General features: G+C 47.6%; 9 protein-coding genes and 2 pseudogenes across 26 annotated transcripts in view; 9 read left to right on the top strand and 2 right to left on the bottom strand.

The window, feature by feature from the left end:
* Positions 1–6,739: 6,739 nt before the first annotated feature.
* Tpm3 (tropomyosin 3) lies at positions 6,740–32,664 on the top strand. 14 transcript variants are annotated; one of them, XM_051157582.1, is made up of 9 exons: positions 6,740–6,963; positions 7,801–7,926; positions 18,873–19,006; positions 19,635–19,752; positions 19,886–19,956; positions 21,197–21,272; positions 21,855–21,917; positions 22,016–22,085; positions 31,374–31,775. In XM_051157582.1, exons 1-9 carry the CDS (start codon positions 6,847–6,849, stop codon positions 31,451–31,453), a joined length of 855 nt encoding a protein of 284 aa, XP_051013539.1. In that variant the 5' UTR covers positions 6,740–6,846; the 3' UTR covers positions 31,454–31,775. The 14 variants fall into 14 exon arrangements, with proteins under 14 accessions (XP_051013539.1, XP_051013534.1, XP_051013537.1 ...); XM_051157577.1 differs by lacking the exon at positions 31,374–31,775 and adding an exon at positions 22,978–23,060 and having other exon boundaries at positions 6,741–6,963; XM_051157580.1 differs by lacking the exons at positions 21,197–21,272; positions 31,374–31,775 and adding exons at positions 20,558–20,633; positions 22,978–23,060 and having other exon boundaries at positions 6,743–6,963.
* Positions 32,665–37,152: 4,488 nt separating this feature from the next.
* On the top strand, positions 37,153–135,279 carry Nup210l (nucleoporin 210 like). Its single transcript, XM_051156931.1, has 40 exons — positions 37,153–37,343; positions 38,755–38,891; positions 42,419–42,550; positions 43,838–43,931; positions 49,808–49,958; positions 57,291–57,423; positions 58,824–58,982; positions 61,033–61,101; positions 62,490–62,596; positions 64,170–64,310; positions 66,140–66,277; positions 67,062–67,217; positions 70,939–71,137; positions 76,221–76,366; positions 78,795–79,016; positions 82,609–82,782; positions 86,398–86,590; positions 96,661–96,749; positions 97,113–97,217; positions 97,833–97,934; positions 103,511–103,639; positions 104,255–104,382; positions 105,048–105,180; positions 106,310–106,372; positions 107,711–107,890; positions 108,646–108,726; positions 109,204–109,335; positions 111,856–112,014; positions 113,244–113,335; positions 116,829–117,003; positions 118,753–118,928; positions 121,324–121,541; positions 122,708–122,844; positions 124,069–124,192; positions 126,676–126,825; positions 128,653–128,897; positions 131,423–131,624; positions 133,173–133,277; positions 134,867–134,941; positions 135,242–135,279. Exons 1-40 carry the CDS (start codon positions 37,153–37,155, stop codon positions 135,277–135,279), a joined length of 5,580 nt encoding a protein of 1,859 aa, XP_051012888.1.
* On the top strand, positions 123,123–123,222 carry LOC127199746 (uncharacterized; annotated as a pseudogene).
* A 9,088-nt stretch (positions 135,280–144,367) lies between the features above and the next one.
* On the top strand, positions 144,368–151,203 carry Rab13 (RAB13, member RAS oncogene family). The gene is made up of 8 exons (XM_051156854.1): positions 144,368–144,622; positions 146,349–146,409; positions 148,198–148,258; positions 148,449–148,526; positions 149,808–149,897; positions 150,027–150,092; positions 150,175–150,228; positions 151,046–151,203. Exons 1-8 carry the CDS (start codon positions 144,499–144,501, stop codon positions 151,121–151,123), a joined length of 612 nt encoding a protein of 203 aa, XP_051012811.1. The 5' UTR covers positions 144,368–144,498; the 3' UTR covers positions 151,124–151,203.
* A 5,439-nt stretch (positions 151,204–156,642) lies between these two features.
* LOC127199070 (60S ribosomal protein L15-like) lies at positions 156,643–157,236 on the bottom strand (annotated as a pseudogene).
* Positions 157,237–159,107: 1,871 nt separating this feature from the next.
* Positions 159,108–163,208, top strand: Jtb (jumping translocation breakpoint). The gene is made up of 5 exons (XM_051157585.1): positions 159,108–159,324; positions 159,483–159,520; positions 159,734–159,816; positions 162,246–162,325; positions 162,794–163,208. Exons 1-5 carry the CDS (start codon positions 159,242–159,244, stop codon positions 162,948–162,950), a joined length of 441 nt encoding a protein of 146 aa, XP_051013542.1. The 5' UTR covers positions 159,108–159,241; the 3' UTR covers positions 162,951–163,208.
* Positions 163,209–164,919: 1,711 nt separating this feature from the next.
* On the bottom strand, positions 164,920–169,712 carry Creb3l4 (cAMP responsive element binding protein 3 like 4). Its single transcript, XM_051156855.1, has 9 exons — positions 169,378–169,712; positions 168,858–169,092; positions 168,579–168,700; positions 166,515–166,607; positions 166,283–166,389; positions 166,068–166,136; positions 165,903–165,987; positions 165,627–165,723; positions 164,920–165,346 (listed from the first exon to the last, which is right to left on the bottom strand). Exons 1-9 carry the CDS (start codon positions 169,471–169,473, stop codon positions 165,156–165,158), a joined length of 1,095 nt encoding a protein of 364 aa, XP_051012812.1. The 5' UTR covers positions 169,474–169,712; the 3' UTR covers positions 164,920–165,155.
* A 5,364-nt stretch (positions 169,713–175,076) lies between these two features.
* On the top strand, positions 175,077–178,905 carry Slc39a1 (solute carrier family 39 member 1). The gene is given in 4 exon segments (XM_051157586.1): positions 175,077–175,263; positions 175,408–175,538; positions 177,941–178,216; positions 178,218–178,905. Coding segments are annotated over 4 exon segments (975 nt in total). The 3' UTR covers positions 178,599–178,905.
* A 1,921-nt stretch (positions 178,906–180,826) lies between these two features.
* Crtc2 (CREB regulated transcription coactivator 2) lies at positions 180,827–190,799 on the top strand. Of its 3 annotated transcripts, none has more exons than XR_007831938.1 (14): positions 180,827–181,068; positions 183,876–183,977; positions 184,054–184,168; positions 185,177–185,240; positions 185,874–185,942; positions 186,135–186,238; positions 186,328–186,357; positions 186,515–186,579; positions 186,907–186,956; positions 187,075–187,319; positions 187,655–188,061; positions 189,514–189,777; positions 189,971–190,037; positions 190,228–190,372. XR_007831938.1 is itself a non-coding variant. In XM_051157587.1 (14 exons), the coding sequence occupies exons 1-14, from the start codon at positions 180,916–180,918 to the stop codon at positions 190,756–190,758; spliced, it is 2,076 nt and encodes a 691-aa protein (XP_051013544.1). In that variant the 5' UTR covers positions 180,828–180,915; the 3' UTR covers positions 190,759–190,799. The 3 variants fall into 3 exon arrangements, 2 of the variants coding, with proteins under 2 accessions (XP_051013546.1, XP_051013544.1); XM_051157587.1 differs by lacking the exon at positions 189,971–190,037 and adding an exon at positions 190,538–190,799 and having other exon boundaries at positions 180,828–181,068; positions 190,228–190,414; XM_051157589.1 differs by lacking the exons at positions 189,514–189,777; positions 189,971–190,037 and adding an exon at positions 190,538–190,799 and having other exon boundaries at positions 190,228–190,414.
* Positions 190,800–193,465: 2,666 nt separating this feature from the next.
* On the top strand, positions 193,466–209,427 carry Dennd4b (DENN domain containing 4B). The gene is made up of 28 exons (XM_051157590.1): positions 193,466–193,659; positions 194,850–195,189; positions 195,627–195,879; positions 196,138–196,207; positions 196,701–196,870; positions 196,942–197,186; positions 198,165–198,231; positions 198,323–198,381; positions 198,563–198,707; positions 199,087–199,262; positions 199,402–199,502; positions 200,018–200,233; positions 200,683–200,828; positions 201,167–201,306; positions 201,396–201,522; positions 202,722–202,928; positions 203,271–203,399; positions 204,731–204,938; positions 205,313–205,480; positions 206,286–206,674; positions 206,832–206,954; positions 207,163–207,332; positions 207,426–207,567; positions 207,760–207,996; positions 208,469–208,595; positions 208,687–208,852; positions 209,125–209,189; positions 209,282–209,427. The coding sequence occupies exons 1-28, from the start codon at positions 193,650–193,652 to the stop codon at positions 209,425–209,427; spliced, it is 4,542 nt and encodes a 1,513-aa protein (XP_051013547.1). The 5' UTR covers positions 193,466–193,649.
* A 16,023-nt stretch (positions 209,428–225,450) lies between these two features.
* Positions 225,451–281,404, top strand: part of Gatad2b (GATA zinc finger domain containing 2B) — a 72,028-nt gene continuing 16,074 nt past the window's right edge. For all 3 annotated transcript variants that reach the window (XM_051157591.1, XM_051157592.1, XM_051157593.1), the window contains exons 1-2: positions 225,451–225,594; positions 279,874–280,209. In XM_051157591.1, the coding sequence (XP_051013548.1) occupies positions 279,875–280,209 (335 nt within the window). In that variant the 5' untranslated portion in view covers positions 225,451–225,594; position 279,874. The remainder of the gene's footprint in view (positions 225,595–279,873; positions 280,210–281,404) is intronic.

The following is a 281,404-nucleotide window of genomic DNA, read 5'->3' on the forward strand; positions in this document are numbered from 1 at the left end:
CCTCAGACCTCAGTTTCCCTGATCTTTTCTAAATGGGTGGGCAAATAGCTTTGCCGTGGCTGTTAATCTACAGGGACTGTGGTACTTGAGTGGGAATCCTCATAGTGTGAAACCACAGATTAGCCTGAACTTCTACTCCTCCCACTCCACAAAACAGGATCCCAACTAATCCCTCCAGGCACTGGGTGCACCGTGTAGCAGGTGCTAAGTATCAGTGGTGGGTCTGAGGGGCTGGAAGAGCATGTCCTTTCTCAAGATACTTGACACTGAAAGTCCTGGAGAGTATTAACTGAGCATATGCACCTGTAGGCCACAAGGAAGCAAATGACACTCAGAGAGACCCCTGCTGTGAGAACATGTCCTCTGAGGTAATTTTTAATACTTTTAAATTGTCAGCTCTCGTCAGTGCTGGCCACTCACCGGTGCCCCGGGGTCTCTGCCTACCGTCAGCTTCCTGTGCCTGTGTCTCCACTGCACAGCTCACACCCGCATCCTTTGTCCTTCCAGTCTGTTTCACTTTGTCTCATTAAGACCTATTCGGGGGCTTTCGCAGATCCTGCTTGAGGTTTAAGAAAGACATGGAGACATCTATATTGTTTAAAGCTGTTGGCCTTTTGCTGGGACGGTCTCTCAGATAGCTACTAACTGAACCAGACTCCTCCAGCACTCTGTCTCCCCAAGTGGTTCCCACTGCCTACCTCCCACTCCATTCCGTCTCCTGCGTCAGTCAGTGTCTACTTGTGTCACTGCCTACCCGGAAGTTTCACCCCTACTTCCTTCCAGAGCTGCAGTTGCCAGCTCTCTATTATGACAAGAATACAGGCAGCTGGGAGGTGGTGGCACACGCCTTTAATCTCAGCAAACCAAAAAAGAAAAAAACAACAACAAAACCAATCAGCAGCAGGAAAATCCTGCTCTAGCTCTTCGGGTTACCCTCTGGCATTGAGGGCTGCATGACCGCCATCTTGGCAATTTTTTTTTTAACATTTTATTATTTATACAGCATTCTGGCCCCTTGTGTGTCTGCATGCCAGAAGAGTGCACCAGGTCTCATTATAGATGGTTCTGAACCACCATGTGGTTGCTGGGAATTGAACTCAGGACCTTTGAAAGAACAGACAGTGCTCTTAACCTCTGAGCCGTCTCTCCAGCCCCCATCATGGCAATTTTGATTTGGTTTCTCTGCATAGCTATGGCTGTCCTGGCTTCGTAGACCAGGCTGGCCTTGAACTCACATGGCAGTTTGATTGTTTTGCCTTGTTTTTTGAGAGAGGGTTTCTCCATGTAGCCTTGGCTGTCCTGGACTCACAGTGTAGACCAGGCTGGCCTCAAACTCAGAGCGATCCGCCTGCCTCTGCCTCCGCCTCCTGAATGCTGGGATTAAAGGCGTGCGCCACCGCGCCCGGCCCCCTTGTCATTAGTGACTAGCCATAGACACTTAGATCAAATGAAACAAAGCTCACAGCCTGGTGGGGAAAGCAGGTCTTGAACAGCAACTATAGGTGTGACCTGAGTTTTGTAGGAGATGAAGCCACAAACACTACCCAGATTTGACAATAAACAAGACTGACTGATTCTCCCTTCCTTCTGTCTGTTCCTGGCCTGCATTTGTCTGCAGTATGCCATCTTCACCTCCTTTTGTTTTTTCAAGCCAGGGTTTCTCTGTGTAGCCTTGGCTGTCCTGGAACTTGATTTATAGACCAGGCTGGCCTTGAACTCACAGAGATCTGCCCGCCTCTGCCTCCAAGTGCTGGGATTAAAGGCATGCGCCACTGCCACTACCACCAGGTCCCATCGTCACCTCTTTAACCTTCCTTCTGATTGGTCTCCGGGCCACTTGCCCATTCCCTGGCAGTATGACCTAGAGTAAAGAGAATGATAAACACATCTGGCTTTCAGGCTTGGCCTTGCCACGCAGGTTGGCCTGGTGCACGTTTCAATATTCTGAGGGGGGGGGAGGGGCTGCTGGGGAGAGGACTCAGTGATTAAAAGCAGAGAACTCAGAATCAATTCCTAGCACCCATATGGTGGCTCAAGATCATCTATAACTCCAGTTCCAGAGGATCCAGCATCCTTTTCTGGCCTCAGCAAGTACCAGACATGCTCCTGGTACACACACACATACAGACAAAACACCCATGCACATAAAATATTTTTAAAGCAATTTTAAGTCTGAGTTTTGGTTGCTTATTTATAAAATGGAAGCAATCCCTACCTTATCAGGTTACTCTGGAAATTAAATAATGCACCTGGAAGAAAGTAAACATACTATGACATGTAAACAGGAAGCTATAACGCTGACCCCCTACCCCATGGTGCTTTCTTCCCTTTCCTCCACTCCCACTAGACTTTATAGCCCACCTCTTCGATTGATTTCTCTCTTCCTCTGTTCATTTTGCACTCACTAGATGCCCCATCCCCTCTGCCTAGATCTCTGACCTTGGCCTGTTGCCTCAGGGCTTGTCAATGCCAAGCTGGCTCCATTATTGGCAGGATGGCCCGCTATAGCACCCATCTTCTCTGACCTTCCCTGTCAATTCTGTGTGTTCTCATCATGTTGCTCAATTGTACGTCTGAAGCCCCTGCTCCTGTAGCTGATGTTATACCCTGGTCTCCCAGCTCAGAAAGGCTTTAGCCTATCTGAAGTAGCTTCATAGAAACCACTTCCAGAGATCAGAGAGATGGCGCAGTGTGTAAAGGTATTTGTAGCCAGCCCTGATGACCTGAGTTTAACTAAAGAACCCACAGATAGGAGAGAACGGATTCCTGGAAGTTGTCCTCTGACCTTTGCATAAGCACCATGACACGATCACACACAAAAATGTAAAAGAGTAGCCCGGAGGTGGTGGCACATGCCTTTAATCCCAGCACTCAGTGACGGAGACAGGCGATCTTTGTGAGTTTGAGGCCAGCCTGGTCTATAGAGTGACTTCCAGGACAGCCAAGGCTACACAAAAAAACCCTATCTCGAAAAACAAAAACAAACAAAATGTGTGTGTGTGTGTGTGTGTAATAAAACAAAAAATAAAAAAGTACTAAAAGAGGGAAGATAAAGTGCTTTCATCAGGGGCTGGAGAGATGGCTTAGAGGTTAAGAGCACTGGCTGTTCTTCCAAAGGTCCTGAGTTCAATTCCCAGCAACCACATGGTGGTTTGCAACCATCTATAATGAGATCTGGCGCCCTCTTCTGGCCTGCAGATCTTATGTGCAGAACATTGTATACATAATTAATGAATCTTTTTTTTACGTGCTTTCGTCACCTGTAATGTTTCTTCCTACTCGTGCCATCCAAAGTTTTTCTAGAAAGCTGCACCTGCCACACCACTATTCCCAAACTTTCTCTGTTCCTATAGTGCCCTAAACACTATTGTCTTCAATTCTGCTTGTTTTGTTTTTTTTTTTCTTTTTCTTTTTTCTGAGACAGGGTTTCTCTGTGTAGCCCTGACTGTCCTGGACTCACTTTGTAGACCAGGCTGGCCTTGAACTCACAGAGATCTGCCTGCCTCTACCTCCCGAGTGCTGGGATTAAAGGCGTGCGCCACCACACCCAGCTTCTCTTTGTTTTTGTTTTTTTTTTACCCCCCTCAGAGATTTATTTATTATTTCTTACAGTATTCTGCCTGCATCTGCACCTGCAGGCCAGAAGAGGGCACCAGATCTCACTATAGATGATTGTGAGCCACCATGTGGGTGCTGGAAACTGAACTCAGGACCTTTGGAAGAGCAGCCAGTGCGCTTAACCTTTGAGCAGTCTCTCCAGCCTCCAGCTCTTTTATTTCTTTTATTCAGTTTTTCTCTACGGAGCCCTGGTTGTCCTGGAGCTCACTATGTAGACCAGGGTGGCCGTGAACTCACAGAGATCTTCCTGCCACTGCCTTCCTAGTACTATGGTCAAAGGTGTAAGCTATTGCGCTCTCTCATTCAGCACGTCTTCCATTCTTTCTAGTCTCTTTCCAGACTCTCTTCCTCCTCTGTTTTCCCATTGTGACCAAGGCCCTCAGTGGGGAAAAATTCGAACTTGAAAGGAGAGGGTTAAGGGTAAATGGAGGGCAAGGATATAAATATTCCATGTCCACACACAGACTTAGGGAATGACAGAAAAGAAAAGACAATACCACAAGTGCCTATCTTGGGGTCTATACCCACTTATTAGTCCCTGGAAGGCAAGTGCCACACACAATAGGAATTGACTGGGTGTTGGGACAAGCTATTGATCTAGACCAAAGTCACTGTGGAGTTGGTGTGTCAGGGAGGGAGATGTCAGGATTAACGGGAGCAAGGACACACAGAACATGCCTGGGGACTGATAGAAAGTGTCCACCCACCCTACACTTCCATACTAGCCCCCACCTTCCATGCAGCTATAACTCAGGCTCCTTCCTGCCAGGATGAGTGAAATATCTGACTCCCACATGACACTCAACAGACCCAATTCTTCCCAAGAGGGGGGAAAAAAATCCCCAGGAAGAGAACCAGGCTGAATCCCTGTGAGAGAAAAGCCTTGGAGAAGCCAGCCCAGGAGCTCTGGTGATGGAAAGCTGCCGAGGGCTGCAGTGCCTAAAGGACGTAAGGAAACAAGATGGCAGCCCCGCAGGTAGCATGTCACACGTTTCCTATGACTCCTGCTTGACAGTTTCAGAAGAAGCTGCAAAGTTGGAGTTCACCACCTCGAAGACTGAGCGGTCTCGGGAGAGAAAGCTGGAAAGGTTAGGAGTTTGGTTGGAAAGGGAAAGGAGAGAAGCCACAACCCCCAACCCCTGGAAAGCCCCGGGGCAGCTGAGATGGCATCGAAGGGCAGGTGGCAAAGCTGTTGAGGAGCTGATACACTGGTGATCCTCTGGAAGCTGGCGCGGTCACACACAGCAGGGAGAAGCAGCTTTGGGGACTGGTAAGAAGCCCTGCCCAGCGTTCTTGCTTTAGACAAACCTGACCCAACGGACACAGCAGAAGAGGGGCTGTGGCAGGGATGGCACGAAGGGCAGATAAACAAGACCATGTTTTGGGAGGGGAAGACCCAAGGGTCAGTGCCCTTGAAAAAGATGGGGTTTCATCCGCACACGGGTGTGACTCTGGGTTGTCCCCGCTGCCCTTTCTTCACAGTGGGGAGGGAGGCAGATCACTACCAAAGCTTGTCTGCCTGCTTCTGTGTGATATGTTTGACATTGGGTTGTTAAATCAGGAGCCAACTGAATGTCAAACATATTCTCACAGAGGCGAGGAGATTTGGCGTCGGATCCGCTGCACTTTCAGCCCCTGGGGCTCTGAGGCTCTTGCCTGTCTTGGTTCGTTTGTTTTTGAGACAGGCCCTGGTGGTCCTAGAACTCACCATGTAGACCGGGCTGGTCTGGAACTCACAGAAATCCTCCTGCCTCTGCCTCCTGAGCGCTGGGATTAAAGGCGTGCACCACCACACCTGGTGCCTGTTGTCCTTTGTGTCTTTTCTTTTTCCTTCCTTAAAATGTGGTGATTGAGCCCAAGGCACAGATGCTGTGGAAGTACTCTACCACTGAGTTACAGCTCTAGCTTGTCTGGGATTGTTGTTTGTTTTGTTTTTGAGACAGTGTTTCTCTGCGTTGCCTTGGCTGTCCTGGACTCAGTTTGTAGACCAGGCTGGCCTCGAACTCACAGAGATTTGCCTGCCTCTGCTGGGATTAAAGGCGTGTGCCACCACACACCTGGCCAGCAGTCTGCGCTTAGCATGGAGGCTGTCAGGAGTGAGACAGCTCCGCCCTGCTCTCAACCCTGACCCTTGCCTCCATTCCCACATCGATGCGGTTCAGCCCTGACACTAACGATCCCGGACATTATGAGCTAGCCAGAACCAGTTCTATTTTCCCTGCTAGCCCCGGTCACCTTGAGCAGCGTCCACTTTGGCATAGTTGGGCATATGGCAGCTGTGTCTGGGATCAATTGACACCTGTCAATAACAAGATTCCAAGGGGAATTATGAACACGGCTGGCACTACACTGGGGAACATAGAGCTGGTTGTGGTGATTATAACGGCGTGGTGGACAGTAGGCTTGGGCAGGGCTTGGCATGGGAGCAGGTGAAGACAAGGAGTAGAAAGCTACAAACTTTGATCCTTTAGGGTCACTGGGAGGAAACATGATCTTGTACTGTGACCCTCCCAACTCCTCAGCCCACCGGCTGCCCTAGGATAGCCCTCCAGATGCCAAGCCTCCCATCTTATGGGCCATACAGACTGATGTCTCCTTGCCAATTAGAAAACCCCCAAAATAGCACAGCAATCCCAACCATCAATCTGGGGGATTGTCAAGGATCACGAGTGACCTGCCCTCGTCGCTGTTGCCCACGCTCCCTAGATACCAGGACTCAAAAGACGACACTAGTAGAGTTTGATCCGTATCCAACACAGTCCAGGGAAAACGATAGCTAAAAGCCAGTAGGACCCTCTGGTGGCTAGAACTGCCAAACTGCCCTCCTCCGCTTCAGTGTGCTCCCCTCCACTGTCCAAAGACCCACAGAGCTGCCAAGAACAGAGTGGAAAGTTTCAAGGTCAGGAAGAGCCTCCCCACCCCACCCCACCCCCCACTTTCCATTGTCTAAAATCAGCCTCAGCTGTCCCTCAGTATTTTTTTTTTCTTGCTGGTGATGTCAGTCCATCAATGTGTCTGACCCCATGTTCCCCCAGGAGAACAATGAAGGGGGGTTGGAGGCAGCCGGAAAGGCCATGTTAGGAGTCAGAGGTGGAGCCCGGAGCACCAATAAAGGTTCCAACCTGGGGCACTTCGAGTGACTTGGGTGGTGGCAGCCCTTCCTTCCTGGCCCCAGGTCTCCAGATCTCCAGTGTCCCCACAGGTGAGGCCACCAATAGTCACACCCTCATGATGGAGGCCATCAAGAAAAAGATGCAGATGCTAAAGCTCGACAAGGAGAGTGTTCTGGACCGGGCTGAGCAGGCTGAAGCCGAGCAGAAGCAGGCGGAGGAAAGAAGCAAGCAGGTGGGCACCCGGCTTGGGCCTTTCTCCCTTCTTGCCAGTCACAAGACAGACATGGGCCAGGCAGTGGTGGCACACACCTTTAATTCCAGCACCTGGAAGGCCAACCTGGTCTACATATCCAAGTTCCAAAGCCGTCAGAGATACAGAGAAACCCTGTCTTGAAGGGGAGGAGCGGCAAGGGCCAGGGGGATTATGGGAAAGGCAAGGAGCAGGCAAAAAACATCCAGGGTAACAGTTCAGGCCATTCAAGCCTTTCTCACAGGGGTCACCCAAGACCATCAGAAAACATGGATATTTATGTCACGAATTATAACAGTTACAGTTATGAAGTAGCAATGAAAACAATTTTATGGTGGGGGTCCCCACCACATGAGGAACTGTATTAAAGGGTCTCAGCACTAGGAAAGTTGAGAACCACTGCCCTAGGGGATCCACTTTAGACTATCCATATGACCTTGAGGAAGCCAGTGGCCTCTTCTGCACCACACTGTGCCTGGTGGACCTGTAAGTAGACCATGTCTTTTTGGAAGAATGTCTCACTTCTAGAGCAAAAGGTAAGCACATGCTTCAGTTTACTTTCTCTCCTTTCAGCGGCATCACCGATGTCTTCTTTAGCTTCCAATAGTCTTGGATGGAAACTCCAGATGACTTGGTCATCTCAGGGCCAGGAATTATAGGGTCTGTGGTGAAGCCGTGGCCTAACCTGAAACATGGCTGGAGTTAGTGTGTGTCTCCATTAGGGGACAGGAAGGCGGAGGCCAGCCTCAGAGGTCTTTAGACTCCGAGTGCGCACGGTTGTGACTCTGCGTTCATGTGTTACTCTTCGGCCTCATACAGCTAGAGGATGAGTTAGCAACCATGCAGAAGAAGCTGAAAGGGACGGAGGACGAACTGGACAAGTATTCCGAAGCGTTAAAGGACGCCCAGGAGAAGCTGGAGCTGGCAGAGAAGAAGGCAGCTGATGTGAGTGTTGGGGAGACGGCTTGCCTGTGGGTTCACAGACCGTGGGTACGCATGCCGACATAATGCTTTCGCACACAACAGCACGCAGGTGTGCTCTTTTGTTGCAATATACTTTCTCACTCAAAGACACGTTGTAGCTGAGAGGACAGTTCAATGGTAGTACGCTGTGTCCTAACATGCATGGATCCCTGGGTTTCATGCCAAGCACTGGAGAGAGAGAGAGAGAGAGAGAGAGAGAGAGAGAGAGAGAGACAGACAGACGGACGGACGGACAGAGGGACAGACAGACAGAGCAGTCTCGTTTCTATGCTACTCAGCCTCCTTCCCAGTAATCTAATGACCTTTCCAGAACCTGGACATGAGAGAGGCCTCCACATCTAGACGCATGCTATCAGGTGTCCACTTCCTCCCCCATGCCACATTCTTAGCTTTTGTGTACAAGGCTTGGCATGTGCATGTGTGTATTAATAGGGAACCTCTCATCTCTCAATTACCCAACAAAGCCAGCTTAGATTTCACAATAGAAAAATGGAGGTCACGTTGACCCTGGCCCTCATTGGGTTTATTTGTCCTGGTCAAGGTGGGCATCTGCCCTTATGCCATAGAGCTATTAGAGGGAACCCTGATCATAGGAGAGCTGTGAGGTGTCAAGTGTGGGCTACAATAGAAACTGGAAACCAGGCAAAGGTAGCACCCCAGACCTTACTCTATGGGCCTGAATAAATTGCATAATTCTTTAGGGCTTTTCCCTCTTGAAATTGAAATTAATTACCTTTACCCACTTTCTAACTTACTTTAGCACCAGCTGCTTCCCTTCATCATCAACTTGATGTCTTCTGCAAAGACAAATAAGAGGCTATATAGGACATCTGTTTTTTAAGAAAAGTACCAGAGGATTATTTATTCATTATTTTTTTATTTGGGCTCCTGGAGATTAAATCCAGCCCCCTGCCCCCCTACATTTACCTAGCCCATAGGGACCTTAACAGTAACAAAGGAAATGGCAGTTACACAGGTATTTCTCAGCATCTGGGGGAGGAGAAAGTGGAAGCCAGCGTTGTTTCAAATCTCATTTGGTTTTGGAAAACAGCTTAATGGACAGAGCGGATCGCTTACAAATGCTTTCAGATCTTCACATTAGTCTTTGTCATGAGGCATCTGCTCTTCTCTTTGGTTCTCCACTTTCAAAGGCTCAGGCACGGTGAGTGTTCGCATGCACAGCACAGTGTGCCAGTGTATTCAGAAGGATAAAGGAACCCTCTAGGGGCAATTTGCCAATTTTAGTATGTTTTACACACAGAAGCACAACACACACACACACACAGCACAACACACACACTGTCTTCCCACTATATTTGTTTGAAAAAAGCTTTCTCATATTTATATAACTATTCCACAGAATTTTTGTTCATTTGTTTCTGTTTTTTGAGACAGGGTTTCTCTGTGTAGCCCTGGCTGTCCTGGAACTCAATCTGTAGACCAAGCTGTCCTCGAACTCACAGAGAGATCTGACTGTCCCTGCCTCCCGAGTGCTGGGATTACAGGCGTGTGCCACCACTCCCGGCCCACCTTGTTTTTTGAGGCAGGGTCTCTCACTGAACCCAGAGCTTGCTGACTAGCTAGGCTAGGTGGTCAGCAAGCCCTGGGATCTACCCTTCCTGCCCCCGCCCCCACGGCTGGGAGTGCAGATGCACAGAGCCACACCTGGCTTTTATGTGGGTGCTGGCGGACTGGATTCAGCTCTTCGCGTCATCATCTTCTCAGCCATAAAATGCTCCTAATCCAAGATGGAGAAACAAAAGGAAAGAGGACTCAGGGCGTGAGAGTCACGCTGTTCTTTTTTCAGGAACATGTGTTGGGAGGGATGAGGAAAGAGAAGACAGGGATGGTCAGAGCCACCTGTTGGTACATGGTGTTATTTGTCACCAGGAAAACAATAGCACTGGTTGGTCTCCTTGCTGCCAATCCATCATGCCTCTGAAAGCTCTTGGGGGTCAACCCATCTGCTTCCCTAGATCAAGAGGAGATTATCTGTACAAAGGACCAGCCTCAGGAATGCAATGCAGTGTTCTCTCAGCTTTAGTTTGCCTAGGAGGCAGTCTGCGGGAACAGGGAGGTACAACAGTGCCACCTGCTGGTCAGCACTCAGATGACAAAATTCTCAACAGCAACTCCTCTGATAAGACTTACTCAAAACAAGCTTGAGAAATACTTTAGGGCATCAAGAGGGTTTTACTGAGTGTAGAACTTGGTCTTCTGTCTCAGTTACTGGGGGAGGTGGGTGGTAATCAAAATGTACAGGGTAGGGTAGTGGATACTGAGAAAATTGTTTGTCCAAGTTGTTTCTTCTGAATAGTCTCATTGTTCTTTTTTCCCCCAAAAGAAAGGAGTGTCCTGAGAAGCAGAACCAGCTATGGGAAATGGTAATTATGTTGCCGAACCCAGAGACTCCACAGCGCTAAATCCCCAACCCTAAGTTAATATTCTTAGTTCAAAGTCCTCTCCATATCCTATTTCTCAGGGGAAGGGGAGAGTTTTATCAAAGGAGGAATTTATCATTATTACTTTTTTTTCATTGATTGATTTATTGTTTGTTTGTGACAGGGTTTCTCTGTGTATAGCCTTGGCTGTCCTAGGCTCACTTTGTAGACCAGGCTCAGAGAGATCCACCTGCCTCTGCCTCCCAAGTGCTGGGATTAAACGTGAGCCACCACCCCTGGCTCCTTATTACTTATTGAGACGGCAGGAGAATTACAGAGATATGAAGATAGGATGTGACAGTTCACGCGTGACATTTCAGCACTTAGGCAGCTGATAAAGAAGAGCCGGAGTTTAAAACCAACCAGGGCTATAAAGACGAGCTGGAGGCCAGCCAGGACTACCTGAGATACCATTTTAAAAACAAACAAACAAAAAACCAAACTCAACAAAAACAAAACAAACTAACTAAACAAAAGCTGGAGAAGCAAAGAGAAAATGAAATAAACATTTTTATAAAAGAGTCTGTAGAAGCAGTTCTTAGCTCATAAAATAGTTCCTTGGAGTACTTGAATGCCTTCAGTAAAACAGTTTAGAGGTTAAATCCTACAAGATTTTCCAGATACTTAGACCCTGCTGTTGCACCAAGGATGTAAGAGGGAGAGCATAAAGAATTCTTCCTGATAGAGGCATAAATATCTTGTCCACAAAAGGGGTTATACGCAAATTGAGTATTAAATTTTTAAGTTCTAAATCATTCCAAAGGTCACAGTGGCTGGCAGGTTAACGGATCGTGCATACAGACTTCCAAAAAGCTATAGGAGACAAGCCTGGTACTCTAAACAGAACCCTTCGGTTCATACCTAATCCTAACAAAACGCTGTCTTGCCCATGTCTTCCACCCCGGAGTCCCCTTATTGGCTACCAGGTGATAGGAGTGAGCCTATCTCAATAATTTTTGGTTTCGTTTGGGGACAGTGTTTTTATGTAGCTCAGAGTAGCCTTGAATTCACCATGGAGCCAAAGATGACCTTGGATTTCTGATCTTTCTGTCTCCACCCGCCAAGTACTGAGATTACAGATACGTGCCACCAGGCCAGTTTATGTGCTCCAGCCCAGAGCTCCGTGCGTGCTAGGCTAGTGCTCTACAAACTGAGCAATAATCCACAGGCCCTCTGAGTAGATTTCAAAGGAGCTCACTGGGACTCCTTACACGATGAAGTGTAGAATCTTTTAGGCTTTCCATAGAATCAGGTTTTGGAGTCTGTCATAGGCTGAGTAGAAGTGGAAACAAGGGAGATATTTTATATTGCGGAGCGGAGAGGGAGGCCACAACGGACACAGTGGTAGGAAGGCACTAAGCGTTAAGGACAGCACCATACTTGTAAATGGGGCAACCATTGTTGGGAGACAGCCTGATGGATGAGGCTAGACCACGAAGCGCCTCTCAGTTACTATGGTAGCCTGACCCAACCCCGCCCTCCTTTACTGGCCTGAGGAAAGACCACCCTGAGCGGTCGCCTGAGGCGACTGGAGGGCCCCACCCGTCACTTTCAGCCCGCTGCCCCTCGAGTGGACTGCATTCCCGCCTGCTTGGCAGGGGGAGGACGTGCGGTGGCCGTGGCGTCACATCCGGAAGGCGCTTGAGTTCCGGTATTTCAGGGCGGAGCAGGCGGAAGTAGGGTGAGAAGCGGCTACACAGCCGAGCGGAGGAGGTAGGAACCCGATTTCCAGAAGCAGCTGGGTGGGCACCATGGCCGGGATGACCACCATCGAGGCGGTGAAGCGCAAGATCCAGGTTCTGCAGCAGCAGGCGGACGATGCGGAGGAGAGGGCCGAGCGCCTCCAGCGGGAAGTGGAGGGAGAAAGGCGGGCCCGGGAGCAGGTACGCACGGAGGGCGAGGCGCAGCAGGGAAGGGATCGGCACCCCTCTGCTGTGGAGCTCTTCTGCACAGCGTCCTGGAGGCCCAGACTAGACATTGCAGCCCCGAGGTTGGGTGGGACTCGATCGATTAGGATGGCCCGGTAAGCGGGCGCCGAGGAAACTAGGTGCTCGCGCCAGCAGGCTGGACCCCGGGAAGAATCGAGCCCCGCGCGGCGCGGGCTGCCCTTTTCCCTTTTCTCATTCATTCGGTCCCTCGGAGCCGGGCGCGGCCGGGGGAGGGGCTCAGAGGCCTTTCCCTCCCCCCACTTCTCCGCGAAGGGTGGGGACCTTTTGCTCTCGCTTGAGGTTTCCGGCCAGAAGGGTAAAAGTAAGCGTGTGCTCCTCCGGCCCGGGAGGGGCCCGAGCCTAACCTGTGAAAAATGAGGCTGGGAGGTGGGAACCGCCGGAAAGCCCCCAACCTGGCCCGCTGGCAGCTTTTCCGCTCCCTCCTCCTGCTCAGGAAATGAGCCAGCAGTTGGCTGAGAGGAAGCGCGGTTCCCTCCCTCCCTGGCGGAGCTTAAGGCCACAGCACCACCTCCCATCCCTGAGCTTGGGGGACCTTTTTATAAGTATCTGGTAGCTCCCGCCCCTTAAGTCGCGGGGAAGTGGGAGCGGAGATGCTGCTCCTCCCGGTGTTAGCACAGGTCGGAGCCAGCACGTTTGCAAAGCCCTGCCCATCATGACCTGGAAGGCAGGAACGCCTGTCTGCCAGATTCAGGCCAGAGGAGTGAGCGGTGTAAATTTGTCTTAGGGAGACCGATTCTCCTAAGCAGGGCTGATAAGGGAGTGTATAGCAGAGAGTCAAATGCCACGCCAGTCTCAAGGTTCCTGCCTGGTTTGAACACTGTGGAGGATGGGAACAAATTAATGAGCGGCACTGATGATTGGGGGGGGGCGGGGGTAGGCTGCATTCTCAGTAATCCGGTACAGCGGTTTTGTTGAGCCTGAAAGTGTTGGTGGGGTGGATGGAGTCCTGCGAAAGACTTAGTGAAAAAAAACTCTTGTGGCCTGTTGGTGTTCTGTATTGCTCTTTGGTTTCTATTTTTCCTCTTTTTTTAATTTCAATTTTAATTTTTTTATTTTTTTGTTGTTATTCATTTGGGGAGTAACAAAATTATTTTTGAGGGGGCAAAAGGGTGAGTGTGGAAAAGAACACATCTCCCTTCCAAGTTAGTATTTAAACACCATTAAAATGCTTTATACCTGATGGAGGTGTCAGAGCTCATCTTCACGGTGCCCTTTCCCAGGCGTCCAGTAAGATAGTCCTTGAGACAGGGTGTCCCTTTGTATTCCCAGCAGTCATCCTGCCTAAGTGCTGGAATCCCAGGCTTGCTTGGCCACTCCTGGCACACCTGCAACTTTTCCTTATCAGTTCTTATGAGATTGTTCTAGAGATGAGGAAGTCTTGAGGGAGAACGGAGAGTATGGTGGAAGGAATTGGCCATGTGCCGCAGAGTCATAGGCTGGTGTCCAGGCAGTGAGGACCTGGAAGTGGTTCTGGCTAGGTAGGACAAGTCTGTCCCAGAATTTGGTCATTTTCCTTGTAGGAACATTCGGCTCCTTCGCCATGGAGTATTTTCACGTGTTCAGAGCTTACCAAATGTGGTTATTTCACGAAGTCTCCTGAGGAAGCTCTCAGAATGGGGAAGTAGGGCGGTAGTTAAATATTGATGAAATTACTGTCATGGTTGTGAGTTTTGACTTTGTGCACTCTGAACTTTGAGGCCCTGCTGAAGAGTCATAGAAGGAACTCTTGGCTTGGCTTGTCCTTGCCTAGGCCCACGGCGGGCTCCTGCCCACACTGCCTCATGGGATTAGGAGGCCATCAGATCTTTTTCTGCTCATTTTGTATGGGCATCCAAGCGGCCTCTGTTAAGCTGGGTACCACCAAAGCTGAGAGGCAAGTCCTGAGGTCAGACTTTCCTGTTCTTGGCCTGGACATGGAGTACAGCTCCCCGCAAAGTCTTACTTTCAGTTTTGAATTTCCTTTGTATTTATTAAGAGGGTCTTATTTATTTATTTTTAAGTGGCGCTGGCATCAGACCTAAGGCTTTAATGCTGAACAAGCTTTCTACCACTGAGCTACACCTTTGATCCTGTCCTGTCTAAACTTAAAACAGGCGGCAATATAAAGTTCAAATGTGTTTATTGCTGGGTAACATAAAAATGTCCCTATCCAGGCTAGCCTTGAACTGCTGGCCTCAAGTGACTCTTCGGTTTCAGCCTCTGGGGTTGTCTCCTTCGGGGTTCACTGCAGTGCCAGAGTCACTCTCCATCATAACGTTTCTTTCTTATGCTTGTTTTTGTGTGTGTGTGTGTGTGTGTGTGTGTGTGTGTGTGTGTGTGTGTGTTTTAAGACAGGGTTTCTCTGTGTAGTCCTGACTGTTCTGGAACTCTGTAGACCAGGCTGGCCTCAAAATCACAATGATCCACCTGCCTCTGCCTCCTGAGTGCTGGCATTAAAGGCGTGCGCCACCATGCCCAGCCCTTTGATTCCTATTATTTATTTATTTATTTATTTGTGTGTGTGTGTGTCTGACTCCCCTGGAGCTGGAACTGGAAGCAGTGGTGAGCTCACCGCACACCCCTGCCCCACTCCCACCATATAGGTGCCGGGAGCCAAAAGGCTCACCAGTGCTCTACCTCCTGAGCTATCCCTCTCGCTCCACTGTACCCATTAAGTGAGTGGTTCACCTTACCCTCTAAAAGTATTTTTCTCCAAGTTTTCCACAGTCTTTTTTTATTTTTCCTTTTGTTCTGGAAGTCCTACTGAGGGAGGGGGAGTGACCTTTGAGCAGAGGTTCTGGCCTTAAGCCCAAATTCTTGGTTTCTGAAGGGGTTTAGGATATTTGGCTGTGTGTGTGTGTGTCCCCTCGCTTTGCTAGTGGTTTGGATTGGTTTGGTGCTGCTTGCCTTCCCACCCTCTCCCACAGGAGAGGCGTTTGCCCTAAGTGCCTCCCTCAGCTTGCACTCCACCTTTGTTGACTCTGGGCCGGGCAGATAACTCCAGGTCCCAGCTTTCCTCCCCTCCCAAGAACAGAGTGTAGAGCTCCCTGGCATGTGTGAACACAGGGCGCTCAGCACGTCTGCTTCAGCACAGACCTGACTTTTCTAGGACTATCTTTACGGAGAATTACACCTGTGACTTTTATCTAAAAAGAGAAACCCCAGTGTGGCAGAGTGCCAGATTTAGACTTATCCCCTCTGTTCTTGACCCTACTCTGCCTTTGACTACCAACTCTTCATCTGCTTCTGACATCAAGGGCTGTGGTATGGTTTGGGCCTCTTTTCACATAAAAAAAATGGTCTTATTGAGTAGGAAGTGTGTGTGTGTGTGTACACAACTTTGTGGAGTTCATTCTCACTATCACGTGGGTTCAGGGGGTCAGAACCCAGCCCACCAGGCTTGCACAGATGGGTGCTGAGCCACATGGACAGCCCAGTGGAGCATTTAACTAAACTTCTGTCAGAGCCAAAGCTGCTGTCAGCCATCTTTTAATGTGACCAAAATGGCTGCTGCATTCCAGCACCGGGATTTGTCCTCCTGAACAATGGAGAAAGAACCCTATTGCTGTTGAACTGGGGGACCTCACACTATACCCTTCAAGCTTTAGGGAGCCAGTCAGGCTCTGCTGGGCATTCAGGTAAAACCCAGGATAGTGGGGAAAAAACAACATCAAATGTGCTGTTTCTCAGGATCGCCAGGCTAGCCTGACCAAGGACCTGAGTGCTGTGCGTGAGCCATCTTCCTTGTTCCTTTTAAGGGAGTACCAGATCTTGATTTTGCAGCCTTTTGTTTCCTGGTAGAGAACCGATCTGCCGGAGGGAGAAGCAGAACTTCCTGTCTTGAGCCTCTGGTCTGGGGAGCCTTTGCAGGGGCTCCTTAGTCTTTGGTTCTTATTTTAACACACGCTTTCTCTTACAAGAACACCAAGAGGTGGTTTCCCTTTCTTTTTCACCCTTGTGAAGAAATTGAATTGTACCTGTTGTTTTGTAGGAGAACGTGCTGGAGCCCGCTTGTTGCCATGGAAACTATACCCTGCCCCCATAGCCTGTTATCTTTTTCCAGTTTGGGTAACTTGGCGCCGGATGGGGACTTATATTTCATGTGCTTGCTGTAAATCCAGCTGCATATTTCTTTTTTCGAGACAGGGTTTCTCTGTGTAACCTTGGCCATCCTGGACTCACTTTGTAGACCAGGCTGGCCTCGAACTCACAGCGATCCACCTGTCTCTGCCTCCCGAGTGCTGGGATTAAAGGCGTGCGCCACCACGCCCGGCTCTATATTTCTTTTTCTTTAAAATTTTCCCCTTAGATTTATTCATTTCATCTGTATGAACATAGTATATGTAGGCATATCATGTGTGTGCCTGGTGCCCCTGGAGGTCAGGAGAGAGCTTTGGAGCCTCTGAAACTGGAGCTATGGGTGGTTGAGAACCACCTTGTGGGTGCTGGGAATTCTGCATTCTCTGTAAGAGCAACAAGTGCGAGTCTCATGTTTGCGCTTTAGGCATCTGAAGCCCCCGAAGCACCTGCGTCGGAGCCGTGCCCTGATAGCCTGGCTTGGCCTCGCCCGCTGGGCCTTGTTGGGTTTGTGAGGATCAATCTCAGTTGTCGTCCAGCACGTCTGTTTTCCTAGAAGAGACAGGACTAGAGATTGCTTGTCTCTGGTGTCTGAAGGGCACACGTACGGGTACAGATGGTTTCTTAGGAATGTCAGCTTACGTAGACCTCCAGCCTCCTCTCCTGCGGCTGCTCTCCTGCCTCCTTCCCCAATCCCTTGACTCCTGTGTTTGTACGTGGAGATTTTTGTTCCAATCCTGAGAGTTAGCAGGAGTCTTGTCTGGTTGTGTCCCTCCCCACAGGGCTAGTGGCCCAGATTCCTCAGCTGCTACCACCCTTGCCAGTTACGAGGAAACCAGGGTAATCGAATTCAGTCACAGTCTGGGCTGGAGAGGAGAGCTGGCCCCACCCAGGGAGAAGCATCTGAACACACTCACGTGCTGCAGAGAGCTTAAATTTGGGGTGGTTGGGTTGGGGAAACAGGGTCCCCCTTTGTAGTCAGTCCACGTTGTCCCTGAGTGCTAGGACTGTAGCCACGTACTGGCACAGACTATGCCCCTGCACAGGCCTACTTGCTTAGACTTGAGCTTGTGCTTTATTGTGTGTGACACTGGGGAGATGACTGTCATGCATTATACTGAAGTCCAGTGACACTTTGGAGGTGTGAGGACTAGAAAGGCAGTTGAGACAGCCAGAGGCATGGCAGTTGGTGGAGCTAGGTTTCTTGTTTGTTTTTATTCTTTGTTTAAGGGACTAAGCACACTGAAGGGGGGAGATACCTCAGTCATTTTTTTTCCCTCTCTCAGTGTGCACATGCAGCAGAGTGTGTGTGTATGTCAGGACAACTTGTGGGGGCCAGTTCTCTCTGTCTACCATGTGGGTCCCAGGGATGGGACTCAGGTCCTCAGGCTTGGCATCTGGTGCTTTTAGCTGTTAACCATCTTTCCAGCCCCAGATCTTGCTTTGTTGTTGTTGTTGTTTTTGTTTATTGTTTTTTCCCAGACATGGTTTCTCTGTGTAGCCTTGGCTGTCCTGGACTCGTTTTGTAAACCAGCCTGGCCTCGAACTCACAGCGCTCCCCCTGCCTCTGCCTCCTACCCGAGTGCTGGGATCTTGCATTCTTGCATTGACCTTGTCTGGGAAGCAGCTGTTCAGGAGGCATTAATTAGTTGGTCATCCTCCTGATGTTAGAGTAAGGTGATCAGAGGGTTAACAACTTAAACTGTTCTCTCTGTTACTACAGAGAAGAATATTATAAAGTCATAGAAATACTAAATGTTGGGCCCTCTGGTGTATGGCTCTAGTCCCAGCACTCAGGAGGTAAAAGCAGGGGGATCTGGAGTTGGAATTGAAAGCTAGAAGTAGCTGTCATTTATAGAGCATGAGGCAGAAGTCTGTCTTCTCTGGCTGTTTTTTGAGACAGGAGCTCACCATGTTGATCAGGCTGGCCTCAGATGACAGGCCCACCTGGCTCTGCTCCTGCATGCTGGGGTTGACAGTGTGTGACATCTCACCCGCTTTGTTGACTCTTACAGGCTCTGGACTTTAAATTGAGTCCAGATGAGAGAGGATAATACTGTCTGGACAAGCACAGGGCTGAGGGCACTGTGAGAGGGCCTGTCTAGCATGCATGAAGTCCTGGGTTCCATCCCTAGCACAGCATAAACTGGGCATTGCGTACATATCTGTAATCCCAGCACATGGGAGGTACCATGTGGCATGTTCAAAGCCAGAGCCAGCTTGGGCTGCGTGAGATTGGGTCACAAGAAGAAAACTTTTCATGTATGATAAATGGGAGTCCTTAGATGGGAGGGGAGGAGCTGACCTCTAACCCTGTATCTTAGAGCTTTTCGCATTTGAGCAAGACAGGCTCTCTCTTACTTGCTTGACTCCAGCGTCTTCACAGTCGTCAGGTCTAGCCTTCTGTCACAATTGGTTCTTTTCACCAAACCTCTCTGTTCGCGTCTCCCTTTGACCTAAGGCGGAAGCTGAGGTGGCCTCCTTGAACCGCAGGATCCAGCTGGTTGAAGAGGAGCTGGACCGCGCCCAGGAGCGCCTTGCCACTGCTCTGCAGAAGCTGGAGGAAGCGGAAAAGGCTGCTGATGAGAGTGAGAGGTACGGGGCGGGGTGGGGGTGGGGGGAACGACACGACGGGGAGTAAATTCCAAAAGAGTTGCTGGAAACAAAACAGTCCATAGCAACTCCAACCTAGATTCCCCTCTACACCTGTGGTTGTGTTGTTGTTGTTGTTTGAGGCATGGTCTCATGTAGCCCAGACTGGTTTTGAACTCTTGAGCCTCCTGCCACCACTTTCCAAGTGCTGGGATTACAGGCCTGTGCCACCGTGTCCTGTTCTAGACCTGTTTTTGGTTGTGCAGATTGAGCCCAGAATCTCCCTTATGTGCCAAGCGCATCCTCTACCTCCGAGTTCCACTCCCGCCTCAGGTCTACTTTTAAATGGTAGTGATTTCACATCACTCCTATCATTTTATACTGTGGGAATTGAACTGAGGCCTTGCACATCCCAGGCACCTGCTCTATTGTTAAGTCCTTTCCCGAGCCCAAGTTTGTTTGTTTCAAGAGAAAATGTCTTAAATTAAATGGTACAGGTGCTTGAATGCTATTGAAATTCTATTTGGGTGGCAAACAGGAATGGTCTGTAAAGGGTGTGACTGTGAGTTCTTGGACTGGAGTTGACACAGACCTCAGAACACCATTGCTGTGTTGATCCTGTTTCTGGCAGAGGCATGAAGGTGATTGAAAACCGGGCTCTAAAAGACGAAGAGAAGATGGAGCTCCAGGAAATCCAGCTGAAGGAAGCAAAGCACATCGCAGAGGAGGCAGACAGGAAATATGAGGAGGTGAGCCACCGCCGCGCAGACCGTCCCGGGGGCATGGTGCCCGTGCCTGAGCTGCACCCGCAGGCTCCGCGCAGACCGTCCCGGGGGCATGGTGCCCGTGCCTGAGCTGCACCGGTGTCTTGTCGTCTTCCAGGTGGCTCGTAAATTGGTGATTATTGAAGGAGACTTGGAACGCACAGAAGAACGAGCCGAGCTGGCAGAGTCGTGAGTATTTTGTCTCCAGATTTTGTCAGACCATCCTGCCTGCTTGGAAACTAATTGGAGTAAACTAGCATTCCTTGACCTTGTTAAACAGGCCCGGGAGGGTGGTCATCATCTATAGCCTCTAAGAATGGCTGCAGCCTTCCCCTTATCTCACTAGTAGCAGGTAACAAGGTTACAACAAATTGAGGGAACATGGAGACTAATGTGGCAAAGCCGCTAGCTGGAAGATCCTAGTGGGTCCTTCCATAGAGGACCTCTCCCTCTCTGGCCTCTACTGACTTCAGATCTGGGCTCTGTTTTTACCACTTTGCCACTGGGAACTTGAGAGCAAAGGCTTTAGAGAAATCACCTGCCGCCCACTGGTCCCGGCTTGGCCTTGTGTAACAAAGTCAGCATGGATATGTTCGTGCTCGCCTGGCGCCCTCCCCCTTCAGACATGACATATCATGACCATGGTGGTGTTTTCTTTCCATTTGTTTGTTTGTTTATTTATTTTTTCCCACCCCCCACCCCCCATTTTGCGGCTTGTTTTCTTGCTCTTCCCTTTTTAACCTTCTCCCCACAACCTGGCTTGTGCCATTCCCGTGACTGTCACTAACAGCCGTTGCCGAGAGATGGACGAGCAGATCAGACTCCTGGACCAGAACCTGAAGTGTCTGAGTGCTGCTGAGGAAAAGGTACTAACCAGTAAGCGCGCCGAGAGGCCCCGTGCCTGTGGTGTGCTCTGTTCTAGTTCGGTTTTGTTTTGCAGCTGCCTCCCCTCCACGGTTGCCTTTGTTGAGTGTGCCTCCTCATCTCTCCATGGAATGCTCCATTCCTTTCCACTTGGCGTCTCTCATCTCTTCTTTCCTAGTCCTTCACTGCCTTCCCCCAAAGGGTCTCTGCCTCCCTTGGGTGATTTGGGGGGGTTGTCTGGGTTGGGCATCCGTCCCCACCTCCACACCCCAAGCAGCAGTCGTAACTCGTTCCCAGTAGTCAGTGATTTCTCTCAAGTGTTCTTTCTTTATCAGAGCCAAACAAACTGAGCACAGGGGCTCCGGCGCCTGGCAGACATGTGCCACGGTAGCGGCGGGAGGGCGGATGCTTGCTCAGGTTACCTAGAAACTTCTTCCCTGACTGCAGTCCAGCTCTCTGTACACATAGGTTCAATTCACATCTGTGTGTCTCTCTCCTTTTTTTGTTTTTATTTTATCTCTTCTCCTTCCCCTTTCCTCTCCTTTGGTATTTAAAATATTCACAGTAAGTGTTCTGAGCTGGAGGAGGAACTGAAGAATGTCACCAACAACCTCAAGTCTCTTGAGGCTCAGGCGGAGAAGGTAGGGCTGGTTTGTGAAGATGACAGGCTTTGGGGCCTGGGCCCAGCCCTGCCCTTAATGACAGACACGCTTATTCCGTTCTGGTCATCAGAGTGTAGCTTTAAGGCCAACTTCTACCCCCCTCCATTGCTTAGGTTCAGGTAGCATCGGGGCCCTCAGTGCCTGGAGTCACGTGCTCCCCCAGCTGCCGCCGCTGCGCTCCAGTCAGTTGTGTGGATAGAGAGACTTAGAAGCAGTCAGAGGGGCACCAGAGGGCCAGCTCTCCAGACCTGTAACAGTCAGATCACACGGTGGCCACTTAGCATCATGAAGGGGATGCTTTAACTGTGGGCTCCTCTGGTTACGCTGGAGGCTTGGTTGGCTTGGTAGGAGTAGATCAAAAGTTAGGGCTGCTAACAGGCAAAAGAGGGCCCTGGCGGAGTTCACTTTGCAAGTTTGATGTTTGGGTCTTGTCAAAGACTGGGCCTTGTTTTTAGTCCAGAGCCAAGCCCAGATAATGTCTGTGGCCTATGTAAGAATAACATGGCTGTTGTCTGTGAGACAGTTTCTCCTCTGAAATTCATATTTTACTTCTCTTAACAGTACTCTCAAAAAGAAGACAAGTATGAAGAAGAAATAAAGATTCTTACTGATAAACTCAAGGAGGTGAGCCGAGGGGCTGACACACGGGAGGATGTAAAGCATTGATACTGTGATATTGGTAATTAGCCTTGCTGGTTCTGATTGGCCGTGTATTTCCTCAGGCAGAGACCCGTGCTGAGTTTGCTGAAAGATCGGTAGCCAAACTGGAAAAGACCATTGATGACTTGGAAGGTATGGAGTCGTGAGAGGAAGGCTTCGCCCGCTCATCTTGGGCCTTTTTTCCTCTCATCAGAATGGTAGTGACTTGGAATATGTGATGTGTCCTGTCCTGTGTTACAGCTAAGAAAGTAGGCCTAGAGTTGTTGGATTTTTAATTTTTCCCTTTAATAAGCCTACTGATTTCCAGAATCTGCCACCTTTCCTTTGAAATGATCTAATGGCTAATTTATCTCCAATTTAGTAATCTTAAATATCTTAAGTCTGTGAGGCGAAGTGGGGACCATGACTTTTTAGAAGATAGTGACATCACCTGTGGCCACCTTAGGTCTTTCTTTTTATCATTCAAGTTGGGTGACACCTCTCCAGGAAACAGTAGCCAAGTCTCACAGCTGAGCAGTGTCAGGGCTTCTTGCTCTTGCAGTGTGGCAGCTTTGGCTGTCCACCTTAACAAGGAAACAAGCCTTTGTCTGAGAACTCCCTTGATAGGCTCATGGTAACTGGATGCTCTTTGAAAGGGCTTGGGGGCGGTCTGTAGAGCCAAGGACCCATGCATAATGGTCCCATTGAGTAGGCAGCAAAGTGTCACCACGGATGTGTGCTTCCTCCCTTTCCTGTCTTTGTAAGTGTTATCGCTGGTTCAGAACTGGTGGGAGTGGTGGCCTTGGGTGCTGCAGCGACTGGCCTGTGTTCCGGTTCTCAGTTGTTGCTGCATTTGTCTTAAGAGACATCAGGAAGTACTGTTGGCCATTGGGAAAAGTTGCCAGGATAGTTGGCTTTTTTTTCTTCCCGGTCTTAGAGCCCCTATCAAATTTTTCCTACTTTCTATTGACTCCCTCTCTTCATCTGCTTCTGATACCTTTCACTTTATCCCCTCCGTCTCCCTGTGGTTCCTGCGCCCGTCCAGACGAGCTCTATGCCCAGAAACTGAAGTACAAGGCCATTAGCGACGAGCTGGACCACGCCCTCAATGACATGACCTCTATGTAACTATCAGGCAGCAGAGTGGGGTTGGGGCCCTGGCTCTGGGTGAGGGTGCAGGGTGGTGCACACTCTGCGCGTCCTGCACCCCATTGGAAAACATTGGTGCTGGTTATTTGTTTGGCAGAACCTGGGAAGGCGTTTAATCTTGGGTGTAGTCTGTGCTCTCTTATTGTCCCATCTGGTTCTCACAGGGTCTAATTATATAAGTCACGGTGACCTCAAACACCAAATTCCTGACTCACCCTGCACCACTAAGATTGCAGCCATGCCCATTGTGCCCAACTTTCCTTTGCTGCCCTGAATTGTCACTTTCGTTTCTCAAAGCTGAGTATGGTGGCACACAGCTGTAATCCCCGCAGTCTAGATGCTAAGACACAAGGACTGATGCAGGTTCAAAGCCAGCTAATGCTGCATGGCATGACAGGGTCTCAAAAGCAAAACACAACAGGCATGGGGGCACTCACCTTTAATCCTGGCAGACGGAACTCTTGAGTTCAAGGCCAGACACACACACACACACACACACACTCACACTCACACACTCACACACTCTCACCCACCCTGATTTGTGCCCTGATACTAAAACTGACAGGTCATACCCAGGATGCGAAGCAGCCAGTTTAAGACTTGGACCTGAGTCCCAAAGCAAGCCAAGCAGTAAACAGCACCAAAAGTTTTGGGGAATTTCATCTGTTTGCCGTGGGTCTGATCCCTAATGCTAATCTGCCTCCTCTTCCCGCTAACCCTGGGAGCGGCCAAGTGTAGCAGCCTGTAGTGTCTGGCTCTCTTTTTCCTGCTGCTCTTTTTTGCCCCTTTTCCTTCCTCCCAAGCTGCTGCCTCAGTTCAGCCAGCCCTTCTCACCCGGAGTATCCTTTTCCATACAGATAAACTGTCACCGTTTCTGCTCTGTTCTGGATCTACCCCCTTTCCTTGGGGAACCCAACACCCCACTCGCTCTGGATTCCATTTGGGTCAGCCTGGCTGGTTCCCAAAGCCTTAGTGCCGGGGGCCGACTTGGGGTGCAGTCACAAAGCAATTTACATATTTGCTCTGGCTCCCATTATTAAAACAAGCTGCCAGAAGCCTCATGCTCTCCTGCATTGTGTCATTGACAAGGCTGTTGCTGCACATGAGAAGGAGCCCTGCCGGTGTCCTGTGGGGACAGCTGCCTTAGGCTCCCCCTCTTCTGACTAATGTATAATCAAAGCTACTTCTGTGTGTGTGTTTTTCTTGACACTTAAACTTTTACTGGTCAGAGTCTTGTCAGAGAGGTGGCCTAGTAAAGGCCTAGTGTTAGTTCTCAAGTCCTTAAGGCCGGCTTAAGTCTTCACTTCCAGGATCTTAAACAGTCTGTCTACCTGTAGTGTTTCCGGTTCCTAAGGCCCTGGTCCATACAGTAAGGTGAGCAGGCCGCTGTTTGCTCACACTCTCACACTCTGCCCAAGGTTCAGGTAGGGCATCCTCAGAGCACACTGGGCCTGTGATCCATCCTTAAAGTTATCTACTCTGTCCCCCCAAGTCACAGTGTGACACAGTGGGCTGGGCTCTCAGTCGATGGCCGTTTAAACCCTTCTCACTTACTTGAGGTTGCTACCATTTGTTCAACTTTTTCCCCAATGGGATATAAAGAACGCTATCAATTATTGGAAAATTGAAAACAATCAGCCACAAGGTACACACAAGGGTAATGGCTTACTATTAAATTCCTACTAGTGAAATCCTTACTGGTATAGATTGTAGAATTGAATGTCAACACTTCAGAGACATTCCAGTTTATACACCCGGTACATATGGTATCGTGGCTAAATGTTGCATAATGTATTATTTTCTTAGCAGAGTGTATATTTGAAACTTGTCTTTTTAGTATCCAGGGCTGTGGATGTGGCACAGGGCTATTGGGAGATCACTGTAACACAAAGAAAGAAAGGAAAGATACAGCTAGGTAGAGGGGTTTTCCCTAGTCTAAGTTTCTACCAAGTCAGGCTCCTTTGCCTGTACGATTTCTTCCTGCCACAGGGCCCTTGCAGTTCAGTAGAGGTCGGTCTATTGGTCGGGTCCTGCTGTTTTCCAGCTGTCCTGTCCTGACAGACATAAGTGCAGCTGAGGAGCACCTGCACTTAGGTTGCTCTGGGTTGAAAAGACAAACCCAAAGTTAAAGCTGCTATGTAAGCTGTGGATAGTAAAGTGTGGGGAGCTGAGTTCCATTTGGGACAGTTTTCCACTAGCCCTGGCTATTCTAGAACTCGGTATGTACCCAATCTGGCCCTGAGTTCATGGCAGTCCTGCATCTGCCTCCCAGGACACACCCCACCACGGTGCTAGGTTTAGGATAAGGTTTGTTTGCTGTGTTTGTTTTGGTAATAGAGAATTCTGAACCCAGAGCCTTGAGTTTTCTAAGCAAGCGCTTAGCACTGAGCTACGTCACCAGCCTCAGGTTTGGCTTTAATGAACAGAATTCATTTTGGGGATAGTTGGTACTCAGCATTCCAGTTAAAGAAAAACAAGGTGAAAAAGCATCTAGGGGAAACCACGGTGGTGAAGGGTAGGTGTGGGGGGCGTGGTGGCTGCTGAGGTGAGCCTGGGAAGCTTTGCTCTTGTTCAGTGCTGGAGACGCCCCTGTAGTTAATGGACAAATGTGTGCTGCGAGAACAGCGTTGGATCTGGGCATTGTGGGCAAAGCCTGTGCCAGCATTCAGGAGTTCAGAGCCACACTAAACTACAGAATAAGACCCTGGGTCAAAAATAAACAAGGCTGGGCATAGTAGTGTATACCTTTACTCCCAGCAGAGGGATCTCTGCATTCAAGGCCAGTCCAGACTACACATGAGTTCTGGGCAAGCCAGTATAGTGAGATTCTTTCTCTTAAAACAACTTTTGTTGGGCTGTGGTGGTGGCACAGGCCTTTAATCTCAAGCACAAGCACTCGGGAGGCAGAGGCAGGTGGATCTCTGAGTTTGAGGCCAGTCCCAGGACAGCCAGAGCTACACAGAGAAACTAAAAAGCAAAACAAAAACCTTTTTTCCAATTAAAAAAACAGTGTGTGTGTGTGTGTGTGTGTGTGTGTGTGTGTGTGTGTGTGTGTGTTTTATATATGTGTATGTTGGAGTGAGAGTTCATTAGTGAAGTGTGCTAACCCCCTGTTGCAGGCATTTGCGTGTCCTTTTCTATGGTAGCTCTCACTGGCCTCCTACCTTTGCTCTCTCCAAATTCGCTCTTGCTCTCAAAATGTTTTATTTAACGTTCACAAGATAAACCCTGGCATGCCCACACCAGTAGCCATGACTATACTGGATGTTGGGAAGCACTTGGTTAGGTTTCGGGTTTACCTGTAGCCCAGGCTAACCTGAGGCTCAGCAGTCCTCTCACCTCAGCCCTCCAAGTGCCAGGTTGCAGGCGTGTACAGCTGTGCCTGGTAATAGGACCCTTTGCAACCAAAAAAAGGCTGGACGGTGGTGGCACACGCCTTTAATCCCAGCACTTGGGAGGCAGAGGCAGGTGGATCACTGTGAGTTTGAGGCCAGTCTGGTCTATAAAGTGAGTCCAGGACAGTCAAGGCTACACAGAGAAACCCTGTCTCAAAAAAAAAGGACCCTTTGCCAGCCCCTGACCCAAGAGGAGGCAAAGGTAGGTTCCTGGCTTAGAGATGGAGGAGAGACGCATGTGTCTGAGAAACTGGCTGCAGGGGGAAGGCTGGTAGGAGAGGTTTTGGAATCCAGAGAGACTGGAAGCAGTTTGAAGTTGCACATGTATTTGAGACCCATAAAGAGCATCTGCGGGTGCTGGTCATGGTGACGCACACCTTTAACCCAGCGCTCGGTGAGAGGCAGGCCATTCACCTTTGACCCAGCACTCGGCCAGAGGCAGGCCAGTCACCTTTGACCCAGCGCTCGGCCAGAGGCAGGGTAGTCTGCATAAACAAGGAAGAAAGCAAAACCACAACTGCAGGTGTGGAAAGATTAAATAAAGAGAAAACTTATACACTGAGAATCCATGACGAGAGAGAGACAGACAGACAGACAGAAGCTTAGTTGGGCAGGAAGCTAGATGCACTTCTTGGAAGTGTGGAAGGAAAGAGAATGATGCTGGGGCTGATTGGTTCTCAAGTCCAGCAGACAGACTGAGATGGAGGTACCTGCGATGGGCGCCCACTGCCCATCCATACTCACTGGATGGTGTTTTGAGCGTTAAGGTGGTGTGGGGAGATAACATAGTCAAGAGACAGGAGAGAGCAGTGGTGAAAGAAGAAAAGCAGTAAATATGCTTTAAAGTGGTTGTGCCCAGTAGAACTTGGGCACTGAGGTCCAGTATGATAGTCACTTGTTTCTGTGGCTGTTAAACATGTCTCGTGATACTAGAATTCCGTTTTATTTATTTTTAAATGAATAAAATTCATTTCCATTTAAGTAATCCCATGAGACTATTGCTCAGCACAGTTGTAGACATTTGGTATTGGACAGGAGTTAGAACACCAGGCTGAGAATGTAGTGAGCCCCTGTCTCAAAATACAGTTAAAAGCCGTCTGTGGAACCCGGGCGTGGTGGCGCATGCCTTTAATCCCAGCACTTGGGAGGCAGAGGCAGGCGGATCTCTATGAGTTCCAGACCAGCCTGGTCTACAAAGCGAGTCCAAGATAGTCAACGCTACACAGAGAAACCCTGTCTCGGGGGAAGAAAAAAAAAGCAGAGAGAATGAGCAACGAACAGTAGGAGACTGAGAAAGGTGTGTTTTTCTCCCTGGTACCTTCCGCTTTCCCCATTGGGAGGTCTCTTTCCACTGTTCTAGGGAACTGTGAAAACTATGTAGTGTTAGGGTGGTCTCTTTCTCTCACATTCTGTGCTTTCATGTCCTGTTTCTTACATGTGCTTATTGTGGGGCCAAGCGTCAGAGCAAAGCACTTGTGCCCCTTAACATGTTTCTCTCTAAAACCAACAAAGTGAGTTTCTTTTCCCTTGCCATTGTTGAGATGAGGAACAACTGTCACCTAGTGGTGGAGCTTCCTTTCATGAGTGCACTACAGTTCCTTGTTTTTATCTTTTGCGTGAGTGTGGGTGCTGCAAGCATGGCATGGCATCATGCATGTCCGCATATGGAGATGTGGCGTTCAGAGGAGGACTTGTAGGGATGACCCAACGCAGGTCGTCAGGCTGCGCAGCAGGCGTGCACTGAGCTGTCTTGCTGGCCCATCTCGGGGATTCTTTGATTGGGCAGGTCCAGAACAGAGCCAGTAAGTCTGTAAGCCAGTAAGCCTTGCCTTGTTTTGGTGTTACCAGGGACCTAAGAGCTTTGATGAACTACTGATATGTGATACTGACATTTTAGTCATTAGGAATAGTTAGAAGCACTGGGTGGTGGTGGTGCACACCTTTAATCCCAGCACTGGGGAGGCAGAGGCAGGTGGATCTCTATGAGTTTGAGGCCAGCCTGGTCTACAAAGTGAGTCCAGGACAGCCAAGCCTGTCTCAAAAAAAAAAAAAAGAAATAGTTAGACACTAAGTTCAGGCTGGGAAAACAATCACATTTCTACCTATGTAGATTTTAGGGAATTTTATCATTTCTCTGACTGGAACAGGCTGTTGAAAGGACCAAGATACTGGTACTGCCGTTCCTCCCCAAAACAGGTGTGGGGATCAAACCAAGTTGGATATGGAAGAGATGTATCCATAGCAACATATAGTCAGGGAGTGCCCACAATGTCACAAACATCTCCTAAGTCATACAGGCCAACACCAAGCCTGTCTAGAAGCTTATGGACTGTTCCCATTCTGTCGTGTAGGATAGGGTAATTCTTGGACACACAGAAAGATCCTGCATGTTAGCATATTGCTATAGAACCTTCTGGTCACTGTGACATTCAAAACCTATTCATAGCCAGTCATGGAGGCACACGTCTGTAGTTAAAGCACTTGGAAGACAAAGGCAGGAGGATTGTACAGGCTTACACCAGCTCGAGATCTTAGAAAAACAGACCCCCTGAAACATACCTGTACAAATTCCCATGGTCTTGGAGAGAGAGGAGGGACAGTGCCACTTACTAAGGATGTTAGCTAGGGGATTTGTTTCTATAATCAGTCCCAGCAAGAGAGCAAGGCCTAGCTCTAGAGTGAGACCTTGTCTCACATTGAAGCAGTCTCTCAAACACAGGAAATCAAAGTGTCTTTAATCCCAGCACTCGGAAGGCAGAGGCAGGTGGATCTCTGTGGGTTTGAGGCCAGCCTGGTCTACAAAGTGAGTCCAGGACAACCAAGGCTACACAGAGAAACCCTGTCTCAAAAGACCAAAAATAAGTAAATAAATAAAATCTAAAAACCATAGGAAGCAGCACACTTTTAATCCCAACACTGAGGAGGCAGAGAGGGTTAGGGTTAGGGAGATCTCTGAGTTTGAGGCCAGCCTTGTCTAAAGTGAGTTCCAGGACAGCCAGAGCTATATAGTTAGATCCTGCCTTAGAAAAATTAAAAAGAGAGCCAGGTGTGGTGGCGCATGCCTTTAATCCCAGCACTTGAGAGGCAGAGGCTGGTAGATCGCTGTGAGTTCGAGACCAGCCTGGTCTACAAAGTGAGTCCAGGACAGCCAAGGCTACACTGAGAGACCCTGTCTCAAAAAAGCAAAAAAAATTAAATAAATAAAAGTACTTTAGCTCTTCTGTCTCCAAAGTTCTGTTCTCTCTGGGTTTAAGATGCTAGGTGGAGTGGTACATTCCTAGAGTGCCAGGCATTTGGTGAGCCATTGCAGCAGAGCAAGATCCTATCACATGGAATGACTAAAATTTTCATAATTCATTTCTTAAGATGTGCTCTAAGGCTGGGCAGTGGTGGTACATACCTTTTTTTTTTTTTTTTTAAAGATTTATTTATTATGTGTACAGTGTTCTGCCTGCATATAACACCTGCAGGCCAGAAGAGGGCACCAGATTTCATTATAGATGTGCTCTAAGTAGAAAACCCAGATAAAGGCAGTGGATTGGAGCACTAGTTAAATGTACACTTAAGTAATATTTTTAAGTTATACTAAAACAACTTGGTAGCATGGGATATTTTTTTGGAGGCAGAGGTTAAAGACAGGGGTTTTTTGTGTAGCCGTGGCTGTCCTAGATTTGATTTGTAGACCAGGCTGGCCTTGAACTCACAGCGATATGCCTGCCTCTACCTCCTGAGTGCTGGGATTAAAGGCCTGTGCCACCACACCCGTCTGCATTAGGTTATTTTTATTTAATTATTTACTTTTGCTCTTTCGAGACATAGAGTTTCTCTGTGTAGCCTTGGCCATCCTGGACTCACTTTGTAGACCAGGCTGGCCTCGAACTCACAACAATCCAACTGCCTCTGCCTCCTGAGTGCTGGGATTAAAGGCGTGCACCACCATGCCTGGCTTAGATTATCTTTAAACCTACCTGCCATTGAGTAGCTGTAGCCTATGAAAACTAGTTTCTTTGATTTTTTTTCTTAAGATTGAAATATATAGCACTGGACATCACATTTATATTCAAAGCAAGGGAGAAAACTAAAGTTTTCTCATGAGCCCAGCTTTTCCAAGTATCACTGGCCTCAATTGCAATCTGTGACCTCCTTTTACAGGGAGGCAACCTAAATTATATTTTATTATTTTCTTGGGGTGTTTTGCCTGCCTGTATTATGTCTGTATACTACGTCCATTCCTAGTATCTGCAGAGGCCAGAACAGGACATTACAGGTGTTACGAGCTGCCATGTGATTGCTGGGAATTGAGCCTGGGTCCTCAAGGAGAGCAGCCAGTGCTCTAAACCTCTGAGCCATCTCTCTAACACCCCTTAATAGTCCTAATTTGGCTTGTATCCTTTAATTGCAGGGTATATTGCTGATCCGAGTAGGCTGAGTTTCTTATATAAAAGAGGAACATAAACATGGATTGGGGGGTGGCTTTTGGATGTCTGTGGCATGCAACACTAAGTCAGAAGCATTGAAAGTGAGGGACTGAGTGGGTGAGGTAGGTATGCGTGCTGTTCCCTTTGGCGTTTCAAAGCCCTCATGGCTGAATGCCTCTAAGCCCACTGTCTCTGCCATGTGACTGTCTCAGCCCAGGCGCGCACACAGTGAAGGAAGTGTTGGGTCACATTCAGAACGCTCCTACAGCTGATGTTGCTATTGTGTTCCTCTGTTGGTCTTTCCACCAACTGGCTGGCTCTTCCCGCCTTGGGCCCTCGTACTCTCCTGCCGTCTGGTGCATGCTACGTAGACCAGCTAGTTGAAAGACACGTTTGTCTCTGCCTTCTACTAACCTCCCCTTTTCTCTCTCTCCTCCTGTCTCTCCTTTCCTCTTCCCTCTTCTCTGTTGCTGCTGCAGAGCGCCTCTACAGCCAACTTGAGCGAAACCGCCTGCTTTCTAATGAGCTGAAGCTAACGCTGCATGATCTGTGTGACTGATGGGCAGGGCTCCCTGGGGCCCAGTGAACCCACACCACTGACCTGGACCCCAGCAAAAGGCTGATGGCCTTTAAAAAGTTACCGTTTTGCCCTAAGCAAGTTGCTTTTTAAGGAGGGCAGTTAGTATACTGTTGATTTCCTGGCAGCCCCCAAGGAGGTGCAGTGACTATTTCTGTTCTAGAAGAGACTGTGGGTGATGAAGAAGGGGCCCGGGAGATGTAGTGGGGAGCCCTCTCACCTGGGCACCGACTGTAGGGTTTGCTCTCCTGCATGGATATTTTCTAACAATAAAAAGACTGACTGACAAGATGTTGTAACTGCTTCCTCTTCAGGCCCAGGGATGGGCTCTTATGACTGCGTGGAACAGGCATGGGAAAGAAGGGGTGCTATGAAAACGGGTCTGGTTTGCCACCACTCACTCCTGACATGCGCGTCCTCCTCCCTCCCCCAAGCTCCATGGTTTACTAGCTAAGCAGATTCAGTGCTTGGTGATCTACTGCTGGCTTCCTACCTGAGAGTTTCCTTCTTGTTGCTTTTGTGTTTAGTTGTAAGTGACTGTCCGAGTTGGCTCTGTAATAACTGCTAAAATCTCAATGGGGCTTTGCATACAAGAATGTGTCTGTGGGGAATCGGCCTTTGCTCTTTACTTGAGATTTTGAGTTTGTCCTTGTCTGCCATGGTCACACTCCATCAAGTGTTGGCCTGTGGGCAGAGTCAAAAAGTGGGTGCCTGGTGCTTTCATCCTTTTGAGACTGAAAGCGGAATGGCTCTTGGTTGCCTTTGGGAGGGAAAGGAAATGGCTGATTGGCCCCAGTTCCCTCCCCCAGGCAGTAGAGACACTCCATGGCTTGATTAGGCAAGGCAGAGAGCCCACAGAAACCAGGTTGCAGGAGCTGCCTTGCAGCCTCCTCACTGCCGGAGCAAGGCTTGGGTTGGGATTGCTTGAAACTCCCTGTAACTCCTCTTCTTTATCCCCACTAGATAAGCTGAAGTGCACCAAAGAGGAACACCTCTGTACACAAAGGATGCTGGACCAGACTCTGCTGGACCTGAATGAGATGTAGAGTGCCCCCCGCCCCCGCCCTGTGGCCGCTCCTCCCTCTGACCTCTGACCCTGACTCCGCCTGAGGCCAGCCTGCCTGAAGCTGACCTTGAAACTGAGGGCTGATCTTTTTAACTGAAGGCTGCTTTCCCCTCCTGCAACCCCCCCACCCCTCATGTCTTTTTCACAAAACCGTGTCAGTCTCCTCCTAGAGTTCCACCTGGCGGGGCTGAACACCTTTGGGAACAATATTTAAGGGAAATGTGACCACAGTGCAGAGTGTCCTCAGTGCAGCTGTGATGTGCACATTGTAAGTGCTTTCTGTCTTAGGGACCATTTGTAACATTCCAAGCACTTCTGAGGCTTGGAACAGCAACCCAGTTCCTTTTCACTGTTGGAAGGTGACACTTCGGCCTAATGAATACTGTCACGCCATAGAGGAGGAACACAGGAACGGGCCGGCCTAGCTGAGAGCCAGGCAGGCCCTGCTGTTGGAGACCTCAGTGCTCCGCACCAAGGCTTAGCCAAACATCAGGAGATTCTGGGAAGTTAGCTAAAAACAAAAAACTGTTCCGGGCTGTGAAGGTTTTCAGCTTTGATATCTTTGAATGATTTTACACTTACTTTTATTTTTTACTTTTTCCATCACATGTGACCAAATAAGACGGTGAGCCCTCTGAGACACCCCCCCTCCTGGGGCGTGTTAGCCAAGCATGCTACTTCATTCAGCCCCAGCCCTGAGCCTAACCCTGTCTCATCTCTACCCCTTTCCCGACTGCTCACAAAACGGATCATGTTGCCCCTACTGTTGAGGTGACCACGTAGTGTCCACCTGCCCCGAGGGAGACTGAGAAGGGAGGTCGTGTTCGCGCGTGCCACTGATGTAGCCACATGGAATCATCTCAGCGCCCTTCCTGAAGCCACTGTCTCTAAAGTGCCATCTCCTTGTGCTTAGTGTCAGTCAGTGCTGGAGAAATCTTGAATAGCTTATGTAAAAAAAAAAAAAAAACTTTTTAAAATTTTATATTATTTTGAAATTTTGCTTTTGGGGGCGGGGGTTGAGTAACCTAGGCCGACCCATTGGCTGTGAGAATTCTTTGCAGTCTGTGGGCTGGTGTGTGCTGATCTTTCGTGTCCCCACCCAATTGCCACGTTCAGGTGGTTTCTTCGAGGCCTGTTAGGTGGACACCCTGCAGCTTCCTGGCTTGTTTGTACTCTCCCCTGACAGGAGAAAGAACCCCACAGTGCAACTGTTTTGATACTGAATATTGACATTGCAACATTTTGGAATAAAGAACCAGTCCCTCCACCTTTAGCCCTGCGTGACTTTCTTAGCCCAAATGTACTTTCTCCACAGGGGCTATAGAACCGGGGTAGAGAGTCCGGTCTTTGTGGTTGACAGCAACAGAATTTATCACAGAGTGCACAAATTGGAAGCAGACAAAAAATAAACATGAGTTCAGAAACCTGGCTGTGGAGTTTGGGAGGTGGCACCCTTGGTAAAGCTCTCAAAAGCTAAGGACAGGCCTGGAGAGATGGCTCCGCGGTTAGGAGCACTGGCGCTCTCTCAGAGGATCAGAGTTCAGTTCCCAGCAACCACACGGCGGCTCACAGCCACCAACATTGTGATCTCATGCACATATGCACATAGAATACTCATGCATATTTTGGAAAAAATCATTTTTAAAAAGAAGCTAAGGACAGTACATCATCTTGTCCCAGCCCACTATCCTGCTAGAGACAGGAGCCAATTAGCCACATCAATGAACTTCTAGTTCAGTTTAGACTCTGGCTCAAATGGTTGGGCATTAAGGTCACCTTAAATCCCAGCACTCAGGAAGCAGAAGTAAGCTGATCTCTTGAGTTTCAGGCCAGCCTGGTCTATGTAGTGAGTTTCAGGACAGTTGGGTCTATGCGGAGAAACCATGTCTGGAAAAAAAGCAGACCTGTCTTTGAAAATAGGGTGTGTAGGAGAGGGTGGCCCAGGGATCCGTTGCTTCTGCAGGAGAGGGTGGGGCTGGGAGAAAGTTGTTTCCCAGCAAAAGTGGCTCACCCATCTGTCACTCAGTTCTGGGATATCAGCTTCTGCACACTGGATTTATGCCAACTCCTGCAACCTCATTCATAGACTCATTAAAGGTTAAGAGCACTGACTGCTCTTCCAAAGGCCGAGGGTTCAAATCCCAGCACCCACATGGCAACTTAGAACTGTCTGTGACGCCAAGATCTGCCACCTTCACACAGACATGCATGCAGGCAAAACACCAATGCACATAAAATAATTTTTTTTTAAATTCTGTGTTGCATGCCTTTAATCCCAGCATTTGGGAGGCAGAGGCAGGTGGATTGCTGTTGAGTTTGAGGCCGCAGCGATCCACCTCCCTCTGCCTCCCAAGTGCTGGGATTAAAGGAGTTTCTCCATGAAGTCCTGGTTGTCCCGGACCTCGCTTTGTAGACCAGGCTGGCCTCCAGATGTGTCTGCCTCGAGTGCTGGGATTAAAAGGTGTGCACTACCATACCCAGCTCAAAATAGTTCTTGAATAACAACAAATCTTAGGCTTCTCCTAAATTCCTGGGAGCACCAGACATGAAGGCTAATTTCCATAACACCAGCAAGGGTGGGGAGGCCAGGGGAAAGATGGGGTTACTACAACTTTGAGACCATTCTGGGCTGCATAATAAGTTCTAGACCAGCCTGGGCTACAAAGTGAAATAGCCACCCAGGCTGAGTTCCTAAAGGCCCCCAGGTGTACACACTGAAAGGACTGACTCCTGCAGCCACACTCAGCTGTGGCACCAGTGTGCCAACGCATACTCACATACACGCCCGAGTCTTTTAATTTTTATTATTATTTGTTTTTGTATTTTTAGACAGGGTTTGTATGTGTAGCCTTGGCCATCCTGGACTCACTTTGTAGACCAGGCTGGCCTCGAACTCACAGCGATCTGCCTGGCTCTGCCTCCCGAGTGCTGGGATTAAAGGCGTGCGCCACCATGCCCGGCTCTGTTTTGTTTTTCAAGACAAGGTCCATGTTAGCCTTGGCTGTCCTGGACTGGCTTTGTAGACCAGGCTGGCTTCAAACTCACAGCGATCTGCCTGCCTCTGCCTCCTGAGTGCTGGGACTAAAGGCGCGCGCCACCCCACCTCACACTCAAATCTTAACGGTAACATGCAAATACGTTTGGATGTAAATCTTTTGGCACCATCAGCTGTAGAATGTTGGCAACGTGAAAATAGGTCACACAATCCAACAGACTGAACTACACATTTGCGTTACAACAGTATGAACTCCGTGGATTTAGTAGACTTCTTAATACACGATGTTGCTCATACTCCTGAATATGCTTTTGAATAATTGGAGGAAACAAGATTTTTAGATTTGTTTTCCTCTGTGTATGGGGAGGGGGTTTCCCTGGGGCCAGAGACCGACATCAGGTGTCTTCCTCCAACATTCACTTTTTTTTTTTTTTTTTTTTTAAGGCAGGTGCACCTAAGTGTTCACAAATTCAGCTTGACTGGCTGGCCCTCAAAGCGTTTTCTGGCTTTGCCTCCCCGATGTGTTGGGATGAGAGGCATGCTTCGCCCTGTTTTTATGTGGGAACTCAAGTCCTCAACTTGTGTGACAAGCACTTCCCCAGCTCCTTTGAGAGGGTATTTGTAGACTAGGCTTCTCGGTTCTCCTACCTCAGCCTCCTGATTACTGTGTGTCACCACGCCCCGCCAGAAAACAAATGCTCCCATGGAGTATTGTGCTGAGGTCCCTTGTTTGAGACAATGGCTTTGCAATTTGCTTCTGAGGCCAGTGTCTGACATTTCCTGCATTGTGGTCTTGAAGCAGGACATAAATCTAATTCTTAGTTAAAAATAACATTTACCTTGACAAAGGCCAGCTGTTTATACTACAGACTGGAACTTTTTTCACTGATTTATTGTTTGTTTGTTTGTTTGAGACAGGGTTTCTCTGTATAGCCTTGGCTGTCCTGGACTGGATTTGTAGACCAGGCTGGCCTCGAACTCACAGAGATCCACCTGCTTTTGCCTTCCCAAATTGCCATGTGCGCCACCACACCTGGCTACTTCCACTTTTAAAAGTTAGTAACTTCGCCGGACGTGGTGGCACACGCCTTTAATCCCAGCACTCGGGAGGCAGAGGCAGGTGGGTCGCTGTTAGTTCGAGGCCAGCCAGGGCTACAAATCCAGTCCAGGACAGCCAAGGCTGTACAGAGAAACCCTGTCTTGAAAAGACAGGCAAACATAAATAAATAAATAAATAAAAATGTAGTAACTTCTTTTGTTTAGTATTGGGGGTTGAGCCTTTGTACATGTGAGCCTTGAGTTTCACCCCAGTCTTTCTGCACTATTTTATTTAAAATAAAATAAAGATCAAGTCAAACAATGGTCAACTACAGTTGAGCTACGGGGCACTGTTTGGGATTTTTGGACCTTTCTGTCTGGTTCTTTCCTTGTAAAGTCTGCCATCGAATATTTAGTAAAGTGGCCCTTTGGGTCTGTGCCTGAAATTTCCATAAACTTAGCTTTTTGACGCACTTAAAAAGTACCCATAATTCCTAGCAAGAAAGGCAGCCCGCTGACGTTGTGGCTGCGGATTGGTTGGCCATGTGTAGTTGAGTGGGCAGCCGAGACCTAGCGGTCGCCATGATTGGCTCTGGGGCTCCTCTTCCTCAGCGCCTCAGGCTCCTTTTCTCCTTAACTCTACACTGCTTCTTCCTGCTTTTAGCTGGGACCTTGGCCAACAAACTCAATGTGCCACAAGTGTTATTGCCCTTCAGCCAGGAGCCAGGCCGGGTGCCCTTCTTGTTGGAGGCGCAGCGGGGTTGCTACACCTGGTGAGGGGGCGCGGGCAGAGATCACATGATCTTGTCCCCACAGCGAAGAGGGAAGGGATTACTGGAATGGTTGTGGTCCTGCAGTGTGGAAGGGCCTGAACGTGGCACCCTTGGGTGGGATGTAGCCTAAGTTGTGAGGCTCTTTAAGGTACCGCAAGTAACTAGGATGGGAGTCGGCCGCCCTATTGAGACAGCTGGTTAGTGTAAGCAACTGCCGGCTCAGGCAAGCCCTGTGTCGGTTTTCCCCAGTTCGAGACCCTGACAGCAACGACTAAACTAGGGTAACACGACACGTTTCAGCGTGCACGGAGCTGAGTTCTGCCTGTCATGTGAGAGCCCCCTTCCCCTGTACACGGGGATTCAGTGGAAAGGGAAAGCTGCTGGGCAGTCAGCTCTGGGTAAAGACCTTCCTGACTATAAGAGAACCAATGGCAGGTCATGTGGTTACTTCAGTTGTCAGGGAATTTAAAGTGAGCCCTTAGTGAGAGATTTCCATTTCCTGTAACTGGAGAAAGAGCCTTGGGTTGGGGCTAGGCACATACTAGGCAGGCCCCCCGCTTAGGAACTGCATCCCCAGCCCCTTTCCTGCCTTCTCCGAGAAGCGGTGAGATACAAGATGCTCAGGGACACGAATTCCAATTCTCATTTCATGGAGTATAAGGAACTTAGTCTTGTAGAGGACCCAGTGTGATGTTTGTTCAGGAATCGTTGTGATACTGAGAGCTTTTCGTGCACCCTAGCTGCTAATGATGACTTTTCATGTCTGTTTGGTCTCAGGATGTATAGGCAACTTGCCATCTTAGCAGCTCAGTTTCTAGGCTTACAGGAAATTCTTTCTTAAGGTAAGAGCAAGCCCTGTCTTGTTGCAAACACAGTCCCAGTGCTATGACCCACGCTGTGAGTATTTGTTTATATTTTTGTTTTTCAAAACAGGGTTTCTCTGGGTAGCTCTGGCTGCCCCGGAACTAGCTCTGTAGGCCTGGCTGGCCTTGAACTTTACTTTAAACGTCCTGGGAGGATTATAGTGACATTTCAGATCTTTGCACAGGAGATCACTGGGCAACGGTTCTGATCAGTCTCCCGTTTTAGATCTTGTGTCCTCTGACTGAGCTTCTCCTTTAGAGGCTCAGTGGGCAGTCTGGCAAGGTGGCATACACCAGTAATTCCAGCACTCAGGGAGGCAGAGGCAGGCAGATCTCTGTGAGTTCGAGGCCAGCCTGCTCTACAAAGCAAGTCCGGAAGAGTCAAGGCTGCACAGAGAAACCCTGTCTTAAAAAACAAACAAAAAAATTTAGAGAGCCATTAGGCATACTTAGTATGTAACACGGAGAATTACAGACATTTCTTCCATGTGTTGCCTTGACCCATGTATTTCATGCTCTAAAACACTTTTTTTTTGGGGGGGGTGCAGGCATTCCACTCATCACGACGCAGTTACCATTGAGCCTTTATATGAAAATGGCACCTCCTGTTCCCAGAGGGCTGTTCTTGTTGCCCAATCCACCCAACCCGTACGTCTCAGCAGCATTATTCTTGCTCGCGAAGTGGGTATGTTATGGGACTTGTCTGTTTGGGTTTTGTGGATGTTGTTTCTTTTTTCTTTTTTAAATTAATTAATTTTTAAAATATTTATTTATTTGTTATGTATACAGTGCTCTGCCTGCATGTCAGAAGAGGGCACCAGATCCCATTATAGATGGTTGTGAGCCACCATGTGGTTGCTGGGAATTGAACTCAGGACCTTTGGAAGGGCAGCCAGTGCTCTTAACCTCTGAGCCATCTCTCCAACCCTAATTAATTAATTAAATTTGGTTTTTTGAGACAGGATTTCTCTGTGCAGCCTTGGTTGTCCTGGCCTTGCTTTGTAGACCAGGCTGAACTCACAGCGATCCCCCTGCCTCTGCCTCCTGAGTACTGGGATTAAAGGGGGCATGTGCCACCACGCCCGGCTTGTGGCTGTTGTATCTTGAGACAGGCTCTCAATGGGTATCCATGGCTAGCCTGGAATTCCCTATGTAGACCAGGCTGGCCTCTGCCTCTGGAGTGCTGCAATTAAAAGTACGTATCACCATGACAAGCCATTTGTGGGATCCTTCAGGCTGGCTTCTGTATTTCCCTTTTATTCTTTTTAGATAAGGTCTCATGTAGCTTAGTCTCACTCTGACTCACTATATAACTAAGCATGACCCTGAACTTCAGAATCTCTTGCCTCCACCTGCCAAGTCCTGGGATAGCACATGTGCACCATCGTCTTGTGTTTGTGCAGTTTTGGGGGTTCACGCCCAGGGTTTCCTCTTTGTTAGTCAAACATCCCCCAACTAAGCTATGGCCCCAGCACAGTACTTCCTTGTTTTTGAGCTCTGGCGGTATATTTAGAAAGCAGGATCTAGATGCTGGTGTGCTTGTTGCTAAGGGAGTGTCCTAGTTTCTAGGTTCTCTTAGCAGATGGGGCTAAGAAAGAAACACGCACACGCCAGCCTGCGTGTACCCCCATTCTGCACTTCTTTCTGTACGTGTCCAGCTGTGCTCTAATCGGGGCTCACGCTAGATTTCTTTCCTTGGCTTACTTGTAACTTTTGCTCTCAGACCTGGGCTGGTGAGATAGGCCAGTGGGGAAAGTACTTGTCACTAAGCCAGATGACGTAAGTTTGATCTCTGGGACCCATGTAAAGGTGGAAGGAGTGAATCAAGGCACAGAATTGTTTATTAATACCCACATGCCTGCCATGGCATGCATGTACACACACACACACACACATACACACACATACACACACACGCACACACATACACACACATACACACACACGCACACATACACACACACACGCGCGCGCACACACACACACATACAGAGAAAGAGAGAGAGATTTTAAAATTCTGACCTTTGTTATATATAATGTAGTCTCTTGTTTGTTCAACCCTAATGTACATAAAAGGCAATTTCAGGGCCCGGGGAGGTGGCTCAGAGGCTAAAGCACTGGCTGCTCTTTCAGAGGACCAGGATTCAGTATCTAGCACCCGAAGGGAGCTTCGAAACCTGTAACTCCAGTTCCAAGAGGTCTTCTCCCCTTCTAGCTCTCAAGGGGAGTGTTTACATACCATACACAGGCATCTGTGTGTGTGTGTGTGTGTGTGTGTGTGTGTGTGTATGTGTCTGTAAAACACCCATGCACATAAAACATTTTAAGTAGTTTCAGGCAGTGGTGGTGCACACTTTTAATCCAAGCACTGGGGAGGCAGAGGCAGGTAGATTTCTGAGTTTGAGGTTAGCCTGGTCTACAGAGTGAGTTCCAGGAGAGGCAGGGCTACACAGAGCAACCTGGTCTTGAAAAAAAAAAAAAAAAAAAGAAGAAGAAGAAGAAGAAAGAAAAGAAAAAAGAAAAAGGTGCTTTCAGGATGATTTATTAAAAAAAATTTTTTTTTGCACTAGGTCTCAGTATATTACGAGGGTGGCCTGCCCTTTACCTTGTGGTTGACCTGTTTCTATTTCACTGGGCGCTAGAGTTACAGTTTATTCAGTTGGATTGTTTGTTTGTTTGTTTGTTTGTTTTAAGGAGGGTTCAAGACAGGGGTTCTCTGTTAATTTCACTTTTTAGTGTCTCTTGTGAAAAGAAAGACACTATTTCCTGAAATAAAAATGTTACCAGGCATGGCATCACAGGCCTGTAACCTCAGCACTCAGGGAGGCAGAGGCAAGGTGATATCAGTGTGTTCGAGGCCAGCCTGGTCTACAAAGAGAATTCCAGGACAGCCAAGGTTGTTACACAGAGAAACCCTGTCTCAAAAAACCAATTAAAAAAAAAAAAAAAGATCCGGGGATGGTGGCACACACCTTTAATCCCAGCACTCGGGAGGCAGAGGCAGGGGGATCGCTGTGAGTTCGAGGCTAGCCTGGTCTACAAAGTGAGTCCAGGATGGCCAAGGCTACACAGAGAAACCCTGTCTCGAAAAACAAAGAAACAAAAACAAAACCCCCCCCCCCAAAAAAAAGAGCTCTGGCTATCCTAGACTTGCTTTGTAGCCAAGACTGGCCTGGAACTCAGAGATCTGCCTGCCTCTGCCTCCTGAGTGCTGGTACTAAAGTTGTGTGCCACCACCGCCACCAGGCTTGGAACCAACCCTTAGCAGTGCTTTCTGGGTCATGGTGACACACACATTTAATCCCAGTGGGAGGCAGAGGCAATCGGATCTTTGAGTTTGAGGCCAGCCTGGTCTATAGAGCAAGTTCCAGGATAGCCAGGGCTACACAGAGAAACCCTGTCTCTAAAAAAACAAACCAAGCAAACAAACAAATACCCTGCCCTCTGACCTTGACAAAAAAATTAAGAGCACTGGCTGCCCTTCTAAAGGACTCTGTTTGATTCCCAGCACCCACATGGCAGGTCACAACCCACCTATAACTCCAGATTTAGGAGGCCCAGTGTCCTCTTCTGGCTTCCTTGGGCACTACATGAACATACATTAAGGCGAAACACCCACACACATAAAATTTTTAAAAAATTTAAAAAGTAGGGCTGGAGATATGGCTCAGAGGTTAAGGGCACTGCCTGCTCTTCCAGAGGTCCCAAGTTCAATTCCCAGCAACCACATGGTGGCTCACAACCATCTACGATGTGATCTGATGTCCTCTTCTGCAGGTGTCCATGCAGGCAGAACATAATAAAAAAAATTTTTTTTTAAGTAGTTGGTTCTTTTTTTTTTTTTTTTTTTTTTTCTGAGACAGGGTTTCTCTGTGTAGCCTTGGCCATCCTGGACTCACTTTGTAGACCAGGGTGGCCTCGAACTCACAGCGATCTGCCTGCCTCTGCCTCTCGAGTGCTGGGATTAAAGGCGTGCGCCACCATGCCCCGCTTAGTAGTTGTTTCTTTCATCCTCAGGCTTGGCAGTACATTTACCCATGGAGCAGCCATTTCACAAAACGGAGGTTCCTTTTTTGCTTTTCTGAGACAGAGTCTTTCTGCATAGCCCTGGCTGCCAGACTTTTTTATAACCTTTAAACTCTGAGTATGGGAGACGTTTAATGAATCGGTGGCCCCGTTTACTTACATAGGCAGCCTTCTGCTCCATTGCAGTGACAGACCATGAGCTGCGCTGTGACGTTAAGGTCGATGTGATAGACAGCATTGAAATTGTGTCCCGGACCCGGGAGCTGTATGTGGACGATGCGCCCCTCGAACTGATGGTGAGGGCCCTGGATGCTAAAGGTGAGGGGCTGGAGATGAGCTGAGGGGCAACATGCCTCAAATAGAGCACTGCTTCTAACGTTGAGAGTTCAGAAGCAGGAACGAACGTGCATAACAGAATGGACTAGAAGTGGGGCCTGTGTTCTCATTTGGGGCTCACATACAAGAGAGTTGGCAGTGCAGACTGTAGTTCAATGGACTAGCTGCCTCCTTGCAAAAAAACAAAAACAAAAAACTACTGCTTTTTCTGCCTTTTTGTTTGTTTAGTTTTTTGAGACAGGGTCTCTCTGTGTAGCCTTGGCTGTCCTGGACTCGCTTTGTAGACCAGGCTGGCCTCAAACTCACAGCGATCCACCTGCCTCTGCCTCCCGAGTGCTGGGATTAAAGGCATGCGCCACCATGCCCGGCTATTTGAAGAAGTTTTAATCCCAGCACTTGGAAGGCAGAGGCAGGTAGATCTCTGTGAGTTTGAGGCCAGCCTGGTCTATATCTGAAAGCTCAAAGACAGCCAGAGATGTTACACAGAGAAACCCTATCTTGAAAATCCAAAAAAAAAAAAAAAGGAACCAGGGGTTAAGTATGCCTGTCAACCATGAAGTGTCTGTTAGGTGGCCTCTTGAGAGAGCCTGTTCCACGAGAGCCCTTTCTTCTTTAAGAAGCCTGTTGGAGCTGGCCAATCTTGGTGCACACCTTTAATCCCAGCACTCAGGAGGCAGAGGCAGGTAGATTTCTGAGTTCAAGGCCAGCCTGGTCACACACACACACCTGTTAGGACAGCACTCACATTTCTGTGTAAGGATCTTCCTTGTGTGTGTTTTAATTGATTAATAAAAGTGATATTGTTTGTTACAGAAAATACCTAAAATGATTTTCTAGCTTTCTTGTTGGAGATACTTGAACTTTTTTTGTTTTTATTTTTCGAGACAGGGTTTCTCTGTGTAGCCTTGGCTGTCCTGGACTCGCTTTGTAGACCAGGCTGGCCTCGAACTCACATCGATCCGCCTGCCTCTGCCTCCTGAGTGCTGGGATTAAAGGTGTGCGCCACCACGCCCGGCTCTGAACTTTTTTTTTTAAGATCTATTTATTTATTACATATACAATGTTCTGCTTACATATATACCTGCACACCAGAAGAGGGCACTAGATCTCATTATAGATGGTTGTGAGCCAGCATGTGGTTGCTGGGAATTGAACTCAGGACCTTTGGAAGAGCAGACTGTGCTCTTAACCGCTGAGCCAACTCGCCAGCCCGATACTTGAACGTTTTGGAATGTGTGATTCCATCGTGACTTTTGGCTTTCTCTACAGGAAACACATTCAGTACTTTGGCAGGCATGGTGTTTGAATGGAGTATCGCCCAGGATGACGAGTCAGCAAGAGGAGAGCTGTCTAGCAAAATTAGGTAAAGTGGGAGCCTAAGATTTTTATGTTTAATATAAGAAAATGATAAGAAGATGTCAGGCAATGGATCTGACAGTAGATGAGGAGGTTATTAAATGAGCATGGGGGAGCAGGTAAGGGAGAGGGGCACCCCAGACAGAGTCAGACAGACAGAGACAGACAGACAGACAGACAGACAGAGACAGACAGACAGAGACAGACAGACAGAGACAGACAGGCAGAGACAGACAGGCAGAGACAGACAGGCAGAGACAGACAGGCAGACAGAGAGGCAGAGACAGACAGGCAGAGACAGACAGACAGACAGACAGAGACAGACAGACAGACAGAGACAGACAGACAGACAGACAGACAGACAGAGACAGACAGACAGACAGGCAGAGACAGACAGACAGAGACAGACAGACAGAGACAGAAAGACAGAGACAGAGACAGGCAGACAGACAGAGACAGAAAGACAGACAGAGACAGACAGACAGAGATAGACAAACAGACAGAGACAGACAGACAGAGACAGACAGACAGAGACAGAGGAAGAGAGAAGAGGGGAAGAGAGAGATAAGAGAGGGAGGGGTGAGGTAGGTCTGCCCTTTTATATACTGGCCAGGGCCACGCCCCATGGCAGGTAGGCAATGACATGACAGGTAGGCAGACTGGACTGAAGAGAATTCTAACAAACATAATGTCCCTATGTGACACACTGTGCCACAGCTGGCTGTGTGGACCTTGATAACCCTACTGTTGGGATTTTTTTTTTCTTTTAATAGATATATTCACTAGGGAAAGTGTCTTTGGTAGACAGACAGAGGAGACACATGTCGGAACCTCCAGGAGAGTTAGCGTGAGCCTCTGCTGGGGAACATGTGAGGTCAGGCTGTCTGCTCATGTTGAATTAGACTAAGACAATTAGCTGGCTGTGTCAGAAAGCACTTTTAATCCCAGAATTTGGGAGGCAGAAGCAAGCTGATCTTTGTGAGTTCAAAACTAATTTGATATCTAAAAGGACAGTCTTTGATTTATTTTTTATATTTTGGTTTTTCCAAGACAGGGTTTCTCTGTGTCGCCCTGGCTGTCTTGGACTCGCTTTGTAGACCAGGCTGGCCTCAAACTCAGAGATCCACCTGCTTCTGCCTCCCGAGTGCTGGGATTATAGGTGTGGGCCACTGCACCCAGCTAGGACAATCTTAAAAAAATAAAATTAAATTAACAACAAGAAAGATTCTATTTTCAGTACCAAAGAACAGATAACAGATAAACAGATAGTGTTAAAAAGTGGGCAGCGGAGGTTAGAGGTGAAGGGCGGAGCTGCACAGAGGGACGGAATCACACCACGCAACAGATGCACTGAAGAGGGTTAATAAGGGGATGCAGAAACTGTCTCCAGAGACATAGGGGGAGAAGGAAAGGGAAAGGGCACCCCAGAGAGAGAGAGAGAGAGAGAGAGAGGGGGGGGGGGGGAGAGGTAGAAAAGGAGAGAGAGAGGTAGAGAGAGAGCCACGTGGAGGGGCTGTCTTTTATATAGCCCAGGGCAGGGCCACACCCCTGTGGCAGCTGAGCAATGACATCACAGGTAGGCAGCCTGGAGCAGAATCCTAACATTCCTACCGTTTCCTATATTTAAAAAATGAAGAACGTTGGATTGTTTTTATATAAGGCAAGTTAAAGTGTATAAATGTAGGCAATGGAGAAAAGAGATAGAAGAAAAGCAATAGCAACAAAATGTCCAAATTATATAGTGAACGGGAAGGAAAAGTTCTGTCCTGAAAGTTTAAGGTAGAGGGCAGGCTGTGTCAGCCATGTCCTGCAGCAGATAGAGACCAAGGAGTGCTGGGGGAACCCGGAGCTGCCTGTCCGGGGCCTGGAGCACACCATCTCAGCCTTTTGCAAATGGATAAGGAGGGAAGTAATCATCTTAACTACTTCCTGCTGACAATAGGGCGGCGATAGGGCATTTAAAAGGCTGAAATGTTGGCCAGGTTTTGGAAGAACAGGGTGTTGCATTTGCTGTCCAGGGTCTGAGAACATCTGCAGCTGGGCAGGGCAATGCAGGTCCAGCTAGGAGGAACAATGCAGGTCCAGCTAGGATGATCTGTGCGGTTGGCCGGGAGCACTTGTGGGTAGCTGCTTTGATGGTGTCCCAGATGCAGAAGGCCTGGCAGGATATTGGAACATATATGTGGGCGGAAGACAAAAGTTAGTAAGTTAGGGAGAAATTTACTTTAGGTGTACATTTGAAACTTTTGGGAGAGCAAAGAGAAAAGGCTTGAGACAATGTTGACACTGAGAATTTTGGGAGAGCAAAGGAAAAGTCTATATATGGGAGCTTCCTTCCATTTTCCCGGTTGTTGGCAATAATGAAAACAGTTTAGTCCAAGGATCTGCCCAAGTTTGGTTGGAGAGGCATGTAAGCTTTAAGGTGGGTGTCCCAAAGGCGTGTCAGGAAGAACAGACGACTGGCCGTTTCCCATGGGGAGGTGAGGTCAGTAAGCCATCAAGGCGTCCCCAAAAACGGTTAGTAACCCAAGGGACTGGTGCAGACCAGTTAGTAGATCTTCAGCACTAACCAGCTACCAGTAGCCTAGCTCAGCAGAGATGTAGCTACGAGTGCACTTGAATTTTTCAGCGTCGGTCACAGAACAGCAGAGAGAGCTACATCAGGAAACTCACCCGATGGGGATGAGCCTAGTTGAGGGTCAGCAAAGAGGTTGGGTACCTCCGCCCCCAATGAACCAGAGAGGTGTCCATAGTCTCTCGGACAAAGGGAAGCGTTTTTGTGAGTAGGAAGGGAGAGTTTAGCTGGTGTTGGGTGTAGACAGGTGGCAATGAGATAGTTAGGGAGACGGGGAGTCCCAAAACCAGGGAAAAGGAGAAGGAGTCCCACCCCTAGGTGAGAAACTTAGGCTTCGGATTGAATTACTTATCTGGACTTAATTTGACCTGAGAGATGGATTTCCTGGAGCTCATAAGAATCCTTTTGAATTCATAAAGGGAGATAAATTTCAGACACATTAGCATCATCACTGAAATCTGCAGTGAAATACACATTGTTAGACATTAACACATTGTAGGAAAAGGGCAGTAGGCATATATAGCATAGTACAGGCTTGGGAAAAGAACTTTGTGTTAAGAGCACAAACACTCTGAGATGAGGTTAGGGAAGGCAGAAGCCCTTTTGTCCTCTGTGGAATAGTAACAAAAGGAAATTTAAAATCTTGGAACTGTGGTAGGATCATATAGTGGAATGATTTACCATAATTAGATTAATAATCAGAGCTCCATTGATCAGTCTCAATACTTTGAACAGTTAATACAACATCATAGCAACAGGAAGAAATAAAGCATCCTTTAGACGTGTTGACCTTCGTAACTCACATTACATTCTTTTTTTTTTCCACATTTACATTCTTTTTTTTTTTAACAAAGATTTATTTATTATATATACAGTGCTCTGCTTGCATGTGTGCCTGCACACCAGAAGAGGGCACCAGATCACATTATAGATGGTTGTGAGCCACCATGTGGTTGCTGGGAATTGAACTCAGGACCTCTAGAGGAGCAGTCAGTGCTCTTAACCTCTGAGCCATCTCTCCAGCCCCCACATTTACATTCTTTTTTTTTTTTTAATTTATTTTTTTATTTATACAGTATTCTGCCCACACGTGTGCCTGCCTACCACACGAAGACACCAGATCTCACTACAGGTGGTTGTAAGCTACCATGTGGGTGCTGGGAATTGAACTCAGGACCTTGGGAAGAGCAGACAGTGCTCTTAACCTTTGAGCCATCTCTCCAGCCCCACATTTACATTCTTAAAACACCTTTTTGGAAGCTTTAAGCAATAGGTGAAATGGACAGTTTGGTCTCCTGCACATGAAGAGAGCTGGGAAGGTACCTGACGTCTCCCATGGTAGAAGCTGGCCATGCGACTGTGTAACCTGAGTCTGAATTTGACACAGACCTGTACCATTGCCCTGTTTGGCAAGGCTGCTGAATTTCAGAGCTATCTGTGCTCTGCCACGTCAAGGAGCTTGAAGGCTGGACATGTCCACCGGGGTCTCCTTTTGGCTGCATCTGAGACAGGTTCCTGGCAGAGCTGGCTCAGGCTGGACCCTGGCGGGAAGGGGCATGCAGACCTCTATTTTCTTCGTGTAGTGGTTAAGGCCTGGAGTAGTTTCAGCCTGTCGGGAACGCCTCTCAGGTTTTAAAGATTTACCAGTCCTTATATGGGGCTCAGGATACATCCTCAGCTTTTTAATTAAAAGTCTTGTCTATCTTAAGAATATTTAAATAGACAGACTAAGACTTTAGGTTTTATCTCTGTTCAGTTTGAACGTTAAAAACACAAGTACAGTCCAAAAACAGTCGATAAAAGAGAACAGAACAGTTTTTGTATGACCAATAATATTACCTTTAGAATTTTAGGCTAAACATGGTTTAAGGCAATGATTGAAAATCTAATACTGAGCCGGGCATGGTGGCGCACACCTTTAATCCCAGCACTCAGGAGGCAGAGGCAGGTGGATCGCTGTGAGTTCGAGGCCAGCCTGGTCTACAAAGTGAGTCCAGGGTGGCCAAGGCTACACAGAGAAACCCTGTCTCGAAAAAACAAAAAACAAAAGAAAAAAAAAAAGAAAAAAAAAAAAAAAAAGAAAATCTAATACTGTAAACAAGTGAATGTTAATACAGTAGAACATTATTAAATGTATCAGACCCATTAGCTAAGAAGCTTGTAGTTGAATCCAGGTTAGCTGGTGACAGAAGAAACATCATTTATATACTTGTCTAGGAATTAGGAAAAGCATAGATTAGAATCAAACATTTGGATCAGGATAAAAACATAGCCAATAAAAAGTTATACACCCAATAAGCAATTTAGCTTAAATTGTAGTCGCACAGCAGTCTTAGCCACAGGCTAGTCCTTCCGGAAATAAGAAATTGAAACTCAATCCATGCATGGGTGTGGTGGGGCATGCCTTCAATTCCAGCACTCAGGAGGCAGGGGCAGGCAGATCTCTCAATTAAGAGGCCAGCTTGGTCTATACAGTAAGTTCCAGGACAGCTAGTGCTACACAGAGAAAGCCTGCATCAAAAACAAAACAGAATAAAACAAAACACAGCATCAGCAAACTCAATCCAGGCTCTGGCTCAGAACTGTAGTCCTAGAACTGGGGGCAGAGGGCGGGGCTGAGACAGGAGGGTTAGGAGTTCGGGGTGAGCGGCTGCTTCATCCGCAGGTCCATGTGGAGGCCAACATGGGCAGCATCGACCAGCATCGTTGCCTAGGAAACAAAGCCAATGGAAGCCAGATTCAAAGTATAGAAACAGTAGGTTATTCGAGAACTGAGGTCCTGGGGATGAGGACAGAAGTCACACCTCACCTATGGTGGGTGGGGGCGGGGCTAAGGGTTGCAGATGGAAGTAGATGACTTGTCTGCCACCGCCTGGGCTTGGAGAGCTGGTAGCTCCAGGTGAGGGGGTTGAGGCAGTCCTCAGGAATGCCAGGAATGTGGGGCAGGGTTGGAGGATTTACCAGACCATGGAGGGGAGAGCAACCAGAGATGCCAACCAAACATACCTAAGACACTCAAGCTAGGCAGGGGTGGTGCACGCCTGTAATCCCAGCACTCTGGAGACAGAGGCAGGTGGAGCTCTGTGTTTGAGGCCAGCCTGATCTACAGAGCAAGTTCCTGGACAGCCAAGGCTACACAAAGAAACCCTGTCTGAAAAAACTAAACAAACAAACAAACAGGCCCTGTTTCAAAAGGCTCACTAGCAAGCAAAGGTGTTTCAGAGCTCCCTATGGAGACAGGCTTTATGGAGACTGAAGTTTAGAAGACCAGTGACCCACTAGAGACAAATCTCACACTGTACCTCTAGGATTCTGAAATTCTCGGAAGCAGAGTATTCTCCCCCTGACTACATAGCTGAGATGGAAAAGGACGAGAAACAAGGGGACGTGATTCTGGTGTCTGGGATGAGGACTGGAGCTGCTGTTGTAAAAGTCCGAGTTTACGAGCCGTTCTACAAGGTAACGTCTGCGTGAGGCAGCCATCGAAAGTCTTGACGGGATCTACTAGAAGCAGCGTCTGTCTGGCCACTATTTGGCCCAGTAGTCAGTCATTTATTTGAAAAATCCATTTCAAGCCTGTGGTCGTAGTGCACACCTTTAATCCTAGCACTCAGGAGGCAGAGGCAGGGGGATCCCTATGAATGCAAGGTTAACCTGGTTTACACAGTGAATTTCAGGCCAGCCAGGGCTACAGAGTGAGATTATTCACCAGTTATTTTTCTTTTCTTTTTCTTTCTTTCTTTTTTTTTTTTTTTTTTTTTTTTGGTTTTTCGAGACAGGGTTTCTCTGTGTAGCCTTGACTGTCCTGGACTCACTTTGTAGACCAGGCTGGCCTCGAACTCACAGCGATCCGCCTGCCTCTGCCTCCTGAGTGCTGGGATTAAAGGCGTGTGCCACCACACCCGGCTTCTTTTTCTATTTCTTTCTTTCTTTCTTTTTTTTTTTTTTTTAGACAGGGTTTCTCTGTCTAACAGCTCTGGCTGTCCTGGCACTCGCTCTGTATACGAGGGTGCCCTTGAACTCATGGAGATCCACCTGTCTCTGCCTCCCAGGTACTGGGATTAAAGGCATGCACCACCACCGCCTGCCTCTATTTTTTTTTTAATTTTTAAATGTTTTATGTTTTTTCAGGACAGAGTTTCTCTGTGTTGTCTGGACTTGATTTGTAGACTAGGCTGGCCTCGACCGCACAGAAATCCCAAATGCCGGGATTACAGGTGTGTGCCACCATGCCCAACTGCAGTTCATCATTTTTTTGTTTTGTTTTGTTTTGTTTTTTGAGACAGAGTTTCTCTATGTAGGCTTAGCTGCCCTGGACTCGCTTTCTAGACCAGGCTACACTTGAACTCACAGCAATCTGCCTGCCTCTGCCTCCCAGGTGCTGGGATTAAAGACATGTGCCACCACACCTGGATAGTTTATCTTATTTTTTAATTAAAACAATATTTTAGATTTAATGTTTGGCTTTGTGTATGTCTCTCACCACATGTATGCCTGGTGCTCTTGGAGGCTAGAGGAGGGCATGCCCAGGAACTGGGTTACAGTGGGTAGTGGGCTCTGGGAATTGAACCCAGGTCCTCTCCATAAACAACAGCTGCTTCTGCTGCTTCTGCTTCTTCTTCTTCTTCTTCTTCTTTTTCTTCTTCTTCTTCTTCTTCTTCTTCTTCTTCTTCTTCTTCTTCTTCTTCTTCCTCCTCCTCCTCCTCCTCCTCCTCCTCCTCCTCCTCTTCTTCTTCTGGTTTACTTATTTATTTTAGGTATATGTTTTATATTGAATAATTAAAGCAATGATAGATAGAAGGTACCAGGCAGCAAATATTATGTTATAGAGGAGTTTATTAAATGAGCATAGGGGGAGAGGGAAAGGGGGGGAGGGGCACCCTAGAGGGAGAGAGACAGAGACAGAGGAAGAACGAGAATAGAAAGAAAGAGTAAGGGGGGGGGGAGAGAGGGAGAGAGAGAGAGGAGAGGGGAGGAGAGGGGAGGAGAGGGGATAGGTAGAGAGTGGCGAGAGAGAGACCACGTGGAGGGTCTGTCCTTTTATATGGCCCTGGGCAGGGTCATCCCCCCTCCCCGCCCCATAGCAGGTAAGTGATGACATCACAGGTAGGCGGACTGAAGCAGAATCTAACAATGCGAGTACTCTGTTTTCATGGGCAGCAAAAGATGTCCCATTACAGATGCTGTGAGCCACCATGTGGGTGCTGGGAACTGAACTCAGGACCTCTGGAAGAGCAGCTAGGGCTCTTAACCACTGAGCCATCTCTCCAGCCCACTACAAGTGTTCTTAACCACTTGTCTTAATATTTTCATTGCTTCCACAAAACACCATTGTCATTCGTTGTCCAGCAGAGTCCCACAGCCTGTGGGTCAGTCCCGGTCCCACAGCCTGTGGGTCAGTCCGGGTCCCACAGCCTGTGGGTCAGTCCCGGTCCCACAGCCTGTGGGTTGTTTCAGGGACCGCTTGTTTCAGGAGGAGAATGGATGGACCCTGAGGTCGAATGTCCCAAGCTCCCCCTTCTTGCTCAGGAGAAGCATAGAGCACTCAGTGTGAGGCCCATCTTCTGGGTGCTATGCCAGGTTCTGTCTCACAGGAGAGGTAGCGAGTGAGCTTTCCATGGAGTGTTCCAGTTCAGCTCTTTTAGAATGACACGGCTGGTATCAGCAGTGGAGATGCCACAAGACCTCTATGATTCCAAAAATGTTACAGTTCCTTGTTTGAGCTGCTGTGCTAAGCGCTCCAGAGGAAGCAGGCTGATGTCTGAAACCCCACTGGCAGGCAAGTGTGATTAGACACAGGCCCAGGAGTGCTTCACTGCGGGTCGGGGTGGGGGGTGTCAGCAGTCCCCAGTGGCTGCAGAGGCCATTCCCCCATCACTGCCTGACCTCCAGGTGTCCAGCAGCGTTTCCACCCAGAATAAGTGGAGTCTCAGAGGGTCTTTGTGGAGGACTGGCAAACAGCAGGCACGCACCCAGCAAACCAGCCAGGCTTTTATTTATAAACCTCGGGCAGTGGGATGGGTTTTGAGGAGGAATGTGTCTGATTCACTAGAGCTAAGGGTGCCGGGATACTTACTTTACTTGCAGTGGTAGAGTACCTCATTTACATGCAGTAAGGAGGGCGTCCTATCACAAGAAGGAGAAAACAGCCTAGCACGCCTGTAATCCCAGCACTCGGGAGGCAGAGGCAGGCGGATTGATGTGAGTTCCAGGCCAGACTGGTCTACAAAGTGAGTACAAGACAGCCAAAGCTTCACAGAGAAACCCTCTCAAAAAACCGAAAGAAAGAAAGAAAGAAAGAAAAGAAAACGTAGTTTTTGCTTTTTCTCGCCTGAATTTGATTTGCTAGCTCTTATTAATGACTTACCCTTAACTTCTTTTTCTTTACTTCTATTTTAAACATTTTAACATGTCTTATTTACTCACTAGTGGCCCTCGTGCCATGGCATGCATATGAACCTCAGAGGACAGTGTTGTGGAGGCACTCCCTCTGTCCACCTGTGTGTGGTGTTGAAGGGGTCCCCAGGCTTGCTTGACAGGAGCCACTGGGCCATCTCACATCTTCAAAAAGCCTCTTTTATATCCACACTTTTGTTGTAATGTACTTATATTTAACCACGGGCTTCTCTTATCTATTTGATGTGTGTATGTGTTTGTGTTGACATGTGTGTGGGCATTTAGAGGCGCACATGACATGTGTGGGCATGTAGGGGTGCACATGACGTGTGTGTGGGCATGTAGAGGTGCACATGACGTGTGTGTGGGCATGTAGAGGTGCACATGACATGTGTGTGGGCATGTAGAGGTGCACATGACATGTGTGGGCATGTAGAGGTGCACATGACGTGTGTGTGGGCATGTAGGGGTACACATGACGTGTGTGTGGGCATGTAGAGGTGTACATGACGTGTGTGTGGGCATGTAGGGGTGCACATGACATGTGTGTGGGCATGTAGAGGTGCACATGACGTGTGTGTGGGCATATAGAGGTGCACATGACGTGTGTGGCATGTAGGGGTGCACATGACATGTGTGTGGGCATTGTAGAGGTGCAGATGACGTGTGTGTGGGCATGTAGAGGTGCACATGACGTGTGTGTGGGCATGTAGGGGTGCACATGACGTGTGTGGGCATGTAGAGGTGCACATGACGTGTGTGGGGGCATGTAGAGGTGCACATGACGTGTGTGGGCATGTAGAGGTGCACATGACGTGTGTGGGCATGTAGAGGTGCATGACATGTGTGTGTGGGCATGTAGAGGTGCACATGACATGTGTGTGGGCATGTAGAGGTGCACATGACGTGTGTGTGGGCATGTAGAGGTGCACATGACGTGTGTGTGGGCATGTAGAGGTGCACATGACGTGTGTGGGCATGTAGAGGTGCACATGACATGTGTGTGGGCATGTAGAGGTGCACATGACGTGTGTGTGGGCATGTAGGGGTGCACATGACGTGTGTGTGGGCATGTAGGGGTGCACATGACGTGTGTGTGGGCATGTAGAGGTGCACATGACATGTGTGTGGGCATGTAGAGGTGCACACGACGTGTGTGGGGGCATGTAGAGGTGCACATGACATGTGTGTGGGCATGTAGAGGTGCACACGACGTGTGTGGGGGCATGTAGAGGTGCACACGACGTGTGTGTGGGCATGTAGAGGTGCACATGACGTGTGTGGGGGCATGTAGAGGTGCACATGACATGTGTGTGGGCATGTAGAGGTGCACATGACGTGTGTGGGGGCATGTAGAGGTGCACATGACGTGTGTGTGGGCATGTAGAGGTGCACATGACGTGTGTGGGGGCATGTAGAGGCACATGACATGTGTGGGCATGTAGGGGTGCATATGACATGTGTGTGGGCATGTAGAGGTGTACATGACGTGTGTGTGGGCATGTAGGGGTGCACATGACGTGTGTGGGCATGTAGAGGTGCACATGACGTGTGTGTGGGCATGTAGGGGTGCACATGACGTGTGTGTGGGCATGTAGAGGTGCACATGTGTGAGGATGCCCAAAGTAGATTGTTAGAGTGTCTTTCCTCAACCATTTCTCCCCTTTCTTCCTGTCTTTCTTCCTTTCTTTCTTTGAGACAAATTTTCTTTATGTAGCACTGGCTGTCTTGGAACCCAGTCTGTAGAGCAGGCTGGCCTTGAACTCAGAGATACACTTGCTTTGATCCACTTGCTGGGATTAAAGGTGTGTACCACAACCGCCTGGCTTTTTCACCTTAATTTTTGAGACAGAGTCTTTCTTACTGAGCCTAGAGCACACTGGGTTGGCTAGATTGTCTAGCTGGGACAAGGCCCAGAAATTCTCCTATGTCTACCTCTCTAGCTCTGCATTCCACTGTGCCAGCCATTTTACTTGGGTGGTGGGGATTGAATTTATGAGCCTAGCCTGTAACTGATGAACCATCTTCCAGCCATCACTCCCGCCCTTCTTTTTCTCCACTAGACAGTGTTTCTCTATGTAGCCTTGGCTGTCCTGGACCCCCTTTGTAGACCAAGGTTGTTAGCAAACTGCCCCCATTCTGCCTAGCAACCTATGACATCATTACCTGCCTGCTCCTGGGTGGCCAGCTACCCAGGATATAAAAGGAGCAAACTCACCTGTCTCTTACCCCTCTTCCTTTCTTACCTCTCTCTTCTTTTCTCTCTTCTTTCTCTTCCTCTTCCTCTCTCTTGCTGTGTCTGTCTCTCTCTGGGGTACCCCGCCCCCTTACCTGCTCTCCACACTCTTTTTTTTTTAAAGGTTTATTTATTTATTGTGTATACAGTTCTCTGCCTGCATGTACACCTGCAGGCCAGAAGAGGGCACCAGATCACATTATTGATGGCCGTGAGCCACCATGTGGTTGTTGGGAATTGAACTCAGGATTTTTGGGAGAGCAGTCAGTGCTCCTAACCTCTGAGCCATCTCTCCAGCCCCCTCACTCTTATAATAAACTTCTCTATATCATATTTGTCGCCTAGCATCTCATTTTCAATCATTCCAAGGCTGGCCTAGAACTCACAGTGATCCATCTGCCTCTGCCTCCCTGAGTGCACCACATGCCTGGCTCCTCTTTTGTTTTTAAGGTAGGGGTCCTCTTTGTAGCTCAAGATCGCCTCAAAATTCTGAACTTTCTTAAATGGTGGGATTATAGGCTTGTAGCGTCATACCCAGCTTCCTGTTGTAATGCATTTACGAATTCTAGCTAAGGTAAATACAGTTAGGAAGAACAATATACTTTGATAAGCTTTTAACTTACATGACCAAAGAACAACTGTGCGGGCTTCCTAGTGAACGTCACAGTAACCTGATAATGGGTTAGTTTAGTAAGAGTCGGGCCAGCACTCGCGAGGCAGAGGCAGGTGAATCGCTGTGAGTTCAAGGCCAGCCTGGTCTTCAAAGTGAGTCCAGGACAGTCAAGGCTACACAGAGAGACCCTGTCTGGAAAAACCAAAGAAACAAAAAACAAAATACATTTTAAACTTTTTAAGAAATGAAGGAAGGAAGGGAGGGAGGGGAAGGGAGAAAGGAAGGAAGGAAGGAAGAAAAATAGAAAGAAGAAAGAAAGAAAAAAAAAGAAAGAGAAATGAATGCACTGGGCTTGCTTTCTTACCCTACCATCTATTTGCTCTAACCTGAAAGCAGAGCCTATCAGTTGGGGAGAGAAGGAAAGAGAGGCAAGGGGTGGGGGTGGGGGGCTGGAGACAGAGGGCGGCAGCTGGAGACAAAGAGAGGGCAGCTAGAGACAGAGGGAGGCAGCTGGAGACAGAGAGAGGGGGCAGCTAGAGACAGAGGGAGGCAGCTGGAGACAGAGAGAGGGGGCAGCTGGAGACAGAGGGAGGCAGCTGGAGACAGAGGCGGGCAGCTGGAGACAGAGAGAAAGGGCAGCTAGAGACAAAGGGGGGCAGCTAGAGACAGAGGGAGGCAGCTGGAGACAGAGGCGGGCAGCTGGAGACAGAGAGAAAGGGCAGCTAGAGACAAAGGGGGGCAGCTGGAGACAGAGGGGGGCAGCTGGAGACAGAGGGGGGCAGCTGGAGACAGAGGGGGGCAGCTGGAGACAAAGAGGGGGGCAGCTGGAGACAAAGAGGGGGGGCAGCTGGAGACAAAGAGAGGGGGCAGCTGGAGACAAAGAGGGGGGGCAGCTGGAGACAAAGAGAGGGGGCAGCTGGAGACAGAGGAGGGGGTAGCTGGAGACAGAGGAGGGGACAGCTGGAGACAGAGGAGGGGACCGCTGGAGAGCCTTTGACTAACAGGCTGCATCTCAGATAGCTGCCTTTATGACCGCTTTCAGGTTAACCAGAAATGATTTGTCAATATTAGGAAATAAATTTTTTTTTTTTTGGTCTTTATATATTTTTTAAACTTATGAAAAGTGGGCTGGTGAGATTTCTCAGTGAGGAAGGGTTCCTGCTGCCAAGTCTGACAACCTGTATTTGATCCCCGGACCCACTTGGTAGAAGGCGAGAATTGACTTCTGGAAATTCTCCTCTGGCCTCCATACATACGGTGACAGCCATGTTTCCACACATGCACAAAACAAAGAAATGTAAAAACTGTTGTTTTTAGCTTACTAAAAGTAAGCTTGCTGGGTGCTGGTGACACATGCCTTTAATTCCAGCATTCCGAGGCAGAGGCAGCTGGATCTCTGAGTTTAAGGCCAGCCTGGTCTACAGAGGGAGTTCCAGGACAGCCAGGGCTACACAAAGAAACCTTGTCTCAAACAAAACAAAAGTAACCTTTGAACAAGGCAGGGGCTTTGATGATTTTTGCTTAATTATTTCTGTTCCTCTTTTAGAAAGTGGCAGCGTCCTTGATCCGCCTGCTTGTTCTGGAGAACATATTTCTCATTCCATCCCACGACACGTATCTCTTAGTTGGAGCCTATATTAAATACCGAGTTGCAAAAATGGTTCAGGGGAGAATGACAGGTAAGCCGGCCTAGCTTTTCCCATGCCGACCTTCTTAAGTTCCCTTGGGGTAATGCAGGAGGAAGTGCAGCAGACGTCTTTGTCTTTCAGAATTTGTACTATGATGCTTCTTTTTTTTTGTTTTTTGGCTTTTTGAGACAGGGTTTCTCTGTGTAGCCTTGACTGTCCTGGACTCACTTTGTAGACCAGGCTGGCCTCGAACTCACAGCGATCCTCCTGCCTCTGTCTCCCAAGTGCTGGGATTAAAGGTGTGCGCCACCACGCCCGGCCTACTATGATGCTTCTAAGTGCCCAAAGTTTGCAGTTTGAAGAGTTTCTTGACATATTTCACTTAGCCAATGACACTTAGCTCACTGAGACATGGGCATTTTTGTATTCACTGTTAAAATAACAGCACACACAAAAAAAGATAACAGTACAGAATTACCAGCTGATGGGGCTGAGTAAGAAGAGTTTATCAGATGGTCTCTCTCTCTCCGTGTCCCCCCCATCTCTCTCTCTCTCTCTCTCTCTCTCTCTCTCTCTCTCTCTCTCTCTCTCTCTCTCTCTCTCTCTCTCTGCAACATTGTTTCTTTATAAGCTCAGTCCATTAGCTAAACTTTTTTTTGTTTTTCGACACAGGCTTTCTTTGTGTAACAGCCTTGGCTTTCCGGAACTTACTTTGTGTACCAGACTGACCTCACACTCACAGAGATCCGCCTGCTTCTGCCTCCCATGTGCCGGCATAAAAGTCTTTAGCTAAACTTAATCGTCTATGGGTTATACAAGCACATTGCATTAACAAAGTTATGTGGAGCCCATTCGCTCAGTCCTTTCCATGCTTACTTGGTGGCCATCTACCCAGTTCACTAGGTTGGTTTGCTTTGCTGTGGCTATTTTTACAAAGATGTATTTATTTATTTATTTATTTACTTACTTGGTTTTTTGAGACAGTATTTCTCAGTGTAGCCTTGGCTGTCCTGGGCTCACTTTGTAGACCAGGGTGGCCTTGAACTCACAGAGATCCACCTGCCTCTGCCTTCTGTGTACTTAGATGAAAAGTGTGTGCCACCACACCTGGCTATTGCCATCATTTGAGACAGTATCTCAGGTAAATTCAGGCTAACTTCAAATTCCCTAGGTAACTGAGGCTGGCCTTGAACTCCTGATCTTCCTGCTGCCTCTGGGGACTGCAAGGGTGCAGCAGCACCGAGCAGCTCGCTGGTGTTCTAGTATGGTGGTGGTTAGGCTGCAGCATGCCTTCTTTCCAGAAGCTGCAGATTCATCACTGGGAAAAGGGCATTAGAAACAAATCCTACCGCTGGTTTCAGTTCCAGTGCCTTGTCACACGGTGCGCTGGGCCAACACTCTCCCTGGAGTGGCTGCTGCTGTGACTTGTGTCTGCCTTTCATGCCTTACAGAGGTGAAATTTCCCCTGGAACATTATACCTTGGAATTGCAAGACCACATTGTTACAGATAATGGGCATCCGTCCGGAAAAGTGGCTGTCCTGGATGAGAAAACAGCTGTGGTGACTGCTCTCCAACTGGGTCACACTAACCTTGTGTTTGTCCACAAAAGTATCCTTTGGTTCAAGTTTTAGTGGTCAATCTGAATTTCTCTGAGCACATTAGGCATGGTTCTTGGTAAAAATACCTTATTGAGAGTGAATGAAGGGCAGGGCATAGTGGCGCACGCCCTTAATCCCAGCACTCGGGAAGCAGAGGCAGGTGGATCGCTGTGAGTTTGAGGCCAGCCTGGTCTACAAAGCAAGTCCAGGACAGCCAAGGCTACACAGAGAAACCCTGTCCTGAAAAACCAAAAGAAAAAAAAGGGGGTGAACGAAGGGCTGGAGAGATGGCTCAGCTGTTAACAGCAGTGCTGCTCTTCCAGAGGACCAAGGTTCGATTCTTGGGTCTATGTGGTAGTTGTGACTGCAGGTTCAGAGGCTCTGATGGTCTCTTCTGGCCTCCTCGGGCACTGCGCATGCACACGGCGCACAGACATACTGCACACGCGGGCACCCATTCACATAAAATAAAAATGTTACAATAAAAGAAAGCTAAAAGGCTGCAGTAGTGGGAAGTCTGGGTAGCGGGAAGTCTGGGTAGCGCTATCAGTAAAAATAGCTCGGTTTTGAAAAGAAGGAAAGAGAAGCAGGTAGAAACTAGAAAAAAACGTCAAGAGAGCTACTGTTTTTGAGAGACAGGTCTCATGTAGCCCAGGCTGGCCTCAAGGTCATGGTGTAGCAGATGATAACCTGAGCTTTTGCTCCTGCACCCCCCAGGTGCTGTGTTTGCAGGTGTGTACCACACTTTTGGTTTATAGGGTGCTAGGAAGGGACCCCAGGGGTTCATCTTGCTGGGTAAACCTTCTGACAGCTGGTCTGCATCCCCAGCCCAAGAGAAAGGAAGAGAAACTTGCAAATGGCTGTGAGTTAAAGAGGAGGAAGTTGGAACTGAAGGGAACAGGGCAGCAAGTTCACTGACAGGAAGTGAAGCAGAGGAGACCGGTGGAGTGTGAGTCAGGGGCCAGTGGAGTGTGAGTCAGGGGCCAGTGGAGTGTGAGTCAGGGGCCAGTGGAGTGTGAGTCAGGGGCCGGCGGCATGTGAGTCAGGGGCTGGGAATCCAACCTGGGCCCCTGCTAGAGCGGCCAGTGCTCTAAGAGAGAGGCCACCGCTGTAGCTCCCACGGTGTTTTGATGGCAAAGAAGTGTTTGGCATTAAATGTTTGCTACAACTTCTAGAGACTGGGAAGCAGCACAGCTCCAGGCATGTCGCTGGGTGGCAAGTCTTACCTGTTTCCAACCTACCACAGTGTCTATTTTCAGGCAAAGGTCTCGCCTTCCTCCTAAACAGTATACCATGGCTTCCTGCGTTCTCTATCGGGCTCCTTGGGGAGACATTATTTGAAGCAATAGTTCTATAGCTAAATGTAATTTAAAACCCGAGAACATGATCATCTTTCCATTTCATTTTCTTCAAATATGAGATTCTGTGTCTGTGGGTGCTTTATCCTCATGTGTGTGTAGAATTTTCGGGGACAGATGGTTGTGAGCTGTGCAGGTGCTGGGAACTGAACCCAGATCCTTCGGAAGGCAGCCAGTGCTCTTAGGCCCGAGCACCTCTCCAATCCTCACGTTTTTTTATTACATTTATTAATTTTTTTTGGTTGGTTTTTTGAGACAGGGTTTCTCTGTGTAACCCTGGCTGTCATGGACTCCCTTTGTAGACCAGCCTGGCCTCGAATTCAGTAATCCATCTGCCTCTGCCTCACCGAGTGCTGGGATTACAGGCGTGCCTCAGCTTATTACTTTTATTTGTGTGTGTGTGTGTGTGTGTGTGTGTGTGTGTGTGTGTGTGTGTAGCTGAGATGACAGCCTGTGGAAGTCAGCTTTCTCTTTCTAACTTGTGTCTTCAGGGTGCTGGCACCTACGTGTTACATCTTGTTGGGCCTGCCTTAGGCTTTTCTCAGAAGTGTTCATATTTAAATTTGGCTATCCAAGTAAAATAAAAGATGGGCTTTTTTGTGTGTAGTTTTGTTTGTACACTTATTTACTTTCTCTTCAGAGACTCATCTTTCTTTTTGTACCCAAAGCTGGCACAGATAATTTCCTTAAGCAAAAACTAAGATGTTCATATGCGCTCTTTGACTGGACTCCCTAACTCTACCATATATGTAGTAGAGCCTGGATTTTTAGGTAATTTTAGATAGTGGCTTTCAGAAAGTTGAATAATTTAAATGAATTCACCAAAATGAACATAAAAGGGCTGCCAAAGTCTCAGCCTTTGTTTTGAGACTTTGAATTCCATGTAACTTTGATGTATTCTCCCCGCTTCCTACTTTCCTTTATTCTGAGATTTGTCAGCTTCTGTCTCCTAAGCGCTGGGATTAAAAGTGAGCAGCACCATGCCCAGCTTTGATATGTCACGTCTGTTTTTGTGACATGACAGCATAACTATAGAAGGAAGGTTTACTTGGGGCTTGTATTTCCAAAGGGATAGAGATCCCTCGTTACCCTGACAGGGAGCATGGCAGCTGGCAGGTGTGTGCTGGGCAGCTGCTCAGCAGGCCCATCTGTATGCACAATCAGGAAAGAGAGTGCCCAGGAAGGCAGGAGGCCCGGAAAGCTCACACCTGACATGCATCCTCCAGTCAGGCTGAACCTATTAGTCCTCCCCAAACAGCCGCTAACTGGGGCCCAAAAAATGCCTGAAGCTTCCTGGGGGGCATCTCATTCAAACCGCCAAACTCAGTCATGGTGTTTATCACCAGAGGAAAGTAACAAAGAAATATGATGTGTTTTTTAAATTTTTTTGTTTTGTTTTTGGTTTCTCTGTGTAGCCTTGGCTGCCCTAGACTCACTTTATAGACCAGGCTGGCCTTGAACTCACAGAGATCCACCTGCCTCTGCCTCCTGAGTGATGGGATTGAAGGCGTGCGCCACCACGCATGGTTTAGGTCCTTTGTGAGAGCTGTCCTTCCAGCCCAAGCACACGCACGCACGCACGCATGCACACACACATAGGGAGAAAAGAAAGCCCGGGGAAGAAGAGGAGGTGGGTAGAGATGTGTGGGCTGTGATAAAGGACACTGTATGTATTTATAAAGTGGAAGGAACGGTGGGGTTTGTTGCTGTTATTTATTTGTTTATTTGTTTATTTATTTTTGTGAGACATTTGAAACCCCAAAGCCCACCCCCAGTAACACACATCTTCCACCAAGGCCACACTCCCTATTCTCTGTCGAGTATCAATACTCTCTAATGACCAAGCATTCAAATATATGAGCCTGTGGGGGCCGTTCCTATTTCAAACCACCACACTTGGCCTGAAAGTGTTTGTTTTTGGTTTTCAAGACAGTTTCTCTGTGTAGCCCTGGCTGTCCTGGACTCCATTTGTAGACCAGGCTGGCCTTGAGCCCACAGAGTTGGCCTGCCTCTGCCTGCCTAGTGCTGGGGTTACAGGCGTGCGCCACCGTGCCTGGCTGTGAAGTCTGTCTCCACCCATCGCCAGTGTGCCTTCCACACAGCTTCCTCAGCAGGCCTCTCCCATCTCTTGCTTCTTGCGGCTTCGCCTTTGCCTGCAGGTTTCACCATCCACCCTGGGGGCCGCTGGAGTCTGGAGGTGGGGCAGGTGTACGTCATCACAGTGGAAGTCTTTGATAAGAGCAGCACACGGGTCTATGTTTCTGAGGTGAGCCTCTCCTTTTTTTTTTTCTTTTTTTCTCTCCTTTGTTTTTTGTTCTGTCTTCTTTCACTCCTAAGTCCACGCTGGACTTTTAACTAGCTATGCAGCAGACAATGGCTTCGAACTCCTGATCTTCCTGCCTCTACTTGGGAGAGTACTAGGATTACAGGTAGCGGGTGTGTGTGTGTGTGTGTGTGTGTGTGTGTGTGTGTGTGTGTGTGTGTGTGTGTGTGTGTGTGTGTCTCCCAGGTCCAATCCAGGGCCTCAAGCATGCAAGATAAGCACTCTCCCAACGAGCCCCCCTGCAGCCCTCTCTCTTGTCATGCCCTTTACGGGCAGCTCCTGGAGTGCGCCGCCTGTGTGGCCTTTTTTCCTTTGCTCCCATGCTTTACCTCTGTACACAACAAGTTATTAGTTTTTATTATGCTGTCTTTGGTGCATGCTGAAACAGAAGTCATAATATCATCAGAATTACAGGAAGGGTTGACGAGACCAGTAACAGCTGAGACAAGCCTCACCCTGCATACCCACCCTCAGGAGGACCTCAGGTGGCCCTCAGGTGGGACGCGTGCTCCTGCACAGGACTGCCAGGGCTTGTCATAGGAGCCACAATGGGCTCTCCTAACTCTGTGTCTCCACTATTTCTGATGTGGATTCCATTTCAGACTCACATCTTTTCCACCCTAGGGCTGCCATGAGGGAAAGCAAACGGTTTGTTTTTTCTTCTTTTTTAAATTAATTAATTACAAAGCTTTAAAAACATTTTGTTGGTCTTTTTAATTTTTTTTTTTTTTTTTTTTTTTTTTGTTGTTGTTGTTGTTTTTTCGAGACAGGGTTCCTCCATGTAGCCTTGGCTGTCCTGGACTTGCTGTGTTGACCAGGCTGGCCTCAAAATAACAGAGATTGCTTGCCTCTGTCTCCTGAGTGCTGGGGCCACTGTCACCTAGCTCCTGTTTGTTTATTTTTTGGTTTTCTTTTTCTTTTTTTTGGGGGGGGGTGCGTGTCGGACAGGGTTTCTCTGTGTAGCCTTGGCCATCCTGGACTCACTTTGTAGACCAGGCTGGCCTCGAACTCACAGCGATCCGCCTGCCTCTGCCTCCCGAGTGCTGGGATTAAAGGCGTGCGCCACCACGCCCAGCTTATTTTTTGGTTTTTCAAGACAAGGTTTCTCTGTGTAACAGCTGTGGCTGTCCTGAGCTCTCTTTGTAGACCCAGCTGGCCTCGAAGTCACAGAGTGCTGGGATTACAGGCATGCGCCACCATGCCCAGCTCCTGTTTATTTATTTTAATTATGTGTATGTGGGTATGTACATGTGAGTTCAAGTGCCCCTAGAGACCAGAAGTGTTGGATCCCCTGGAGCTAAGGTGAACCACTCTGTGGATGAGAACTTAGCTGGGTCTTCTACAAGAGCAGCAAGCGCTCACAGTCCCAGGGCCATCTCCCCAGCACACACACCAAACCCTGCTCTTAGGTCTCCATGCCTGAAATGCATAACTCCAGTCTCATTTACAGTTTGGCATTAAAATGATTTTAGGGGAAAATACATCTTCAGATTTGTTGCTGTTGGACTGATTTCAGAATCTCAAGATTACATTCCAGCTTCTGAAGGAGTACTTTGAAGAGCAGCTAAGCACTTCAAACGGGTCTTACCATGTAGTAAAAGCCCTGAGAGACGGAGTTGTGGTGATAAGTGCGAATCTGACGTCCAGCCTTCAGGAGGTAGGAGTCTTGAAGCAGCCCGTTTCCTGGGCACCCCGACAGGGCAGGCTGCTCTGATTTAGAGCAGCTGTGACATGCCATCTTTCTCACATTACAGTTGGGATTGCATGTCTCTACAGACTAGCCTTCCACAGCATAGAACACGCAGTTCTTTAAGAAACCTTTTCAAGACCTGGGCGGTGACACATGCCTGTCAACCCAGCACTCTGGCAGGCAGAGGCAGGTGGATCTCTGTGAGTTTGATGCCAGCCTGGTCTACAAAGCGAGTCCAGGACAGCCAAGGCTAACATGGAGAGACCCTGTCTTGAAAAACAAGCCAAAAGAAACAGTGTGTATGTGTGTGTGTGTGCACACTCGCGGGGGGGGGGGGGCGGTGTGGAAAGAGAGAGAGATATCAGGCACTAGTAAGAAGCTTAAAAGGAAAAGATTATTTTTAAGTCGTAGTGTCTCGGGGTGGGGGGTGTACCTGTGTGCAGGTGACCTCTGAGGCTACAAGAAAACACTGGATTCTCTAGAGCTGGAGCTGCAGGCAGTTGTGAGACTTCTAATGGGAACACTAGGAACTAAACCAAGGCCTCTGCAATAGCCATACAGACGTAACCAGCCCTCAGCCCCACATAAGGTTTTTTTAATTCTCAAAATTCCAAATGCTGATTCATTTACCCCTGCCCCTGACATTGAACTTTGAACCTTATTTCCAGGGTTTTTTTATATTGTTTTTCTGACCCGGAGTCTCTCTCCATGTATCTGAGGCTGGCCTTGAACTCGAAATCCCGAGTGCTGAGCTCACAGCCCTGTGCCAACATTTCTGCCTTCCATGCGTCAGCATGTTTGCTTTTTGCTTCTTGAAGTGGACAGCAGTGTCCTTGCTGATATTTTTCCCTTTGGATGACTTCCATACTAGAAGGGGCTTCTGTGTAAGGGACACAGGAGTTAGTCTTAGCTGTGGCCACCAGTGCTGGCAAACAGAGACAAGAACTGAGTCTTCCTTAGAATTTGTATCTGTTTGTTTTTGTTTTTGACACAAGGTTTCTCTGTCCTGGACTCCTGCTTTGTAGACCAGACTGGCCTCAAACTCAGACATCCACCTGCCTCTGCCTCCCAAAGTGCTGAGATTACAGGCCTGCGCCACCACACCCAGCAGAATTTGTATTTATTATTTAATTGACTAACAAGTCTGTCGATGGTGCCATCCCTAGGCGAGTCGTCCTAGGGTGTATAAGAAGAGCTGAGCAAGTCGTGGAGAACAAGCCAGCGAGCAGCATTGCTCATGGCTCAGCTTCAGTTGCTGCCTCTAGACTCCTGCTTTGCACTCCTGCCCTGACTTCCCTTCGGGACACACTGAGTTATAAGATGAAATGGAACCATGCCTCTCTCTGCTGCTTTTGGTCATGGTCTTTGTCACAGCAGTAGAAAGTAAACTAGAACAACTCTGCATGTTTCTATTTTTCTGGCCCCTTTATCCTTTAAACACAGCCTGGCTGGGCAGGTGGCGCACACCTTTAATCCCAGCACTCGGGAGGCAGAGGCAGGTGGAACATTGTGAATTCGAGGCCAGCCTCATCTACAAAGTGAGTCCAGGGCAGCCAAGGCTACACAGAGAAACCCTGTCTCAAACAAACAAAGAAGTAAAAAGCCAGCCTGTCTGGTAACCTCAGCTCCTGGTCCTCCTGTGTTACTTGTCTCGGTGCCGCCACGCGCAGTTCTTTTTCTTTTAGAAGTACAAGATGGTTGAATATTTCCTTAAGGAACCATTTTGCTCATGTTTTCCACGTCAAAGAAATTGTCCTAGGAAATCTATCTTGATGTGTCTTTTCCTGTCCCAGCAGAGCAACAGTTCTCATCCTCAAACGTGTCAAATCAGTCACCAGCGAGAGGTGAGGATTTACTTTCCTATCCAGCTCAGACCCAGCGTTCTAGCGTTTCCACACCATCCTCTGGGAATAGTAAATCGTTACAGAGTTCAGGTATGGCATCCTCTAATAACAGAATTCGCACAGGAATAAATCAGTTTCTCTAATAGGTGACTTAATAAAAAAGTTTGGGCATGTAGCTCAAGCTGGCCTTGAACTCACTCCCCAGCCTCTGGCTCTCCTGCCTTCAGCTCCTGAGTGCTGGGGTTACAGTCCTGCAGTGTCACAGCAGGTTTATGCAGGGCTGGGGACTGAACCCAGGGCTTCATTCTACAGGCTGAGCTACAGCCCACTCCCAGATTTATTGTTAGCTTTTACCTCTCCACCAACTTAGTAGTGTAACTCAGTGTGCTTTCAGCCTTTGCCATCAATCGATTCCTTGTGAGTTTTATGACCCTTTGTCACATTCCCCGATGCCCCTGTGACCTCCTGTGCGTTGATAGCTAGTTAACCTCCCTCTAATGCTCTTCTTGCTCACTTCCCTATGTCACTGCAGACTCATGGCTTCTTAGCACATGCAGAGACAGCCTGTTATATAGCTTTATTATTTTCTTTTTATTTAAATTTATTTATTATGTACAGTGTTTGTCTACGTGTACCCCTGCTGGCTAGAAGAGGGCACCAGATCTCATTATAGATGGTTGTGAGCCACCATGTGGTTGCTGGGAATTGAACTCAGGACCTTTGGAAGAGCAGCCAGTGCTTTTAACTGCTGAACCATCTCTCCAGCTGAGCTTTATTACTTTTTAAACTTGACTTCACCAGTCAAGTTTTACATTTTCACTGACATTCTGATCTCCTCCCAGAAGACGTCCTCACAGGCTGTGGTTTCTCACAGGTAGAGGGCGGTAGTGGCAACTTCACCTGGACCTCTTCTAATGAACCTGTGGCCATGGTCACCACCAAAGGAGTGGTAACTGCAGGTCAGGTGAGAGGGGACAGCACCATTTTGGCACGAGATATACAAAATCCTTTTCGATCTGGAGAAATGAAGGTAAATGTCTCTTTAAAGAAAACAAAGCATCTCTGGGACACTGCTATCTAAATGTATTTCTTTCTTTCTTTATTTTTCTTTCTTTATTTTTCTTTCTTTATTTTTCGAGACAGGGTCTGTCTGTGTAGCCTTGGCTGTGCTGGTCTCTCTTTGTAGACCAGGCTGGCTTTGAACTCACAGTAATCTACCTGCCTTTGCCTCCCGAGTGCTGGGATTAAAGGCGTGCGCCACCATGCCCGGCTTATTTTTTTTTTCAATGTAAATAAATTATGTGTGTCTGTATGTCTGTGTACCACTTTTGTGCCTAGTATCCGTGGAAGCCATAAGAGGGCATTAGATTCCCTGGAACTGGCATTACAGACAGTTGTGAGTTGCCATGTGGGTTCTGGGACTTAAACCTGGAGCAGCAAGAACTCTTAACTGTTGAGTCATTTCTCCAGCCCCATGACTTCTAAATTTAAGTGTAGGAACACGTTTGAAACTACATCTAGTCCAATTTGACCATTTAAAAATTTTACTCTAGCTGTGTGGTGGTGGCGACCGCCTTTAATCCCAGCAGGCAGGCAGCGAGGCCACTTAGGAGGTGAGACAGAACAGCTGGAGGTTCAGCATCATCTTCAGCTACATGGTTTGTTTTTTTCTACCAGGTGCTACAATTTAGCTCTTTTAGAATGAGATTGCTGGGTATCAGATGGCAGTGGAGTCTCTGGAGCTTCCCAAGCCTGTGATGATACCAAAAGTGTTACAGCCCTGTGTGCTGGGCTATGCATGGCAGAGGAATCCGGTAGAAGCCCTAAAGCAGCCCAGGCCAGGCCCGGTGTCTCTGCACTGAGCTCCCGGCTGGAGCAGCTTTGCCATTGCTGTCTTGACTGCATTGACCGGCACTTAAGCCCTGGGCATTCAGTGGCAACTCTTCCCCAGAATAAATGGAGTCTCAGATGGTCATGGTGCGAATGGCAAGCACCTGAGAGAGAGGAAGCACAGCAGCCAGCCTTGATTTCTAAACCTTGCCGTGGTAGTGGGCATGGGTTTGAAGATGAATGTTTCATTTGCTAGGGGTAGAGGTGCCAGGAAACTTAATCTGCATGCAGTGGTGCAGTGCCTCATTTACATGTAGTAGCTTGTGGCCCTATCACAAGAAGGAAAACACAGTACTTCATTATCCTAAGGGTGAGAGGGTAACTTCCAGGTAAGATTAAAGGTCATTTCCTTAGCATAAGGTGGGGTACTTCTGGAAACTCCCTGTGCTTGGACAAGTTCCTTACCAGGAAGGAGTCAGGCCTGTAATCTTCCTTGAGGGCTATGTGGCACTCCTGGGGTTATCAGATCAGGTGGAGTGAGAGCTCCACTGAGAAAAAGGAGTCCACCATCATAGACCAAGCACAAATGGCTGTCCGGAGACATCAGGCTTCAGCCTTATCCACCGTCTGTGCTCTTACCTGCTGTGCGCATCCTTGCCTTTCATGCTGACCTGACTACTGGCCTCATAGCTTGGCTAGTTAATCTATCTGTAACAGAGGGACTGCTTGCCAGGCTTGGTAGCACACACCTGTTATCTCAGCAATTGGGAGTTAAAAGAAGAAAGATGAGGAATTTGGTCAGCCTCAAGCTGGGTCACCCGAGGCACTGTCTCAAACAAAAATGAGGCATGAACTTAAAAAAGAAAACTAATTCTGTATGGGTGTGATGGTACACACCTTTAATTCCAGCACTTGGGAGGCAGAGGCAGGTGGATCTCTGAGAGTTTGAGGCCAGCCTGGTCTACAAAGAGAGTCTAGGACAGCCAGTGTTTTACAGAGAAACCCTGTCTAGAAAAACAAAACAAAACCACACCAAATTATAGGACCATTTTTCTATTTTTCTTCAGTTTATGGCATATGCTGCTTTTCCCTGTGTGACTTGGCATTTGTCCAGTGAGTCCAGGGCAGTCAAGGCTACACAGAGAACCCTGTCTCGAAAAAACAAAACAAATCAAAACAAAAAACCGCCTCTGAATTACATAAACTGAACTGTCATAACTCAACCCCTCTGTATTGCTTCTCAACTCACTCTCAAGCAAACTGCCTGAAACACACTGACCAGAACTCAGAGATCTGCCTGCCTCTGTCTCCTGGCATTAAAGATGTGTCTGTACCCCAGCCAGATCACACAGACCTAGAAGGTCTTCGGATGGGATCTCTTGGCAGAGTAACGATCTGAATTAAAATTTCTCTACAGACATCACTACCTTAAAGAAGCTAAAAGCAAAGCCAGGCAGTGGTGGAACACGCCTTTAATCTCAGCACTCAGGAGGCAGAGGCAGGTGAATTGCCGTGAGTTCGAGGCCAACCGGCCTAAAAAAAAAAGAAGAAGAAGAAGCTAAAGGCTAGGTGCAAAGACTCGTGACCATGAAAACATGTAATGTCTCAAGGGAAGATGTATGCAGTACTTTAAAGCATGCCTCACTGCTACTTAAATTATGTAATCGAAATGCTGGGCCGATGAGATGACTCAGCAGCTTTGAAAGCGCTTGACAGGCAAACCCTGAAACCCACATTCCAGGAGAAAATACTATAAAAATTGTTCTCTCATTTCCATGTGCACATATGGTATGCCTCCATAGCATTCCTGTGCACACACACATATTGCATGCACACGTAGTAGTAGTAATAGTAATAATAAAAACTAATCTGGGTATGTGATGCACACCTTTAACTCCATAGCCCTCTCAGTGCGTTGGAGGCCAGCCATATCAGGACATGGCCTCTTTGGAAAAAGAGTTTTAACAGGTGTCCTGTTCATTCATGTGTTCCAGACATGGCTTTCAAGACACAAGCGCAGGGCTGGGCAGTCAGAGAGCTCACAGCAGTGCTTTCGCTCTCTAGATTTAACGACAGCATTTGGTAGCTCCTGGTATAGAAAATGGGGAATCAGCCGGGCGTGGTGGCACACGCCTTTAATCCCAGCACTCGGGAGGCAGAGGCAGGTGGATCTCTGTGAGTTCGAGGCCAGTCTGGCCTGCAAAGCAAGTCTAAGACAGCCAAGGCTACACAGAGAAACCCTGTCACTAAAAACCAAAAATTAAAATTAAAATTAAAAAAAAGTAAAACATGTAAATAACAATATAGAGAGCAGGAGAGATGGCTCAGAGGTTAGGAGCACTGGCTGCTCTCCCAAAGGTCCTGAGTTCAATTCCCAGCAACCACGTGGTGGCTCACAGCCATCTATAATGAGATCTGGTGCCCTTTTCTGGTGTGTATGCACACATCCAAGCAGAAACACTTTTTTAAAAAAGGAAAAAAAGAGTCCCATTTAAAACAAACCAACAAGCCGGGAGTGATGGCGCACGCCTTTAATCCCAGCACTCGGGAGGCAGAGGCAGGCGGATCGCTGTGAGTTTGAGGCCAGCCTGGTCTACAAAGTGAGTCCAGGACGGCCAAGGCTACACAGAGAAACTCTGTCTCGAAAAACCAAAAAAACAAAAACCAAAAAAAATAAAACAAACCAACAATATAAAGAGCATATATATATGGTTGTTGATACGGTTCTTACTGTGTAGCCCAGGTGACTTGAGTCTGCCTATGGTCTCAGCTTCGTAAGGGCTGAAATCAGGCGTATGCCACCACAACAAAATGTATATAGTTAAATATCGATTACATACGTATACTTACAGCACAAGATTACGTATGTCTCTAAGTGGCTCTCCTAAGACTTCCCTAAAGGCTAACTGCCTTTCCTCAAGGTATATGTCATGAAGCTGAACAAAATGGAACTGTTACCATTTCAAGCTGACGTGGAGATCGGCCAGATTATTGAGGTCCCCATCGCTATGTACCACGTAAACACAGAGACCAGAGAGGCCATCGCATTCACAGACTGCTCTCACTTACCTCTGGGTCTCAGCTCAGAGAAGCAAGGAGTCTTCACTCTTTTCAAAGAAGGCAAGGCTAAGCTTTTCTAATTTTCACCCTTCATCCCTGAATTAATAATGAACCAACCACTGTAGTTTAATTCCTACAGTTCTCTCCTTCCACTCTCTCTCCCTCTCTCCTTTCCCCTCATTCCTCTCTCCTCTCCACACATGTGCACTCACATACACATGCATGCGCGCGCGCGCGCACACACACACACACACACAGAGGATCCTGCTATGTTGCCTAGGCTGGCCTTGAACTCATAATCTTCCCATCTCAGCCTCCTGAGTACTGCCATGAAAGGTATGTGCTATCACGGCCAGCTTCCTTCTCCTATTTTTTTTTGAGACAGGGTCTCTCTGTGTACCCTTGGCTGTCCTGGACTCGCTTTGCAGAACAGGCTGGCCTTGAACTCACAGCGATCCACCTGCCTCTGCCCCCCGAGTGCTGGGATTAAAGGTGTGTGCCACCATACCTGCCTATGGCCAGCTTCTTTATAATACCTTTATTAATTCTGTCAACTATCTTGAAACAGGTGTCACCCTACTCTTTTGTTATGAATGTAGAAATTAAAAGCATGGGGCAGCAATGGCGTGTCTGTGTGCGATGTGCATATATGTACTCGTGTTCACACGTGTATGTGGCCTGGATTTGGAGTTGATATTGGCGTCTTCGTTATTATAATGAAAGAAAATCCCAAATTGTTTGATTTTACCAGTGAAGACTCAGGAACCAGATGCTGGGGTGAAAACCTGCTAGCTCAGAGAGGCAGAGAAAGCATCCGGCTGACCTTCCTACTTGGCTCACATCCCAAAGAATAAAGCCAAAACCCAAAAGCTCAAAGCTAAAAGCCCAAAGGCCAAAAGGCCAAAAGCTTCTTTTTTTTGTTTTTGTTTTTCAAGACAGGGTTTCTCTGTGTAGCCTTGCCTGCTGGACTCCCTTTGTAGACCAGGCTGGCCTCGAACTCACTGTGATCTGCCTGCCTAATCAGAGTCCTTCTTAATCAGAAAATTACAAATTCTCTTTCACAATTGAGATTTTATTGGCTCAGGAACAGAGTACACAGACATTTCAATTTTTTCTTTTTTTTTGACATTTCAATTCTTTTTTTTTTTTTTAATATTTTTGATATTTATTTATTTATCTATTATTGTGTATACAGTGCAGGTGTACATGCAGGCCAGAAGAGGGCACCAGATCTCATTATAGATGATTGTGAGCCACCATGTGGTTGTAGGGAATTGAACTTAGGACCTCTGGAGGAGCGGTCAGTGCTCTTAACCTCTGAGCCATCTCTCCAGCTCGACATTTTAATTCTTAACACAAGTACCCAGACTCTGAAGTCACATGTTGTGTTCACATACCCAAATGAAGAGCCATGTGTTGTCTCTCTTTGAACTTATTCCAGTGACATTCCGGACTCAGAGTTGACAGATTTTCCTGAAGCCCTCACATAACAACCAAACGCTCACAATCCTCAGTTCCACCGACTCGCAGTTTTCTGCCATACACAGTACATACTCAAAGTTTCCACGTTTCACAGCACGTTATCACGATTATTAGAGCAATGGACTGCCATGACCAGAGAGAGACGTTACAGTTCTGACAGGGCAAGGACCAAGAAGTGGAGTCCTCAGGACGAGGCTCTGCTAGAAACAGGAGACCAGATCTAACTGAAAATATTAATATTCTAGAAACGAACGCATGACTGGGCCTCCAGTTGCTGTTTACTGTGCTCTGTGCTGCAGGATATAACTAGGCCCCCTACAGAATGTTAGGGTGACCCCGAGACGGTCACAGCCGCCCCTGACTCAGAATCCTGCTATTTCCTGGTTTCACAAAAACAAAACAAAACAAAACAAAACAACAAGCAAATGATTTAAGCTCTTTTTTGTTTGTTTGTTTGTTTGTTTGAGACAGGATTTCTCTGTGTAACAGCTCTGGCTGTCCTGGAATTTGCTATGTAGACCAAGCTGGCGTCGAACTCACATTGATCTGCTTGCCTCTGCCTCCCAAGTGCTGGAATTAAAGGTGTGCACCACCACCGCCCGGCTATGGTTTAACCTCTTTAAAAAAATCATTTACACTTAAAAAATGGGATGAGGTAGGAGTCCTCCACCTCTTAAAAATGTTTCTAAGCCAGACGTGCTGGTGCACGCCTTTAATCCCAACACTTGGGAGGTAGAGGCAGGCGGATCGCTGTGAGTTCAAGGACAGCCTGGTCTACAAAGTGAGTCCAGGATGGCCAAGGCTACACAGAGAAACCCTGTCTTGGAAAAACAAAAACACCTCCCCCCAAGAAAATGTTTCTGGAGCTACTAAAAAACTTGCACTTACAAAATAGTTGATAAAAAATATTTCTCTGGCCGGGCGTGGTGGTGCATGCCTTTAATCCCAGCACTCGGGAGGCAGAGGCAGGCGGATCGCTGTGAGTTCGAGGCCAGCCTGGTCTACAAAGTGAGTCCAGGATGGCCAAGGCTACACAGAGAAACCCTGTCTCGAAAAACCAAAAAAAAAAAAAAAAAATACATATATATATATATATATATATATATATATATATATATATATATATATATATATATATATACATTCCTCTGGCCGGGCGTGGTAGTGCATTCCTTTAATCCCAGCACTCAGGAGGCAGAGGCTGGTGGATTGCTGTGAGTTCGAGGCTAGCCTGGTCTACAAAGTGAGTCCAGGACAGCCAAGACTACACAGAGAAACCCTGTCTCAAAAAACCAAAAAAAGAAAAAAATATTCCTCTAGATTGTACAAGAAGGGAGGCAGGGACCACCGACAGATATGATGGATTGTTAGTTGGGCAGCTTGGCCTCTTGCTCTTCTACCTCAGAGGCTGGAGTCTGGTTTGCTGGCCAGTCACTTCAGCCTGTTTGCTCTTTGCTCCACTCTTCCCTTTTGCTTGCACTGTTGTCTGTTAGTTATCCTTTCCCACAGCCTTTTCCGGCTTCATGTCCACCTTGGCAGGGGCAGGCTTGACAGCCTCCCAGAACTTTCACTGTGCCATCCTGGTAACCTTCCTCTTGGTGCAGAGCCAGTCGCTTAGCTGCTGAGCTGCCTAGACCCTGCCACATGAGCTGCTGAGACCAGCCCTTCTCCATGCTGTTTTAAATGTTCTTCTCTCAAAACCCCTCCTACTCTTTAATCCCTGCCAGCTGGTTTCTTGTTCCACCTCTTGACCCAGGGTTAACTTTATTAAGTCTTGTGTACAGAAAACTCTTGGATTAAAGGTGTGTGCTAGGGCTAAACCACACCATAATCACCTGTTTACAACAAACAGAAAGTTCAGCCATGAGGTGGTGGTGGATACAGAGCGAGTTCCAGGACAGCCAGAGCTGTCTTGAAAAACAAAAAACGCCCTCCCAAAAAAACCAAAAACAAAAAACACCCCAGAAAGTTCTTGGAGTAAAGGTGTGTGTTAGGGCTGAGCCACACCAAACAAGAAACAGGTTTTTATTGTTGACAATCTTGGGGTTCACAATGGGATCAAATATCCTGGACCTGTCTTCCTTAGTCACACTCCGTTTTCTTTTTCTTTTAACCAAAGCAGAGTCTCTCAGTGAATTTAGAGCCCACCCACCTCATCTAGCTAGCCAGCTTGTTTTGGGGTCCTGTCTTCTTCACAAGTACTGGAATTCCAAGTGATGACCGCACCTGCCTGGCTCTGTCATGGGTTTGGGGGATCTGAACTCTGTCCTCACCTCCGCGGGAAGTGGCTTATGTTCTGAGCCGCCTCCCCATCCCCAGCGCTAAGCTTCCTAACCCTGTGGCTGACCTGTCCACTTCCAGCCCTAGGAGCATTTTCCGTTTCTGGCCTCCATTTATTTTCTTCTTTCTTTAATATCCGTCTTTCTGTTTTCAGGAGTGAGGACTTGGACTTGCGAGTCATGTGTCCTTCCACTGCACTGTATCCCCAGCCCTATCGTATTTCTTTTTTAAAAGAAATATCGTGTCATTTCATGACAGTATACTATATTCAAAAAGAGACATTATTTTTATCTTTTATTTTATTTTTTGAGACAGAGCCTCATATAACCCAGACTGACTTTGAACTTGCTATGTAAACAAAGACAACCTTGAATTTTTGATCCTCCTGCCTCCAGTGCTGGGATGACAGGCATGCAGTACCATACCCAATTTACACTGTGCTGAGGACTGAGCATGCCCAGTAATTACCCTATCACCTCGGCCATGTCCTTAGCCCTGCCAGTATGTTTTTCTAATGAAATGGAAAACTTGAGTACTTTATTTATAAAGACCAGCCGGGCGTGGTGGCGCACGCCTTTAATCCTAGCCCTCGGGAGGCAGAGGCAGGTGGGTCATTGTGAGTTCGAGGCTCTCACTTTATAGCCTTTGGCAAGCCTAGTCTACATAGTAAGTTCCAGGCTGAACCTCTGAGGTGATGGGGTTAAAGGTATGCACGTCATCCCCAGCCAAATGCTGGGGTTGTTGTTGTTGTTGTTGTTGTGTGTGGGTCAGTATGTGGGTATGTGCACATGACTGCAGGCGCCTGCAGAGGCCAGCAGTGTGGGGTCCTTTGGAGCAGTAGTTAGAAGTGATTGTGAGGGGACGTGTGGGCGCTGGGAACTGAACTCGGGTCCTCTGCAAGAGCAGTCAGTTCTCTTAACTACTGAGCCATTGCTCCAGCCCCAGGTTATACTTTTAATGTGTTAAAAATCATTGTTTCCGTATCTTAATTTCTTTAAAAAAAAATAGACTATTTATTACTCTACTGAAGTTATGTGGGCTTTGGGCTGGGTGTTTGTTGTTGGGACAGGGGTTCCTGTAGTCCAGGCTTGCCTTAAAGTCACTTGTAGCTGAGGCTGGCTCTGAACTCCTGACTCTTCTGCAGCCATCTCCCAAGTGTTGAGAGTGTTACCATGCCTGGCTGAAATCATGTCTTCGTTTTGTTTTGTTTGTTTTCTTTTTCGAGACAGGGTTTCTCTGTGTAGCTCTGGCTGTCCTGGACTCGATTTGTAGACTAGGCTGGCCTCGAACTCACAGAGATCCGCCTGCGTCTGCTTCCCAAGTGCTAGATTAAAGGCGTGCGCCACCATCGCTACCTGAAATCATGTCTTTTGCTTGAAAGGTATCCAAACACCTGGACCAAGGCACTGCTCTAGTGTGCACATAGCGGCCACCTCTCCAGGCCACACTCTGGTGACAGTCAGCGTGACTGGGCAGGAAGAGCTCGTGTGGAGCAGTGCCACGTTTGCCGCTTACGAACCTCTAAAGGTGAGCAGTCCCATGGAAGGCCTGGGAGAGCCTTGGATGCTCGCCTTCTGTTCTCCCCCTCAGGATCTGTGACCTCTTCACTCACTCAGTGTTGTCTCAGTTTAGATCTAAGCTCTCAGGCAGCCTCAATGCGGGAGGTTATCCCTCAGGCGTCCTCAATACATTCAGTCAGGAATAGCTTTTTTTTTCTTTGAGACAGAGTCTCATGTAGCCCGTGCTGGCATTCAGTTAGACACGTGTCCAAGGATGATCTTGAACTTCTGATCATCCTCCTGCCTCTACCTCACAAGTGCGGGATTACAATAGTACTTACTGAAGCACACTCAGCTCATGCTCTACCGGGATGGTACACAGGGCCTCATGCCTGCTAGGTAAGCTCTCTACCAGCCAGAAATACGCAAGTCACCCCCTCCCACAAGGGAACCACATCCCCACCTGACAACGTTAGCAATAGCTTTATCTTGCATTAGCAAATTTTAGATATGTACCTTTTTTCTTTAATACTGAGGTACAAGATGTGGGAAATGAAGTACATAAGACACTTTACGGTAACATCTGAATTTGTGCATATGTATATACCTCCGTAGACACCAGGCACACAGACTCCTAGCATAGTCCCTCCCTATTGAAGAAAACGACCTCTTAGCAACGCCCTGTCCTATAGAAGAGTCAGCCGTACTTACACCACGCATTTTAGAACAGCAGTCACCGTTTGGAGCCGTAAGAGTCGGTCCATTAAATATTATGGCAAGTGGCTCAAAGCAGAAGCATGTAGAGCCGATCTGCTGGCTTAAGTCCATCAAAAACCAAAACCATGGGCTGGAGAGAAGGCTCAGCAGCTGAGAGCAGAGGACCTGCATCAGTTCCCAGCACCCAAGTGGTGGCTTAGAACTGTCTGTAACTCAAGTCCCAGGGGATCTGATGCCCTCTTCTGTGTCTTCCACAGGCACCAGGCACTAGGTGCACACATCGCACACAGACCTGCATGCAGACAAAGTACCAGTGCACATAAAGATGGGGGTTTTAAAACCTAAAAGTAACATCTGTACATTCTTGCTGTTTGAAATTAGCAAATACTCACCCATTGCCTCTTAGAATAAAGAAAAGGTAGCACCTCTGGAGAGACGGCTCAGAGGTTCAGAGCACTGCCTGCTCTTCCAGAAGTCCTGAGTCCAATTCCCAGTAACCACATGGTGGCTCATAACCATCTATAATGAGATCTATTATCCTCCAGGCAGAGCACTGTATACATAATAAATAAATAAAAGTAATTAATTAATTAATATTTTTTAAAAGATAAGAAAAGGTTGACACTAATGAAAGAAGCAAGGTAAACAATTAATTTAAAGTTTCTGGGGAAAGAAGAGCTGGAGAGATGGCTCAGTGGTGAAGAGCCCTGGCTGATCTTCCAAAGGACCCCAGTTCAATTCCCAGCAACCACATGGCAGCTCACAACTGTCACTAATTCCAGTTCCAAGGAATCTGACACCTTCACACTAATGGACATAAAATAAAATTAAATAAATTATTTTTTAAAACTCTGGGGAAGGAAGCTGGGAACTAGCGGAGCTGTACAACACCACACCCGGCTGGAGGCATTTTCTCAATTGAGGTCCCTTCTTTCAAATGACATTAAAGCTATCCAGCACAGTTACCCAATGCCAAATGATCAGTCCTGAAAAACATACATCCAGGTAACATTATACAGACTGAACAGGTTGTACTTACGTAGTTAAGAATATGAACACACATGCACAGGTACACGTACACGCACACACAGACATAACAACAAAGAGAAAGAAGCCATGAATCTGAGAGAGAATGAGAGAGTAGACATGGGTGGTGTTGGAGGGAGGAAAGGGAAGGGAGAAAATGATGTAATTGTGTGATAATCTCAGCCAGGTATGGTGGCACATGCATTCAATCCCAGCACTAAGATGCGAGGCAGGTGGGTCTCTATAAGTTCCAGGCCAGCCTGGGCTATAGTGCAAGCTCCAGGGCAAGCAAGGCTGTCCGCAGTGACAAATAATACAAAAAACCTCAAAAGATTATAATCTCTAAACAATAAAAATTACCAGGCAAGGTAGTGCATGCCTGTAATCCCAGCACTCGGGAGACAGAAGCACGGGGACCTCTGTGAGTTCGAGGCCAGCCTGGTCTACAAAGTGTACAACAGCCAAGGCTACACAGAGAAACCCTGTCTCAAAACAAAACAAACAAAAAAGATATTATTATTATTATTATTATTATTATTGTTATTATTATTATTATATTACTTTTAAAAAGGCATGGCAGGGCACACTGGCAATCCAGGCCCAGGGGAGGTAGAGGCAGTAGGATCAGAAGTTCAAGAAGTGTGGGAGACCTGACTCTGTCTAAACAGATAAATAAAAGAATTCCTAACTATATAGGGATTAATTTGTTTCAGGCTGTAGACCCTGTGCAAGTGGCCTTGGTGACATGGCAGTCTGTGAAGGAAATGGTATTTGAGGGGGGCCCTCATCCATGGGTCTTGGAGCCATCCCGATTTTTTTTGGAGCTGAGCGTGGAGAAGGAAGAAGGCATCAGTGTAACAGAAGTCCGGTTGCCAGCTAAGAGGAAACAGAACCAGTACATCTACCGAGTCCTGTGCCTGGAGTTAGGGGAACAGGTAAGAAAAATAGTCTTTTTCTAACAGTGTAATGTTGCAACTTGTAGTATAATACTTTTTTAAAAAAACACACATTTTTATGTGTTTATGCAATTTGTGTGTGTGTGTGTGTGTGTGTGTGTGTGTGTGTGTGTGTGTCCGCGTGCGCGCATGTGCGCGCGCACTGTGCTCTTAACTGCTGAGCCATCTCACCACCCTCTGTTCCCAGTTCTTTTGTTTTTAACTTTTGGAATTTACTTATTAACTTTTTATGTGTTTGTTTTGTTTTGAGACAGGGTTGCTCAATGTAACCCTGGCTGTGCCAGAACTCCTGTAGACCAGTCAGGTCTCTAACGCACAGAGATCCACCTGCCTCTGCCTCCCCCGAGTGCTTGGATTAAAGGCATGCACCACCACGCCTGGCTGAATTTCAAAGCTTTCTGAACCTGGTTTCTACTTCATATGTGTCCTGTGTATGGTACACATGTGTAAATATATATTCACACGTGTGGGCACACATGTGCAAGTGCCTGTGCAGCCTAAAATTTCTCTTCCTTAATCACTCTCTCTCTCATTGCCTCTTAATTGAGGCATAGTCTCTCACTACCCCAGGAGCTTGTCCATCCCAACTGGTTTGGCTAGCCAACTTGCTCCTGAGATCCCGTCTCTGGTCCTGGGATTGCAGATGACTGCCCTGCCTTTCTGGCTTTTTGAAAGGCTCTAGAGATCCAAATTCCAGTCCCCCACTTGCATAGTAAGTGCTTTATCCACTGAGCTGTCTCCCCAGCCTCAGGCCTGGTGTGTGGTTGAGTTCAGGGGTCCTGTGAGCCTCCCTCTAAGAAGGAGAGTGCAGTGGTTAGTGCTGTGGATGTGTGTGAATGTGGGCGCTGGTCCGTGGTGGGAGCAGGCGGTTTCACATCTCCTGAAGCTGGAATCACAGGCGGCTGTGAGCCAGCTGACATGTGTTTTGGGAAGTGAACTCATGCCCTCAACAAAAGCAGGGTGCCCTTCTAGGTGCTCAGCCATGTCTCCAGCCCCCCGGGGTGATTAGGTTAGGCTTGATTGTGGACATGACCCAACATAGAATTTTCTAGGAGGGAAGGCTCATTGAAGAACTGGTGACATTAGGGGGCTGTAGGCATGCCAGTGAGGGATTTTGTTTGTTTGTTTGTTTGTTTTTGAGGCAAGGTGTTGTATTTAATTTATAAGTAAAGGCCTAATGTTTATTATTAGCCCTATGATTATTATTACAGGGTATTATTTTCCTTTTGTTTTGTTTTGTTTTTTTAAGACAGGGTTTCTCTGTGTAGTCTTGGCTGTCCTGGACTCGCTTTGTAGACCAGGCTGGCCTCGAACTCACAGAGATCCACCTGCCTCTGCCTCCCAAGTGCTGGGATTAAAGGCGTGGTGGCGCGCCCAGCCTTGGGGTATTGTTTTCTAACCTGCTAGCAATCAATGAAGACACAGATACCTGTCATATTTTGAAATAGCCTTAGTTAATCTGGCAGGGCAGATATTAATCCCCTAAACTACTTCCCACATGGGGGCAGGTATCCCATACCCTGCCCCAATCCCATGCCATCGGCTTCTAACAATTTCTATCAAGCTACCTCTGTAATTCCAAATACTTGCTAATTATCATCATCTGGGCCAAATCTCCATCCATGCCATGTGCCAGCCATGTGCTTCTTCCTCCACCTAACCCATCACGGCCTTCCTCCTCCCTGCTCTTCTCCTCTGGTCTCTTCTGGTCTCTCTCCCAAAATCCCTTGAACCTCAGCCACACCTATTCCATTTTCCCTGCCCAAGTGTGTTGGCTATTTATTGGCTAAACAGGAATACATTTCTTAGGCAAGGTTACACAGCAGTCTTGGGGCACAGAAACAGCAAGCAGTAATTAGCATCAAAATACATCAGACCAACCTCCAACAAGGTTTCTCTGTGTCACCCTGGCTCTCCTGGAACTCACTCTGTAGACCAGGCTGGCCTCAAGCTCACAGAGATCTGTCTGCCTCTGCCTCCTGTGTTTTGGGCTTAAAAGCATGCACCACTGCCCAGAGGGAGTTTTTTGTTTTTGTTTTTTGTTTGTTTGTTTGTTTTTATTTAAATAAAGTTAACTGAGACAAGGAGGCACACCTGAGTTTGGGTTGGGTCCAAGACTCAAGGAAGAGGGATGGGTGTGCCAGCTGAGCCCTGGGTGCTATGCTTTGCGCATGACTGTGGCTGTAATGAGACTGCTTCAAATCTCTGCCACCTAAGCCCCCTGCGAGGATGGACTGTCACCTGCAACCCTTTTCTGCCACCTAACTCCCCTGCAAGGATGGACTGTCGCCTGCAATCCCTTAACTTGCTTTTATCAGAGACAGAACCTAAGACCAGTGCTTTAGTCCAGAGGAACAGCTACACATCCTCCCATCTTACAGACCTGAAGCTCCAGACCCATTGAAGACCATCCCCCCCACAGCTGTCTTACCTTAGACCCTGGCACCCACTGTCTTCTGTCTGTCTCCGTGACATGCATATACATCTTATGTATATGAAATCATAAGCTATTTTTTCTTTTATGGCTGGCACAATGCTATCAAGTTTCATCCATGTTGTACCATGTCAAAATTTCCTTCCTTAAAAAACATTATAAAAAAAACCTTTTTTTTTAAGCCAGGCATGGTGGCACATGCCCTTTATCCCAGCACTGCCTCCCAGGGAGGCAGAGGCAGGCGGTTCTCAGGGAGTTTGAGGTGAGTCCAGGATAGCCAAGGCTCTGTTAAATAGGAAACCTTGTCTCAACAAAACAAAACAAAATATTTATTTATTCAGACAGGAGCTCAGGTAGGTTAAGATGGCTTCTAACCTACTTCGTAGTCAAGATCAACCTTAAATCTTGACCCTAGAAGGAATGTACTGGAATGGCAGGCATGTACCATCATGCTTGGCTTTATTCCTTTTTAAGGCTTCGTAATATTCCACTGCATGCATGTTCGTGTATGTGTGTTTGTATGTATGTGTAACGTTCATACAGTCACTCGTTGATGAACACTGCAGTTGCTTCCACGTTTTAGCTGCTAAGAATAATAGCTGTTGTGAATGTGGTTATAGAAACAGCTTGAACCAGGTGTGGTGACTCATATCTGTATCTCAGGACTTGGGAGGCTGAGGCAGGAGGATTGCTATGAGTTTGAGACCAGCCTGGATTGTATTTGTGTAAAGGCCAAAGGTGTCTTCTTTGATTGCTTTCTACTGTTTAAAAAAATAGGTTAGGGCTGGAGAGATGGCTCAGTGGTTAAGAGCGCCGCCTGCTCTTCCAAGGGTCCTGAGTTCAATTCCCAGCAACCACATGGTGGCTCACAACCATCTGTAATGTGATCTGGCGCCCTCTTCTGCAAGTACATGCAAGCAGAGTACTGTATACATAATAATAAATAAATAAATCTTTAAAAAAAAATCAAAAATAAAAAAGTAGGTTACTTAATGTGCAGTGGGGAAGGCACACACCTCTCAGGATTTGTCTGAGTATCACATCCACAAGGACTCCTCTACCATGGAGCCAGAATGATTGTGCCACATGACCACCATCAAGGCTACACACAAATAACTCGCCAATGTTTCCTTACAGGGTCTCACTTTACGGATCGGAAATCACCCAGGTGTCCTTAACCCTAGTCCCTCAGTGGAAACTGTGCAGGTGCGCTTCATCTGTGCCCACCCTGCCAGTATGTTGGTGACACCAGTGTACAAGGTGCCTGCTGGCACCCAGCCATGTCCTCTGCCACAGTACAACAAGCAACTGGTAAGTGTAGACTGTGCTTCTTAATCCACGTGGCACTTTTGTGTCAAATGCTTTCAGGATAAGGGATCTGAAACACAGCGTCCTTGCGTCAAAGTGGGATGCTGTTGTGTTTGTTAATCATCTCAGATGGTGCGGGGGGGGGGGGGGTGGCATTTAGTGGCATGACTGTTTACCGCACTTGGGAGCTGTGGCTGCAGCTAATTGAACCGCCCTCAGAATAGCCTCTGAAGTTGCTTACTAACACCTCCCCTGTCAGATCTGTTGTGAGCGTCCTAACTAAGTCAGAAAAGGTTCTGCTGCTGCAAATGCACCATGGAGGTTGGTGGTGAACAAAGCCTGTCATGGTGACGCTGATGTAAAATCCCTCTCTACATGAACAAGGCTGGCCTCAAACTTGTGATCCTCCTGCCTCAGCTGCCTGCATGCTGGGATTACAGATGTCCCTCCACCTCCACCCCCACCTTTTCCATACTCTCTATGTGGCTGAGGATGACCCTGTTACTGCATCCTGTAAGTTTTAGTACAGGCATTTTCTCAAGGAAGAGTCCCTCCTCCCAAATGACTGTAGCTTGTGTCAAGTTAACATAAAAGTAAGTGTCCTTACACCCAACACCAACACAGCAACTGTAACCGCACGGCTTCTGCCTGTGTCTGTCAGACACTAAGGGGAATGAAGGCACTAGAGAGCAGCGTATGAAGAGCTTCTTGCCATAGTCAATGCAAAGAACCCTCAGCCAGAGCGTGAGTGTGAGCGTGATCTGTGACGGTGAACAGCAATAGCCAGCGTGAAAGGACTTAGACTCTCAGAAGAGACATATCTTTGGACAGGAGCTTTCAGACAAATGAGTCAAAGAACAAATAACCAAGTAAATTAGAAAATATTTTCATGGCATAAAAACACATGGCAGAGCCCGGCCCTCCCCACCCCCAGGGACACAGCTCCTCCAACAAGGCCACACCTCCTAACCCTTCCCAAACACTTCCACTGAGGACCAAGTGTCAGGAGCCAGACCAACCCAAGACATTCTCAGAGGCCCTGATCAAAGGACAAAGGGAACATTAATTCTGTGTCTCTCTCCGTGAGCAGACTTGGCAAGGCCAGTCTAGATCTGAGGCCAATGCCTCAAAGGAGTCAAGGTTGCAGTTTCTGGGGACTCTTCCCCTGGACTGTGGTTATCAGTCCTACCTGTGTCTGAGGTATGCCATGTTCTCTTGCCAACATTGTGTGACTTAGCTCTCTGCTAACCTTGGCTGTTTTCCCCTACACCCCCCTTGCAACAGTATATACAATGCTTTACTTCTTAATAAACTTGCTTGGCATAATCACCAGCTTATGCAAGACCTCTTGGTCCCAGACATTGCTTTTGCCTCTTCTACTTCTTGTCTTCATCCTCCCACTTAATAACTCCTCTGTTGTTTTTGTTGTTGTTGTTGTTGCTTCGGGTTTTTTAAATTTTGTTTTGGTTTGGTTTGTTTTTGGTTTTTTGAGACAGGATTTCTCTGTGTGGCCTTGGCTGTCCAGAACTTGCTTTGTAGACCAGGCTGCCTTCAAATTTAGAGATCCACCTGCCTCTGCCTCCCCAAGTGCTGGGATTTCAGGTGTGCACTGCCAAGCCTGGCCCATGACAACTTTCATAAAGGAAAGCATTTAATTGGGGCTGGTTTAGAGTTTCAGAAGTGTAGTCTATTACTGCCACGGTGGGACATGGCCGTGTGTAGACAGACATGGTGCTGGGGACGGAGCTGAGGGTTCTACATCTTGGTCCGCAGGAAGCAGGATCCTGTTGCAGTAGGTATAGCCTGAGCTGTATGAGACCTCAAAGCCCACCCCACAGTGACGCACTTCCGCCAGCAAGGCCACACTTCCTAGCGGTGCCACTCCCTGTGGGCCTGAGCTGTATGAGACCTCAAAGCCCACCCCACAGTGACGCACTTCCGCCAGCAAGGCCACACTTCCTAGCGGTGCCACTCCCTGTGGGCCTGAGCTGTATGAGACCTCGAAGCCCACCCCACAGTGACGCACTTCCGCCAGCAAGGCCACACTTCCTAGCGGTGCCACTCCCTGTGGGCCTGAGCTGTATGAGACCTCGAAGCCCACCCCACAGTGACGCACTTCCGCCAGCAAGGCCACACTTCCTAGCGGTGCCACTCCCTGTGGGCCTGAGCTGTATGAGACCTCAAAGCCCACCCCACAGTGACGCACTTCCGCCAGCAAGGCCACACTTCCTAGTGGTGCCACTCCCTGTGGGCCAAGCGTTCACACACGTGAGTCTATAGGGGCCATTTCTGTTCAAATCACCACATTGTCTAATCTCAGTGGGTACCTACACATGTGTATGGACACACACGTGGACATACACCTACAGAGAGCCAGAAATAAACTAAAAAAAAAATTTGTTTGCTGGGCATGGTGGCGCAAGCTTTTAATCCCAGTGCTCAGGGAGGCAGAGGCAGGTAGATCTCTATGAGTTCAAGGCCAGCCTGGTCTACAAGGCCAGCCTGGTCTACAAAGCAAGTAGGACAGCCAAGGCTACACAGACAAACCCTGTCTTGAAAAAACCAAAAATATATATACTATTTTCTTAAGTATAATATTATTGTTTCATTTTTTTACATAGAAAAAATTTCTCTTTCTTAAGAAAATTTTTGGGGGTCAGGGTAAAGTGCTGTGATAGCTACATCATTCAGAAAACAAAACACAAGAAACAAAAACTCTGTTTCTTACTCCTGAAAGTGAGGAAGAAAGGGACGAGAAAGTATGTATGCCACACTGTTGTTTTTAAATTACGTGTATTATTAGTATTTTCAGTATTATCTGTAGGCCTGGCTAGTGATCAGTTAAGACAGACAGTTGTTGCAGATTAGCCCTAGTTAACCTGGGGCAGGGCAGATTTCAATCCTCTAAACTACCTCTCATAGTGTGGCAGGCATGGGATCCCTGCCTCAATCCCATGCCATCTGCTTCCAATAACCTCTGTCAAGCTACCTCCCATCCATAATCCCAAATACTCACTATTGTTCTTCATCTGGGCTGGATTCTCCATCCACGCCACCGGCCACGTGCTTCTCCTCCATCTAACCCATGGCGGCCTTCCTCTCTTCACTTTAGGTCTCCTTTTTTCTCGTGGTGGTCTCTCTTTTCTTCTTCCCAGGATTCCCCCCCCCCCTCTCTCTCTAAGCCCCACCTATCTCCTTGGCCCTGCCCAAGTGGGATGGCTTTTTATTAGACAAAAGTTGGGTCACACAGACAACAAGCAGTAATTAGCATCAAAATACATCAGACCATCCACCAACACCATAGTTACAGCTGCTGGACCAGGAGAAGTTTCAGAACTGTCAAAGGAGAAAGATGAGAAGAGACATAATTCCTTTCTTCAGAGATAGCTCGTCACCCCTAAGACTATTGAATTCTTTAAAACTAAATTATTGTGTGTGTTCATATGTTGTGTGTGTATACACACGCTTGTCATGGTTTGTGTGAGGAAGTCAGAGGACAATTCTGTGAAGTTGGTTCTCTCAGGGATAGAATCCATTCCGGGATTTTGTGGCGAGAGTCTTCACCCTCTGAGTTGACCTCATGGCCACGAATTTTTATTACCTTTTCTTTTCTTGCAGATTCCTGTGTCCAGCTTGAGGGACTCAGTCCTGGAACTGGCAGTATTTGACCAACACGGGAGGAAGTTTGATAATTTCAGCTCACTAATGCTAGACTGGAGATCTTCCAATGAGACGCTGGCCCATTTTGAAGACTCTAAGTCAATGGAGATGCTAGCCAAAGATGATGGCCATGGGCAGACCCAGCTGCACGGTACTGTCCACAAAAGTCACAGGGTATTGCTAAATGGTTCACACCGATTCCTCATGAGCAATTGTCTCTGTATAAATTTTATCATGTTGCTCTTCATCTTTAATATTTATGCTTTTTTATAGAAAAACCGAAAAGGTAGGATTGGCAGTGTTGTTCAGTGATAGAACAAATGTATAGCTTGTGTGAGACCCTGGGATCTGTCACCAGTGCTGAGAAATGGAGAGAGGGAGAGGGGGAGAAAGAGAAGGGGGATAGCTGGGAATGTTGGCCATTTGGTCATATTTCCTGTATACACAAAGCCCTGGATTCAATCTTTAGCACTGTATAAACAGCATGGTAGCTATCATATCTGTAATCTCAGCACTTTGGAAGTAGAGGCAAAAGGATCACTGGCCTGAGCCACAAAAATCTGGAGACCTGAGCTGGAGCCACAGAGCCTGGAGACCTGAGCTGGAGCCACAGAGCATGGAGACCTGAGCTGGAGCCACTGAAGCCTGGAGACCTGAGCTGGAGCCACAGAGCCTGGAGACCTGAGCTGGAGCCACAGAGCCTGGAGACCTGAGCTGGAGCCACAGAGCCTGGAGACCTGAGCTGGAGCCACAGAGCCTGGAGAACTTAGCTGGAGCCACCAGAGCCTAGAGACCTGAGCTGGAGCCACAGAGCCTGGAGACCTGAGCTGGAGCCACAGAGCATGGAGACCTGAGCTGGAGCCACTGAAGCCTGGAGACCTGAGCTGGAGCCACAGAGCCTGGAGACCTGAGCTGGAGCCACCGAAGCCTGGAGACCTGAGCTGGAGCCACCAAAGCCTGGGGACCCAAGCTGGAGCCATAGAGCCTGGAGACCTGAGCTGGAGCCACTGAAGCCTGGAGACCTGAGCTGGAGCCACAGAGCCTGGAGACCTGAGCTGGAGCCACCGAAGTCTGGAGACCTGAGCTGGAGCCACAGAGCCTGGAGACCTGAGCTGGAGCCACAGAGCCTGGAGAACTTAGCTGGAGCCACCAGAGCCTAGAGACCTGAGCTGGAGCCACAGAGCCTGGAGACCTGAGCTGGAGCCACAGAGCCTGGAGACCTGAGCTGGAGCCACTGAAGCCTGGAGACCTGAGCTGGAGCCACAGAGCCTGTTGAAAGGTGGAAGACAAGAACTGGTTCCACAGAGTTGGTCTCTGGACCTACAATCCTACCCACTTTTCTCTACAGAATCACTATGGTGCTTGAGACTGCACACATATCCTGAGAACTGGAGGCCTTCCAGGCCCTCATCATCAGTAGGCTAGGCTCAGGTCAGTGTGTTCTTTGTGTCACCCCACTTCACTTTGGCCAAACCAACTGCACCCCTAAGTGTCTTCACAAATTTCCAGCATTTTGAGAGTGACAATGAAGTCTGTGTGTTTTGGAGCAATGCTGTCAGTCACTTATCTTAGAAACAAGGAGACATGGAACTACTTCAGAGGCCACAGCTGAGGGGTGCTGTGGGTAAAGTTTGTTGATAGGGACATAGCTCCTCTAGCCTTAGGCATCATGCACCACAACAGACAGGCTCCTGGAAATGCAAAGGAGGAGGCAAAGGGAATCCTGAGGCTCCTGGATGCTCACATGAAGATGAGGACTTTCCTAGTGGGTGATAGGTGACACTTTTTATCTTAAGGAGCTTCCTTAAAAAAAAAAAAAAAAGAAAGGTGCAGAGCTGTCTTAGGGGAGGCAAAGCAGTGAGAATGTGGTCCAGTGTGATGCTAAGTGGTTTGCAGTTGGCTGCCTAAAAAGGATACAGAAATAAAAGGCTCATGGGTGAAGACCTGGAAGCCTGAGGCACTCACCTGCCCAGGAATGCCTTTGTGTGTGTCAGGGAGATGGTGAGAGAGAAGGGAGGATGCCTCTCTGTGGCACAACCGTGTTTGGGGGAGTGCTTTGACGAGGAATGGTTGGTCCCTGTTGTGTTCTGAGCACTGCTTCCCTGAAGAGCTCTTCTACACCTAGGGTTGCAGCCTTACTGCTGGAATGTTCCAGCAACTGGACTCTTGCCACCCCGGCAACGACAGCCCCCTTTCTGGAGTGTGGGGCTTGCCTTTCTAGAGTCCAGATCAGCAGGCAGACTACAGTGCTACATGAGGTGGCAGCTGAGCCCCAGTCCCCAGTTCCAGAGTACCTTTCCTGGGAGGGGGCTTTTCAGCCTGTCGGCGAAGCCTTCAGTCAAGGCAAGTTCTTCGAGTGATCACCTCATGCCATCGTCTAGCTGCCTGCAGCCACTCTCCAGGGAGATGGGGGTCATCAACAGAATGGAGCATTGAAAAAATTGTCCTCCGAGATCTACACTATGGCATGCTCTCACCCACTTCAAACATACATATGTAAAATAAAAAATTAAAGACATTGAGGTCATCCTCAACTCCGTCACTAGTTTTGAGCCCATTATGTTTTAACAAAAGAAGAAAAAAAGAAAAAGGAAGAGTGGGATGGCGGATGCGGAAAAGAAAAAGGAAGTGAAACTTCAGAACAGGACGTTTACAGGATGTTAAACAACTCATCCTGCATGGAAGCTCCTTAAGACAAAAAGTGAGCAACTCAAATTGGCTTCAGGAAGTTCCAGAAACTGACCAGATTCAGTAGGCCCCTCTCTTCCTGAGAGTAAACATTAAAGACTATTGAAAGTGACTTTCATGCTGGGTGTGGTGGCACACGCCTTTAATCCCAGCACTCAGGAGTCAGAGGCAGATGGATCGCTGTGAGTTCGAGGCCAGCCTGGTCTACAAAGCGAGTCCAGGACAGCCAAAGCTACACAGAGAGAATCTCGGAAAAAAGAAAGTGACTTTGAGGCAAACTTGAACTGGATGTGTTGTCGAGAGCTGTCCTCTGGCCTCTTTCTGTTAAGCACTCAGGAAAATGGCTCCCGACAAATGTGGACCAAGCCACCCGGGAGAAGCAGAGACAAGCCAAACTGCCTACAAGAGGATTAGACCAACTGAGCTCCTGGGGAAGGACACTGTCCAGCCTGTCAGCCTGCCTACTGCCTGGGCGGCAACTCCAGGTGTCCAGCTTTTGTGAGGTATCACCCATGCTGCAGTGGGCTTTGGTGATACAGCTGTCTTCAGCTTATTTCTGCTTCTGTAAGTAGCCCCTCATCAATACTCATGTAAGAAACCCCAACAAAACTGATTAATGCACCAAGATGGACCGTGAGGGGATGTCTGTTTACTTATCCCCATGATTAATGCCGCACAGCAGATGCTGTGGTGGTTTGAATGAGTATGGTCCCCATAGGCTCACAGATTTGAGTATTTGGGCAGCAGTTGTAGATATTTATTTAGGAAGGATTAGGAGGCATGGGCTTGCTGGAGGTGTGTCATGGGGGTGAAGGTAGGTTTTAAAAGGCCACACCATCCCCACTTAGCTCTGACTCATGTGCCAAAGCCCGCTGAACAGTACTGAACTGTCCTAGATCAGGGAGAGGGGATTAAGAAGTAATAAAAGGTCCAGGCAGTGGTCGAACACGCCTTTAGTCTCGGCACTTGGGAAGCAGAGGCAGACAGACTACAGAGCGAGTTCCAGGACAGCCAGAGCGGTTACACAGAGAAACCCTGCCTAAAAAAAGAAGAAGAAGAAGAAGAAGAAGAAGAAGAAGAAGAAGAAGAAGAAGAAGAAGAAGAAGAAGAAGAAATAGAAGAACAGAAGTAAGCCAGGTGTGGGTGGCGCACGCCTTTAATCCCAGCACACGGGGGAGGCAGAGGCAGGTGGGTCGCTGTGAGTTTGAGGCCAGCCTGGTCTACAAAGTGAGTCCAGGACAGCCAAGGCTACACAGAGAAACCCTGTCTCAGGAAAAAAAAAAAAAAAAAAGATATCAAGAACAGAAGTAATAGAAGAACAGAAATAAGAAACTGGGGCAAGAAATGGAAACAAAGGACGCACTTGGGAGGTCGGCAGCCAACACGCCAGCACCACAGCAGCCCCGCCTTCATTAACCAGTGCTGTTTATTTACATCCCAGGCATCGGAGACAAAGCAGAAGGTCGCTCTCAGGATATAATGCTGACATTCACAAGGGAAAAACCATATAATCTCAAGCGCCCATGTCCTGCTTCCTTGGGTGCCGGAACAATCAACCCTCAGCCTAGAGGCCACAGAGTATTTTTTTCTAAAGGTCTGAAGACCCTGAGTGTATACTTGGCAGAGCATCTTGTTTAATCATGGTCTCAGCAATCCACATGATTCTATTTTTTTATTTTATTAATTTATTCAGATTACAACTCAATTGTTATCCCATCCCTTGTATCCTCCCATTCCTCCCTCCCTCCCGCTTTCACCCTATTCCCCTCCCCTAGGTCTAAGACCGAGGGGGACCTCCTCCCCCACTATATGGTCATAGGCTGTCAAGTCTCATCTTGGTAGCCTGCTTATTCTTTCTTTGAGTGCCATCAGGCCTCCCCAACAAGGGAAGGTCGTCAGAAAAGGGGCACGAGAGTTCATGTCCGAGTCTGTCTCCGCTCGCCACAGAACTGTGGAGAATGTCCTGTCCATTGGCTAGATCAGAGTAGGAAACATTGAATCCACATGATTATTTTGCTGGGGGACAGGAGAGCAGCCTGGGGACAGAGCCTTTGCAAAGGGCCCCGACAGGAGAGCAGCCTGGGGACAGAGCCTTTGCAAAGAGCCCCGACTGGAGAGCAGCCTGGGGACAGAGCCTTTGCAAAGGGCCCCCCGACAGGAGAGCAGCCTGGAGACAGAGCCTTTGCAAAGGGCCCCCCCCCCCCCCCGACAGGAGAGCAGCCTGGGGACAGAGCCTTTGCAAGCGGCTCCAGTTCATGAGTGAAGATTTGAGCCTCATGCCTGCTGCCATGCTTCCCTCTGTGAGGATAACAGATCCATTGGCTCCAAATCAAATGCTTTCTTGTATAAGTTTCCTTGGTCTGGTGATAGAAAAGTAAGACAGATGGAAAACAAAGGAAAAAAACCTAAGAATGGTTACTAACAGCCATAATTCCAGAACTTGGGAGCCTGTGCCTGGAGGATTGCCGTGAGTTTCCAGCCAGCCTTGGCTACAGAGTACAGCAATGTCTCAAAACAGGAACAGGAAGGCAAAGGCCAGTGAGAGGGTTCTGCTGGGAAAGACACTTGCAGTCAGTGTGGTGGAGGAACAAACCAGCTGCCTTACATTGTCCTCTTACTGTTGCTCCCGCTAAGTGAGAATAAAGACCATTGTTAGGAAAAGCATAGGCTCAGGACCCCAAGGCCAAGTTCTCAGCACAGAGGAGATTTTTTTTGCCCCAGAGGGACAGAGGGCAGGAGTTAGAGACAAAGATGGGAGGAGAGAGAGGACAAGGGAGAAGGAGAAAAGAAAGAGGGACAGGAGGCAGGGGCATATGTCGTGGAGGGCAAAGGACTGCCTCTGCGTAGAGAGGTGGCATGTAGGAAGATGGTGGCTCATAAACATAAAATGGGAATCGCTGTGTTAGGATGAGGTGTTTAATTTTAACTGGGAATATTAATTAGGTGACTCAAAGGGGACTTGTGGTGGCTAGACTTCAAAACTATGATAGCTGGACCTTGGTGGCTAGCTTCAGGGATGCAGCCTAACAGTTTGCATCAAGGTAGAGGGAAGAGAAGCAGAAGCCTGCCCGAGCCACGCTTGCCACACTTTTCCACGCTCAAGCTGGCCAGAGTCCCGTCAGCCATTACCCAATTCTTTTGTTTGTTTGTTTGTTTTTGTTTCTGTTTTTTGTTTTGTTTTGTTTTTTTGTTTTTTGTTTTTTCAAGACAGGGTTTCTCTGTGTAGTCTTGGCTGTCCTGGACTCACTTTGTAGACCAGGCTGGCCTCAAACTCACAGAGATCTGCCTGCCTCTGCCTCCTGAGTATTGGGATTAAAGGCATGCGCCACCACTGCCCAGCTAATTTATTTATTTTTTTATTTTGATGTGCTTTGGTGTTTTGCCTGCATGTATGTCTGTGTGAGAGTGTCAGATCTTGGAGTTATAGATAGTTGTGAGCTGCCATGTGGTTGCTGGGAATCAAACCTGGGTCCTTTGGAAGAGCAGCTTGTGCTTTTAACTGCTGAGCCATCTCTCCAGTCCCCAATTCTTTTAGTAAAATTAAGCAAGCTTTGTTTTTTTTTTTTTTAATCAGTCAGGGCTGTCTCTCTAAAACAGGGTTTGAAAGAACAGCATTGAACGCAGGAGAAAGTGGGGCTTTTATAGCTCAAAAACTGCAAGACTAGTGGGTGGGCAAGGGGGTTGGTTATGTAGGAGCTTGGCGAGCCTTCTTATCAGGGTGGAAGTAGGGACACAGAGCACAGGGTGTGAAATGTCAGAGTTCAGAAAACATGTCAAGACATGGTCAAGCTTAAGTGTTACAGGAAACAGGGATGGACTTACCTTAACTTTGGCTTCCAATCTTTTTTAAAATTTATTTACCTTTATTTTATGTATATTGGTGTTTAGTCCACATGTATGTCTGTGTGAGGGCATCACATATTGGAGTTACAGTTGTGAGCTGCCCTGTGGGTGCTGAGAATCGAGCCCAGGTCCTCTGGAAGAGCAGTCAGTGTTCTTTTTGTTTTGTTTTTCGAGACAGGGTTTCTCTGTGTTATATTGGCTGTCCTGGACTTGCTTTGTAGACCAGGCCTGCCTCCAACTCACATCCATCCACCTGCCTCTGCCTCCCCAGTGCGGGGATTACAGGCATGCACTGCCACCACGCCCAGCTGAGTCAGGGTTCTTAAGCACTGAACTATTTCCCCAGCTCCAGCTTCTAATCTTAAGATGAGATGAAGTCAGACTGGTCCATCACTTACCTGCACACACACACTAAATAAATAAATAAATAAATAAATAAATAAATAAATAAATAGGAGCCGGAGAGATGGCTCAGCAGTTAAGAGCACTGCCTGTTCTTCCAGAGGACCCGGGTTCAATTCCAGGAACCCACATGGTAGCTCACAACTGGCTATAACTCCAGTTTCAGGGGGCCCAACACCCTCACATAGGCAAAATACCAATTCACATAAAATTAAAATAAAATAAACAAAGGTTATAACAAAAAGAAAACATTAAAGCTAGGCATAGTGGCTCACACCTTTATTCCAGCACACAGTACACAGAGGCAGGCAGATCCACAGATCTACAGAGCGAAGTCCAGGACAGCCAAGGCTACACAGAGAAACCTTTATCTCGAAAAACAAAAACCAAACCAAACAATAAAATTAATTTTAATGTGAAGTAGATGTGATGTTATATCTAGCATTCCAGAGGTTGAACAGGAGGATGATTCTGTAGAAAGGGCCATGACGAAGCCCCCAGCCCCCAAAGAGTAGAGACCCCGCTATTTGCATAGCACCTTAGGATTGTTTATTAGCCAGAACTTACTGGATGACTGCTGCACCCTGCAAGGTGCTGGACGTACAGTAGGGAAGGAAAAGGACATGCTGCCTCCATAGGGGGTAAGGAGACATTCAGGACATTTAAAGGAAGAGCAAATATGGAGTGCCTTAAGACCTGTAACAGGGCTGGAGAGGCGGCTCAGAGGTTAAGAGCACTGGCTGCTCTTCCAAAGGTCCTGAGTTCAATTCCCAGCAACCATATGGTGGCTCCTAACCATCTATAATGAGATCTGGTGCCCTCTGCTGGTGTGCAGGCAAAACATGCAGGCAAAACGTTGCTTACAAAATTAATTAATTAATTAAAATTTTAAAAAATACCTATGACAGAGTGACCTAAACTAGTCTAGGACGAAGGCTGCTCTGAGAATATTTATGCCAAAACCGAAGGAGTGATGGAGGGAGCAGCAGCAAAGGTGAGCTGGCGGAGGAGACGGACAGGCTTTAAGAGAGATGAGGCACAGCCTGAGGCTCTGAGGCGAGGCAGCACATCTGCAGCACATCATCAGCCTTCTGACTGTGTCACTTGTGCCCGTGTTGCATCACTAAAGCAAGTCACATGGCCCAAACCAGCTTGTCGTGGGCCACAGTGTAACAGAGAGGATGAACACGGTGTGAGGAGCAGCTGTGAGGTTTCTGCCATGCACGCTTTCACGGGTGGACGAACCATTCACTGGAATACAAGGCTCCAAAAATGAAGAAACAAGATTCAACATCGTCCCTGCCCACGAGGAGCTGCCACCTGGAGCAGGGTGAGCTTGACTGACAGCAGGGGCAGCTAGCTCAACAGCAGAGCCACAGCCTGGCATGCGCTGGCCCAGGCTTGTGTTCACATGGTAGGTATAAAAACAGCCCACACATAGCCGGGCGTGGTGGCGCACGCCTTTAATCCCAGCACTCGGGAGGCAGAGGCAGGCGGATCTCTGTGAGTTCGAGGCCAGCCTGGTCTACAAAGTGAGTCCAGGATGGCCAAGGCTACACAGAGAAACCCTGTCTCGGAAAAAAAAAAAAAAAACAGCCCACACAGAGCTGTTACCCAGTCCTAAGGCCAGCAGAGTGCACAGTAGTGTGCAGTACAAGAGCTGCCACAGGGACAGTGTTCATCAAATGGCTCAGTGTGTTCTCTTGTAGCTGTCATGTCCCGACATAGTGTCGTCTAGCCCACCGTCCACACTGATGGCCAGACCTCTTGTCCTAAGATACAGATCTGGGGTGGGAGGCTGCTTGCCTAACTTTCACAAAGCCTGGGATTGCTCTCCAGCATCACATGAGTAATGCGTGGCAGAAACACCTGCCCTCCCAGCAGGCAGGAGGCCAGAGCAGGAGGGCCGAGGACCAAAGCCATCTTTCAGCCTCCCTGGTGAATTCAAAGGATACACTGAGACAGCATAAGACCCCGAATCAAAATAATGAGACCGTGAAATAAAATACAGAATCAATCTGGGGGTGTGTGTGGCCATAGCTCAGTGGGACAGCACTCGCCTCGCATGCTAAGCACTCCATCACTGGGCTGCCCCCACAGCTCCGAGGAACTCTGGTCATTAAACATGGCGGGGTCTCTCCTGCCCCTTGCTTTATATACACTTACCTGTTCTTTTGGATGTTCCTCACCCTCACTGAACTACAAGCTGTCTCTGAGAAGTCTGGAACGTTCTGTCTTTCTCTACTCCTAGTCTGAGCCTCCTGTGGCAGCACATGCTTTAACAGCACTCAGGAGGCAGAGGCAGAGACAAGCCAGGCTCTGGGACAGCCTGTGCAGCCATGATGGTGACCTGGGTTCAAAGACCAATGTGTTGTGAAGAGAGAACTTACCCAACACATGCACCCTGCCACCGCCACATACACATATTTTAAGTTTAAAAAATATATAATTACCAATTAAATTTTTTTCTTTTTTTTTACCAATTAAATTTTGAGTGACTGATTGCCATGCATATAAAGATAAGTGAAATTGCTGGGCATAGTGGTGCACGCCTTTAATCCCAGCACTCAGGAGGCAGAAGCAAATAGGTGGATCTCTGTGAGTTCGAGGCCAGTCTGGTCTACAAAATGAGTCCAGGACAGCCAAGGCTACACAGAGAAACCCTGTCTCAAAAACAAAAACAAAAACAAAAACAAAAAAGATAAGTGAAACTAAAAAAAGGGCCCAGGAGGCTGGAGAGATGGTTCAGCAATTAAGAGCACTGTCTGCTCTTTAAGTGAGGACCCTGGTTCAATTCCCAGCATCCACATGCAGCTCAAAACTGCCTGTAACTCCAGTTCCAGAGCTTACAACACCCTCATACAGACATATGCAAGCAAAACAGCAATGCACATAAAATAAAAAGAAATAAATTATATTAAAAAAAGAAAAGGCCTCCAAAGACTGTCTGTGCTGTTTATAAATTGAAATTTTATACATCACAATGTCCTCATGTATTTGCTCTCAGCTCATTTTGGGGTTTATAGGCCATTACAGGAAGAAAGAATTTCAGGTTTTGTCTGGCCCAATTTCATAAGGACCTAAGAGGTTAGATTTTGACTTAGAGTCGCATAGCAGGTTCAGTACAAACCAGTGTTCTTTTTTTGTGTTTGTGTTTGTATTTCCCCTTTCAGCATTTTCCTCTCCACAATAAAATGCCATTTGGAAAAAAACTGAGACAAACTTTGGTTTTCTGGAGTCTGCTTTGCACGGGGCGTTACTGTTTCTCACAGTGTTTTCCTGCTTTAGGCCATCAGATCCTTAAAGTGCATCAGATAAAGGGGACTACGCTCATTGGAGTCAACTTTGTGGGCTATTCAGGGAAGAAAAGCCCAGAAGTGAGTGGAAATTATGGTTAAAGGAACGTAGATTAGGGCCTGGCTTGACAGCACATGCCTCCGATTCTACTCTGGGCTGATTAGTGAGATCCTATCTCAAAACTTAATGGTTTAGAGAGAGAAAGAACACGGAGTTGGAGTTGGGGGGAGGGTCTGGGGGTAGGTGGGGGGGGGGTGGGGATGATCAAAACAGGTTGTATGAAATTCTCAAAGAACCAATAAAAAAAAAAGAAGGAAAGAAAGAAGGGAGGAGGAAGGGAAGGGAAGAAACAGAACTTACCTCAGGTTTAAAGCTCCTCTCTCAAGTCATATTAGCTGCGCTCCACAAGTCAGAAGTGTCTGCTGTGCTTGCTTCCTGGCTAGGAAATTTCCAACTCACCAAGATCTGCGACAGTTGAATTGGTCCTGGTAGAGGACGTCACAATACAGCCTGAGGATGCCACCATCTACAACCATCCTGCTGTGAAGGTGAGGCACACAGGCCCAACTTCACCTGCTGTGCAAAATCAAATACATAGCTGGGCGAGGTGGTGCACACCTGTGATCCCAGTACTGGGGAGGCAGGAGCAGGCAGATCTCTGAGTTCAGGGCCAATTTGGTCTACAAAGCAAGTCCAGAACAGCCAAGGCTACACAGAGAAACCCTGTCTCAAAAACCAGAAAAAAAAAAAAGAGAGAGAGAGAGAGAGAGAGAGAAAGAAAGAAAATCAAATACACATACCGTGCTGAAGAGATTGCTCAGTAGTTAAGAGCACTGGTGTTTTCCCCAGAAGTCCTGAGTTCAAGTCCCAGCACCCACATAGCTGCTCACACTGTCTATAACTTTGGTCTCATGGGATCCAATGCCCTCTTCTCGTATGCAATCAAAACACATAAATAAATAAATCTTAAAACACACACACCCGCACGCACACAATGCACACATGCATGCGGGTCGTGAAGGATGAGCTGTAGTGTCCTTTAGAGCCAGTCTATGGCAATTCACATTTTATCTTATGTCTGTCCACTGTTCTTTTTTTAGATAGAAGTCATCACCTTTAGTCTAAAACCAATAAGAATGGAGCATTGTGTGGTTTTTCTATAGGAAATATTTAACCTTGTGGAAGGATCTGGCTACTTTCTGGTCAACAGCAGTGAGCAAGATATTGTCACCATCACTTACACGGAAGCAGAGAGCTCCATCCAGGTGGGTGGATGCAGCTTCTAGGTCAAAGCGCTTTTTTTGTTTTGTTTTTGTCGTTATTGTTTTGTGTTGTTTTTACTTTTTGTCAATTTGTGTGTGTGTGTGTGTGTGTGTGTGTGTGTGTGTGTGTTTTGCAGGATCTTTGATCCCATTGTGATCCTTGAGATTGTGAACTGTACAACCTGTTTCTTGTTTGGCATGGTTCAGCCCTAACACAACAACTTTCTGTTTATTGTAAACAGGTGATTAAGGTGAGGGTCAGCCCTAGCACGTACCTTTAATCCAAGAGCTCTCTGTACACAGGACTTAATAAAGTTAACCCTAGGTCAAAAGGCGGAGCAAGAAACCAGCTGACAGGGATTAAGGAGTAGGGGAGTCCTTGAGTTGAGGGGTGTTTAAGACTGTGGAGAAGCAGAAGGGGCTTTTAAGCTCTTGGGCTCTTTAGCTTTTAGCTCTTTAACTATTGAGTCCCTTGGCTCCTTGGCCTTTGGCTTTTTGGACTTTGAGCTGGCAGCCTTTGGCCTTGGGTTTTTGGCCTTTTCTTCCTGGGCTGCCAGCTGAGCTAGTAGTGAGCCTTTGGGACCTTTTCCATCTGAATGTGAGCTGAGTAGGAAGGTCAGCTGGGTGCTCTCTCTGCCTCTCTGAACTAGTAGATTTTTTACCCCAGCATCTAGATCCTGAGTCGTTATTGATGAAATAGAATGATTTGGGATTTTCATTTAAAACAAACAACATATGTGTGGTGTGTGTGTGTGTGTGTGTGTGTGTGTGTGTGTGTGTGTGTGTGTGTGTTGAATGTGTGTGCTGCAGAGCATTGTGTGGAGGTGAGAGGACAACATATCAGTCAGTCTCAGGCCATCAGCCTTGGCAACAAACTCCCTTATGTCTGGGCTGCCTTTCTGGCCCTAGTTTTTGTTTGTTTTTTGAGACAGGGTTTCTCTGTGTACCCTGGGCTGTCCTGGAACTCACTCTGTAGACCAGGCTGGCCTGGAATTCAGAGATCCACCCGCCTACTAAGTGCTGGGATTAAAGGCGTGCACTACCACCAACCAGCCTGGCCTTAGTTTTTTTAGTATTTTTGAGTTTTTTGGGTTTTTTGTTTTTGTTTTTTTCGAGACAGGGTTTCTCTGTGTATCCTTGGCTGTCCTAGACTGGCTTTGTAGACCAGGCTGGCCTCGAACTCATCAATCTGGCTGCCTCTGCCTCCCAAGTGCTGGGATTAAAGGCGTGCGCCACCATACCAGCCTGCCCTAGTTTTTTAAAGACAGTCTCAACTAGCCTAGGATGGCGTGGAACTTACCATGATGCCAAGGCTGGCCTTGAACTCCTGATTCTTCTGACTCCACTTCCTAAGTGTTTTTATTGTAGCTTGGACCAATATGCCCAGCCCCAAATATAACTTTTTTTCTTTGCATTGTATTGTACTGGGTTACAAGTGGCCATTTCAGTGTACATGAATAATGTACCACCTTTTCTAGCCCTGCCCCTCCTATAGTCTAGTTTGCCTTTTAGATGTTTTCCTATACATATAGGATTCTAGCTGGATGGAGGAGATGCACACTTTTAATCCCAGCACTCAGAAAACAGAAGCAGGTGGATCTCTCACTTTGAGGCCAGCCTGGTCTACACAGTGAGTTCCAGGGCATCCAAGGCTACACAGAAGAAACCTGTCTCAAGAAAACAAAACAAAGCTGGGCAGTGGTGGCTCGTGCCTTTAATCCCAGCACTTGGGAGGCAGAGGCAGGTGGATCACTGTGAGTTCAAGGCCAGCCTGGTCTACAAAGTGAGGCCAGGACAGCCAAGGCTATACAAGAAACCCTGTCTCGAAAAACCAAAACAAAAAACAAACAAACAAAAAAAGATTCAATGTTTCTACACATAATCTAGAACTCAGAAATAAGAGGAAGCATGCAGTATTTGTCTGTCTGAGACTCACTGTGGGACTCTGCAGGGTCAGGTCGAAGTCTGACTTCTCCGGATTGTCATTTCATGCATGGTCTATGAAGACTGGGCTCCCTGTCTCAGTGGGGTCCTCACTCTTCCTGATCTAGTAACCCCAGATTTTATCACATAGTCAAAGAAATCATCTCCTCACATATAAGATAATCAAGTACTGTTTTCTTCTGCTTGTGATAGGGCCCCATGGTATTGACTGGAAACAAGGCACTGTATGCAGCTTAAGAACCCGGCACCCTCAGCCCAGCAAATCAGGCACATTCACCTTCAGAATTTGAGTGCTCTTGCTCGCCCATGCTCAGCACTCCTCCAACATGACCGTCTGAGACTCCGTTCGTTTCTGGGGTGGGGTGGGGAGGTGGAGGGAACACCACCGGTAGCTTGGTGCTGACCCCTGGGGAAGCAAGCACCTGCCGAGCCTGCGCCATCTGGCACAGTAGACAAACCAGAGAGCGGCGATACTGTGGTGCCGTCACAGGCCTTTGGAATGCCTGAGTTTCCGTTCTGATACTGACAAGTGCACGGCCTTTTGGCTGGTTTTGGGCGTTTGCCCACTTCTAGGCCGTGATCTCAGTATGAGGAGCTGTAACACTTGTGGAGCTCCCGAATTGCCACTGCCTTCTGAGACTGGCAGCATTGTTCTAAAACCAGCTAACTGTTACACCCAGTGCGGGAACTCTTTGCCCACCTCCCTAGAGGGGCTGGGAAAGCAGCTCTGTGCCCAAGTCACAGGCCTCACCCCCACAGCGCTCTTGTTACCCCTGAGTGAGAACCAGGACCTCAGATCTGATACAAGTAGTGCCTGGACTGACCAGCTGGACATGGAGCCTAGACTGGCTGCCGTTGGACACAGAACTACAACTCATTTTATGTGACGGTCTCCATTTGCATCCTTTTTTTTCAAATACATGCCTTGGTTCTTGTTTGTTTGTTTTTGAAACAGGGTTTCTCTGTGTAGCCTTGGCTGTCCTGGACTCACTTTGTAAACTAGGCTGGCCTCAAACTCACAGAGATCGCCTGCTTCTACCTCCCAAGGGCTGGGATTAAAGGCGTGCGCCACCACACCTGGCTTGATTTGGTTCTTCTTGATGGCTGGAAAAATTCCATTGTGAATACATGGCACATTTTCTTTATCCTGAACACCAAGCTGGTTCCATACCTCGGCTACTGTGAACTGTTCTGTGTTCTGCAAGTGTGTGTGACCCTGACCTGGAGCTTTTTGGGTAAATACCCAGGAGTGCTAGGGCTGTTACATCATAGGTCTGTTTGTAGGTTTGTTTGGTTTTTATTTTTGTTTTGAGACAAGGTCTCACTGTGTAACCCTGGCTAGCCTGGAACTTGCTGGTCTAGAACTCACAGAAGTTGCCCTTTACTCTCTGACTTCACACATTCTTTGCCTGCCTTCCTCAGGCCTTTTCTGTGCTTCTTGGCAAAATGCATGTTCTTTAGAATCTTAGGGTTAGCCAGGCAGAAGTGGCACACCACTTTAATCCCAGCACTTGGGAGGCAGAGTCCGGCGGATCTCTATGAGTTAAAGGACAGCCTGGTCTACAAATCAAGTCTAGAACAGCCAGGGCTACACAGAGAAGCCCTGTCTTAGAAAAGAAAAAGAAAAAATAAACTTAAGATGGTACCCCTTGTGAGATTCCTATCTTTGGGGCTGAAGAGATGGCTCAGTGGTTAAGAGCACAGGCTGCTCTTCCAGAGGTCCTGAGTTCAATTCCCAGCACCCACGCGTTGGCTTACATCTGTCTCTAACTCCAGTTCCAGATATCCTCTGGCCACTGAAGCTTAAATAACATGTGACAGTTTACCAGTATAAGGTACATGACAGCTATTATCATGCTGAGATGTTGGACTTTGCCAAAAGTGTATTCTGCATCTACTGAAATAATCTTCCTTGAGTCCATGTAGATCATGTGTGATGTTTATTAACTTGCATACATGGAGCCAGCTCACATCTATAGAATGAAACCAGTTTGATTACAGAGGAAAACACTTTTTAAAGATTTTATTTATTTAATGTATGAGTGCTCGCTCTGTATGTACGCCTGCATGCCAGAAGAGGGCATTAGATCCCAGTGTAGATAGATGGTTGTGAGCCACCATGTGGTTGCCGGGAATTGAACCCAGGACCTCAGGAAAAGCAGACAGGGCTCTTAATCTCTGAGCCTTCTCTCTAGGGCTTGCTGTGTTCTTTTTGTTGTTGTTGTTTGATTTTTGTTTTTCCCAGACAAGGCTTCTCTATGTAGTCCTGGCTGTCATGGAACCCACTATGTAGACTAAGCTGACCTCAAACTCACAGAAATCCACCTGCCTCTGCCTTCCTAGTGCTGGGACTAAAGGCATGTGCCACTTGACTGCCTAAAATATTTGTGTTTTTTTTTAAAAGATGTTTTGGGGGCTGAAGAGATGGCTCAGAGGTTAAGAGCACTGCTTGCTCTTCCAAAGGTCCTGAGTTCAATACCCAGCAACCACATGGTGGCTCATAACCATCTATAATGAGATCTGGTGCCCTCTTCTGGCATGCAGGTGTACATGCAGGCAAAACGCTGTAAACCTAATAAATAAGTAAATATTTTAAAAAATGTTTTATTTTATTACTAGTTTTTTGGAGGATTGTTTATTTAATTGTGTTTGGTTTTGTTTTTTGAGACAGGGTTTCTCTGTGTAGCCTTGGCTGTCCTGGACTCATTTTGTAGACCAGTCTGGCCTGGAACTCACAGAGATCCACCTGCCTCTGCCTTCCAAGTCCTGGGATTAAAGGTCTGCCCCACCACACCTGGCTGTTATTACGAGCATATGTACACATGTGTTTCAGTATGTGGGTTTGTGCACATGAGTGCAAGTGGCCACCAGGGCCAGAGAAAGTCGTTTGATCTGCTGATGCTGGGGTTACAAGCAGCTGTGGGCCATGCCATGTGGGTGCCGGGGACTGAACTGGGGCCCCCTGCGTGGGCATTATGTGCTTTTGACCACTGAGCCACCTCTCCAGCCCATATTTGTTCTTAAAAGTGAAGACTGAGGCAGTAGGGTACAGACACAGGATGATTAAAGCATGCTGTCCCTCAGTAACTTCAGTACAAAGACAGAAGCCAAGTGTCGTGTCAATCCGCTTCCACGAGCACCTGCACTCACAGCTGTCTTAGCTTGGCTTCTATTGCTATGAAGGGACACAGTGACCAAAGCAACTCTTATAAAGAACATTTCATTGGGGCCACCTTCCAGCTCAGAGGCTGAGGCCATTATCATCATGGTGGGAAGCGTGGCGGCACACAGGCAGACATGGCACTGGAGGAGCTGAGGGCTCTACATCTTGGTCCACAGGCAGGATGAGACTGTTGCACACTGGACATAGCTTGAGCATAGGGGACCTCGAAGCCTGCCCCCAGTGACACACTTCTTCCAACAAGCCCACACCTTCTAATAGCACTAGTCCCTATGGGCCAAGCAGTGAAACACATGAGTCATGGGCGTCAGACCTCCACAGTAGCTTTTCCACAGTAGATTTTCCCCATGAGACCTGCTCCCTGCTGATAACTAAGATGGGTCTTAGTTGCTACTGAATTTCAAGTTTCTTAACCTCTGCTTCCATCTGTAAACACCTGTCTTCTTTCTTCTAGTTGGTTCCAAAGCATCCTGGATTTCTCACCCTAGAAGTGTACGACCTGTGCCTGCCTTTCCTGGGGCCAGCAACGGCCCAGCTCAAAGTGTCAGACATACGAGAGGTGGAGTTGGATCTGATTGATAAGGTGAGAGTGGCTGTTTATGATTAATTAGGCCAGAGAGTCATTTCAAGTCAGACATGATGCAAACTCTGTCCACTCCGTCTAGCACATTCTAACACAGTCTCTCCTCTGCTACAGTTCTGGACAAGGCCTCAGACTAATGAAACGCCAGCCTTTAAAGAGCACCATTCTCACTGGTGCCTTTGCCCATTGTCCACTCTCACCCCTCAGGAGTGTCTCCTCTACTCTGCACTCAACTACTCTCTTCTACACAAAAACCAAAACCGGATGAAACAAAAAACTACCACCATTCCAATATTAAAGATGATGAAAATGGCTGGGCGTGGTGGTGCACGCCTTTAATCCCAGCACTGGGGGGGCAGAGGCAGATGGGTCCCTGTGAGTTCAAGGCCAGCCTGGTCTGCAAAGGGAGTCCAGGACAACCAAGGCTACACAGAGAAACCCTGTCTCCAAACATCAAACAACAACAACAACAAAACAAATACTACACACAGCTTCAGGGCATTAACTGACAGCCTACTGGGATCATCTGGCGTGCACAGAAATGTCTGCATCTCAGACTCAATCGTCCTTGCTTAATTGGATGTCTAAAGCATGCCGCCTTTTTTTAACTATTAGGTTGAGATCGGCAAAACCGTGTCAGTGGTTGTAAGGGTTCTTGGCTCTTCTAGACACCCTTTCCGGAACAAGTACTTCAGAAACATGGATGTCAGGCTGCAGCTGGCATCTGCCATTGTCACCCTGAGGTGAGTTCGTTCATTCCCACTGTTCTCCTCAGCTGGTGCACTGAGAGCCTCCCTCCTGGTGGCCTGCTCAGCTTCACTTAGCTTAGTCCAGACTTTTTTTTCCTGCTCTTTTTGTAGTTTACTCAGCCCATACTCTCTTCCCGGCCAGTGTCTCCGGGATGTACTCATTCAAGCTGGGTGTGGAGGTGCACACCTGCAACCCCAACACAGATCACAAGTGTGAGCAGCCTGCGTAAGAGATCTCCAGGACAGCCAGGGCTACATGAAGAGACGCCGGGGTTTTTTGTTTGTTTTTTGTTTTTTTATGTTTTTTGTTTGTTTGTTTTTTTGAGACAGGGTTTCTCTGTAGCCTTGGCTGTCCTGGACTCCCTTTGTAGACCAGGCTGGCCTTGAACTCACAGCGACCTACCTGCCTCTGCCTCCCAAGTGGAGATGCTGTCTTAAACCACCAAACACAACAAACAAAACTGCCAAATCGGTAGATGGCGCACGCCTTTAATCCCAGCACTCGGGAGGCAGAGGCAGGAGGATCACTGTGAGTTCAAGGCCAGCCTAGTCTACAAAGTGAGTCCAGGACAGCCAAGACTACACAGAGGAACCCTGTCACGAAAACCCAAATAACAAAAACCTGCCCGATCTCAGCAGTAGCACGTGGATCTTTGCAGACTAATGGAAGACCAGGACGAGTACTCGGAAAACTACATGCTCCGTGCTGTCACCATTGGACAAACCACACTTGTAGCCATCGCCACAGATAAGATGGGGAGACAGTTCACATCGACACCTCGGCACATTGAGGTCAGTGAACGCTCACATCCAAATGTGCTTCCTCACTCAGCGTCGTTTGCTATTTTCCAGTTATACATAATACACTTTGCTTGGGATTTTTCTGTTTAAAATTAACTGTTTTCTTTCCCCTACAATTAAATAAATACATGGAATACAGTTCTTGTAGAAAATGTACAAAGCACAAAAAAGTTTAAGGATTTATAGCTATAAGGGTAAGGTGGGCACATACACACTGCATATATACATACATAAACATACATACATACATACATACATACATACACACACACATAAACATGAGCTGGTGACACAGCTCAGTTGGTAAAGGGCCTGATACAAGTGCCTTGTAACCACCCGAGCTCAGTCCTTGGGACATACAGTAGGAGAGAACTGACTCCTGAAAGTTGCCCTCTTACCTCCGCACATATGACATGTCTACACATACACACTAATAAAATTAAATGAATAAGGCAGACATGGTAGCACACACCTTTAGTCCTAGCAGTGGGGAGGCAGAAGCAGGCAGATCTCCATGAATTTGAAGCCAGCCTGGACTACAGCCTGTTTCAAAATCACTGTAATTAATTGATTGATTGATTGATTGAAAAATCTATGACTCTACCATTATCAAATTTTCAATTGTGAGCCAGTCATGGTGGTGCACGCCTTTAACCCCAGCACTTGGAGGCAGAGGCAGGTGGATCTCTGTGAGTTCAGGGGCAGCCTGGTCTACAAAGTGAGTCCAGAACAATCAAGGCTACATAGAGAAACCCTGTGTTGAAAAACAAAAAACAAAAAACAGAAAAATGTTTCAGTTGTGGCGGTCTATGCTTCTACTCTCAGACCTCAGTAGGAACAGACAGGAGGATTACAACAAATTTGAGGCTAGCCTGGTCTATCTATCTAGACAATTCAGGACCCCCAGAGCTTCACAGTGAGACACTGCCTCAAAAAGCAAATTATGTTCTCTTCCTGCTTTTTTTCTTTTTTTGGTTTTTTTAAGACAGGGTTTCTCTGTGTCTACAAAGTGAGTCCAGGACAGCCAAGGCTACGCAGAGAAACCCCGTCTCAAAAATCAAAACACAAAACAAACAGCAGACCGAATGATGGCTACTATTGCCTTTTTGTTTCCTTCTAGGTGTTTCCTCCGTTCAGACTTGTTCCTGAGAAAATGACATTGGTTATAACAAACATGATGCAGGTGATCTTTCTTATGGTTCTATTGTGGTTTTAATCTTTTTTTTTTTTATTTTATTTCTTTTATGTGCGTTGGCTTTTTTCCCTGCAGGTATATATGTGTGTGAGGGCCCTGATCCTCTGGAACTGGAGTTACAGACAATTGTCAGCCACCATATGGTTGCTGGGAATTGAAACCTGGTCCTCTGAAAGAGAAGTCCATGCTCTTAACCACTGAGCCATCTCTCCAACCCCTTAGTTTTGGTTTTTGAGACAGGGCCTTGCTCTGTAGCCCAAGCTAGCCTCAAACTCCTGACACCCTCCAGTCTCAAGCTTTCTTTCTTTTTAAAAATTTTTAAAGATTTATTTACTTTATTTATTGCATATGAGTGCTTTACTGAAGAGGGCATCAGATCACATTATAGATGGTTGTGAGCCACCATGTGGTTGCTGGGAATTGAACTCACGACCTCTGGAAGAATAGGTGGCGCTCTTAACAACTGAGCCATCTCTCCAGCCCTCTTTTTAAATTTTTAAAAAATATTTATTTAGTTTTGTATACAGTATTCTGCCAGAAGTAGGCACCAGATCTCATTATGGATGGGTGCTGGGAATTGAACTCAGGACCTCCGGAAGAGCAGTCAGCGCTCTTAACCTCTGCGTCATCTCTCCAGTTTCAAGCTTTCAAGCCCTAGGATTGTAGGTGTGTGCCTGTAATCTGTGTCAATCTGTATCAATTTTTGTGTGTGTGTGTGTGTGTGTGTGTGTTGTCTGTATGTATACATACCACATACAGTACTCAAGTATGTCAGAAGAGGTCGTCGGGTCCTTGGAACTGGAGGTGCAGATGGTTGTGAGATTCCTGCCATGTGGGTCCTGGGAATTGAACCTGGTTCTCTGGAAGGGCAGCTAGTGTTTTTTTCTTACCATCTTTCTTTCTTCCCTCCCTGCCCCCTGCCTCAGTTTTTCTAGACAGAGTTTATCTTTGGCTGTCCTAGAACTCACTCTGTAGACCAAGCTGGCCTAAAATTCTCAGAGATCTACCCGCTTCTGCTCCCGGGTGTTGGGTTAAAGGTGTGCGCCACCACTGCCTGGCGTAGCTAGTGCTCTTAACTACTGGGCTATGTGTCTAATAGAGGTGCTTTTAAAGCAGAAAACATGATTTGCCTTTTCTGTTTTATGTGCATACGCACCTCCTGTCCCTGCTGTGCCCAGCCCGCCCGGGCCTCTGATGCGTGTGGCGTGAAGACTCTGGAGTGCGTGGGCCACCCTTGTGTTGATGCACGTGCGCTGTCCTTGTTGAGAAAAGACATGTCCTTTCTTACCCGCATTTGAGGCCTCCAGTGCTGTGTTTGAATTCCAGATAACGTCGGAAGGAGGCCCTCAGCCGCAGTCCACCATTCACTTCTCTGTCAACAATCAGACGGTAGCTGTTGTTAACCGCAGGGGCCAAGTTTCCGCAAGAGAGGTTGGCACAGCTGTGGTCCACGGCACCATCCAGACAGTGAATGAAGACACTGGCAAAGTCGTTGTGTTCTCCCAGGTACCCTTGCTGTGCTCTGCTTCTACTCCCGCATCTGGGGGTGATAGGTGCAGGTGATGAGGAGGACACCAGCGGACCAGGAGCGCCCTTCTGGTGCCCTTCATCTGGTGTAGAAAACACGTGGACTTTAGTGGAAAACCCACAGAGTTCTTGGCATTGTAAGATGTGTCCCTGTTCTGTTTTGGGGGGGGTTTTCTTCTTCTTCTTCTTCTTTTTTTTTTTATGTTGTTTTTTTGTCTTGTTTTGTTTTGGTTTTTGAGATGAGGCTTCTCTGTGTAGCCTTGGCTGTCCTGGACTCACTTTGTAGACCAGGCTGGCCTCAAGCTCACAGAGACCCACCTGCCTCTGCCTCCCAAGTGCTGGGATTAAAGGTGTGCATCACCACGCCTGGCCTTATAGAACTTTTTTTTTATGTGCATTGGTGTTTTGCCTGAATGTATGTCTATAAGAGAGTGTCAGATCTTGGCATTACAGACAGTTGTGAGCTGCCATGTGGGTGCTGGGAATCGAACCTGGGTTTTTTGGAAGAGCAGTCAGTGCTCTTGACCACTGAGCCATCTCTCCAGCCCCCTTATAGAACTTTTTAAAAGAACAAATCAAGCAGCAGTGGCAGGGCTTTCTGTGGTTGTTGAGCATCAGAGACAGTGTAAGGAGCTAGCTGTAAGCATCCCTGTCAGCCCAGGAGCTAGCTGTAAGCGTTCCTGTCAGCCCACAGAAGCTCCCCTAGCCTAAGCTCGCTCTCCACCTGTGAGCAGGATGAAGTCCAAATTGAAGTGGTCCAGCTCCGGGCTGTTAGGATCCTCGCAGCTGCGACTCGCCTCATCACAGCCACTGAGGTCAGTTGTGCAAAGCAAGTGTGCTTGTGGGTTCTTCTTCATTTCTCTCTCCTTCCCCCAAAGTCTGCTGTTTTAAGAGTTATTTATTTTGTGTGTATGAATGTTTTCCTACATGTGTGTCTGTGTACCAGATGCATGCCTGATGCCCATGCAGGCCAGAAGGCGGTGGTGGATCCCCTGGAGCTGGGGTTACAGACAGTTGTGAGCCACTGTGTGCGGGCTGGGAATGGATCTCGGGTCCTTTGGAAGGGAACCAGGTGCTCTTAATGGCCGAGCCTTCTCTTTAGCCCTTTTGTGTGTGAATTCCTTGATGCAGGTGTTATGTAGCTCTGGCTAGCCTAAAACCCAGATAATCCTCGTGCCTCCGCCGCCAGACTTCTGGGATTCCAGGCATGTGCCATCATGCCCAACTCTGAGGTTGGTATGAGAGCCATGTCTGGGCAGGGCATGCAGCCCAACACCACACTTTCTTTCCAGATGCCAGTCTATGTCATGGGGGTGACTAGTACCCAGACTCCCTTCTCCTTCAGCAATGCCAACCCCATGCTCACATTCCACTGGTCCATGAGCAAAAGGGACGTGCTGGATCTGGTACCCAGGCATTCAGAGGTATGGACTTGTCCTGTATTACATTACCGTGGAAGTTTAAAGATTTATTTTTAGGGTTGGGGACTTAGCTCAGTGGTAGAGCACTTGGCACAAGGCCCTGGATTCGGTCCTCAGCTCTGGAAAAAATTATTTTTATTTTTTAGCTATGGAGGAATACATGAGTGCAGGCAAGAGGCGTCGGGTCCCTGGAGGCAGTGTCACAGGCAGGTGTGAGCTGAGGGCCTCTGCAAAAGCAACTGCTCCGAACTGCCGTTCTCTGGCCCTTCACCTCCCACTTTGACAGGGTGACTATTTAGTGCTGGCTGTCCTGGAACTCACTGTGTGGACCAGGTGGGCCGTGAATTTGTAGTAACCCTCCTGCCTCTGCCTCCTGGGATCTGGGGTTACAGGCACAGCATCATGCTTGCTCTGCCCTAGCGATCTTTTTGTTGTCTAAGGTTTTCATAAATTGCTCATTCTTTCATTTCTTAGGCCTCAATTGACATAATTTCATTAATGCAAAAGTTTATCATTTAAAAATAATTATAATGAGCTGGGCGTGGTGCTGCACGCCTTTAATACCAGCACTTGAGAAGCAGAGGCAGACAGATCTCTGTGAGTTCGAGGACAGCCTGATCTACAAAAGCAAGTCCAGGACAGCCAGGGCTATACAGAGAAACCCTGCCCCAAAAACCAAAGATACATAAACAATAATAATTATTATTTGCAGAATAAAATGTAGTTTGTACTTTGAGTGGTAGACAGAAAAACCAGTAACACAAGTGTCCTGTTTCCTGAATTTATTTTTGCCCAGGAACTCAACATTCACTCTGGAATAGCACAAATGGAGGCTTTTCTCGTATAGGCTTGCAAGTGTTCACATCTGGAATCTGAATTGCCAGAGTCTCTCTTGTCTGCTGAGGACCTTCCTGGCCTGGCTCCTTCAGCTTAGTGTCCTGAGGGCCTTAGTGCCTTTGGTAACACGCACAGAGTGCAGGCGTGAGGCCGACAGGGCTGGTGATGCACACCTTCAATCCCAGCACTCTGAGTTCTACTCCAGCCTGGTCTACACAGCAAGTCTCAGGCTAGCCAGAGCTATGCAGTAATACCTTGTCTCAAAATTAATTAATAAAAAGAGAAAGATTTAGCTGGGCAAGGATGGTACACTCCTTTAATTCTAGCACTTGGGAAGCAGAGGCAGGTAGATCTTGTGAGTTCAAGGCCAGCCTTTGAAAACTGGTTTTCGGGCTGGAGAGATGGCTCAGTGGTTAAGAGCACTGTCTGCTCTTCCAGAGGTCCTGAGTTCAATTCCCAGCAACCACATGGTGGCTCACAACCATGTGTAATGTGATCTGATGCCCCCTTCTGGCCTGCAGGTGTACATGCAGGCAGAGACTGTATACATAATAAATAAATAAATAAATATTAAAAAAGAAAAGAAAAATGGTTTTTGTGCCCATGGGATGGGATGGCCCATCACCTCTCACACTAAAGCATGAGAAAGACAAATAAGTACAACCCTGACCTCCAGAGACACCTTTCTTCTCTCCCATTTCATCCTCTGCTGTGGGAATCCTCCTTAGAAGCCACTTGCCCCATTTCAATTCGTCTCCTATGAATGAACTGCCTTAGAGATGACACGGAAGGAAGCTTGAGACTTGCCAGCATTGGCTGACGATCACAGAGGCTTGTCTTAGGACTGATTATGCTGCTAGGAACAGGAAGAGAAATGAGGGGAAAAAAACAAGTTCTTAAATGAGGTGTGGTAGAATATACTTGAGGGTTTTGTTGTTGCTTAATATAAAATCGATTTGCTTTTAATTTTTGCTTTGTGTTATTAAAGTATTAAATTATAATTGTTAAATTCATTTTGTGCACTGGTGTTTTGCCTGCATGTATGTCTGTGTGAGAGTGTCAGAAGTTCTGGAGCTGGAGCTACAGACAGGCGTAACCTACCATGAACCCAGGTCTCCTGGAAGAACAGCCAGTGCTCTTAACTGCTGAGCCATCTCTCCAGCCCTGGTTGAAAACCCTTATAATCCCAGAATTTAAGATACTGAGCCAAAAGGACTGAGATTGAAGCTAGCTTGGGCAACATAGTGAGACCCTTTCTCAAGGAGAGGGAGGGAGGGAGGGGGAGGGGGGAGGGAGGGAGGGAGGGAGGCATGTGGTGGCTCATGCCTGTAGTCCTGGCACTAGAGAGATGGAGACAGGAAAATCAAAAGTTCAAGGTCACCATGAACTACAAAGCCAGATGAAGGTGGGCCTGGGCTTTCAAGAGAGGTGGCTCAGTGGTTAAGAGCACTGGTTGCTCTTGCAGAGGACGCAGATTGATTCCCAGCACCCATGTGTCAGCTCACGGTCATCTAGCTCCAGTTCCAGGGACGTGACTCCTCTCTGGTCGCCACAGGCACTGCACACACACGGCGCAGAGACATACGTGCAGGCAAAACACCCACACACATAAAGTAAAAGAAGCCCGCACAGAGCCCCAGTCCGGCCCCCACGGCTGTCCTTCCAACCCATCCTTTTACTGTCTAGGTGTCTCTACAGCTTTCAGCTGAGAACAACTTTGCCATGGTTGTTCACACAAAAGCAGCTGGCAGGACCACGATCAAGGTCACTGTCCGCAGTACAAATAGCTCCTTCGGACAGTTTGAGGGGAATCTGCTGGAACTGTCTGATGAGATTCAGATCCTGGTAAGTGCCCAGCTAAGTCTTGCTTCTGTCAGTCAGGACGCACGTGTTGCTAGGCACAGCTCCAATCTGTCGCTGTGACCGAGCTCTCGCACACCCAGTCTATTGCTGTGACCGATGAGTTGGGGATGGACAGGTGGTGGCTCCAACGGTAAGAGTGCTTGCTGCAAAGTCAGATGCCTGGAACCCACACGAAAAGGGCAGATGTGGTGGTGAACATCTGTAATCCTTGCACACCTACAGGGGATGAGACAATAAGACAGAATTGCCCAGGGCTCTGGCAGAAACAAGAGAAACTCTGCCTCAAAAAGGTTGGAGTAAACAATCCACTCTGAAAAGTTGTCCTACACACACACACACACACACACACACACACACACACTAAATGAGTGTAAAAAACACCCAAAAAGTAAAAAAAAAAAAAAAAAAGTTCAACCAACCAGTCAACCAATCAATAAAGAACAAGCAGTCATGAGTAGAGCTGCCTTTTTCCCTTTGCTTTGCTGTTGACTCTTTAATTCAGTACAGTGGTGAGGAAATGGCAGGCAGGTAGGCAGTAAAGATCTGGAGGGAACTAACTTAGTATCAGCAGCTTCACTCCCACATCTCACTCAGTCCAGTGAACAGAAATAAAACTGGGCCTCAAAGTAATTTTAGTCTACCAGGGAGGCTGGAGCCAGTGGGATTTGCCACATGGCTGGTACTTCAGGAGTAGAGCTCTGTGTGTGTGTGTGTATGTGTGTGTGTACATATATATACTTTTAATAATATATAATGCATAATTTTAATAATGTATTCTTTTAATAGCATGTATAATAACACCAATTTTAATAATATATAATATATTATTATATTTTTATTTATTTTTTGGAGACAGGTCTCTCTCTGTGTAGTCATGGCTGTTCTAAAACTCTATATGTAGACCAGGCTGGCCTCAGCCTCACAGAGATCCACCCGCCTCTATGCCCTCCCTACCAAGTGCTGGGACTGAAGACATGCGCCACTAGCCCAGCTTTCGATGCTATATTCTGGACTACCAAGTGTGTACCGAGCACCTGGCTCATTTAAGGGAGAGTATGGTGGAATGTTTAGACTAACTAGAAATGGGGCAGACTGTTGACTTGTAGCTACCACATGTTCCACACGATCCCCACTGGAGTGTCCTGGGACCCATCCATGCGTCAATAAATATCATAACTTGTCTCTCCCTGAACATTATTTTCTCACTGTAGGTGTTTGAAAAACTCCAACTTTTCTATGCAGACTGCCAACCCAAGCAGATTCTGATGCCTATGAATTCTCAGCTGAAGCTCCACACCAACAGGTGAGGAGGAAGGAAAACAGGTCCAGACATGAAGAGCCGTCAGTAAAATGTTCACACTGTGCCCAGCAAGCCACCGGAACACAGACTACAGAATTGTCCTCTGACCTCCTCCTCCTCTCCCGCCTTCCCTCCTGTGTGCTTAGGACACAAGATAACAAGCTTATAGACGTGCTTAGGACACAAGCCTGATGGCCTGAATTTGACCCAAGTGCCGAGTGAACAGCAAGCTGTGCCCCATCTGGCTCAGAGCAGGACACAGAGCAGCAGAAACAAGAGAGCCAGCTCAAAAGGGCGGCGTGTGCACGCCTGCACACACACGTTACCGATCATTTAAAAAACATTTTCAGGGCACGGGGGAGGCAGAGGCAGGTGGATCTCTGTGAATTCAAGGCCAGCCTGGTCTACAGAGTGAGTTCTAGGACAGCTAGGTTTATATAGAGAAAGCCTGTCTCAGAAAACCAAAAAAATAAAATAAACAAAATTCATGCCTTTAATCCCAGCACTCGGGAGGCAAAAGCAGGCGGATCTCTGTGAGTTCGAGGCCAGCCTGATCTGCAAAGTTAGTCCAGGACAGCCAAGGCTACATAGAGAAACCTTGTCTCAGAAAAAAAAAAAAAACCAAAACCAAAACAAAACAAAAAAGCCCACATTTTTAATGTTTTTAATTGCATATGGAAAGAACTACCATTTACTCTTAATTGGTTTTTCTAATGTGAATGATTTTTCAAAGAAGAAATAATTTATACAGCATAAAAATAACCAAAAGGGCCATGTGTGGTAGCACACGCCTTTAATCCCAGCACTCAGGAGGTTCGAGGCCAGCTTGGTCTACAAAGTGAGTCCAGGACAGCCAAGGCTACACAGAGAAACCCTGTCTCGAAAAAAAAAAAAGTGTATATGTATATGAGTGTGTGTGTGTGTGTGTGTGTGTGTGTAAGTGTCCGTGTGAGAGTGTGTATGCGTGAATGAGCATTTGTGTGTCTGAATGAGGGTGTGAGTGTGTGTGCGTGCCAGGAAGACAGAGTTTAACTTTCAGCATTTAATTCTCCCCTTCCTGACAGCATCCTAGGATCAAACTCAAGATGGGCTTTTGTGTCAAACACTTTTTACCCAATTTTCTATTTCACAAGCCCAAAATAACCTTCATTTTTGTTTTTTTGAGACAGGGACTCATAGGGTCCAAGATGGCATCCACTCTTATGTAAACAGGGCAACCACTGACTTCTGAGGCCTCTGCTTCTACCTCCTCAGTGCGAGGAGTACGGCTGTGGCACGCCATGCCTGACTCTCCGTGTGTGTCTAGGACAGGGTCTCAACATCTTGGTCCCCTCCCCAGCTTCCCAAGTGTTGTAATTACAGCTGTGCACCACAGCACCTCAGTTATTTTTACTCCTTGACGGTTGTTTTGTTTGTTTGTTTGTTTGTTGTTTTTTCGAGACAGAGTTTCTCTGTGGAGCCTTGACTGTCCTGGACTCACTTTGTAGACCATGCTGGCCTCGAACTTACGGAGATACGCCTGCCTCTGCCTCCCAAATGCCAGCTTTATTTCTATTTTATTGTTTTTTAACTCAGTATCTTTTTTGTATTAAATTCTTTCTAAGCTCTTTCTCTGGACATTTTCTATAAGCGTACCTTCCTGACTCCAGGTGTTTGGGACTTGAGCTTCTCAGTCATATGGCGGCTCAGGGACAGGACCCTTTCCGTGCAGCAACAGGCTCCGTCCGCACCCTTGACTTTTGCTGCCCACAGTATTGTCAGATCCCAGTTCTGGGCAGGTGCTGGGCCCCTGTGGCGGCAGGTGTTCCTCAGGGACCACTCAGAGGGCGATGGAGAACAGTGTCTACAGAATGTTAAGACAGGACAATACCAAAATCCAGCCTGTAATCAGATCTCTGTCGGAACAGAAACCAGAAATTCCAACAAATAATTTTCTAATGTGCAACAGAGTTTTATTTTTAAAAAGAAAAGCATAGGCCTGAGGTGAGTGGTATATACCTGTAGTCCCAGCACACAGGGAGGTAGAGACATGTACTGGCTAGTTCTATGTAAAGTTGACACAAGCTGCAGTCATCTGAGAAAAGGGAACCTCAACTAAAACATAACCTCTACAAAATCAGGCTGTAGGGATGCCCATAGGGTATTTTCATAATTAATGATTGATGTGGGAGAACCCACACCATTGTGGGTGGTGCTGTCCCTGTGCTGGTCAGCCTGGGATTTAAAAAAAAAAAAAAAAACAGGCTGAGGGCCAGATGTGGTGGTGCATGCCTTTAATCTCAGCAGTCAGGAGGCAGAGGCAGGTGGATCTCTGTGAGTTCGAGGCCAGCCTGGTCTACAAAGCAAGTCCAGGACAGCCAAGGCTACACAGGGAAACCCTGTCTCGAAAAACAAAACAAAACAACCCAAAAGGAGGCTAAGCAAGTCATAAGGAGCAAGCCAATAAGCAGCATCCTTCCATGGCCTCTACATCAGCTCCTGCCTCTAGGCTGCTGCCCTGCTTGAGTTCCTGCCCTGACGTCCCACAATGATGGACTGGGACTGGAATTGTAAGCCAGACAAACCTTTCCCTCCAAGTTGCCTTTGGTGTGTTTTAGCATAGCAACAGAACCCCTAAGATAAGGCAGGAAGATGAGGAATTCAAGGCCATCCTTGGCTACATAGGGAGTGTAAGCTCAGCCTGGAATACACGAGACACTGGAGGGGCAGGGGAAACCACCACAGCTGGTCGTGATGGCTCACACCTGTGTATCTCAACACTAAGGGGGTGGGAGGAGAATCAGAGGTCAAGTGAGTCTTTAGCTACAAAGTGAGCCAGCCTTAAAACAGAGTTGTATAGTCTTTGCCTGTGATTACTTTTGATGTGTGATTTCCGTTTTTAATTTGTGACTTTTGGGGCAGATTTTTTTTTTTTTTTTTTTTTTTTTTTTTTTTTTGAGACAAGGTCTTTCTATGTATCTTGGAGCTCACTATGTAGATGAGGCTGGCCCCCAATTCACAGAGATCCACTGATCCACTTGCCTCTACCTCCCAAGTGCTGGTGTTAGAGGCCACCATGCCCTGCTCAGGGTGTGTATGTGTGTCTGATGGTATGAGCTGATGTGCTCCCTGTGCACTGTTGGTTTTTTAAGTTTTAAGTTTTCTGAGACAGGGTTTTCCTGTGTAGCCCAAGCTAGCCCAGAGTTCACACTATGACTAGGGCTAGTTTCAAACCCATAGTAATCCTTCTGCCTCAGCCATCAGTGCTGTAAGTATGGGTAAGCCAACACAGTCATCCTGCTTTTACTCTTGTCAGACTTTTTTTTTTCTCTCCAGACAGGGTTTCTCTGAGTAGACCTTGCTTTCCTGAAACTCTCTCTGTAGCCAGGCTGGCCTCTAGCTCACAGAGATCCCTCAGTGCACCACCAGCCCTGGCTTGGTCTTGTCAGTCTTCACCTGGTTCCCTCTGATCAGACAGGGTCCCCGAGACTGCCTGCTTGCTCTGTTTATGTCCTAGAGATGGCGCAGCCTTTGTGAATTCCCGTGTTCTCAAGTGTTTCCCTAATTCCTCCGTCATTGAGGAAGATGGAGAGGGGCTCCTGAGGTCTGGATCCATTGCGGGCACTGCAGTATTGGAAGTCACTTCTATAGAACCTTTTGGAGTCAATCAAACGACCATAACTGGAGTCCAGGTGAGTCAGGGACTAAATCAATAAAACAACGGGGCCCATGATACAGCTCAGTAGCACAGCGCTGGCGTACAGCAGTGGCTCAGCGCTGGCGTACAGCGGTGGCGCAGCGTTGGCGTACAGCAGTGGCTCAGCGCTGGCGTACAGCAGTGGCTCAGCGCTGGCGTACAGCGGTGGCGCAGCGCTGGCGTACAGCAGTGGCTCAGCGCTGGCGTACAGCGGTGGCGCAGCGTTGGCGTACAGCAGTGGCTCAGCGCTGGCGTACAGCAGTAGCACAGAAGCTCTGTGTCTGACCACAGCACTTCAAAAACTAAGTAGATGGAATGCCAAGGCCTGAAAGACAATGTCCTCTTCCTGGAATTAGGAGGTTCTCTGGAACATAAATGAACCTGTCACAGCAGATCCTGACATGGATTCAAAGCATCGCAATAGAACAGACCGCAGCGCCATAATGAAAGGCACCTCACACTGGCGAGCCTGTGGTCCCAGTAGCTTTGCCATGTGGGTGAGAGGAGAGTATAGGAGTGCTTCTGTTAGACTCTGGCTTTGAATCTGGGTCTGGTGATGCATGACTTTAATCCTGGCAATCGGAAAGCTGAGGCACAAGGATTGCTACAAGTTCAAAGCCAACGTGGGCTACAGAGTGAGACCGTATCTCAAAAATAAATAAATGTCTGACTTTAATATAGAATTCAATATTTTAGAGGGAAAGAGGCCTCAGAGTGCTTCTTGGCCTCCTGGCTCAGACCAAATGTAGAAAAGGCCTCAGAGGCATGTCAATCTAACACGAACCTTTTACATACTATATACACACCGTATTCCAGCCTATGTGTTACACATGCTGTGTGCGTTACCTCTTTTTACTACTGTAAGAACTATATGGGTTCATACAACTGAGAAGGAAGCTGAGGCCCAGAACTGCATAAAGCTATGAGGTGGCAAACTGAGATCAGATTATATTTCTCTTACTGTAGTGTAGCCTTCATACCACGGGGGAAATCTACTGTGTCCCTGAGCAACCCTTAGAGACAGACCCCAAGCACTGCAGAGACAGACCAACTGCACCCCAGCTTCCCTTCACCTGCCAGGTTGCGTAACGAAGCAGCCATCACCTGTGCTGTCCTAGTTCCTTCCTCTAAGCACACCAAGTCAAAAGTTCTTCCCTACAAAGGGGTACTGGGGGTGGGGAGATGGCTCAGTGGGTCACAGCACTGGTGCAAGCCTGAGTTCACACCCCATCAACCCCCAGAAGAGCCAGATGGCAGTAGTGCAAGTGTCTGTGAGCCCAGTGGGCCTATAAGAAACAGGAGGTAGGGCTGGAGTGATGGCTTGGAGGTTAAGAGCACCGCCTGCTCTTCCAAAGGTTCCAAGTTCAATTCCCAGCAACCACATGGTGGCTCACGACCATCTGTAATGAGATCCAGTGCCCTTCTTGTGGCATGCAAGTGCACATGCGGGCAGATTATTGTATAAATAAGAAAGAAAGAAAGAAAAGAGAGAGAGAGAGAGAGAAAGAAAGGAAAAGAAAAGAAAGAAGAGGTAGAGACAGGAGGAACTCCAAATGCTCAAGGGTCAGCTAGCCTGGCTCACACCAGTGAGGAGGTCTGGTCAAGATAGGAAGGCAGGGACCAACCCCAAACGCAATGCCCCCACCCCCCAGCGGCTTGTGGCCTTGCTTACAGACCTTAGAGGGTGATAGCAGCCTGTCCCCAGTGCCACGGTCTCTGTACTGGTGGGTTTTGTCTCCCACAGGTGGCACCAGTGGCATACCTTCGGCTGAGCAGCTACCCCAGGCTATACACGACCCAGGGAAGGACGCAGTCAGCCTTTCCTTTGGGCATGTCTCTCACCTTTATTGTTGAGTTTTATAATAACATTGGAGAGAAATTCCACACCCACAATACTCGGCTCTGTATGGCTCTGAACAGGTATGGAGGTCAAAGGGATGTTGCTGGCACCGTGATGGGAACCTCACAAGTCAGTACTCTGCAGAAGTTTGGGCAGATCCCTCTTACACTCTGAACTTTATTTCTTTTCTCAAAATGAAAATAATAGCCTGGCGCCATGGCGCACACCTGTAATCCCAGCACCCAGGAGGCAAAGGCTGGTGAATCTCTGTGAGTTCAAGGCCAGCCTGGTCTACAAAGAGAGTCGAGGACAGCCAGGTCTATCACACAGAGAAACCGTGTCTTGAGAAAAGAGAGAGAGAGAGAGAAAAGCAAAAGCAGAAACAAAAAAAGAAAGAAAGAAAAGAATGAACCGTGTGTGATGGTACATGCGAGTAATAAGGAACATGAAATGAGGAAATCTCAGATTCAAAGCCTGGGCTCCATGCATAGCAATGTGTTACAGTGTGTGACCTTGTTCTAAGGTGCAGGGCGCTGAGGGATGACTAGACACATAGCTCAGAGGTAGAACACTTCCCTCTCTCTCTCTCTCTCTCTGTCTGTCTCTCTCTCTCTCTGTCTGTCTCTCTCTCTCTCTCTCTTGTATTTTGAAACAGGGTTTCTCTGTGTCACCCTGCCTGTCCTGGACTCACTTAGTAGACCAGGCTGGCTTCAATTCACAGCTATCCACCTGCCTCTGCCTCCTGAGTGCTGGGATTAGAGGCCTGTGCCACCACGCCCAACTAGAACACTCTTAATATGTCCAAGGCACTTTGTTTGACCCTCAGTGATACACACACACACACACTCCCAAAACCAGTAAAAGAGTCTTGTCAGGTAGGCTTGGTGCCTGTAATCACAATACTTAGAAGGTAGATTGCCATAAGATCAAGGCAGTTCAGGGACAGCCTGAAGTAAAAACTGACTACAAAAAGCAAAAGGGGTTAGACAGATGGCTGAGCAGTTCAGAGTGCTTACAGCACTCACAGAGAACTGAGCTTAGTTCCCAGCACCCACAGGGGGAGAGTCACAACCTCATATAACTCCAGTTCTAGGGACCCAATGTTCTCCAGCCTCTGTGTCCATAAACATGGAGGCACACACCTTTCATCCCAGCACTTGGGAGGCAGAGAAAACCAGATCTCTGAGTTTGAGGCCAGCCTGATCTATAAAACAAGACCTACAGCAGAGAGATCTACAAGAGCTCCCTAGGGCTCTATAGTGAGGCCTTGTCTCAAAAACAAAAGAATACTGTTAATTAAGAAATTTTCACTCGGGAGGCAGAGCCAGGTGGATCTCTGAGTTCGAGGTCAGCCTGGTCTACAGAGTGATTTCCAGAACAGCCAGGGGTACACACAGAGAAACTTTGTCTTTAAAAAAAAAAAAAACTTAAAAAAAAAAAAAAGAAGAAGAAAAGAAAATTTCTGCACAGTGTGGTAGCACTCTGGGAGGCAGAGGCAGGTGGATCTCTGTGAGTTCAAGGCCAGTCTGGTCTACAAAGAGAGTTCCAAGACAGCCAGGGCTGTTACACAGAGAAACCCTGTCTTAGAAAAAGAAAGGGGCTAGAGAGATGGCTCAGAGGTTAAGAGCACTGCCTGCTCTCCCAAAGGTCCTGAGTTCAGTTCCCAGCAACCACATGGTGGCTCACAACCATCTATAGTGAGATCTGGTGCCCTCTTCTGGTGTGCAGGCATGCAGGTGCACCTGCAGGCAAAACACTGTATACGTAATAAATACATCTTTAAAAAAGAAAGAAAGAAAGAAAGAAAGAAGAGGCTCAGCAGGAACTGGCTGCCAAGTCTGATGACCTGAGTTCACCAAGTCCCGAATTGTGGAAAGACAGAACTGACTCCCCGCCCCCCAAAGAAATTGTCCTCTGACTACCATACACATGGGCTATGACATAAATGTGCCCACCACATATAAAAGAAAAAAGCAATGAAAACTTTAAAACAAGCAAAATTGGGGCTGGAGAGATTGCTCAGTGGTTAAAAGCACCACCTGCTCTTCCAGAGGGTCCTGGGTTCAATTCCCAGCAACCACATGGTGGCTCACAACCATCTATAATGAGATCTGATGCCCTCTTCTGCCATGCAGGCATACATGCAGATAAAAGTTGTATATTAAATAAATAAATATTTTTTAAAAAACAAAAAAACAAGCAAACTTTTAGTAGGCTTCCTCCCTCACCCTTTCCCTGGGTTGTCTGTCTGTGATAGGGTCTTGCTTTGTAGCCCTGGCTAGCCTGCTGACCATTCTATAACCCAAGCTGCTTTGGAATTTGGCCTCCTAGATACTGGGCAGACAGAGGAGTACGCCACCACACCCAGCTCCAGAGACTGCTGGCTTCTTGTATGTGCTCACTCACCATCCCACCACTGAATTATGTGCTCTGCTGCTCCATTTAAACATCTCTGCCTTTCGCGTCTTCTTTTAGAGATGACTTGCTGCTGATCGGACCAGGGAACCGAAACTACACTTATATGGCCCAGGCTGTGAACAAAGGGGTGACAGTTGTGGGACTTTGGGACCAGCGGCATCCTGGCATGGCAGACTATATTCCTGTTGCTGTAGAACATGCCATTGAGCCAGACACCAAGCTCACCTTTGTTGGAGATGTCATCTGCTTCAGCACTCACCTCGTCAATCAGCACGGTAGATATACTTCCCCTTAACCAGACAAGACAGTTCTGTTGGAGGGGGGGGTGGGATGCACCTTTAATACCAGCACTAGGGAGGCAAGGCTATACATACACACACACACACACACACACACACACACACACAAGGGGGCTGGAGAGATGGCTCAGTGGTTAAGAACACGGCTCTTCCAGAGGTCCTGAGCTCAACTTCTGGCAACCACATGATGGTTCACAACCATCTATAATGTGATCTGATGCTCTCTTCTGGCATGCAGAAGTACCCGCAGATAGAGCACGTGTGTGTGTGTGTGTGTGTGTGTGTGTGTGTGTGTGTGTGTGTGTGTGTAAGTAAATAAATTTTCATTTTAAAAAACCCAAAGATTGGGAACGTTACTTAACCTTTGGCATTCTTTTGCCACTGTGCAGTTTAAATCAAAATACAACCCTTTCCTCCTGCCTCTGGCCAGTCTGCACTCTCACCTTTGTCCTGTTGGCAGGAGCTCAAAACAGATTCAGGCTTAGCAAGGGCTATAGAAGGCTAGTGAGCCTGGTGGTGGCGGCGGTGAACACCTGTGATCCCAGCACTAGGGAGACAGAGGCAAGCAGATCTCTGTGAGTTCGAGGCCAGCCTGATCTACAGAGCATGTTCCAGGACAGGCAGGGCTACACAGAGAGACCCTGTCTCAAACAACAACAACAACAAAGGTTTAATGAGGATAGAAATCCTGTGTGCAGTTTTCCTTTTTCTAGAGAACAGTTAGGTTCTTTGCCTCACTAGCTCATGTGATTCTGAGGGCAGTAAGGAGATTTTGTTTTATTTTGCTGACACGATATAGGAAGGAGAAACTGACATCCAAAAAAGTGACCTACGGGCTAGAGAGATGGCTCAGTGGTTAAGAGCACTGACTGCTCTTCCAGAATCCTGAGTTCAGTTCCCAGCAAATGCATAGGGGCTCACAGCCATCTATAATGTGATCTCATGCCCTCTTCTGGCCTGCAGGGGTACAAGCAGGCAGAGCACTGTATACATAATAAAAAGTAAATCTAAAAAAAAAAAAGCAACCTGCATTCTTGAAAACAGAATGATTTTAGGTGCCTCCTGGGTGAGATTTTGAATAAATTAATTTATTACTATATAATGAAAATTACAGCCAAGTGTTTTCTCCTGTCTCTTCCTAGGGGAGCCTGGGGTGTGGATAACCTCCACCAACAGTATCATACAGACAGACACTGTCACTGGAGTAGGAGTGGCTAGGAGACCAGGAACTGCAACCATTTTTCATGACATCCCTGGAGTCGTGAGGACATTTCGAGAGGTACACCTAAACTGCACCACAGCTGAAGGGACTAGAGTGATGTGCATTCATTGGCTACACAGGCAGAAAGCATCCTAGGACAGAAGTGCATTTGCTAACAGACACCGAAACAGTTATTGGGCTGGGAAACATCACAACGACAGAGCACCTGCCAGCATGCGCAAGGCCTAACTACAATTTTTGAGTGCCTGGAAAACAAAGCAAAGCAAAAAAGCATTTTTTATAAACAGTAGTTACCAGAAGTATGACTTCTGATTTCTGTTTTAAGAGATCACTGAGTGCTCAGTTCAGCAGTGCATCTACTAAAATTGGAGCCATATGGAGAGGATTCATGGCCCCTGCAAAAGGATGACACAAATTTTTTCACACAAAAATATTGAAAATTGCAGCCAAGTACTCTCTCCTGTTATTTCCAGGGGAGCATGGGGTGTGGCCAACCTCCACCAACAGTACTGTACAGACCCACACTGTCACTAGGGTGTGGCCAACCTCCACCAACAGTACTGTACAGACCCACACTGTCACTGGAGGAGGAGTGCCTAGGAATGTTCTTTTTGTTTTCATTTTTTTAGTTTTTTGAGACAAGGTTTCTCTGTGTAGCCTTGGCTGTCCTGGACTCACTTTGTAGACCAGACTGGCCTCGAACTCACATCAATCCGCCTGCCTCTGCCTCCCGGGTGCTGGAGTTAAAGGCGTGCACCACCACCGCCAGGCTGGGCTGGGGAATGAAACTCAGGTGGTAGAGTGCTTTACTTACAGACATGAGGTCCTGGCTTCAAGTCCCACCACATAAACCAAGTGTGCCTATACCTCCAACACCAAGTGTGCCTGTACCTCCAACACCAAGTGTGCCTGTACCTCCAACACCAAGTGTGCCTGTACCTCCAACACCAAGTGTGCCTGTACCTCCAACACCAAGTGTGCCTGTACTTCCAACATCAAGTGTGCCTGTACCTGCAACACCGAGCACATGGAGGTGGAGGCCGGAAGGTCAGAAAACCAAGGTGAGCCGAGGCTGCAAAGGGAGATGAGGCCAGCCTGGGATACAGGAAACGGGGTCTCAGAATTTTTTTTAAAAAAGTCTTTTCAGAAGTAAACAGATTTTGTGTTTCTCAAATACCTCAGAATGTCAGTTTGTATTTGTATAATATAGATACTTTTGGTTGAAATAAGTTACAAGGGGTGACATGGAGGGGACCGGATTTTCCTTTGGTTTGCTGACAGGTGGTAGTCAATGCGTCATCAAGATTAACACTCAGCTATGACTTGAAAACTTACCTCACCAATAACCCCAATGCAACCGTGTTCAGACTCTTCATCAGCACAGGCAGAAATGTCAACCTCAAAGGTAAGGAACCCCCCACAGGCCTCGTGATCTCGGCCTTCTGTCTTATCTGCCCTCCGTCATTTTCCTCCTGTGGGTTAAATTTTCCTTCTTTTGGCTGTGCTAGGCTTGGTAGCACACCCCGGCAATGCTAGCATGTGAAAGCTAACCCTTGGGCTGGAGAGATAGCTTAGAGGTCAAGAGCACTGCTGCTCTTCCAGAGGTCACAGGTTCATTCCCACCACATGGCAGCTCACAGCTGTCTATAACTGTAGCTTCAGGGGATCTGATACCCTCATGCAGACTTCCATGTGGGTAAAACACCAATGCACATAAACCTTTTTTTTAAAGATTTATTTATTTATTATGTATACAATGCACATCTGAACACATTATAGATGGTTGTGAGCCACCATGTGGTTGCTGGGAGTTGAACTCATGACCTCTGGAAGAGCAGTCAGTGCTCTTAACTGCTGAGCCATGTCTCCAGCCCCACCCCGTTTTTTTGTTTGTTTGTTTGTTTTTTGTTTTTTGTTTTTTTTTTTTTGCTTTTCCAGACAGGATTTCTCTGTGTAACAGCTCTGACTCTCCTGGAACTTGTTCTGTAGTCCAGGCTAGCCTTGAACTCACAGAGATCCATCTGCCTCTGCCTCTCAACTGCTGGGATTAAAGGCATGCGCTACCACTGCCTGGCTTTTTTTTTTTTTTTTTTTTTTTTTTTTTAATTTTAAGGTGATAAAGAGATGGCTCAGTGGTTAAAAGCACTGGCTCCTCTTCCAGAGGACTCAGGTTCAATTCCCAGCAGCTTACAACTATCTGTAACCCCAGAGAATCTGACACCCTCATACAGACATTAAAAAATTTTTTAAATCATTTAAAAAAAAAAATCTTTCTTTAGCTGGGCATGGTGGTGCACACCTTTAATCCCAGCACTCCAGAGGCAGAGGCAGGCAGATTGCTGTGAGTTTGAGACCAGCCTGGTCTACAAAGCGAGTCTAGGAAAGCCAAAGCTACACAGAGAAACCCTGTCTCAAAAAACAAAACAAAACAAAACTTTCTTAAAAAGAAGAAAAGCAGATGGCTCAGAGGTTAAGAGCACTTGCTGCTCTTCCAGACGTCCTGAGTTCAATTCCCAGAAACGACATTGTGGCTCACAACCATCTATAATGTATTCTAATGCCCTCCTATGACCTGCAGATGTATATGCAGGCAAAGCACTGTATACATAATAAATAAATAAATCTTAAAAAAAGAAAGAAAGAAAGAAAGAAAGGCCGGGCATGGTGGCTTAAGCCTTTAATCCCAGCACTGGGGAAACAGAGGCAGGTGGATCCCAGTGAGTTCGAGGCCAGCCTGGTCTACAATACGAGGCCAGGACAGGCAAGGCTACACAGAGAGACCCTGTCTCGGAAAACAAACAAACAAACAAACAACAAAAAAAAAGAAAGAAAAGAAAAAGAAATGCCAAGATACAAGCATTGCAACATGATCAAGGCCACCCTGTCATATATAGCAAGATTTTATCTCAAAAAACTAAAACTGAAACATTTCATTTGACTTCTAAATTAACCCCAATTTTTATAAAGATTTTTTTTTTTTTTTTTTTTTTTTTTTTTGGAGACAGGGTTTCTCTGTTATACAGAGTGCTGGCTATTCTGGACTCTTTGTAGACCAGGTTGGCCTTAAACCTACAGAGATCCACCTGCCTCTGCCTCCCAAGTGCTGGGATTAAAGACTTGCACCATCACACCTGGCCTCAAGATTTTTATTTTTTATACTTCAATTTTATCTATTTTTAGTCTGCGTGCATTGGTGTTTTGCTGGCATATACGTCTGTATTAGCATATTAGATCCACCAGGATTTACAAACAGTTGTGAGCTGCCGTGTGGGTGCTGGAATTAAACCCAGGTTTAATTCCTCTGGAAGAGCAGCCAACCACTCTTTTTTTTAAAAAGAATACTTATTTATATATTATGTATACAGTGTTCTGCCTGCATGTGCCTGCAGGCCAGAAGAGGGCATCAGATTTGTGAGCCACCATGTGGTTGCTGGGAATTGAACTCAGGACCTCCGGAAGAGCAGTCAGTGCTCTCAACCTCTGAGCCATCTCTCCAGCCCTTATTTTTGTTTTTGAGATGGAGACTCACTATATAACTCAGGCTGGCCCAGTACTCACTATATAGGCCAGTCTAGCCTTGAACTTTGTCCTCTGCCTCCAGAGTACTGGGATTAAAGAAATGTTGGGTTTCTTTTTTAAAGCTTTTTATTCCTGTGTATCTGTGTCTGCTTTGTGTGCAGGCTCCCTCAAGGCCACACAAGGATGTCAAGTAGTCTAGACCTTGAGTTCTGAATGGTAAGGAGCTGCCATGCAGGGGCTGGGAACTGAACTCAGGCCCTCTGGAAGAACAAGTGCTCTCAACCACCGAGCCATCTCCCCAGGCCCCACAGCTTTTCCTTTTACAAATCCCTGTTGGTAACGGTTATTTAACTCTTCTCGGCTTCTTAGGATCCTGTACCCCAAGTCAGGCTTCGGCTGTTGCAAGGGTTCTTTTTCCTGAGACCCTCATGCTCTGCCATGTGCAGTTCAGCAATACTTTACTGGACATTCCAGCAAGTAAAGTCTTTCACGTCCACTCAGAGTTCAGCATGGAGAAAGGTAGGATGCAGCAGCCATGTACCTTCCTTTTGTCCTGTTTCTGCAAGTTCACCCCCTGCTGTGCTGTACTTGTCTTTCTCTGCCTCTGGAGTCGTTTTCAACCCACTCACAAAAGGGTTGTGGTTTTGTTTTGAGGTATTGTATATCCCTGGGTGGCCCCAAACAAAAGTGACCTTGAATTGATGCCTCCTCCAGAGAGCTAGGATTGCAAGTTGTGCTACCATGGCCAGTTGATGCATGGCTGGGGATCCATCCTAGAGCTCTGTGCATGCTGTGCCAAGTCCAACTGAGCTGTAGCCCGAGTCAGCAAACCTTTAACACCTGCCATCTGTGACACGCTGCCTGTCTACCTATAAGTTACCATTTGGGGGGAGGGCTCCTGTTCTCTGAAAGGTTGGTTTTGTTTGCTTGCTTGTTTTGAGATAAGGTCTCACTATGTAGCCCTGGATAGCCTAGAACTTGCTATGTAGAGCAGGCTGGCCTCAGACTAACAGAGACCACCCCTAGATTCTGTCTCCCAAGTGCTGTGATTAAAGCTGTGCACGGTCATGCTCAGGCTTGTCTTTCAACATGTAGCACGATGTTTGAGTATTCCAAATGAATGTCATTAACAAGAAACAGGGTGACATTCAGATGGCTTCATATAAATGGACTAACCAAAGGTGAGAAAACTTAGCTAGGCTCTGTGGCATAACCCTGCAATCCCAATACCTGGAAGCCTGAGGCAGGAGGATCACAAAATCCAAGGCTGCCTGGTCCACAGAGTGAGTTCAAGTTTATCTGGGACATTGTGTTCAAAACAAAAAGTAAAAAGGCTGGAGATGCTCAGTGGTGGAGGGATCTCCTGGCATGTGGGAGGCCTGTGTTCAATAAACAAACTGGGCTGGGGAGGGGGGGCAAGGAAGAAGAAAGGGGGCAGAAGGGAGAGAGAAGGAGAGAGGAGAGAGAGGCTGGGGGAAGGCATAAGCAGGATAATGCTATACATTTGAGCTCTTGAATTGAGGCCTTTCAGCTGGAATGGTATGGGTAATGAACAGGCACTGAAATGGTTCATTCAGGAAACTGTTGGGCACTGAATAGCTCTTTAGAAAGTACTGGAACAGGGCTAGAGAGATGGCTCAGAGGTTAAGAGAACTGACTGCTCTTCCAGAGGTCTTGAGTTCAATTCCCAGCAACCACATGGTGGCTCACAACCATCTATAATGTGATCCGATGCCCTCTTCTGGCCTGTGGGTGTACATGCAGGACAACACTGTATACATAATAACAAATAAATAAATCTTTAAAAAAAAAAATACCGGAACAAGATGCAGATGGAATGGGACTTTGACTCTAAGGCAGGGCACTAGACTAGTAGCCTAGGGGTTTTGGCTACTCACACTCAAAGGGGTTTTGTCTTCATTCTGCCTCCTCAGCACATACTACCTGCTTGTGCCATACTGTTCAATATTCAGAGTGTTGACTTTCTGGGAACAGCACTGTCCAGTCCAGCTGTGGCTCCCTCAGGACAGGTTCCCTTTTTCTGGTATTTTCTCCATACTTGTCAATAGTGTATCAGTACTAAACACTCAAAACTGAGGTCACATTTTTTTCTACCCTAACTTGGTTACCTTTTTTTCCCCCTGAGACAGGGTTTCTCTGTGCAGTCCTGGCTGTCATGGAACTCTGTCTGTGTGAGCCAGGCTGGCCTTGAACTCACAGCAATCGGCCTGCCTCTGCCTCCTGAGTGCTGGGATTAAAGGTGTGCGCCACCACTGCTGGCTTGACTTGGTTATCTCAGTAGAGCCTCTGGGCCTTCCTGCTCAGTCTTTCCTTTTGTTCCCCCAGGCGTGTATGTCTGCCTAATCAAAGTTCGACAGAAGTCAGAGGAGTTGCGCCAAGTCCTCAGTGTGGCAGACACCTCAGTCTATGGGTGGGCGACTCTGGTCAGTGAACGTGGCAAGAATATGCAAAGAATCCTTATTCCTTTCATCCCTGGCTTTTACATGAACCAATCAGAGTTGGTTCTTAGCCAAAAAGACACTGGAGAGCTAAGAGTCCTGGGAGTGGAAAGAGTTCTCGAGAGCCTAGAGGTAGGTGTGTGTTCAAGTCTGAGACACAGCAATGCTGGGAGCAGCGATTTGGGGTTTGTTCTTTTTTTCCCAACAGCCTCTCATTACCTTAGGGTGGTAGCAAAACCCCGTCAAGATAGGCCTCGATTTCTGATCCTCCTGATTCTACCTCCCATAAAATTAATAATAATTTAAAATGTTCTAGCCTCTTAGCTCACTTTTTCTAGTTTGTTTTTTCGAGACAGGGTTTCTCTGTGTATCCTTGGCTGTCCTGGACTCCCTTTGTAGACCAGGCTGGCCTCGAACTCACAGCGATCCGCCTGCCTCTGCCTCCAAAGTGTTGGGGTTAAAGGTGTGCGCCACCACCACTGCCCGGCCACTCTTTTGTTTTTTGGGATAGGGTTTCTCTGTGTAGCCTTTACTATCCTGGACTCGATTTGTAGATCAGGCTGGCCTCTTACATAGATCCACCTGCCTCTGCCTCCCTGAGTGCTGAGATTAAAGGCTTGTGCCTGGCTAAACTCACATTATTTTATTCTTTTGTATGCACAAAAGTCTGGAGACCAGAGGCCTTCCTCAATTGCTTACAATTTGTGTGTGTGTGTGTGTGTGTGTGTGTGTGTGTGTGTGTGTGTGTGTGTGTGTGTGTGTGTCTGTGACCCTTGAGAAAAGGTCTGTGTAGCCTTGGCTGTACTGGAACTCAAGAAATCCTCCTAGGGGGCTGGAGAGATGGCTCAGAGGTTAAGGGCACTAGCTACTATTCCAGAGGTCCTGAGTTCAGTTCCCAGCAACCACATGGTGGCTCACAGCCATCTATAATGAGATCTGGTGCCCTCTTCTGGCCTGCAGGTGTACATGCAGGCAGAATACTGTGTACATAATATATCTTTAAAAAAAGAAATCCTCCTGGTTCTGCCTCCTAAGTGCTGGGATTAAAGGTGTGCTCCAATCTCCAGCTCACCACCTTTTTTTTTTTAAACATCTATTTATTTATTAAGTATACATTGCTCTGCCTATGTTTACACCTGCACACCATAAAGGGCATCAGATCACATTATAGATGGTTGTGAGCCACCCTGTGGTTGCTGGGAATTGAACTCAAGACCTCTGGAAGAGCAGTCAGTGCTCTTAACCACTGAACCATCTCTCCAGCCCCAGTGCACCACCTTTTAATCACTATGTAGCCCTGGCTGACCTGGGACTCACCCATACATCTCCCTCTACTCCAGAGTGTAGGGATCAAGTGTGTGCCACCATGCCCACCTCCACCTTGTTTTTTCTTAAGATTTTATGTATTTGTGTATGGACCATAGGCATGTGTGGAGACCAGGCGAGGGCTCTGAATGTCCTTCTCCATCACTCTCCAGCTACACTGTCGAATGCCACATCCATGCCAAACAGCACATATGGAGGTGGAGAACAATGTGTAAGAGTCATTTTTTTCTGTCATGGGAATCTTTGAACTCATGTCCTTGGTTTTGGCAACAGGCACATTTACCTAAGCCATCTCATAGGCCCACTACGTATTCTTTGAAGCTGGGGCCCCTCCTGAAACTGGAACTGACGTTTTCTTGACTAGACTGAAGTGAGCAAGCCCCAAAAATCCTGCCTCCGCTCCCTCAGAGCTGGGGTTTGTTACCTAGGTGCTAGCATCTAAACTCCAGTTCTCAGGACTGTATACCTTGGAGCATTGTCTCCAGCCCCCTTACCTTTCATTTTTAGTTTGTTGAGATGGGATTTGTGTACTCCTAGAGCTTGCTATGCAGACCAGGCTGCCCTCAAACTCACATCCTCCTGCCTGTCTCCTGAGTGGTGGGATTAAAGGTGTGCACTAAGACAGCTGGCCACCTTGAGATGGCCGCACTGAACCTGCCGCAGGGACTCTCCTGTCTAGGCCTCCTAAGAACTGGAATACAGACACTGCCAAAGCCAGCTTCTATTCTATTTCAAAGCAAGGCTTCTCACCCTGTAAAGCAGGCTGCCTTGAACTCCGAGACCCACCTGCCTCTGCTGGGATTAAAGCCACACGTCACTGAACTATTAATGAGTGATAGGGATTAAACATGTGGATTCTTGTTTGTAGAGGACTCTCCTGTTCCTTTCTTAAATGCATCCAAAGTAAGCTAGTGCAGTGGTGCACACCGGTAATCCCAGCACTCAGAGGCAGGGGCAGGTGGATCTCTGAGTTCAAGGCCAGCCTGGTCTACAGTGTGACTCCAGGGCAGCCAAGGCTACACAGAGAAACCTTGTCTCAAAAATCCAAAAATAAATAAATAAACCCAAAGTGGTAAAATGAGCGGCTAGCTGTATCCTGAATTTTTTTTTTTTTTTTTTTTGGTTTTTCGAGACAGGGTTTCTCTGTGTAGCCTTGGCCATCCTGGACTCACTTTGTAGACCAGGCTGGCCTCGAACTCACAGCGATCCGCCTGCCTCTGCCTCCTGAGTGCTGGGATTAAAGGCGTGCGCCACCACGCCCGGCCGAAAATTCTTAAATTGAAACACTGACTTATCTTCTTTCAAACTAGTTATTTTGTCTTTTCTCCAAGGTCTTCCCCAGCTCCCCATTTCTAGCGGTCTCCGGCCACAGACACTCCACCTTCATGACCGGCCTGATTATCTACCGAGTGAGAATAGTCAACCTCACTGCCATGCAGCAGATGCCATCACCTGTTTTCATTAATGTCTCCTGTGCACTCACCCATCAACACGAGGCTGTGATAGTTAGAGCAAAGGCAACATCTGCTACAGGTGAGCACAGTGAGAAAGCAAGGTTCACACTGAGCCCTTTTGTTTTTCTGGTTTTGGGAGACAAGGTTTCTCTGTGTAGCCTCGGTTGTCCTAGACTCTTTGTAGACCAGGCTGGCCTCGAACTCAGAGTCACCTGCCTCTACCTCCCTAGTGCTGGGATTAAAGGTGTGTCACTAAGCTTTGGAGTCTGTAGATCAGGCTGACCTGGAACTTACTAGCCCTGCTGCCTCTACACTACTCTGCTCTCCCAGGTTTATTTTCATAAAGGTCTCATCTTTTAGCTGAGTACTTGCTCTATGTTCTAAGGATCTACACCTTCTGAGTGCTGCAGTTTTAGCTATACACTATACCCAACTCCTCCCCACCCGCCCCCCGGGTTTTCAAGACCAGGGGCTCTGTGTAGTCTTGGCTGTCCTTTACTCACTTTGTAGACCAAGCGGGCCTTGAACTCACAGCAATCCGCCTCTTTTTCAGTATCTTCTATCCCAGACCAGCCTTGAATGCATGCAGGATGACCTTTGACCCCTGAACTTTCCATCTCATGCACCATAGCCCATACCTTTTATCTTGTATAAAGCAGGCAGCCACTGTACCAACTGACCTACATTCCCAGCCTCCAGTGTACTTTATATTTAGGCTGAGTGTGGGTGGCCCTGATGGCCCAAGCCCGTGACCCCCCCAGCATTTTTTAGGGGTGGGAGGTATAAGAGTGGTATGCATCAAATCTGTGAAACCTTGCGAGGTAGAAGCAGCCATTCATTAAAGCATGTGAGGACATCAAGTGTGGGTCATAGTATATAATCAGAACACATGAGCACAAGCAGTGCTGCAAGTTAATATCCTGCTCGAACTTGATTTGGACTATCCTTTTTTATTTTTATTTTTTTTAAGATTTATTTAATGTAATGAGTACTCTATCTACATGTACACCTGCAGGCCATAAGAGGACATCAGATCACATTATAGATGGTGTGAGCCACCATGTGGTTGCTGGGAACTGAACTCAGGACCTTTGGAAGAGCAGGCGGTGCTCTTAACCACTGAGCCATCTCTCCGGCCCAGGACCTTCATATTTAAACAGCAGTATATGACCAAAGGTTAACTGTAGTCCTTTTTTAATACTCATGTATGGATATATATACTGAGTATATGAATGTGCATTTAGACAGTCGTCTTCAGTGCCATTCCCCAGGATCCATCAGTTCTCACTGGCCTGGAGCTGAGTAGGCTAGGATGGCGGGCCAGGCAGCTTGCCTGCCTCCCCAGCAGTGTGCAGGAAGGATCACAACTATGCCATGAATCAGTTGTGGTAAACAGCTCAAAACCAGTCCCAGTATTGCAGAGTCAGGGCATGTAGACCAGCCTAGCTTCAACTACTTGCCTTTGTGCAAGGATTTAAGACCTAGTATAAAACACCACCACTGCTGGCCCTCTAATTCTGGATGTTTTTCTTTGTAGACCAGGACGGCCTCAAACTCAGAGATCCACCTGCCTCTGCCTTCCATCTGGTTATTAATGTAATCATCTCATCCTGTTTTGGCAATGCAGATCACTGTGAAGATTCAAGTGTCTTCAAGAATTTTGTTGGTTCTTACCAGATCCTCCTGTTCACCCTCTTTGCTGTGCTGGCATCAACTGCTTTCATCTTCCTAGGTAACCCGTCCGCATGGTGCACTTGTCTTTCACAAACCAAGGATGAAAGTGAGCTGTTTACCACAACTAATTCATAATGTACAGCTGATTAAATGTCAATTTTTAGGGTATGGCACACACCGTTAATCCCAGCACTCAGGAGGCAGAGGCAGGCAGAGCTCTTTGAGTTCAAGGCCAGCCTGGTCTACAGAGAAATCCTGCCTTGAAAAAAACAAACCATCCAACCTTGTTATCACTATTGCCAACACATGATCTTTCAGGCAAAAGCTGAAAACCTCTAACTATCTTCAAGTCTCCTCCAGTAAATGGGGAAAGCTGGTTCCAGGACCCATCAGAATTACTGGAGAGCTAGCTCAGAGGTTAAGAGCACTATCTACTCTTCCTGAGGTCCTGAGTTCAATTCCCAACAACCACATGGTGGCCTTACAACAACCTATGTGATCCGATGCCCTCTTCTGTCATGCAGATGTACAAGCAATAGCCGGGTGTGGTGGCGCACGCCTTTAATCCCAGCACTCGGATCGCTGTGAGTTCGAGGCCAGCCTGGTCTACAAAGTGAGTCTAGGATGGCCAAGGCTACACAGAGAAACCCTGTCTCGAAAAAAAAAAAAAAAATTCAAGCATCTGGGCTGCAGACATGGCTCAGAGGTTAAGAGCACTGGCTGTTCTTCCAAAGGTCCTGAATTCAATCCCCAGCATCCACATGGTGGCTCACAGCCATCAATAATGAGACCTGGTGCACTCTTCTGGCATGCAGGCACACATGCAGGCTGAATATTATATAAATAATAAATTTTTTAAAAAAGCTAAAATCCAAGCATCAGCCAGGGATGGTGGCACATGCTTTTAATCCCAGTACTAAGGAGACAGAGGATCTCCATGAGTTAGAGGCCAGCCTGGTCTATAAAGTGAGCCCTGGACAGTCAGGCCTGTTACACAGAGAAACCCTGTCTCAGAAAAAAAATTAGTAATAATCGAGCACTCAAGAGGATTTCCACAGCTGGACGTGGTGGCGCACGCCTTTAATCCCAGCAATCGGGAGGCAGAGGCAGGTGGTCGCTGTGAGTTCGAGGCCAGCCTGGACTACAAAGAGAGTCCAAGATAGTCAAGGCTACACGGAGAAACCCAGTCTCAAAAAAGAAAAAAGAGCATTTCCACTTAGTCTACACAATTCACATAGCTCAAATCATCTCTAAGTTACATTTAACACCTCCAGTATATGCTATGACTATGGTTGTACTGAACTGGGTAGGACAAAATTAGCCTAAGGGCAGTGTCATTTGAAGGCAGACTTACTGGAAGCATTACTTTTATACTAACACTTATATCTCATTTTATCTAAATCTTTCCTTACAGTTATTTGCTTGGGGGGGGGGGGTGTACAAGCATGCCCTGACACAAGTGTGGAAGTCAGAGACAACTTGAAGCCTGTTGTCTCCTTCCACCATGTAGGTTCTGGGGACTTAAACCGGCTTGCTGTTGGCTGAATCATCTCGTCGGCCCTTAAATCTCATTTTTGAATGGACTTTAATCTTCACGGCCTTTCCTGAAATCAAAATACAAACCTTTTTGTGCCATTCTTTTTCCAGCGTACAATGCCTTCCTCAACAAGATGCAAACTATTCCAGTTGTTTATGTGCCAACTATAGGAACAGCTCAGCCAGGTACAGAGCCCCCGCCCTCATCCCCAATGTCAGGTGTGTGTTTCACTTATTTGCCTCTCTCCCATCTCCTCTAGGTGCGTACACAACCGCATGTTCTCCCCCTCACTTCCTGAGCACACAGCCAGCACTAGTGCAGAGCCGGCTACAACACTGGTTATGGAGCATAAAGCAGTAATATGCACACACCCCTTAACTACAGAGGCTGGAGAGACCTAATCCTGCAGGCGGCTCGTAGCAAACTCTCTCAAACAAGGGTTTTGTGAACTGTAAATAAAAGACTTTAAGTCATGTGTTATAAAGATGACTTCTCTGTGGCCGACTGCACTCTCACCGTGTAAGCTGGAATGGTACACAGCTGTTGTGCCATCACTTGGGCGGAGTCCTCTGCTACATTAACCTCCAGTATGTAAGGCCTAGTCTCAACCACACACATAGAAAACCTGAAATCCTGACTGCTGAGTGACATGCCTCTGCTTCTCAACTAAGAAATTAAAGCAGTGTGTGTACCACCACTCCCTGAATGAAAACGGTCTCCACTGTCACACCGCAGAACAGTTAATACCAAGAGGACATTAGAATACAGAGCCCAATTAATTATCAGTGTCATCAGTTTTAAACCATGGCCTAAGGCATGCCCAATGAACCTAGATAAAAAGCCCCAAATGAACTCGAGGATTTGGCCACTTACTTGACCCAAAAGGACCACTCTTCTGGTTGCCCTGGGATACTTGAGGCACAATTTCCCACTAGTTAAACAAGACAAACACTATATATCCAAAATGTGTTTATTGGGGTGGTTTCCCCCTCATCTTGAATTAGGTACTTTCAGTGCTGCTTCCTCCTGAAGGAGCATCCTGGAAGAAAAAGTCCAAATGTTAACGGGCCTGCCACTGACCACTTCATCTGCAGAGTGCTACATCTCTTCTCACGGCTATCACCCACCCTTTACCACTTCCTGTCATCTGAGCAATTGGAAATACTTTTAACAGAGCGTGCGAGCCCACTCCAGCTGTGAGCAAGTATACTTGAGGACAATGCAACTACTAACAATACCTATTTTAACAGGAATGCAGCTCACTTTACTCGCCTGAAGATTTGCTTCTACAGTGCATAATCCAAAGGCCAAAAGCAAGTTAGTCCCACTTACCTTCTGTCAGCCTTGCTTTTCCTCCTGTAGGCTGACAGAGAACAGTGGAGCAGCCAACACACAAGACTACCGTTTGTGCATGGCTAAAGACCGTGGTGATTTTATAGCAGCCTGAAAAAAAGAGAGAGAAACCAAGAAATGGTTACCTTTCCCCCTTTTCCCTTCACTGCTTCCTAACAAAGCCAGTGCCCCTCGGCATCACTAATTCAAGCACTTATTCTAAGATGTGTTAAGTTCACACGTCTCATACCTCTGATCTCTAAGGAAATAAAAAAAAATCAAGTTACAACTCTCAGTACTAATTTCTCCCAAATGCTGGAAGTCTGTGCTTGCCCCGCTCCAGCACTTCCTCACCTGGGCACTTGACATCCATAAAGTAGGAGTTGGGGCTCTGCACCAGGCGCTTCTTCTTGTGTTTCCTCTTCTCCTCTTCTGGAGAGGGATGAAGGAGATCCTTTGCGAGCTAAGAGGGGTGAGAAATGCAGAGATTTAGACGCTAACGATGAGAAGAGACGGTGGAAGCCAGTCCCCACTGTCACACACCGAGGAGAACTCGCCCCTCGCCGCCCCGGGTGTCTGCGTAGCTGGGCCGCCATCTTATCTCCTCTCCGCTCCCGTCCGCGCGGGTGGCCCCTGGGCCGCCGCGGCTCTGGAGTTACTGTCTTAAGAAACGCGGCGCGGACCCTCCACGACCCACAGTAAGCGCGAGGACAGAGCGCGGACACAAGAACGAGTTCTCTGCCGAAACCTGGACCTAGGAACTCACAGGCATGTTCGCGTAGGGAGGTCGTCACCGCCGGAAAGGAGCGAAAGCGGAAATCCTGTTCCTTATATTCTGTATGGTACAGGAAGTGACGAGCGCGTGTTGTTCCGCCATCTTGGGAAGGTCCTGAATTCTGTCTGAATGCAATGAGGTGCGCTGTGGACTGCCATTTTCAGAAGGTCCGTAAAGGCTCGTGTCAGGATGCAAAGCCATGGTGATAAGAGTTAGCTTCTATTTTGAGTTCAGAGTTTAGCGGCTGTCAAGAGAAAAATGGAGACTTAAAAATTATCCGACTACACTTTGATAGCTGGACGGTAATGGGAACGGCAGAGGTGAACACCGGCGAGGAACTTTATCTAGGACATTTTCATTTTTAGTTGCCGAAACTCTTTGACATTTTTCAGTTGGTTTACCTTGCCCTGGTTAACAATTCTAGATGTAAATGCGTTTTTAAATGAAATACTTGCTTGGAACTTGGGGTTTGCTACGTTGGTAGAATGCTTGCTTAGCGTGCACAAAGCCCTGCATTTAATCCTCAGTGTTTTGTGAATCCGGCAGGGCGGGGCAGGGCGGAGTGCTGGTGTCAGCGGCTCAAGGCTGTAATCCCAGCACTTTTGAGGACGATAAATGAGTTCAAAACCGTCCTGGGCTCCATAGCAAATATGAGATCAGTGTAGACTACAGAAGACCCTGTCTCAAAACAAAACAAAATTCCTGTTCATATTTGCTCCACTGCAACTAACCCTATTGTTTACCATTGTAATTTTGTTGCTGCCGCTCTTTTCTAGCGCTCAGGGACTCGATTTTGTATTCTTCCAATCCTTTTCCCTTTGAAGGATAAAATCAAACATCTATACAGCGCTTGACACATGCGTTTTAATGTGCTAATTAAAAGTCAAACATGCCGGGCGGTGGTGGTGCTCGCCTCCCAGCACTTGGGAGGCAGAGGCAGGCGGATCTCTGTGGGTTTCGAGGCCAGCCTGGTCTACAAAGCATGTCCAGGACAGTCAGGGCTATTACACAAAGAAACTCTGTCTCAAAAAATAAAATAAAAATAAAAGTCAAACATAGTTGCTGATGCCTGTATCACTGCACTCTGGCAGGTAAAGGCCGGAGGGGACTGTGAAGTCTAGCCAGCCTAATCTAACAAGTTCCAGGACAGCCAGAACTACAAAGAGAGATTACGTCTCTAAAAACCAAATTAAAACAAAAGAAAAGTATGCTAATTAACTATGACGCTGCTGTTAACTATTACCACCACATTGTACAGATCCGTGTGTTTCTGTTCGGGGAGTTAAGGTGTCCAAGCCAGACATGGAGGCACCTTTATTTTCAGAACTGGGGAGGCAGAGGCAAGTAGATCTGTGAATTCCAGTGTCTCAAAACAATCAAATAAGTTGTCCAAGCTTAAATGAATACATGTCTATCTTCGTGTGTGTATGAATAGGTTGAGCAGAATGATTCTGGCATTTTTGCAATATACATAAGGAAGAGATCTTGAGAAATAGGTCCTGGGTTTAAAAATGAAATTTAGAAGCCAGGCGCGGTGGCACACAACTGTAATCCCAACACTCGCGAGGCAGAGGCAGGCAGATTGCTGTGAGTTCCAGGCCTGCCTGGTCTACAAAGTGAGTCCAAGATAGTCAAGTCTACACAAAGAAACCCTGTCTCAAAAAAAAAAAACACCTTTTTTTTTTTTTTTTTCCAAAAAATGAACTGTATTCCTTTCTGTAGGATGGAAATAATTTCCTACATTACTTGTAGTGTATCTGCAATTTGTGACCTGTCATGTGAGTGGAAGTATGGATTTTGGGGAAGGGTGGGAGTTCAAGGCAGAGTTTCTCTGTATAGCCCTCGCTGTCCAAGAATCCTTTCTGTAGACCAGGCTGGCCTTGAAGGCAGAGATCCACAAGCCTCAGACTCCTGAGTACCGATTCTAGTGTGTCACCACCACCAGGCCGTTTCTGTTTTAAGACAGTGTCTTAGCTGGGTGTGGTGGCACACGCCTTTATTCCCAGCACTGAGGAGGGTAGAGGCAGGAGGGTTGCTGTGAGTTTGAGGCCAGCCTGGTCTACAAAGTGAGTCTAGGACAGCCTAGACTCAAAGAAACCCTGTCTCAAAAAAAAAAAAAGACAGTGTCTTAGCCCCAGGCAGTGGTGACAAACACAGTTAATCTCAGCACTCAGGAGGCAGAAGCAGGCAGCTATCTGTGAGTTTGAAAGCAGCTTGGTCTACAGAGAGAGTTCCAGGACAGCCAGATCTAAAAAAAAAAGAAAAGCTAGTGCCTCATCTACCAGGATGGCTTTGAACTCCTGATCTTCCTACCTCCACCTTGAAAGTGTTGAGGTTGAAGTTGCAGGTGCGGGGTGCACTCAGTGTGTGCTATGGGGAGGGTGCAGGGTTAGAGAGCTAAGCCAGGGCTTTGTCCTGTGTAGGTGATGAACACCAGCAGTTCTCAGTCTTCCTGATGCTTTACCAGAGTTCCTCTTTGTTGTGTGGCGCCCCCCCCAGTCATAAAATTATTTCTGCTGCTACTTCATAACTGTAAGTTTGCTATTGTTATGAATTGTGATATAAGTATCTGTGTCCCAGTGGCCTTAGGCGACCCCTGTGAAAGGTCATTTGACACCCCTTCAAGAGGTGTTACCTCACAGTTTGAGAACTCTGCTCCACACTGACCTTCACCCTCAGCCCTTAGTCTTTTTTTTTTTTTTTTTTTTTTTTTTTGGTTTTTCGAGACAGGGTTTCTCTGTGTAGCCTTGGCCATCCTGGACTCACTTTGTAGACCAGGCTGGCCTCGAACTCACAGCGATCCGCCTGCCTCTGCCTCCCAAGTGCTGGGATTAAAGGCGTGCGCCACCACGCCCGGCTCTTCTTTTTTTCTTTTTTTTTTAAGATTTATTTATTATGTATACAGCATTCTGCCTGCGTGCCAGAAGAGGGCACCCGATCTCCTTATAGATGCTTGTGAGCCATCATGTGGTTGCTTGGAATTGAACTCATGACCTTTGGAAAAGCAGTCAGCGCTCTTAACCTCTGAGCCATCTCTCCAGCCCATCAGCCCTTAGTCTTTTGCTTTGTATTCACTCTATGTTCCTTCAGCCAAGAAGTCTTCGCTACTAGATGTTGCACATTGGCGCCTTGTCTTTCAGATTTCAGCCTAAATGTCATTCCCTCCTAAACTATTCTGTTCCAGGAATAATATGCTAAAGCCAGTTCTCACTGATTCCCAAGGGTAGATTCTTGTCAATTTCATATTCAGTGATGCTTTGATATCAGCCATGGTAAAAGTATGACATCACTGAGATTAGCTTTTTTTTTTTTTTTTTTTTTTTTTGAGACAGGGTTTCTCTGTGTAGACCAGGCTGGCCTGGAACTCACAGCAATCCGCCTGCCTCTGCCTCCTGAGTGCTGGGATTAAAGGCATGTGCCACCACGCCTGGTTTCACTGAGATTAGCAAAAACTGTAAGCAGAGAGCTTTCCTTTGGAGAACTGCCTGTTGAACCTTTGTCGGCGCACTCCTGATGGGAATCCGGGTACCTTGCTTCATCCTTTTCCTTCAGAATTAACAAAGCCTACAGCTGCCATTTCATCATCTTGTTCCTCTATATGGCAGGAAGACATTGTAAAGAGTCTTTTTTTTTTCTTTTTTTTTTTTTTTTTTTTTTTTTTTTTTTTTTTTTTTTTGGTTTTTCGAGACAGGGTTTCTCTGTGTAGCCTTGGCCATCCTGGACTCACTTTGTAGACCAGGCTGGCCTCGAACTCACCGCAATCCACCTGCCTCTGCCTCCCTAGTGCTGGGATTAAAGGCGTGCGCCACCACGCCCGGCTAAGAGTCTTATTTTTATCACTTATAAATAATTGTGTGAGCCGGGCTTGTGGTGCACACCTTTAATCCCAGCACTCAGGAGGCAGAGGCAGGTGGATCACTGTGAGTTCGAGGCCAGCCTGGTCTACAAAGGGAGTCCAGGACAGCCAAGGCTACACAGAGAAACCCTGTCTTGAAAAAAAAAAACCAAAAATTAAATAATAATAATTAAAAATAATAATTGTGTGTATGTGCCCATTTGGGACACGTGAGTATAGCTATTGGGAGATCCCAGAAGCCTCTCGGTTCCCTGCAGCTGAGTGACAGGTGGTCCTCTGCAGGACCAGTATCAGCCCTTAACAGCTGAGCTATCCCTCTAGCCCCAAGAAGTAGATGTGCCAGACCTTAGCTCATTGTCCTGGAGAAGGATGCTTTGGTCTTCACCTTTCCTTCCTTCTCATTCTCTGCATATCAGTGCTGCACATAGTAGGACTCATGGGAGGCCAGGAATGTACCAGTGAGATGGACTGCCTAGAGTACCGGAGAGGTGAGCAAAGAGAACACAGTGCTGGCGATTAAACAGTCAGACACAAGAGAAAATAGAACAAGAAAAAGAGAACTCACGAACTTTTAAAAACGTCAATTAGTTCATTTGTTGCAGGCCAGGCAAGTCTCAAACGGTAGCGCCTCTACTGGTCTTTCAGTTCCTCCCCTAACCCTGAGCCTTCTGCTGGCTGACTTCACTGTTTTCATGCAGGAGCCATGGTGAACCACGGTGTCAGATGCCAATGGCTACTCTCTTCATCTCGATCTTGCCACAGAAGGAGCAAGTGTGCTTGGCACGCTGGCTGATTTCAATTTTCTTCACCATTTTCTGGAGGGAGGCACCATAATGGGTCCCTTATTTCCTGATGATCCTGACCTTCTTGGCACATTTAGCCTTCTCGCCGAACCAAAGCCAGAGCCCAAAGAGGGAACTCATGAACTTTTTCAGAACCGTCCATGAAAACTAAGGAGTGATTTACTTATTCACATGGTAATTTAGAATGTTTTTTGTTTTGTTTGTTTGGTTGGTTGGTTTTTTGAACTCGTCGCAAGTGCTTGGATTAAAGGCGTGTGCCACCACTGCCCGGCTTGTTTTTTTGTTTTTGTTTTTGTTTTTAATTTATTTATTTTTATTTCTATGCCCATTGCTGTTCTGCTTGCATGTATGTCTGTGTGAGGGTGTCAGATCTTGGAGTTACAGTTGTGAGCTGCCATGGGGGTGCTGAGAATTGAACCCCGGCTTTTTGGAAGAACAGTCAGTGCTCTTAACTGCTGAGCTATCCTTCCAGCCCACTTGTTTTTTGTTTTAAGAGACAGGGTTTCAGCCAGGCGTGGTGGCGCACGCCTTTAATCCCAGCACTCGGGAGGCAGAGGCAGGTGGATCGCTGTAAGTTCGAGGCCAGCCTGGTCTACAAAGTGAGTCTCAGGACAGCCATAGCTACACAGAGAAACTCTGTCTTGAGAAAAAGAAAAGAGAAAAAGAAAGAAAGAAAGAAAGAAAGAAAAACCAAAGAATAGTTGCAATGAGTTGGGTACTGCAGGAGGCATAGCACAGTGGCTCATATGTGTGTAACTGTAGTTCTAGCTATTGAGTGGGCTGAGTCCACATGATCACATGATTTGAGACTGATCTGGGCAACACAAAGAGGCCTTGCCTCAAATAAATCAAACGGGCTAATGAGATGGCTCTGGGGAATTTTGGTGAGACTTCCTGCAGCATGTCCTCTGACTGCCACACTTTAACCATGGATATGGCTGGAGATGTTTCTAGATTGGGTCGACTGAAGTGGGAAAATCCTACCTAACAGAGTGGCACCACTCAGTCTCCGGAATAACAAGGAGAAACTGAGCTGAACACCAGCATTTATTGCTACTTCCTGAATTTGGATGAGAAGTGACCAGATGACGGATGCCGCTCCTGTCACAATGGACTACACCTGTGAGCTGAAACAAGCCTGTCTTTTTTTTTTTTTTTTTTTAAGATTATTTATTATTATGTATACAGTGCTCTGCAGGCCAGAAGAGGGCATCAGATCACATTACAGATGGTTGTGAGCCACCATGTGGTTGCTGGGAATTGAACTCAGGACCTCTGGAACAGCAGTTGGTGTGCTTAACCTCTGAGCCATCTCTCCAGCCCGAGCCTGTCTCTTATACATTATTTTGTCAAGTATTTTGTTGCAAAAGAAGAACGGGAACGGTAACAGATACATTGTGTTTGAGAAAGGACAGATGTAAACAGACTGTGACAAAAATAACAAAGACACATTTTCACAGCCAGTACTCTTGTGTTAGAAAAATATCTTTTTTTCCCTTTTTTGGGGGGGTGGGGCTTCAAGAAAGGGTTTCTCTGTGTAGCCTTGGCTGTCCTGGACTCGCTTTGTAGACCAGGCTGGCCTCCAACTCACAGCGATCCACCTGCCTCTGCCTCCCGAGTGCTGGGATTAAAGGCGTCTTCTCTCTCTCTTTTTTTTGTGTGTGTGTTTTTTTAAATTTTATTAATTTATTCATATTACATCTCGATTGTTAGCCCTTCCCCTGTTTCCTCTCATTCTTCCCTCCCTCCCATTTCTCCCCTTCTCCCCTCCCCTATGTCTGTGATTGAGGGAGACCTCCTCCCCCAATATATGCTCTTAGAATATCGAGTCTCTTCTTGGTAACTTGCTATCCGTCCTCTGAGTGCCACCAGGTCTCCCCATCCAGGGGACATGGTCAGAAAAGGGGCACCAGAGTTCGTGTGAGAGTCAGATCTCACTCTCCACTCAACGGTGGAGAATATCCTGTTCGTCAGCTAGGTCTTGGTAGGAGTTCGAAGCTTACTGCCTATATTCTCCTTGGCTGGTGCCTTAGGTCTTCTCTTTTTTTAAATGGGACTGAAAAATGGTTAAGAGCCAGGTGCTCTTGTCGTGGACCTAAATTCAATTCCCAGCGTCCATATGGCAGCGCCCTCTTGAAGGTCCGTAACTCCAGGTTCAGCGCGTCACTGCTTTCTTGTAGCCTCTGCAGGCACTTTACTCGCGTAGTGCATAGACACATACAGGCAAAACGCTCAATATAAGTGAATACATATGGAAAGCTGGGCTTGATGGTTCTGTAATCTTCATACTTAAGACTGAGGCAGGAGGATTACCAGGATTTGGAAGCCAGCTTGCGCTACTGAGCTCCAGGCTTCTCTCCAGAGCATGAATCAATAGCCTGTACGTGTTTTGAGTGTAATTGGTGAGGCTAATTTTTATTTCAACTTTTCACTGTGCTCCACCAGGGGGCAGATAGACCCAGCATACTAGCCTCCCGACCCGCTTCTTTTCGAAGCGACTTGGGATCCATAGACTTTGAACGCGAAGCGCTGACACTGAGGGTCTAGGACCTTTATCAGAAACTCAGAAGCCTGTGAAAGCGCCTCAGCTTTCTATCAAATTGCAGTGCCACCCCCATCTCCACCATTACTGGCAAAATTCCTTCCCTCTTCCTCTAATCTCTTTTAAATTCTCCTTTCCGCTTCAGTCCGAAGGGAAGACGGCTAGCCACGGGCAATGGGAACGGCTAGGGAGCGCGGCGCGCCGAGGCCGGGGAGGCAGCGCCGGGACCGCGGGAGCTGGGCAAGCCTCTTCACTGGCGAGGAGGGGTGGAGCCGGGAGAGGGCCGCCTCTCTTCTTTCCCCGGGCCTGGGCGGAGAGGGAGGAAAACTTCCTGGCTGGGACTCTGGCGGTTTCTGCGGGCCAGCCAGCCCTCCGATCCCGCCTACCAGAGCTGGCTCTTCCCGACCCCTCCCCCGGCGCCCCCAGTGTCCGCCATGGCCAAAGCCTACGATCACCTCTTCAAGTTGCTGCTGATCGGGGACTCTGGGGTGGGCAAGACTTGTCTGATCATTCGCTTTGCAGAGGACAACTTCAACAGCACGTACATCTCTACCATCGGTGAGCCCCGCCGGCTGTATCCCGGACCCCAAGCCCACCCGCCCCCCCCCACCACACACGGACTCCTGAATGACTGGGACCCTGATTTTTTGATCCCCTTGGAGTAAGACACTAACTCACAGGCTCTCGACCCCTGTCCCAGACCCATCCCCCATAATGTCCCTGAATAACACTCAAAGGTAAACCCAGTTGCTGCCACCACTATGCCTCCCTTTCTTGGTACTATCTTCCTAGTCTCCCCAAATCCACATAGGCTCTTGTTATTTCCGGCTGCTTCTTTCTTCACCCCTCCACCTAAACTCTCAAGATTCACTCTTTTTATTTATTTGTTTGTTTATTAATTTTGGGGTTTTTTTGTTTTTGTTTTTGTTTTTTTTGAGAAAAGGTTTCTCTGTGTATCCTTGGCTGTCCTGGACTCCCTTTGTAGACCAGAGTGGCTTCGAACTCACAGCGATCTGCCAGCCTTTGCCTCCCAAGTGCTGGGATTAAAGGCGTGTGACACCATGTCCGGCTTTAGAGTCACTCTTTACACATTTTTTTCCTCCCCACCTCCCAATTCTGTCGGTCTCTTCCTGACCCGTTGGGCTTCAAACTTTCTCCTGCATCTGCCCCACCTTCAAGTCGTCTTCCTAGCGCCCCTCCCCTCAACGGGGTACCAGCCTCCCTTGGTGTGCTACAGAGTGAGAAAAAAGGAAATGAGCTTTTGGGGTCTTTGAGGAAGCTTCTGCTCTCATCCTCCTCTCTGGGCTCCCCAAGAGGACAGGGAGGTGTGCCCAGACTTCCTGTAAGAGTCTCCTCTTCCTCTTTCTTCATCTCCTCTTAACTGAGCAACGGGGAAACTGCTTCCCTCTCCCCCTCCCTCCCTCCCTCCCTCCCTCCCTCCCTCCCTCCCTCTCTCTCTCTCTCTCTCTCTCTCTCTCTCTCTCTCTCTCTCTCAGAACTAATTTTCCAAAGGAATCCCTCCCCGCCCTGGCCCCCCCAGACAGGGTTTCTCTGTGTAACCTCCTCTGTCCTGGACTCGCTTTATAGACTGGCCTTGAACTCACAGTGATCCGCCTGCCTCTGCCTCCTGGGATTACAGACCCGCACCACCACACGGGCCTTCCAGAGGAATTTTATGGAGGCCCGCCTGCCTGTCCCACTAGTTAAGTCACATAGACTCAATCAGCTGCCTTTCCCGGGCTTGCAGGGGGGATGGAGGACCAATAAATAGAATGTGTGTTGGGGGAGGGGGAGAAAAGACGGGGAAAGTGAGATGGAGATGGAAGTGAAATTTGTCAGCTGGCATACTTCCCCCCCCCCCCCCCCCCCCCTTGGTTTTTTGAGACAGGGTTTCTCTGTGTAGCCTTGGCTGTTCTGAACTCACTTTGTAGACCAGGCTGGCCTGGAACTCACAGTGATCCAGATCCAACTGCCTAACCCTAACCCTAACCCTGAGTGCTGAGATTAAAGGCATGTGACACCATGCCTGGCGGCTGGCATGCTTTTAAGCTACCTGAAGAGTTTCATCACCTTTCTCCAACACATCATAAATTCTAAGTAAAAGGGTGTGCTTACCATAGGAATAAGGTTTTGAAGGAATTCTCCCCTGTTTACGCATCCAACAAGGTCACTCTGTTGGGCAGAGTGACTGGCTGGGCCACTTTACACACACACACACACACACACACACACACACACACACACACACACACGTGCTCACCTGCCTTTACACCTTTCACCCCAGGAATTGATTTCAAGATCCGCACTGTTGAGATAGAGGGGAGGAGGATCAAACTGCAAGTCTGGTAAGTGAGCTGCCTAGCGGGCCTGTCCAGGCTGCAACGGGAGGCCCTGCACCCCCCCCCCCATCCCCACCTGCGCCCCCACCCCACCCCTACCCCCACCTGCACCCGCACCCCCACCCCCACCTGCACCCCCACCCCCACCCCTACCCCCACCTGCACCCCCACCCCTACCCCCACCCGCACCCGCACCCCAGCCTTTCATGTCTTCTTCCTTCCTTCCTTCTTCTCTTTTCAGTTACGGTTTTTGTATTTTGAGACTAAAGTGTCACCTAGCCCAGGCTAGCCCGGAACTCACTAGGTAGCCGAGAATGACCTTTATTAGCTCCTGCCCCTCCTGCTTCTGTCTCCCATGTTCTGGGTTTACAGACATGTACAGGCGTGTGGCACCATGTTGGTCTTTCTGTTTTGCTTTCTTTCCCTTTCCTGCCCCCCCCCCCCATCCAGTACATCTCTTAATTTATCTAATCTTGCTCAGACAGCTCTCAGCTGTCCTTCCCCGGCTCTTCCTGGGGTCCCACTTTCAGTTTGCCTTTTCCTCACCCAGAGCATTCTCTGGACTTGAAAACAAATGTCTTTTGAGCTACGATGTAGAAACAGGTTCTAGGCGGTTAAAAGGCAAGTTGCAGAATTGGGAATTTGACTCCCAGTCTATTGCTCTTTCTAAACTTCAGAGAGCAACCAGAGTGTGGTGGCGCACGCCTTTAGTCCCAGAACTCAGGAAGCAGAGGCAGGTAGATCTCTGTGAGTTTGAAGTCAGCCTGGCCTACAAAGGTGTGTTCCAGAACAAGGCTATGCAGAGAAGCCCTGTCTCAAAAACACACACAGTAATTAATAACAACAACAATAATAATAATAACAACAACAACAACTTTAAAAGTCTTAGCAAGCACAGGAAGTCATATACAGAGGTAACTTGACTATCTTTTTGGTTTGGTTTGGTTTTTTTAAGTCAGGGTCTCTCTGTGTAACCTTGGCTGTCCTGGACTCACTCTGTAGACCAGGCTGGCCTCAAACTCACAGAGATCCACCTGCCTCTGCCTCCTGAGTGCTGGGATTACAGGCGTGTGCCACCACATCTTGCTGACCTGACTATCTTTTTTTTTTTTTTTTTTAAGATTTATTTATTATTTAAACAGTATTCTGCCCACACGTGTGCCTGCCCCCCACAAGAAGGCACTAGATGGTTGTGAGCCACCATGTGCTTGCTGGGAATTGAACTCGGGACCTTTGGAAGAGCAGCTGGTGCTCTTAAACCTCTGAGCCACCTCTCCAGCCCTGACCTGACTATCTTAGGGAGGCTGGAAAACGACAGGCGCTGAGGCCTATGAACTTTTACTGAGGCATTCTGATATGACGGACAAACAGCGGCAGACGAGGTCCGAACCCCAGGACTGCTGCTGCTTCACTTCCGCTTGACCTTCGCTAGTTACCCAGCCTCCCCACATTTGTTTCATTTGCACAATGAGGGCAGTGAGACATCCCTCACAACAACACAGCGGAGGTTAGATAGGATCACACACACACACGTAAAGTGATACTTAAGCCAGCGCTTGGCATCTGTGAGTAAACAAGAGACATCCTGTTTCCCAGGCCGCAGCCTCTGAGGAGCAGCTCAACTGTCCTTGCCCCTGTCCCCTCTACCGTTTCCTGACTCTTTTCCTTCCAGCCTCCCACCCTCCAGTGTTGCAAATGCTAAGTTCTTAAGAAAAGCCTCACCCCACCCCCACCCCTGCCCCCAACCCCCAGCCTCCTTGCTTCCATTTCACTGTATGAAAACTTTGGCTTCAGGGACACAGCTGGCCAAGAACGGTTCAAGACTATAACTACCGCCTATTATCGAGGAGCCATGGTATGAGGTGTGGGTCTGGACGTGGGCTAAGGTCACAGAGGGTTACAGGCATGGGGTAAGGGAGGTGCGCACTGCTGAGAGCCCTGTGTGACCTGGGTTTAGGTCCTTGGGTAGGACCTGGAGGGTGGAGTAGAGGACAATAGAAGCCTAAGTGGGAACATGGTCCAAGGTGAACTTTGCCATCCCTCAGGGCATTATCCTAGTATATGACATCACAGATGAGAGATCCTTCGAGAATATTCAGAACTGGATGAAAAGTATCAAAGAGGTGAGATGCCTCCAAAAGAAATGGGGGTACAGAGTAGCTCCTGGAGGATGGTGGGGTGCTGGCGGGGCGGGATTCAACTTTAATTCATTTATTTATTTAATTTTTTTCCAATATATTTATTTAATTTTATGTAGAAGAGTGTTTTGCTTGCATGTATATCTGTGTACCAGGTGCCTGCCCAGTGCCCTCAGAGGCCAGAAGAGGGTGGTGGACCTCTGGGACTGGAGTGACAGGGGGCTTTTTTGGGGGAAGGTTGGTTTTTCAAGACAGGGGATTCTCTATGTAGCCTTGGCTGTTCTGAACTCACTTTTGTAGACCAGGCTGGCCTGGAACTCACAGAGATCCTCCTACCTCTGCCTCCCGAGTGCTGGGATTAAAGGTGTGCGCCACCACACTCAGCTGACAGATAGGTTTGACCCACCAGCTGAACCCAGGACCTCTGGAACCTTCTCTCCATCCCCAAGCTGCCTCCTCCCTCCTCCTTCTCCTTCTTTCTCTCTCTCTCACATATATTAGTTATTTTTATTTTATATTGGTGTTTTGTCTATGAGGGTGTGAGATCTTGGAGTTACAGACAGTTCTGTCCTACGGGTGGTGAGAATTGAACCCACATCTTCTGGAAGAACAGTCAGTGATCTCTTTTTTTTTTTTAATTTAAAGATTTAGTTATTTTATGTATATGAGTACATTGTCTTCATGTACACCAGAAAAGGGCATCAGATCCTATGAGCCAGCATGTGATTGCTGGGAATTGAACTCAGGACCTCTGGAAGAGTAGCCAGTGCCCCTGAGCCAACTCTCCAGCCCCAGTCAGTGCGCTTAACTGCTAAACCATGTCTGCAGCTCCCAAAATGATTTTTTTCTTTCTTTCTTTCTTTCTTTCTTTTTTTTTTTTTTGAGAACTCACTCTGTAGACCAGGCTGGCCTAGAACTCACAGAGATCCACCTGCCTCTGCCTCATGAGTGCTGAGATTAAAGGCAAAGCCAGCTGTGGGCCACCACAGCTGGCTTTGCCTCAGCTTTCTAAGTGCAGAAGTCACAGGCATGAGCCGCACGCAAGACACAGCTTTTCGCCGGGGGTCGGGGGTGGTGGTGGTGGCGCTCGCCTTTAATCCCCAGCACTCGGGAGGCAGAGGCAGGCGGATCGCTGTGAGTTCGAGGCCAGCCTGGTCCACAAAGCGAGTCTAGGACAGCCAAGGCTACACAGAGAAACCCTGTCTCGAAAAACCAAAAAAAAAAAAAAAGGCCCAGCTTTTCCTCCTTTTCCTCTTGGGTCTTCAGAATGCCTCTGCCGGAGTGGAGCGTCTCCTGCTGGGGAACAAGTGTGACATGGAAGGCAAGAGGAAGGTGTCGAAGGAGCAGGCAGACAAGGTGAGAGTCAAGCGGGGGCCGAGGGCGGGCCTAGGAGTACTGTGTGGGGAGCACCGTGTGAGGAGGGACTGCTGAATGCCTTGCTTCCGCCCTTTATCCAGCTCTCTCCTTCCCACCCCACCCCTACAGCTGGCTCGAGAGCACGGCATTCGATTTTTTGAGACAAGTGCCAAATCCAGCATAAATGTGGATGAGGTGAGGTCCGCCGTCTAAGAGATAAAAGATACGAACAGACTGGTCCTCTCCTTCAGTCTGTTCTAACCAATTTTCCCCTCAGGCTTTCAATTCCCTGGCCCGTGACATCTTGCTCAAGTCAGGAGGCCGGAGATCGGTGAGTTGGTTTTACTGTGTGTGTCTTCAAGAACTGAAACAACGAACACAGGGCGGTGATGTGCACATTTGTCCCCAGCACCGATAGCTGGTGGCAGAAGGATCAGGAGTTCAAACCCGTCCTCAGCTCCTCTCTCTAAACACAAGTGTCCGTGGCACACGGCTTTAATCCCGGTGCTCAGGAGGCAGGGGCAGGGAGATCGCTATGAGTTCCAGGCCAGACTGGTCTACAAAGCGAGTCCAGGGCTACACAGAGAAACCCTGTCTGGAAAAACAAAAAACAAACCCCATCTCATTAAAAAAAAAAAGATAATAACGGCTGGGTGTGGTGGCGCACGTCTTTAATCCCAGCACTCGGTAGGCAGAGGCAGGCGGATCGCTGTGAGTTCGAGGCCAGCCTGGTCTACAAAGTGAGTCCAGGATGGCCAAGGCTACACAGAGAAACCTTGTCTCAAAAACCAAAACAAAACAAAACAAAAACAAAAAGTAAATAAATAAATAAAATAAAATAAAAATAAAGAAATGGTGCTAGAGAGATGGCTCAGCGGTTACTGCTCCTCCAGAGGTCCTCAGTTCAATTCCCAGCAACTACGTGGTGACCTGCAGCCATCTGTAACACTAGCTGGTGCCTGCTTCTGGTGTGCATGAAGACAGTGTACTCATACACAGAAATAAATTAGTCAAAGAAGCAAACAAAGGAAAGAAAAGACAGTTGAGATGCAATAGCAAGATTTCCTACAAGGGGGGCTGTCCTGAGTTTATAGGCTCCTACTCCGGCCAGCCCTTCACAGGCTTGATTCTTCTACCTCTGGCTCTAGGGAAACCACAGCAAGCCCTCAAGCCCTGACCTGAAAACCTCTGACAAGAAGAACAGCAGCAAGTGCTCCCTGGGCTGAGGAGCATTGCTTGCCTCCTCCTCACCCTGAACCTGGAGGCTAGAGACCTGAGGGAGGTGGGCTGAGGGGTCGCAGAGGGGAGGAAGTGTGGTGGGACCTGGGGGGTAGATGAGTGGGCAATAAGGAGAGGGAAGGAAGGAGGGGCAGGGGAAAGGAGGAAGAGTCAAGAATGTGAGAGGTGAAAAGGGTTTGAGAAGAGGAAAGAAGAATCAATGGTCTCAGGTCTTGGACTGTCCATGGACTTTAAGGTCAAACGTTGATGTAAATATGTTGATTTCTCTGTCATTGGGTCATGGTAGGGTCCTGAGAGGCTGGCTCAGCGCTACTCTGAAGATTCCTCACCCCCCATGGTCTTTCTTAGTATTAAAGGCCACTGTTGTGCGTCCCATTTGCATTACTTTATTGTTGTCAGAATTGCTCACCACTCAAAGCCAGTTTTTGTCACTCCAAGATGTTGGTTCACCCGAATCTGGCTGGGTTCCTCTTGTCCCCAGTCTCTCACTGGGGACAAAACAGCAAGGAGAAGGGGCAGCCTGAAGGATGGACAACTTTCCCACTGTGGGTTCCAGAGGACTACAGCAGTGGACAGAGCCTTGCCCCGAGCACACTGCAGCCCCAGGACGAAGGATTGGGACTAAGCTTCAGGAGGCAGCAGCACTTCCTCCTATGTGTCTCCAGTGAGATGCGGGACAGGCGTGCTTCCTATGTGTCTCCAATGAGACGTGGGACAGCTTTGCTTCCTATGTGTCTCCAGTGAGATGTGGGACAGCTTTGCTTCCTATGTGTCTCCAATGAGACGTGGGATAGCTTTGCTTCCTATGTGTCTCCAGTGAGACATGGGACTGGTTTGCTTCTGCTGTAGTCAACCAGAATATTTGATGGGCACTGTTAGCCGATTTGTCCAAAAAGAATATTCTCAGCGTTGCACAAAGAGATACATGAATAAAGTAAAAGTAACCTGGCAAGCCAATTTCCTTTTGTAGAAAGGGTGTGCCACAACCCAGACTGGAAGTTCATCTAGTTTTTGTTCTAATGCAAGTGGTGTCGGACTCTGCCCGCCCCTCTCACCCCCACCCCCACACTGCTGGGAGCTCAGCTTCATAGTCTTTTGAGATACACTAGTTTTAAAAGAATCCTCAAGAAGAAAACCAGAGACAGAGGCAAGGGGTCTGCTGCAACTGCAGGTCATTAAGTTCTAAGGATGTAGCAAGCAGGAGAGTACAGAGATTTGGATTCAGCTGGGTGTGGTGGCGCACACCTTTAGTCCCAGCCCTTGGGAGGCAGAGGCAGGCAGATTGTCTTTTGGGGCCAGCCTGGTCTACAAAGCAAATAAAAAAAAAAAAAAAAAAAAGAGAGAGAGAGAGAGAAATTTGGATTCCTTGCCTATAGTAGGTTTGTACAGTGGGAGAGATTTATGGAAATTGGCCATTCTTGGGCTTGCCACCTTGTCACCTTTTTAAATTTGTTTTAGTTTAGTTTAGTTTAGTTTTTTCTTTTTTTGAGACAGATTCTCTCTATGTAGCTTTAGCTATCCTGGACTCCCTTTGTAGACCATGGTGACCTCGAACTCACAGCGATCTGCCTTCTTCTGCCTCCTGAGTGCTGGGGCTGACGGTGTGCACCACCACCTCCCAGCTTTTCTCACGATTTGAAGGGGAGGAAGAGACAACAGGAGAGACTCACCTGCTTATAAGTATTTTCTGAGCATCTGCTTTGTGCCACGCAGTAGTCATTAAACAGCCTTTTGATGGCACATGTCCACAGAGAAATTGACAGAATTGTAAAAGAAAAATAGCTCTTCTTGGGTTTTGTTTTTTTAGCTTTTTGCTGAGCATGGTGGCACACGCCTTTAATCCCAGCACTTTAGGAGGCTCTCTGTGAGTGCTCAGCCCCTAGGACTACTAAAATAATGAGATCTGCCTGAAAATAAAGTTGTATTTTTATTATTGTGTTATGTCTGTGGCCGCATGTTTAAATGTGGAGAACAACTCTTAGGGGTCAGCTTGCTCCTCCCACCATGGGTCCCGAGGACTGGACTCAGGTCATCCGGCTTGTGTGGTCAGGACTCTTGCCTGAGGCCGGGCATGGTGGCACATGCCTTTAATCCAGGCACTCTGGAGGCAGAGGCAGGCAGATCGATGTGAGTTCAAGGCCAGCTTGGTCTACAAAGGGAGTCCAGGACAGCCAAGACTACAAAGAGAAACCCTGTCTCAAAAAAAAAAAAAAAAAAAGACTCTTGCCTGATGGGCTGTCTCATCTGCTCTCTATTTGATTTCCTGTAACTGGGGGTCTTTGTTTCTTTTCTGTTGCTGTGGAGAGACACCATGACCAGGGCAACTTGAAGAAGAGGCTATTAGGGGCTTGCCTGCAGTTGCAGAGTGCCAGAGTCCGTGGCCATCACGGCGAGGAGCGCGGCAGCAGGTGGGCAGGGATGGCCCCAGAGCACTGGCTGACAGCTCACATCTGATCCACAAGCACAAGACAGAGAGAGAGAGCTAACCTCAAAGCCAACCTGAGCGACATACCTCCTCCCACAAGGTCACACCCCCAGATCCTTACCAAAACATTCCAACTGGGGACCAAGCATCAAATATATGAGTCTATGGGGGCTGTGCTCATTCGAACCACCACAGTGCTGGGTATCACAATGTTAGACCCAGTGGTCCTGCCTCCCAAGTGCCGTGACATCAACACACTCAGGGAGGCAGAAGCAGGCAGATCTCTGTGAGTTCGAGGCCAGCCTGGTCTTCAAAGGGAGTCCTGGACAGCCAAGGCTATATAGAGAAACTCTGTCTCAAAACAAAACAAAACAAAAAAAACTTTAATTCCTGAAAAATAAAGAAGCTAAAACTATTGACACACAAATTATAGGGGAAAAAAAAATCAGGCTAAATACACTGTCCCTGTCTATATTTCACCCTCTTTCACTCTTTTTACCCCCTTTGAAACGGAGTTTCCTGACATAGCCTAGTCTGGCCTCACATGGGAGTCCCATACCTCAGCCTGGACTACAGTGACATGCAGTTTTAAATAAAAACTGCTGAGAAAATGGGTAAAGCCATCAGCCATGAAGCCTAACGATGAGTTCAAGCTCCAGAACCCTCGGAGAACAGGCACCATGTCACACATCTCCAGCACAGACTCCCACATGAGATGGGAGGTGGAGGCAGGAGCGTTGCCAGGAAGTATGCAGCACAGCAACACCAAAGAACCCGCCTTAAGGTGCAAAGAACCTTCCAGAGAAGTGTCCTTGGACCGCCACAAGCATACCATGGCACAAAAGTACTCACATACACATGTGAACCCACACAACATAAAAATGTATGTGTATTTTTGAGACAAGAATCTCACTATGTCTATCTGCCTGTTTCTGCCTCCTGAGCGCTGCGGTTAAAGGTACCCACCACCATGCCGAGCCCTAAAAAAAAAAAAAAAAAAAATTATATATATATATATATATATATATATATATATATAATATATTTGTATATGTATATATATATATATACACACACACACACACACATATATATATTCTTTTTTTTTTTAAAGATTTATTTATTTATTATTATGTATACAATGGTTTGCCTGCATGTACACCTGCAGGCCAAAAGAGGACATCAGATCATATTATAGATGGTTGTAAGCTACCATGTGGTTGCTGGGAATTGAACTCAGGACCTCTATAAGGAAGACCGGTCAGTGCTCTTAACCTCTGAGCCTTCTCAAAAACTTGCAACTCCTAGTACTAGGCTTGGTGGTGCACACCTTTAATCCCAGCACTCAGGAGGCAGAGGCAGGCTGATTTCCGTGAATTCGAGGACAGCCTGGTCTTCAAAGTGAGTCCAGGACAGCCAAAGCTACACAGGGAAACCCTGTCTGGAAAAACAAAAAAACAAAACAAAACAAAACAAAAACCTTACAAATCTTTCTCCCCTGTAATATGATAGCCAAATGTTCTACAGTTCTTGGTGCGTGGGGGACAAGATACTGGATGGGACACATCTTTAGCTTGCTTTCCCCTTAAGTTCAAGGACAATTTTATTAGAGTTAAATATTTCCTGGGGCAGGCAAGCTGTAGGTCTCACCAGTGTTTAGAGAAGAAGGAAAGGGGGGGGGGGCTTTGTTTAAGCTAGAATTAACATGTACATGGTGGGGAAAGGAGCTTTAGGAAGAGTAAGATGCCCAAAGTGTAGGGAAATCAGGCTCAAACACAGATGGAGGAATAGTTAAGGTTTTCTGAGTAATATAGAAAATCAGCTTGACTTCCAAAACGACACAGCTGTGGCCTTGTAAGCTACTGCTTGGATAAAGCTTCTTCCTTCCTTCCTTCCTTTCTTTTTTTGAGACTGGATTTCTCTGTGTGACCCTGGGGTGTCCTGGAACTCGCTCTGTAGACCAGGCTGGCCTTGAGCTCTAGATAAACCTTTGTTGTTGTTGTTGTTTTTGTTTTTTGAGACTGGGTTTCTCTGTGTAGCCTTAGCTGTCCTGAACTCACTTTGTAGACCAGGCTCGCATCCATCCACCTGCCTCTGCCTCCCAAGTGCTGGGATTAAGGGCGTGTGCCACCACGCCCGGCTTTACTTTATTTCTTTTTTTTTTTTTTTGTTTTTTTGTTTTTTTGTTTTTTTGAGACAGGGTTTCTCTGTGTAGCCTTGGCTGTCCTGGACTCTCTTTGTAGACCAGGCTGGCCTCGAACTCACAGCGATCTGCCTGCCTCTGCCTCCCGAGTGCTGGGATTAAAGGCGTGTGCCACCACGCCCGGCTTTACTTTATTTCTTTACTTGACATAGGGTCTCATGTACTCTGGAAGTAACATATGGGCGCAAGGGGCAGGACTTTTGCAAGATTAAGAGCTACATATCAAGACCCTGTCTTAAACAACACAAAAGCAGTGACTCCCAGAAGGAGGCTGCCATCTTCTTGTGTAGTGTTTTGAGACTGGGTTTCCCTGTGTATCGCTGGCTGTCCTAGAACTCAAAGATCTGTGTACCTCTGCCTCCAAGTGCTGAGATTCAAGGAGTGAGCCACCTAGCCTGGCAAGATTAAGATCTTAATTGCACCCCAGGGAAGAATTTATTTTTTGTTTAAAAAAAAAAATAGTGTGTGTGTGTGTGTGTGTGTGTGTGTGTGTGTGTGTGTGTGTGTGTGTTGCTGTACATACTGTGCATGCCTGGTGCCTGTGATAGCCAAAAGAGGGTAAGAGATCAGCCAGGTGCAGTGGTGCAAGCCTGTAATCCCAGCACTTGAGATGCAGAGGCAGGCAGATCTCTGTGAGTTCGAGGCTAGTCAGGTCTATAAAGTGAGGCCAGGACAGCAAGGGCTACACTGAGAAACCTTGTCTCAAAGAAAAAAAAAAAAAAAAAAGAGGGTAACAAATCTATAACTTACTGGATTTACAAGTATTTGTGAGTCTCTCCAGCAGGGCAGACATTTTCTTTTCTTTTCTTTTCTTTTTCTTCCCCTTTTTGACTGCCCTAAACGGTTTGTTGGGCATGAATTTTACAGACCTACTTGTATTAGCAGTAACGGTGGAGCTGGAAAGTGTTGTGCCTTCTCCAAGCCGCTCAGCAAGAGCCACCAATAGAGCGGTGGAACTTTGGCCCTTTCCAAGGCCACGGCTCTTGGGGCCAGCAGATGTTGGCCAAGCCCATCTCTGTGTTTGTAGACTGGCTTGGTGATCCACTGGGGGTCAGGATTTCTTCTGATAGCTTTATGGAATGGCTCAATGAGGATACCCTCAAAAAATTTATATGTGGCATCTTCACCAACCCAGTAAGAATCCAGGACTCTCAAAGCCCCGCAACGGCATCCAGCTCTCTCCTTAGCCTCAGACTGAAAGCTTCGTGCAAATTTTAGCTGTTTGACACCATGGTGGACCAGCTTGCCGTAAGTTGCACCCTTAGGAGCTGGGCGTTTGCAGCCACCACAGCAGACACAGTCCTGTAAATGACACATCCTTGCTTGACTTTGTATCCCAGCCTTCTCGGCTTATCAGGCCAAGTAGGGCGGGGAGCCCTGTGCAACTCGGAGAGCTGTGGGTATTGCCAGCAGCGGACCTCAGAAGAAAGCTTCCTCCTCCATAGCTCCTGAGCATATTTGTATGCACTCATCTTGGCTCACCTGATGGCTGCCACAGGAGGAAAGGAAGAAGCCACGATATTTCCTATTCTTCCTGTTTTTCTGTCTTTCTTTCATTTTTCTTTTTTTGGTTTTTCCAGACAGGGTTTCTCTGTGTAGCCTTGGCTGTCCGACTCTCTTTGTAGACCAGGCTGGCCTCGAACTCACGAAGATCCACCTGCCTCTGCCTCCCAGAATGCTGGGATTACAGGTGTGCTCCATTGTGCCCGGCTTTCTTCTTCTCCTCCTCCTTCTCTTCTTTCTCCTCCTCCTTCATCTTCTCTTCCTCTTCTTCTTCTCCTTCTTTTTTTTTTTTTTCCTTTTCTTTTGCTTTTTCAAAACAGGGTTGCTCTGTGTAATAGCCCTAGCTGCCCTGGACTCACTTTGTAGATCAGGTTGGCCTCGAACTCACAGAGAGGAGCCTGCCTTTGCCTCCTGAAGCAGGCTTATCTCTGAGTTCGAGGCCAGCCTGGTCTACAAAGCAAGTTCCAGGACGGCCAGGGATACACAGAGACACCCTGTCAAAACAACAACAACTAAATAAACAAACAAAAATCCGACCTCTTGGCCTTGAGATCACTTCCTGCTTTGTAGGAGGAGCAAGGGCTTATCTGAGAACATCCGAGTTTGCTCAAAGGAATAGCTTTTCTTCGCACTAACAGGAGGAGAAAGACTCGGTTCATCTCCATAGGGCAGGGTGGGAGTCCAGGTTAAAGAGCAAGTGTCTTGCAGTCCCGCCTCCACCAGTAGATTCCCCAGGCCCAACTTCTCAAGGCCTCCAGGATGGGGAGGGTGTCAGGAGCCTGACTGTGACCCCAAAGTTTTTTTTGTTTTGTTTTGGTTTTTGGTTTTTCGAGACAGGGTTTCTCTGTGTAGCCTTGGCTGTCCTGGACTCACTTTGTAGACCAGGCTGGCCTCGAACTCACAGTGATCCGCCTGCCTCTGCCTCCCGAGTGCTGGGATTAAAGGCGTGCGCCACCACGCCCGGCTTGACCCCAAAGTTTTGATGAAGGTCCAAAGCCTAGAGCGACGTATTGTCCTCCCCCCCTTTTGTTTTTTCTTTTTTCTTTCTTTCTTTTTAAAAAATTATGTGTTTATGTACTTATTTGTGTGTGTGTGTATGTATGTATATATGTATGTATGTATGTATGTATGTATGTGTATGTATGTATGTATGTATGTATGTATGTGTATGTGTGTGTATGTATGTATGTATGTGTGTATGTATGTATGTATGTATGTGTGTGTGTATGTATGTATATATGTATGTATGTATGTGTGTATGTATGTGTGTGTGTATGTATGTATGTGTGTGTGTGTGTGTGTGTGTGTGTGTGTGTATGTATGTATGTATGTATGTATGTATGTATGTATGTATGTATGTGTTGTTTTCGAGACAGGGTTTCTCTGTGTAGCCCTGGCCGTCCTAGAATTCGTTTTGTAGACCAGGCTGACCTCCAACTCAGAGATCCGCCTGCCTGTGCCTCCCAAGGGCTGGGATTAAAGGCGTGTGCTACCACTGCCCGGCACCCTTTTTTACATCTCCCTGCTCGGCCTAGCTCTAAGTGGACAAAAGGCGACCGTCAGGGAGGAGCGAACACAGAACAAACAGAACGTCCCACACCGCCCCCTCCGGCCGGCACCGCAAACACTACAAGGACCACACTGCCCCGCGGCGCCCAGCTGACGGGTCGCGCGAAGCCGCGCAAACGCAGTGCGAGCCAGTGGCCACCGGGTGCGGAACGACTACAAGCCCCAGCAGGAAGACCGACGGGAGCGCACGGGAAGAGTCGCCGGGGCCGGAACCGGGAGCCTCCGCGAGCAAGATGGCCGCTCCCGAGGCCGAGTCCTCCCGGCCGCCTGCGCCCCCCGCGGCGGCCGCGCGCTCCTAGCCGACAAGTCCACGCAGTCGGCCCGGGGAGAGAACTCCGGCGTTGCCCTGCTCTGAGCTGGAACCTCGGCGAGCTCTGCCGCAACAGGTGCGCCCCTGACCGGCCCATGCTTGCGGGCGCGGGGAGGCTCGGCCTCCCCCGGGGCGGCCACCTGTGCTGGTTGCTGTGCGCTTTCACCTTAAAGCTCTGGTAAGTGGATACTGGGGAGGGAAAAGGGCTGGCAGGTGAAACCGGTGGTCCCCGCCCTCAGGAACCGGGACTCTGACGCCCAAGATGGGTGTGGCCCGTGTTTTTTTGGGGAGGGGGGGAGCTCACCGAAGTTCTTAACTTTCTTTCCCCGTCTGCAGCAAAGCGGAAGCTCCACTTCTCGGGGAGAAGCTATCAGGTGGGTGATTGTCCGAGAATCCTATGCCGCTAGGCTTTTGGTTTTGTTTGTTTGTGTGTAGCCAGTGTCTCTTTAGTATATCGAGAACGCAGAAAAAGGAGGTGCCGTGTGGGATGAGGACAGACGCTGTGCTGGGAAGCTGGGTGGGTAGAGCCTTTGAGAGGAAGGATGGGTTTTGAATGGTCTTCGGCTGGCCATCTTTCTCGCTTTCAGTGAGCACTTCAATTTCACCATGTTGGATGGCAGAAGAATTTGTGGTGACTGAAGAGTGTACTCGGTGTTCTAACTTCCAGACTGTGAGTATTTAAGGTGTTTGTTTTTTAAATATACTGCGCTTCCTTTCTTTTTTAAGTGATTTATTTGCTTACTTGGTAGCATTGATGTTTTGCTTACACGTATGTCTGTGTGACGGTGGGGGTCTCCTGGAACTGTAATTACAAACTGTTGTGAGCTGCCATGTGTGTGCCGGGACATCTGTCCAGCTCCAGGGCATTTAAAACTTTTTTTTTTTTGGTTTTTTTTTTTTTTTGTTTGTTTGTTTTTCGAGACAGGGTTTCTCTGTGTAGCCTTGGCCATCCTGGACTCACTTTGTAGACCAGGCTGGCCTCGAACTCACAGCGATCTGCCTGCCTCTGCCTCCCCAGTGCTGGGATTAAAGGCGTGCCCCACCACGCCCGGCTCTTAAAACATTTTAAATTTATTTTTATTTTATGTGCATTGATGTTTTGCCTGCATGTACATCTCTGTGAAGGTGTCAGATCTTGGGGTTACAGACAGTTTTAGGCTGCCATGTGGTTGCTGGGAGTTAAAGCCAAGTCCTCTAGAAAAGCAGCCAGTGCTTTTAACCACTGAGCCATCTCTCCAGCCCGAACATTTGTTTTTGGATTTTTTTTCTTTTTGTTTTGTTTTTTTGAGACAAGATTTCTCTGTGTAGCCTTGTCTGTCTGGACTCACTTTATGCCACCACCACCCAGCTGGCACACACCTTTAATCCCAGCACTTGGGAGACAGAGACAAGCGGATCTCTGTGAGTTCAAGCCTGGTCTACAAAGAGAGTCCAGGAGAGCCAAGGCTCTATTACACAGAGAAACCCTGTCTTGGAGAAAATAAATAAACGCATGCGCTACCACCGCCCAGCTTTGTTTTTTGTTTTTCAAGACAAGATTTCTCTTGTAGTCTTGTAGTCCTGGCATTGTAGACCTGGCTGGCCTTGAACTCACAGAGATCTGCCTGCCTCTGCCTCCCAAGTGCTGAGATTAAAGGCGTGCGACACCATGCCTGGCGGCATTTTTTTTTTTAAAGTATGTTATTGCTATGTCTTTCTTCCCAGAGTTTTAAGATATGTTAAAATCTGAACTTAATGATATTTTATTTATTTTTGCTTGTTTTGTTTTATGTATATGGGTATTTGGCCTGCATGTATGTATACCGCGCGCGCGCGCGCGTGTGTGTGTGTGTGTGTGTGTGTGTGTGTGTGTGTACACCCTAAGAATCCAGAAAGGGTCATCAGATCTCCTGGGAGAAGAGTTAGAAAAGATTATGAGCCACCATATAGATGGCTGGGAATGGAACCCTTGTCTTCTGGAAGAGCAACCAGTGTTCTTAACCACTAAGCCATCTCTCCAGTCTTATTTGTTTTTGCTTTTGTTTTTGTTTTTGAGACAGTGTTTCATTATATAGCACTGTCTGCTCTGGAACTCACCAGGTAAACAAGGCTAGTCTTTTTTTGTTGTTTTCCCCCAATACAAGATTTCTTTGTGTGGCCTTGGCTGTCCTGGACTCACTCTGTAGACCAGTCTGGCCTCGAACTCTTAGAGATCCACCTGCCTCTGCCTCCCCCAGTACTGGGATTATAAGCATGGGCCACCACACCTGCCTTAACCAGGCTAGTCTTGAACATTATTTTGTGTGGGTCATGTGCCAGAGAAGTCAGAAGACAATTTAGGAAAATTCTTTCTCTCTCTCTCGTATGTTCTGAAACAGGGTTTCTCTGTGTGGACCTACCCTGTCCCAGAACTCACTCTGTAGACCAGGCTGGCCTCGAACTCAGGGATCCACCTGCCTTGACCTCCCAAGTATTGGGGTTAAAGGCGAGCGCCACCATGCCCAGCCAGTTGTTTCTCTCTTTACATAGATGCAATTGGTTAAGCCTGGCTACAAACATCATTACCCACAGAGGTATCTCAGCCGTCCTCAACTTGAACTTAAATTCCATCTGAAAATGCTCCTTTTCCATGTTAATGACAGTCCAGCTAATAACCACGCTCTTCGTTTCTGACAATGTAGACCCTGGATTTTCTCCTTATCTCCTAGGCTGTTGCCTTCCTGACCCTGCCAGCATCATCAACCACCTCCACCATCCCCATCAGGGCTTTTTAGTAGCTCCCTGCTGCTCCCCAGCACTGGCCCCTTGCCAAACAGCTGCTCCCCAGCACTGGCCCCTTGCTGAAGACTGGATCTTCTGTTTCCTGCTTACCTCTTCCTAGCATGCTTTTTTTTTTTTAAGATTTATTTACTTATGATTATGCATATAGTGCTGTGCCTGCATGCACACCCGCAGGCCAGAAGGGGGCGTCATATCACATTAAAGATGGTTGTGAGCCACCATGTGGTTGCTGGGAACTGAACTCAGGACTTCTGGAAGAATAGGCCGCACTCTTAACCACTGAGCCATCTCTCCAGCCCCCCCCCCCCCCAATATGCTTTTGCACCTTTGTTTTGGTAGAAAACCACTCCTGAGTGCGGTCCTACGGGGTACGTGGAGAAAGTCACCTGCAGCTCATCTAAAAGGAATGAATTAAGAAGGTAAGGGCACGCCGGGCGTGGTGGCGCACACCTATAATCCCAGCACTCGGGAGGCAGAGACAGGTGGATCGCTGTGAGTTCGAGGCCAGCCTGGTCTCCAAAGTGGGTCCAGGACAGCTAAGGCTACACAGAGAGACCCTGTCTTGGGGAAAAAAAAAAAAGGTAAGGGCACGCCTTTAATCCCAGCACTTGGGGAGGAAGAGGCAGATGGATCGCTGTGAGTTTGAGGCCAGCCTGGTCTACAAAGTGAGTCCAGTACAGCCAAGGCTACACAGAGAGACCCTGTCTCGAAAAACAAAACAAAAAACAAGACAAAACAAAACACCCAAAAACTGGTTAATGCTGCTCTGTTTATCTCTGCAGAGACTAAAGATACGACTAAGCTCAGTTTGCCTTATTTTTGGATAGTGTTTGGGTAGGCTGAAGTGGAAGACAGTAACTAAGAGAAACTGTCCTTTTCTCCCTCAGCTGCCGTTCAGCCCTGATGGAACAGCGCTTATTCTGGAAGTTTGAAGGCGCTGTGGTGGGTGTGGCTTTAGTCTTCGCTTGCCTCGTCATCACTCGTCAGCGGCAGCTGGATCGAAAGGCTCTTGAAAAAGTCCGGAAGCAGATTGAGTCCATTTAGCTGAGTCCTGCTGTGCTATGCTGGGTCTCACAGACTGTGCCTCAAGTGGAGAAGGTCCAATGAGCTAATTTGCACTCTTAAGCTTTGTGGTAGCAGCACCTTTCCCTGACTCCCTCTCCAGACCACTAAAGAGCACAATAAAAAGTAAAATAGTGCTGGGCATGGTGGCACACACTTGTAATCCCAGCACTTGAGAGGGTGAGGCAGGAGCCTTGGTAAGTTAGTAGGCAGGCTGTGCTAAACTACATACTAAGACTGTCTTAAAAAAAAAAATAAATAAGTAGGGGCTGGAGAGATGTCTCAGAGGTTAAGAGCACTGACTGCTCTTCTAGAAGTCCTGAGTTCAATTCCCAGCAACCACATGGTGGCTCACAACCATCTATAATATGATCTGAAAAAAATTAAAAAATTAAAAAAGAAACAAATAAAGGAATAAACTAGTTTCCTTGCCTAAAGTAATTCGTCTTGGTGGGGGCCGACTGGGTGTGGTGGCACATGCCTTAAATCCTAGTACTTGGGTGGGCAGAGAGAAGCAGATCTCTGTGAGTTCAAGGCCAGCCTGGTCTACAAAGTGAGTCTAGGACCACCAGGGGGTTGGTAAGTTGGCATAGTCGCCAAGGGCATCTGCTGCGCTTATAGAGGGTCTGGGTTTGGGTCCCAGCATCCAAATCAGGTGGCTTACAGTCACAAAGAATTCTAGTTTCAGGTGACCTGATGCCCTGTAGCCTCTAAGGACACCTACAGGCAAGTGGTGCACACAAACTTGATGTGCTTTGGTGCTAGTTAATAAAAGGCCATTGCCCCTGGGCAGGGAAGACGAGCTGGGCCTTGCTAAGGCTCCCAGGCTGGGGGAGACCAGTGGAAGACGGAGAAGAAAGAAGCCGACATGAGCTCAGTGGGGGAGAAGCACATGGCTGCTGTGGATGGAGCAAGTGTTTGGGATTATGGATGGGAGGTAGCTTGATAGAAATATTAGAACTAGACGCCATGGGATTGGGCCACGTATATTCTATACCTGCCCCACTATGGGAAGTAGTTTAGGGGATTGATATCTGCCCTGCCCCAGGTTAACTAAGGCTATCCTAAAATATATCAAGTGTCTGTGTCTTGATGGATTGCTAGCAGAAAATGTTGCCCCAATAACAAGTATAGGCCAAATAGTAAACATTGTTAGGCCCTACTGGTAAATCAGCAACACAAACTCATGCTTAAACAGACATACACATACAGAAAAATGAACAAATCTTTTGTTTTATTTTTCGAGACAGGGTCTCTCAGTGTAGCCTTGGCTGTCCTAGACTCGCATTGTAGACCAGGCTGGCCTCGAACTCACAGCGATCTGCCTGCCTCTGCCTCCCGAGTGCTGGGATTAAAGGCGTGCGGCACCAGATCACAGCTGCCAGCTCCAGGGATCCCTTGCCATCATGAGCACCCTCACACATGTGGTATGCGCTCACATAGACACACACATACATAAATAAAATGTTAGAAAGTGTTTTTGCTGTTAATGACCTGAGTTTGAGCATGGTAAGAGGAAAGGACCTAAAAGTTACCCTTTGAGCTCCACATGTGTAGTATACCACCTGTACATACATTAACACACAAATTATACTTATTAATACACATACTATACACAACAATGTTAAAACAATTTCTTTTTTCTTTTTTTTTCAGTTTTTCGAGACAGCGTTTCTTTATGTAGCCCTGGCCTTCTTGAACTCACCTTGTAGAACAGGCTGGCTTTAAACTCGGAGATTCACCTGCCTCTGCCTCCCAGAGTGCTAGGATTATAGGCGTGCACCACCATGCCTGGCAATAAAACAATTTCTAAGCTGTACGTGGCAGTACATGCTTGTAGTCGCAGCATTTGGTAGGACTCAGGAGTCTGAGGCCAGCTTAGGCTACATAGTGAGAAGTTGTCTGAAATAAAAAATTCTGGGACAGAATTTTAGATAGAAAGTTTATTTCCCAAGTTAAAACTTGTTTCCCCTTGATCTTATCCACAAAGAAGAAATAAAACCACAAATATCTGACAAGTTTTTGAGGCACCCTGCCTTATAAGTAAACCTGGCTTTAGGGGACAGAAATCTCCGGTGTCCTGAGTGACTCAGAACCTTAGGGCTACAGACTCCTCACTGGGAATTCCAGGTGAAACAGTGCTGGGAAAGCCTGTGCGGATTCCTGTGTGACCAAAAAGTGTTCGGCTTACATCTCATCTGCACGCACCAGTCCCCTGGTCTGCCCAACGGGTCTAGCCTTCACTCCCATCTTTAGCTGTGTCTCTGACGAGCCATTTGCAGTTGGGAGTTCAGGTGGCTCCGCCAGCTTGGACTTCAGCACTGGAATCTCCCGGCTTTCTGTCACGTCCTTCTGAGTCAAGATATTTCTGGAAATCACTGAAGAGAATGTGCTTGTCAGGGAGACTGGCCCAGAGCTCAACTAATGTGTTTTGTTTTGTTTTGTTTTTTCGAGACAGGGTTTCTCTCTGTAGGCTTGGCTGTCCTGAACTCGCTTTGTAGACTAGGCTGGCCTCGAACTCACAGAGATCCACCTGCCTCTGCCTCTCGAGTGCTGGGATTAAAGGCGTGCGCCACCAAGCCCGGCCTTCGCCTACTGTTAACCATTTTGGAGAATGGAGTTTTCTGGCTCATCACCCGCCATGCACTTGCCTCTTACCTCCATGAAGCTGGTAAGTCTCAGGCCTAGCTTCCGGTTGACCCTGAAAGGGGCTGAAGCTTGGCAGGATGATGAGAGCCAGCGAAAAAAGAAGAATCTGAAAAGGAGCAAGAGGGCATTTGGGCTCTGGGGACAACAGAGGATGACGGCAGCGTGAGTTGGGGGTAGGTAAGGTTATCATGGTTTGGAGGACAGGGCTGGCAGGATGGGTGTCAGGTGGAAGGACGGAGGATGGCAGGGGTGGGGGAGGGAAAGCACAGAGCATCGGGATGGTACCAGAACACAGGTGCTGGTCTGCGCAGCTCTGCTGGAGGTCTGAGCCGTGAGCTGCTGGAGCTGCTGGATCTGCGCTGCCAGGGAGCTAGGAGAGGAATTAAGAGTTAGCCCAAGAAGTGCTTGGCCATGGCTGCATCCTGCCCTCCCCTCTACCCAGACACTCACGTGTTCTGCCTCTCCAGCTCCTGGACCTTTCTCTGTAGTTCCTGATTCTGTGCAGAACAGGCAGCCACTCTAGGGAGTGCGGAGAAGCAGAGCAAGCTGGCCAGATGGTTCCTTAACATGCTTGCTTTGGTGAGGAATTCCGCCTGCCCCCTCTCCCCCACCCCCGTCCCCACTCCTCTGCATCCCGACACTGCCCGTAGGATGCCCCAACACACCTGCCCTCCAGCCCGTCTATGTATTCCTTTTTCCGTCGCCGGCTGTCCTGAGCTGACTGCTTGTTGCGGATTTTCCTCCGGACCTTCTTGAGTATTCTCTCCTCTGCCTGGAGGCCCAAGGTGTTTCCTGCCGGACCCTTTGCCTCCCACAACTCCCCTACTGTCACCTGGGAGCCAGGCTTTTTAGAGGTTGAGCTCCTGGGTTGGGATACCCTTTGCGGACAGTTGTTACCTTGGTGAGGGGCAGGTGAGAGGGCAGAGAAACCCCTTCTTGCCCCAGCAGATGCTTCTCTTCGTCTGTCAGGAAGAGACGTTGGCAGGACAGCTGGAAGGAGTGGCAGAGGATGAGCAGCATTGAAGTCCCCAGCCTCACACACCCCAGCTGCCCCTCTGCCCGCAGCGTGCTTTCAGGAGAGGGCTGTTTGCCCTGAGTCATAAAGTGAGGTCAGGGCAGACAGAGCATTCAGACAGGCGCCGTGACAAGCCAAAGGGTCTTCCTGAAGCCAAGGAGGGAGAGTGAAAATGTTGTCCTCACATAGAACCCTGACATTACCACCAAGCTGGAGGGCCCTGTTCTGGGACCTCAGGACAACTGGAAGAGAACTTGTATGAATTCACTATGCTGGCCTTTGTTAAATTTACTTGTATTAGGTAAACAATTTGGCCATTGTCCCAGCACTGGGGAGGCAGAGGCAGGCAGATCACTGAGTTTGCAGCCAGCCTGGTCTACAAAGCAAGTCCAGGACAGCCAAGGCTAACACAGAGAGACCCTGTCTCGGAAAATCCAAAGAACAAAAGAACCAACAACAATTTGGCCATTAACTTCCATTTGGTAAAACATGTGCACAGGAATATGGGACTCATGATCCCCAGGCTCTAAGCTCTGCCTATTGGGTCAAGCTGTCCACTCTCTGGCAAGTGCTCTCTCTCTCTCTCTCTCTCTCTCTCTCTCTCTCTCTCTCTCTCTCTCTCTCTCTCTCTGTGTGTGTGTCTGTCTGTCTCCCTTTCTTTCCATTGTTTTACGTGCATTGGTGCTTTGCCTGCGTGTATGTCTATGTGACAGTGTCTAATGCCCTGGAACTGGACCCATACACAGTTGGGAGCTGCCTCGTGGGAGCTGAGACTGGAACCTGGGTCCTCTGGAAGAGCAGCCAGTGAGCCATCTCTCCAGCCCTGAGCATGTGTGTGGTATGTGTGGTATGTGTGTGGTGTGTGTGTGTGTGTGTGTGTTGGGGGTGGGTGTGACCAGAGCCCAGTGGGGTAACATTTATCCTGCCCTATCACTCTCCACCTTATTTCTCTGTGACTGAGTTTCTCCCTAACCCTGGAGCTAGGCTGGCGATCCTGTTTCGATCCCTCAGAGCACGCGGGCTAAGGGATATGTGGCCTTTCATGTGGGTACTGGGGATCTGACCTCCCGGCTCAGGTCCTTGCCGCACACACCAGTGTTGTTTCCTACTGGCCCATATTTTCCTTTCTGATGGCCTTTGGCTCTTGGCTAGATCGTTTCCTTTCCTGATAGCCCCTCTTTTGCTCCAAGTGTTTTTATAGCGTGTTTCTTCCAATCTCTCTAAACCAAGATCTCTGAGAATGGAGCACAGAGGGCTTCATCTAAAAATAAAACAAGCACAAACCCTGTGCTGATATGCAAACCCCTAGCGCGGCTTCTGGTCCCAGTTTCAAGCCCAGTTTTAGAGGATGGCTAGGACTCGGCCCCTGCCTTTGGACACAGGGTATACATCCCAGGGTAGAGAGAGGCATGTGGCCTATGCTTGGCCTCTCTGGGTCCGTACAGCTGCCACCACCAGCGTTCCAGAGCTAACACCTGCTGCGGCTGCTTTGCTTTCACCCTGTCCTCATTAGGCAGGTGGATTCCCAGGTGCCCTGTCCCAGTTCCCTTTCCTGACCCCAGGCTGAGAGAACAGCTCACACTGAACGTAAATGCACACTAGGCCTAGGTTTCTCTAGAGCTGTGACCCTGCCTCTCTCATCCCACCTGCGACTAGGGGGAACCCTAACCACCCTGATCCCCAAGAGCTCTCTGCCTACCTGCCCCCCCCCCCCCACCCCCACTGCTTTCCTTCTCTGAGAATTGTTTCTTTCAAACCCTGTCTCGGAAAAAAAAATTTTGCTTGTTTCTCTCTGGCTTTCAAACCAGCCCCCACCCCAACCCTCTGACCAAAAGTGGGGCAAACCAATTCGTTATTAGTGTCTCCTCTCTTTTCCTTTTTCACCCCTGTTCATGTGAGGACATGTGTCCTGGGGAACACAAGTTCTGTCCGACGTCAAGACTCACCAGGGCTGCAGGAGATACTGGGGCAATGCTGCTGGCTCTAGGCAGGATATGTCTGTGAGCATTAGGGGGCAGTCCGCTGACTGGACAGGCATCAGGGACCATAAATGCAGGGCTCCACTGATCTGAAGACGATACAGGGATGGGGACAAAGGAATCAGAAGACCGTGATGGCAGCAGGCACTGGGCAGTGCTGCATTTTGGGGAGTCTCCTCCCCTTAACCTTGAGGCCGGGGCTGGGCCTGAAAGGGCCGTTGCCCACTCTCCAAAAAGTACACTGACCTATCTGTATGGAGATGAGTCCGAAGGTTGGCCCTGTTTCCTGCTGAGTGCTCTGCAGGGCCCCTGCCTCATAGACAACCTCATAGAGGGCAGGAGAACTGGGTGCCTGTTGGGTAGGGGAGCTAGGGTCTTCAGAGAAGCCCCTGTCACTAGTAGGAGATGTTTCTGAGCAATATACCATATTGGGATCAATGAAGAGGTTCAGGAAATCATCAGGCTCGCTCTTCTGAAGGCCCTATAGAAAGAGAGGGTAGGAGTGTCTGCGGAGAAGAATTCTGAAAGGCCTACCTGGCGTGAGACTTAGGTCCTTTCATGCTTCAACTTTGGTCCTTTTCCTTCTGGGACACAGAAAAGTTATGATTCAGGTCTACGTTGTGGGCTCTGTTATCAGACCTCGTCCCTTGTGGGGACTTAAGGCAGAGTTGTCTCAATCTCCCTGCCTCCCACTTCCATTGGACAAACTCAGCCACAGCCCCTCCCAGCCTTGCAGGCCCTGTTCTTGTAGCCTGGTCACCAGAACCTTGGATGGAGGACAGTTGAGTCCCAGCTCCAGGAAAGATCCTGTGGAGAAGATGTCCTCTGGAGGCTCCAGCAACTCAGGGCACGCGAGTTCCATGTTTCTGCAGGAAGGTGGGTAGGGTAGCTACAGAGGAAGGCCTTGCTTCTCCCGCACTCTGTCCTACTCCCATGGGGTAGCCCCTCGCAGGAGAACTCGCTTCAGGCCTTATCTTTTGGGTTCAGAAAAATAACCCACCTGGGTATTACCTGGATTTGGTTTTGTTTTCTTCGGAGAGCTTTCTTTGCCCTGCCAAACCAGCCTAGCCCGCCGAAGCCCCAAACACTACACCTTTTCTTTCTTCCAGGATCCTGTATCCTGGTCGTGCCCAGCCAAGCCCCGCCTATGCAGTCAATGGAGTTTGGGGGTGGGGGTGGGGATGGCGGGTTGGGTTGCACCTGGCTGGAGCATGCTCCTCAGAGTAGTATTAAGACGCTGCCGTATGCAAACTGAAATAAAACTATAGGTATCCACACCCTTTCTGTCAATTTGCTCAGTGCTGGTAGATCTTGCTGAGAGACTGCTGTCATCAAAGCCCTGAGATGGTAGTGACAGGCACAGAGAATACCTGACTGTTTCGAAGAAGCCACAATCTTTTTTTTTTTTTTTAAGATTTATTTATTATGTATACAGTATGCATCAGATCACATTATAGATGGTTGTGAGCCACCACGTGGCTGCTGGGAATTGAACTCAGGACCTCTGGAAGAGCAGTCAGTGCTCTTAACCGCTGAGCCATCTCTCCAGGCCCCGAAGCCACAATCTTTACAAGAGACCCATGTCAAGGTAAGGAACGAAGCCAAGATTTGAAGGCTCTCTCCTCCCGCTGGCGGCCCCCCAGCCCCCATTCTTCCACCCCTGAATCCTAATTGGATGTTGAAGACTTAGGGCAGGGCTTCTAGCCAATGGCTGGCGATGGCCCCGCCCTTGAAGTTGACAACAAAGGCCACCAGGAAGTAACTTGGCCAAGGTTTCAGGCCACAGCGAGAAGCCAATAGATACACTATAGGAAAGCTGAGCGCAAGCTTCGGGGCTAAGGACCGGAGCCACTGAGTTTGGCTTTGTTTACCTCGTGATTTTGAGGCCCCAAGTTCTTACTTACCCAGACAGGAAATAACCGCCCGCATGGACCAGGCCTCCACTCCCTGACAGCCAACTGTGCAATCGGAGCTATGTGCAGCACTCTGGGAGTGCCTGGTAAATCCACGCAGGAAAACTGCCACGCATTAACTGAACATTTGCTTTTGCTTTGAGGTCTTATTATTTCCATAAACTACTAGTTTGGGGTACAGTTTTTGTGTTGTGAAACGGGAGTGAGGAAGCCTCATTGCTCAGTGTAGTCTCCTGAGCAGCTGATATGGTATCTACTCCGGTGTCCTTGGAGCTGGAAAGCTGTTTCAGAGCTTGGTGTGGGAGTTCATGCCTGTAATCGCAGCGCTGTAGAGGCCTATGCAGGAATGTGCCTGAGGCAAGGCCGTCTGGGCTATATAAAATCCTGTCTCACAAGCAAAAACAGAGCTGGGCGTGGTGACACATGGTTTTAATCCCAGCACTCAGGAGACAGAGGCAGGCGGATCGCTGTGACTTCAAGGCCAGCCTGGTCTACAAACTGAGTCCAGGACAGCCAGGGCTACACAGAGAAACCCTGTCTGGAAAAACAACAACGACAACAGCAACAACAACAACAAACCAAACAGTAACAAAATGCAAGAAAGAACAGTATATATGTCTAGTGATATGTACAATAAATTCTACTTTTTGTTTTGTTTTGTTTTTCGAAACAGGGTCTCTCTGTGTAGCCTTGGTTGTCCTGAACTCACTTTATAGACGAGGCTGGCCTCGAACTCACAGAGATCCGCCTGCCTCTGCCTCCCCTACGCCTGGCTAGTTCTGTTTTTCTTACCTCACACTTAAGCTGACCTCTTGCCAACAGGAAGTCTCAGATGGTGGAGCAGCATTAAAGGCGAATTGGAGGGTCTGATGAAGCCTGGGCTTTACTTTCAAACTATTTGTTTCTTTAAGTTTTATAGGGGAGCCACCAGTGTGTATACAGTCCATAGTTTGTTACAGAACTGAGTTAGCAGATGTATCCCTGCCCTCCTGTCTGCAGCTGTGATTGAGCTGTTGGCTCAGCCAGGTTACCTTGTTACACCTGTTTCAACTCATGAACACTTTGTGAGATCTTTATAACTTTCTTCTCTCTCTTTTATGACAAATTGTGAGATTTTATTTGTGGTTGCTTGAGACAACCTTGTCTTTCTTTCTTTCTTTGCTTTGGTTTTTCCATATAGGGTTTCTCTATGTAGCCTTGGTTGTCCTGGACTCTATTTGAATACCAGGCTGGCCACACACAGAGATCTGCCTGCCTATGCCTCCCTGAGTGCTGGGATTATAGGCGTGGACTACCACACCTGGCTCCTGGCTTCTTTCTTTGTTCATTTGTTTTATCTGCAGAAGAGGGCATCAGATCATATTATAGATGATTGTGAGCCACCATGTGGTTGCTGGGAATTGAACTCAGGACCTCTGGAAGAGCAGACAGTGTCCTTAACCTCTGAGCCATCTCTCCAGCCTGAGAGGAGGTCTTATTTTGGAAATTTTCCTGTTGCAGCCTCCCTAGTGCTGGAATGTAAGGAATCTTTTTGAACAAGTTGTTTTCATCAACATCTGTCATGTGACGTAAGACAGCTCTAAGGGTGATAGGGCAGACCATCTTTTGCCAGTTTGAATGATAAGGAATCAGATGGTCATGACTAACAAAAAGTAATTCAAAAGTTCAGGGTTTGTTCTGCCTTGGTCTAGCGTCTGATGAGGTACAGAGGTCAGGGCAAACAGTGAAACAGTGCTAACATAAGCATGAGAAAAACTTGGGAGGTGCGTCCAGAATTCAAAGCGGGGATCTCTGAGGTGGAGACCAGCGTGGTCTACAGAGTGAGTTCCAGGACAGCCAAGGCTGCACAGAGAAACCCTATATTGAAAAACCAAAAAAGAAAAAGAAAATAAAGGAAGAAGGAAGAAAGGGTGGTTAACTGCCCTTGAAGGGGCTTCCCGCCAGGAGCAGAGATGACTGAGTGGGAAATGGAACCAGCTTCCCACATGCCAGGACTGGAAGGAAGTTCCGCCTCCATCTCACTAACAGCCCTCCTTTTCCTGATGGATCAAGTTTTATAGAAGGAAAAAGAACTTCCTTAGTCCCTGTTGCAGGATATTTGATCCCATTGTGAACACAGAGATTCTCAACAAGGCATGGTGGCGCACACCTTTAATCCCAGCACTCAGAGAGGCAGAGGCAGGGGGATCCCAGGAGTTGGAGGCCAGCTTGGTCTACAAGGTGATTCCAGGACAGCCAGCCACTTGATAGTGTGATGAGCCACAACTTTAATCCTAGCACTTGGGAGGCAAAGGCTGTCAGATTTCTGAGTTTGAAGCCACCTTGGTCTACAGAATGAGTTTCAGGATAGCCAGGGATACACAGAGAAACCCTCTCTCAAACTCCCACCCCAAAACAAACCAAAAACAAACAAACCAAAAAAAATTAAAAAAAAAAAAAAAAAAACACAACCAAAAATAATATATGTAAGACCAGACAAACTCCATTTTTGTGTTAAACCTAGGCAAGGCCTGAACCCAGATTCCAGAAAACCCACAAACTAGTTTAAACAGAAAAATATTCCCCAGCAGCACAGTCAGCTCACCTTGGGAAAGTCCAAATACACTCTCTGTTGGTCAAGTTTTCTACCAAGAGAAAATCATGGTAGAGCGTCCAGCACAGGAAAATGAAGTATGCAACTCCGAAATTTGATCCCACCATTTCTTTACCTATTCTGAGAGGACAGGAGCCTGTTTAGAAACCAAATGAGCCACAGGTAGTCTAGGAAGGATCATTTTATTTTATTATGGTATTTTTCCGAGGCAGGGTTTCTCTGTGTAACCTTGGCTGTAAGTTTTGTTTTTTGCTTGTTTTTTTTTCAAGACAGAGTTTCTCTGTGTAGCCTTGACTATCCTGGACTCCCTTCGTAGACCAGGCTGGCCTCGAACTCACAGCGATCCACCTGCCTCTGCCTCCCGAGTGCTGGGATTAAAGGCGTGCACCACTACACTACGCCCGGCCTTTTTTTTTTTTTTTTTTTTTTTAAGAAAGGATCACTTTTTAAGTCACTCCTTTCATTCTTTCCCAATTATGGGTCACCATCGTTTTTTCCGAGACAGGGTTTCTCTGTGTAGCTTTGGCTGTCTTGGAACTCATTCTGTAGACCAGGCTGGCATCGATCCATCTGCCTCTGCCTCCCGAGTGTTGGGATTAAAGGCGTGCGCCACCACCTCCAGGCTCATCTCCTTTGTGTGGGGGGGGGGGGGGCGGGGGGGCCTGGCTAGGCAATCCAGGCAAGGAAATTTGTCCCAAAAAGGCAATGCTTTCCCTTTGGCCCAGTTACGCACTAATAGAGCCAGAGCTGTAAGAGGCTGTGGCCTGGTGAGACCGATGTCCTGAGAGATGTGGTGAGAAATACTTTGGGAGTAAAGACAGGGAACAGGCCTTGCTCTCAGAGTGCCTAGCTTCCACTTCCACCGAAGACTTTCTGACCGGCCGGGTCAGTAGTTAGAGCGGGGCCCACCGCCCTTCCCGCTCGTCCCCTCCCCGCTCTGGCTGGGTCTCAGCGCTCCGCCTGCCCACCTCTCCGGTTCCCAGATTCTAATTGCTCGTCACGCACGTCACTCCGGCCTAGGCTCCTCCCCCCGGGCGCAGCCATTGGCTGCCCCGTGAGTGTCGGCGGAGGCGGGGGGCGGGTAGGGAGGGGGGAAGAGGGGGAGAGGGGTGGGGAGGGGGCGGGAATTCCCGACGCCAGGCCGGAACCGAGCGGCTGCGATGGAGTGAGACCCTCGGGAGGTGAGTGCGGCCTCGCTGGGCGCAGGGTCACAGGCAGCTTCTGAGGCCTCCCAGGGTAGGAGCTGAGGTCTCCGCTTTAGCCTTCTTCATCTGCTTCCTGCGACGCTGGCGACCTCCGACCTCGCCTCCGAGACTTCTAGACGCCGCCCTCAGTGCGGGCTGAGCCAGCCCCAAGCCCCTCTCCTTTGGCTTCTGCCGTGACTACCTGTTAGTTCCGGAGGTGGGGGGTTGGGGGGGGGTAGGGATGGCCCTGGGGAGTGGGCACAGTGAGTGAGTCGTCTAGCACCCAAGTTCCGCCCCGTTTCCGATCGTCCTGAGAAGCCACCCAGGACTTCTCCACAGCTCCAGCCTGGCTTTGCTACATGTACTTTAGTGGAACTATGTATTGAGAGAGTGGTCTCCCCTCACTCCGGGCACCCCAGCCCCAGCTCTAGCTCCGGGTCCTTTCCTGGAGTCTGTCCGTCCCTAGTTTCCAGCGGACTCCAGTGTCATGACATAATCTACATTGGCCTTCCCGTGCCTCAGTTTCCACCTCGATGGCTCGCTGAACTTGGGAAGGATGAATTCGAAGGAGGAAACGCAGCCCTTGGTGTGGGAGTGGATGAGTCACTTCAGCTGGGCAAGGCCAAAGAGTGGCTGGGCTGAGGGAAGTGCATTCTGCCGACCAGCCTTCCCTCTTCCTTGACCCCCACCCCCCCACTCCCTCCTTTCCTGTGTGACCGTTCCCACCCATGCTAGTCTTCTCTTTGTAGGTCGGAGAGCCACTGACTTAATCACCATGGTGCCCTGGGGGGAGCCAGAGCTCCTGGTGTGGCGCCCAGAAGCGGTAGCTTCGGAGCCCTCGGTGCCGGCGGTGTTGGAGGTGAAGCTGGGGGCCCTGGTGCTGCTGCTCCTGCTGACGCTGCTCTGCAGCCTGGTGCCTATCTGTGTGCTGCGAAGGCCAGGCACTAACCACGAAGCCTCGGGTGAGTCTCTGCTGCTCTTGGTGGCTGGGAGACTTGACTAAGGAAGGGCAAGGCAGGAGCGGCCAATGCTTCCCGCCCGGAGTAGTGGGACTTTGCAGGGATCTCATTTGCTTATAACCCCCTTTGTGCTCCACTCTTGCTCAGCCTCCAGCCAGAAAGCCCTGAGCCTAGTAAGCTGCTTTGCGGGAGGAGTCTTTTTGGCGACTTGTCTTCTGGACCTGCTGCCTGACTACCTGGCTGCCATAGATGAGGCCTTGGAGGCCTTGCATGTGACGGTGAGCACTGACCTCAACATGTGACCCAGAGGAAAGTGCTGGAATATCTAATGGCAAACACGTGTTGGTTGTAGCGGTGGCACAAACACGGTTATAGCGGTGGCACACATCTTCAATCCCAGGATCTCTGTGGGTTGGAAGACAGCCTGGGCTACAGAGTGAGTTCAAGGATAGCTAAGGGCTACGTAATGAAACCCTGTCTTGAAAAACCCCCCAACAGCCGGGCGTGGTGGTGGCACACGCCTTTAATCCCAGCACTCGGGAGGCAGAGGCAGGCGGATCGCTGTGAGTTCGAGGCCAGCCTGGTCTACAAAGGGAGACCACGACAGCCAAATGCTACACAGAGAAACCCTGTCTCAAAACCCCCCTCCAAAAAGAACCCCCCCAACAAAATGCTCTTTCAGGATCACCCCATGATTGTGGAATGTCTTAGTATGTGAGCCTGTGCGTTGTAGAACCCGACAGCAGGGCATGTTTGTGTGCATTTCCCCCGATACTGGACCCTGTGTGTCCTCAGTGCTCGCTGAGGTAGTGGGACAGACCTTATCAGGTGTGTGTGCTACTCTGGGTTTTGCAGTTGCAGTTACCAGGAAGTTAACACTGCCCCAAGAATCACATTTCATCTTTCATCCCTTCTTCCTCCTCTCTCTCCCTTTTCACTTTCACCTTTTCCTTCTTTCCTTTTTTGAGACAGGTTCTCACTGTGTAGCCCTGGCCAGGCCTGGTGCTTGTTACACGTAGACCTGCCTCAAATTTGCAGCGCTCTTCTTGCCTCCTGCCTCTCAGATGCTACCTCACTTAGCATTCTATTTCTTTCCTTCATGTTTTATTTTTATTTGCATATCTTATACATAGCAGTGGGTTTTTTTGTTTGTTTGTTTGGTTTTTGGTTTTTTGAGACAGGGTCTCTGTGTAGCCTTGGCTGTCCTGGACTCACTTTGTAGATCAGGCTGGCCTCAAACTCACAGCGATCCACCAGCCTCTGCCTCCCGAGTGCTGGGATTAAAGGCGTGTGCCACCACGCCCGGCCCCATAGCAGTAGTTTTATGATTACATTTTCATGCATCAAGTGTCTTGACTATATTCACTCCTGTTAAGGCTTGTCTCCTCCCGCTGATCATCCTCTCTTACTTTCATGTTATGCATGTGTGCATGTACATGCGCGCAAGTGTGAGAGAGACCTTTACTCCATGAGTTCAGTCAGGGTCACTAACATGACAGCTATGTAATCCGGACTGCTCCCAAGTTCTTGGTCCTCCTGTGTCCGCTTCCTGGATTACAGGTTTTCACCTGTGTGTCAGTCTTATCATCCGTTAAGGGGCTAGAGACAGGTCACTGTAGACCTAGGAGGGTAGGAAGCAGTTTCCAGGGGCCTGGTGCCGTCAAGTCAGTAGGATGCAGGGAGTGGTGCAGTCCCAGTGCTGGTGAGGCTGAGGCAGGATGATCACAAGGAGTTTGAGGCCAGCTTGGACCACATAGTATTTTTCAGGTCAGTCTGGGCTTTGGAGTAAGACCTGTCTCAACCCCCTGCCTGCCTTCCAGACAAAAAGATCCCAAAAAACACAGTATAAGAAAACCTGAGACAGCGGGGTTCAGCAAAGTCCATCTCAAGCGTTTCTCACCCCCGCTTCTTGCCACCTGACTGAGGGAGTGTGGTAATGGGTGCTGACCCTCTGTGTACCTGTGACTGAGAGACCTGTCTGTGTCTCCATGTGACTGTGAATATCCCTGTGGCATGTAGCTTTCCATGTGAACAGGGAATGGCTTTGTTTGGTTTTTCAAGACAGGGTTTCTCTGTGTAGCCTTGGCTGTCCTAGACTCACTTTGTAGACCAGGCTGGCCTCGAACTCACAGAGATCAGCCTGCCTCTGCCTCCCGAGTGCTGGGATTAAAAGTGTGCCACCAGGCCCAACAGGGAACAGCTTTGTATGTGGGAAGGTTGGCCCAGATGTGATTCTTTGGTTGTATGCTTACATGTAACACTGCATGTACGCTCGTGACTCTCAACCAGGGAGTGTGTTTCGCCCCTTAGGAACCACTGACTTGGTAGTGTGTGGCGACATGTTTGGTCTCACAGCTTGGTGGTGGCGGTGGTGATACTGTGCTTGCTAGTGACACCTGGTGGGTGGGAGTCAGGGACTGCTTACAGTGTGTATGATAGTGAGACAGAGTTATGTATCCCAAAATCTTGCTAGTGCCAAAACTGGTCTGCATGTGACACTGCTGTGATACCATGTCTGTTCCGCTATGTGTTGCTCTGTGTCTGTGCCACCAACAGGGGATGACCAACAGGCATGTGTGAGACTTCAGATGTGTATAATTGGGCCTCTGCCAGGCTTTGCATCCGGTTCCTTCCCGTTCTGGTTGTTTCCTGAACTCCTGTTGTCTCCCCCTGTTCGCAGCTTCAGTTCCCCCTGGAGGAGTTCATCCTGGCCATGGGTTTCTTCCTGGTGTTGGTGATGGAGCAGATCACACTGGCGTACAAGGAGCAGTCCAGCCCACCACATCCGGAAGAGACGAGGGCTCTGCTGGGAACAGTGAACGGGGGGCCTCAACGTTGGCGTGATGGGCCAGAGGTCCCCCAGGCCAGCGGAACTCCGGCTGCTCCCTCGGCGCTGCGTGCCTGTGTGCTGGTGTTCTCCTTAGCCTTGCACTCGGTGTTCGAGGGCCTGGCTGTAGGGTTTGCAGCGGGACAGGGCTCGGGCAATGGAGCTGTGCCTGGCTTTGCTGCTGCACAAGGGTATCCTGGCAGTCAGCCTGTCCCTGCGGCTGCTACAGAGCCACCTACGGGTGCAGGTGGTGGCCGGCTGCGGGATCCTCTTCTCTTGTATGACACCTCTGGGCATCGGGCTGGGTGCCGCTCTGGCAGAGTCTGCTGGGCCTCTGCACCAGCTGGCCCAGTCTGTGCTGGAGGGAATGGCAGCTGGCACCTTCCTCTATATCACCTTCCTGGAAATCCTACCCCAGGAGCTAGCCACCTCTGAGCAGAGGATCCTCAAGGTCATTCTGCTCCTAGCAGGCTTTGCCCTGCTCACTGGCCTGCTCTTTGTCCAGATCTGAGGTGCTTCCAGACAAAAGGCAAGGGGGTGCTGGGTGTCAGGTGCCCCTGTCCTCCCTGCCCTCTGCTTGGGACAAATAGGAAGAAATGGAGAAAGGAAGTAGTGAGAACCAGAAAGTTCTCTGGGACATAGGGAAGTAGGCAGAGAAGAGGCTAGCCCAGGCCCAGAGAACAGGAGATAGCCAAGTCACTTGGGACATTAAGAAGGAGACAGTTGAGCCGGGTATGGTGGCGCATGCCTATAATCCTAGTACTCGGGAGGCAGAGGCAGTGGCAGGCAGATATCTGAGTTCAAGGCCAGCCTGGTCTGCAAAGTAGTTCCAGGACAACCAAGGCTACACAGAGAAACCCTGTCTTAAGAAACAGAGATCAGAAAAAAAAAAAAAAAAAAAAAAAAGAAACAGAGATCAGGCATTACATCTAGAGAAAGCTGACATCCGGCCGCTTCGGGATAAAGATACAGAGAGGATGTAAGTCCAAGTCAGCAGCCTGTTCTATCTCATTTCTCCTCTCAGCTAATTGAAGTTGTTCCTCCTACTTTCTTTTCTTTTTTGAGACAGGGTTTCTCTTATAGTCCTGGCTTTCCTGGACTCGCTTTGTAGACCAGGCTGGCCTCGAACTCACGCAGAACTGCCTGCCTCTGCCTCCCGCGTGCTGGGATTGTCCTACTTTCTTGCATCCTACTTGTCTTTCTCCTACCAAGGGACCAGGACCAAGTGGCCTCTCTTCACCAGTTTTCATAATTTATCTGGCCTCTCCTGGCCTCTCTCTCTTTTATTTTGTTTTTTTTTTTTGTTTTGTTTTGTTTTGTTTTGTTTTGTTTTGTTTCTCTGTGTAGTCTTGGCTGTCCTGGAACTCCGTAAACTAAGCTGGCCCTTGAATTTAAAGAGATCTGCCTGCCTCTGCTTCCTGACTGCTGGGATTAAACACACGCACTGCTACAACCAGCTGTTCACTCTTCTCTGTGTAGTCCTGCCTCTTCTGGAACTTGTTCTGTAGACCAGGCTGTCCTTGAACTCAGATCTGCCTGCCTCTGCTTCCTGAGTGCTGGGCTGAAATGGGTGCTGTGCCATCACTGCCTAGCTCCCTCCTCTATTTTTAAAGTGCCAAACACCCACTCGCCTCCTTTAGGTTTGGTTGTTTTTGTTTTGATTTGAGACAAGGTTTCTCTGTGTAGCTCTGATTGTCCAGAGATCTGGCTGCCTCTGTCTCCTAAGCAGTGAGATTAAAGGTGTGTGACACCACCCATGGCTGACCTGCCTCTCTTCTGAAAGCACAGTAATGGGGTGGGTACTGGGACCTGCCCAGCGTCTCAGTGGAGGAGACCTACTTGTTCCTTATTTGAGCTCCACAATTTGCAGTGGGAAAAATGTTTGTTGAGCTGTCTGGAGTGAGCAAAACGTAGGTACTGACACCGACCATTCAGAAGGTGGACATGGTGCGCATTCCTAGATGATAAATGTTGATCTGCCAACACTTTTTATATATGAGGATGTAGGGGGAGACAGACTCCTCCCCATGATTATTTTTGGGGAGGGAGGACTGTGTATACTTAGGGCTGTACTCTGTAGAATCTATTTTACTAACTGACCTGGTTTGGGACATGTTACCCAAATAAAAGATGTTTCTATACACCTCTACGATGTCTGATTCATTTTGCCTGGGGCGGAAGGGAGGGGGCTACGGGGGGGTGGGGGGATGCATGTAGTGGCCAGTCTGAGAGGACCTGAATCCCTATTCCCTATATGGGGGTGTGTGTGTAGCGGGGTGGGAGGTGGTGTATGTGTGTGTTGAATCCCAGATTCGTACACCTGTCTTTACTCGCCCCCTTTTGTCCTATTTCCTGAAGACGACCAACTTTTCCTTTTGTCTCTTTCTTCTTCCCTTTCTGTCTCCACCCCTTCCCTTTTCTGTCGTTTTCTCTGTCTTCCTTGCGAATCCCTCACCCCTTTCCGTTCGTAGGCTCGAGACTGTTGTAGAACTACCTTTCCCGGCTTGCCGTGGGACGGGAGTAGGTAAGGGGTGGTGCGAATGCTGGCCTCCGGGGGTTGGGGGGGGGAAATCGACAGGACTGCTGGGAAGTGGAGTCCGCTTCCTGCCCTCGCTGTGCGGCTGCGGGCGTAGAGGAGGCCCGTAAACAAACTACAAGTCCCGGCAGGCGGTGCGTTGCAGGCCGAAGCTAGGGCCGAGCCGCCGGGCTCGCGGAGGCGGCGGCGGCGGCGGCGGCGGTGGCTGCTAAGGCTGGAGGAGCCGGACCGGGCCCGCGGCGGAGGCCGTGGCTGGAACTGGGAAGGTGGAGGGGAGGGACACGGGGGTAAGATGGCGACGTCAGGGGCGAACGGGCCGGGCTCTTCCACAACCTCAGCGTCCAATCCACGCAAGTTTAGTGAGAAGATCGCGCTGCAGAAGCAGCGTCAGGCCGAGGAGACGGCGGCCTTCGAGGAGGTGATGATGGACATCGGCTCCACACGGGTAAGGGGCCGTGCCGGGTGCCCTAGCATTGAGGAGCGGTCGCGGAGTGGAGAGGCGGGGCGGGGGCGGGAGCCACAGGGCAGGAGGCGGAACGCGGCTCGGGCAGCGGGCGCCGCCGTCTGGGTGGCACTGGTTGAAGGCCGGAGGGTCAGACGAATTGTGCCGGGCAAACGGAGAACACCGGAGAGGTTGGGGTAGAATAGGAAAGACTGGGTTCCAGTTATTTATGTGTGAGGCAGGAGTCGCGGGAGAGGGAGATGGGCCACCGAAGTCCATCGCCCGGGGAATGGTCCTTGTCCATCTCTGGCTGAGTCCTTTCAGGGACTCAACTGAAGCATCCTCAATCTTGGATTGTGAGTTGGGAGCATAGTCTGCTTGTCCCTAATTTGACCCTCTCTGAGCTTGTGATCGCCAGCCTAGTGCCTGTGCTCTATTGGGACACTAACGGCGACTAGGTTTCCAAGAGGAAAGGGCCCCACGAGTGGTTTGATCGAGCTGTGGGTATATTGGGACAGGAAGTCCCCTCCTGTGTCCCGTCCCTTTGCTTCCTTTTTCAAATATTTTGTGTGGTTTCCTGACTTGAGTCAAGGTGAGGACCATTGCTCACAGAATAGTTCTTGGTGTTTGGCTTTGGCCTCCTGGGAGGAAAGGTAGAGCTTTGAATCGCCAAACTGGGTAAAGGATCACTTATCCTTTCACCGATGATGTGCTGAACTTTCTAGGAGGTGGTGCTACCTATGGGTCAGTTTCTTCTGGAGGGCTTTCTAGAGTCCTCTGTGTGTGGGAAATAGTCAGGGAAACAGGAAGTTCCACGAAGAATTTTCAGGCCTCTGCCAAGTCAGTTTTGGAAGCACCCCCCCCCCCCCGCACCCCTTGGTTTCTTGTTTCCCAGGCAGGGCTGGATGTGAGAGGGTTGGGGTGAAGGGACAAGAGTTTGCAGGTAAGCAGCCCCAATTCAGAAACATGGTTATTTTTAAAACAGCAGGTGAGGATATTGCTGTGATCTCTCTTGGTGAAGGGCTGGAAGCAGTCTAAAGGGAGATGGTGAAACATCAATTCTGTATTTCAAGGCTCTTTGGTTCTATGTATGACTAACTGATTGTATTTTTGTGTGTATCTCCCTTGACTCTTTGAGTAGCGTGCGCACGCGTGCGTGCACGCCCTCTGATTTTCTATAGACCACATGTTCTAGTTTGAGGGATTTCAAAAAAGATAAGTGGGGAGGCAAACCTGGTGTGTGTGTGTGTGTGTGAGAGAGAGAGAGAGAGAGAGAGAGAGAGAGAGAGAAAGAGAAAGAGAGAGAGAGAGAGCGCACACTTGTATAACCTATTCTACCCGCCATGAGGATTATGAGCTGTTGACTGCTCCCTTTAAGAGCTTTTGGTCATGGTGGGAGTCAGAAACAAAAAGATGGGAGAGAGACTTATTTCCTCTGGACCAGAGCTTGTGTGGTGTGTGCAGACAAAAGTTGTGAGGAACGAAAGTCTGGGACTTCTATCTTTTTGGTGCTTTGGTTATCAAAAGGCCTTTCTACCTACTTTTCCTTTGCTGAATAACATCTCTGCTACACGGCAAAGTATAGTGTACGTACATGGTCAGAGCCTGGAGGAACAAGGCTCTTGAGCTTGGAGCGAAAGGCTTAGTTTGTTACCTGGCTACCTGGAAGGGTGTGCTGGAGGCAGATACAGCCATGGCGGCATATACCACTGAGGACTTGGAGGTTCCATCCACTAAGCCTATGGAATCACTGAGCTGATCTGGAACAGAAAACAAGTTCTGGTTAGTTCTGCGCTAATGTGTTTTTTTTTTTTTTTTTTTTTTTTTTTTTTTTTGGTTTTTCGAGACAGGGTTTCTCTGTGTAGCCTTGGCCATCCCGGACTCACTTTGTAGACCAGGCTGGCCTCGGACTCACAGTGATCCACCTGCCTCTGCCTCCCGAGTGCTGGGATTAAAGGCGTGCACCACCACGCCCGGCTACTAATGTGATTCTTGAAGCTTTCAGAATTTACCTTCCTTGATTACTCTCCTCTCCGTGCCCTTATCCCAGCTCTATTTATTTGGCAATGGGCAGTATCTGGGCCCTGGAAGTAGTCACTTATCTCTCACAGAGGGACATGAGATATTTAGAGAGACTAAAACTGTGGCCAACTGAGGGTTATTTTGTCTCACTTCCTTAGCAGACACCTCCACAAACTGGCAGGAGATGGCCCTGCCCAAGCTGGAATAGGCCACTGTGCCCTCTGCCTCCTTTGCCAGTTCAGGCATCTTAGCATCCAGGGGAAGAGTACTTGTTTTGGGTACCTCTCTGTTAGCAGAAGAGTCATCACTTTTTGGGTTTTATTGTCTGGGATGTGCAGACTCTGCGCAGACCTGTTCTACAGCTGGAAAAGAAGCAGATCCCAGAAACGCACACTCTTCCAAGTGTGAGGGAAGGAAACTGGCCATAGTGGGTCTTTGGCACCAGCTCCTGCCTTCCTCTCATCTTCTAATTAGTCTTGGACCCATCTGGAAATGACGGCAGAGGCCGCTGTCCTGTGACTTGCCTCACTGGGGATACCAGGAGACAGGCAGGCCATGCACAGCATCAGGCCCTGCCTAGCAGGGTTTTCCAGGCAATAGGGCGCTCGTTGGTTAGGAAGCTGCAGAAGGCCTGGGGTGGGCTGTTTGTACCAGGTCTTGTTGGCCTTTCTCCATCTCTGCATTTGTACTGGCAGTAATATATTCTGGTGACAGAAATGACAAAGATGGCCAAAGGGAACAGTGCTCAGGACCTTCCCTGACATATGCGTTTGTCTCTTTTATCTCAGTTACAGGCCCAAAAACTGCGGCTGGCTTATACAAGGAGCTCCCATTATGGTGGTTCTCTGCCCAATGTTAACCAGATTGGCTGTGGCCTGGCTGAGTTCCAGGTGAGTGGACACCAGCCAAGGAGGAGAGTAGGCTCTCGGGCTGCTTCCCTGCTGATTCACCTGTCCTTTCTGGCAGAGCCCCCTCCATTCACCTTTGGATTCATCTCGAAGCACTCGGCACCATGGGTTGGTGGAACGGGTACAGCGAGACCCCCGCAGAATGGTGTCCCCACTCCGCCGGTACCCCCGCCACATATCCTTCCCCAGTGACTTAAGGGCAAAGGAGCGCTGGGAAGGGGCGCTCTGGAGACTCACGGTGGGAGGAGCGTTCAACGTCATGCGCTTGGTTTCCTCCTTCTCCAGTTCTTCGCCCAGTCTTCTTGAAGAGTGAGCACAACCTGTGTGTCAGCACAAGTTGTTGTGATAAACGCTTGGTGTTCCTTACTTAGTGTTGGTCCTGGCTGGCCTGACTCTGTCGCTTTACTGTAAAGCAGGGCTCCCTGTCACCCAGGACGGAGATTCTGCCCCTTCTCCCACCCTCTTGTGAACTTCATTCCTGGAGACCTAGTCTACCATATTCGTCCCCCTGGCCCTACCCAGGGGTCTGCTTAGATTGTTCCAGCTCTGCTAAGCTTGGTCTCATCTCTTTATTTATTTTTATTACGTGTGTATTTATTATTTTTTGGCTACATAGAGGCTGCCTGTATAGCTCTGGTTGTCCTGGAGCTTGCTGTGTGGACCAGGCTGGCCTAGTAGATAGCCTCCTGCCTTTGCTTCCTCGGTGCTGAGATTACAGGCGAGTGCCAGTCCTGGTTTCTTTTTTGTTTGCTTGCTTGTGTTTGTTTTTGTTTTGAGATGGCTTCATTCTGTCGTTTGGGCTTTTCTGGAACTTGGTAGGAAAATCAGGTAGGGTTGGAACTTGTAGTGCTCTCCTTGGCACTGCCTCCTACGCACTGGGATGACAGGGTGGACTACCATGCCTATTTTTGTTCCAGTTTGTTGTTTATTTGCTTATTTTTGTCGTGCTAGTTCCTTAACAAGTTAGGCGGCCTTCTTTACTTCCTTCTTGTGTGTGCATGGGGTGCGTATGCGTGCGTGTGTTTTAGACAGCACCTCACTTCGGAGCTCTCACTGGCCTGGAGCTGAACACTTGCACGCCTCGGTATCCCACCTGTTGGGATTACTAGTCTCGCCATCTGCTCCCTCCCTTATTCTCTCATCTCCTCCATCTCTACTTTTCTCCTTAACTACGGCTATTTACATTGACAGTTCTCCCTATAGCCCTGCCTACTTATCTCCTCCCCCAGAGTCTGGCTGGCGAAGGTAAGTCCAGTGCAGGTAGACTTTTGCACCCACCCGGCCTATGACAGGGTCTAGAGGGGCTGAGGTGAGACGGGTACTGGGCTGAGGTTTCAACAGTCCCTCCTCTTGTTAGGGCCAAGCTGAGAGGGTGGGGCAGCTGGGTAGGTGGTCAGAGTCCAGGCTTGGCCATGTTGACACTTGTGGCCAAGCCTCCTAGTCCAGCCAGCAGAACCAATGGAACTGTAGCTAAGCTGGGGTGTGTGTAAGTGAGGGGGAGGGGAGACTGGCAGGGTGGCAGATGAAAATGGCTCCTTTCTCATCATAGTGGATGCCAGGTGTAATGCTGTAACACTGTTAGATCTTTGAACCCCTCCTTTGTCTCAACTCCAATATTTGTATCCAGCAAAGTTGCTAGGCCTCAGCATTTCCTCTCAGCTTGTCTTGGCAGAGAGGAATTTTGTTTCCAGATCTCATGGGTTGAGCATGGGTCGGGGCACGCGCATTGCTGGCATCAGAAGAACCACAAAATAAAGGGGCATGATACTGGGGACCAGAGCCTTTCATGTCCACCCTGGCTGCGCACGGTTTCCCACCCTCGTGCCTTTCTTGTCTATTGCCAGCACTTTCTTCCTTCTCATGAGTTCTCTATCCTAGGATGATGCCCTGGGGCAACCTCCCAGCAGAGAAGGGGCAGTTGTTTCGGCTGCCATCTGCACTTAACAGGTGATGGTCCTTCACTTCCTTAGTCCACATCTCTTCCCTGGGCTTTCTGTGGGCCCTACTCTACTTCACCCCATTTTCTAGCCCAGACCTCCACTGGTGCCCTAATGGGTCAGAGTGTGGGCACACTGGGCAGCAGTTTGGTGCCTACAAGACTGCTGCTATGACTGCTACTCTTCTCTGCTCCCCTAACAGGACGAGCTCTGACTCTGCTCTTCACACAAGTGTGATGAACCCCAACCCCCAAGACACTTACCCTGGCCCCACACCTCCCAGTGTCCTGCCCAGCCGCCGAGGAGGTAGGTGGCCCCAGGGAGCAGCCGTGGAGCTTTTTACTGCTGCAGGCAAATAAGTATGCACTGCAGCCAACTGTTTGCATCCCATGCAGGTTTTCTGGATGGCGAGATGGACGCTAAAGGTATGTGTTCTTTACCAGTTGTGGGTAATGAATGCCAGATGCCGGGGACTTTGTGTGGGGTCAAGGGACAGGATTCCCTCTTGCCTGCTTCTGCTTCTTGTCCTGCCTTAACTGGCTCCTCCTCCAGCCTTCCCATCACCAGTCGTTCTCTTTCAAGTCCCTGCTATTGAGGAGAACTTGGTAGATGACAAGCATTTGCTGAAACCTTGGGATGCTAAGAAGGTAGGTCAGGGCCCCTGGGTGTCCTCCCCTGGGTGTCCTCCCCTGGGTGTCCTCCCCTGGGTGTCCTCCCCTGGGTGTCTTCCCATGGGTGTCCTCCCCTGGGTGTCCTCCCCTGGGTGTCCTCCCCTGGGCGTCCTCCCCTGGGTGTCCTCCCCTGGGTGTCCTCCCCTGGGCGTCCTCCCCTGGGTGTCTTCCCCTGGGCGTCCTCCCCTGGGTGTCTTCCCCTGGGCGTCCTCCCCTGGGCCTCTGCTCTCCTCCCCTGGGACAGCCTTTCTGGGGTCCCACTGAGGTCTGTCCTCATTTCTAACCTTCTCCCTCTCTTCTCAGCTGTCTTCATCTTCCTCTCGGCCTCGATCCTGTGAAGTCCCTGGAATCAAGTAAGTACCACTAGATAGCTGGAGTGACATCAGGGGGAGGAGGAGATGTGGAAGACTGACTTCTGCTTTTCTCCAACGACTTTCTCCTTACATGTCTTTCTTGGTCTGTTCTCCCTAGTATTTTTCCATCTCCTGACCAGCCTGCCAATGTGCCTGTCCTCCCGCCTGCCATGAACACGGGGGGCTCCCTCCCTGACCTCACCAACTTGCACTTTCCCCCTCCGTTGCCCACTCCCCTGGACCCTGAGGAGACAGTCTACCCCAGCCTGAGTGGGGGCAACAGCACCTCCAATTTGACCCACACGATGACCCATTTGGGCATCAGTGGAGGTCTGGGCTTGGGCCCCAGCTATGATGCTCCAGGTGAGTAGCTGCCTTGGCCTGGTCACGTGACTGCCAGGTGCTGCCTGGCTAGCAGGGTTAAGGAGAAAGACGCTTGATCTGAGATCCTGTAGCTGCCCACCAACCTGATACCTCACATCCCATCATTGTTAATTCTCACCCATCAGGAGTGGGTAGGTATGGCTTTTCCTAGAAAAAAAGATGGAGAATGACTCCCAAACGGATGGTGCTGATCTCAACATCAGGGATAGAGTAGGGAGGACCTTGTGCTGCCCACTGCTCCCCATCCTGGGTGGAAAGGGCCCGGTTCCCATCGGTAATGTTTGCCATCTCTGGTTTTTTGTCTGTGTCTGCAGGACTTCACTCACCTCTTAGCCACCCATCCCTGCAGTCCTCCCTCAGCAATCCCAACCTCCAGGCTTCCCTAAGCAGTCCTCAACCCCAGCTCCAGGGCTCCCACAGTCACCCGTCACTGCCTGCCTCCTCCTTGGCCCACCATGCACTGCCCACCACCTCCCTGGGCCACCCGTCACTTAGTGCCCCTGCCCTTTCCTCCTCCTCTTCCTCTTCGTCCACTTCATCTCCTGTCCTGAGTGCCCCCCCTTACCCAGCTTCTACTCCTGGGGCTTCTCCCCGCCATCGCCGTGTGCCCCTCAGCCCCCTGAGCTTGCCCGCGGGCCCAGCCGACGCCAGAAGGTCCCAACAGCAGCTGCCCAAACAGTTTTCGCCAACAATGTCACCCACCTTGTCTTCCATCACTCAGGTATGCGTGGCCACTTCCCTGCATATGTCCCCTTTTCCTTTCTGTGCCGTGCCCCTTGTCCCATCCGTCCCCTTCCATTTCTCTGTCCTATCCTGACCCATCTTTTATCTTGTCCCCTCTTTGTTTACGAGTACAAACTCTGGCGTTAAGTCTTTTGGTTAGACATCATAGCTCTGCCTCTTGCTTCATGCCTCCATTCACGAGGTACTGAACGTTTCTGAGCCTTAGCAGTCTCACTGAGGAAACGAGAATGTTTTTTGAGCGTCAGCTATAGTAACACACACGAAGTATTTAGCATCGTGCCTAGCACAGGCACCAGTGTAACTTAACCGTTGCCTTCCTCCTTTCTTTGCTCTTATCCTTCTTGCCAGTTCCCGTCCCGTCACTTCTGCCCTGCCCCACCCCCCTCACATCCCTCTTTGTCTACTAGAATTCATAGAGCCCAAGAATCTCAGACCACAGGTACCCAGTCCTTTCACTCTGTACAGATGAAAACCCTGGTGCCTGGAGTGAACGTAAGCGAGGAAGAGGTGATTGAGACAGTGTCTCTCGGAGCTCATCTGGCCTTGAACTCACTGACACCTGACCCTTTCTGCCTCTGCCTCCTCAGAGCCTGGATTGCAGGCGTAAACTGCCATGCCCAGCTTTCTTCTCTTTTCTTTTTAGACTTGTCTCTGTGCTAAAGTTCTCAGTTCTTCTCTCCCGCTCCATCTTTAAAAAAAAATCTTTCTCCCACTTTTCCTTCATGCTGTTCCTTCCCTTCTCTCTGCCCTCCTCTTTTCTACCCATTACTGTTTCCTGGGTGTGTGTTCTGTGTTCCATCTGTACCCCCTCCTCAGGCAAGACTGTCCATGCCAGTGAAGGCAGTCCACCCCGCATCCGCTCTGCATCTTCAAGGCTTCAGAGCAGCTCGTCCACACTGTGGCTTTAACAGTCACTTGTGAGCTGTCAGAAGTCCCCAGTTACTGATAGTCAAGTACCAAGGCTTAGGAATGATTGCTTGTGGAATGGATTTAAGAGTTAACCTGTTGGCCGTGTGGCGGCGGTGTGCCTTTAATTCCAGCGCTCCAGCACTCAGGGAGGCAGAGGCGGGGGTTTCTGTGAGTTGGAGGCCGCCTGGTCTGCAAACAAAACAGTTAACTTCTTAGCCTCTTTTAACACCCCCATTTTGATAGGTATTTTGTGTAATTTATACCAACCCCTGAGGTGTGCATGGGAGCATAGGGTGTTGGGTTTTGGGAGAGTGGGGAGACAGTTCTCACTTTTAGCCAGGCAGACTCAGACTCAGCGTCTTCCTGTCTTTCCTGAGTGCTGAGGTTACAGACGTTGCCCTACTCCAGCTGGCTTGGAGCATTGTCGTGTGTGTATTGAGGATAGGTGCAACCTAGAGGGCGGGGACTCCTTAAGTGTTCTCTTGGAGACCACACTGAAGAATATATTCCTCCTTTTCAGGGCGTCCCCTTGGATACCAGTAAACTGTCTCCTGACCAGCGATTGCCCCCATACCCGTATAGCCCCCCAAGTCTAGTTATACCCACCCATCCACCCACCCCAAAGTCTGTACAGCAGTTGCCCTCTCAGGCGTGCTTAGTGCAGCCCTCAGGTGGACAGCCCCCAGGCAGGCAGCCACATTATGGGGCACTGTACCCGCCTGGGTCCAGTGGGCATGGGCAACAGCCTTACCACCGGCCAATAAGTGACTTCAGCTTGGGGAATGTGAGTACACAGACTCATAGCTCTGAAAGGGGAGGGGTTGACGGTGGGTCAGGTACCTGAGTGGTCTCTGGTACACTGAATTGGGAGGTATGGGGTGGGACCTCCTTTTCCCCCAGGTAACATAGCACTGCCAGCTTGGGGCTCCTGTCTTCCTGTGTTTGACCCCCACTCCTGCCCCTCTGTTTCTGCTCAGCTTGCTCTTTGATGACTCCTGCCTTGACCCGTTCTCTTCCTGGCATGCACATGCTCTGGCCCAGCAGGTACGGTGCCCACACTTACTTCGGGCCCCGTGCTCGCTTCTGTTGCTCTGCTTGCTGTCACCTCCCTCTGTCTTTGCCTCTCTTCCTGGGGTGGATGGGGCTTGCTAGGCAAAGAGGAGACATCAGCAGAGCTAGGCAGGGTACCCTGTCCTTAAGCCCACTCCCCTAAGGCCTGTCTGTGTGTCCCTAGCTGGAGCAGTTCACCATGGAGAGCCCATCAACCAGCCTGGGGCTGGATCCCCCCACCTTCTCTGAAGGGCCTGGATTTTTAGGGGGTGAGGGATCAGTGAGCGATCCCCAGGACCCTCATGTCCTCAACCACCAGAACTTGACCCACTGTTCCCGCCATGGCTCAGGACCTAATATCATACTCACAGGTGAGGGGACACAGGTGGTGGTAGGGCCTGGAAGGAAGAAGTGACTGCTTCACTGGGTAACAGGAGGTTGAGGGGTTTGCAGGATTGTGGCGTGAGATCCTTTCCCGCCTCTTCTACACACAGGAGACTCCTCCCCGGGTTTCTCTAAGGAGATTGCAGCAGCCCTGGCTGGCGTACCTGGCTTCGAGGTGTCAGCATCTGGGTTGGAGCTGGGACTGGGGCTGGAAGATGAGCTGCGCATGGAGCCCCTGGGCCTGGAAGGACTGACCATGCTGAGTGACCCCTGTGCCCTGCTGCCCGACCCCGCTGTGGAGGATTCATTCCGTAGTGACCGACTACAGTGAGGGGACCTGACTGCCATTCTTCTTCATGGCCCTGCCCATCACTGTCCTTTTTGTCCCTTCCCCCTGGCCAACAGAGACTGCTCTCTGCACCCAGGTCCTTTTTCTAATATGAATGAAGGATCCTAAAAATAAGGAAAGGGAAGGGGCTTGGCCAGGTGGCCCCCGAATGCTGTGCACCTGGTGGGGATGGGGAAGCGCAGGGAGGGCCTAAAGCACTTGTAACTTTGAAACCGTCTGTCTGGAGGTCAGAGCCTGCTGGAAAGCAAGGCGCAGAGGGGAATCTTGGAGGTTGGGCTTGTCCAGATAAGGCTGGGCATTGCCAGCCCCTCCCTATCTCTCTTCCCCTTGCAATGGAGGAGAGCCAGAGTGGATATTATTTTTTATTAAATATATTATATGTTAATAAAAAAATCCTTTCAAACCTTTTGTGTGCTTGACTGGGGCCCTAAGAAGGTTTGGAGCCATAGGTCCTTTTATGTTGTGTATTGTTTTTTGAAGCAAGATTTCTCTTACATACTCCAGGCAATCTGGAAGTCATGCGTGGCTCTCTCACCTCAGTTCCTCGCTAGGATTAGAGGTGTTTTTGTCCTTCAGCACTGTTGTGCTTTGTGCAGGGCCTCGAGCCTCAAATTGGTGCCCCAAGTTGCACATGTCCCAGAGCCAATAGAGACTTCACGGATGGCAGCAGGAAGTCACCTTATGTGCCCTCATGTTTATCTAAGACCCTGACTGGCGGGACAAGTTGCTCTTCCTCAACCTGAGGCCTGGGACAAGGAGATGGCTGGTGGCCCAGGACACAGGTGCTTCTGTTAGGGTAACCCCACCTCTTCTGGGAGCAGCTAGTGCCAGTATTGGGGCCCATTCAGTTGTGGAGGGCCTATGCCACTCCATGGTCCCAGGACACTCCCACTGGGTGTCAGTTCACCCACATCATTGCTCTCTGCGTCTATCGCAGTAGATCCTTGGGAGGCAACCATGTCCACATAGGTTCGCCAGCCTTCACCCAGCATGGTGAAGGGAGTACTGCACATCCGCTGCTCGGCTTTGGCCTCTCTTCCTCTTTTTCAATGCTCTTGTCATTTATCGAAAGAAGAACCGAGACTTTCTGGCTCTAGCCAGTGGGTTCTAAACCTGGAAGTGGGGAGTCACCTGGGTTTCCCAGGTCTAGATCTTCAGGGCCTTCACCGTGGCACAGTGGCCTCATCTCACTGTAGACCGGAGGGCAGGACAGGATCACCAGCTCTGACTTCGGGGCCACCTGGGGTCAGTGCCTTGCCGGCCCGCGGGGCGGTGTGAATCCGCTTGGTTGCAGGGGCCCTCCCAGCCACCAGGGGTCGCGCTGCAGGCGGTAGGGTGTTGGGCCGGCGCTAGCCAGGGTCACGGCCGCAGGCCCGGGTGTGTGGGTATTGGCGCGGGGGGGGGTGGAATAGCGGCGGCGCCCGCGGCTCCGGGGTGCGGGGGGGGCGCAGTGAGTAGAGAAAGCAGGGCGCACAGAAGAGCGCGGGGTCCCCAGCACCGCGGGAGCCGGGAGGACTGCGCCGCCGGAGCTAGCGGCACGGCAGCGGTCCCGCGTGGCGCAGCGCGCGGGGACGCTGGGACCGCCCAGATCTCCTTCCACGGTGCCCGGCGCCCTCGGCTGCCTCTTCTTCCTTCAGCCCCGGCGCGAGCAGCTCCCAAGTCAAGTGCGCCATGTCCGGGGCTGGATAGCAGCCCGGCCACCGGCCGGCCCGCCCGCCCGCCCTCAGAGCCACCCGCCAGCGGGCCGGCTGGGGAGTACCAGGGCAGGCAGGTAGGGGCCGGACCGGGCGGGGCGGCGGGCGGGGAAGGGCGGGCAGAGGGCGGGCGGCGCGAGGGACGGTCCCCAGCTGTTCTTCTGCGCTGCGCATCTGGTTCCGCTTCCTCCCTCCCAGGGAAGTGAAAGTGGAGCTAGCTAGCTCTGCCCGGCACCCTACAACCTCTAGCTCCCGCGGGCGCTCAAGCCAGAGCACCCCCTCCTGCCCGCTGGGGTCACGCGGCTGCTGGCGCTGCTGCCGTCACGTCCTCGGCAGTCTATGCGCGCGCTTCTCTCAGCCCTCCGGTCCCTTGCTCAGCCACCTCCCCCGCGGCGCGCCCTCTGCCCTAGCCCCGATTTCCTGTCATTAGGCATGTGGACTTTAGGACCCAAAGTGGCTCCAGTGCCTTTCTCCCCCACCCCCCCAAGGGAGAAGGGGCAACAGTCTATAGGAGTCTCCCCTGGCTGGCTGAGGGAAGCCCTGGATGCTCAAGTCTTGTTGATCAGGGGCCATCCACTTGCCTATAGAGGGTCTCATCTAACGGCTTTTGCCTGCTGGGGGCACAGAGCTCCTATTGGCCTGCAGTGCATGTGACAGAGGGGGGTGGGAATATGTTTCTGTCCTGGAGTTAAATCAGGAGGCTGACGCTGAGTCTTGGCTTCACCTCTCAGATGTGACTAAATTTAGCTTGAGTTGGGGCATATGTGTCCAGAGGCCAGGTTGAGAAGAGAGCGGGCTTGGTTGGCTCCAGTCCTCTGAGGAAGACTGGGGAGGTTAAATAGACTGTGCATCCTGGAGACATCGGGAGCTTTCTCTGCCTTGCTCGAGATCCTTAGTGTGAGATTTGCCTTGGTCTGGTGCTGGGCTGTGCTGGCACCTTAAACAGCGTTACCTCCACCCCACCCCAACCCCCAGCGCTACCACAAACCCGTAGACTGACTTACGTTGAGCGAGCTGCCGCTTCCCCTTCGAAGCCAGTTCAGGAAGTGCCCTCCCTTCCCCTCTGAAGCACTCTCTCAGCCTCTAGCCCCTTGCAAGCCACCCACCAGGCTTCTTGTCATCTTCAGCACCCTGGGGCACCTCAGGACTCTTGGGGTTCCTACTCCCCAGGAGCAGGCAATGGAGGCAGGTGAGAACAGTTACCGGTAGACTTTCACGGGCCTGATTCTGTCTGGGGCTGGGTGGCATGGACACCGGATGGCTGGATCTGTCTCCTGCAGTCCCTTTGTGCCTACCTATGGACACCTAGGGACCCTGGAGATGGGAAAGCTCTAGTTGCTAGGGCCAAATACGCAACGATAAATTGGGGGGGGGGGGCGGGAAGGATACTTGATGTCTGGTAAACAAAAGCTAAACCTTGGGTTTGGGCGCCTTCCCAGAAACCGGTGGGGCTTTCTGAAAATGTAAGGACGGGTGCTTTAAGAGCATTTGCTGCAAGCTATGTGCTCTACCGCTGAGCTACAGGGCTGGGCGTGGTGGCGTATGCCTATAATCCCAGCACTTGGGAGGCAGAGGCAGATGGATGTGAGTTCGAGGCCAGACTGGTATACAAAGTGAGTACAGAACAGCCAAGGCTACACAGAGAAACCCTGTCTCAAAAAAAGAAAAAGAAAAAGAAAGAAAGAAAGAAAGAAAAGAAAAAGAGCATTTGCTGTATCAGAAGGTTCTTGTGGTGCTACTCTCAGAGCAAGACAGCCAGAGACCTTTGAAAAGGCTAAGGTTAAGTCGGGCGTGGTGGCGCACGCCTTTAATCCCAGCACTCGGGAGGCAGAGGCAGGCGGATCGCTGTGAGTTCGAGGCCAGCCTGGTCCACAAAGCGAGTCCATGATGGCCAAGGCTACACAGAGAAACCCTGTCTCGAAAAACCAAAAAAAAAAAAAAAAGAAAAAGAAAAGAAAAGAAAAGAAAAGAAAAGGCTAAGGTTGCTGTGATGCAGGCAGAGTGGACGATGTCATTGCAGGCCATTACCGAAAACACTGTCTTCTCTGAGATGTAACTGTAGGGGGTGAAGAGGGACAGGCCTTTAAAGGAATAGGTGAGCCATCTGTCAGATGTGTGTAATAGAGTGCAGTTTGGATTCTTTGGGAAGAAAGCGCTGATGTCACTAAGAAGGAAGGACCCAGTGGTTTCTAAGGAGCTGTGGTGGGATAGGAGAGTCTGGTGATGTCACAGGTGGGAGAGGTCAGGATTGGCTGATTATTTATCCTTCTCTTAGAAGAACTAGAAAGAGGAAAGAAGGGGGTGGGTGGGTGTCCACTATGGTTGCCATGGGAACATTAGCCTCTCCTGCTCCATCTCTTCCTCAATTGACCATTCCAGATGCCGTGAGTGAAGGTGGGGCTATGGCGGAGGAGCGGCCTCCCCGCTTGGTGGATTACTTCGTGGTGGCTGGGCTTTCTGGAAACGGACCACCCATACCTGAGGAGACTTGGGTTCCTGAACCTACTCGGCCCCTGCGCCCTCCCCGGCCAGCTGACCCTATTACAGATGTGGCAGTCATTGCTAGGGCACTGGGTGAGGAGGTGCCCCAGGGCTATACATGCATCCAGACTTCTGCTGCTGGTCACCCTTTAGAGCTCAGCGCTGGGCTTCTGGGTGGAACTCAGCCCGTCATCTGCTACCGCAGGGGGCGTGACAAGCCCCCCCTCGTTGAGCTGGGGTAGGTACCCGCTATCTATGCAGGCGCTAGAGGAAGCTGGGAGGGATCTTTGAGTGAGCTAAGAAGATAGGGATGTGGGCTGAGTGGAGGATTATGGGAACAGCAGCTAGAAGGGGTTAGAGGTCAGGAGGAGGGGCTCGTTGCCCGTGCTGCTGCTTGCTAGCCCCCAATGTTTCTTTATCTGCAAAGTGAGGAGAGTGACTCCTCTCTGGCTGCTTCAGAATAATAAATGCAATGACCCACGCGAGAAACTTAAAATTGAGTTTATCGGGTCTTAATGCTTAGTCTTGTGCGCTACAGAAGGCGTGGGTTGAAGGGTTCCTAGAGGACAGGGCTAAGCAGGAAGTGGCAGATATAGGGGACCAGGTAGGCAGATCCAGCAGGCTCCAGGTCTTTCTCTCTCCTGACCTCTTGGTGGTCGTCTCTCTCTGCGCCAGGGTGTTTTATGAAGGGAAGGAGCGACCCAAGCTTGGGTTCCAAGTGCTTGACACCACACCGTACAGCCACTCAGCTAACCTGGCCCCTCCAGGCCCTGGGCACCCCCGCACCTACCTCACCTACCGGCGGGCGGCAGAGGGGGCGGGGCTCCACGCCCTGGGCATCACCGACCTCTGCCTGGTTCTGCCCAGCAAGGGTGAGGGCACGCCTCATACTTACTGCCGCTTACCCCGCAATCTCAACCCTGGCATGGTGAGTGGTTACTGAGAGCTGAGACCTGGGCTGTTCCTGTAAGGGTGTGGCCATGGGGGGCACAAAGGGTGTTTGGGGACCGAGGCCATGGACAACCAGGGCCAGGGCCAGAGCAGAGGGGGCTTGTCTGGGGGTGTGGGGGGGAGACTTAGGGGCATCTCCACAGACAAAAGGCAACTGGAGGGTGGTAGAGAGAAAATGAACTGAGATGCCTCCGTTAGTGATGTGTCTGCTTATCTCTTGTCATTTGTGGGGCAGTGGGGCCCAGCAGTGTACCTGTGCTACAAGGTGGGCCTGGCCAAGGCCAACACACTGGTGTATGAGGCAGGTAAGTGGCCACTTTTCCTTCCTAACCTTTCGGCCCTCCATTTCTCTGCTTGGTGCCTCTTGGATGGTAACTTCACTAACTCCAAAACTTACTTCCCTTTGCTACTTGAGGCGGTCTCTCGGGGCCTCTAGTTTCTTTACCTGGAACCAAATGGACCTTATCTCTCAATGCGGGGTTTTGTGTTTTTTTTGGGGGGGAGGGCTTTTTGTTTTTGTTTTTTTGAGACAGGATTTCTCTGTGTAATAGCCTTGGCTGTCCCAGTATTCTCCTCCTCTTCCTCCTCTTCTTCTTTCTTTCTTTTATTTATTTATTTATTTATTTTGAGACAGCGTCTCTCTGTGTAGCCCTGGCTGTACTGGACTCGCTTTGTAGGCCAGGCTGGCCTCGAACTTACAGCGATCTGCCTGCCTCTGCCTCCTGAGTACTGGGATTAAAGGCATGCGCCACCACACCCGGCTCCCTAATGTGTATTCTTAATTCTGCCGGGGTATAGAGCTGCTGGGCCGTTACCCAGAGGAAGACAATGAGGCATTCCCGCTACCTGAGTCAGTGCCAGTCTTCTGCCTGCCCATGGGGGCCACTATCGAGTGCTGGCCTGCCCAGACCAAGTACCCGGTTCCTGTCTTCTCCACCTTTGTGCTCACGGGTGCTGCTGGTGATAAGGTGGGTATGAGCAGTGTGGAAAGGGCTCCACACGATGCAGAGCCCATCTGATTAGTCCTGTACCCCTGCAGGTGTATGGTGCCGCTTTGCAGTTCTATGAAGCGTTCCCGAGGGCCAGGCTGTCAGAGAGGCAGGCACGGGCACTGGGCCTGCTGAGCGCTGTGGAACGGGGCCGGGCGCTTGGGGGCCGGGCAGTGCGAAGCCGGCGAGCCATTGCTGTGCTGTCCCGCTGGCCTGCCTTCCCAGCCTTCCGAGCCTTCCTCACTTTTCTTTACCGTTACTCCGTCTCAGGCCCCCATCGGCTGCCCTTGGAAGCGTGAGCATGGCTCTCCTGACACTGGGGAATTATAAGACATTAAAGAGGATAAACAGGAGACAGCAGAATGGGACGGGGCGGGGGCGGAGGTACCCTGAGCATCTAGGCGACATGGCTACAATGTGTGGTTGTCTAGTGTGTCCATTTAAACTTCTGGCTAGAGGTAAGTAGAGCCTGGAACCTAGCCTGCATTAGTTAATTGGGTCTTGGCTAGGTGTGTATATGCCCAACAAGGGTCTTTTCCATCCATTCATTCATTCGCTCACTCATTCATTCATTTTTGAGGCAGGGTTCACTATACGGCCCTGTGTGGCCTGGAATGCTGCATAGACCAGACTGGCCTCAAAGCCAGAGGTGACTTTCTGAGTACTGTGGTTAAAAGCGTGTGCCACAGAGCCCAGTTTGTCTTTTTATTCTTTTTGTTTGTCTGTTTGTTTTTTTGAGACAGGGTTTCTCTGTGTAGCCCTGGCCATCCTGGAACTTGCTCTGTAGACCAGGCTGGCCTTGAGCTCAGAGATCCACCTCTGTCTCTCCCTACGGAATTGCTTGGATTAAAGGTGTGCACCGCCACCGCGGCTGCCGCAGCCACCACCAGGCTTTTTATTTTATTTTATTTTTATTTTTATTTTTTTGGCTTTTCGAGACAGGGTTTGTCTGTGTAGCCTTGGCTGTCCTGGACTCCGCCTGCCTCTGCCTCCCGAGTGCTGGGATTAAAGGCGTGCGCCACTTAAATTCTTTTTAGAGAGGCTCTCAAGGGGGCCCTGGCTGGAACTCACTGTGTTGTAGATATGTGCCTCTATTTCAGGCAAGGGGATCTAATACACATAGGATCCATATACTAAGCTGATGGAAGTCAAGAGGTGGAGTGCTCAGGAGGGATGTGAGGGGGAAATGAGGTTCCTGAGGAAAGACGAGACCACGCAGAAGGACGGGCGGGCAGACTAGAGAGTCGGCCTCACCTTTCTCCTCTCTCCCCAGGCACATCTCCCACTTCATTCACAACGTCCCCTTCCCTTCCCCACAGAGACCACGCATCCTAGTGCAGGTGAGAGGTGAGCCTGGGGCTGGGCTGGGTAAAGGGAGAGGAGGTGGCAGGGGCTAGCCATGAGCATCCTGACCTGTGGTTCCTCCCCCAGATGTCTCCCTATGACAACCTGCTCCTCTGTCAACCCGTCTCCTCACCCCTGCCCCTCAGGTATGTACCTAAGTCGGGGGGGGGGTGGGGTGGGATCTTTGATGACAATGGGATATGGTAGGAGGCACCAGGCAGATGAGGACGCTGTTGAGGTCCCTGCAGACTGGCCCTTGGCGGTGTCTGTGCCCAGCGTCTGGGAAAGCATCTCTCCGTGACCTTTTTCTCCTTTTGCTTCCTGCAGTGGTGCTAGCTTTTTGCAGCTGCTGCAGAATCTGGGCCCGGAATTGGCTGTTACGTTGCTGCTGGCCGTGCTCACAGAGCACAAGCTGCTGGTCCACTCGCTGCGGCCGGATCTGCTCACCAGCGTCTGTGAGGCCCTTGTCTCGGTGAGTGCTACACTGTCTTGTCTACCGCGCCCAAGACTGCTGTCACCCACATCTGGACTCTTCTTGGGAGGCCAGCCATTGCTATGGCTGTCAGACACGGGGCTCCTTCAAGATTAGCTCCAACAGAGCCGGGTGTGGTGGCGCATGCCTTTAATCCTAGCACTCGGGAGGCAGAGGCAGGAAGATCACTGTGAGGCCAGCCTGGTCTACAAAGTGAGTCCAGGACAGCCAAGACTACACAGAGAAACCCTGTGTCGGAAAGAAAAAAAAAAAAGATTAGCTCCAACAGCTTCTTTCAATAGACCCCCACCCCACCCCACCCCCGCCTCCTGAGGCCAGTGCCTGATGCTCACTGCTTCTCACGGGTCTCCCGGTCCAGATGATCTTCCCGCTGCACTGGCAGTGCCCCTACATTCCGCTGTGCCCACTGGTGCTGGCGGACGTGCTGAGTGCCCCTGTGCCCTTCATCGTGGGTATCCACTCCAGTTATTTTGATCTGCACGACCCACCCGCTGATGTCATCTGTGTCGATCTTGATACTAATACACTCTTCCAGTAAGAGGCGGCCCACCCATCGCGGGCTAGAGGGGGAGGGCCGAGGGGGAGGACCGTGCAAGGGCTCACGTGTGGGGTGATTATTGGTTCCAAGGGGGGGGCTTTAGGCTTGGTCCTCTCTCCTTATGTTATCTCTCAGAACGGAGGAAAAGAAGCCCCTCTCTGCTAGGACCTTGCCCCGAAAACCGTACAAGCTTTTGCTGGCCACACTGACAAATCTGTATCAACAGCTGGACCAGAGTGAGAAGGGGAACGGGGTGGGGGGGCGCCGGGAGCTGTTGCCGGCCTCAGCTCTGCAGTTTGAGGGAGGGCCTGGGTGCAGCAGACCTTCTCTCAGGGGTGGGTGGAATTTGGATATGGTGGGAGTAAAATGAAGGTAGAGGCAGGGGCTGGGGGAGCAGCATTCCTGAGCTCCTTAAGAGAGTTGAGCCTGCGGGGCTGGAGAGATGGCTCAGTGGTTAGGAGCACTGCCTGCTCTTCCAAAGGACCCAGGTTCAATTCCCAGCACCCACATGGCAGCTCACAACTGTCTATAACTCCAAGATCTGACACCCTCACACCAACACACATCAATTAAAATTAAATTTAAAAAAGAAAGAAAGAAAGTTGAGTCTGTCACTGGGGAGTCTTGAAACTGGTGCCCAAAGGTAAGTTTTTGGCCACTCCTGGGTGAAGATGGAGACATTTGTGTGAAAAACAAGGTGAGGCCAGCCCTCAGGGTGCTAACCTTGACTCTCAGACATATTGATTCCCAGCTTACACTGGACCAGAGGAGGAGGCCTCCCTGGAATTCCTGTTGACAGACTATGAGGCAGTGTGTGGCCGCCGGGCACGCTTGGAGCGGGAAGTCCAGGGAGCCTTCCTGCGCTTCATGGCCTGTCTGCTCAAAGGCTATCGGGACTTCCTGCGCCCTCTCACCCAAGCCCCCTCTGAGGGGTCTCGTGACGTAGACAACCTTTTCTACCTTCAGGGTGAGTAAAAGAGGATCTGCTTTTGTTTGCAAGAGGTTTGGAGGGAGTGCAGGATGAGGGGGCAGCACTCCATGAGGGAAGGAAAGAGGGCACGGGCTGGGAGCCCACCGCTCATGTATTCCTCCGCCCTTCTGGTTGGGGAGGGAACGCAGGTCTATGGGTGAGTGGGCCTCACTGCCTGGGCGCCCTTAGCATAAGGCAGACGTAGTGGGCAGCAACCATGAGGGTAGCTCCTCCGGTTGAGGGACTTGCCCTTGGAGAAGTTCCCGTCTGCATCAGTAGGTATAAACGAGTGCAGGGGACTCCATGGAACTGTGGGGGTGACTTTGAGAGTCAGAGACCCTGAGTGGCAAGAGCTAAGAACTGGGCGCCAGGAGGAGGAGGAGGAGACGGCTGTGATAGACAGCTGTGGTCAAACCCCTTCTCCTGACCCATCCTCGCCCCATCAGGCTTCCTCAAGTCCCGAGAGCGCTCGAGCCACAAGCTGTACGCTCAGCTGCTCCGCACACAGATGTTCTCTCAGTTCATCGAGGAATGTTCCTTCGGCTCTGCCCGACACGCCGCCCTGGAGTTCTTTGATTCTTGTGTTGACAAGGTATTGGGCACCGCCCCTCTGCGTGTACCAGATGACCGCTGAGCTCCTCCTGGTTGTCTCTGTTACCCTCAGGCCACTGTTCACTGTGTGTGTGTGTGTGTGTGTGTGTGTGTGTGTGTGTGTGTGTGTGTGACTGTGATGGCAACCCTGCGGTGGCTGCCCTTGGTTCCTGGGCTACCCTTTTCTTTCCTTCCTGACTCTGCTCCTCCAGATGCATCTCCAGGGCCCCCTCCCTATGAATGAGTGTGCTCTTCTCAGAGAAGCCATCTTCTGGGCACCCGGCTCTGGTCCAGGGTCTCTGCCTTAACTCTCTCAACTCGTGTGTCGTCCTGTCCCAGGTCCACCCAGAGCAGGAGAAGCCTGAGGCAACGCCCTTAGTGGAGCTGGAGGAGCTGTCCGGAAGTGAGCTCACTGTCTTCATCACACCCCCGGAGGAGCCGCCAGTGCTGGAAGGCAGTGAATCCACTCCCCAGTACTGGTGAGAGGGTCTTCTCCTTCCAGCCTGTCCCAAGGCCCATGCTGGGTGGGCCCTGTGCTAACTGCCCCTCATGTCCTCTGTCTTTCCAGTTATGATGGGTTTCCAGAGCTAAAAGCTGAGCTATTTGAGTCTCCTCAGGAACAACAGGGGGCCCTCCCTGTGCCAGGCCCATCCCGTAGTGCCCCCAGCAGTCCTGCACCTCGCCGGACTAAACAGGTAACCAGCAGTGGGCTTCATGGTCAAATGAGCATACTGATGGTGCTTACCCTGTAAGGCTTCTGGGAACTTTGCATAGGCTTGGTACACTTAAAACAAAACAAACAACAACACTTTACAACCAGACTGTGGTGGCGCACGCCTTTAATCCCAGAATTCCAGAAGTAGAGGCAGGTAGATCTCTGTGAGTTTGAAGTCAGCCTGGTCTACAGAGTGAGTTCCAGGACAGCCAAGGGCTACACATAGAAAACCTGTCTCTATAAACCAAAACAGACAAAAATAAACAAACAAAAAACAAAAAACCCAAACCCCAGAAGCCAAAACAACATAAAAAAAAAAAAAAAAAAAGATGTAGGCTGGGCCATGGTGGCGCACGCCTGTAATCCCAGCACTTGGGAGGCAGAGGCAGGCAGATCGCTGTGAGTTCGAGGCCAGCCTGGTCTACAAAGCGAGTCTGGGACAGCCAAGACTAAACAGAGAGACCCTGTCTCAAAAAAAAAAAAAAAAAAAATGTACAACAGCCAGGTATAGTGGCACACTATACCTTTGATTCCAGCACTCAGAAGAGAGGCAGGCAGGTCTCTGTGAGTTGGTTTATTCACCTAATGAGCTCCAGGTCAGGCAAAGCTTACATAGTGACCCTGTCTCTAAGAAACCAAACAACAGTAAAATGCTCTACAAATGTTAGCCTTTGTTACGCTGTCATTACCATCCCCCTCCTCCTCACTTTCATCCCTGAGCGTTCTGGGAACATAGGAGCCGGCTACATCTTGCAAGATGTCTAGTGCCAAGCTGCTTGCTCTACTGAGGCTCCAAGGAGGGTTGTGGCTTAGTCAGTGCCTCAGGCCCTTCTTACCTCCTTAGAACAAGACCCTGTCTCAGGAAAAGTATTGCTCCTCACATCCGCCTACACTCAGGAGGCCAAGGCGAGATCTAGTGTTTGAGTTCAGCCTATACTGTATGACAAGATTCTCAGAAAAACACCAAAATAAGAAAAGATCTGCGCTGGCGTTGTATTTACCATGGTGTGTTTCTTTCTTTCTTTCTTTCTTTCTTTTTTTTTAAGATTTATTTTGTATACAATGTTTCACCTTTACACCAGAAGAGGGCACCAGATCCCAGTACAGATGGTTGTGAACAGCCATGTGGTTGCTGGGAATTGAACTCAGGACCCACAGTGTGTTTCTTACCCCACCTAGGAGATGAAGGTGGCACAACGGATGGCACAGAAGTCAGCCACTGTGCCTGAGCTGTGGGCCCGGTGCCTACTGGGTCACTGCTATGGACTGTGGTTCTTGTTTCTACCCGCTTACGTGCGTTCGGCATCCTCCCGGGTGCGGGCATTGCATACAGCCTACCATGTGCTGCGTGAGATGGAGAGCCGCAAGGTGGTGCTTCCTGATGAGGTAGGCGTTCGCTGCCTGTGTGCTCATACCCACCTAGAATCCCAGCAAGGACGTGCGCCTGTAGGGGCTGAGAGAGCGAAACCTGGTGGAGACCATGTAAAGTGGATGGGCAGCCCCTTCAGTGACAGTCACAAAGTGCACGAGCTTGTGCGGGGCGTGTGTGTGTGTGTGTGTGTGTGTGTGTAAAACCCTGGGGACTGCAGGGCATCAAGAGCTGTGGGAAGGAGCTGCCAGGAGCCGGTGAGTCCTGTCAGAATTGGAAGGCCGGGAGAGAGTACTTGCTGAGACTTGGGGCTTTGGGTTAGTGTGAGTCTCCTACAGCCCGTGCCTCTCTTGGTCTAGGTGTGTTACCGGGTGCTAATGCAGCTCTGCTCACACTATGGGCAGCCTGTGCTGTCTGTGCGAGTCATGCTAGAGATGCGGCGGGCGGGCATTGTGCCCAACACCATCACCTATGGTTACTACAACAAGGTACTTTACCTGGGGCGAGAGGCAGCATGCATCTGTGCTGGGGCCAGTGGGGGGCGGGGACGCTGGGCTGTCTGGTTGGTTGGTTGGTTTTGGTTTTTCAAGACAAGGTTTCTCTTGTAGTCCTGGTTGTCTTGGACTTGCTTTGTAGACCAGGCTGGCCTTGAACTCACAAAGATCCACCTGCCTCTGCCTCCTGAGTGCTGAGATAAAAGGCGTGCACCAAGAATGCTGGGGGGGGTTTTTTGTTTGTTTGTTTGGTTGGTTGGTTTTGGTTTTTCGAGACAGCGTTTCTCTGTGTGGTAGCCTTGGCTGTCCTGGACTCCTTTTGTAGACGAGGCTGGCCTCCTTTTGTAGACGAGGGATACACCTGCCTCTGCCTCCTGAGTGCTGGGATTAAAGGCGTGCGCCACCACACCCAGCTTGGTTTTGGATATTTTAGACAGGATTTTTCTGTGTAACCTTGGCTGTCCCAGACTCACGTTGTAGAGCAGGCTGGCCTTGAACTCACAGCAGTCTGCCTACCTCTGCCTCCGAGTGCTGGGATAACAGGCGTGTGCCACCACACCGGGCTGCATACATTACACATTTTAAATAGACTGGCCATTCCCTGTATTACAAGAATTGACATTGCAGAGAATTCAAAACTTGCCCCAGGTCCCACAATAAGCATGTTAGGGAGTTGGAATATAAGCAAAGTAGATTCAGAATCCAACCTCCTAACCATTCTAAACTGTCTCCTGTTTTGCAGATAAGGAAACTAAATAGTCAAGCAGTTGAGATGATTTCTTTAAAGCCATTCAGTTTATAAGTAGGGTCTGGCTGGGCATGATAAAACACAACTTTAAGCTGGGCGTGGTGGCGCACACCTTTAATCCCAGCACTCGGGAGGCAGAGGCAGGCGGATCGCTGTGAGTTCGAGGCCAGCTTGGTCTACAAAGTAAGTCCAGGATGGCCAAGGCTACACAGAGAAACCCTCTCTCAGAAAAAAACAAAAAACAAAAAACAAAAAACCCCACAACTTTAATCCCAGCACTCAGGAGGCAGAAGCAGGAGGCTATCTGTGTTCAAGGCCGGCCTGGTGTGCTTCAGGCCAGCCAGGGCTACATAGTGAGACCCCATCTCAGTAAACAAACAAATTAATAAATATTTAAACAAGATACACTGTTCTCCATTACTACTGATAATGCCTCTTGGGGTTTCTTGTTTCTGGGTGAGCCATTGTTTAAACAGTCCTAGACAGCTAGTCTTGGGGGCAGGAAAGGTGGCCCCTGGGGTTCAGGACAGGAGGTAAGGCATCACTGGGCCATCCTGGCGGGCACTGTGATTGGCAGGCTGTGCTGGAAAGCAAATGGCCATCGGGTACGCCAGGTGGACGCCTACGCTGGGCCAAGCTCCGGAATGTTGTCTTGGGGGCTGCTCAGTTCCGCCAGCCCTTGAAGGACCGACAGCGGCAGCAGCAGCAGCAGCAGCAGCAGCAGCAGCAGCAGCAGCAACAGCAACAGGTGGCCGCGCAGCAAGAGTTGGGCAGCTCTCAAACAGGTGGGTAGTAGGGACTGGCCAGATAGCCTTGGTTCCAGGCATGACGGTTCACACCACAGCCCTAGCACTTGGGGCGCTTAGACAGGCTGATTGACTGATGCATACATACCTTGTTCTGTGCAGTGAGTTCCAGATTAGAATGTATAGCTAGTGAGACTTCGTATCAAAGGGAGGAGGGGTGAAGATGAGGCTGGATGAGGTAGTTAGACTGAGAAAGGAGATCAGAAAACCAGGACAGCAGGGCCTTTCTCTGTGTGGATAAACTGCGTTTGTTTGGTAGCAGAGGTGTAGAATTCTACCTGGGAGAAACTTTGCAAAACCCAGGTCCATCCACCGGGCTTTTTCATTCTGGGGCAAAATTTTGCTTTCTACAGAGCCCTGTCTGGAGCGTCCCTCCCCAACCCGCCCTCTTCAGCGCCAGACTACTTGGGCTGGGCGAAGTCTACGGGAACCATCGTCACCCAGCGGGCGTCTGGTCAAGAGTGGCAGCCTAGGCAGTGCCCGAGGGGCACAGCCCACTGTGGAGGCTGGTGTGGCTCACAGTGAGTACCCTTATCTGACCTCCCACTGAGCTTCCAGTGAGGGAGGGCAGGACTTGGGCCAAGCTTAGGGTAGCTCCCTGTCAGTGGTATTGTAGGTGCTGAGGCAATCTTGCCTAAACATTATGGTGAGGTGTGGGTGGGTTTATATAGTTTGCATTCTAAAAATTTTATTTTATTTTAAAGATTTATTTATTTATTAATTATGTATGTATACAGTGTTCTACCTCCATGTATGTCTGCAGGCCAGAAGAGGGCACCAGATCGCATTACAGATGGTTGTGAGCCACCATGTGGTTGCTGGGAATTGAACTCAGGACCTCTTGAAGAACAGACAGGGCTCTTAACCTCTGAGCCATCTCTCCAGCCCCCAAATTTTATTTTATTTTTTTTATGCGTATTGGCGTTTTGCCTGCATGCATGTCTGTGCGCCGCTGTATGCCCGCTGCGCATGGAGGCCAGGAGAGGGCATAAGATCTCATGGAACTGGAGTTCCAGATGGCTGTGAGCTGCCATGTGGGCACTGGGAGTTGAACCCAGGTCCTCAGAAGGAGCGGATAGTGTTCTTAACTTCTGGGCCATCTTTCCAGTCACTGATGCTAGAGTTTTTTGCTGCAAGAGTTGTGCTTTCAAGCTGGGCATGGTGGTGCACAGACCGATCCCTGTGAGTTCGAGGCCAGCCTGGTCCACAAAGCAATTCCAGGACAGCCAAGGCTACATAGAGAAGCCCTTGTCTCGAGAAAAAAAAAAAAAGCAGCTGGGAGAGTGCAGGGCTACACTGCATCTTCAATTCTCTTTTGACCTGCAGTGATAGAGGCCTTGGGGGTCCTGGAGCCCCGTGGATCACCTGTGCCTTGGCAGGATGGAAGTCTCTCAGACCTGAGTCTGACAGGGGAGGAACTGGCACCTGGCGGCAGCCCAGGGGGCTCAGGCTCAGCCCTGAGTGCCCAGTCCACTGAGACCCTAGAAGGGATAAGTGGCCGGGCTTCCAAAACTAGCGGGTTTCAGGAGGAGGCCGGCACCCCCAGAAAAGGGCTGGGTGCCCGCCTCCAACAGCTGCTCACCCCTTCCCGCCGCTCCTCTGCTTCCCGCGTCCCCGCATCTGAGTTACCCCCTGACCTGCCTCCCGCGGCTCGCCGAAGTCCCATGGATAGCCTCCTGTGGCCCCGAGAGCGTCCTGGATCCACTGCTTCTGAGGTAGCCCCATGAGAGAGGAGATACCTTGCCCTCAGGAGGGGAGGGGCTGCGGACTGCGAGAGTGGCCCCTAAAGGTGACTCTGGGAGTGACTGAAAGCAGCGCTCCAAGTGAGAGGAACAAAGGAGTCGCTGACTGAGCTCTCTCTGGTAATGGCAGAGTTCCGCTTCTTTGGGCAGCGAGTGGGACCTCTCAGAGTCTTCTCTCAACAGCCTGAGTCTTCGCCGCTCCTCAGAGCGACTCAGCGACACCTCTGGAGCCGTCCAACCACCTTCCCTGGAAGTGAGCATCCCACCCCACCCCCCATCCCTCTACACAACTGTGCTGGAACACACACAGCTCCTTATCTCCCGGGAAAGGCGGAGGAAGCGGAAGGAGGCCTGACTGAAGTTTTGAGATGGGAGGGGATGGGATAGGGGCCGTGGGGGGCATGGGCTTTGGGCCACTGGAACCAAGTAAGGCTCATTTCCTGGGGTCTCCTTGCCTACAGATTCTCATGTCTAGCTGCTCCTTGTGTCGTGCCTGTGACTCCCTGGTGTACGACGAGGAAATCATGGCTGGCTGGGCACCCGATGACTCTAACCTCAACACAACCTGCCCCTTCTGCGCCTGTCCCTTTGTGCCCCTGCTCAGTGTCCAGACTCTTGATTCTCGACCCAGGTGCCCTAAGCGATTAGGGCAAGTGCTGTGGGAGGGACTGGCGGATGATGCGCTCCACTCCGAGAGCTGACACGTCCTGCTGTTTCCCTGCAGTGCCCCTAGTCCAAAGTCTGCCCCTGCTGATGCCAGTGGCAGCAAAGATGCTCCGGTCCCTGGTGGTCCTGGCCCTGTGCTCAGTGACCGGAGGCTCTGCCTTGCCTTGGATGAACCCCAGCTCTGCAATGGGCATGTGGGGGTAAGGCTGGAGGGACATGACAAAGTGGGGAGTGTGTTATCTGTGGAGGGGAGGCCAAGGGTGCTAGGCTGATGGGCACTGGGCAGATGGGCACCGAGGAGGGGCTTTCGGACCTGCTGATGCACAGAGAGGGCAAGCCTCCTGCGGCGCCTTCAGTACCTATTCTGACTGCTCTCCTGCTTGTGTCTGCAGAGCGCTTCCCGGCGAGTTGAGAACGGGGCCTGGGCGTACCTGAGCCCTCTGGTGCTGCGGAAGGAGTTGGAGTCTCTGGTAGAGAATGAGGGTAGCGAGGTGTTGGCATTGCCTGAGCTGCCCGCTGCCCACCCCATCATCTTCTGGAACCTCCTGTGGTATTTCCAGCGGCTACGCCTGCCTAGTATTCTCCCAGGCCTGGTGTTGGCCTCCTATGATGGGGCCCCACCCAGCCAGGTCAGTGTGCTTATGTACACCTTGCCTCCCGAGTGAGCGCTCCCCTCCTCACCTGTCAGCTCCTTGTCTTCTGGTCCTCTCTGTCCTTCGCAGTGAAGAGAAGCGCAAGCTATGGAGAGTATCTCCCCCCCCCTCCAGGGTTTCTCTGTGTAGCCCTGGCCTTACTCTGTAGACCAGGCTGGCCTTGAACTTAGAGAGATCCACCTGCCTCTGCCTCCCCAAGTGCTGGGATTACAGGTGTGCACCACTGCTCCCAGCTGGTGGCTCCAGTATTTAATCCCAACACTCAGGAGGAGGCATGCAGGCAGATCTCTACAAGTTTGAGGCCTGCTTAATCTACACAGTGAGACCCTGACTCAAATAACAGTAATGGTCAAAAATAAGTCCTTTCTGCTCTCTCCTCCATTACAGCCTGTACTGTCTGTTTCTTGTCCTTTGCCTCCCGTTCTGAATTCATCCCTTCCTATCGCAGCTTTCCCAAGGACCACCGCCTTGGCTAACCCCTGATCCAGCCTCTGTGCATGTGCGTCTGCTGTGGGATGTCCTGACCCCTGACCCCAACAGCTGCCCGCCTCTCTATGTGCTCTGGAGGGTCCACAGTGAGTTGGCACTCGATGTGGGAGTGGACGGGCTGGGCTCCTCACCTAGAGGGCTTGGTGACCCTGGTGACCCCTCTTCCCTTCCACCCAGGCCAGATCCCACAGCGGGTGGTGTGGCCAGGCCCGGTACCCTCATGCCTTAGCTTGGCATTGCTGGAGTCAGTGCTGCGCCACGTCGGACTCAATGAGGTTCACAAAGCTGTTGGGCTCCTGCTGGAAACGCTAGGGCCCCCTCCCACTGGCCTGCACCTGCAGAGGTATGATGCTCTCACCTAGGTGGCCCTTGACATGTCCTTTGTGCCTCTTTTCTGCTTTTAAAGATGTTATTTATTTTATGTATGAGTGCTCCATCTGTATATACCCCTTGGACACCAGAAGGGGGCATCAGATCCCACTAAAGATGCTTGTGAGCCATCATGTGGGATTGAACTCGGGACCTCTGGGAGGGCAAACAGTGCTCTTATCTGCTCAGCCACCTCTCCAGGCCCCTGCACCTCTTTTCTTTAACACCCTTCTATGTCTACTACAGGGGAATCTACCGTGAGATCTTATTCCTGACAATGGCTGCTCTGGGCAAGGACCACGTGGACATAGGTAAGGATGCAATTGAGTGCTGAGGAGATGAGGGATGTGGGACCAGGTATGAAAGGAGGTTCTAATGCGTCAGTTTCCTTCCTCTACCCCAGGGGCCTTTGACAAGAAGTACAAGTCTGCCTTCAACAAGCTGGCCAGCAGCACGAGCAAGGAGGAGCTGAGGCAGCGGCGGGCCCAGATGCCCACCCCTAAGGCCATCGACTGCCGGAAATGTTTTGGAGCACCTCTGGAATGCTAGGGACGTGTGGATTCTAGACGTAGCCTGCCTCCTTCTTCCCTTCCGAGAAGAATTGGGAACAGGCTGTTCAGCCATAGGCTCCAAGTGGTGATGGCAGGAAGTGGGGCTCACTGTTACCCAGAGTCACACCTCCCCTCCCTGCGGCCTGCCCTTTCTGTTCACGCTGATATCGGGGAGAGCTGGGGAAGGTGGCACAACTCCATTCTCTCTCCATCCGATCCAGGGGCTCCTTTCCAAGGTATCCTCACATCTTCAGTGCCCTGGTAGACTTAGAAGTTTTTGTTTTAAAAAACAACTGGAAAGGCTTAGAGCTCCTAAGCCTTCGCCTTGAGTGGAAGTGGGCCTCTCACTCCCACCTCTCTTCCCTGACATTGCTAAAGGAGCCCAGGGCGGTCTTAGTGTTGTATTTTAGTTATTTATTCTGAGGCCACAGCTCCTGGACTTATGAGCCTCTCAAGGAGTGTAAGAGAGAGAAGGGAATTAGCTTTGTAGCTCCCTGAGAGCCATGCACTGGGACCCAGAGGAGCCCCAAGCTTCCCTGAGGAAGAACTGGTGCCTCTGCTAGTCCGATCCTTTGCGTCCACTCTCCGTGGGGAACGCCTCTCCTGTCCATGGCCTTGACCTGTGCAATAAGGATTGTTCTTTGCAAAGTTTTGTTGGGTGTAAATATAGTAAACGCTGCTTCTGTCTTTTTTTTTTTCTTCTGCCTCCTGTTCTCTGGATTTGGGGGTGATGCATTATTTTTCCTGGATGTCTCTTTTCTGCCTTTCCATCCTTTGCAACCATCAGGTATACCCCACTTTTCCTGGCCACTTGATAGATAGGGAACTCTCACAGCAGAAGAGTGAATCCAGTACTGGCTATGGCAGTGCCGGTCTGCATGGCACTTCCGGCCCTCCCACACAATCACCCCCTTGTCCCTCATCTGTACCCCACACAAAGACTCCATTCTCTGGGGGCCCTGAGCTCATCTTTGCCTTATTTCCTCTCCTCCTGTCCCCTCCGTGACCCCAGTTTCTTCGGTACCTTCACAAAGATGACAGCTCTCCTCACCAGTTGCCGTTTGCAACCCTCCTGTGCATCAGAAGCCGTGGCGGTCACCCCAGCTCTCCTTAGTCACTCCGCCTCTCCACGCTGCTCCTCGCTGCACTCCTGGGAAGAAAGTGGCGAGGAATAACAGTCTTGCTGCGTGTGGATGCCAGGGGCATAGGCATCGCTTTTCTTTAATTTTTAGATTATATGTAAATGTGGGGTGTGTGCGTGTGTGTATGTTTGTGTGTTTGTTTGTGTGTGTGGCTTCGAGTATAAGTGTGTGCCACATGCATGCAGTACCCACGGAGGCCAGAAGAGGGTATTGGATATTTTGGAACTAGAGTTACCACATGGATGCTAGGAATAGAACCCGCGTCCTCTGTAAGGGGCACAAGTGCCTTTAACTGCTGAGCTAGATATCTCCAGCCTCCCACCCCTTTAACAAACAAACAAGCAAATTGTGAGTATGTGTGTGCCACATATGTCCAGGTGCCCACAGTAGTTAGAACAGGGTGCTGGGTCCCTTGGAGATGGAGTTACTGGCAGTTGTGAGCTACCTGGTCTGGGTGCTGGGAACTGAACTTGGGCCAAGAATGAACAGTAAGCACTTATAACTACTAAACTATCCATACCCCCCCCCACACCCCAATCTTTCTAATCCCAGACCCATCTGGAAATTTTTCTGTTTTTCCTGTATAATGAAATAAACACAGGAAACAACTGCAAACAGAGCTACAAAACCAATTACCAAAGGGAATTATCTAACAAAACAAATGCCCTGGGGAAGAAGAGCAGGGTTATTAAGGAAGGGTTTACATAAAATATCAGTGGATGACAAGTGTTCTGGCTAGGGGGGAAGGCACACCTCTTTAATCCCAGCACGCAGTAGTTAGAGGCAGGTGCTCTGTGAGTTCTGGGACAGTTTGGTCTATATAGGGAATTCCAGGATAGCTTAGGCTTCAGTGAGACCTTGCCCTTGGGAAGAAAAAAAATAGTACTTCTAATTGTTAGGACCAAGCCAAAGAACCCTTCCCAGCCTGTCCCAAGCATGCTTTTCCAGTATTCTAAAGGAATCAAGAGGTTTCAGAAATTCTTTTGTACCAGGAGGTGGTGGCGGCGGCGGCGGGAGTGCACATCTTTAATCCCAGTTCCCAGGAGGTAGAGGCAGGTGGGTATCTGTGAGTTCAAGGCCAACCTGGTCTGTTCTAAAGAGTGAGTTCCCAGGACAGCAAGAACTACACAGAGAAACCCTGTCTTCAGAGAAAAAAAATATTCTGTCTTACTCCCATTGCATCCAATTTATTTCTTTTGGTTTTTAGAGACAAGGTTTCTGTGTGTAGCCTTGGCTGTCCTAGACTCGCTTTGTAGACCAGTCTGGTCTCGAACTCACATTGATCCACCTGCCTCTGCCTCCCAAGTGCTGGGATTAAAGGTGTGTACCACCACCACGCCCGGCTGCATCCAATTTCTGATCAGATCACATCATGTGCACCTGTGTGCGTGCATGCGTGCGTGTGTTTTACTGATGTCCAAATCTAGGACCTTACACAAACTAGATGAATGTTTGCACCCTGTTCTGAACCTGAGCTACGTCATCCCAGCTGTTCACCCACTTTTCCCCCCTCGTAGCAGAGATTGGACCCAGGGGCTTCCTGAATGTTCTGTAAATACTCTAGCACTGAACTATATCCCCAGTCTCCATGTGTCCTCTTAAAATAAGTTTCTGTTTATAGTATGCTTAGCTGCACTGGACTATAGCAAGACAGTTTTAGAGTTCAGCCCCTTGCCTAGAACACAGAGTCTTTTTTTTTTTTTTTTAATATTTATTTGTTATGTACACAGTATGATAAGATCACATTATAGATGGTTGTGAGCCACCATGTGGTTGCTGGGATTTGAACTCAGGAACTCTGGAAGAGCAGTCAGTGCTCTTAACCACTTAGCCATCTCTCCAGCCCCAGAACACAGAGTCTTACTGGACTACTCTCCCCGGGGCTTAGGCTGGCCTGGAACTTGCTATGACCTTGATTTTTGATGATCATGCCTCTGTTGGAGTTACAAGTCCTCCAAAGAGAACTACAGAACTCCTTAACTACAGGGATAACTGCGGCCTAGAGAGTTGTATTGAGGGCAAAGATATGCCCAGATTAGCTGACTCGGCTTCTCTTCCCAGACCTTGGAGTATGCAGGCTGAAGGATAACAGCTTTCAGGTGAATCATCGTTGCTTGCCAATCACAGGAGGTCTCCTGTGTCTCAGCTTGTCCTCATGTGCAAATAGTGGGCGTGAGCAGTGTTTGCCTCTCCTCCCTCCCCTCGTTTGTCTTGTCTGTTTGTTTGCTTGCTTTTCGAGATAGGGTTTCTCTTTGTAGCCCTGGTTGCCGTGGAACTCCCTATGTAGACCAGGCTGGCCTTGAACTCGCAGTAATCTGCCTGCCTCTGTCTCCCAAGTGCTGGGATTAAAGGCGTGCGCCACCACTGCCACACATGTTTTAAATATATATATATATATATATATATATTAGTTAACATTTTTTAATTTTAAAAAAAGTTGGTAGCTAGTCACTTATGGCACACACCTTTAATCCCAGCACTCGGAAGGCAGAGGCAGGTGGATCTCTGTGAGTTCGAGGCCAGCCTGGTCTACAAAGCAAGTCCAGGACAGCCAAGGCTACACAGAGAAACCCTGTCTCAGTGCGGGGCGGGGGTTGATTTCAGGGTCTGAAGATGGCTCAGTAAAGAATTTTCATTTGTCTTCTAATGAATCTGAGTTCAATTTCTAGCACCTACAGTGGATGGCTCACAACTTCCTGTAATTCTAGCTTGAAAGGAGCCAATAACCATCTTTGGGACTTTGAGAGCAACTGCGCTCATATAAACACAGCCACTTGTGCAGATAACTTTATTTAAAAAAATACTTTTAAGGGCTGGAGACATGGCTCAGAGGTTCAGAGCAGCTGCCTGCTCTTCCAAATGTCCTGAGTTCAATTCCCAGCAGCCACATGGTGGCTCACAAGCATCCATAATCAGATCTGGTGCCCTCTTCTGTCCTGCAGGTGAACATGCAGGAAAAAACACTGTATGCATAATAAATAAATTTAAAAAGAGAAAGAGAGCCTGGCATGGTGGCACACGCCTTTAATCCCAGCACTTGGGAGGCAGAGACAGGTGGATCTCTGTGAGTTTGAGGCCAGCCTGGTCTACAAAGTTAGTCCAGGATAGCCAACACCACACAGAGAAACCCTGTCACAAAAAAGCAAAAAACAAAAAGCCAAGTTAGTCTCCAACAGAGTCTTGCCAGGTCTGCAATCCACACTTAAGGACAGGTACCATGCCCAGTCAGCACAAAATGAACTGGAGTTTGTTTGTTTGTTTGTTTGTTTGTTTTGCTTGTAATGCTTTGTCTGGTCTTTTTAAAAAACATATCTTTTGTTTATACATTATGGTTTCCAATTTTGCGTTTTTCTGGGATTTCTGTGTGTGGGAGTGTGTGTATTTCTGTGTCTCTGTATCTTATACTTTTCCTTTGGCTCTTCCTTTTCTGTTTGGATTTTGTCCTATTCTGGTTTGTTTTTATTTATTTTTAGATACCTGTTTTCTAATGAGGGAGGAGATGTGAATTTGGGTGGGTAGAAAGAATCTTAGAGGAGTTGCGGGGAGGGGAATCCATGATTAGAATATATTGCATGAAAAATATTCTCTCTCTCTCCCTCCCCCGCCCCCATTCGCCATCCCCTACCCCTGAGACAGGGTTTCTTTGTATAGCCTTGGCTGTCCTGGACTCCCTTTGTTTTTTTTTTTTTTGGGTTTCTTTTTTTTTTTTTTTTTTTTTTTAAGATGTATTTATTTATGTATTTATTATTTATGCAGCATTCTGCCTGCATGTGCCTAAACACCAGAAGAGGGCACCACATCTCATCATAGATGGTTGTGAGCCACCATGTGATTCTGGGAATTGAACTCAGGACCTTTGGAAGTGCAGCCAAGTGTTCTTAACCTCTGAGCCATCTCTCCAGCCCCTCTGGAGTCACTCTATAGACCAGGCTGGCCTTGAACTCACAGAGCTCTGCCTGCCTCTGCCTCCCTGAGCACTGGGATTATAGATATGCCCCCCCCCAGGCTGGGCCCCCCAAAAATATTTTCAATTTTTTTCCTCTCTTTTTAAAAGTTATATTTATTTATTATGTATAAAATATTCTGCCTGCATGTGTGCCTGGGCACCAGATCTTATTATAGATGGTTGTGAGCCCCCTTATGGTTGCTGAGAATTGAACTCAGGACCTCTGGAAGAGCAGTCAGTCCTCTTAACCTCTAAGCCGTGTCTTCAGCCCAATACTTGCAATCTCAAAAAAAGTTGGTTTCATAGAGAAAACAGAGCTGGGCTCTAGGGAAGCAGAAGCAGGAGAGTGACAAGTTCAAGGCCAATCAAGGATATATATAAAAAGACTAAAAACAAAAACAAAGAAAAAAATCCTAGAAGTTGTAATGGACAAAATTCATGGTCTCATTTACTTTTCTTCCTCAAAGCTTGATTGCTCTAATAGAAAGTCCACAGGCTGGGGCTGGAGCGTTGGCTTAGTGGTTATGAGCACTGGCTACTCTTCCAGAGGACCCAGGTTCAATTCCCAGCAACCGCATAGCAGCTCACAACTGTCTATAACGCCAGTTCCAGAGATCTGACACCTTCATACAGACATACATGCAGGCAAAACATCGATGCAAATAAAAATAAAGAAATAGAAAGTCCATGGCCCGATTTTTATTTATTTTTTATTTTTTTTTATTTTTTTTGTTTTTTTGAGACAGGGTTTCTCTGTGTAGCCTTGGCCATCCTGGACTCACTTTGTAGACCAGGCTGGCCTCGAACTCACAGCGATCCACCTGCCTCTGCCTCCCGGGTGCTGGGATTAAAGGCGTGCGCCACCACGCCCGGCTCCGATTTTTATTTTGTTAGAAGGCATTCTCAGGCCGGGCATTGGTGGTACGCGCCTGTAATCCCAGCACTCGGGAGGCAGGCAGATCTCTGCTAGTTCGAGGCCAGCCTGGTCTACAAAGAGAGTTCCAGGATGCCAAGGCTACACAGAGAAACCCTGTCTAAAAAAAAAAAAAAAAAAAGGAAAAGAAAGAAGGCATGTTCTTAGTGCTATGTCCCCTTTCAGGATAGTATTATCTTCTACTGTGTTTTACATGCTTTTTTTTTCTTTTATGTTTTTTCAGATATGGTTTCTCTGTGTAGACCTGGCTGTCCTGGAACTCACTCTGTAGACCAAACTGGCCTCCAATTCAGAGATCTGTTTGCTTCTGCCTCCCGAATGCTGGGATTCAAAAGGACTGCACTGGGCTGGAGAGATGGCTCAGAGGTGAAGAGCACTGATTGCTTTTCAGAAGGTCCTGAGGTCAATTCCCTGAAACCACATGGTGGCTCACAACCACGTATAATGAGATCTAGTGCCCTCTTCTGGCCTGCAGGTGTACATGCAGGCAAAAAATTATATACATAATAAATAAATAAATGTTTAAAAAAAAAAAAAAAGACCTGCACCACCACTACCCAGCCATGTTTTCTCAAAGCCTTCAAAGGATGGCTGTAGGTCAGTCGAGGTGGATCACGGCTTTAACCCCAGCACTCAGGAAGCAGAGGCAGGCAGATCTCTGTGAGTTCGAGGCCAGCCTGGTCTACATAGTATGTCCGGGCCAACCAACACTACACAGAGAAACCCTGTCTCAAAAAAACAAAATAAAAAGGATGGTTGTTGCTGGTCCTTGCTACTTTGTGGGTTCTTCTTTTTACCACCCCACCCCTTTATCCCCTATCACTAGATAGAAAAAGATCATTTAAAAAAAATTATTATTTATGCAGTATTCTCTACTCCATATGAGCCAGCGCGCCAGAAGATGGCGCCAGACCTCATTATAGATGGCTGTGAGCCACCACGTGGGCGCTGGGAACTGAACTCAGGACTTTCAGAAGAAGAACTAGCACTCCTAACCTCTGAGCCATTTCGGCAGCTCCTGAGAAAGAGATCCTTGAATCTAATTTCTTACCCCCCCCCCCCCAGACAAGGTTTCTCTGTGTAGCCCTGGCTGTCCTGGACTCGCTGTGTAGACCAGGCTGGCCTCAAACTCACAGCGACCCACCTGGCTCTGACTCCCAAGTGCTGGGATAACAGGCGTGCACTACCACACTGGCCCTTGATTTTACTTTTTCTTGTTTCTTCTTTGCTTGTAGCTAGCTGATCTTTGCTGCTTTGCGGGTTCTTCTTTTTCCCACTCTTTATACCCCCTCCACCCACCCCTATTTCATCCCCTATCATAAGACAGGAGAGAAAGGAGAGCAAGTTATCTTTGAATTAATTTTTTTCTTTTTCTTTTTGGTTTTTCCAGACAAGGTCTCTCTGTGTAGCCTTGGCCGTCCTGGACTCGCTTTGTAGACCAGGCTAGCCTCGAACTCACAGCAAGTGCTCTGCCCTCCAAGTGCTAGGATTAAAGGCGTGCATTACCACGCCCAGCCACTTTTTGGTTTTTCAAGACAGAGTTTCTCTTGAGTGGCCTTGGCTGTCCTGTACTCGCTTTGTAGATCAGGCTGGCTTCAAGCTTGTAGAGATCCACACCTGCCTCTGCCTCCTCGAGTGCTGGGATTAAATGGATGGATCACTGCCATAGCGCCAGCTGAATTTAATTTGGTTTTGTTTCTTTTTTGAGAACAACCCCCCCCTGCTGCCCCACCCCCACCCCAAACAACCACTAACTACCAACCTTGCCTCTTGCGGTCCTTGCATTTATATACTGTCTTAGGGTTTTATTGCTGTGAAGAGACATCATGACCGGGGCAACTCTTACAGATTTGCTCAAGGCAAATCATAGCTGCTGTGGACAGTCTGAAGCAGGGCCACATCCCTACACCTGGGACTAAAATGAAAACACATTTCTCTCTTTTTTTAAAAAGGATTTATTATGTTAATAATGCTGTGCCTGCATGTACACCGGCACACCAGAAGAGGGCATCAGATCACACTATAGATGGTTCTGAGCCACTATGCAGTTGCTGGGAATTGAACTCAGGACCTCTGGAAGAGCAGACAGTGCTCTTAACCTCTGAGCCATCTCTCCAGCCCGAAAACACATTCTTATAGTATTTCTGCATTTTTTAGAAAGAAATCAAAATTCCAGAATTCTCACTGCATTTCCCCCTTCTATTTGTTTTATTTTGTTGGTTTTTCTTTCTTTCTTTTTTTTTTTTCTGAGACAGGGTTTCTCTGTGTATCCTTGACTGTCCTGGACTAACTTTGCAGACCCGGCTGGCCTCAAACTCACAGCGATCCACCTGCCTCTACCTCCCCAGTGCTGAGATTAAAGGCGTGCGTCACCACGCCCGGCTTCCCCCCTTCTGTTTTAAGCCACTAATGGTGCTGTGTATAGTGGGAAATTATAAATGAATGCTTTCAGTGAAATAAATGCTTTTGGAGTCAGTGGCTAAGGGTTCAGGAGAGCTTCCCTGCTCTTTTTTTTTTTTTTTTTTTTTTCTCTTTCCTGCTCTTTCTACTGGGATAGCTTTGCCTTTGATGTAGGGAAGTGGCAGCAGCCGAGCAACCCCGTCGTTTGCATTAAATTGTATCTCTCTTTTCACATAGGCCATAATTTTAATTTCTCCTTTGAAACCATCTACAATTCCTGCATGCACAATGAATCCTCTGAAGTCAATCCACTCTTTCCCAAGATCATCCCTACTGTCCCTGAGGGCAAAGCACTATGGACATAAAGGCCTAAAGGTATTTTATAACATTGAATTCTGGGGGATAGATTAAGATGTTTGCCGGTGGCCCTGTCTAGAGCAATGCTGACTGCAGTAACATGCACGAGACCCCCAATACTGAACATGTTTTTTTGGTCTACATGTCACCCCTTAGCTGAAACAGCTCGTACCTTTTGCTGTGAGGACTCAAGTTAGGCCCCCAATGCCATTTTACTTATTTATTTTAATTTTTTGGTTTTTCAAGACAGGGTTCCTCTGAGTAGCCTTGGCTGTCCTAGACTCATTTTTGTAGACCAGGCTAGCTTAGAACTCACAGAGATCCACCTGCCTCTGCCTCTCAAGTGCTGGGATTACAGAGGTGCAGCACTGTGCCTGGCTTCTTTCAAACTTTTTTTATAAAAAAAAACTTTTTTAATTTTAATTTTATGTGGATTGGTGTTTAGCCTGCATGTATGTCTGTGTGAGGGTGTCAGCTCTTGGAGCTACAAACAGTGGTGAGCCACCATGTTGGTGTTGGGAATTGAACCAAGGTCCTCTGGAAGACCAGACAGTGCTTTTAACCACTGAGCCATCTCTCCAGCCCCCTTTCAAATATATATAATCAGAAAATCCCCCTGGGAGCAAAGCAGGGGATATCCCAGCAGTAGCAGCTGCAATAAACTTTTTGCTGAACTCTTGAGAAAAACATCCATTCCTGGGCTGGAGAGATTGCTTAGCAGTTAAGAGCACTGTCTGCTCATCCAAAGGTCACGAGTTCAAGTCTCAGCAACCACATAGTGGCTCACAACCATCTATAATGAAATCTGGTGCCCTCTTCTGGTGCACATGTGTACATACAGGCAGAATACCATATACATAATAATTACATAAATCTTTTTTTTTTAATTTTATTTATTAGGTATACAGTATGCATCCGATCACATTATAGATGGTTGTGAGCCACCATGTGGTGCTGGGAATTGAACTCAGGACCTCTGCAAGAGCAGACAGTGCTCTTAACCTCTGAGCCATCTCTCCAGCCCCCCAATTAAATAAATCTTTAAAAAAAAATCCAGCCAGGTGTGGTGGCGCACGCCTTTAATCCCGGCACTCAGGAGGCAGAGGCAGGCGGATTGCTGTGAGTTTGAGGCCAACCTGGTCTACAAAGTGAGTCCAGCCCAGCCAAGGCTACACAGAGAAACCCTGTCTCAACAATAACAACAACAAAGCCATTCCTTCACCTCCTGCTGTTTCTTCTACAGCATTTGAAATCAAAATTTCCATTTTTATCCTAAACTTTTGAGCCCCACATTGAGGTGCAACTTGTAACTGGTCTTTGCTACCTTTTTTATTTTTCCTTAGAGACAGGGTTTCTCTGTGTAGCCTTGACTGTCCTGGACTCACTATGTAGACCAGGCTGGCCTCAAACTCACAGCAATCCGCTTGACTCTGCCTCCCAAGTGCTGGAATTAAAGGTGTGCACCACCAGGCCAGGCTGGTCTTTGCTACTTTTTGGGTTCTTTTTTCCCACCCTTTATCCAACCCTCTGGTTTCACCCAATAATACTAGATAAAGAAGGATGGGGAGCCGGGCGTGGTGGCGCACGCCTTTAATCCCAGCACTCGGGAGGCAGAGGCAGGTGGATCGCTGTGAGTTCGAGGCCAGCCTGGTCTATAAAGTGAGTCCAGGATGGCCAAGGCTACACAGAGAAACCCTGTCTCGAAAAACCAAAAAAAAAAAAAAAAAAAAGAAGGATGGGGGATGAGAGGGAGAGAGGAAGGGGAGGGAGTTGAGAGGGGAGAGGGGGAGAGAGGGGGAGGGAGGGTAAGGGAGTGAGGGGGAGGGGGAGGGGGAGAGTGAGGGAAGAAGGGGGGTGGAGAGAGGGGGGAGGGGGAGAGGGGGAGGGACAGAGGGAGGGAGGGAGTGGGAAGAGAGAGGGGGGAGGGACGGAGAGATATCATGGAATCTAATTTCTTCTTGCTTTTTCTTTGCTTGTAGCTGGTCTTTGCTAGTTTGTGGGTTCCTCTTTTTCCCATCCTTTTTCCCCCCTGCCCTAACACTAGATTGGAGAGAAAGAAAGATATTGTGAGAAAGAGAGAAAGAGATCCTTGAATCTTAATTTTTTCTTCTTGTTTCTTCTTTGCTTGTAACCAGTCTTTGCTACTTTGTGGGGTCTTCCTTTTTCCACCCTTTTTTTTTTTTTTTTTTTTAAATATTTATTTATTTATTATGTATACATTGCTCTGCCTGCTTGTACCCCTGCAGGCCAGAAGAGGGCATCAGATCACATTATAGATGGTTGTGAGCCACCATGTGGTTGCTGGGAATTGAACTCAGGACCTCTGGAAGAGCAGACAGTGCTCTTAACCTCTGAGCCATCTCTCCAGCCCCCTTTTTCCACCCTTTATGGCCCAGTTTCACCCCTATCACTAGATGGGAGAGAGAGAAGGATAGACGGGGAAGGGGGTGAGGAGAGGGAGGGGGAGGGGGAGGGAGAGAGATCTCCTTCAGTTTAATTTCCTTCTGATTCTTCTTTGAGCATGATTAGCAACAAACCGAAACACCACCACCACAGGGAACAGCCGCCGACACTGCCGCTCAGGCCCTAGCATTTATAGACCCTCGGAAAAGTTCCCAGAATTCCACACGTCACACCATGGCAGAAATTATCCACAGCTGGCAAAACCATACTTCTGGTAGAGCACAGGACAACTCACGGGCAGCTGCTGCGGACAGCATGGAGCAGCCCCACAGCCCTACACCTGGGATTTAAAAATAAAAGCAGCTCATTCTTATATTTCTCTGTTTTTAAAAATGGTATTCTTATTTTTGTTTTTTGTGCATTAGTGTTTTGCCTGCGTGTAATATTTGTATGAAGGTGTCAGATCTTGGAGTTAAAGACAGTTGTGAGCATCAATGCTGGGAATTGAACCTGGGTCCTCTGGAAGAACACTTAACTCTCTTAACTCCTGAGATATCTCTCCAGCCCCTCTGTGGTTGCTTTGTTTTGTTTAGCTTTTATTTTCTTTCTGAGACAGGCTTTCTCTATGTAGCCTTGGCTGTCCTGGACCCACTTTGTAGACCAGGCTGGCCTGGAACTCACAGAGATCCACCTGCCTCTGCCTCCCGAGTGCTGGGATTACAGGCCTGTGCTAACTGGTGGTGGCTGGCTATTTCTGTGTTTTTTTTAAAGAACTCACAATTCCAGATTTTTCACTGTAAACAGCCCTTCAGACAGCAGAGAATACACTGCACTGACGATGGACAGAGCTGTAGTTAATCATTTACTCTGTATAGAGCAATTGCCTCGTTAACTGCCATACCCCTGCCACACAGACGGACAGACTCCATGCCCAGGTGAGTGTGGGCTAGCACTACTTTAACAGCAAACAGAAGATCCGTACTATATACACTGCATGTTCTATCACAGATGTTCAGGGATGCAAGAGAGCAAGCAAAAGCTGAACATGGCGGAGTTAAAACATAAGCAAGCTAAATTTGGAGATAAAATTGTGAAATTGATGGAACATTAGGAAAACTTCTATCTACTATATGTACCAAATATATTTTTATCTTATTTTATGTGTAAAAATATTTTGCTGGTGCTGGAGAGATAGCTCAGAGAGGGCCTGGTGAGACAGCTCAGAGGTTAGGAGCACTGATTGCTCTTCCAGAGGTCCTGAGTTCAATTCCCAGCAACCCCATGGTGGCCCATAACCATCTATAACGTGATCTGATGCCCTCTGCTGGCCTGCAGGTGTACATGCAGACAGTGCTGTATACATAATAATAAATAAATCTTAAAAAAAAAAAAAGTGGTTTGCCTGCATGTGTGTCTGTGTACCACTTGTGTGCCGGGTGCCTGAGGAGGCCTGAAGTGGGCATCAGACCCCTGGATCACAGATGGTCATGAGCTACCATGACCATCTACAAGCGCCATTCTTGTTCCTGGCATAGGCCAGAACCGTTACAGTGTGTTATTTTATAATCCCAACAATAATCCCAACAATAATATTCAGCATTCTCAGTGTGCATCTTGCAAGCAAGGGCATAAAGAATAAAACAGTGGTTTGCACACATACAATAATCATGGAACTGGTAAGATACAGAGCCAAAATCTAAACCTAAGGACTTCAACTTTAGGTCGTGTTATATCTATGTATCTGGACACAATACTAGAATGCGAGCAGGTTTTCTGTTTAACCTTATAGTAAGAATTAGGAAGCCAGGCATGGTGGCGCACGCCTTTAATCCCAGCACTCGGGAGGCAGAGGCAGGCGGATCGCTGTGAGTTCGAGGCCAGCCTGGTCTACAAAGCGGGTCCAGGACAGCCAAGGCTACACAAGAGAGACCCTGTCTCGAAAAACAAAAAAAACAAAAAACAAACAAACAAAAAAATTAGGTCCAGGTGTGGGAGAACATGCCTTTAATCCCAGGCAGAGGCAGGTAGGATCTCTGTGAGTTTGAGCCCAGCATGGTCTACCAAGTGAATAGTTCAATACAGCCTGGGCTGTTACACAGAGAAACTTTGTCTTAAAAAAAAAAAAAAAAAAGAAAAAAGAAAATGAAAAAATAATTTGGTTCAGGTGTGATGACTCAGTATTATAATCTCAACACTTGGGAGACCTAGGCAGGGGGATTGCCACAGGTTCAAGGCCACGGTGGACTACAGAGTGAAACCTGGTTTACAGAAAGATGGCTGAGAGGGTCAGGGCACTTACCTTGATGCCAGGCAACCTGAGTTCCATTCCTGGGATCCATATAGTGGAAAGAGGGCTGGCTCCTGTCAGTTTTCCCTTGGCCTCCCTATGTGCGGGACAGCCCATGGGCCCGCATGTATAAGTCAATGAATAAACATAGAGGTGGCTCATTGGGTGTTGGCTGTGCCAAGTATGAGGCCATAGACTCTGATCTCCAGTGTTCACCTAAAAAGTTGGGCATGCGTGCGTCTGTCATCCTAGAGCTGGGGAGGAGGAGACAGAGAATTCCTAGGGCTTGTGCCTCAGCTTTACTCTTTAAACTCTGGGTTCATTGAAAGTTTAACAATTAGCTGGGCGTGGTGTCAAACTGACAGAGATCTGCCTGCCTCTGCCTCCCCGAGTGCTGGGATTAAAGGTGTGTGCCACCACCATCTGGCCACCATCATAATTTTTGTTTTGTTTTTGAGACAAGCTTTTTCTCTGTCACCCTGGCCCTCCCTACACTCACTTTTGTGGTATGTATGCTACCACACCTGGCTACCATCATACGTTTTTCTTTTTTTTTTCTGAGACAGGGTTTCTTTGTGTAGCCTTGGCTGTCTGTCCTGGACTTGGTTTGTAGACCAGGCTGGTCTCAAACTCACATCATCTACCTGCCTCTGCCTCCCGAGTGCTGGGATTAAAGGTGTGTGCCACCACACCTGGCCTCATCATCAGAATTTTTAACTTAACTTTTTATTTATATATTTTTTCAGTACTTCGTTTTGAACAAGTTAACCATTACTCTACCATTTAGCTATATTCTCCAGTCCATGTAAAAAAAAATTTGTTTGCATGTATGCATATATACTGTGTGTGTGTGTGTGTGTGTGTGTGTGTGCGCGCGTGCGCGCGCGCCTGGTGCTCAGGGAGGTCAGAGGGCTGTCAGAGAGCTATGGATTCCCTCGAACTGGAGTTACAGAGGATTGTGAGCCACCATATGAGTTCTGGGAACAGAATCTGGATCTTCAGCCCTCATTTAAAACATTTTAAAATCTTTCTATCTGGCCTAGGCTAACCTGGAACCCTAGCCTCCCAGTGCTAGGGTTACATTTGTGTACCACCAGGTCAAAACGTGTTCTCCTGTCTCTGTAACTAGCTATTTTTTTTTTACTTTTAACCATTGCTCGGTTGCTAGCTGTCTGACCCTGTATCTGTTTTTGTTTGTTTGTTTTTGTTTTTCAAGACAGGGTTTCTCTGGTAGTCCTGGCTGTCCTGGCCTCGCTTTGTAGGGCAGGCTGTCCTGGAACTCACAGAGATCTGCCTGCCTCTGCCTTCCGAGTGCTGGGATTACAGGAGTGCATAATCTATTATCGCCGCCGCCCGGCTGGGTTTAAATTTCAACTTTGCCGTAGGTGTTACTTTGTCTTTGGATCTATACCTCCTTTTCCTCATCTGTAAGAAAGGATGCCCAGTACCATTTCACAGAGAATAAGAATTAATCTAAAGTTCTCAGCACAATGCTCCGCAGTTCCTTGTTGCCCAAAAGTTATTATTCCTTCAACGTGCTTATTTTTGTGATAATTGGATCTCAGCTCTAAGGTCCTCAGGAAGAATACTTAGGGTAAGTGTTCTAGAAATGTTGACTGTAGGCGGGCCTAACTGCTTTGAGGAAGCAGGAGGAGGTGGCCAGACTAGCGAGGGAAGCTAGGCCTTGAGTTGGCTAGTGCAATCGGGAGGGGTGGAAAGCTGTTCCCTCACTGTGAACAGAAAAAGACCAGATCCAGCGTAATTTATCAGTAGATCTAGCTAATTGTTTTTTTCTTTTTTTTCTTTTTCTTCCTTTCGGCTCCTATGGTACAGTCAAGAAAGGACCGACCAGAGAGAAGTAAATTAACACTAAGAGCCCATGGCCTTTGGCAGAACGAGGCAGGCCACACCCCAGCGAGACAACGGGGCCCAAGCCCCTGACGCTAATTCTGTCCTTAAATTCATGGATGCCGTCGCGATGAAACACCACCCACCCAAACGCACAGCCCACCGCCGTCCGCGGGCTCCATCTTTAGACGTGAAAGAATGAGAGCTTGCCAAAAGGAGAATCCCGGTTTTGAGAGGCTAGGTGGTACGGCGGCTGCCTGGGGACCAAAACGTCTCCAAGGTAAAGTTGCAGCCTGAAGCGATTTTTTGACCCCCGACACTTAATGAGCTATCGAAGACCCGGATGTGTCTGGGACTGGCCGAGGTACCCATTAACGCGCCCCCGCTAGACCATCCCCCTTCTCCATCTATGACTGGGCCCGCTTGACGCCAATCATTGCTTCTCCAGCCACCCACTCCTCAAGGGTGGGGTGAAGTCTCGGTATCCCGCTTTCTATTGGTTGGAGCAAGAACAGGAGGGCGGGTAGCCGGCTAAGGTCCTCCAATGGGCGTCGTGGCGTGTGGTTAAGGCGGAGTCGAGGCGCTTGGCAGCTGCCCAATCAGCGTCCTTGTTTGTGTGGTGCCGCCGCCGCCGGTGCAGCCGCCGCCGCCGCCGCTGCCCCTGTCTGTACCGCAGTGTCTGCTCCGCCCGCCCGCCCTCCCCGACCCGGCCCGCCCCCTCCCCCACCCCCGCTCCTGGACCCGCCGGTGGGGTCTGGATCCCACGGTGCCGTCGCCGCCTCCTTTTTCGACGCCTTCGCCGCCGCCTGAGGAGGCGACACAGTCGGGAGCTCCGCCGCCGCTGCCAGGTGAGGAGCTCTGGCCTAGGCCAGCCTGGCCGCCAGCCCGCCCGGGGGCGGTGAGGAGCGACGGAGGGAGCGAGGCTGCGAGGAGGCGGCGGTGGGGGAAGGGAAAGGTGGAGGGCGGGGGGAGGGGAAGCGCCCGCGAGCCGACGCCCGCCCGCGCGCCCCCGCCTGGCGTCCCCTCCCCCAGCCCGGCCCGCGCGCCCCCGCCTCGCGCTCCCCTTCACCTCTTCCCCTCCCCCCCACTCACTCCGCGCGCGCGCGCGCCCGGGTCTTTCACTTAGGCCTCGCGCGACCCGGCTGCCTGGTGTGTCCCTTCGTGTCTTGTCTTTTTTACTCTTTCTCCCCTCCCTCGCTCCCCGTTTCCCTCGCCATCCCCCCTTTCACTCAGTACCTCATGCCCGCCATGCTCCCCTCTTTTCCTCCGGAGCGTCCTCCCCTCTGTTTTTTTAACTCTCCGCCCCCAGTAGTGCCCTCGGGGTGCGGGGGCCGCTCCCTGCACTGAGTCTTGTGTTTTACCGCGGATGGGACGAAAGCGGGGGGATCCTTAAGGGTGGAGGAAGCACTGAATAATTATCTTTATTTGTGGGAAAAGGATCAGGAGTGCAGAACCTTACCCCTTTATTTCGTCGTCCACCGTTCCCTTGCCCTTCGTAAGAAAAGGGAATTGTCTTGACTTGTGTGGGTTACTTACCTTGTATAGTAACTAAACCACCCATTTTCTCAGCTGGGCTTTGGGACACACCGGATCTGTTTCCCAGTTCAGTTCCTGAGGCTTAATGGAACTAGAACTTACCCTTCCCCTCCAAACCAGAACTTAAGAGTACTTTTTTTTTTTTTTTTTTTTTTTTTGCCTCCTTTTGGGCTCAGATACCTGAAGGAGCTAGTTACTCCTGTGAATGCGGAGATTTAGGTGTTAGGCGCCGGCCCGGGACAGCCTCCCCGCTTTATTTATGAAGGCACGGTGCGCCCTTTGAGTCATCTGCAGCACTCAGTTTCCCTCCAGACAGAGATGTTCCTTCATAAGGACTGGCCCTGAGATGGAGGGGGAGGCATCACTGGCCGGTAGCCTGTGGATGCTGAAGTTAGCAGCGCTTCCCTGCTCTGTTCTAGAGAGTAAGGTAGCTTCCTGAGAACCAGGGGTCTACTCTGGGAAATGATTACTTGAAGGGTGTGTGTGGGTGTGTGTGTGTGTGTGTGTGTGTGTGTGTGTGTGTGTGTTTTAGAGGTGGGAATAATATGAATTGAATCTATTTTAGCAAAGAAAGACAGTGTTTTTCATGGCAGTATGCCCTAAAAGATTTGAAATCATGTTTGAAGCTGGTGGAAAAGTAGGTTTTACCCATGTGAGTTGAGAAGAGCTGGTGCTTTTGTAGTTTGGGGGGGTATTTTCTTTTCCAGAAATTTATAATTTGAATAGACAACGGTGAATATGATACAAAGTGAAAAGCAGTCGTCTCCTCCCTCAGCTGTGCTCCACCCATGGTGTCCTCCTACAACACACAGCTGATGCTTCCTTGGCATCTGCATACTGTCTGTATGTTGTTGGTTATCCTGTTTGAGAGTGATTTCTTTACTGCTTTTTCTTTGATACATGGACTTAAAGTCTTCCTTGAAGTCTGATAGCCAGTTTGATTTGGATTTTTGGTGCAGGAGAAGTCTTGATAAGAATTGTCATAGTTCGGGCCTGGAGAGATGGCTTAGGGGTTAAGAGCACTGACTGCTCTTCCAGAGGACTCAGCCTCAATTCCCAGCACCCACATGGCTAGTTCCAGGGTATCTGACACCCTGAGGGCAGGGAACAGAGGTACTGTTTAGAGTAGCAACATTTGCTTGTGCGTGCGTGTTTGATCTGTAAGAAGGGAACTTCTGGTGATGATAAAGACAGTGGTGTGAGGAGGTTAAGCTCATTTGAGGGCAGGAAGATATATCTGTTGGAAACGTAATTGTTAGTCCACCACAGGTGCTGGGCTGGATCAGGCACAGACTTTCCCTGGGCTTTTTAAGAAAGCAGGTTTATAAAGAGTCCATGGTGAGTACTGGTCCTGTGTGACTGATGGTGGGCTTTTCAGTCTGGGAGCAGTGGAAGTTATCATGGGAAGAGGTAGCTAAGTACAACAGGAGTCGGAAGGCGACCTGTAGGTTGAATGACCTGTACGGAAAAGAGATGAGAGTTGTAGACGTTTGTGCTGTCTGTCCATTAGTTGAGGACATTTTTAATGAGTCGAGAGTTGTTTGTGCTTGACAGCAGCATCCATCTTTATGGCACTGGTTTGCTTCCTTCCCCTGACTGGGTCATGTCTGTTAACTTCCTGTTTACATATACTCTCAACAGGGTCCAATAGAAGCTACATTAAATACTTGTCTAGAAACAAAGTTAACCTGGTTTCCTGATCATCCTTTTAAATATCAGTCCTGGCAGTAACTTAAACTGTGTTTAGCATAGGGGCACAGGGAGAGAAATGTGTGAGGAATTTTTTCTGACCCTCACGGCTCTAAAGAACTTTCTAGCCGGGCGTGGTGGCGCACGCCTTTAATCCCAGCACTCGGGAGGCAGAGGCAGGCGGATCGCTGTGAGTTCGAGGCCAGCCTGGTCTACAAAGTGAGTCCAGGATGGCCAAGGCTACACAGAGAAACCCTGTCTCGAAAAAACCAAAAAAAAAAAAAAAAAAAAAAAAAAAAAAAAAAAAAAAAAAGAACTTTCTAAAGTCTGTGTTCCCTGGGTTCATGACTGTAATCCCAACACTTGGGAAATTAAGAGAGGATTCTGAATTGGAGGCAGCATGGACTACATAGTGGGTTTAAGATAGTTAGAGGTAGTGAATTAAGATCCTTTCTCAAAACACTAAAACCCCAAACAAATACACAAACAAAAACTGGTACAGGCCTTTCATCCTGAGCAGGGGAACAGAAATTGAAGTTCATCCTCTGCTTCATATCAAGTTAGAGACTTTGAGCTCCCCCCTTCTGCACGCCTTTAATCCCAGCACAAGCAACACAGAGGCAGGTGGATCTCTGGGTTGGAGGCCAGCTTGGTCTACAGAGTTCCAGAACAGCCAGGGCTACAAAGAGAAACCCTGTCTTAAAAATAAATAAATAAGTAAATAAATAAATAAATAAATAAATAACAGCGGCAACAACAACAAAAAAAGCACAGAAGCAAGATTGAAGAGATGTGCCCAGAAAGGTATTTAATCATATCCTACTGTCTCAGGATTCCCTTGTCTTTTTTGTTTCATTTTCTGCTGCTGCTGCTCCTCCTGCTCCTCTTCTTCCTCCTCCTCTTCTGATTTTTCCAGAGTTTCTCTATGTAGCTTTGGCTGTCCTTGAACTGACTGCAGACCATGCTGGCCTAGAACTCAGATCCATCTGCCTCTGCCTCCTGAGTGCTGGGATTAAAGATGTGCGCCACCACTCTTGGCTCTCCTTGTTTTAAGCAGTGAGCTGTATATGTTGTTTCCCAAGCAGCCCTCTCACCTCAGTTTAACTGGTTTTTTCCCTTCTCACTCCTCAAGCAGTATAGGGAAGCAGCAGCTATGCTGTACTGGTTTCTAGGCTCTGGAGTGTTATTCTGTGTTAGCCACCCTATTAGGAGACATGCTTACAAGCAGCCATTCTGCACTTAGTTTAGGAAGCTCATGTTGCTTGGCTTATTGAGAAAAGCCAAAACAGATTTGGTTGATGAAAACAACAGCTAGGGAAATCATAAAATTGAGCCATCAAGTGGATTCAAGGGACTTTATTTCCCAGACCTTTGTAGGACTCAGTGTCCTTAGATGCCAGTGTCAATCCCACACATCTTCTGAGGCACATTGGAAGGAAAGGAGAAAAAGGAAAAGATTGGTTCCAACTCTAATTCTAGCGTAAAACTGCCCAATTATTATTACTTTTAAAAGGTATTTATTTATTTATTTATTTATTATATATACAGCACTCTATCTGCATGTACACCTGCAGGCTGGAAGAGGGCATTAGAGGGTGTAGATGGTTGTGAGCCACCATGTGGTTGCTGGGAATTGAACTCAGGACCTCTAAAAGAGTAGACAATTCTCTTAACTGTTGAGCCATCTCTCCAGCCCCCCTGCCCAATTATTTTACTGCTTGTGGAAAATCCCACCAACATGATGTCTCATGATAGCATATCAATTGATTTTTGCCTAAGCATGGGAAAAGGATTTTTTTTTTTTTTTTTTTTAATGAACAAGCATGACTTTGGGGTAGAAAGTATCTATTCTTGTTTATATTCAACGGTCTGAAGGTTTTTCTATATACCTCTTAAAGACTCTTGCTAACTTCAGTTGGTGAAGCAGGGTTCTTTCTCTGAGTGTAATAGTGACAAGAGCTGCTGCAGATAGGTCTAGATTTAAAATGTGTCCCTCCTCATGTTGTATCTTTTACTTTGTCTTTAGTGGATTCATATAATGCTTCAATGCAACCTGAGTTCATAAGAAAGGAGAGAAATGACATTGTCATTAAGGCTTTACAAATTGGCTCTGTGTAGTGTTTTCCCCAGAATCCCTTGAGTTGCCTGCAATTGGCCAGAAACTGTCAAGAGTTTGGGATTACAGTAGCAAGAGTAACAGATGCATTGTTTCAGTTTTCTGTTCTTTTGTTTTAAGACAGGGTCTGGCCTGGAACTGGGTATGTAGACTAGGCTGGCCTGGAACTCTGAGAAGATCGCCTGTATCTACCTCCTGAGTGTTGGGATTAAAAGCCTATGCCTCCATGCCTGGCTAGTTTGTTTCTTTTCTTTTTCTTTTTCTTTTTCTTTTTCTCCTCCCCACCCCCCAGGGTGTCTCTATGTAGCTTTGGTTGTCCTGGACTCGCTTTGTAGACCAGGCTGGCCTCTAACTCAATGTGATCCGCCTGCCTGTGCCTCCCGAGTGCTGGGATTAAAGGCGTGCGCCACCACACTCGGCCAGTTTGTTTCTTTTGAGGTATGAAATGTTCAAATCCCAGATATAAAAGAGTCATAGTAATTGCAGATCTTTGCTATGTGAACCTGTTTGAGACAGTTTCTTCTGTAGTCCATGCTGGTCTTCAACTCCCAGTGTGATCCTTCTGCTTTAGCCTTGCAAGTGGTAAGGTTTAAAGGTGTGTGCCATCCCACCTGGTGTGTTTGCTTATTTCATTTACTTATTTATTAGGGTGTTTGTTTGTTGAGTTAGGATTTTGCTGCACAGTCAAGTTGCCTTGAGACCCTTGCTCCTCATGACATAGCCTCCTGAGTCCACAGGTGTGCATCCCTGTACCCACCTTTGATTTTAATTAATCTAGCTACTAGTAGTTATTTGAGACAGGGTATCATTATGTCTGGAACTCACTGTGTAGACTAGGCTGGCCTCAAAGTCATAGAGATCTGTCCACTTCTCCCTCCCAAGTGCTGGGACTAACGGTGTCTACTACTATGCCTGGCAATTTTTTTTATTAGTGTTCTGCTAAAGAAATTAAGCAAAATTTAATTGTTGAAACTTCCTCTTACTGTAACTGACTGTTACACATTTTTTAGAACAAAACTTTTGTTGATTTTGTCTTATTTGGGCTGTGTACAGAGAGGTAAATTTTATAATTTTCCAAAATATGGATTGGGATGTAAGGAGAATTTATATTAGGCATCAGGAATTACGAATTCTTAGTGTAATTGTGAGGGATTGCAGGTGTTAACTGGAGGGCTTACATTATTCACGGGGCTTTTTGAGTACTCTAGATGTAGAAGAGAGTAGACGGAGAAGTGGCAAAGTGCAACAGTGAAGCATTATGAATGTAGAGAACCCCCCCCCCCCTTTTTAAGGTGTTAGGGGTGTAACTTAAGGTCCTCGCATGCTAGATAAGTGCCTTACACTTTATTTACTTAGTTATTTAGGCTTTTTGAGTTAGGATCTTGGTACATAGTCCAAGCTCCTCAAGACATGTAGGTGTGCATGCCTGCACCTAAAATTGAGCTAAAGCTCTAGCTTCTTATACTGTTCATCTTCTTTTGCAAGAGCTATGGTTTGCCACATAGTCAAGGCTAGCCTAGAATTTTTGATCCTCCTGCCTCCGCCTCCCAAGTGACGAGATAAGTGCCCACCTATCAGAAAATAGCTAGTTTTCTACACTGAGATAAAATAGCTAATTGCCACAATTCTTTCATATAATTGCTTCGATGCCATATTTTCTGTGTGTGTGTGTGTGTGTGTGTGTGTGTGTGTGTGTGTGTGTTTTGAGACAGAGTTTATCTGTGTAACAGCCCTGGCCGTCCTGGACTCTCTTTGTAGACCAGGCTAGCCTCGAACTCACAGAGATCTGCCTGCGTTTGCCTCTCGAGTGCTAGAATTAAAGATGTGTGCCACCATACCTGGCTATTTTCTTTCTTTCTTTTTTTAATTTTAATTTTACTTTATATGTTCGGATGTATTGCCTGCATCAATATCTGTGTACCACTTGTGTGCCTGGTGCCCTTGGAGGCCAGAAGAGGGTGTCAGGTCCCCTGGCGTTACAGGCAGTTGTTAGCTGCCATGTGATTGCTGGGAATTGAACCTGGCCCCATGCAACAAACAGCCAGTGTTTGCAGCCACTGAGCCATCTCTCTAGCCTCTTGCTTTATCTTCTATTGTTTAAAGACAAAGTTTCATTCTATAGGTCAAATTTCACTGTGTTGCCTGGGTTAGCCTGCTTCAGCCTCTGAAGCACTAGGATTATAGATACGAGCCACCACGTCTGACTAGATGTCATTTTTTCCAATAAGGCCTTATCTCTACCATTTATTTTTGGTGTTTTGTTTGTTTGTTTTGAGACAGGGTTTCTTTCTCTGTGTAGCCCTGGCTGTTCTGGAACTCTCTTTGTAGACCATGCTAGCCTTGAATTCACAGAGATCTATCGGCCTCTGCCTCCTACCAACTTTTTAAAACTTTTACTTTTTATGTGTGTAAGTGTTTTTTTGTTTGTTTTGGTTTTGGTTTTGGTTTTTCAAGACAGCGATTCTCTGTGTAGCCTTTGCTGCTGTCCTGGACTCACTTTTTAGACCAGGCTGGCCTTGAACTCACCATGATCCGCCTGCCTCTGCCTCCCAAAGGCCAAGGTTAATGGCGTGCACTACCATGCCTGGCTTTAGACTTTCATGTACTTGTATGTACACCTGCACACCAGAAGGCACCAGATCTCATTACAGATGGTTATGAGCCACCATGTAGTTGCTGGGAATTGAACTCAAGACTTTGGAAGAGTGAGTGCTCTTAACCTCTGAGCCATCTATCTCTCCAGCCCATGTATAAGTGTTTTGTCTATGTATTATGTGGACTATGTGTGCCTGGCATCTGTGGAGGCCAGAAGAAGACATTGGATCCCCCGAAACTAAGGGACAGACAGGATTCACCATGTGTATGATAGGAACTGAATGCAGGCCTTCTTGAAGAACAGATAATGCTGAGTGTTGAGTTTTCTTTCCAGCCCTAAATTTTATTTGTGTGTGTATGTGTGTGTGTATGAAGGTTAGACAGCTTTGTGCACTCAGTTCTCTCCTGCCTTTATATGGATTCTAGGATTGAGTTTAGATCTCCGGGTTTTGTCTCAAATGCCTTTACTTGCTGAGACGCCTCACTGTTCATCTGTCCGTCCATTTATTTATCCATCCATCTTATAACTGTATTTATTGAGACAGAGTCTCAGCTATCTCAGGCCGGCCGTACCTTACTGTGGACTTGAGGACGACCTTGAAGTTCTGGTTCTCTTGCCTCTGCCTCATAGCTGCTGAGACGACAGGCACTCAGCACCACGTCAAGTCTCCCTAGCTCCTCGGAACCTTACCTTCACCTCCTTATCCTTCACGTCTAGTACTCTGCCTTTGCTCTGCTTCCTTCTTCATGGCACTTAACAACTTTAGAGCATTCACTTGTGCTGGGCAGTGGTGGCAAACACAAGAGTCAGGTGACCTCTGAGTTTGAGGCCAGCCTGATTTACAGAGTGAATTACACGACAGCCAGGGCTGTTTAATACCTAATATAATTCCTGTCATAAGTTTATACTCAAAATTGTTATCAAATTGGAATAATAGTCTCTTTTCCTAACTAAATGTAAACTTCATTTACAACAAAATATGAAATGTGATAAGTAAAATTCAGGATTGCAAAATGTTATAAAATTTTACTTTCTTTTGTTTGTGCACACAAATGCATGTACATGCAGTGCTCAGAGAGACTAGAAGTTACAGGTGTTTGCAAGATTCAGGTACCCAGCTGAGTACCTGAGCAGGCACTGGGAGCTGAATTCAGGTCCCTAGGAGAGTTGTACATCACTTCACCACTGAGGCATCTCTCCAGCCCCAGTAAGGCATTTTGTAAACTTTAAAGAATTACAAATATGGGGGCTGGAGGGATGGCTCAGTAGTTAAGAGTACTGGCTGCTCTTCCAGAGAATCCAGGTTCAATTCCCAACACCCACATGGCAGCTCACAGCTTTAGTTCCAGAGGAACCGACACTATTACACAGACATGCGTGGAGCCAAAACAACAGAGCACATGAAATAAAAATAAGAGCCGGGGGCGGGTGGCACACGCCTTTAATCCCGGCACTCGGGAGGCAGAGGTAGGGGAATTCCAGTGAGTTTGAGGCTAGCCTGGTCTACAAAGTGAGTCCAGGACAGCCAAGGCTACACAGAGAAACACTGTCTTGAAAAACAAAACAAAACAACAACAAGAACAACATATATATATTCAAAGTAATTGACTTCTATTGAAATAAGTATTGCTTAATTAATAACTAAACTTTTAAAGTGTATTCACGTATATTATCACATCCTACAAAAAACTAGACACATCAACACTGTTTCCCTTTTGTGAGGCATTGAATCATCAAAGCCAGAAATGTGAGCATCATTGTGTTACTTCTCCTTTTTTTTTTTTTTCCTTCCGTTTTTTGAGACAGGGTTTCTCTGCACAGCCTTGGCTGCCCTGGACTCTGGCTTTGTAGAGCAGGCTGGTCTCAAACTCACAGGGATCCGCCTGCTTCTGCTGTGCGTGGGAGAGCGACCTCAAATTTGATCTTCCTTCCTCTATCCAGCTACTGGAAATTACAGGTGCACGCCTCAAGGTTCTGGCTGGCGGTTTTGAGACTGGATCTCATTATTTAGACCAGGCTGGCCTAGAACTTACTGTGTAGACCAGGCTGGCTTCAAATTTGGAGCAATCCATTTGGCTTAGCATTCAAGGTCATTTGTGATCTTGACCTTTGCCTTTTTCTATTATTCAGTATGTCTTGTCTTCTTTACACTTAATATATGAATAAATACCATTTTTAATTCTCAGATCAGTCTCCAAATCTCATCTCAAACACTGCTTCCTCTGAAAAGCCTTCGCTGACTTGCCCACAAAGATTTAAGTAACATTTTCTCTGATCTCACTATACTTTATAAATATTACTTGCCTCCCCTCAGTGTCAGTATCCAAAAAGCAAAATACAGCGACTCAGTTTAAAGCATTTGCTACTCTTCCAGAGGACCTGATTTGTTTGTTTATTATTATTATCATTAATTATTATTATTATTTTGGTTTTTTGAGACAGGGTTTTCTCTGTGTAGCCTTGACTATCCTGGACTTGCTTTGGAGATCAGGCTGGCCTTGAATTCACAGTGATCGCCTGCCTCTGCCTCCCCAGTGCTGGGATTAAAGGACCTGAGTTTAATTGCCAGAACCTACAAGGTGGCTCACAACTGCCCGTAACTCTAGTCCCAGGGGATCTGATGCCCTCTTTTGGCCTACTTGGTTCACTGCATGCACATAGTGCACTGAATGTCATGCCAGCACAACATCCACACATATAAAATAATAAAATACAAAATTGAGAAAGCAATGTACTTCCAGTGCCTAAAATGCTGTTTTGTTTTGTGTTTTCTAAAAGATATTAAGGAACGTTTGTTGCATAAACAAATATCCCTGTAGGTTAAGAAGATGCTTCATAAATTTAGAAGATGCTTTTTCTGAAGGTGGAATATTGGCTCTTCCATCTGTAGTTTGTGATTTTTTTTTTTTTTTCTCCAAGACAGTTTCTTTGTGTAGCCCTGGCTGTCCTAGAACTCACTTTGTAGACCAGAGGGCCTCAAACTCAGAGATCTGCCAGCTTTTGCCTCCCAAGTGCTAGGATTAAAGTTGTGTACCCCCACACTATCAAGTGACTGACTGGGTATCACTTGATGTCTTTAAGCCTTAACTTCCTAAACTTAGAAATGATGACTACTTTGTCCATTTTACTAAGATTCTGTGTTAATAAAAAGATTATGCATGTAGAGTTGTTTTGTAAACTATGAAACATCTTAAGATTTTTATTTTTAAGTATGTTTATATGGGACTAGAGAGATAGCATAGCAGCTAAAGAGAGAATTTGCTGTTCTCCCAGAGGTCCTGAGTTTGGTTCTCAGCACCTGTATTGGGTGGCTCATCACCCGTAATTCAGTACCAGGGGACCTGATTTCTGACCTCTGTACACGTGTGACATTCACAGACACAGACTCGGGCAGTTGTAATTGTCTGAAATAAGTATTGGGAACCAAACTCAGGATCTCTGCAAAAACAGTATGTGCTCGTACTATCCAGCCGCCTTTAAACTTTTTTTTTTTTTTTTTTTTCCGGGACAGAGTTTTTCTGTGTAGCCTTGGCTGTCCTGGACTTTCTTTTTAGACCAGGCTGGCCTCGAATTTACAAAGATCTTCCTGCCTCTGCCTCCTGAGTGCTAGGATTAAAGGGGTGCGCCACCACGCCCAGCCAGAACTTCTTTTTTTTAAAGTCTTTTTGTTTTTCAAGACAGGGTCTCTCTGTGTAACAGCCCTGGTTGTCCTATAGCTTGCTCTGTAGGCGAGGCTGTCCTCATACTCACAGAGATACGCTTGCCTCTGTCTCCCAAGTGCTGGGATTAAAGGGGTGTGCTACTACTGCACACCACTGCCCATCTTGCTGGCTAGTTTTATGTCAATTTGACACAAACTAAGGTCATCTGAGAGGATGAATCTTTCATTTGAGAAAATGCCTCCATAAGATTGGGCTTCAGACAAGCCGGTAGAACATTTTCTTTTCTTTTTTAATATTTTCTTAATTAATGATTGGTGGATTATAAGTCTGTATCAGCTCCAACCTCCAGGCTCCTGCCCTGTTTTGAGTTCTTGCACTGACTTTTTTCAGTGGCTGACTGTGATGTGGAAGTGTAAGCCAAATAAACCTCTTTTCCCCAACTTGTTTTTGGTCCTGGTATGTTTTTTGGGGGGAAAGGGGCTTCAAGACAGGTTTTCTCTGTGTAGCCTTGGCTGTCCTGGACTCACTTTGTAGACCAGGCTGGCCTCGAACTCACAGTGATCTGCCTGCCTCTGCCTCCCGAGTGCTGGGATTAAAGGTGTGCACCACCACGCCCGGCCTTGGGTTTTGGAACTTTGGACTAGAAAAGCCATAGAGTGTTCAAAGCTTGGTGAACTGTTCTGTAGGAACTTGGAAGATACAAATATTGAGAGAAATACAGAGGATGGAGGCCTGACCTACAAAGTTTTAGAGGGAAGCCAGAGTGCGACCAGGGTATTTGTATGAAGAGTATGTGGTGTCTGGTCAGCTGGAGCTGAAGAGTTGGCTGTGATTAACAAGAGACCTGGCACCCTTGACGTGAAACCTTTGTGTTAGCTGGAGCTGAGAAATCAGTGATTAAGAAGAGACCGGTTTCTTTGAGGTGAAATCGACTGGAATGTGTTTCCTTAGAGTTAGCAAACAGAAGCTGTGTTCCGGAGGTGGCCAAGGTTGTACTTCAAGTTGGCAGCTGTACTTGGTTGTGTCATCCAGCTGGTACTGGTTTGAAGGCATACATGTGTCATGGAGAGTAGCTGAGGCTTAGCACTGTGTGAGGCCAGGAGAGGTGAGAGTGCAGCCTCAGGAGCAGTAAAAGGCCCAGCATTAAAAAGGCCCCATAGAGAAGTGTGGCCCCGTGAAGAGAGCCCAGGAAAGGCGATTGGTGAAGTGTAGCCCAGTTACAGAAGACCAGCAGTTTGGAGTTGCTAGTACCATGGGATGGCCACGAACAACAGCATGGGGGGGGGGGGAAGGGGGGAGTGAACCAGCCTGAGCTTGGGAGACAAGCTGCCTGAGCTCTAGAGGGCAGCGTTAGAGAAGTGACCTAGCCCCTCAAGGAGCCCAGACAATGGCAAATGAGTCTCAGATATTAGACATTGAGTTATTGTTTTGCTTCGTTCAGATCGTAACTGTGCCCTGATTCTTCCCTCTTGAAGTATTTATTTTTGATTTTACAGGAGCACATACATTTATTTTTATTTATTTGTTTTGGTTTTTCAAGATAGGGTTTCTCTGTTTAGCCTGGACTTGCTTTGTAGACCAGGCTGGCCTCAAACTCAGACAGAGATCTGCCTGCCTCTGCCTCCCAAGTGCTGGGATTAAAGGTGTGTGACACCACTCTAGGCTGAAAGGTTGTGGCTTAACTGTGGTGTGTTTGTGTGTCAAGCTGACATGGGATCATTTGTGCTGACTTGTTATGACAGATTGACACAAGCTAAAATCATCATCAGTGAGTAGGAGGGAACCTTAATTAAGAAAATGCCTTTATAAGATTGGGCCATTTTCTTAGTGATTGATGGAAGAAGGCCCAGCCCGCTGTGGGTTGGTGCTGTTCCTGGCCTAGTTAGTGGTCCTGCGTTCTGTAAGAAAGCAAGCTGAGCAAAGCCAGTAAGCAGTACTTCTCCATGCCCTCTGTGTCAACTTGTCTTTAGTTTCCTGCCCTTCTTGAATTCCTATCCTGGCTTCCTTAAATGATGAACAGTAATGTGGACGAATAAGCCAAATAAACCCTTTCCTCCTCAGGAAGCTTTTGGTAATGGTGGCTTTGTTGCTGTTTGTTTGTTTTGAGACAGGGTTTCTCTGCAGCCCTGGCTGTCCTGGAACTCTGTATACCAGGCTGGCTTCAAACTCAAGAGATCCCTCTGCGTCTGCCTCTGCCTCGACCTCCCTAGTCCTGAGATTAAATGCTACACCACCACTGCCTGGTTTCGTCATTGTGTTTTATCACAGTAATAGTAACCCTAATTCGGGCATCTAATATTGATGAAGCTCTGGGTTCAATCCCTTGTACCACATAAAAATGTGCTTTGTGGTACAGGGCTGAAATTGTTCAAGATCATCAGAATTTAAGTCCATCTGGGGATTTGAGACTCTATGTCAACACAAAGGAGAAAAGGTTCCTATTATGGTCACTGAAACCATAAATACTTTTCTGTAACCTTTCTTTAAAAAAAAAAAGTTTGTATGTGTGGTGTTTTGCCTGATTGTATACATATGTGCCATGTGCACACAACGCCTTCAGAAGCCAGAAGATTGGATCCTCTGTAACTGGAATTATAAATGGTTGTGAGCGATCATTTGGGTGCTGGGTTCTCTGCAAGATCAACAAATGCTTTTAACTAATGAGCCATCTCCAGTCTTTTATAAGCCATGTTTAGTTAGAACCTCTTTCATCAATGTAGTATACTACTGGATATTCTAAACATGGCAGATGTAAAGGGACTAAGGAGATAGATGAGGAGGTAGGTAAAGGGCACGAGGGACCTGAGTTCAGATCCCCAACAACCCAACTTGTTTGTCTAACCGGTAGCTGAGGGGGCAGAGAAAGAAAGCTGACTTGCTGGCCTGCCAGGCAGCTGAAATAGAGAACCCAGCTTATTAAGAGAAACGCTGTCTCAAAAATTAGGTGGAAGTATTAGAGGAAGTAACTAGATGTCAGCCTCTGGATTCCACATGTGCGTGCACAAGTACATGTACTTGCACGCACACGCGCGCGCAAACACAAACACACACACATACACTACACACATTTTTAAAAGTTGCAACATTTTAGAATGTTTGAATTCTCAGGATTTATTCAGCCTTGACTTGTTCTTTTTTATTTTTTTTTAAAGATTTATTTATTTATTATGTATACAGTGCTCTGCCTGTATGTACACCTGCAGGCCAGAAGAGGGCATCAGATCACATTACAGATGGTTGTGAGCCACTGTGTGGTAGCTGGGAATTGAACTCAAGACCTCTGAAAGAGCAGTCAGCACTCCTAACCTCTGAGCCATCTCTCCAGCCCTGAATTGTTCTTTTTAAATTTTAAGTGTATTGGTGTTTTCCTGCATGTATGCCTGTATGTAAAGGTGTTGGATGTTGGATCCCCGGGAACTGGAATTACAGACAATTGTGAGCTGCCATGTGGGTGTTAGGAATTGAACTCAGGTCCTCTGGAAGAGCAGCAGTGCTCTTAACTGATGAGCAATTTGAGACAGAGTTTCTCTGTGTAGCCTTGGCTGTCCTGGACTCACTTTTGTAGACCAGGCTGGCCTCGAACTCACAGTGATATGCTTGTCTCTGCCTCCCGAGTGCTGGGATTAAAGTTATGCACCACCATGCCTTGTTTTGGATTTTTAAAATTTTTGTGTGTGTACATATATTCCCAGTGGCTAGAACAGGCAGTTGTGAGGTGCCCAGAGTGGTGGCTGGAATTGAACTCAGGTCCTCTGCAAGAACAGCAAGTGTATATAACTGCTGAGCCATCTCTTCAGCTCCCTGATTCCCATTCCATGGATTTTTTTTTTTTTTCCTTTTTTATTTTCTTTTCTTCCTTTTATATTTTTTGAGCTAGGGTCTCATCATGTAGCCCTGGATGTAACCCTGGCTGTCACCCTACCTGTCCTAGAACTCTCTATGTAGATTAGGGTAGCTTTAAACTCAAAGTGATCTTCCTGTTTCTGCTTACTCAGTGTTGGGATTAAACACATGCACTACTGTGTCTGGCTTGTTTGTTTATACAGGGTTTTACTATGTACATATACACATACACAGCCCAGAATCTTTTTAATTTTATTCCTTTACTACATTCATTTAATTGTGAGGCAGGGATTGGGGTTTGTTTTTGTAGAGGTTATAGGACAACATACAGGAGTTGATTCTCTACTTTTAGAGTTTCGGGGATTAAACTCAGGTCATCAGGCTCAGCAGCAGCCTGGCCTCACATAGGTTGTCCCCCCCCCCCCCAGACAGGGTTTCTCTGTGTAGCCTTGGCCATCCTGGACTCACGTTGTAGACCAGGCTGGCCTCGAACTCACATCGATCCACCTGCCTCTGTTTCCCGAGTGCTGGGATTATAGGCGTGCGCCACCACGCCCGGCTTAGGTTGTTTTTTTAATTCCTTACCTTTTTACCTCAGCCTCCTTAGTGTTGGGGTCACCAGTATCATCTGTTTTGGCTGGCTAATGCCACTTCTTTCCTGAGTACTTTATTTCTGTTTCATATGTATGTGAATGCTCTATCTCCATGTGTACCTGTACACCAGAAGAGGGCATCAGACCTCAGCTGAGCCACTGTGTGGTTCCTGGGAACCGAACTCAGGGCCTCTGAAAGAGCAGACAGTGCTCTTAACCACTGAGCCACCTCTCTAGCCGCTCCTGAATATTTTAAAGTGATAGTTAATTCCAAGCATTCTGCTGTTGTGGCTTTTCCCATTTGGCTTTATATAATAATACTGAGTGCCGGGCGTGGTGGCGCACGCCTTTAATCCCAGCACTCGGGAGGCAGAGGCAGGCGGATCGCTGTGAGTTCGAGGCCAGCCTGGTCTACAAAGCGAGTCCATGATGGTCAAGGCTACACAGAGAAACCCTGTCTCGAAAAACCAAAAAAAAAAAAAAAAAAAAAAAAAAAAAAAAAATATATATAATAATACTGAGCTGAAAGCTTTGCAAGGAATATGGGTAAGTGGAAAATGACCTTTTATAATAATAGTGCTGTGCAGTTGGCAGAATATGGAAAAGACAGTTGCATTTTGAAGAGCCTTGAGGGTTCTAAGGAATACTAAATAGTGGTGATTTAGTAGGGGCGAGGACAAAGGTAGGGGATCTCTGAGTTTGAGGACAGCTAAGGCTACACAAAGAATTCCTGTCTCCAAACAACAACAAAAATAATGGTGATTTATTTGAGATCTAGACCAAATGAGGTTTTTTACATATATACCAAATATATAATAAATCTTTATGAAAAAAAAGCGAGGGGCTAAAGAGATAGCTCAGTGGTTAAGAGGGCTTGCTGTAGAATGTTCTGTTCCCACCAATCACCGTAGGCAGCTCACAACTGCCTAAAATTGCAATTCCAGGCACTCGATCCCCTCTACTCGCTTCCACATACCTTCATATGGTTGTATGAGCACACAAACAGACACACAAATAAATAATAAGATAAAAATACTTTTTTCGTTATGGTTTTTTGAGACAGGGTTTCTCTGTGTAGCCTTGGCTCTCTTGAGACTTGCTCTGAAACCAGGCTGTCCTTGAACTCAGAGATCCACCTGCTTCTGCTTCCCAAGTGCTGGGATTAAAGGCCAGCACCACCACTGCCTGACAAAGTCTTAAGATGCAAGCCTGGTCTACATAAGAGTGGAGGCCTTTTCTCAGAAGAAATAGAACAACCATCAAACCCAAATGTCTGTATTAGTGGTTTTTAAAAGTATATATTTTTATATTATGTGCCTCTGTGGGTTATGTACAGGTGAATGTCGGTGCCAGCCAAGGCCAGCGAGCTAAAGGTACTAGTTAGCATACTGGAGTTAAAGGTACTAGAGAGCCATCGACGTGGGTGTTGGAATAAACTCACTTCTATGCAAGTTCAGCTTGTGAGTATGTGCTCTTTTTTTTTTCTTTTTTAAAGATTTATTTATTTATTATTATGTACACAGTGCTCTGCCTGTGTGTACACCTGCAGGCCAGAAGAGGGCACCAGATCACACTACAGATGGCTGTGAGCCACCATGTGGTTGCTGGGAATTGAACTCAGAAGAATGGTCAGTGCTTTTAACCTGTGAGCCATCTCTCCAGCTCGAGTATGTGCTTTTAACTGTTTAACCATGTCTTTATCCCTGAGTTTTAGTTATTTTGGGCTTTGGTTTTAGTTTTTCTATTTTGAGTTTTCTTTGAGACAGGGTCTTAAATGTAGCCCAGGTTGGCCTTGAACCAAACTGTGTAGTTCAGGCTTCCTTGAGGCCTCTCTCCCACAGGCTGGGGTCTTAGGTTTGTGTCACTATACCAGCTTTTGCATTGTGCTCTAGATTTAGTTTAATTTGACGACGTGAAAAAGAGAGAACTAGGATTTCAGTTTTTTGTGTGTGTGTGTGTGCGTGCTCATGTGCACATGGACGAGCACATGAGTACCATAGTGTTCATAGGTTGTGGGTGTCAGTTCCTCCCTTATGGATTCCAGGAATCAAACTCCAGTCTCTAGGCTTGTGTGGCAACTATGAAGATTTTTGGCCTTTGTTTATTTGTAACTATCCACTGTGTAAGGAAGCTTTTGGAAGCTGGAAACTTCTGTTTTCCATCTTACTATGTAGTGCAGGCCGATGTGGAGTTCATGATGGAGACCAGGAGCTGTCAACTCAGAGGTGTACCTGCCTCTGCTAGGGTTAAAGGCGTAGGCTACCATGCCTGATGAGGTGTTTTTTTTTTTAAATTAATAGCAAACCTAACATAACAGGTTTCTGGATATGTGGAAAAGCCTTTTTAAAATGCAGGACTTAACATAGGTTGATGTCTGGCATCTTTCTTTCTCTCTCTCTTCACCTTAGTTTTTGAGACAGTTTTTCTCTGAACTTGGAGCTTACTCTCCCGTGCCTAGGGTGGCTGTTGGGCTGTGGGTTTGAACAGTGGGCTCCTTCACTGTACTTCACTGGTGGCGCTATCTCACCTCCCCATCCCTCATTCTTCCATGATTTTAGATTTTTTTAGTGGGTCTCAATCTGGCCTTCACCTATGCATTGTGGTGTGTACTCTACCATACAGTTTTGAAAAATAAAAACCAGAGGAAACCATCAAAAACCGAAAGCAGAAAGGACGTAGTTGAATAAGGGGCTCATGTTCCAGCCCCAGCAGACAGCAGAACGTGCCAGGTTCAGCCATATGGTTCTAGCTTTAGAGTCAAGGACAAAAGAAAAGGGTTATGGAATCTCCCTCCATGAGTAAGGAAAGCCACTGAGGCCCAGGGTGTGGCAGGGACGTCCCTGCACAGAGCCCAGAGAGACCATGTGTGAAGCTGTGAAGGTGAAGTCTGGATTGCTGTGGAGACCCCAGGATGTTAGAGACACCAGTCATGGGATCCCTCCAAGGAAAGCTGCTAACAGGGAGTGGAACCAGCCCAAGAGAAAGAAGTGTGTTGCAGTCACCAAAAACAGAAAGGAGTTGAAGATCTGAAAGCATTTTGACATCACATGTGGAGGTGCAGTGTTTGGATTGGTCCAGCTGGTTTTCAGTCTTGCTTGGGTGCAGGCTTTTCTCGCTGTGCTCCCTTGCCTATGTTTTGGAATGGTAATGTGTATCATGTGCTATTATATGTTGGAAGTATGATAAAAGAAAAAGAAAAGATGAATCCCGTGCTAGCTAAGGCAAACCCTGAACTGATGATCCTCTTGCCACTGCTCTACTTACAGAGCCCTGCAGTTTACACTGTATCTGGCTTATGCTGAGCTAGGGACAGAATCTAAGCTTTTGTACATGCTAGGCAAGCGTTCGACCATCTGAGCTACAGCTCTGCTTGTGGCTATATCATAATTTTATCTTGTTCTCGGGACCTATTGTTTGGAATGATATAAAGTTTTCATTGAAGATTTACACATGATTTGTTAATGCACAAATTAATGTCATTATCACTAGTAATTAAATGCAGATGAAAGGTGTCTTTTCTTTTTTCTTGGTTTTTCGAGACAAGGTTTCTCTATGTAGTCTTGGCTGGCCTGGACTTGCTTTGTAGACCAGGCTGGCCTGCGTCTGCATCTGGAGTGCTAGGATTAAAGGCCGCCCAGCTGCAGATGAAAGTTAAACAGATATAAAGGAATTTTAGCAAAGTTACTTTGGGTATAAAAGGCAATGAACAGGGCTGGAGATGTAGCTCATTAGTAGCGTAGGCAGGTCTTTGGGTACAAGTCCCAGTACTGCAAACACAAAGCATTTCATGTCAAAGCCAGTGCTTTTGGGTTGTTTTTTTTTCCCCCTAAGAAATTATGGTTGTTTAGGATTTTTTGTTTGTTTCGAGATGGGGTCGCATTATGTATTCTTTGGCTGGCTTACAACTCACAGAGGGTCCAGCTGCCTCTGTTTCAGTACTGGGATTAAAGCCATGTGTCCCACTATACCTGGCATGACATTTATGGATGTCATACGTTTATGAATGTATACACAGGAATGTACACAATCACGGAACAACATGATTTTTCTGAACTTCTCAAAAGTTAATATTTTGGTTGTTGAGAGTTTCTTGTCTGTGAAAATGCTTCTCTTTTAAGGTCTTCAAGTTATTCTGTTTGTTGTCCTTTCTACCTTCCACTTGACTTTAAGTCAGTAGCTCTGACTTGTGGGTTGTGAGCCCCTTGGCGGGGCTCGTGTCAGTTAATCCTGATTATCAGATATGTACCTAATTCTTAACAGCAAAATTACAGTTATGAAGTAGCAACTATTATCATTTTATGATTGGGGGTCATTACAACATGAGGAACTAACTGTGTTAAAGGGTTGAAACATTAGGAAGCTTGAGAGCCACTGGTTTAAATTAACCTCTTATTTATTTTTTTAAAAAAGATTTATTTATTAAGTATACTTTTTTTGCCTGCATGTACACCTGCATGCCAGTAGAGGGCACCAGATCTCATCATAGGCACTTGTGAATTGAACTCAGGACCTTTGGAAAAGCAGGCAGTGCTTTTGACCTCTGAGCTATCTCTCCAGCCCAAAACCCCTTTATTATAATCTCTTTATTTTAAACCCTGTTGGAATGTGGAATTTACTTCTTGTTTTGAGAGGGTTTTTTGTTGTTTGTTTTTTAAAGATTTATTTATTTATTCTTATGTATACAGTACATGTACACCTGCACTCCAGAAGAGGGCGCCAGATCACATTATAGATGGCTGTAAGCCACCATGTGGTTGCTGAGAATTGAACTCAGGACCTTTGGAAGAGCAGGCGGTGCTCTTCTTAACCTCTGAGCCATCTCTCCAGCCGTTTGTTTGTTTTTGTTTTGCTTTGGTTTTTGGTTTGTTTGTTTGTTTTGTTTTGTTTTTTGAGACAGGGTTTTGGGTTTCTCTTGTGTAACAGCCCTAGCTATCCTAGACTCGCTTTGTAGACCAGGCTGGCCTCAAACTCAGAAATTCGCCTCTCTCTGCCTCCCAAGTGTTGGGATTAAAGGCGTATACCACCACGCCCAGGTGAGAGATGCTTTTTTTAATTTTAAATTTAATTTTCTCGTTCATTTAGCATTCCTTGTTTCCTTTCTTCCTTCCTTCCTATTTTGGTTTTTTGAGACAGAATTTCTCTGTGTAATCTTGGCTGGTCTGGACTCACTGTGTAGACCAGGCTGGCCTTGAACTCAGAGAGATAGAGAGAGCCGCCTGCCTCTGCTTCCCTGATTGCTAGGATTACAGGCATGGACCACCGTGCCTGGTACTCTTTATTCCTTGCTTTCCTGGACTGATTTGTAGACCAGGCTGGCCTCGAATTCACAGTGATCTGCCTGCCTCTGCTTCCTGAGTGCTGGGGTTAAAGGCATGCACCACCACCACCATGACCGTCCTCCTTCCTTCCTTTTTTTGTTTTTGTTTTAGACAGGGTTTCTCTGTGTAGCCTTGGCTGTCCTGGACTCACTTTGTAGACCAAGTTGGCCTCGAACTCACAGAGACCCACCTGCCTCGGCCTCCTGAGTGCTGGGATTAAAGGTGTGCGCCACCATGCCCGGCCTCCTTCCTTCCTTTTTAAAGATGAGCAAGATACTTGATACTGACTAATGATGAGATTATCAAGCTTAAAAAACTTTTTGTATAAAAAGGAGTGGACAACTGGAGCTGTATGGATGAAGAAAGGGAAGACCAGAAAACTGCCACTCTTGACTTTCAAGAGTGAGCATTAAAGAATGTTCAGTGGCATGTGGTCCCTGCTTCTTAGGTTCCTCCGTTCTATACTCATTTCCATGGGTCTCTCATATAGTTTTGACCGTCCTGGAACTCACTATGTTAATTCAAAACCAGATTGGCTTTGTACTCACACAGATCCTCCTGACTCTTCCTCCTCAGTGCTGGGACTAAAGGTGGGCACCACAGATTTTGTTAAACATTCCTGAGGTACAATGTAGATACAGAAAAAGTTATCTAGATTCTCAGAAATCTCTTTCTTAATTTACGTGTATACATTCGCATACTAGGCTTGCATATGTCTTGTTTCACTTGGGGAGATTAGAGGACGACCTGTGGGAATAGATTCTCTCCTTCTGGGATTACATTTGGGTATCAGGCTTGGTAGCAAGGGCCCTTTCCTACTGAGCTGTCTGACTGAACCCAGAAATCTGTTTATGCTCCTTCTGTTGTCATTCTGTTGTCTCTAGAAAGGAACCACTGCTTTAGTTTTGGTTTTAAGATTTATTTATTTTCTGTATGTGAGTGCTCTACCTGCATGTACACCTGCATGCCCAAAGAGGACATCAGTTGTAGGTGGTTGTGAGCCATCATGTTGTTGCTGGGAGTTGAACTCAGGACCTCTGGAAGAGCCGACAGTGCTCTTAACCGTTGAGCCACCTCTCCAGCCGTGGAACCACTGTTTTTTAATTTAATTTAATTTAATTTTATGCACATTGGTATTTTGCCAGAATTTCTCAGAGATTGGATCCCCTGAAACCGGGGTTACAGATAGTTGTGAGGAGCCATGTGGACACTGGGAATCGAACTTAGGTTCTCTGGTTCTCTGGAAGAACAAGTGTTCTTAACCACTGAGCCACTGTTTTTCAATTTGCTGTGGTGTGAGTACCCTGTGCTAACCATTAAACCTGTGGTGTAAGTACCCTGTGCTGACCATTAAACCTGTGGTGTGAGTACCCTGTGCTGACCATTAAACCTGTGGTGTGAGTACCCTGTGCTGACCATTAAACCTGTGGTGTGAGTACCCTGTGCTGACCATTAAACCTGTGGTGTGAGTACCCTGTGCTGACCATTAAACCTGTGGTGTGAGTACCCCGTGCTGACCATTAAACCTGTGGTGTGAGTACCCCGTGCCGACCATTAAACCTGTGGTGTGAGTACCCTGTGCTGACCATTAAACCTGTGGTGTGAGTACCCCGTGCCGACCATTAAACCTGTGGTGTGAGTACCCTGTGCTGACCATTAAACCTGTGGTGTGAGTACCCCGTGCTGACCATTAAACCTGTGGTGTGAGTACCCCGTGCCGACCATTAAACCTGTGGTGTGAGTACCCTGTGCCGACCATTAAACCTGTGGTGTGAGTACCCTGTGCCGACCATTAAACCTGTGGTGTGAGTACCCTGTGCTGACCATTAAACCTGTGGCTCTTCCTCTGGCTAGTATTCATGCTCATTTGCAAGGTTGAAACAGACAAAATATCCACAGAGTTCTTGAGAGCAGAATGATGTCAGTTTTATTTAATAAAGTGATTCTCAACTGTGAGGGTGGGAGAGTTTATATACAGTGACTATTTGGTATTAAATGGGGGAAAGGGACTTTTTTCCTTCTTAAAACTAGAAAGAATTGCTGGTGCGGTTTGTATCAGTATCTAAAAGCAAGAGGTACAGTACCTTGGACAGCTTTCTACAACAAAGATCTTTGCCTCCCAAAAGACTAGTGTTGACAAACTGTTCTAATTGGCTAGAACACATTGTAGTATTATAGCAGTAAGTGATGGCTTAAATATTGAAAACCCAATTTGCTTTTGAAAGTTTTGTGGGAACTCTTCACCAAAAATATCTATTTATGTGATCTCAGCAGTCATGAGGCTGAGAGAGAATGAGAATTCCAGGTGAATCTTGGGATACACAGAGAAAGGTTGCTGAGCAAAACAAAGCAACCCTTCTCAAAGAACCCAAACACTTGTTTTTGAGCAGCTCTTATCAGTAAACTTTGTCTTTGCTTGTATGTTTTGTTTTTAAACAACATTCCACTCTGTAGCCCAGGAGGGTCTTGTCGCAAGCCCAGTGCTTCAGTCTCTAGTGCCTGGATTGTAAGTGTTGCAGTCTCCCTTGCCATGCCAAGCTGGGAATATGTTTTTTCTTCATTTCAATAAAGAAAGTTCCTTGCAATACTACTGGTTGAAATAATATGTTTATTGTTGGATCTATTTTTGGAACCAAAAATTCTTTCTTGTAATATTCCTGAACAGGAGCAATGAATTTTTTAAAAAGATTTTATTTATTTATTTATTTTTGGTTTTTCAAGACAGGGTTTCTCTGTGTAGCCTTGACTGTCCTGAACTTGCTTTGTAGACCAGACTGGCCTTGAACTCACAGTGATCCTCCTGCTTCTGCCTGGGATTAAAGGCGTGCGCCACCAGACCCGGCTAATTTGTTTTTATGTGTGTCAGGAACTGTGTGCATGCATGTGCACCACTTGTGTGCCTGGTTCCTGGAGAGCCAGAACAGGATGTATAATTTCCTGGAACTGTAATTTCAGATGGTTGTGAACTACCATGAGATGCTGAGAACAGAATTCAGGTCCTCTGCAGAAGGAGTAGGTAGTCTTAACTGCTTAGCCCATCTTTCTACCTCTGCGCAGGAGTGATGGATGACCAAAGTTCTACACTGAAAAATACATCATTAAATTTTTTTCTTAAAAATTTATTTTGTGTATGTTTTATATACTCTGTGTGTGTATGTATGTATGATATACATACATATGTTTATGTGTGTATATGTGTGACTATGCCGCTGCATGTCCCTGAGGAGGGAGGCCAGAGGACAGGTTTGTTTGTTTGTTAGTTTTTTCAAGACAGAATATCTCTGTGTAACAGCCCTGGCTCATTTTGTAGAGCAGAATGACCTCAGACTCTCAGACACCCCTCCCGAGTGCTGGGATTAGAGGCATGTACCACCACACTTGGCTCAGAGGACCGTGTTCAGGAGTCTGTTTTCCCCTTCTTACATGTGAGTTCCAGAGACGACAGTCTGGTCACTAGGCCTGCTGTCCGGTGTCTTCCCCACCCACTTAGTTGTCCTTCTGACCCTCCTCTATCACTTCTGATTAGAAAAAAATTGTTTTAAAATTATTTATTTAATGTATGTGAGTGCTTAAGCTGCATGTGTACCCCCCATGCCAGAAGAGGGCATCAGATCACAGTATAGATGGTTGTGAGCCACCCTGTGGTTGCTGGGAATTGGAGCTCAGGACCTGTGGAAGAGCACATGGCGAACTTGACCACTGAGCCGCCATCTTTCCAGCCCTGATTTAAAATTTTTTGATCACTTACAACTTAATCGATGTATGTTGAAATGTTTTAAATAATTCACTTTAATTTTTTGTATATTGGTATTTTGACTGCATGTATGTCTGAGTGAGAATGTCGGATCCTCTAGAACAGGAGCTAGACAGTTGTGAGCTGCCATGTGAGTGCTGGAAATTGAACCCTGGGTCCTGTGGAAGAACAGTCAGTGCTCTTAACCATTGAGCCATTTCTCTAGCCCTCATGGAAATGTTTTAATAGTTTGTCCTTAGTCTTCTAATTATAGGTGAGTGATGCTGCTTTGATTCCAAAGACTCTTGTTTTAACACTATATTTAATTTATAATTTATAATTTATTTTATGTGTCTGCATGTGTGCATGTTATACATGTCTACCTAATGCCTACTGATAACAGAAGATGTTATTGAATCCCCTGGAAATAATGAGTTCTAGGAATCAAACCTAGGTCTGCTGCAAGACCAGCAAGTTGATTTTTTTGTTTGTTTTGTTTTTTTACTTTTCAAGATAGGGTAGCCCTGGCTGTTCTGGAACTCACTCTATAGAGCAGACTGGCCTCAAACTCACAGAAATCCAACTGCCATCTGCCTCCTGAGTGCTGGGATTAAAGGTGTGTGCCACCATACCTGGCTAGTTACTACTATTTTTTTAAGACTGGGTCTCAGTGTGAAGCCTAGGCTAACCTGGAACTTGCTGTGTTGTTCAGGCTGGCCTTGAACTCACAGGGATCTGCCTTTCTTTGCTTCATGAGTGGTAAGAGATAAAAGATATATACCACTCTACCTGTCCAAAGGGGGAAATTTTTTTGAGATACTGCCTATGTTCCCAGCAGAATTTTAATTGTAAAAATTAAGGGGTTGTCGGGCACAGTAGCACACATATAAAATCCCAGCATGCTGGGAGGCAGAGGCAGGCGGATCGCTGTGAGTTCAAGGCCAGCCTGGTCTACAAAACGAGTCCAGGATAGCCAAGGCTACACAGAGAGACCCTGTCTTGAAACAATCCCCCTCCCCTCCAAAAAAAAAAAATTAAGGTGATGGAGAGATGGCTCGGTGGTTATGAGCACTGTTTGCTTTTCTAGAAAACCCTGGTCCAATTCCCAGCACCTACATGAAAGCTAACAACCATCTTTAGCTCTAGTTATAGTGATCAGACACTTTTCTGGTTTCTGTAGGCACTGCATACAGACATAATACAGAGAAAACACAATTCATAAAAAATAAAGATAAATTTTATTTTTTTGTTATTATTATTTTGGTTTTTTTAAGACAGAATTTCTCTTATAGTCATGGCTGTCCTGGACTCACTTTGTAGACCAGGCTGACCTAACAGAATTCACAGAGATCAACTTGCCTCCGCCTCCTGAGACTGGGAGGCTGGGACTAAATGCGTGCGCCACCACTCCCGGCTATTTTGGTGTTTTGAGACAGGATCTTACATTTTAGCTCTGGCTGTTCTGGAAAGTATTATATAGCGTAGACTGGCTTTAAATTCACAGATCCTCACCTGCTTCCTCCTTTCCTTAAAGATATGCAGCATCACATCCAGCCAAAAATCAATAAATTTTAAATAAATTAAACAATTTTAATTTAAATGTCTTCCAGGGACTGTAGAGATAGTTCAGTGCTTTAAGAGCGTTTCCTGTTCTCTGCAGAGGCCCTGCGTTTGGTTCCCAGCATCCACATGGTGCTCACAGCTCTCTCTGACTTCAGCTCCACGGGGTCTGATGCCTTTTTCTGACCTTTGTGCAGACAACATGTTGTATACAGACATGTATGTAAATAAAACACAAATACGTTTAAAGACTTTTTTACTATTGGTTCTGGGCTTCAAACTCTGGTTATCAGAACTGTGCAGCAATCACCTGTAGTCATTGAACCTTTTAGCCAGCCATCTATGTTTTTATCTGCCATGTAACTTCCTAAGTCACTCATCTTTTTCTTTGTGACCCTGACTGTCTTGGAACTTGATATGTAGAGCAGACTGGCCCCGAACTTGCAGAAATCCACCTTCTGTCCTCCCAAATTCTTCAAGTAAAGGCATATGCCACCATGCTCTGCCCAGGCCTCTCATATTCCGTCTTTGCGTGTCCTTTGAGAAGCCTAGCTGGCTAGCGAGCGTCTAGGCCTCTCCTGTCTCTGCCCCTCGTCGTGCTGCAGCTGCTCTGGGATTATAATGCACTTACTTGACTGTACCTGGCTCCTACATGGTTCTGAGGGTTTGAATTCAGGTTCTCATGGTTGTGGGGCAAGTGTGTCACCCACCACCCCAGTCATCTCCCAACCTTCATTGTTAGTCTTGAGATGACATTTCACTGTATATCCGTGGCTGGCGTGGGATTTACTGTGTAGACTGGGCTCATCGGTAACTTAGGAATCTACCTGCCTCTGCTCTGTTGAGTTAAAGTAAATGAATCAATCTCTCCGTGTGTGTGTGTGTGTGTGTGTGTGTGTGTGTGTGTGTGTGTGTACACGTACACATGTGTAAGACTTTTTATTTTACATATATGGGTATTTTGTCTGCACGTATGCCTAGTGCCTTTGGAAGAGCAGCCCTGCGCTTAACCTCTGAGCCTTCTCTCCAGCCCCCTACTCAGTATTTTTTTGTTTGTTTTTTGTTTTGTTTTGTTTGTTTTTTGAGACAGGGTTTCTCTGTGTAGCCTTGGCTGTCCTGCACTAACTTTGTAGACCAGCCTGGCTTCGAACTCACAGCAGTCCGCCTGTCTCTGCCTTCTGAGTTCTGGGATTAAAGGCGTGCGCCACCACCGCCTGGCTTTACTCAGTTTTTGATAGGCATTACATACATACAGTAGTAAATTCACAACCTGAATATGTGTTTACAGTGAAAAAAGGGACACTTTTCTGGAGGTAGAATATCCATGTTTTGGAATCTCTAGATAGCTAGTCTGACATAAACACCCCCCTTCATTTTTTTTAAAACTTTATACTCTAAATCTAGAATAATATAATTTCCATTTACCTTACATCAACTTTCAAAATTATTATTATTTCTGGTTTTTTGAGACAAGTTTTCTCTCTGTTGCCTTGACTGTCCTGGATTTGCTTTCCGTCTCTTTTGGTAGAGAGCAACAGAAGAATGCCACACCAAAGTAAAATCAAGTGTTTAAAAAAGACGTGGCAATAATGTGACTACGATAAGTACCTTTTCTACTTTGCTGTGTGAGGTGGCACTTAGTTGATGACAAACAAACATTAGCACATTCAGATGTGTGGGTTGAGTTGTTTTTTGGGGGGGTGAGGGTTGTTGTTGTTTAGATTTATTTTCAATTCTGTGTGAGAATGTACACATGAGTGCTGGTGTCCAGAAGTGTTGGATCCCTATGGAGGTACCTGGGGACTAGACTTAGGTCTTCTTCTATGGCAGCAAATACTCTTAACTGCTGAGCCATCTCTCTGTTCCTGAGAGGGCAGTGTGTGTACCTGCTACAACACGCATGAAGATCTGAGGGAAACTTGCAGGAGCCTGCTCTCTCCTTCTGCCATATGTGGTTGGGGGATAAAACTCAGATATCAGGTTTAGAGGCAGGAACCTTTACTCACTGAGCCATTGCACAAGACTCTTGGTGCTTTGGAGATGAATCTCACTGTAAAGGTCTGATTCGTATGGATTGTGCTTTGAAGATCAAGCTAGACTTGAACGTGTGGCAATCCTTACATTTGTCAGTTTCTGGGATTATGGATATTCATTATATCCAGCCAAGGGTTGAATTCTGTTGTCAGATAAATGCAAGCACCTGTGGCCTGCCTCAAATAGAACTTGATGGCTTTGCAAAGGTTGAGGAAAGGAAATAGAGAAAGAAGCCAAGTCTGCTGTCAAATATTAAGAAACTGGGGCAAGGTGTGATGGTGTACACCTTTAGTCCCAGCACTTGGGAAGCAGAAGCAGGCAGATCTGTGAGTTCGAGGCCAGCCTGGTCTATAGAGTGAGTTCCAGGACAGCTAGGACTACACAGGGAAACCCTGTCTCAAAAACAAGGCAGAACAAAAAAACAAAAAAGAAAAGAAATTATGTGTTCTTGCTCTTGGCCACTCAGAATCAATAATAGTGTGCAGTGGATACAAAGACAAGACTAGATCAGGAATTTAGGACTACCCTAGTTAGGTATCTTGTGGACTCTGTTAGAGTTGTTTCACCTTAAGGAGAGATAATTTTATACGTCCTAACTACTTTAATGCTGTAGGTAATTGTCCTGTTTCTGTTTCCTAGGAGTAGACAGTGCAATTCTTCAATTCCTTTGGGAAAGAAAACTCCCTCAACAGAAGAGTCTGGTTTAGAAATATATTAAATGAAAGATGAAACATACCTGGTATAATTTCTCTGTTCCTCTTAGTGATTAAATTGTTGAGTGGAATACTTTAGTGAAAATAAATTATTTTTTAAAATTAAAAGTTTATGTATATGGAGTGTTTTACCTATATTATGTCTGTGCACCATTTGCGTGCCTGGTACCATCAGAGTCGAGAAGACGGCATTGAATTCCCTGGAACTGGAGTTACAGATGGTTGTGAGCCATGTGAGTGCTTGGAACTGAACCTGGATTCTCTGGAAGAGCAGCCAATGCTCTTAATCTGAGTCACTTCTTTAGCCCTGTAAACCCTTTTGTTGTTTCATGTAGCTCAGGCTGCCCTCAACCTTACTATATATATAAAAATAGACTTCCCAGGCGCTGGAATTACAGATGTGCCCAGTTCTACATGGTGCTAGGCATTGAACTACTTTGAGCGTACTAGGCAAGTACTCTGCCAGCTGAGCTGTATTCTCAGCTGCATGGTAAGGCTTACTGAGTGTACACATTAAGAGAGACTATTTTCTTTCTTTTGTTCTTTTTTAAAGATTTATTTATTTGTTATGTATTATGTATACAGTGCTCTGCCTGCATGTACACCTATACATTATAGATGGCTGTGAGCCACCATGTGGGTGCTGAGTATTGAACGCAGGACCTCTGGAAGAGCAGTCAGTGCTCTTAACCTCTGAGCCATCTCTCCAGCCCCTAAGAGAGACTATTTTCAAAAAAGTGCTTCTCTGCATTTTATTTATGTAAGTACAGAATGCTGGGGTTGAAACCAACCAAAATGCTGGCAAGTGGCTCTGTCACTAAACCATATCTCTCAGTCTTCACCAAATTATAATTTTTAGGACTGGAAGTCTTTTTATCCATATGCAAGTGTCCTTTGAGACAAGGTCTTCTGTAGCCCTAGTTGTCTTGGAACTTGCTTTGTAGACCAGGCTGCTGTCTGACCCACAGAGATCTGCCTGTCTCTGCCTCCTGAGTGCTGTGATTAAATGTGTGCATTCCCTTGTCTTCTTAAATGAGAACACTACCTAGGGCTGAGAATCTGTGATGGGGACCTATTAATATTAAATTCAGTCGGCCATGCCTTAGAATTAGAGTATCAATCATTTAATGGCTAGCTTGGTGTAGATGCAACTTTTATTTTGGATTTTATTTATTTTTTACAATTGTTGAAGGGATGGGGTGAAGAGATTGCTTAGTGGTTAAGAATGTTATACCACTTTTGCTGAAGACTCTATTTGGGTGCCTAACATCCACGTTGAGTGGTTCGTAGCTGCCTGTAACTCCTGCTCCAGGGGAATGCGTGCCTTCTGGCCTCTTTGGGCACATGCACACATGTGGTACACAAACTCATGCAGACACGCACATATTACATGAAAATAATTAAAATTTTTAAATTGGGCCTGGCAAGATGGCTCAGAGGTTAGAGCACCTCCTGCTCTTCCAAAGGTCCTGAGTTCAAGTCCCAGCAACCACATGGTGGCTCACAACCATCTATAATGAGATCTGGTGCCCTCTTCTGGCCTGCAGGTGTATGTGCAGACAGAACATTGTATACACAATAAATAAATAAATCTTCTTAAAAAAAGAAAAAACACTGACTGCTATTCCAGAGTTCAATTCCTAGCAACCACATGGTGTCTCACAACTGTCTACAATGATGCCCTCTACTGGCCTGCAGGTGTAGATGCAGACAAAACATTGTATACATAATAATAAATCTTTTAAAACTTTTAAAAAATTGTTTGTGGAAGTAAGGGTGCATTTAACATGTACAAGGCTTTGGGTTTTTCAATCCTCAGGACCACTGCCAGAACACACGCACTAAAACACAACAAACCAAACAAAAACAAGTGAGGTGAAGTTATAGCTCATTGGCAGAGTACTTGTTCAGCATTTATGTCACATTACCAGCTCTGCTAAAAGTAAAACTACATGAGCATGTAGTTACCATTATACTACTTGGCTATAAAACTTTACTGTGATTGTATTGGTTCTGGGTTCAACTGTCTTAAATGGTGTCAGTTGAGAGGGCTACATCAGCTCTTACAAAATCGAGTCCAGGACAGCCAGGACTGTTATACAGAGAAACCGTGTCTCTAAAAAAAAAACCTAAAAAGAGACAGAGACAGAGGCTCTCTGTGTAGCCTTGGCTTGGCTGTCCTGGACTCACTTTGTAGACCAGGCTGGCCTCGAACTCACAGAGACCCACCTGCCTCTGTCTCCCAAGTGCTGGGATTAAAGGTGTGCGCCACCACACCCAGCTGGATGGAGGACTGTTGTCAGTTCAAGACCAGCTTGGAGTACAGTGCTTTGTCTTAAAAAAAAAAAAAAAAAAAAGTTAGCCGGGCATGGTGGCACGCGAGTGCCGTTGTCACTGGAGAGTAGGGGCAGGTGAATCTTTCTGAGTTTGAGGCCAGCCTGCTCTGTGCAGTGAGTTTCAGGGCTGTTGAGCGTGTCTGCTGCTCTATCAGTCCCAGTCCAGCTGCAAGCACTTGAAGGAAGGGTGGAGAGACGTAGCCTGCCTCTGACTTGAGCGGTCACTCACAGAGGGTGTCAAGAAGGTCTCGAGTCTTAGGTACATAGTGGGGTGGTAGTGGGAGTACTTAAATAAGGTTGGTACTGTGTCTTTGTTTTTAGTATTTGGGGGCACACTTTGTGTTGATTTTGTGTTTTTGAGAACCTTGGAAACTAAACAGTTAAAGCATGATTTGAGAGGAAACTAGCTCTCATGAATGAAGGCAGACTTTGGCAGTAGGCCAGAATGTGTGGGGGGGGGGCGGTTAGGGTAGGAAAAATAACTGACTTTTGTACCACAAATAACTTCTTTAAATTAAGAGATAATTTTATGTCCTGAGGTTATAAACCAGCTACGGCTGGTTTTCCTACCCCCGCCCCCGCTAGGCATCATGGGTACAAGTAAGCACCCCCCCCCTTCTTTTGTTTAATATAACAGTACGCCATGTGATTGGCAGAGCAGTGTAGCCGCATGGAGACCAGGTTTGTGCAGGTTTCTCATAGGGGCTGCTTTGCATGAGGCCACCTCTGAGAGCATCTCTTACTATAGGAAAGACAACAAAAGGAAGGAGAGTGAAGGACTGCACACACAGGAGAGGAAGGAAATGAGCCGTGTAAATCCTTCTCTCCTTTTCTTCTTGTTTTGTTTGTCTCTCTCTCTCTCTCTTTTCCTCCAGTTTTTTAGGCAGCTAGGGGAGAGAGAGCAGACGTGATATAGCACCTTAACTGTCCTTCCATGCCTGCCACGCCTTTTTTCTTTATCTAAAAGTAGAAATTCAGTTGTTTTGAGTTCTTCACAACAGTTTCCTGACTAGTTTCTGATGGAATTGAAGTAATGAAACACTGTTGCTTTTTAAAAATGTGTTATGGAATAATTGTTTCTCATACAAATATCCTTTCTGTTTGGATACTCTTCCCCTTTGCCTCACCCATTTGCTGTCACGATACCGTTTGCTCCAGTATTTAGGATGATGCTGTAAGCAGGGTGTTGTTAAGGTTCGTTTTCTCTTGAGCCTCCTCCCTCCCTTCTTTCCTCTCCTCCTCCCCCTTCATTAAAAAAAAATGTCTTTTGTCTGCAGCAGGATGGTTCTAGCTCCCCTCACCCTGTTTCATGTCACCCCCTTTCATGTTAGCTCCAGCACTGCTCTGTGAATGGAAGGAACCAGCTGACTGCTGGCATCGTGCCAGGGGGTTGTGAGACGACATGAGAATGTGCGCGCTCTCGCGTGTGTAAGCACATACAGCACACAAAGGGAAAGGCCTGCAGTCTAGGAAATCATAGGCTCTTCTTATATAAGGAGGTCTGCGTCGTCTCTGCTTGCTTGGCTGTGGGCAAGGAGAAGCGGAGAGGCTTAGAACATAGGAGAAGATATCTTTGGATGCACACCCACATTTTCTGTGTTGCAGCAAGCGTGAGAGAATGAGCTGCAGTATACAGATAGTAGTGATCATATTCATGGGGGCAGTTGTAACTTTTAAGAAGGGCGAGGGAGTTTATTCTAGATCTCTCTCTGCTTTTGTTCAGAAGTGTTTTTATTTGGGACGGGCATAACTAGAAGAGAAATTTGCATCAGAGGTTCAGTGGTGTAATTTGTTAAGATGCTTTCGGGGAATTGGGTGGGTGAGAGGGATTGCACTTATGAAGAAGTAAAAAAGCCAGATAATAAAGCCATTAATACATATAAGCTACACTTTTGAACTCTTTTTTTTTTAAATTTTATCTTTTATATAAATAACATGGTGTTTCTTCTGTCTGTTGTGGGGTTATACAACAGCAGAATCTGTGTGGAAGGAAGGGCACATTTGAAATTGTCATAGGCATTAAACTCGCTATGTTTTCCCAGCCTGAACTTGAACTTGTGATCCTCCTACTTTTGTCTTTGAGGTATTGGGATTATAGGAATATACCACTGGGTCTGGTTTACAAGTCTTTGTGGTTGCCACATTTTAAGTGTCTGGGTTTTGGATTTTTTTTTTTTTTTTTTAAGATTTATTTATTTATTATGCTCTGCCTGCATGTACTCCTGCAGGCCAGAAGATGGCATTAGATCACATTATAGATGGTTGTGAGCCACCATGTGGTTGCTGGGACTTGAACTTGGGACCTCTGAAAGAGCAATCAGTGCTCTTAACCTTTGAGCCATCTCTCCAGCTTCTTAAATGTCTGATTTTGGTGTCTTGAGTTTTGGCATAAACCTCTTTTCTTTTGTTGGGAAGGTAATGTAAAATTATATTTTTAAGCGCTTATCTCTCTGTCTGTCTGTCTCTCTCTCTGTCTCTGTCTCTGTCTCTCTCTCTCTCTCACTGGAGATCTAACGGGGCTTTGCACATGTAGATAAGAACTCTAGGGCTGGAGAGATGGCTCAGAGGTTAAGAGCACTGGCTGCTCTTCCAAAGGTCCTGAGTTCGATTCCCAGCAACCACATGGTGACTCATCAACCATCTATAATAAGATCTGGTGCCCTCTTCTGGTGTGCAGGGGTACATGCAGGCAGAGCATTGTATACATAATAAATAAATAAATATTAAAAAAAAAAAAAAAAAAAAAAAAAAAAAAAAAAAAGAACTCTACCACTGAGGTAAAGCCTACTCTGAGGCTAAACTTTTAGGATTTTAGCACAGGACAGACTAGAATGACTGCCTGTTCAATCCTCAGGCTGTCTTGTTAGTTATTATCCTACTCCAAGTTGCTCCAGCTCAGTCTTCCAGGTTTCATTATACACGTGTGGACAGAGGTCAGAGGACAACTCACAGGACTTAGTTCTCTCCTTGGGTTCTTGGAATCAAACTCAGGTCATCAGGCAGGGAAGCAAGCACTTTTATTACCTACTCAGCCATACTCCCCTCCCCCATTCTTTTAGATCGATTCTGGCGATTGAACACAGGTTATCAAGTTGGCCTGGCAAGTGTCCTTACCATCTCACTGGCCCTCATGTTAATTATTTTTTAATGACCAGGTTGGCCTTAAACTCCCGGCCCCAAATGATCCTTGTGCCTTCACCTCCCAAGTAGTTGATACTACAGGTGTTTGCCACCATGGCAGGCAGATTCTTTATAATCTTGTATAATGGTTGTGGCCCACTTATATATGCTGTGTATCACTAACAGAAGTGTGGTGTGAGACTGTACTGTTATCTGTGAACCATGTTGAGGGGACAGTGACAGAAGCCAGGGTTCATGGTGTAGATAGCTTTTGGGTCAGTTTTCTGTTGTGGTGTGGAGTGGGGTTGCTGCATACATGTACTTCATGCGTGTACTCTCACCAACCAAGCTGTAGCTCCAGCCTCCGAATCGAGTATTCTTTCGTTTGTTAAGAAGAGACAGGAATGTCAGGAGACAGAGACTTATGCAGCCTTGACTAGTCTTGAACTTACTTTGTAAGTTAGCAGTGACTTTGAACTCCTGATCTATTTGCCTCCACCTCTCAGGTACGATGATTACAGTTGAATGCTATGACTACATTTCTTTGATCTTTGAGTATCCTTTTAAAGATACTAGGAGACCAAAGATCCAAAAATGCAATGGCTCAAACAAGAAAATTTGTAATTGCCCAGGTTGAGTCATCCTGTTACTTTGTTGCCCCTTGCAGTATCTATAGATACCCTTAACTTCACATTGAATTTCTGCTGATCTTGATAACCATGTATTTCTGGCATTAGAGCTCATCAGAATCATCTTTTACGAACACAATTAGGGCCAGGCGTGGTAGCGTATGCCTTCAACCCCAGCACCCCAGAAGCAGAGGCAGGTGGATCGCTGTGAGTTTGAGGCCAGCCTGGTCTACAAAGTGAGTCCAGGACAGCCAAGGCTACACAGAGAGACCCTGTCTCAAAAAAGAAGAAGGAGAAGGAGAAAAGAAGAAGAGAAGAAGAAGAAGAACCATCACCACCACCACCCAATTAGGTGATGGTGCATACACACCTTTAATCCCAGCAGTTGGGAGGCAGAGGCAGTTAGATCTCTGTACAAAGCCAGCCTGATCTACAGATTGAGTTCCACTATAGCCAAGACTACATAGAGAAACCCTGTTTCAAAAAAGAAAAGAAAAAAATGTATGTATAACAAATTTAGGATGGTGGTCAAAAGAATGGGGCTGAATAGATGGTTCTGTTACCAGTGGGAGGAGTTCACATTCCAGGGTGGTTTCAACCATCTGAAGTGGGTCTGGGAATTGAACTGATTGCTAAGCCATACAGGAAGTAGCATACATCATTTCTTTCCTCCATTGTTAGGAATTTAACCTTAGCCTAGGAAATGTGATATAGTAAAAAAGGCATGTGCCACATTTCATTATTATGGAAGAAAGAAGTTAATTTTAAAAAACCATTTATTTATTTAGAGAAGTAGGGAGGGAAGGTTTGGGTGAGTGTGTGTCCAAAAGCAGTGACAGCTGTTCTGTAGGGCAGGCACTTGAGGTAGTGACTCCAGTGGTACTGAAGACTGAGAGAATTTTTCCAAGGGTATATTCATATAGGAAGCATATTGTTTTCCTTAGATTTTATGGAGTTTAGTGGATTTGGGATTTGTCTGTTTTTTCTTTAAACATTTATTGGAGGAGAGGTGTGGTACATATATGGAGGTCAGAGGACAGCATGCTGAGTTCTCTCCTACCATGTGGGTCCTGGAAATCACCATTACCCACTGAACCATCTTATTGGCTCAGGATCTTAATTATGATAGAGGCAGGGAACAGCAGTATCATTAAGAAATTGAGACAAGGGCTGGAGAGATGGCTCAGAAACTAAGAGCACTGGCTACTCATTCAAAGGTCCTGAGCTCAATTCCCAGCAGCCACATGGTGCCTCATGACCATCTATTACAGAATCTGGTGCTCTCTTTTGTCATGCAGGCATACATGCAATAGAGTGCTTATATACATAAATAAATAAATCTTAAAAAAAAAAGAAATTGGGACAAGGCTAGCGAGAGGGTTTAAATAAATATTAAAAAAGGAGATTGGGAGAATACACATTTTGCTGAGACTGTGTTTTCAGATGCTTATGTAGTATCATAAGAGAGGGCAAGGCTGGTGGTATACTCAAATACAAGAGGGAAGCTGCCCTACAGAAGACTGTGACAGGAAAGTTTGCTTAGGACAGTGAAATGAAGGCCATGCAATAAGTAATAATGAAACTTATAAAACCTTGAAAAGGGCCTGAGGAGAGGCATGAGAAAATGTTGTTCCCCATCTGGCAGCAGCCTGGGTTCTGGAGGCACTGTTTGCTTCCTGACAGGAACAGAGGGACCTGAAGATTAAAGGTCCTGTTTCTCTCTCAGGAGCAGCTTAGAGTGCTCAGTGCTAGGCCTGTGTGCTAGTTCAGGCTCCCTATCTCACCAGGGAGGTGGAATTGTGTTACTCGGTGTTAACGATAGCTCTTTTAAAGCAAGATTGCTGGTATCAGACTGCAGTAGAAACTGGGTAGTTCCAAAAGCCCATGATGATACCAAAAGTGTTACAGCCCTTTGTTAAGCTGCTAAGCATGGCAGAGGAAGTGAATGGGCATTTGGTGAGATACAGGCCTGGTGAGTGCTTTGCCAGTGGTCAGCACCTAGCTTGGCAGCAATGGACCAGGCTTTAGCAGCTGCCAAGGCAGTTCCTTCCTCGCTGCCAAGCCCCAAGCATCCAGAGACGATTCCTCCCCAGAATAAATGATGAGGCTCAGATGGTTGTGGTAGAGGAGTGGGGTGAGAGAGCGAGCCAGCCTTTATTTTTGGGAACCAGAGACACTATAAACCTTGGACAGTGGGAAGGGTTTTGAGGGTGAATGTGTTTGATTGGCTGGGGCTAGAGGAGCCAGGGATACTTAATCTACATGTAACAAAACAGCCCTATAAGAGGGAAAAGTGTACTTAAGTATCCTGTGGGTGGAAGAGAATCTCCAGGTATAGTTAAAGGTCATTGGTTGAGAGCCAAGGCATCAAGACATCTTGTTAGTGTAAGGTGGGTATCTCCAGGAATCCCCAGCTGCTTGCTGAACAGTGGTTTGTGTGTGTGTGTGTGTGTGTGTGTGTGTGTGTGTGTGTGTGTGTGTGTGTGTGTGTGTTTTAATCTTCTCTGATGGCCAAGTGATGATCCTTAGGGGAGTTCCTTAGATCAGGTGAAGAGGGAACCCCCACTGAGAAAGGGAGTCTGTTTTTTTTTTTTTTTTTTTTTTTTAGTTCTTGCTTTTTTTTTTTTTTTACGGTTTATTTGTTTTATTTATTGCATATGAGTGCCCTATCTGCAGCACAGGGCATCAGATCACATTACAGATGGTTGTGAGCCACCATGTGGTTGCTGGGAATTGAACTCAGGACCTCTGGAAGAGCAGGCAGTGCTTTTAACCACTGAGCCATCTCTCCAGCCCGAGTCTGTTTTTTTATACCCAGCTCAGAGGCTATCCAGAAATGCCAGACTTCAACCTTTCAGCAGTTTCACAAGAAAAAATATTAACCCCCCCCCCAAAAAAAAACCCTCAAGAGACCTCTTAGTTTTATTAAATTGAAGCAGCAAGGAAAGCCACCGAGAAGCTATTCTGTCTTACTTTTAAGATCTTGAGGTTCTTTCTGGTAATACTCTACGTAATTATTTTCTCACTTAAGTTATACTCATAAGAGTCTCTTAGGGGACTGGAGAGAGAGCTCAGCCGTCAAGAGCATGTACTGCTCTTCCAGAGGGCTTGAGTCAGTTCCCAGTACCCACACCAGTGCCTGACTGCCTGCCACCTGTAGCTCCAACTCAAGGGTATCTCATGACCTCTTTTGGCTTCCGTGGACACCTGCATCCATGTGCATATACCCCATATAGATACAGAGATATGCATGTAATTAAAAATAAGCCTTTTGGGGACGCCTAGTGCCTTGGTGATATGGGTGTCTGATCCATATCAATTCAAACAAATTATATAGTGGGGTAAAAAAGAAGGGGTGGAATAGAGAGTAGGGTTTGTATGAGGGAGACCCATTGTTTTCCATGTGCTTCAGTTTAAGTAGGAACACTGATAGTTTGTATAAGAAGAACCTAAGACAGATTCTAAACCAGCTTCTTGTATGTCCACTTAATTTGGGAGAAATGCCATTTGTCTCAGAAGAAAACTGATGTTGTACTTGTCTTTAAAACTAGTACTTAGGCTTGATACTTAATAACAACTCTGGCCGGCGCGGTGGCGCACGCCTTTAATCCCAGCACTCGGGAGGCAGAGGCAAGTGGATCGCTGTGAGTTTGAGGCCAGCCTGGTCTACAAAGCGGGTCCAGGACAGCTAAGGCTACACAGAGAAACCCTGTCTTGGGGAAAAAAAAAACAACAACAAAAAAAACAACTCTGGTGATGTTTGTAGCAATCTGCCAATATCTTCCGTACATGTCCTAGGTTAGTGTTTTAGATTTGTCAGATCTCTTTTCTAGATATGTATGTCCTCCACCACTGAGCTACAGTCCCAGACTACCTAATCCATTTCTACCTTCTTGGTTGATTTCTGTCTTTGTGTTCTGCTACTGTGAAGAGACACCGTGACCGCAGCACCTCATATGAAGGAAAGCATCTAATTGGGGCTGGCTTAGAGTTTCAGGGGGTTGGCCCATTGTCGTCGTGCCAGGGAGCATGGTGGTGAACGGGTAGACATGGGGCTGGAGAAGGAGTTTGAGAGTTCCACATCCAGACCCACAGGCAGCAGGATGAGAGCCGTCAGGCCTAGCTTGGGCTTCTGAAACCTCACAGCACATCTCCTGGTGACCAAGTGTTCAAAGCTATAGGCCTGTGGGGCCAGACTTGTTTGTTTATTTTTCAAGACAGGGTTTCTCTGTGTAGCCGCGGCTGTCCTGGACTCTCTTTGTAGATCAAACTATTCTTGAACTCATGGGGATCTGCCTGCCTCTGCCTCCCTGGGTGCTGGGATTACGGGTGTGTGCCACCACCGCCTAGCTTGGGGGCCATTCTTAATTCAAACCACCACAGTATCATTGCAAGTAATTGTGTTGTGCTGTGTTTTTTGTTTGTTTGGCTTTTTGTTTTTGTTTTTCGAGACAGGGTTTCTCTATGTAGCTTTGGCTGTCCTGTACTCCCTGTGTAGACCAGGCTGGCCTCGAACTCAGAAAGATCCACCTGCCTCTGCCTCCTGAGTGCTGGGATTAAAGACGTGCTGTGTTTTGAGACAGGGCTTATTCTGGAACTCACTTACATAGTCTAGGCTGGCCAAGAACTCACAACAATCCTCCTGCCTTAACCTCCCCAGTTTATAGGCATGAGCCACCATGCCCAGCTCCTTGACAATTAAAATACAAGCAGTGCTTTTAGACTTAATACCCTTTCTATTACTATTTTGTACAGAGACCAGGGGGTTTCTTCTGTTTCCTTGTTGAGTAAATCGCTTTCTAATGAGAAATAGTAGTGTTCATAGACCCACATTTGATACTATGCTTGTCTCAGGATTATCAATATTTCACTCTATGAATTGCTAAATTCCAGAGATTACTACTTCTAGGATGGTATGGAAGCAACCTCTAAAGTCATCTCATAAAAATGGTACATATAGTGATAACTTTATTCTATGTAGACTCTGAAAGGAAACTTGTTCTATCTCCAGCTTGCTTTCTGTTTGGGGCTTTTATAGTCCCATTTGAGGAATTTGTTCTGCAGTTTTGTTTGTATGTGTTTAAGTTCCTTTAGGGAAATGAAATAAATAGAGAGGTTGTATTCCTGGGAAGTACATAGTTAATTGCTGGAAATGGTTGACAGTACAGAGCATTAGTTAGCTGGAAGGAGTTCAGCTGTCTGGTGTGCATTAGGGTAGGTGGGAAATTGTATAAGATGGGATGCATTGTTCTTTGGTCTTTGCCAAGATGTGAAAAATACATTTTGTTTCTGGTTTGGTAGAAAACATACTCTTTCATTTATTTGAAGGTGGTTTTTTTGTTTTTGTTTTTTGTTTTGTGTGTGTGTGTGTGCGCACGCGTGCATGTATGTTGGTGTATATGTGCTAGGAATCAATAGGGGCACTTGCACATACTAGCAAGTGCTCTGCAGCTGAGCCATACCCAAGATATGGACGTTTGGAAGTAGGGGTCACAGATTTACTAATATCTGAGGAACAATTGAGACATGTTATCTGGTTATTACATTTATCCCTTTAAAATGTGTGTGCTGGCCAGATATGATTATACAGGCTGATTCAAATTCTAGCCTTTGTAAAGCAGAAGCTTCTAGAGTTTCTAGACTGGTTTGGGCTACAAAATGAGTTTCATACAGCCTGAGCATGGTGGCACGTGCCTTTAATCCTAGCACTTGGAAAGGCAGAGACAGGCAGATCCCTGAGTTCAAGCCCAGCCTAGTCTACAAAGCAAGTTCCAAGACAGCCAGGGCTACACAGAGAATTGAAAATTGAAAAACAAAAACAAGCCAGGCAGTGGTGGCGCACGCCTTTAATCCCAGCACTTGGAAGGCAGAGGCAGGTGGATCACTGTGAGTTCGAGGCCAGCCTGCTCTACAAAGTGAGTCCAGGACAGCCAAGGCTACACAGAGAAATCTTGTCTTGAAAGAAAGAAAGAAAGAAAAGAAAGAAAAGGAAACAAAAGAAAGGAAGAGAAAAAAGTAAAGGTAATAAATAAGATGCTATCTCAAAAAGCTGGTCAGATGGCTCAGTAGTTAGAGGTACCTGCCACCAAACCTGAGTTTGATTCTTGAGATTCACATGATAGAAAAAGAAAATTGATTGACTCTTGTAAATTGTTCCCTGACGTCCATATTCACACTGTGGCAATCTCATGCTCACACACCTGCACACATACATTTACAAAATAAGCAGATTAATAAAATATATCAAACTAGAGAGATGACTCAGAGGTTAAGAGCACTGTCTGCTCTTCGAAAGGTTCTGAGTTCAACTCCCAGCAGTCCCATGGTGGCTCACAACCATTTATACTGGGATCTGATGCCTTCTTCTGGTATGCAAGTGTACACGCAGGCAGAGCACTCATATACATAAAATAAATTTTAAAAAATTTTAAGTGCATGTGAACTTTAATAATCACTCTCTTTTTGGAGGGTTTTTTTTGCGTGCTGTATATTCAAATGCTGATTTCTGTACCCAGCATTGTCATTATTTTTTTTTAAAGATTTATTTATTTATTATTATGTATACAGTGCTCTGCCTGCATGTACATCTGTAGGCCAGAGGAGGGTATCAGATCACATTGTAGAAGGTTGTGAGCCACCATGTGGTTGCTGGGAATTGAACTCGACCTCTGGAAGAACAGTCAGTGCTCCTAACTGCTGAGCCATCTCTCCAGCCCAGCATTGTCATTATTATGAAGTATTTAATGTATTGGTATGTTGTAAACATTGTACTCCACCACCTTCTGATTAGTCAAATAAAGAGCTGAACAGCCAATAGCTGGGCAGGAGAGGATATGACAGGACTTCTGATCCCTGGGAGAGGGTCTTAGGTAGGGACCAGAGGAGAGGGTTGACACATCAGAAGATAAAGAAGGAGATGTTGGGACAAGACTAAGGTGGCTGGGAAGTAGGCCAGGCTAGTATTTGTTGGGTTAGAGTAGCTAAGACTCTGCCCAGTAATAAGGCCTAAAGCTCTCATAAATAAGCATAAGGTCTCCATGTCATTCTTTAGAGCCGGGGCTGGTATAGAAAGCCCACATGTTGTTAAGACTCTCTTGTTTGTTGTGAAGTCTTAGAAAAGTTTTGTTTTGTTCTGGTTTGTGTTTGGTTTTTTTTGTTTGTTTGTTTGTTTTGTTTTGTTTTTCGAGAGACAGAGTTTCTCTGTGTAGCCTTGACTGTCCTGAACTCGCTTTGTAGACCAGGCTGGCCTCGAACCCACAACTGTTGGAATTAAAAGTTGCCACCGCCGTCACCACCACCTGTGCTGTGCCCCGCCCGCCCAAGTTTGTTTTTCAAAGCCACAGTTTGTCCTAATGAGAATAATCCAAACACCATAGGAATTTGAGAAGGAAATAAAGTGGTTGTGTGTGTGTGCTTATTAGCCCATTTTTGCTCAAATGCTGATCCCTTCTGTCTTCCTTGTCCCTGCTGTCCTCGGTCACATATCTGTTGCTTTTCTTTCTGCTAGAGTGTGTTTCCTTCCGTCTGTTCTCAGACCTACTGTGTGAGCATGTCACTTGGAAGTTGCTTTTTCTGAAAATTCTTTCTTGTATGTACTTAGGAGAAAGTGATTTCCAGGAGCAGTCTGAAAGATTCTTCTATGCTTTTTCTGTTCTAGTGCTCATTCTTACTAGTGCTGTGGTATGAAACATGAAGGAGAATTTCTTGTTTTCCTTTTATTTAAAAATAATAATTAGCTGGATGTGGTATTACTTAGGAGGCTGAGGCAGGAGGATCACAATTTCCAGGCCATCCTGAGAGAGACCTTTTTATACAATGCAGCTGCTTGTTGTTTCTTTTGTGAAAGTTTAATAATTAAAATAATTATTTGGAGGAGCTTAAGAGGTTGAAATAGAAGAATGGAGAATTCAAGACTAGTTTGGATTATACAGGACATTTTAGGTCAACCTAGGCTGCATAGAGAGATGCCCTCCTCCCATCCCCCAAAAAAACCAAACTGGAGGCTGGAGAAATGGCTCAGTAGTTAAGAGCATTTGCTGCTATCCCCACACGACCTGGGTTTGATTCCCACCACTCATATAGCAGCTCACAACTCTAGTCTAAGGCATCTGCTGCCCTCCTCTGACCTCCAGGAGCACCTTGAATACCACTACTGAGTGAGGACACAGAGGTAGACAGGTCTTAGTGAGTTTCAGTGGTCAGCCTGGTCTACATAGCAAGTTCTAGTTTCATCAAAGCTCCATATTGATGCCCCCATCTCAAAATTAAATAAATAAATAATGCCCTAGACTGGTTCAATCCCTCTCTGAACATCAGTGCTTGTATTTTTTTCAGTGTATACCTCTGGGATGTTTCTTGGTAATATCTGAAATGAGAAAGTTTTGGAAATATATATCACTTTTTAAATAGCTTATTCTTGGAAGCAGGAATTCTCTCTTTTGAGGGGAGGGGGAAGGAATGTGTTTCAGAAAAAAAGAAAAAGAAAGAGACACTAATTTGAAGCTTGTATGCCCCCAGGGTCTGCCTTCCTTCCTGTACCTCTGCATACACAGTGGGGTTATAGACACTTGTCATGACTGCCTTTGTATACAGGTAAGAGGGATCACAACTCAGGTCCTCATGTCACACAACAGGCACTTTACCTATGAAGTCATTTATCCAGCCCCAAGATTATACATTTATTTCCAAGATTATATTTATTTGTTTGTTTATTGAATTGGGTACAGTGGTATGTACGTGTGATCCCAGCAGTTTTCTTGTGCTTAAGGTTATTGACATTCTTGAATCTGTGGGTTTCATCTATATATATTGAACTGCTTAAAAGTTGCTCTTTGTAGCCGGGCGTGGTGGCGCATGCCTTTAATCCCAGCACTCGGGAGGCAGAGGCAGGTGGATTGCTGTGAGTTCGAGGCCAGCCTGGACTACAAAGCGAGTCCAGGACAGCCAAGGCTGCACAGAGAAACCCTGTCTCGAAAACCCAAAAAAAAAAAAAAAAAAAAAAAGTTGCTCTTTGACTTTGGACATTTATTTATTTATTTAGTCAGGTCTTCACTATATAGCCCAAATTGGCCTTGAACTCTTGGTTTTTTTGGCCTTGAAATCTTCATTCTCCACCTCAGACTCTTGAATGCCTGAATTACAGTTTATACCATTACACCTACGCTGCTGTGCTAATATTTTCCATCTTTTCTGCTACTAACATAAATGTTTTTCCTTTATTAAAAATATTTATACACACACACACACACACACACACACACACACATATATATATATATATCAGTGCCTAAATGTGTGTATGACCATTTCTAGTGTTGGAACTGGAGTTACAGGCAGTTGCAAACTAGCATGTAGACAGATAGTAGGAGCTGAACTTTAGTCTTCTGGAAGAGCAGTTAAGTATTCTTAAGTGCTAAACCATCATTCCAGCTCCTCCATAAACATTTTTTTTTTTTTTTTTAGAGTCTTTGAAAAAGTAGGAGCTGGGATGGAAAGATAGCTCAGTGGTTAAGAATACTGGTTGCTCTTTGCAGAGGACCCAGGTTCAAGTCCCAGCACCTGTGTGGTCACATCCTCCTAGAACTTCAGTTCTTAGTGGTCTGATTTCCTCTTATGACCTCTGTGGACAATAGGCATATGTGCCGGCTAAACATTCATACACATAAAGTAAAATAAACAAGTCTTTAGCCAGTGTGGTAGCCCACACCTGTAATTCCAGCACTCTGGCAGGCAGAGGCAGGTGGATCTCGGTGAGTTTGAGGCCAGCCTGGTCTACAGAGTGAGTCCAGGACAGCCAGGAATACAAGACTACACAGGGAAACTCCCTCCCGCCCCCTGAGTGCTGGAATTACAGGCATGTGCCACAATGCCCACCTCAAGAAGCCCTGTCTTAAAACAAAACAAACAAATCTTTGTTGGAGTTCACAAGCTGGCAGAGCTTGTGAACAATTCACAGGGCTGGTTAAGAGCCCCTCTTAGGGGCTGGAGAGATGGCTCAGCAGTTAAGAACACTGACTGTTCTTCCAGAGCTCCTGACTGAGTTCAATTCCCAGCAACCGCATGATGGCTTACAACCATATATCTATATAATGTGATCTCATGCCCTCTTCTGGCCTGCAAGGGTACAAACAGGCGACTATATATAATAAGTAAATAACTCTTTTTTTTTCCCCCAAGACAAGGTTTCTCTGTTTAGCCTTGGTTGTCCTGGACTTACTTTGTAGACCAGGCTGGCCTCAAACTTACAGAGATCCGCCTGCCTCTGCCTCCCAAGTGCTGGGATTAATGGCATGCGCCACCACCGCCCAGCTAAAGAAATAAATCTTAAAAAAAAAAAAAAAGACACCACTTATTCTTTTTTTTTTTTTTGGTTTTTCGAGACAGGGTTTCTCTGTGTAGCCTTGGCCATCATGGACTCGCTTTGTAGACCAGGCTGGCCTCGAACTCACAGCGATCCGCCTGCCTCTGCCTCCCGAGTGCTGGGATTAAAGGCGTGCGCCACCACGCCCGGCTTGACACCACTTATTCTTGCAGAGGATGTGGATTTGATTCCCAGCATCTATGTTGGTGCCTCACAAATGCCTTTAACTCCAATTCCAGAGGGATATGATGCCTCTGGCATCCTGAGATCAGCCTGGTATATATCAGAGTTATAGGTCAGCCAGACATACACAGTGAGATCCTGTTAGAAAAAGAGAGGTGAGCCAGAGAGATGGTTCAGAAGTTAAGAGCGTTGTCTGCTCTTCCAGATGTCTTGAGTTCAATTCCCAGCAACCACATGGTGGCTCACAACTATCTGTGATGGAATCTGATTCCCTCTTCTGGTGTGCATTATCATATATTAAATAAATCTTTGAAACTAACTTGATAAATTACTTGTTTCTAAATTTTTTTTTCATTTAATATTTTGAAGCCTCAGTTGACTAAAAACAACTGAAATCACAGAAAACAAAACAGCAGCAGACAGCATGGCATCTTAAGACTGTCTCTACCATTTAGGATAATGTTTTTAGGGTTTCTCTGCTTTATATTTCATTTTGTTATATATATATATATATATATTATTTTATTTAATTTTTTTTTTTTTTTTTTATTTTGTTTAGGTTTTTCGAGACAGGGTTTCTCTGTGTAACAGTCCTGGCTGTCCTGGACTCACTTGTGTAGATCAGGCTGGCCTCGAACTCACAGCAATCCTCCTGCCTCTGCCTCCCGAGTGCTGGGATTAAAGGCGTGCGCCACCACGCCTGGGTCATTTTATTATAGTTTGTTGTTGTTTTGTTTTTTTCCAAGATGGTTTATCTGTGTAGCCCTGCCGATGGTGGAATTCAGAGATCTGCCTGTCTGTCTCCCAAGTACTGGGATTAAAAGTATGTGCCAGGTCCCCCCATCAAGTTGCTGTTTTTTGCTGTGTTGAACATATAACTATCAATAGAATTGTTGTATTATGAGTTGCCAAACTCCTTCCTTTCTTTTTTTTTGTTGTTGTTGTTGTTGTTGTTGTTGGTTTGTTGGTTGGTTTTTGTTTTGTTTTTCAAAAGAGGGCTTCTCTGTGTAACAGCCTTGGTTGTCCTGGACTTGCTCTGTAGACCAGGCTGGCCTCTAACTCACAGCGATCGCCTGCCTCTGCCTCCTGGTATTGAGATTAAGGATGTGCGCCACCAAACCTGGCTGCCAAACTCCTTTTCAAAATGGCTTCATCATTTTACATTGCCAGCAGCAATATTTGAGTCCTTTACATTTTCTACTTGTTTCCCAATGTTTTTATTATGTCTTTTATGTTATAGCTAGCCTAGTTGTTGTGAAAGTGGTGTGTGTGTGTGTGTGTGTGTGCGCGCGCGCGCGCATACACACAGCTAAATGTTGGAGATTACAGAACAATTCTGTGGCGTTGACTGTCTGCTTTCACCTTCATGTGGGTTCTAGGGATAAACTCAAGCTTGTGAGTGCCTTTATCCACTGAGCCATGTTGCTTGTCTGTATCTTGGTTCTGGTTTTCCTTTCCTTGAGTGACTGATCATTTTGAGATCTTTGTGTCCTCATTAGCCTATGTGTATCTGGAGAAATGTCTCTCTGAATTATTAGCTTCCTTGCCTGGACTCACTCTGACCCATCATTCATTCACTGGGTTTTTTGTACTGAGGACTAAATTTGTCCTTGTGCTTGTTGTGCAAGTGCTCCACCAATGAACTACGTCTTCAGGCTTGTATTTTATCTTTATTTATTGTTTTTAATTATTTATTTTATTTTTTATATATGAGTGTTTAATCTGCATGTATGTATATGTACCAGACCCATTGAAACTGGATTTATAGGTAAGGTTGTAAACCACCCTGTGGTGCTAAGGACCAAACCTGATTTCTCAGCAGGAACAAGTGCTCTTAAACACCAGGCTCTCTCTCCAATCACAAAACCTTGGGTTTTAGACATTGTCTCAGTGTGTAACCCAGGCTGGCCAATTTCAGCTCTATAATGCTGAGATATACCATTCTGTTCAGTTCTTCTTCCCCTTTCTTCACCGAGCCTGGGATGTTTAGGCAAGCACTCTACAGTTTAGCTGCATCTCAGCACTCACTTTCTTGTTACTGTCCTTGAAAGTACATAAAATATTAAATTTTTTAAAAATGCAATTTATCTTCTTTGTTTATTATTTTGGTATCTAAAAAATATTGTTTAATCTGAGGTGGCAGAGATTTACTCTGTGTTTATTCTAAGAACTTTACATTTTTGCCAGGCTGTAGTGTCACACACCTTTAATCCTAGCACTTGGGAGGCAGAGGTAGGTGGATCTCTGAGTTATAGGCCAGCCTGGTCTACAGAGCAAGTTTCAGGACAGCTACACAGAGAAACCCTGTCTTGAAAAAGAAACAAGAAAAGAACAATACATTTTAAACCTTTACTTTTAGGTCTTTGTTCTGCTTTTGCTAGTGTGAGTTGGGGAGGGTGATTTCCCACTGATCGATTTGCATGTGAATACATAGCCAGTTATTTCTTTTGAAACAGCTATTCTTTGATTCAAAGGTCTTGCACTAGTGTTAAATAACTTTACCACAAATATTATGTAGTGTATTTCTAAACTCCACTTTGTTGTATTAAGGATATGTCTGTCTTTATGTAGGTACCAGATTATCCTTATGTCCATTTTATTTTTTTATCTCAGATATTAGATGAGTTATTGATAAGAATCTTTGTACATTTTGTTGTTTCTCTTTTGTGCTTGTGGAGCTCAGAGATCTGTCTGTTTCTGCCTCCCTGAGTGCTGGGATTACAGGTCTGGCCTAGTCAGTTCTTTTGAGTCCCTCAATATGTAAAGAGACTCGTTTAGGAGCTCTCTGGACTGCTGTGTGTTCTGTGAGAGCCTGTCCTTGAGCCGTGGGCTGCCGTTGTCTTAGTCGTTCAGAGCTCCATCTCTTCAACTCAGTCTTACTAAACTCCACCCCATTTTCTCTTTCCTGAACTGTGCCCTAGACATTCTTTCATGTCAGTGAACAAAGGCAGCTATAGGGATTACTTCATTTGTTCCTTGTCACTTACACTAACATTTGTTGCTTGGTGTCTAGTGCCTTGAAAACCCTGTTTAAGATGGATTTGTTTATTAATTTTTTTAAGTGGGATGTAACTCTACTTCTTATGTCATTTTAGGCAGAAATGGGAATTGTAGAAGTGGTTTGTTTTTGTTTTTGTTTTTGAAACAGGATCCTCACTTGAATGCCGTAGCTGCCTTGGAATTCACTTGCCTCTGCTTCTGCCTCCCTAGTGCTAGTGCTAGAATTAAAAATGTATGCCAATTTATCTGGCTTGTTTTGTTTTCTGATGGTGTCTCATGGATCTCAGGCAGGCCTTGAACCTACTGTACAGCTGTGTATATGATCTGTGTGAATGGTGTTTGAGGTCAGAGAATAACTTCAGGAGTCAGTTGTCACCATAGGGGACCTTGTTGCAGGCAGGGTCTCCTGTTTTTTCTAGTGTGCTACAGACTAGCTGGCCTATAAGGTTTCTGGGCAGTTCTCCTGTTTCCTCCCATCTCTCCTTAGGGGTGTTGAGATTACAGATTTATACCCCTATTTCTGACTTTTAACATGGATTCCAGGGGTCAAATTTAGGTTGTTAGGATTAACCAACAAGCATTTTTTAACTGGCTGAGCAGAGCTTCTTGTTGCATTTGACACCGTTAATTATTTTCCTTTGTCACTTTAATTTGTTAACATAACATGGTTTTCTAGTTTTCTCTCTTTCTGACCCATTTTCTATAATCATTTAACACTTAAATTGAGGTTCTAATCTGGCCCCTTTCTATTCTATCTATATATTCTTTTTCAGTAGTTTGATTCGTCCCCACACGTTACTTCAGTTGCTTCCTATGCCTGTTCAAATATGTATCTATGCTGGCCTGAGCTGGGAGTCTTTTGTTTATGTGCCACATAAACAACTTTTTTTTTTTTTTTTTTAATATCTTCACCTTGATTTCATGGTGCCTTTTTGTTTGTTTGTTTGGTTTGGTTTGGTTTTTCAAGACAGGGTTTCTCTGTGTAGCCCTGGCTGTCCTGGACTCATTTTTGTAGACCAGGCTGGCCTCGAACTCAAAAGCAATCCGCCTGCCTCTACCTCCCAAGTGCTGGGATTAAAGGCATGCGCCACCATGCCCGGCTCATGGTGCCATTTTTAGCAATTTTTCTACCTTTAATCCCAGCACTCAGGAGGCAGAGGCAGGCGGATCGCTGTGAGTTTGAGGCCAGCCTGGTCTACAAAGTGAGTCCAGGACAGCCAGGGCTACACAGAGAGACCCTGTCTCAAAAAACAAACAAACAAAAAAAAAAAACAAAAAACAAAAGAATGCACAGGCTAGCTTCAGGGCACTTTGACATGTTGGTACAGCTGTGTAATCAGTTCTAATCACTGTGTTCCATAGTACACAGTGTCTGCTTTATCACTAGCAGGCTGCTTTTCTCTCTTCTTGGTCACAAGATGGCTCCTGGCAGTAATACATCAAAGGTAGTATCTTCTCATTCAAATTCAGTGTAAGAAAACAGAATTTATACGGTTTAGTAACTTAGGTAGTGTTGCTTAAGATTTCATTGTGTATTAGTTTTATACTGTACTGTCTTAGGGTATCTATTGCTGTGATAAAACACTATGGTCAAAAGTAACAAAAGGGCAGGGCTTAGGATCAAAAGTATTATATAGATGGTCTCTCAACTTTTGATAGTTCAAAAAATAATTTATACATTATATAAAACAATGTATTGAAGGAGAGATAAACCTGTTTTTTATGATCCCAAATGTGGGATCGGAACAGTCTTGTGAGAGAACAGATGAGGTTAATCCACTAGAAGACCAACCACCTCGTGCGGGAGCGTGATTGTTGCCAGCTGAAAAGATCCCGTGAACAGACTCTGGGAGGAGATATATAAATGAGCCCAAGGGGCTGGAGAGATGGCTCAGTGGTTAAGAGCACTGTCTGCTCTTCCAGAGGCCCTGAGTTCAATTCCCAGCAACCACACGGTGGCTCACAGCCTTCTATAATGTGATCTGATGCCCTCCTCTGGCCTGCAGAGCCAGAGCACTGTATATGTAATTGGGGGGGGGGGGGGGAAAGAGCCCAGAACTGGAGGCAGAGCTTTTAGGAGAGTTCAGATAGCTTTGGCTGTTAATTGCTCCGCTTCGAGACTTCTCCTAGAGAGAACTGCTCAGGGCTCCAGCTCCTGCTGGGGTTCTGGGTTCTGGTTACTCCAGGTTCCAGCAGAAGAAATCCTGCTGATTATGCCAGGAGAATCATTCCTTAGAACTGATATCCTTATGGTTTTGTTATTCTTTAATCCTCTGTTTCTATTGTTTTGGTTAGTTAATAAGTTGTAATAAAATATATTCATTAAGAAAACTGAGCCTACAATGTATATAAAAATCATGCTTGAGCCGGGCATGGTGGCGCATGCCTTTAAAATTTAAGTTCGAGGCTAGCCTGGTCTACAAAGCGAGTCAAGGACAGACAAAGCTACACAGTGAAACCCTGTCTTGAAAAAAAAAAAATCATGCTTGAATTTTTGAGTTTTGATATTTATTGATAGTAGCAATATTATAATCCTGGTAGTTGCTGGACAGTAACAACAGACTCCTGCTCCCAGACAAGACACAAGATCATAGGGGAGCCATCTGATAGTTTAGCAACATAGTACAATATAAAATAAAATAATTAGGTAGGTTAAATGTAATCCTGCCCTGTAATTTTGATTTATTTTGTAAAGTGGGGCTTTATTTTGTAGCCCAGGCTGGCCTGAACCTCACTCAGGATGGTATCAGTATGTGGCAGTCTGCATGCCTTAGCCTCTCAAGTGCTGGGATTACAGATGTGTACCACCCCATGTACCATGGCAGTAGTTTTCTTTAACCACCTAGTTCCCCAGTGACTGACACAGAGAGATTATGATTTATTTTAAGCTGTAAACACTATGCTGGACAGATTCTGAGCTACTCTAATCCTAGTACCTTTAAACCCCACACAAAAACCAATCACTTGGCAATCTGTTACTGGGAGGGGGAATGCTTCTGGTCCATCAGTCTGTTTCTGCAGCTATGTTCTCACCCCCACCTTGCCTTATGGTGATATCTCTCTCTCTCTCTCTCTCTCTCTCTCTCTCTCTCTCTCTCTCTCTCTCTCTCTCTCTCTCTCTCTCTCACTCTCACGCTCTCTTGCTCTCTCGCTCTCTCGCTCTCTCTTCCCTTACCCTCCACCTCCCTCTCTTCTACCTAGTCATAGGCTTCAGCATCTTTATTTAGCCAATCAGGGATAATTGGGGAACATTCCTAATCACATGATTACAGGAGATAGTTCAAGATTCATAACAATGTCCATGGCAGGGCAATAACTAGATTCAAGGCACTGAAATTAGCATTTGAAGACACACTTGGACCGTCCTCCAACAATGTACTGCATACTTTTTTTATTGCAAGATTAGGGAGTGCTATATGTGACAGACTATTCCTGAGGAGATACAACACCCACATCTGCTCATCCCACATGGGGAGCCCATGACAGACCAAAGTACAGATACCATCAGTGTCCACCTTGATGGACAAATGAATTTTATTAGGGTTATTTACAGGAATATGGGTGAAGGGTTGTTATGGTAGTAGAAATGTCTGAAGGACAGCTGTATCATTAAAGCATGGGTGACAGCTCACAAAGATGGAAACCTGGAGCACAGTGCACACATACCCTATAGCAGCTCAGCAGGTTGGAGCTGTCTGCGCCTCTGTGAGGCAGTTTTCAACCTGTATGTCACCACACCTTTGGGGGACCCTTTTACAGAGGTCACCTAAGAACATGGGAAACCACAGACACTTACATTATAGTCCATAACAGCAGCAAAACTACAGTTATGAAGTAGCAATGAAAATAATTTTATGGTTGGGGTCACCACAACATGAGGTATATTGAAGGGTCACAGCATTAGAAAGGCTGAGAAACACTGTTCTAGGCAGTGTAAAACTTTCGGTCTCCAGGCAGATTGGCTGGTCTGAGAGTTGATTCTCTGTAATCTTTACTGCTTATGTATTTTGGGGAAGGGAGGAACAGAGTGAATCTGGTCAGCTTTGGGGACTTCATGAAGGTGTTTTGAGTTGTTTTCCTTCAGTCTTAATGAACTTTCCTTGGAAGAAACTACTCGTAAGGTTTTGGTGATACTAGTAGGACGATTAAGAAAAGACAGTGTCTTAAATTTTCTTTTTAAATCTAGATTTATGTAGAATTGAAGGTAGATAAAAAGGCTCATCTGTATACTACTATTTGTATGGATATTTTCAGGGCTGTTTGGTGTTGTATAACCAGTTGGTGTGCTCTTCAGCGTTCCTTAGTTGCCTGTGGTTTATATACGTTTGAGGCCACCTGGGCTTTCCCTCATCAGTGCTAGCACAGCTGTTGTTCTCCTTGTTCAACTTTTAAGGCAGTCATGTTGCTGAGACTATGAGTGTAGCTTCTGACATAGTTCTAGGAGACACAATCTCATGGTAAAACTCCTTGCTCTTCTGGGTTTTTTGTTTTTTGTTTTGTTTTTCTGACCAAGTCCCTGAGCCTTAAGTATGGGAGTTGTAGATAGGCTCTAGAACTCTGCATTTTGATAGGTTGTGGTTTTCTAAAATGTTTGCTGTTTGTTGCAAAGAGAGGTTTCCGTAATGCCAGATGAAGACCACACCTATCTGTGAGTAGGAGGACAATATTTAGGATGTAGGTATAGATTATGCTGGGTTTTTTGTTTTTCGAGACAGAGTTTCTCTGTATAGCCCTGGCTGTCCTGGACTCCCTTTATAGACCAGGCTGGCCTCGAACTCACAGCGATCCACCTGCCTCTGCCTCCCAAGTGCTGGGATTAAAGATATGCACCACCACACCCAGCCTTAGATTATGCTGGTTTAGTAAAGAGATTTATCTCAGCACTGGGAAAGGCAGAGGCAGTCGGATCTCTGAGTTCAAGGCCCTCCTTTTCTACATGGTGAGTTCCAGGACTATAGAGAGACTCTGCCCAAAAAATAAAGTTATATATACATATATACATATGTGAGCTCTGAGACTGAACTCAGATTATCAGGCTTGGCAGCAAGTACCTTTGCCTAGTAAGCCATTTTGCTAGCTCTATTTGTTGTTGTTGTTTCAGTTTATTCTTTTAAAATTTTGTGTACACATGTTTTGGCTGCATTTATATATATGTGTGTGTATATATATACACTGAAGAACTGAATATGTGCTTGAGTCAACCTACAGAAACCAGAGAGGACTACTTCTTCTCTTCCTCCTCCTCCTCTTCCTCTTTAATGTGCATTGGTGTTTTGCCTGTATATATATCTATGAGGATGTCAGGTCCTGGAACTGGAGTTATAGACAGTTGTGAGCTGCCAGTTGTGGGTGCCAGAAATTGAACCCAGGTCCTTTGGAAGAGCAGCCAGTGCTCTTAACCGCTGGGCCATCTCTTGGGAACCCAGAGAAAACTCTTGATTGTCTGGAACTGGAGTTTTCAGGATGCTTGTAAGTTGCCATGTGTGTTGGGACAGCTGAACCCCAGACATCTCCAAGAGCAGCAAGTACTTTTAATAACTTCTCCAGCCCCTGTTTGTTTACATACAGGATCTGTCACTATAGCTCAGGCTGGCCTTAAATTCTAGATCCTTCTGACTCAGACTCCCAAGTGCTGGGATTGCCTCCTGCGAGCTCTAGCATCCTCAGCTTGAGTGTTTTTGGTGGTGGTGGTGGTGGTTTGTTTTTTGAGGTTTGTTTGGTTGTTTTTTTTGTTTTTTTGTTTTTGGTTTTTTTTGTTTTTTGTTTTTTGTTTTTAAGATTTATTATGTATACAATGTTCTGTCTGCCAGAAGAGGGTACCATCTATATACTGGGAACTGATGCCCTCTTCTGGCCTGCAGGTGTACACAGTCTTTTTTTTAAGAGCACTTATAATTAAAGGCCTTGGTGACTACAGTGTTTTTTGAAGTTTGTTTTCACTGATGAAGTTGACTGTAGAAAGATTATATTAATATAGATGTCATAGGACAGTAATAGCACTGGAAGTTAGCTCTGTTATCTGTGACTTCAAATGTGTTTACCTTAACACTTCACACCCTACATAAAGAACTTGATTCTCATCTCTTTTGTGTGTTTCTTTTTATAGGATGGATAGAATGACAGAAGATGCTCTTCGTCTGAATCTTTTGAAGAGAAGTTTGGACCCAGCAGACGAACGAGATGATGTCCTGGCAAAACGACTCAAAATGGAGGGCCATGAGGCCATGGAACGTCTGAAAATGTTGGCACTGCTCAAAAGGAAAGATCTGGCAAATCTTGAGGTGCCACATGAATTACCTACCAAACAAGATGGCAGTAGTGTCAAGGGTTATGAAGAAAAACTCAATGGAAATATCAGGCCTCATGGAGACAGCAGGACTGCTGGAAGGCCAGGCAAAGAAAACATCAATGATGAGCCTGTGGATATGAGTGCTAGACGGAGGTATGGAGCAGTTTAGCTGCCTCCAGGCATAGACAGTGTTCTTAAAATAAGCTTGTAAAAATGGGATGAATTTCAGTGAGAAGGTACTTTTCATCCTAAAGCTGCCCCCCTTTTGAATTTTGTTGTTTGCAACAGGGTCTCACACTATAGCCATCCTGGTCTTGAACATGTGGCAGTCCTCTTGCCTCAACATATGATGATTGATGATATCCTAAAACCTTGAAAGAAGAACTGTGTCCTCTGGTTTCAGTTGACCATAAGTTCCTCTCATTTCCAGATGAAGCTAGTAGCTCACAAAGTTTTAGTTCTTACCTATGATAAAATGATTACTTCTGGGGGCCAAGAGATGACAACATAACTAATAGTGTTTGCTGCACAGCCATGAAGACTGGCATTCAAATCCTAACTCCCACATCAAATGGTTCACAGCCACCTATAATTCTAGCTCCAAGGGATCCAAACCCTCTTCTAACCTATGTGGGCATCTGTGTAGACATCTTTTTCTTTAAACAAACAATAAAAGGTCATTTCTGGAATAAGGTGGCTTAAGATCCTAGCCCAATTAATATGTTTCTTTGTCTGAGCCCCCTCCCCCAAAGATGGCTGTAAGATTAAAGCAAAGAAATTGGTGTCAGACAGGCAGCAGTGGTGGCACATGCCTTTAATCCCACCACTCAGAAAGCATAAAAGGCAGGTGGATCTCTGAGTTCAAGGCCAGCGTGGTGTACAGAACAAGTCCCAGGACAAGGACAGCCAGGGCTACACCCTGTCTTGAAACACGCCCCCCTTGTGTACTGCCCCCCCCCCCAAAGTCTTTCCTTCAATTTTTTCACATTCCAAGGATATTTAGGATCTATTTGTTATATATCTCAGATTCTATTACATTAAAAAAAAATAATAATCTTGGACATGGTTTGTTTTGTGTCAAAAGAAAATTATCCACATATGGTCTCTACATTCTTGCTCTAGCTGTACCAGTTTTCTCAACCCCTACATACAGATTCCTTTGTATACATGTGTTCATTCCTGTTCTCTGTCTGTTTCTCTCTCTCTCTCTCTCTCTCTCTCTCTCTCTCTCTCTCTCTCTCTCTGACACACACACACATTTTCACAGGCTCCTTTTCTACCATATGATGATTGATATCCTAAAACTTCTTGAAAGAAGATCTATGTCCTCTGGCTTGAATTGACCATA

Source organism: Acomys russatus, chromosome 15, assembly GCF_903995435.1.
Source record: "Acomys russatus chromosome 15, mAcoRus1.1, whole genome shotgun sequence".
In the NCBI taxonomy this organism is placed as follows: Eukaryota; Metazoa; Chordata; class Mammalia; order Rodentia; family Muridae; genus Acomys; species Acomys russatus.

Coding starts and splice junctions, on each gene's coding strand:
- Tpm3 (XM_051157577.1), top strand. CDS start 6,847: ATGATGGAGGCCATCAAGAAAAAGATGCAGATGCTAAAGCTCGACAAG. Junction 19,753..19,885: donor CAGACAGGAAATATGAGGAG/GTGAGCCACCGC, acceptor GTCGTCTTCCAG/GTGGCTCGTAAATTGGTGAT. Junction 22,086..22,977: donor GACCATTGATGACTTGGAAG/GTATGGAGTCGT, acceptor GCGCCCGTCCAG/ACGAGCTCTATGCCCAGAAA.
- Nup210l (XM_051156931.1), top strand. CDS start 37,153: ATGATTGGCTCTGGGGCTCCTCTTCCTCAGCGCCTCAGGCTCCTTTTC. Junction 82,783..86,397: donor CACAGTACAACAAGCAACTG/GTAAGTGTAGAC, acceptor CTTTTCTTGCAG/ATTCCTGTGTCCAGCTTGAG. Junction 96,750..97,112: donor CAGGGAAGAAAAGCCCAGAA/GTGAGTGGAAAT, acceptor CTTCCTGGCTAG/GAAATTTCCAACTCACCAAG.
- Rab13 (XM_051156854.1), top strand. CDS start 144,499: ATGGCCAAAGCCTACGATCACCTCTTCAAGTTGCTGCTGATCGGGGAC. Junction 149,898..150,026: donor CGAAGGAGCAGGCAGACAAG/GTGAGAGTCAAG, acceptor CCACCCCTACAG/CTGGCTCGAGAGCACGGCAT. Junction 150,093..150,174: donor CCAGCATAAATGTGGATGAG/GTGAGGTCCGCC, acceptor TTTTCCCCTCAG/GCTTTCAATTCCCTGGCCCG.
- Jtb (XM_051157585.1), top strand. CDS start 159,242: ATGCTTGCGGGCGCGGGGAGGCTCGGCCTCCCCCGGGGCGGCCACCTG. Junction 159,325..159,482: donor GCTTTCACCTTAAAGCTCTG/GTAAGTGGATAC, acceptor CCCCGTCTGCAG/CAAAGCGGAAGCTCCACTTC. Junction 162,326..162,793: donor AAAAGGAATGAATTAAGAAG/GTAAGGGCACGC, acceptor TTTCTCCCTCAG/CTGCCGTTCAGCCCTGATGG.
- Creb3l4 (XM_051156855.1), bottom strand. CDS start 169,473: ATGGAACTCGCGTGCCCTGAGTTGCTGGAGCCTCCAGAGGACATCTTC. Junction 169,093..169,377: donor TCAACTGTCCTCCATCCAAG/GTTCTGGTGACC, acceptor CTCTTTCTATAG/GGCCTTCAGAAGAGCGAGCC. Junction 166,608..168,578: donor CAGTATCTCCTGCAGCCCTG/GTGAGTCTTGAC, acceptor CACTCCTTCCAG/CTGTCCTGCCAACGTCTCTT.
- Crtc2 (XM_051157587.1), top strand. CDS start 180,916: ATGGCGACGTCAGGGGCGAACGGGCCGGGCTCTTCCACAACCTCAGCG. Junction 181,069..183,875: donor TGGACATCGGCTCCACACGG/GTAAGGGGCCGT, acceptor CTTTTATCTCAG/TTACAGGCCCAAAAACTGCG. Junction 186,239..186,327: donor CCTGCCCAGCCGCCGAGGAG/GTAGGTGGCCCC, acceptor CATCCCATGCAG/GTTTTCTGGATGGCGAGATG.
- Dennd4b (XM_051157590.1), top strand. Junction 198,232..198,322: donor GACCACGCATCCTAGTGCAG/GTGAGAGGTGAG, acceptor TTCCTCCCCCAG/ATGTCTCCCTATGACAACCT. Junction 204,939..205,312: donor GTTGGGCAGCTCTCAAACAG/GTGGGTAGTAGG, acceptor TGCTTTCTACAG/AGCCCTGTCTGGAGCGTCCC.